At 34.6% G+C, this 288,358-nt stretch overlaps 1 protein-coding gene, 28 non-coding genes and 7 pseudogenes across 29 annotated transcripts; 19 read left to right on the forward strand and 17 right to left on the reverse strand.

Moving 5' to 3' along the window:
* Nucleotides 1-15,019: 15,019 nt before the first annotated feature.
* Nucleotides 15,020-15,135, forward strand: LOC124922975. The gene has a single exon (XR_007098019.1). It is a non-coding gene; the product is annotated as a U5 spliceosomal RNA (small nuclear RNA).
* A 472-nt stretch (nt 15,136-15,607) lies between these two features.
* LOC124923026 lies at nt 15,608-15,710 on the reverse strand. The gene has a single exon (XR_007098067.1). It is a non-coding gene; the product is annotated as a U6 spliceosomal RNA (small nuclear RNA).
* A 923-nt stretch (nt 15,711-16,633) lies between these two features.
* LOC124922962 lies at nt 16,634-16,748 on the forward strand. Its single transcript, XR_007098006.1, has one exon. It is a non-coding gene; the product is annotated as a U5 spliceosomal RNA (small nuclear RNA).
* Nucleotides 16,749-18,594: 1,846 nt separating this feature from the next.
* LOC124922947 lies at nt 18,595-18,709 on the reverse strand. The gene has a single exon (XR_007097992.1). It is a non-coding gene; the product is annotated as a U5 spliceosomal RNA (small nuclear RNA).
* A 934-nt stretch (nt 18,710-19,643) lies between these two features.
* On the forward strand, nt 19,644-19,748 carry LOC124923038. Its single transcript, XR_007098078.1, has one exon. It is a non-coding gene; the product is annotated as a U6 spliceosomal RNA (small nuclear RNA).
* Nucleotides 19,749-20,256: 508 nt separating this feature from the next.
* LOC124922892 lies at nt 20,257-20,371 on the reverse strand. The gene has a single exon (XR_007097942.1). It is a non-coding gene; the product is annotated as a U5 spliceosomal RNA (small nuclear RNA).
* A 9,548-nt stretch (nt 20,372-29,919) lies between these two features.
* On the reverse strand, nt 29,920-30,034 carry LOC124922907. The gene has a single exon (XR_007097955.1). It is a non-coding gene; the product is annotated as a U5 spliceosomal RNA (small nuclear RNA).
* Nucleotides 30,035-30,918: 884 nt separating this feature from the next.
* LOC124923050 lies at nt 30,919-31,014 on the forward strand (annotated as a pseudogene).
* A 9,350-nt stretch (nt 31,015-40,364) lies between these two features.
* Nucleotides 40,365-40,476, forward strand: LOC124922963. The gene has a single exon (XR_007098007.1). It is a non-coding gene; the product is annotated as a U5 spliceosomal RNA (small nuclear RNA).
* A 14,864-nt stretch (nt 40,477-55,340) lies between these two features.
* On the forward strand, nt 55,341-55,942 carry LOC124930872 (annotated as a pseudogene).
* Nucleotides 55,943-58,844: 2,902 nt separating this feature from the next.
* On the reverse strand, nt 58,845-58,959 carry LOC124922908. Its single transcript, XR_007097956.1, has one exon. It is a non-coding gene; the product is annotated as a U5 spliceosomal RNA (small nuclear RNA).
* An 881-nt stretch (nt 58,960-59,840) lies between these two features.
* On the forward strand, nt 59,841-59,936 carry LOC124923049 (annotated as a pseudogene).
* Nucleotides 59,937-91,837: 31,901 nt separating this feature from the next.
* On the reverse strand, nt 91,838-91,952 carry LOC124922928. Its single transcript, XR_007097974.1, has one exon. It is a non-coding gene; the product is annotated as a U5 spliceosomal RNA (small nuclear RNA).
* Nucleotides 91,953-92,875: 923 nt separating this feature from the next.
* On the forward strand, nt 92,876-92,978 carry LOC124923035. The gene has a single exon (XR_007098075.1). It is a non-coding gene; the product is annotated as a U6 spliceosomal RNA (small nuclear RNA).
* Nucleotides 92,979-93,474: 496 nt separating this feature from the next.
* On the reverse strand, nt 93,475-93,591 carry LOC124922951. The gene has a single exon (XR_007097995.1). It is a non-coding gene; the product is annotated as a U5 spliceosomal RNA (small nuclear RNA).
* Nucleotides 93,592-96,974: 3,383 nt separating this feature from the next.
* LOC124922899 lies at nt 96,975-97,090 on the reverse strand. The gene has a single exon (XR_007097949.1). It is a non-coding gene; the product is annotated as a U5 spliceosomal RNA (small nuclear RNA).
* Nucleotides 97,091-98,027: 937 nt separating this feature from the next.
* On the forward strand, nt 98,028-98,130 carry LOC124922996. The gene has a single exon (XR_007098038.1). It is a non-coding gene; the product is annotated as a U6 spliceosomal RNA (small nuclear RNA).
* Nucleotides 98,131-98,638: 508 nt separating this feature from the next.
* LOC124922870 lies at nt 98,639-98,753 on the reverse strand. The gene has a single exon (XR_007097921.1). It is a non-coding gene; the product is annotated as a U5 spliceosomal RNA (small nuclear RNA).
* Nucleotides 98,754-103,520: 4,767 nt separating this feature from the next.
* LOC124922939 lies at nt 103,521-103,636 on the forward strand. The gene has a single exon (XR_007097985.1). It is a non-coding gene; the product is annotated as a U5 spliceosomal RNA (small nuclear RNA).
* A 20,891-nt stretch (nt 103,637-124,527) lies between these two features.
* LOC124922976 lies at nt 124,528-124,643 on the forward strand. The gene has a single exon (XR_007098020.1). It is a non-coding gene; the product is annotated as a U5 spliceosomal RNA (small nuclear RNA).
* A 514-nt stretch (nt 124,644-125,157) lies between these two features.
* On the reverse strand, nt 125,158-125,260 carry LOC124923020. Its single transcript, XR_007098061.1, has one exon. It is a non-coding gene; the product is annotated as a U6 spliceosomal RNA (small nuclear RNA).
* Nucleotides 125,261-126,185: 925 nt separating this feature from the next.
* LOC124922969 lies at nt 126,186-126,300 on the forward strand. The gene has a single exon (XR_007098013.1). It is a non-coding gene; the product is annotated as a U5 spliceosomal RNA (small nuclear RNA).
* A 14,075-nt stretch (nt 126,301-140,375) lies between these two features.
* Nucleotides 140,376-140,478, forward strand: LOC124923022. The gene has a single exon (XR_007098063.1). It is a non-coding gene; the product is annotated as a U6 spliceosomal RNA (small nuclear RNA).
* Nucleotides 140,479-140,985: 507 nt separating this feature from the next.
* On the reverse strand, nt 140,986-141,100 carry LOC124922891. The gene has a single exon (XR_007097941.1). It is a non-coding gene; the product is annotated as a U5 spliceosomal RNA (small nuclear RNA).
* Nucleotides 141,101-155,798: 14,698 nt separating this feature from the next.
* On the forward strand, nt 155,799-156,400 carry LOC124930967 (annotated as a pseudogene).
* A 2,908-nt stretch (nt 156,401-159,308) lies between these two features.
* Nucleotides 159,309-159,423, reverse strand: LOC124922936. The gene has a single exon (XR_007097982.1). It is a non-coding gene; the product is annotated as a U5 spliceosomal RNA (small nuclear RNA).
* An 886-nt stretch (nt 159,424-160,309) lies between these two features.
* On the forward strand, nt 160,310-160,405 carry LOC124923047 (annotated as a pseudogene).
* A 2,889-nt stretch (nt 160,406-163,294) lies between these two features.
* Nucleotides 163,295-223,974, reverse strand: LOC124931064 (annotated as a pseudogene).
* Nucleotides 169,761-169,877, forward strand: LOC124922871. Its single transcript, XR_007097922.1, has one exon. It is a non-coding gene; the product is annotated as a U5 spliceosomal RNA (small nuclear RNA).
* Nucleotides 170,373-170,475, reverse strand: LOC124923028. The gene has a single exon (XR_007098068.1). It is a non-coding gene; the product is annotated as a U6 spliceosomal RNA (small nuclear RNA).
* LOC124922925 lies at nt 171,396-171,510 on the forward strand. The gene has a single exon (XR_007097971.1). It is a non-coding gene; the product is annotated as a U5 spliceosomal RNA (small nuclear RNA).
* LOC124922981 lies at nt 210,295-210,411 on the forward strand. The gene has a single exon (XR_007098024.1). It is a non-coding gene; the product is annotated as a U5 spliceosomal RNA (small nuclear RNA).
* On the forward strand, nt 210,630-210,732 carry LOC124923037. The gene has a single exon (XR_007098077.1). It is a non-coding gene; the product is annotated as a U6 spliceosomal RNA (small nuclear RNA).
* LOC124922911 lies at nt 211,177-211,296 on the reverse strand. The gene has a single exon (XR_007097959.1). It is a non-coding gene; the product is annotated as a U5 spliceosomal RNA (small nuclear RNA).
* Nucleotides 223,975-224,347: 373 nt separating the features above from the next.
* On the reverse strand, nt 224,348-224,950 carry LOC124931161 (treponemal membrane protein B-like). The gene has a single exon (XM_047471591.1). The coding sequence runs from the start codon at nt 224,948-224,950 to the stop codon at nt 224,348-224,350; it is 603 nt and encodes a 200-aa protein (XP_047327547.1).
* A 23,659-nt stretch (nt 224,951-248,609) lies between these two features.
* On the reverse strand, nt 248,610-249,262 carry LOC124931246 (annotated as a pseudogene).
* Nucleotides 249,263-288,358: the final 39,096 nt, after the last annotated feature.

The raw sequence follows: 288,358 nt of genomic DNA on the forward strand, positions 1-288,358 counted from the left end.
TGCCCTTTGTCAGTTTTCCACTAGTTATGTGGTTGTGGCATGTTCTCTCTATCGAATATTTTTCGATGGACAAAATATGCTTTGTGTAGATCATGTAGAATCTACCACCATCATAGAAGAAGTGCATGTTGGGAATTGCGGTTCTCATATGAATGACATGTCCATTGCTAAAAAATCATTTGGCTAGGATAATTTTATCAAAATTTATAACAAGATTGTATTGTGTTTATCAAGAAATGTCATCAATGAAAGATTTATGCCAATCTGAAACACACTCTTGCCTCTTTTCTCTATAACATGACCTCTCCATGGCCATTCTCCACATGGGGAATCAATATCATCGGAAAAATTCACCCCTACGCTTTCAATAGTCATGAGTTCATTCTAGTTGCTATCAATTATTTCACCAAGTGGGTTGATGCTTCTTCGTTCAAAGTCCTCAAATCCTCTCATATGGCACCGCAAACCAATGAAGCGGTCGAGGCTTCTAACAAGAATGTGCTCTCAATCTTGAAGAAAACCACACAAACATGTTGGGCCTTTGGGTCCAGCCCAATTAGGATTTTAATAAAACAAGCAAAATCTAAGAATTCTGCTCATTATATCACTTCTAGAGAGAGAAGCCATTCTGCAAAGAAGAGAAGAAACAGAGGAGAAGAAACAGAGGAAGAAGAAGATAAGGAGGTAGTAGATCTCTTACATTTTCACCTTCAGGTTCCAATTTTTGTTGTCTTATATCTAGACTAGCTTGAGTCTAAATGAAATTGGTTTTCTCTGTTTGTATGCCTCAACTTTGGGTTTAAAGTTGAGAAGAACATTTGTATCTGTTTCTTGCTTATAGTGAAATTTGCTGGTTGGCCCCGTGGTTTTTTACCCTCCAGGTTGAGAGGGTTTTCCACGTAAATCTGGTGTTGTTTTGTTCTGTGTTTGATCTTCTGTTTTAGACTTGGATAACCTGTGCATTTACCCATCTCACATTGCTAGATTACAGTATAAAAATAATCTTCATTTCAAAATTCCCAACAAGTGGTATCAGAGTTGTTAGGTTTATTTTGAAGAGTACTTTTGTAGGTTGAGATGGAAGGCAATAGAACAATGATCAGGTTGACAAATAATAACTGGCAGATTTGGAAATCCAAGATGGAGGATATCCTTTACTGTAAAGACTGTAAAGACTTGTATGAGCCGGTTGAAGGAGATAGTGCGAAGTCAAAAGATATGTCTGACAGTGATTGGACAAAATTGAACCGGAAAGCAGTCGGCACAATTAGACAGTGGCTTGATGATAGCATGTACCACCATGTAGCAAGTGAGAAGAGTGCACATGAGATGTGGAAGAAGCTGGAGTCATTGTATGAGCAGAAAACAGCAGGTAACAAAGCGTTTCTGATTCGAAAGTTAGTAAATCTGAAATTCAGAGAAGGTGCTGGTATTGCTGAGAATTTAAATGAGTTCCAGAGCTTGATTAATCAATTGTCAGTGATGGAGATGACCTTAGAAGATGAGTTGCAGGCTTTATTGCTCTTGGGATCATTGTCCGACAGTTGGGAGACATTGGTTGTGACAGTCAATAATGCAGCTCTGAATGGTGTTCTTATTATGAGTATAGTTACTAGCAGCTTGTTCAATGAGGAGACAAGAAGGAAGTCAACTAATACAAATAGTGCACAGGCCCTTGTCACAGAGAACAAGGGAAAAACTGAATACCGACAACAATCAAGAGGCCATAGCAAGTCCAGAGGCAGATCAAAATCTAAGGGAAGACAGTGTAATCACTGTGGTAAAGAAGGTCACATAAAGAAAAATTGTAGAGCCTGGAAAAGACTTCAGAATGAAGACAAAAATCAGAAGCAGACGCCTTTGATTTCTTCTGGGCTTCAGCGAGCTCTGCGAATGTAAGTTGTTGGTCGAGTAGTCGAGTCGCATCCTCATTTCGTTGAACCGCTATAGCCGGTGCAACATCTTCAACTCTTTGGATATGTTGGGCCAGGTCTGCATCCGCTTGTATCGTTTCCTTTTGAATCCGGACTTGCTCGTCCTCGGCATCTTAAATCTTTTGAGCCGCGATTTCATTCGTCTTTACAAGTGCTTTGTCGGCTTCCAGCTTTGCTGCTACCATCTCCGCCAGTTGTTCGGTGACCGCCTTTAGATCGGCTTCGGTCTTGGCATTCTTCTCCTCAAGCGATGTTATTTTTTCAAGTATGGATCCGGCCTGGACACCGGACTGAGACTGATTCCCTTCAATAGTATTCAGCCTTTGATTTGTTGTTATTAGGTGGAGATTTACCAAACCGACCTGTTGGTTGGTATGAACAATATCGGTCTCCAACTTCTTAGTTACGGCCTCTAATGTCTTAGTTTGTTCAGTTGTTTCGCCGAATAGAAGATCAGTAAGACCGTATTTTTCCTCAACGGACGTAATCCGTTCAACCGTGGCTTCCAGCTGTTTATCGGTAGATTCAATTAACTCGATAGATTTTGCTATGGCTTCCTTTATTTTCTTTTGCCACGGCAGGATGGATTCATTGACAAATTCCTCGATAATGTCCTTGACCCTATCCTCTATTACAGCCGGCACCGATGCATTGTCGGTTTGCGGAGATCCTAGCCGATCAGTGGGCGGTGTACCCATTTCGATTTCGGTGCTGTTGATTATGGGTTCCGGTGGAGGGGAGGTATGTTCGGCCTCGTTCGGATTCGGACCTCCATCATCCTCAAGATGAGATCTGGAGAAAAGTGACGCCTCTTTGTGAGCGGGTTCCGATTCTAACTGTGCCAGCTCATCGGTTAGTTCCTGTTCTTTAACCGTTAGCATGTCCAGCACTAAGCCTGGAACGGGGAATCCTCCGTCCCAGGGACATATTTTTTACGAAGATGAAGGATATGGTCAGAAAGCTCTGTCAACCGTGCATGCGGTTCGACCATCCTTCCTCTTCGAAGAGCGGTCACCACGTCCTTGGCTCTTGTAAGTTTGAGCACCGCCGCTTCCATGTCAATCATCTTCTCATACCTTCGGTCATCGGGATGCTCCGGTAACATGTTAGCAAAAAGGGTTTCCTGCCGAATAAGAGCCCATTGAAAATAGACGTCGCTTGCAGCGTGAGCCTGAACGTGGAGTTGATCCAATATTTTGGAGACGAGATCCTCTCCCAGTTGCCGAATGTGTTCATCCGAGGATTCATTTCTTTCTGGTTGCCTGCCCGAACCGGTATCAATATCATCATTTCTGGCCGATTGTTCTTCGACCACCTTCTCTTTCCCTTTGCTAGACCGATCCGCCTCAGTGCTGTGTGAGAGAGTCCGGCTAGAGCTTGAAGCCGAGTTTTCTGGATTAAGTGTGTCAGTCTGAATACTAGCCGACCTGGTCGGTTGCGAGGTTGCCTTGCTTCCGGACTGTTCACCTGCCGGAGCCTTCTTCTTCTTAGGCTTAGATTTCCCTTTGCGGGCGGAGACCTTTGTCTTGCCCGATTTATCCTCCGGTTTCAAAAAGTGATGGGATTTTATGATTTTGCTGGGGGAGATGAAAACGCCTAGGCCGGTTTCAGCGTTGAAATGGCGTATCAGTTTGCCGAGTGGAACGACGTAACCCCACGACCGTTTGGATGATGGATCCACCATCTCACGTAGGTTAGAGAAGATTAACTTGGCCCAGTTGATTTTAGTGTCGTTGACTAAACCGACAATCATATCGATCTTCAATCGTGTGAGGCTATCATAGTTGCCTCTCTGTCCTTGAACCAACTTTGATAGAATCTCGCAGGGCGGTGTAAATTCCGGTTTGAGGGAGTTTTTCTTACTGGATACTGCTATCGGTACATCGGTATCCGAAACATCCCGGTAAACCGCTTGTAATGTATCCTCGTCCGTAGGCACCGAGAAGTTGCTCCCCTCCGCTGGTAAGTGGAGAACCTCAGCAACCGACTCCATTGTGAGTTTGAACAGTTTTCCGCCGATTATTGCGGTTATGGTTCCTTCGCTGTGTACGGCAGTTTGAAAGAATTCATTGACCGCTTCTTGATACAGAATGAACGGTCCATTCAAGAAGTGTTCAAGACTGGACTCAGAGATTTGAGTTAACACTCGTTTAGCTTCCGCCGATCCATTTGCTCGAATTTCTTCGAAATCGACTTGGAAGATGTGGGTAAAAAGCACAGATTCGCGACCCATTGTGAGTTTGAGAGACAGAGAGATTGAGAGTTTGAAAGCTTGAGAGATTCGAGAGCTAGAGAGAGAAAGCAGTTTCGCGGAAGAATGAAATAAAATGGCTAAAGAACGTATTTATAGTCGCGGGATGGAATTCCAACCGCCGCGGACCGTCACATCAGGATTAGGCGGGAGATTTCCCTCCAAAATATCATTGGGCGGCAAGCGATGGGCGGGAAACTTTGAGCGATAAGATTGAGCGGGAATGCGGTTATTTTTGTAACCGTTGATTAAGAGAGCGGTGTTTTAGTGTAACCGTTTTATTTATGAGGCGGTTATTTAACCGGTGATGAAGCGGTTAGCGATTTTAACCGGTTGAACATTTAAACCGATATTTTAACTTTGTGAGCTTGAGCCGATTTTCGAACTTAATAATTTAACTGACCATATGATTGAAAGACATAATTGATACCGATACAGAGATCGGTTTGAGATACGCAAAAAGGAAATGAAAATTACATAACAGACATTTTAGTGAGTTTGTCAATCGCCACTTCCTCGTTGAGGACATTCGAGGGGTTCACCGGGGTACCCGGTCCAAGATTTGGATGGTGTGTACAAAGAAGTCGACTTATGTGGGGAGCATAGCCGAAACCTTTCTTTGTCTCGACCATGGTCTTCAAATTATTGAAGATGACCGATGACCAGTTGATGGGGGTGTCGCTGACGATGTAGGTCATCATGTCGAAGACCTTCTTAGAGTAGTTCTGGTTCGGAGATTGACAGATGATCAATCGATTGACAATCTCGTGAAGGAGTTGGATGTGACGGGCGAGGCGGGTTTTCAGACCGTAGTTCTCCACCGATACTTCGGTTCCGGAGAACATTTCGGCATAGTCAACTTCTGCACTCCCCACCCGGGATGGGAAATCGGAGAACCCTTCAGTGGACAAATTGAACATCCGGGAGAATCCACTTTCATGAAGAACAAAAATGTGGTTTTTCACGACGGAAGTAATGGCATCGCCGAACATGGCTACATTGTTGAAGAATTCCATCACTTCTGGAATGAACATGGGTTCGGATTCTTCGAGAAAATCACGAAGGCCGGTATCGTTGAGGGATTCAAAGAGGATTTCCCTCACTTCAACATCCTCCATGTTGAGGACGGAGTCGAAATCAATGCATAGATAATTCCTTAGGATACGGTTAGACATTCTTTCAAATCTTGCTAAGAGAGAGAGAGCTTAAGAAATTATAAGTTGTTTGGAGGTATGTGGAATGATAGAGGGAGGTTCCTTATATATATTTGAAATTGGAGGGAAAATATGACCATTTAATGCTAATATTCTGTTTTGTCTTATTAATGTTGGGAATATTTATGTTTCCAAAACTCCTTGGGAAGGAGTTATTTTTGACCGGTTGCGGAGCTCGAGATGGGGAATCTAGTTGGGAAGTAACTAGGTTTGTGTAGTTTCCCATGTGGTTGGAATTCAAAAGTTACTTTTCATTAATGAAAGTGGAGTTACAACAAACCGAAGGAAACACATAGATTAACCGAAAAGATCATAATGGAGTAGGATGACAATACAACCAGTACATACAACAAAATGACCGGTTGTAAGAAGGAGTGACTTAATTTCCGGAGGAGTTGAGATGTCGGTTCTTCTTCTTCCAGGCCTTCTCGAACCGCTCATAGAAGGAGTCGGTGATTTCCCTGGTCACAACTTGGGACTGGTTCAGCCCCTCGCCCGGACATAGCGGAACTCCGAGTTCCATGAGTAGGGAGCTGATCTGGGGAATGAAACCGGTATGACGAGTGGTGATCATCCAGATCAGGATGTCGAACAACACCCTGGACCAGTTGACCAGGGTATCGGTTGTGATAGCGGTCATCATGTTGAAGACGGTGGTGCAGTAGGTGTTCTTGACATCCTTTCCTAGGATGGCTCGACCGAAGTTCAGAGATATTTCGGCTTTTAGTTCAAACGGAACATCCAGATCGGTGAGACCTTGCTTTGGAAGGTCGAAACATCTAGCAAAGTCACACTCAGAAAAATTAAACACGGTTCCTCCAACCCTAGATTGAATGAGGGTATCAAAGTATGGAGTACCGCGGAAAACCCTTGTGTTGTGGAAGAATTCCTGAACGGTTTCAGGGAAGATGACATGTTTGTCATCTAAGAAGGGTTTTAGACCGATGTTTCCAAGAGACTTGATCATTTTAAAAATCTCATAATGCTCTGTCCATTGAGTGAAATCAAAATCAACTTGGAGAATGTTTTGGAACTGAGATATTTTTGTCTTAGTGAGATGATTTTTGATGTTTGTGGATATTTGGTTGATATTCATCTAAATTATATATTAGTTGAAGGATGATAGTATTATCCAGTAGGTAGCAGTTAATGTAGTCTATTGACCATATGATAAAAGGATTTGCATGAATTAAGTATGTCTAAAACCTAAGGTGTGAGTCATAGGCCTTGACGGTGAGAGATATCATATCTTAACGTCTTTTAAGGTATGACTATTTTGCTTAGAAAAAGTATCTTTTCAAAACAGATACATCTAAACCCAGACAGTTGTTCCGCTTTTGTTAGGAGACCAAATAATCCAAAATATATTATATTCAAACCGGTCGGTTTTCAGTCATTGGTCCCGATGCGGTTAATTAGTGAATTCTTTAGTAAATTCACAGGGAGAGTCAAATACGTGTTCCTCATCTTTAGTAAATTCTTCACAGGGAGAGTCAAATACCTATTCCTCATTTGCCATGAGACATGTGAGTTCATTATCACTGTCACTGTGAGCCCATAAAGTTCCTCCATCATCGGCTATCAGTTCTTTTTGAATTTCTTTTCCTTCACCGGTTTGTTGGTAGTTATTTCGGTGGTTTTGATCATCCGGTTTCCGGTCATCCCGTCTTGGTTTTCTGCATTCCCACCTGAAATATCCCAAACAATTGCAATTATAGCATCTAACATTAGATTTATCACCGTAGTTATTGTTTGTCGGTTGGCTTCTCTTCATGAATTTGCCAAACTTCTGTGCAAGCATTGCCATAACATCCTCGGTGAACTGTTCAGCGGTTCTGATCGGTGCAGGAGCAACCGGTTCCATGGATGTGAATAAGGCCTTTGTAGAGGTTGAAGCTGAGACTTCATCTTCAATCCTAGATCTCATTTCAAACACATATGCTTACAGAAGGTATTCCTGTTCAAACCGTTGATGATGTGGTTTCTAGCATGGTTGTCCAGATTATTTCTTCTCCTATCTTCTTTTGTACATTCCTCCCTATCTTTATCAATATTTATCGGTCCTTCAGTCAGGATGAACTGCATCTCGTCATCCATAGTGATTAAGTGCAGGTGCATGCGTGCCTTCCAGTTGACGAAATCATCACCTTTTAGCATTGAAGGCTTATCGAGAGTCATGCTTGCTTGGGTATTGAAACTAACTGCTCTAATACCAATTGTTAGGATTTAGGTCGCGGATGGAGGACCGGTGTCTGGCAGGTTTGCACTCAAAGGTTGGCGTTTAATCCGGTTAGAGATTAATACCGGGTTTCAATACTACATAGGCTGTCACAAACCCTTAAACCGAGTTCAAGTGCGGAAGTGGTTTGTTTCAGACTGAAGCAACACGCACACAGGATGAGTAGGACCAAATTTGAATAAAGTCGGTTTGAGATTAGAAGGTCGGTTTGAGACTTAGTAAATTGATAAAAGTGATGTAAATCGATTAGGGTGGTATGGGTCGGTTAGTATGGATCGGTTAGAATGTAAATCCAGCAGAAAGTAAAGAGCAAGACAAGTTTTTATGGATGTTCGGAGATAAAACTCCTACGTCACCCCTTCTTCTCGAAACCGCGAGAAGGATATTCACTAAGGAATACATACGCACAATCCGATCGAGACTTATTTGCTGCTCGATAACACTCGTACAATTCTCACCGAAATTGTAATCTCACTTCAAATGCACACTTAAGCTCTTTTAATTTAGAGAGATAAAGACCACTTATAACATGGGTTGGTGTAGCTCTTAAATATTTTCTCTTGTAACTTGTAACTGCATTTACTCCTCTTCAGCTCCTTCTTTTATAGGTGAAATGTGCCAACGGTCACATTTCTTTTCCTTGAATCTGATTGGTTGAGCAGAGGTTTAGTGATTCAGACCTGGCGGTTTAGGCTTCTAGTGCGTAGGTCAAACCGGCTAGGTTTGTCTTTTACTTAATGTAGCACTATCGGTTGGACAGTTGCCGGCACCTAGAATGTTGTGCCTCTGACTTATCCCAGAATGGAAAGATCTTCTTCAGGCAGTTGTCTGCATCCTGTAGAGTATCCTCAGACTTGTATGGATAGGGAAATGTTACAGTTTGTCTCTTTGGTATCATCTTCCGCAGATACTCAAAGTGTTTGTTTGCACCGATTTGTAGATTGTACTTAGTTTGATGTTCTTGGCTTCTTTCTCTAAGTAGCTTCTTCATTAGTTTTCTGGATTGATGTATTTCGGTTTAGAATGTCTACCGGTTGTTTGAGTTAACCGGATGACTTTAGGTTTTTCATAGCTTCAGGTTTGTTCGGTTTTGGTTACATCTTTTGCCTTGTCTTCTAACCTGTCTTGTTTTCCTGATTGGTTATGTTCTTGGCCAGTTGGGTTGCTTGATCGGTTGGATAACTTGACCGATCCTGATTCTTTAACCGTTCCTGCACAGGAAGTTTGTTTTTGTTAAGTTCTATTTAACCGGTCTTATTTTATCTAACAGAAGTGACTAGACAAAACAAAACGAAGTAGTGTCATTGACATAACAAATGTCGCAAGTCTATGTCAAAAGATGAATAAGTCCATTTATTTAGTTATACATTCCTTGAACTATTTTTTATCTATATTCGCTTAGATAGACACTTCGATCTTAAACTGAAATATTCTGGAACTACAAAGATAGTTATTAAATCATTATCACCGCATAAAAGTATTGCTCCAAAGTATGTTTAATTGGTTACAATTCTCTTTTGATTTTGCGCTATTAATTTCACTATTATTAGTGAGCAATGATAGAATAATTCCATCATATTTATAGACCATTCTTTATTTTCTCGAAAATGGTGATCATCCTACCGGAACTGATCATCCTACCGGACAAAATTCAATATATTAGTCGCTACATTAGTAAGTTCACCTCCAATTGTGATTCTCTCTTCAAGCTTTTGAAGAAGGGTCAAAAGTTGTCTGGAGTGATACTCATTAACATGTCCTAGAGAAGGTGAAGGCGTATTTGCAATCCCTTCCTATCCTCATGTCTCTGAGGCCAGGAGTTCTTTGATTCTTCACTTCACTATCACTGAGTCATCCATAGAGAGCATTCTAGCCCAGGAGAATAAAATCAAAGAAGATGTGCCAATCTACTACATCATAAAAAGGATGACCGATTATGAGTTAAATGACTCTTCTGAGACGCATGGCGAGGGAGTTCAACCAGAAGGTCAAGCCTAGGCATCTTGTTGTCAGAGATCTTGTTTTCAAGAAGACCTGAAAGTTGTAGGATCCTAGAGGGAAGTTCCAACAGCTATGGGAGGGACCTTTTGTCATCAAACATATCTTTTCAAGAGGAGTTGTGTGTTTCACTTCTCTCGATGGCGATGAATGCTCATCCCCTTTTAATCTTGATATGCTATAGAAATATTATGTTTGAAATGGAGAAAATGTCGTGTGTTTGATTTATTTTTATTTTCTTTCTAAAAAATTCTTCATTTCACGTTATGCCATGATTGTCAAAGATTTTCCCGAACAGAGTGAACACTTAAATCCCATGTTTTTAGAAACTTGACCTTTGCAATCACGTTGAAAAGTTTTTTTAAATGCATTTGCAAAAATGCCCATAATATGAAAACTAGGGATCCAAAAACAATGCCATAGAATACATGCTTAAATATAAATACAAAAAAACAATGTTGTACTCATGATATGTATTTTCTGAAATAATACATATATTTCCCACCATGAATAAATTCATTCAAATAATCAACCAAATACTTTATTTTTATAATATTTTAAACATTTAACCCAAATGACATAAGTTAAGAAGGTTTGAAAGACAACCTCATAATCACCTCCGGAAATAGGGTCTTCCCAATTCGGATCTTCATTCTCGAAACCCCATGTTGCAAAATCTTCAATTCCAGTATCATCCAACTCAACATTATCATTAATGTTGTAAGTTTCATAAAATTCTTCATTTACACTATCAACTGAAGTAAACATAATGAGTGACCTTTGACTACTTTCATCAAATAGATTCACTATGTGCTTGAGTGAGGGAGAAATCTCCTCCGACATGCCTATGGAATTCACCATCCTGTCAATGCAATCTATATGGATCATAACAAGAAAAATTTCACAAAGAGATGTAAGAGTAAAGGATAACAACACATTGTAATTGTTAGCATACCAATATCTAGTCAAGTTTGTCCTTTATACTAAACAACTTATATTTATTTTATATTTCATTTCAGGTCCTATAAAATGAGAATAGATTCCTAGGTTATAAACAAGAAATGAATAGTGTGGAAATCTATACTCTCCTCCCTACAAATTTCCCTTTTATATTTCCCATTGAAACAAAGTCATAATCACCATGAAATCAAAACCAACATACCTTTGGCGAAAGAAAGATCAATACTATCAAATTTCTTGACATTGAGGGACTCAAATGACTATTAAAGTGTTGATGAAGGCGATACCTGCAAATGCATTCACCCTTAGTTTTGAAATCATCATTTTGTGAAACAATTATTATTACTGAATACTAACCTTCTAGTCTGACTCTTTCTTAGAATTATTGGAGAATAAGATTAGGAGAAGTTATTTGAGAAAACCTACACCCACATGGATAAATGATTGTATCGTTAAATAATGTGGGCATTTTAAAACTATTCGTTCAAAATATAATCCTTCTGTTAAACAATCTACCTTGATACCCTAATAACATTATATGACAAAACATAATCTACTAATGGTGCTACAACAACTGTCCATCTGATCCAACAAACACAAGTTATATTTATCCATTGGTTAAAAACTAACTTTTTTAACAATACTATATAACCCCAGTTATGTTATAGGCCTTTCCATTGATATAATATAAGCATAATGGAAAAACATAATCTACTAATAGTGCGACAACAACTGTCCATCTGATCCAACAGACACAAGTTATATTTATCCATTGGTTAAAAACTAACTTTTTTAACAATACTATATAACCCCAGTTATGTTATAGGCCTTTCCATTGATATAATATAAGCACCAGTGGTAGAATAGTTTCCAAACATTCCATTCACTTTGGTGACTAGTACTCGTTTTCTGTACCCTGTATAAAACTGATTTTATAAATTTATACATATCAAACAAAAAAAATACTCAATAAAGACAAGAAAGTACATTAACAGGTGATAGAAAATTAAAGCAATCCAATTAGGAACAACCAAAGAATCATTGATCGGGCATAACGATTGGGGAATTCATAACACCCTTCCTAATAAAACCTATATTAAATGTCACCATAAACAAGTAAAATTACAAGGAATTCATCCACCTCTTCCTTTCTTGTGATTGTGATGATTCTCAATACCACTATACCAGAAAATACCAAATTCATATATATCCAAATTCGTCAAACATGTGCATACAACAAAGAATAAATCATTTCTTGTAGAGACAAACAATGTTAAGAGATCCTCGAAAAAGATATGTATTCTTAGACGCTAATCTAATACCAGGACTATTGTTTGCCGTCTGATTATAAACAACCTCTGTCTCAGTTTAATTGAAAGATTTGTATGATTTATAAGCAGATGCAGAATTCAAACACACGATAATGGATATTGCTTGAGCCCTAATTTATTGGGATTCAAATTAGTTCAAGTTGTATCCCTGTAGCTAAATCAGAATTATGTGACCACTTTCATCATCACACTATAATGCAGGCACGAATATTATTACACAAACAAACATATCAAGGGAAAACATATTATCACTTGGGAAATTAAAGGTTGCGAGCTAATCATCTGGATTTTATACAAACTATATACATGTGAGTGCGCTTGTAAGTTGTAATTTGTATGGAGAGTACAACAGCTCACTCATAAAGATGGTTCAACTAAATAAGTCAAATATATATTCTAATTCATCCTTAAAACAAAGAAGTATAACCATTTCTCACTCATAAAGATGGTTTAATCATCTAGTATAGTGATAACAACCTAGCATCAAAATCCAACTGAAAATAACTGAGAAATCCAAAACACTATAACAAGGGGCAAATCTATGAGCCAGACATGAAAAATAAAACCAGTGACCTAAATAAATCGCATATAAACCTCGTTGCATCCTTAAAACAGATAAGTAGAATCATTTATCACTCAAAAGACTTCCAAGACCCGCAGATGAAGGAAAACCCTAATGGTCGGAGAAGAATGTAACAAACCTCGTGGGTGCGACAATCTGGCTGCGGAGAGTCAAGGGATGATAGTGCAGATGAAGGCAAGCCCTAATGGTTGAAGAAGAATGTAACTAACCTCGTGCGCACGACAATCTGGCTGCAGAGAGTAAAAGGATGATACCACGGAAATCTGGTTGTAGAGAGTAGAAGGATGATAGTCTGATTAACACAGACAGAAGGATTTTTTAGGTTAGAAAGAATTGGTCAGCTTAGAAAGAAAATGAGTTAGGCTTGATAATTAAAAACTGATTCTAGTTTTAAAATACATATATATAAATTAAAATTTTATTATTAAATATAATATAATGTTTAATTTATTTAATTTTGGTTTATATTAGTTTTTAATTTTAATTTAATTAATTTTAAATACTTAAATAAAAGACAAATGTTAATAAAAAAATTAATAATGTTATAAAAATTTTAAAATTTATGAATTAAATTTTAGTGTAAATAAAATTTTAAGTCAAATTTTATTTTAAAATAGTGAAATAAAATATTTATAAAGTTTAAAAATAAAACATAAAAATTATTAAGTTTATAATAGTTAAATTTCAAGGTTTTTAATAAAGTTTGTATATAAAAAAAATAAATGTGGTTGTAAAGTATAAAGGTTGCCAAAAGTTTTTTACTCTTTTAATTTTTACCCACGCTTAATAAGCGTTGACATATAAAGGTGGCTAAAAGTGTGTTTTGTTGTAGTGCATTTTTGAGAAAATAAAGAATGGTCTATAAATATAATAGAATTATTCTATTATTACTCACGAATAATAGTGAAATCAACAGCGAAGAGTAAAAAGAGAATTATAACCAATTAAACATACTTTATGAGCAATGCTTTTAATAATTATCTTTGTAGTTATCTTTGTAGTTCCAGAATATTTCAGTTTATGTTCGAAGTGTCAATCTAAGCAAATAAATGGACTTATTCATCTTTTGAAAAAGACTTGTGACATCTGTTATGTCAATGACACTACTTCGTTTCGTTTTATCTAATCACTTTTTTTTTGTGAAAGTTTCTTTTCTATTCGAAATATATATTCCAAAAAACGGTTTCTTAATTACAATATTGATTTAGACCCTCAATTCTCTTTTCTATAATCACTTTTAATACCTGTTCCGGAACGATAGGACAAACAATTATGTTATTACTAAACTTGTTGAAGAGATGAAATAGAACCAAGTTATATCTTTTTTAATGAGAGGTTGAATCGAACTATGAATTAAATCAGTTTCTCGTAAACAAAGAGCACAATGCAAATAGTTTATGCAACTTCAACATCGATTGGTAAACGTGATTTAAAAAAAATCTATTAGATCGTGTTCTTTCTCTGCTTGTTTTTTGTTTTTGAACCGATGTGGTTCTTCTTTACATTCTTTCATAATTATTAATTATTAACCTGTCTTTTATGATAAAATAAATTAATGAAAATTATAATAATATTATATATTTAAATTTAACTTATTGTAAAACTAATAATTTTTAACTAATATTCAATTTTTTTTTTCAAGTATCTTATATAAGAGTTATAATATGATTAAATTGAGTTATACAAAGACCTTACTTTGCTGGTCTAGGATATGATTAAATTAAGTTATAAAATCTATATTTGTAAACACAACTATAATCTTATCAAATCAAGTTTTGGAATATTTATATATTTTTTTAATTTAGCAGAGTTTAAATTTTAAATTTTTCTTATTGACGAAAATTTAATTCATATTATTTATTAATGTATTGTTTGAATTATACTTTTTTTTTTTTAATAAATAAAAGTATTTCACTCTTTATTTGGCATACTTCCTTTGAATGGTAATCCTTCAAAATTATTTTCGTTTAGATGCGCAGATTAATTTTTTACATCATAGTTAATTGTGTTCAAAATCAAATTCTTACATCCTAATTGTTCTATGCATGACAAGGGACCTTATCTTCTCTTGCCCCCGCTCTTAAGAAGTCATTTAGTTAGAGGAGCGAATAAAAAAGGGACAAAGGCCCTACTAACTAGAAGCCACAACATGTCTTCTATTTTTTTCATTTCAATAAGTTAGTTAGTTTGAGAAAAAAAATCAAAATTAAAGTGTTTTTAGTGAAAATCAAATATTTAAAATAAAACTATTTTTATTGAAGCTAAACTAATAAATCATTGTAATAGTTTTGTTATTAACATTTATATATAAGTTTGATAAAATAATATACTTAAAAGTATCAAATTCTTGAAAATATTATTGAATTATCCTATTCTTTAAATAAAAGAAGAAAAAACCATTAGGCTCAATAATGAAAAAAAAAGTGTGATGTCCCACATTGTTAGATGAAGTGAAAATAAGGATCCGATATTATTATAAGAGGGGAGTTGGTGATTAGAAAAAATTAGGAAACAAAGCACTGAACACAAAGCGAACTATTATTTCACCTTTTACTAAAGAATCTCGTGTGTTCTTTACAATATGTGGCATACGCCTAATTATGTTTGGTCCTCTAATCAGAGGCACCCTACAATTGAGTTTACACTTTGAATTTTTCTTATCTACAAAAATTTAATTCATAATAATTATTAATGTATTATTTGAATTATACTTCAAAAAAATTGTAATAAATAAAAGTATTTCACTCTTTATCTGTCATACTCCCTTTTAATTGTAATCCTTCAAAATTATTTTCGTTTAGATGTGCAGCAGATTAATTTTTTACACCATAGTTAATTCTCTTCAAAAATAACTTCTTACATTCTAATTGTTCTATGCATGACAAGGGACCTTATCTTCTCTTGCCCCGCTCTCGAAAAGACTCTACTAACTAGGAGCCACAACATGTCTTTTATTTTTCCATCTTAATAAGTTAGTTAGTTTGAGGAAAAAAATCAACAAATATCATTGTGTGCAAACCGGTAAAGTACACAACATAAAACTACACTATTTTCCCTTCGGTCGTCGGCGTACGCTTCGGAGAGGAAAAAGGGTAAAAATAATTTGGACCATTTCTCGATTTGTGCATGTCATTCTTGCACAGGGGCCATGCTAATCTTCTCTGTATCGTTCAAATTTTATCGAATGTCCCCGAAGGGACATAACCATCTCTCATTTTTAAAAAGACTTCATTCTTAAGTTAGAGGAGCGATGTGGGATCAATTTTAGAAAATGAATGGACAACTGCTATTTTTTGTGATCGACTACTAGAGTGTTTTTCTAGGAATGCATGTGTTCTATATAGAGAATGAGGATATTTCAAAGTATGCCCTCAATTTATAGGGTTTTTTCTTTTGAGGGAATATTGATTTTATGAGAGAAAAAGAATGGGGAGCTACCCATTATGTCATGTTGATAAGGTGTCCAAGGGCAGAGCTAGGATTTAAAATCTAGTCGAGCTAAGTTATTTCCATAAAATTTACCCAGCTAGAATGATAATAATATGAAAAAAAATATACGTAGTTTACGGTCGTTAGGTCCCTTCATCGACCGAAGAAATCAATAGATACAATATTTCTCCCCGTCGTTATTTCCATTCGCGTGCAAACTGTTTTGAGTTACCCGGGCTGTACATAGACACTCCCTTGAAGGTGTCGATGCCTCTGTTAATCTAAGTAACATTATTCATAATGATTATAAGATAAGTTTATTAAATATCAAATACGAGTCATATACCTTGTTTGAAAGTACAAGTTATAACCACCATCATAATAATAACTTCAATCCAAATTAAAGCGTTTTTAGGGAAAATCAAATGTTAAAAATAAAACTCTTTTTATTGGAGCTATACTAATAAATCATTGTAATAGTTTGTTATTAATATTTGATAAAATAATATATAGTTAAAAGTATCAAATTCTTGAAAGTATTATTGAATTATCCTATTCTTTAAATAAAAGAAGAAAAAACACCATTAGCCTCAATAATGACAAAAAAGTGTGTTGTCCCACATTGTTAGATGGAGTGAAAATAGGGATTCTATATTATTATAAGAGGGGAGTCGGTGATTACAAAAAATTATGAAGCCAAACACTGAAGACAAAGCAAACTATTCTTTCTCCTTTTATTAAAGAATACCGTGTGTTCTTTGCAATACGTGGCATACGCCTATTTTTGTTAGGTCCTCTAATCGGAGGCACTCTACAATTGAGTTTAAACTTTGAATTTTTCTTATCTACGAAAATTTATTTCATATTATTTATTAATGTATTATTTGAATTATACTTAAAAAAAGTTGTAATAAATAAAAGTATTTCACTCTTTGTCTGACAACATACTCCCTAATTGTTTTGCGCATGACTAAGGACCTTATCTTCTCTTGCACCCGCTCTCACGAAGACTCAATCATTTAGTTAGAGAAGTGTTATCCACAATGGTATTCTAACTGATTATAAATATTTATGTAAGTGTTTTATCTTAGTTAGTCGATGTAGTATGTGTCTTAAGGAGGTGGAGACGGTGTAGTATGTGTCGCTGGTATTTAGTGTATTATTTGGAGTATTACTTCTATTTTTTGGGTTATGTCGGGAATCATTGGTGCGTATTGAGAATCGTGGATTGAGATAGCTAGATTTGTGGGTTTGAAACTATGAGGTTATATCTCTATTATTTTCTAGTGGATAATTTGGTTAGAGAGAAATGGTAGATCTTTTAACAATCTTAAATGACCGTTGCAGATCCAACACAATGTTATCATCCTAACATTATATGATGTTCGATGTGGGAAGCCGGTAGATTCTGTCGGAGAGCTCATTTCCTTTTTGGAAGATCTCCGCACATGTTAATTTTGTAATATTTGTGTGATTTTTTTTATAAATTTAAAGTTTTTGTCGTTATGTGTAAACGACTATCCATTCATAATATTATTGCATGAATCATTTATAAAAAGCATCATAGAGTTTTATTTCAGGGGTGGGAAAGTTTAAAAGCGAGAGAGCTTAGATATCAATCCTCCATTAAAGCTTCAACCAACATTTTGATATTTTTTTTTTCAGGTGGAGTAAAACGGGACAAGCACCCAGAAAGCTTTAAAAATCTTCTAGGAAGCATTCCCGATCAATTGTAAATGTCCACGATCAATTGATCGGGAATGCTTCCTAGAAGATTTTTAAATCTTTCTGGGTGCTTGTCCCACTTTACTCCACCTGAAAAAAAAAATCAAAATGTTGGTTGAAGCTTTAATGGAAGATTGATATCCAAGCTCTCTCGCTTTTAAACTTTCCCACTCCTGAAATAAAACTCTATGATGCTTTTTTTAAATGATTCATGCAATAATATTATGAATGGATAGTGGTTTACACATAATGACAAAAACATTAAATTTATAAAAAAAAATCACACAAATATTACAAAATTAACATGTGCGGAGATCTTCCAAAAAGGAAATGAGCTCTCCGACTGAATCTACCGGCTTCCCACATCGAACATCATATAATGTTAGGATGATAGCATTGTGTTGGATCCGCAACGGTCATTTAAGATTGTTGAAAGATCTACGATTTCTATCTAACCAAATTATCCACCAGAAAATAAAAGAGATATAACCTAATTGTTTCAAACTCACAAATCTAGTTACCTCAATCCACGATTCTCAATATGCACCAATAATTCCCGACATAACCCAAAAAATACCAGTAATACTCCAAATAATACACTAAATACCAGCGACACATACTACATCGTCTCAACCTCCCTAAGACACATATTACATCGACTAACTAAGATAAGACACTTACTAAATGATTAACATTGTGTATCACACTTCTCTAACTAAATGATTAAGTGTTTGTGAGAGCGGGTGCAAGAGAGGATAAGGTCGATAGTCACGCACAAAACAATTAAGGAGTATGTTGTCAGATAAAGAGTGAAATACTTTTATTTATTACAACTTTTTTTTATGTATAATTAAAATAATACATTAATAAATAATATGAATTAAATCTTCGTAGATAAGAAAAATTCAAAGTTTAAACTGAATGGTAGGGTGCCTCTGATTAGAGGACCTAACAAAAATAGGCATATGCCACGTATTGAAAAGAACACACGGTAATCTTTAGTAAAAGGCGAAAGAATAGTTCGCTTTTGTTCAGTGCTTGGCTTCATAATTTTTTGTAATCACCAACTCCCCTCTTATAATAATATCGAATCCCTATTTTCACTGCATCTAACAATGTCGGACAACAAACTTTTTTGTCATTATTGAGGCTAATGGTGTTTTTTCTTCTTTTATTTAATGAATAAGATAATTCAATAATACTTTCAAGAATTTGATACTTTTAACTATATATTATTTTATCAAATGTTAATAACAAACTATTACAATGATTTATTAGTATAGCTCCAATAAAAAGAGTTTTATTTTTAACATTTTATTTTCACTAAAAACGCTTTAACTTGGATTGAAGTTATTACTATGATGGTGGTTAAAACTCGTATTTTCAAACAAGGTATATGACTCGTATTTGATATTTAATAAACTTATGTTATAGTCATTATGACGAATGTTAATTAGATTAACAGAGGCATCGACACCTTCAAGGGAGTTTCTATGTACAGCCCGGGTAACTCAAAACAGTTTGTATGCGAATGGAAATAACGACGGGAAGAAATATCGTCGCTATTGATTTCTCTGGTCGATGAAGGGACCTAACGACCGTAAACTACGTATATTTTGTTTTATATTATTATCATTCTAGCCGGGTAAATTTTATGGAAATAACTTAGCCCGACTAGATTTTAAATCCTAGCTTTGCCCTTGGACACCTTATCAACATGACTTAATGGGTAGCTCCCCATTCTTTTTCTCCCATAAAATCAATATTTCCTCAAAAGAAAAAACCCTATAAATCGAGGGCATACTTTGAAAGACCCTCATTCTCTATATAGAACACATGCGTTCCTCGAAAAACACTCTAGCAGTCGATCACAAAAAATAGCAAAAAATAGCAGTTGTCCATTATTTTTCTAAAATTGATCCCACATCGCTCCTCTAACTTAAGAATGAAGTATTTTAAAGAATGAGAGAGATGGTTAAGTACCTTCGGGGACATTTGATAAAATTTGAACGATACAGAGAAGATTAGCATGGCCCCTGCGCAAGAATGTGACACGCACAAATCGAGAAATGGTCCAAATTTTTTTTATCCTTTTTCCTCACCGAAGCGTACGCCGGCGACCGGAGGGAAAATAGTGTAGTTTTTTGTTGTGTACTTTACAGGTTTGCACACAATGACATTTGTTGATTTTTTTCTCAAACTAACTAACTTATTAAGATGAAAAATAAAAGTAATGTTGTGGTTCCTAGTTAGTAGGGTCTTTGTCCCTTTTTCATTCGCTCCTCTAACTAAATGATTGAGTCTCTCAAGAACGGGGGCAAGAGAAGATAAGGTCCCTTGTCATGCATAGAACAATTAGAATGTAAGAATTTATTTTTGAAGAGAATTAACAATGGTGTAAAAAAATTAATCTGCACATCTAAACGAAAATAATTTTGAAGGATTACAAGGGAGTATGTTGTCGGATAAAGAGTGAAATAGTTTTATCTATTAAAATTTTTTTGAAGTATAATTCAAATAATATATTAATAAATATTATGAATTAAATTTTCGTAGATAAGAAAAATTCAAAGTTTAAACTCAATTGTATGGTGCTTCCGATTAGAGGACCCAACAAAAATAGGCGTATGCCACATATTGCAAAGAACACACGGTATTCTTTAGTAAAAGGCGAAAGAATAGTTGGCTTTGTGTTCAGTGCTTGGCTTCATAATTTTTTCTAATCACCAACTCCCCTCTTATAATAATACGGGATCCTTATTATCACTTCATCTAACAATGTGGGCATCACACTTTTTTTTGTCATTATTGAGCCTAATAGTTTTTTCTTCTTTTATTTAAAGAATAGGATAATTCAATAATATTTTCAAGAATTTGATAGTTTTAAGTATATTATTTTATCAAACTTATATATAAATGTTAATAACAAAACTATTACAATGATTTATTAGTTTAGCTCCAATAAAAAGAGTTTTATTTTAAATATTTGATTTTCACTAAAAACACTTTAATTTTGATTTTTTTTCTCAAACTAACTAACTTATTAAAATGAAAAAAATAGAAGACATGTTGTGGCTTCTAGTTAGTAGGGCCTTTGTCCCTTTTTTATTCGCTCCTCTAACTAAATGACTTCTCAAGAGAGGGGGCAAGAGAAGATAAGGTCCCTGTCATGTATAGAACAATTAGGATGTAAGAATTTGATTTTGAACACAATTAACTATGATGTAAAAAATTAATCTGCGCATCCTTCAAAATAATTTTGAAGGATTACAATTCAAAGGAAGTATGCCAAATAAAGTGTGAAATACTTTTATTTATTACAAAATAAATAAAATAAAGTATAATTCAAACAATACATTAATAAATAATATGAATTAAATTTTCGTCAAAAATTTAAAATTTAAACTCTGCTAAATTAAAAAAATATATAAATATTCCAAAACATGATTTGATAAGATTATAGTTGTGTTTACAAATATAGATTTTATAACTCAATTTAATAATATTATAACTCTTATATAAGATACTTGAAAAAAAAATTGAATATTGGTTAAAAATTATTAGTTTTACAATAAGTTAAATTTAAATATATAATATTATTATAAATTTCATTAATTTATTTTATGACAAAAGAAAGGTTAATAATTAATAATTGTTAAAGAATGTAAAGAAGTCCCACATCGGTTCAAAAACAAAAAACAAGCATAGAAAGAACACGATCTAATAGATTTTTTTTAAAGCACGTTTACCTACCGTTGTTGAAGTTGCATAAACTATTTGTATTGTGCTCTTTGTTGACGAGAAACTGATTCAATTCGTAGTTCGAATCAACCTCTCATTAAAAAATATATAACTTGGTTCTATTTCATCTCTTCAACAAGTTTAGTAATAACATAATTGTCCTATCGTTCCGGAACAGGCATTAAAAGTGATTATAAAAAAGAGAATTGAGGGTCCTAAATCAATATTGTAATTAAGAAACCATTTTTTGGAATATATATTTCGAATAGAAAAGTAACTTTGAAAAAAAAAGTGATTAGATAAAACGAAATGAAGTAGTGTCATTGACCTAACATATGTCACAAGTCTTTGTCAAAAGATGAATAAGTCCATTTATTAGCTTAGATAGACACTTCGAACATAAACTGAAATATTCTGGAACTACAAAGATAATTATTAAATCGTTAGCACCGCCTAAAAGCATTGCTCATAAAGTATGTTTAATTGGTTATAATTTTCTTTTGACTATGCGCTATTGATTTCACTATTATCCGTGAGTAATAATAGAATAATTCTATTATATTTATAGACCATTTTTTATTTTCTCGAAATGCACTACAACAAAACACACTTTCCACCACCTTTATATGCCAACGCTTATTAAGCGTGGGTAAGAATTAAAAAAATAAAACTTTTGTCAACCTTTATACTTTACAACCACCTTTATTTTTTTTATATACAAACTTTGTTAAAATCCTTAAAATTTAAGTATTATAAATTTAATATTTTTTATGTTTTATTTTTAAACTTTATAAATATTTTATTTCACTATATTAAAATTTTAAAATAAAATTTGACTTAAAATTTTATTTACACTAAAATATAATTCATAAATTTTAAAATTTTATAACATTATTAATTTTTTTTATTAACCTCTGTCTTTTATTTAAGTATTTAAAATTAATTAAATTAAAAGTAAAAAATAAAATAAACCAAAAATAAATAAATTAAATATTATATTATATTTAATAATAAAATTTTAAATTATATATATATATTTTAAAACTAGAATCAGTTTTTAATTATCAAGTCTAACACATTTTCTTTCTACGCTGACCAATTCTTTCTAACCTAAAAAATCTTTCTGCCTGTGTTAATCAGACTATCATCCTTCTACTCTCTACAGCCAGATTTCTGTGCTATCATCCTTCTACTCTCTGCAGCCAGATTGTCGTGCGCACGAGGTTAGTTACATTCTTCTTCAACCATTAGGGCTTGTCTTCATCTGCACTATCATCCATTGACTCTCCGCAGCCAGATTGTCGCACCCACGAGGTTAGTTACATTCTTCTTCAACCATTAGGGCTTGCCTTCATCTGCACTATCATCCCTTGACTCTCCGCAGCCAGATTGTCGCACCCACGAGGTTAGTTACATTCTTCTCCGACCATTAGGGTTTTCCTTCATCTGCGGGTCTTGAAAGTCTTTTGAGCGATAAATGGTTCTACTTATCTGTTTTAAGGATGCAACGAGGTTTATATGCAATTTATTTAGGTCACTGATTTTATTTTTCATGTCTGGCTCATACATTTTCCCCTTGTTGTAGTGTTTTGGATTTCTCAGTTATTTTTAGTTAAATTTTGATGCTAGGTTGTTATCGCTGCACTAGATGATTAAACCATCTTTATGAGTGAGAAATGGTTATACTTTTTTGTTTTAAGGATGAATTATAGTACATTCAACTTATGAGGAAGACCCTATTTCCGGAGGTGATTATGAGGATGTCTTTCAAACCTTCTTAACTTATGTCATTTGGGTTAAATGTTTAAAATATTATAAAAATAAAGTATTTGATTGATTATTTGAATGAATTAATTCATGGTGGGAAATATTTGTATTATTTCCAAATAACCTTTCATCAAACATGGCCTAGAATTATGTAATATTCTTTTGTCCTAGCATTGAAAAAGAGTAAAGGATGATTCTTTACAACAGTTCTGGTTGAATCTTGTAGGAGAATGAATCATCTATTTTTCAACCCTTATTGTGCAAGATAGAATAGAGAATTTGAGGAATATTTGTTTCTGAGTTTGAGACTTAATTTAAAACACAATGTCTGGACGGGTCCTGATCATAGGATAGGAAGTATCAGAAGGTAGGTAGGCCTTAGAAGCTTATGGAAGGAATATTACAATTACCGTTCTCAATTTCGCTCCTAAGATAAATTCTAAGGCATCCTCCCCGTGTTGTTTTTTCTCTGCTCAGTACATGATAAAAGATGTTCACTTCTTCAACCACATTTGATGTCCTAAAATTTTCACAAGATTTCGTAAAGCCAGATTCTATCCAATTCACCGACCCAAACTCTGAAACAGTTTTAGAGTTCATGTAACTGATTGCAATTTTAAAAGGTGAGACTGAAATCACTTGGAGGTAGAGGTGGCACCTATGGCACGGCTGTACGGTCTGATTTCAGTCTCACCGTTTAAAGTTGCAATCAGTTACATGAACTCCAAAACTGATGCGGAGTTCGGATCAATGAATTGGATAGAATCTTGCTTTACGAAATCTTGTGGAAATTTTAGGACAACAAACATTGATGTGGTTGAAGAAGTGGACATCTTTTCTCATGTATTGTGCAGAGAAAAAATAAAACGGGGAGGATGCCTTAGAATATATCCTAGGGGCGGAGATATATGGGCCATATATAAGAACTATGATCGGAATGGAACAGGGAGACCCCCTCTGAAGTTAGGCATCAATATGAGATGGTGGAAGTTATGATGGATTATGATGAAGAAGATGGAGTGCATGAGTCCACAGGTGAAAGTAGATGGTTACAGGACTGTGTATGGGAGGAACCCAGATAAGGGTTCCATTTGTTGGGTTTTGAAGAAGGAAATGTTGAGATTCTCACATCGTGTTCCTTGTTGGCGAATTAGAGGTGGAGAAAGGACTGATGATCTGCCAGAATGCTGTTGGGATCTGGATCCTTCAACAGTAGCAAGAACAAGAAGAAGCTGAAGCTGGGAAACATAAAGTGATATCTTAACTTACATTCCATCCCCCAATTGAAAAGATTATGAACTGTTTATTGTTTTTTATGATTGTTTGTTCCTGACTGTGTACTTGAGTGATTACAAATGGATGACCAAAACTATTATAGGTTGTTTCATTGTTGTTGATGATGTTTTTGATTTTGACATGTGAGAATTATTCTACATGTCAAATTAAAGTTGAACAATGGGTTAATTTCTTGTTTAATATTAATTAATTTATTTTTTCTAACAAAAATTGTTTTAACATTTATGTTGGTAAAAATATTTCTTAAAAATATTTAAAATTATTATTTCAACATGATTTCATTAATTTATAAATTAATTTTTCTTTTTATATTTTACTGATTTAATTAACCATATATTCTACAACATTTTTACAATAGTTTCATATATCTTAATAATAAATATAGTAATTTCAAATGTACATATTTTATAATACATAACAATTATATATTTTAAATATTCACAATTAATTTACAAACTTATCTTGCAAGACCATTTGCAATTAATAGGTATTTTTTAAAATAATTTATACATTTAATTTACTTGCTATATATTTTGTCATATATATAAAATTTATATCTTAAATTTTAACAATAATTTTAGCCATTTAATAACATGATTCGCAATAACTTTACAATGTATATTTAAGTTTTTTTTTCAATTAGTTTATTAATAGTATTTGTTAGTAATAGAAAATATGTATTTTTTAAATTTAGATTAATGGATGGTTTCTCGGGATATAATCAGGTCCTGATGGCGCCTGAAAACAAGGAGAAAACTACTTTCATCATAGAGGTCGGTGTCTTTTGCAATCAAGTGATGCCCTTTGGACTGAAGAACAATGGAGCTACGTATCAGAAAGCAACCATAATTCACAACTATTCTCCACGACATAATCCACAAGAAAGTCAAGGTCTACATTGATGATATCATTGTCAAATCCAAGAATCGAGCTGAACATATCACGAACTTGGAGAAATTCCTTTAGAGGATTTGGAAATAACATCTCTGTTTAAATCAAATGAAGTGCACTTTCGGTGTCACTACTGGTAAGATGATAATATTTCTGATTACTCAAAGAGGAATAGAAGTCGACTCTAGCAAAATTGCGGCCTTCATAGCCATGACATCACCCCAAAATGAGCGAGATGTTCGAAGATTTTTGGACAAAATTCAATATATTAGTCGCTACATTAGTAATCTCACTTACACTTGCGATCATCTCTTCAAGCATCTTAAGAAGGGTCAAAAGTTGTTTGGAGTGATACTCATTAACATGTCCTCGAGAAGGTGAAGGCGTATTTGTAATCCCTTCCTATCCTCATGTCTTTAAGGCCAGGAGTTTCTTTGATTCTTCACTTCACTATCACTAAGTCATCCATGGGGAGCATTCTAGTCTAGGAGAATGAAATCAAAGAAGAGGTGGCAATCTACTACATCAGCAAAATGATGACCGATTATGAGGTAAATGACTCTTCTGTGGAGAAGGTCTTTTGGGCACTAGCCTAGGTAACGAAGAGGTTGCGCCATTCATCAGCAAAATGATGACCACCGATTATGAGTTAAATTACTCTTTTGTGGAGAAGGTTTGTTGGGCACTAGCCTGGGTAGAGAAGAGCTTGCACCATTATATACAACAAGCTCACCCAATCAAGCTAGTGTCAAGACTTGATCTCATTCGTTTATTGTTTCAAAGAATCCCAACACTATATTAGAAAGCTGAAGATCAAATGAGATCTCATTTGAAAACTAAAGAAATATATACTTCAATTATAAAATATAAATTCATTCATATTTTCATTTTCTATCTATCCAGTCAAATTTAATTTGACATGTAAAATAATTCTCACATGTCAAAATTAAAAACACCAGCAACAATAAAGAAACAACAGTTTTCAGACAAAGAAACAACCAACCTATAAAAGTTTTGGCCATCCATCTATAAATCTCTCAAGTACACAATAAGGAACAATCATAAGAAAAAAAAAACAGTTTATAATCTACTATTGGGGGGTGGGGTGTAAGTTATGATATCACTTTAAGTTTCCAGCTTCAGCTTTCTTCTTCTTCTTCGTAGATCGCCCATATCTGCTTCTCCTTAAAACATTGCTCAGACCTATCATTGTCAAAATTGTGAAAATCAGAGTTAGGAATCGTCTTGTGCACTGATGCCCTCCTCCTCACCACTGATTGAAGCCCAACTGTGCTGAAATTGTGAAAATCAGAGTTAGGAATCGTCTTGTGTACTAGGTTTGTTAGACACCACCACCTCTCCTCCTGATGATTCTGCTGCTGCTGCTTTCTGAGGTAAATTTGCTAGGTTTTCTTCAGTGCAGGTACTTCAGCGTCAGCTTTCCTTATCTCTGGCAACTTCTTTCTTAATTCAGACAATGCCCTATTAATTAATAACTTTTCTGAGTCAAAAATTGACACTGATGGTCCCATATCTGATAGATTATTTGAAGGCGTTTCTACGCCTGTGTCATCCAGACTCTTTCTCCTTGAGGGCTTGCCCAGTTTGGAAGGCTCGTGAAGAGATCTCGTGCTTTTATTTCGTGAACAGCAGCAAGAACAAGAAGAAGCTGAAGCTGGGAAACATAAAGTGATATCTTAACTTACATTCCATCCCCCAATTGAAAAGATTATGAACTGTTTGTTGTTTCTTATGATTGTTTGTTCCTGACAGTGTACTTGAGTGATTACAGATGGATGGCCAAAACTATTATAGGTTGTTTCATTGTTGTTGATGATGTTTTTGATTTTGACATGTGAGAATTATTCTACATGTCAAATTAAAGTTGAACAGTGGGTTAATTTCCTTTTCCCTGTGGTTGACTTGATTTGGGATAAAAAATACAAATATGAATGAATTTATATTTTATAATTGATGTATGTTTGTCTGTATCTTTCAATGAGATTTGATCTTCACTTACAACTAATATATAGTCTTGTTTGTTGTTTCTCCGCTCCAGCTAAATGAAATTTCTTGGCAGTAAAACTAATAAATAAGAGAAATCCTCTTTCTGAGGTGTGAATGTCTTTATTCTTGAATTTCTTGATTCAAACCATATTAATTGTGTTCTCTTATATAGAGCACATTATATATAGCTTTGTTTTAATAATCATATTCAAGAGAATACTTTAAGTGTGTAAAGAGATATAATTGTGTATGTAACAACTAAACTATAAATTAACGGTTAATATTGAAAATCAAATCTTTTTTTTATTTTGGATAGATTAATGTTTTTTTATGAACTTTTATAATTAATCATAGATTCATAATGTTTAACATAATATTATAAAACAAATAATTAGGATAATAAAAATATATAAAAAGTAGCATATTCAAAAGAAGCTAATGCATTTTTCTAATCAAAATTTATATTTTGTAATAAAATAAAATAAAATAAACAAATGAATTAAAAAATAAATCGAAATAAAACATAAATCTCTCCTAAGGGGGGAATTTGAGGAGATGACCCTCAATAATGTCTTAAATGCGGAAAGTGCAGAGTTAAAAAAAAGCGCTAGTGACCCCTTTTACTGTTTTTCGACGAAAATGCCCCTGTTGCGTCACGCAACCTCAGTTATTTTATTTTTTTATTTTTCAAAAAAATTTAATTATGAATTTTTTTGAACGAAAATACCCCAGTTGCGTCACGCAATCGCGAGACGAAAAAAAATAGAAAAAAAATTAAAAAAAATAGAAAAAAATAAAAAGAGGGTCAACAACACTATTTAAATTATGCACTCACATTATCCGCTATTCACCCTATTAGTGAGGTCATTTCCTCAAATTTCATTTCCCCTCACGAAAGGATAATCTATTGTGATAGTTTAAAATGAGTACATATAATGATTGATTGAACATTCTAAATTAATTTGAAAGTTTTTTAAAAACTTCACTTTATTAATGAGAAAAAGTTAAAAAAAAATGTTATTAATACCCTACTCTTTTTAACAATAATTTTTTAAGATTATCACTGCTAGTGATTCATCTGGCCTTGTTTGGTTTCTCTCAAAAGTATTCGATTATTGGGAAAAAATTAGAGCACATTTTCCCGAACTATTTCCAGTTCTTATATTAGCACATTAGCCTTTGGTACTCTAATGTCTTTTTATCGACATTTTTCGAAACGTTCAGACTCGATAATTTACGCCCTAGAACTCACTTTTCTCTCGAATCTCGAATGAGATAAGAACCAAAATAGTGAGTGCGACTACAATTAAATTTTAATTTGTCAATGTTTTGCTAAGTCTTGTGGCCTACATTTATATTGAATCTCGTAAAACGAGACGAGGAAATGACTCTCTCGAATTTGCCTAAGTGTGTGATGATAAACCACAAATAGGACTTAAACAAAATTATACTAGCTTTGACTCTTTTAAAGTTGTTACTTAATTTACTCAGCGAGAAATTAGACAGGAAAAATATTTTTTTTTAGTCAAACACGACTTAGAAATTTCGATTTGGTCCGGTGTTTGGTTACACGTGAGAAAAGTCATCAATATTATGTCTCAAGTGCCCACCGAAATGAATGATCTCTACTACAAACGTTTTGTCATTTTTTGAAAATATGATTTTTATACTTTTATTTGATAATTTATTCAAATCATATCCACATGTCTAAGGCTCTATCTTATTTCCTAAACTAGATTTAATTATTGTACTCATATACTCTTAAGGCATGCGTCTGGGTTCGTCATTTTGCGATATAAAAAAATACTGAATTTTAGAGAAATTCAAACGCACTTGTGAGTTGTGAATAAGAAAGGGTAGGATCCTGTAAAGATTGCAAAAATATAAGTTAGCTTTTCAAAGAATTCATATTTTAATTTATAAAGATGAAGAATTTTATTTTTTTGAAATTTTAAATGTTGGTTGAAGCTTTAATGGAGGATTGATATCCAAGCTATCTCGCTTTTAAACTTTCCCACCCCTGAAATAAAACTCTATGATGCTTTTTTTAAATGATTCATGCAATAATATTATGAATGGATAGTCGTTTACACATAACGACAAAAACATTAAATTTATAAAAAAAAATCACACAAATATTACAAAATTAACATGTGCGGAGATCTTCCAAAAAGGAAATGAGCTCTCCAACTGAATCTATCGGCTTCCCACATCGAACATCATATAATGTTAAAATGATAGCATTGTGTTGGATCTGCAACGGTCATTTAAGATTGTTGAAAGATCTACGATTTCTCTCTAACCAAATTATCCACCATTGTGGATCACACTTCTCTAACTAAATGATTGAGTCTTCGTGAGAACAGGTGCATGAGAAGATAAGGTCCCTAGTCATGCACAAAACAATTAGGGAGTATGTTGTCAGATAAAGAGTGAAATACTTTTATTTATTACAACTTTCTTTTAAGTATAATTCAAATAATACATTAATAAATAATATGAATTAAATTTTCGTAGATAAGAAAAATTCAAAGTTTAAACTCAATTGTAGGGTGCCTCCGATTAGAGGACCTAACAAAAATAGGCGTATGCCACGTATTGCAAAGAACACACGGTATTCTTTAGTAAAAGGCGAAAGAATAGTTCGCTTTGTGTTTAGTGCTTGGCTTCATAATTTTTTTTAATCACCAACTCCCCTCTTATAATAATATCAAATCCCTATTTTCACTTCATCTAACAATGTGGGACAACACACTTTTTTGTCATTATTGAGGCTAATGGTGTTTTTTCTTCTTTTATTTAAAGAATAGGATAATTCAATAATACTTTCAAGAATTTGATACTTTTAACTATATATTATTTTATCAAATGTTAATAACAAACTATTACAATGATTTATTAGTATAGCTCCAATAAAAAGAGTTTTATTTTTAACATTTGATTTTCACTAAAAACACTTTAATTTGAATTGAAGTTATTACTATGATGGTGGTTATAACTCGTACTTTCAAACAAGGTATATGACTCATATTTAATATTTAATAAACTTATGTTATAGTCATTATGACGAATGTCTATGTACAGCTCGGGTAACTCAAAACAGTTTGCATGCGAATGGAAATAACGACGGGGAGAAATATCGTCGCTATTGAGTTCTCCGGTCGATGAAGGGACCTAACGACCGTAAACTACGTATACTTTTTTTTCATATTATTATCATTCTAGCCGGGTAAATTTTATGGAAATAACTTATCCCGACTAGATTTTAAATCCTAGCTCGGCCCTTGGACACCTTATCAACATGACATAATGGGTAGCTCCCCATTCTTTTTCTCTCATAAAATCAATATTTCCTCAAAAGAAAAAACCCTATAAATCAAGGGAATACTTTGAAAGACCCTCATTCTCTATAAAGAACACATGCGTTCCTCGAAAAACACTCTAACTGTCGATCACAAAAAAATAGCAGTTGTCCATTCATTTTCTAAAATTGATCCCACATCGCTCCTCTAACTTAAGAATGAAGTCTTTTTAAGAATGAGAGATGGTTATGTCTCTTCAGGGACATTCGATAAAATTTGAACGATACAGAGAAGATTAGCATGCCCCCTGCGCAAAAATGACACACAAGAATGGTCCAAATTTTTTTTACCCTTTTTCCTCTCCGAAGCGTACGCCGGCGACCGGAGGGAAAATAGTGTAGTTTTTTGATGTGTACTTTACCGGTTTGCACATAATGACATTTGTTGATTTTTTTTTTTTAAACTAACTAACTTATTAAGATGGAAAAATAAAAGACATGTTGTGGCTTCTAGTTAGTAGGGTCTTCGTCCCTTTTTCATTCGCTCCTCTATGCCCGGTCAAGGCTTCTTTGGTTTTTTCTAATTGAATTCCTTTAATTTTTCCTAATTGGATGCCTTTAATTTTCTATCACCTATCAATGTACGTTCTTATCTTTATTGAGTATTTTTTTGTTTGATATGTATAAACTTATAAAATCAGTTTTATACAGGGTAAAAAAAACGAGTACTAGTCACCAAAGTGAATAGAATGTTTGGAAACTATCCTACCATTACCATTGATGCTTATATTATATAATGGAAAGGCCTATAACACAATTGGGGTTACATAGTATTGTTAAAAAAGTTAGTTTTTAACCAATGGATAAATATAACTTGTGTCTGTTGGATCAGATGGACAGTTGTTGTCGCACTATTAATATATTATGTTTTGTCATTATGCTTATATTATATCAATGGAAAGGCCTATAACATAACTAGGGTTACATAGTATTGTTAAAAAAAGTTAGTTTTTAACCAATGGATAAATATAACTTGTGTCTGTTGGATCAGATGGACAGTTGTTGTCGCACCATTAGTAGATTATGTTTTTCCATATAATGTTACCAGGGTTTATATAAAGGTTGATTATTTAACAGAAGGATTATATTTTGAACGAATAGTTTTAAAATGCCCACATTAGTTAACGATACAATCATTTATCCATGTGGGTGTAGGTTTTCTCCAATAAATTCTCCTAATCTTATTCTCCAATAATTCTAATAAAGAGTCAGACTAGAAAGTTTGTATTCAGTAATAATTATTATTTTACAAAATGATGATTTCAAAACTAAGGGTGAATGCATTTGCACGTATCGCCTTCATCAACACTTGAATCGTCATTTGAGTCCCTCAATGTGAAGAAATTTGATATCAAGAAATGACAATCATCAAGACAAAGAGCAATAACTTTAGTTCAAATGTCTTCAAATGTTTCTTTGTAAACATTGTTTATAATATTTGGATGGAGAGGAATCGCAAACATTTTCAAGAGTTCGAAATGATGTGAGTTTTTTTGGAATGAAATTATCTTTGATGGAAACTCACTCATTCAAACGTGGAGGCAAATTCTGACTTGTGGAAAAAATTGGTTGATTTGTTAAAGATGGAGTATTGCATATGAAAAATCACCATTACTTCTGATTTCAAGCCGTTCTAAGCTTCATTGTTTGTGTCATTTACTTTTGTTCTCATACCGGTTGTTTTTTCTATTTTTTATCTTGTTGGTCATTCAATTTTGACAAATACTTGTTCTATCTGAATCCTAAACTTTTGTAATTTTTTACCCTTTATGGGTATTTTTATTTAATGATATTATGTTATTTATTAAAAAAAAGTCTTATTTAAGAAAACATTTTAGTGTTATAAACCAGTATATACAATAATTTACTAAAATAGTGTTGGAAGAAGAATGAGAACTTCTAAAAATAAATCATCTTCAATGTTAATAAAATCTATTATGTAGAGATTTGACTGTTTCTATTAAATCTATGATGTAGGAAGAGATTGACCCAAAAATTACAATGTTAACAAAATCTAATAGGATAATATTAAATGTATGACTTAAATATATTGGTTGTATCAACAAGCACCAGTGGTCTAATAGTAGAATAGTATCCTGCCACGGTACAGACCCGTGTTCAATTCTCGGGTGCATTTATATGGAAAAATGATGATGAAATTGACTTTTATTGGCTGATTTGGGTCTGCCATACATCATCTTCTTGGATGAAAGTGAAGCTTACTGAGTTCTTCCATTTCTTTTTGTTAAAAGAACATACTTTTCTAGGACCATCATCTCCTTATGTTATAAGTTGTATTGTTATCGCCTTCTTGTTTCTAATGGCTTACTGGGTCTTCCATACATAAAAAATGTTAAATGAGGCTAATGAGTTTTCCATTTTTTGTGTTAAATTGTTATACTTTCCTAGGACCACCATCTTCTTATGTTATAAGTTGTAGTTTTATTGCCTTCTTTTTTCCATTGGCTTACTAGGGTCTTCCATACATCATCTAATTAAGATGATAAATGAGGGTTTCCATTTTTTTTGTGTTAAAAAAACATAGTTTCCTAGGACCACCCTCTCCTTGTGTTATAATTTGTGTTGTTATTGCCTTCTGGTTATATATTGTTTTTTTTACCTATGTATATACATCTTTTATCCAATTTCAAAATAATCAACGTAACTCAATATCTAAGCATCTCTAAGCATTTGTATAAAATAAACTTGATAAGAAGACCATAGTAACTAGAAATCACAAATTTTTCGGATTGACTTTGTCATTTACTAATCCAAATTTCCCTTCATTTACATGTCTAACACAAAAAATTAATCATCAAAACTCCCAAAACAAAATGAGACTAAATAACCATCTTTTTGTTTTATATTGTTTTGTTTGCATATAAAATTACTACTTTAGTTCCAAATTCCAGTGTGAGTTTTGTAAGATTATTTTTCTAAAAGATGGGGCAAATTTTATTAATCCATTTTCTTTTCGAAATTAGCGGAAGAAACGATAAAATCCATAAAAACATACATGTTCAAGTTCTAATATGGTGTGTTATAAATATTCACAACAAAAGAAAAACTCAAAAGAAAAAAAATACTAATACACTCGCATACAAAAAATAAAAAATGCACATAAACAAAATACCAATACACTCAAGTCCTAATTCAATGTAGGAACTCAAATTTTCTAAGTACATATCGGCACCGTTCAGGGTATTTTTGTGTGAACAGTTCCGGTAGGATGACACCATATAGCATGAACATACAAGATAACCTAAAAGAAGCAAAACCATATAAAAACATTAAATATTATGAATGGTAAATAATTTACTTCACCAATCTTATTAGATGGTGTTTCAATTCTTTGGAAAAACATCTCCAATCATTATATGGTTAGTTCAAATGATTGAATGATACTGTAATTATTAATCGAATAATACTGTAATTCTACGACAGAGGAAGAAGAGGTAATTGTTGTTCATCCTATAATTATTGTTCATAAAATCATCCAAAAGAAAAAACAACTAGTCAGATTTAGATATGAAGACTATTTAGATCTGATTGATTCCTTGTATACTTGTAAGTGGTTCCAAACAATTTCTTTTAATGCCTGAACATCCACATGTTTAGATGTTTTGTCATAACTGACTTCAATCTTATTTACATGTTGAATTCACAATAGTTTACTTCAATCTTATTTACATGTTGAATTCACAATAGTTAATTAGTAAATACACTTAAACTATTACAACTTAATATATGATCATCAAAAGAAATATTTACAATGGTATACACTTCATTTAGATCATATTCCGAAAAAATTCATTTCTGAGAGAGTCTATGTAACAAAACACTCATTTTCAAATAGACTCGTCAATCAGATACAAAAGAAAAGAATGAAGATAAATATAGAGCCAATAAGATAAACCCTCACCCTTTACAAATACAAGATACAATCAATTAAATCCCACCTCACATCATTGTCCACGTAACATGTTTGTACCAAAAAAATTAAAAGATGTTTCCTAATAGAAAGTGAGTGATTCTATGAACAACCAAAGCTATAGAATTCTATTATACAAGTAATATAACTAACTCTATTTTTATGTTCAAAGGAAGTACTATATAAAGGGATAGTCATATAACAACAATAGGAGCTCCAAATCTATAGTTTTCTTTATTTCTGACCTTTTATTGGTAAGCAACTATATGACAATCTCTGGAATAGCATTTTACAGATCCTATGATTTGTATTATTTAAAATAATGAAACAATCAGATACTTTTTAACCAACCTAACGAGGCTGAGGAATAAGTGTGTTATTGTCCTCTACATCACTATGAACATCTTCATTGGATGCTTCAGTTAAACCTACAAACCTAGAAGAATAAAAATAATAATAAACATATGAATTATTTTAAATAGGAAAGAAATTGAGAACTGTAATTGTAATATTCCTTCCATAAGCTTATAAGGCCTACCTACTTTCTGATACTTCCAATGATCAGGACACACCCGTACCCGTACATTATGTTTTAAATTAAGCCCCAAACTCAGAAACAAATATTCCTCATATTCTCTATTCTATCTTCCACAATAGGGGTTGAAAAATAGATGATTAATTCTCCTGCAAGATTCAACCAGAATTATTGTAAAGAATCATCCTTTACTCTTTTTCAATGCTAGGACAAAAGGATATTACATAATTCTAGGCCTTGTTTGATGAAAGGTTATTTGAAAATAATACAAATATTTCCCACCATGAATTAATTCATTCAAATAATCAACAAAATACTTTATTTTTATAATATTTTAAACATTTAACCCAAATGACATAAGTTAAGAAGGTTTGAAAGAAAACCTCATAATCACCTCCGGAAATAGGGTCTTCCCCATTCGTATCTTCATTCTCGAAACACCATGTTGCAAAATCATCAATTCCAGTATCATCCAACTCAGCATTATCATTGATGTTGTAAGTTTCATGAAATTCTTCATTTATACTATCAAATGAAGTAAACATAATTGGTGACCTTTGACTACTTTCATCAAATATATTCACTATGTGCTTGAGTGAGGGAGAAATCTTCTACGACATGCCTATGGAATTCACCATCCTGTCAATGCAATCTATATGGATCATAACAAGAAAATTTTCACAAAGAGATGTAAGAGTAAAGGATAACAACACACTGTAATTATTAGCATACCAATATCCAGTCAATTTTGTCCTTTATACTAAACAACTTATATTTATTTTATATTTATTTCAGGTCCTATAAAATGAGAATAGATCCCTAGGTTATAGGCAATAAATGAATAGTGTGGAAATCTATACTCTCCTCCCTACAAAGTTCTCTTTTATATTTCCCATTGAAACAAAGTCATAATCACCATGAAATCAAAACCAACATACCTTTGGCGAAAGAAATATCAATACTATCAAATTTCTTCACATGGAGGGACTCAAATGACGATTCAAGTGTTGATGAAGGCGATACCTGCAAATGCATTCACCCTTAGTTTTGAAATCATCATTTTGTAAAACAATTATTATTACTGAATACTAACCTTCTATTCTGACTCTTTCTTAAAATTATTGCATAATAGGATTAGGAGAAGTTATCGGAGAAAACTTACACCCACATGGATAAATGATTGTATCGTTAACTAATGTGGGCATTTTAAAACTATTCGTTCAAAATATAATCCTTCTGTTAAACAATCTACCTTGATATAAACCCTGATAACATTATATGGAAAAACATAATCTACTAATGGTGCGACAACAATTGTCTATCTGATCCAATAGACACAAGTTATATTTATCCATTGGTTAAAAACTAACTTTTTTAACAATACTATGTAACCCCGGTTATGTTATAGGCCTTTCCATTGATATAATATAAGCATAATGGCAAAACATAATCTACTAATGGTGCGACAACAACTGTCCATCTAATCCAACAGACACAAGTTATATTTATCCATTGGTTAAAAACTAACTTTTTTTAACAATACTATGTAACCCCAGTTATGTTATAAGCCTTTTCATTATATAATATAAGCACCGGTGGTAGAATAGTTTCCAAACATTCCATTCACTTTGGTGACTAGTACTCGTTTTCTGTACCCTGTATGAAACTGATTTTATAAGTTTATACATATCAAACAAAAAAATACTCAATAAAGACAAGAAAAAGTACATTGACAGGTGATAGAAAATTAAAGGAATCCAATTAGGAACAACCAAAGAAGACTTGATAACGATTGGGGAATTCATAACACCCTTCCTAATAAAACCTATATTAAATGTCACCATAAACAGGTAAAATTACAAGGAATTCATCCACCTTTTCCTTTCTTGTGATGATTCTTAATACCACTATACCAGCAAATACCAAATTCATATATATCCAAATTCTTCAAACATGTGCATACAACAAAGAATAAATCATTTCTTGTAGAGACGAACAATGTTAAGAGATCCTCAAAAAAGATATGTATTCTTAGACGCTAATCTAATATCAGGACTTTTGTTTGCTGTTTGATTATAAACAACTTTTGTCTCAGTTGACAGATACACTATTTTGTACGATTTATAAGCAGATGTAGAATCCAAACACACAATAATGGACATTGTTTCAGCCCTAATTTGTTGGGATTCAAATTAGTTCAAGTTGTATCCCTGTAGCTAAATCAGAATTATGTGACCACTTTCATCATCACACTATAATGTAGGCACACATATTATTACACAAGCAAACAAATAAAGGGAAAACATATTATGACTTGGGAAATTAAAGGTTGCGAGCTAATCATCTGGATTTTATACAAACTATATACATGTATACATGTGAGTGCGCTTGTAAGTTGTAATTTGTATGGAGAGTACAACGGCTCACTCATAAAGATGGTTCAACTAAATAAGTCAAATATATACTCTAATTCATCCTTAAAACAAAGAAGTATAACCATTTCTCACTCATAAAGATGGTTTAATCATCTAGTGCAGCGATAACAACCTAACATCAAAATAAAACTGAAAATAACTGAGAAATCCAAAACACTACATCAAGGGGAAAATCTATGATCTAGACATGAAAAATAAAACCAGTGACCTAAATAAATCGCATATAAACCTCGTTGCATTCTTAAAACAGATAAGTAGAACCATTTATCACTCAAAAGACTTTCAAGACCCAAAGATGAAGGAAAACCCTAATGGTCGGAGAAGAATGTTACTAACCTCGTGGGTGCAACAATCTGGCTGCGGAGAGTCAAGGGATGATAGTGCAGATGAAGGCAAGCCCTAATGGTTGAAGAAGAATGTAACTAACCTCGTGCGCACGACAATCTGGCTGTAGAGAGTAAAAGGATGATAGCACGGAAATCTGGCTGTAGAGTAGAAGGATGATAGTCTGATTAATAGGAGAAGGATTTTTTAGGTTAGAAAGAATTGGTCAGCGTAGAAAAAAATGAGTTAGGCTTGATAATTAAAAACTGATTCTAGTTTTAAAATATATATATATATATAAGTTAAAATTCTATTATTAAATATAATATAATGTTTAATTTATTTATTTTTGGTTTATATTATTTTTTACTTTTAATTTAATTAATTTTAAATACTTAAATAAAAGACAGATGTTAATAAAAAAAATTAATAATGTTATAAAAATTTTAAATTTTATTAACTAAATTTTAGTGTAAATAAAATTTTAAGTCAAATTTTTTTTTAAAATTTTAAAATAGTGAAATAAAATATTTATAAAGTTTAAAAATAAAACATAAAAAATATTAAATTTATAATAGTTAAATTTTAAGGTTTTTAACAAAGTTTGTATATATAAAAAAATAAAGGTGGTTGTAAAATATAAATGTGGCAAAAGTTTTTACTTTTTTAATTTTTACCCACGACTTAATAAGCGTTGGCATATAAAGGTGGCTGAAAGTATGTTTTGTTGTAGTGCATTTTCGAGAAAATAAACAATGGTCTATAAATATAATAGAATTATTTTATTATTATTTACGGATAATAGTGTAATCAATAGCGCAGACTCAAAAGAGAATTATAACCAATTAAACATACTTTATGAGCAATGCTTTTATGCGGTGCTAACGATTTAATAATTATCTTTGTAGTTCTAGAATATTTCAGTTTATGTTCGAAGTGTCTATCTAAGCGAATAAATGGACTTTTTCATCTTTTGACAAAGACTTGTGACATCTGTTATGTCAATGACACTACTTCGTTTTGTTTTATCTAATCACTTTTTTTTTGTCAAAGTTGCTTTTTTATTCGAAATATATATTCCAAAAAATGGTTTCTTAATTACAATATTGATTTAGGACCCTCAATTCTCTTTTCTATAATCACTTTTAATACCTGTTCCGGAACGATAGGACAATTATGTTATTATTAAACTTGTTGTAGAGATGAAATATAACCAAGTTATATCTTTTTTAATGAGAGGTTGAATTGAACTACGAATTGAATCAGTTTCTCGTCAACAAAGAGCACAATGCAAATAGTTTATGCAACTTCAACATCGGTTGGTAAACCTGATTTAAAAAAAATCGATTAGATTGTGTTCTTTCTCTGCTTGTTTTTTGTTTTTGAACCGATGTGGGACTTCTTTACATTCTTTCACAATTATTAATTATTAACCTCTCTTTTGTCATAAAATAAATTAATGAAAATTATAATAATATTATATATTTAAATTTAACTTATTGTAAAACTAATAATGTTTTACCAATATTCAATTTTTTTTTTCAAGTATCTTATATAAGAGTTATAATATGATTAAATTGAGTTATACAAAGACCTTACTTTGCTGGTCTAGGATATGATTAAATTAAGTTATAAAATCTATATTTGTAAACACAACTATAATCTTATCAAATCAAGTTTTGGAATATTTATATATTTTTTTAATTTAGCAGAGTTTAAATTTTAAATTTTTCTTATTGACGAAAATTTAATTCATATTATTTATTAATGTATTGTTTGAATTATACTTTTTTTTTTTAATAAATAAAAGTATTTCACTCTTTATTTGGCATACTTCCTTTGAATTGTAATCCTTCAAAATTATTTTCGTTTAGATGCGCAGATTAATTTTTTACATCATAGTTAATTGTGTTCAAAATAAAATTCTTACATCCAAATTGTTCTATGCATGACAAGGGACCTTATCTTCTCTTGCCCCCGCTCTTGAGATGTCATTTAGTTAGAAGAGAGAATAAAAAAGGGACAAAGGCCCTACTAACTAGAAGCCAAAATATGTCTTCTATTTTTTTCATTTTAATAAGTTAGTTAGTTTGAGAAAAAAAAATCAAAATTAAAGTGTTTTTAGTGAAAATCAAATATTTAAAATAAAACTCTTTTTATTGGAGCTAAACTAATAAATCATTGTAATATTTTTGTTATTAACCTTTATATATAAGTTTGATAAATAATATACTTAAAAGTATCAAATTCTTGAAAATATTATTGAATTATCCTATTCTTTAAATAAAGGAAGAAAAAACCATTAGGCTCAATAATGACAAAAAAAGTGTGATGTCCCACATTGTTAGATGAAGTGAAAATAAGGATCGGATATTATTATAAGAGGGGAGTTGGTGATTAGAAAAAATTACGAAGCCAAGCACTGAACACAAAGCGAACTATTCTTTCGCCTTTTACTAAAGAATACATGTTCTTTGCAATATGTGGCATATGCCTTTTTTGTTGGGTCCTCTAATCGGATGCACCCTATAATTGAGTTTAAACTTTGAATTTTTCTTATCTACGAAAATTTAATCCATAATATTTATTAATGTATTATTTGAATTATAATTCAATAAAATTGTAATAAATAAAAGTATTTCACTCTTTATCTGACAACATACTCCCTTTTAATTGTAATCCTTCAAAATTATTTTCGTTTAGATGCGCAAATTAATTTTTTACACAATAGTTAATTCTCTTCAAAAATAAATTCTTACATTCTAATTGTTCTAGGCATGATAAGAGACCTTATCTTCTCTTGCCCCTGTTCTCGAGAAGACTCAATCATTTAGGTAATACCACTATACCAGAAAATACCAAATTCATATATATCTAAATTCGTCAAACATGTGCATACAACAAAGAATAAATCATTTCTTGTAGAGACGAACAATGTTAAGAGATCCTCGAAAAAGATATGTATTCTTAGACGCTAATCTAATACCAGGACTTTTGTTTGTTGTCTGATTATAAACCACCTCTGTCTCAGTTTAATTGAAAGACAAATATATTATTTTGTATGATTTATAAACAGATGTAGAATCCAAACACATGATAAAGGATACTGCTTCAGCCCTAATTTGTTGGGATTCAAATTAGTTCAAGTTGTATCCCTGTAGCTAAATTAGAATTATGTGACCACTTTCATCATCACACTATAACGCAGGCACAAATATTATTACACAAACAAATCAAGGGAAAACATATTATGACTTGGGAAATTAAAGGTTGCGAACTAATCATCTGGATTTTATACAAACTATATACATGTGAGTGCGCTTGTAAATTGTAATTTGTATGGAGAGTACAACAACTCACTTATAAAGATGGTTCAACTAAATAAGTCAAATATATACTCTAATTCATCCTTAAAACAAAGAAGTATAACCATTTCTCACTCATAAAGATGGTTTAATCATCTAGTGCAGCGATAACAACATAACATCAAAATCCAACTGAAAATAACTGAGAAATCCAAAATACAACAACAAGGGGTAAATTTATGAGCCAGACATGAAAAATAAAACCAGTGACCTAAATAAATCGCATATAAACCTTGTTGCATCCTTAAAACAGATAAGTAGAACCATTTATCACTCAAAAGACTTGCAAGACTCCAAGATGAAGGAAAACCCTAACGGTCGGAGAAGAATGTAACTAACCTCGTAGGTGCGACAATCTGGCTGCAGAGAGTTAAGGGATGATAGTGCAGATGAAGGCAAGCCCTAGTGGTTGAAGAAGAATGCAACTAACCTCGTGCGCACGACCATTTGGCTGCAGAGAGTAGAAGGATGATAGCACGGACATCTGGCTGTAGAGAGTAGAAGGATGATAGTCTGATTAACAGGAAGAAGGATTTTTTAGGTTAGAAAGAATTGGTCAGCGTAGAAAGAAAAGGGAAATTTGAGCAGATAACCCTAAAAACAGGGGGAAATGCGGAAAGTGCGGGTGAATAATTTAAATAGCGTTGGTGACCCTCTTTTTTTAATGACAATTGTACACTTGCGTAACGCAACTTCAGTTGCGTGACTCAACCATATTTTTTATTTTTATTTTTTAAATTTTTTTTTGTCTCGCGATTGCGTGACACAACTGGGGTTGTGTGACGCGATTGCGTAACGCAACTGGGGTTGCGTGACGCGATTGCGTAACGCAACTGGGGTTGCGTGACGCAACTTGAGCATTTTCGTTCAAAAAAAAACTCATAATTAAAATTTTTTGAAAAAATAAAAAAATAAAAAATTGCATCACGCAACCTAAGATTGCGTGACGCAATAGGGCATTTTTGTCCAAAAACATTAAAAGGTGTCACCAACGGTATTTAAATTATTCACCCGCACTTTCCGCATTTCACCCTGTTTCTAGGGTCATTTGCTCATATTTTCCAAGGAAAACGAGTTAGGCTTGATAATTAAAAACTGATTCTAGTTTTAAAATATATATATATATATATAAGTTAAAATTTTATTATTAAATATAATATAATGTTTAATTTATTTATTTTTTGTTTATATTACTTTTTATTTTTTATTTAATTAATTTTAAATACTTAAATAAAAGACAGATGTTTATAAAAAAATTTAATAATATTATATTTAATAATAAAATTTTAAATTATATATATATTTTTTAAAACTAGAATCGGTTTTTAATTATCAAGTCTAACACATTTTCTTTCTACGCTGACCAATTCTTTCTAACCTAAAAAATCTTTCTGCCTGTGTTAATCAGACTATCATCCTTCTACTCTCTACAGCCAGATTTCTGTGCTATCATCCTTCTACTCTCTGCAGCCAGATTGTCGTGCGCACGAGGGTAGTTACATTCTTCTTCAACCATTAGGGCTTGCCTTCATCTGCACTATCATCCATTGACTCTCCGCAGCCAGATTGTCGCACCCACGAGGTTAGTTACATTCTTCTTCAACCATTAGGGCTTGCCTTCATCTGCACTATCATCCCTTGACTCTCCGCAGCCAGATTGTCGCACCCACGAGGTTAGTTACATTCTTCTCCGACCATTAGGGTTTTCCTTCATCTGCGGGTCTTGAAAGTCTTAAGGATGCAACGAGGTTTATATGCAATTTATTTAGGTCACTGGTTTTATTTTTCATGTCTGGCTCATAGATTTTCCCCTTGTTGTAGTGTTTTGGATTTCTCAGTTATTTTTAGTTGAATTTTGATGCTAGGTTGTTATCGCTGCACTAGATGATTAAACCATCTTTATGAGTGAGAAATGGTTATACTTTTTTGTTTTAAGGATGAATTAGAGTACATTCAACTTATGAGGAAGACCCTATTTCCGGAGGTGATTATGAGGATGTCTTTCAAACCTTCTTAACTTATGTCATTTGGGTTAAATGTTTAAAATATTATAAAAATAAAGTATTTGGTTGATTATTTGAATGAATTAATTCATGGTGGGAAATATTTGTATTATTTCCAAATAACCTTTCATCAAACATGGCCCAGAATTATGTAATATTCTTTTGTCCTAGCATTGAAAAAGAGTAAAGGATGATTCTTTACAACAGTTCTGGTTGAATTTTGCAGGAGAATGAATCATCTATTTTTCAACCCTTATTGTGCAAGATAGAATAGAGAATTTGAGGAATATTTGTTTCTGAGTTTGAGACTTAATTTAAAACACAATGTCTGGACGGGTCCTGATCATAGGATAGGAAGTATCAGAAGGTAGGTAGGCCTTAGAAGCTTATGGAAGGAATATTACAATTACCGTTCTCAATTTCGCTCCTAAGATAAATTCTAAGGCATCCTCCCCGTGTTGTTTTTTCTCTGCTCAGTACATGATAAAAGATGTTCACTTTTTCAACCACATTTGATGTCCTAAAATTTCCACAAGATTTCGTAAAGCCAGATTCTATCCAATTCACCGACCCAAACTCTGAAACAGTTTTAGAGTTCATGTAACTGATTGCAATTTTAAAAGGTGAGACTGAAATCACTTGGAGGTAGAGGTGGCACCTATGGCACGACTGTACTGTCTGATTTCAGTCTCACCGTTTAAAGTTGCAATCAGTTACATGAACTCCAAAACTGATGCGGAGTTCGGATCAGTGAATTGGATAGAATCTGGCTTTACGAAATCTTGTGGAAATTATAGGACAACAAACATTGATGTGGTTGAAGAAGTGGACATCTTTTCTCATGTATTGTGCAGAGAAAAAATAAAATGGGGAGGATGCCTTAGAATATATCCTAGGAGCGGAGATATATGGGCCATATATAAGAACTATGATCGGAATGGAACAGGGAGACCCCCTCTGAAGTTAGGCATCAATATGAGATGGTGGAAGTTATGATGGATTATGATGAAGAAGATGGAGTGCATGAGTCCACAGGTGAAAGTAGATGGTTACAGGACTGTGTATGGGAGGAACCTAGATAAGGGTTCCATTTGTTGGGTTTTGAAGAAGGAAATGTTGAGATTCTCACATCGTGTTCCTTGTTGGCGAATTAGAGGTGGAGAAAGGACTGATGATCTGCCAGAATGCTGTTGGGATCTGGATCCTTCAACAGCAGCAAGAACAAGAAGAAGCTGAAGCTGGGAAACATAAAGTGATATCTTAACTTACATTCCATCCCCCAATTGAAAAGATTATGAACTGTTTATTGTTTTTTATGATTGTTTGTTCCTGACTGTGTACTTGAGTGATTACAAATGGATGGCCAAAACTATTATAGGTTGTTTCATTGTTGTTGATGATGTTTTTGATTTTGACATGTGAGAATTATTCTACATGTCAAATTAAAGTTGAACAGTGGGTTAATTTCTTGTTTAATATTAATTAATTTATTTTTTCTAACAAAAATTGTATTAACATTTATGCTGGTAAAAATATTTCTTAAAAATATTTAAAATTATTATTTCAACATGATTTCATTAATTTATAAATTAATTTTTCTTTTTATATTTTACTGATTTAATTAACCATATATTCTACAACATTTTTACAATAGTTTCATATATCTTAATAATAAATATAGTAATTTCAAATGTACATATTTTATAATACATAACAATTATATATTTTAAATATTCACAATTAATTTACAAACTTATCTTGCAAGACCATTTGCAATTAATAGGTATTTTTTTAAATAATTTATACATTTAATTTACTTGCTATATATTTTATCATATATATAAAATTTATATCTTAAATTTTAACAATAATTTTAGCCATTTAATAACATGATTTGCAATAACTTTACAATGTATATTTAAGTTTTTTTTTTCAATTAGTTTATTAATAGTATTTGTTAGTAATAGAAAATATGTATTTTTTAAATTTAGATTAATGGATGGTTTCTCGGGATATAATCAGGTCCTGATGGCGCCTGAAAACAAGGAGAAAACTACTTTCATCATAGAGGTCGGTGTCTTTTGCAATCAATTGATGCCCTTTGGACTGAAGAACAATGGAGCTACGTATCAGAAAGCAACCATAATTCACAACTATTCTCCACGATATAATCCACAAGAAAGTCAAGGTCTACATTGATGATATCATTCTCAAATCCAAGAATCGAGCTGAACATATCACGAACTTGGAGAAATTCCTTTAGAGGATTTGGAAATAACATCTCTGTTTAAATCAAATGAAGTGCACCTTCGGTGTCACTACTGGTAAGATGATAATATTTCTGATTACTCAAAGAGGAATAGAAGTCGACTCTAGCAAAATTGCGGCCTTCATAGCCATGACATCACCCCAAAATGAGCGAGATGTTCGAAGATTTTTGGACAAAATTCAATATATTAGTCGCTACATTAGTAATCTCACTTACACTTGCGATCATCTCTTCAAGCATCTTAAGAAGGGTCAAAAGTTGTTTGGAGTGATACTCATTAACATGTCCTCGAGAAGGTGAAGGCGTATTTGTAATCCCTTCCTATCCTCATGTCTTTAAGGCCAGGAGTTTCTTTGATTCTTCACTTCACTATCACTAAGTCATCCATGGGGAGCATTCTAGTCTAGGAGAATGAAATCAAAGAAGAGGTGGCAATCTACTACATCAGCAAAATGATGACCGATTATGAGTTAAATGACTCTTCTGTGGAGAAGGTCTATTGGGCACTAGCCTAGGTAACGAAGAGGTTGCGCCATTCATCAGCAAAATGATGACCACCGATTATGAGTTAAATTACTCTTTTGTGGAGAAGGTTTGTTGGGCACTAGCCTGGGTAGAGAAGAGCTTGCACCATTATATACAACAAGCTCACCCAATCAAGCTAGTGTCAAGACTTGATCTCATTCGTTTCTTGTTTCAAAGAATCCCAACACTATATTAGAAAGCTGAAGATCAAATGAGATCTCATTTGAAAACTAAAGAAATATATACTTCAATTATAAAATATAAATTCATTCATATTTTCATTTTCTATCTATCCAGTCAAATTTAATTTGACATGTAAAATAATTCTCACATGTCAAAGTTAAAAACACCAGCAACAATAAAGAAACAACAGTTTTCAGACAAAGAAACAACCAACCTATAAAAGTTTTGGCCATCCATCTATAAATCTCTCAAGTACACAATAAGGAACAATCATAAGAAAAAAAAACAGTTTATAATCTACTATTGGGGGGTGGGGTGTAAGTTATGATATCACTTTAAGTTTCCAGCTTCAGCTTTCTTCTTCTTCTTCGTAGATCGCCCATATCTGCTTCTCCTTAAAACATTGCTCAGACCTATCATTGTCAAAATTGTGAAAATCAGAGTTAGGAATCGTCTTGTGCACTGATGCCCTCCTCCTCACCACTGATTGAAGCCCAACTGTGCTGAAATTGTGAAAATCAGAGTTAGGAATCGTCTTGTGTACTAGGTTTGTTAGACACCACCACCTCTCCTCCTGATGATTCTGCTGCTGCTGCTTTCTGAGGTAAATTTGCTAGGTTTTCTTCAGTGCAGGTACTTCAGCGTCAGCTTTCCTTATCTCTGGCAACTTCTTTCTTAATTCAGACAATGCCCTATTAATTAATAACTTTTCTGAGTCAAAAATTGACACTGATGGTCCCATATCTGATAGATTATTTGAAGGCGTTTCTACGCCTGTGTCATCCAGACTCTTTCTCCTTGAGGGCTTGCCCAGTTTGGAAGGCTCGTGAAGAGATCTCGTGCTTTTATTTCCATTCCCTAAAGGGTGTGCCTCGGGAGGGATGGTTATATTTGTATCAACAACCTCCACTGAAGATTCAGAATACGATTTCTGCTTAGATTTAGATACAACGACTCCATTTGTGCATGGTTGGGATATTTGTAATAGTCCCAAGTTGATCTGCATAACCGTTTTCAGGAGCAGGAAAATGTTGACAATCACGAAAAGGATACGAGCCATCTGGAGGTCCTATCCCTTCGTTAATTGCCATGAAAACACCACGACAATTCTTGCAGGATAGTTTTTTGTTCACGTACTTCAGGAGATAGGAGATACTCATACTGAACGTTACAAGCGGTGCATTTTGTCCATAAGGAATCACCCCTTTCATAGATAAAAAGAATTGTCATCAACAAAGCAAATATTTAGAATAATTTCATTAAAATAAAGAAATTATTTAGAATAAGGCCTTGTATGTTTATGGGTTATTTGGTTAACCAATTGACATGGTCACTCGGGGTACCCTAGGCCGACCTTGTTTGGGAGTATCGGTAAGAAAATATATGATAAATGAAAGACAACAAAAAAAAGATAGACCAAAATAGGTTAAAATCCTTTGACCTTGTATCACAAAAGGTCTCATTGTGATTAACCAAACAAAGAATTATAATAAGACTTAGAATAATTGTCATTATCAAAACAAAGATTTGCTTGGCAAAACTGAGAATGCAAATGCACATACCTAGTATTTCTCCTGATATCGTATGAGGTTCGATCACTTAGGTTGGACAATGTATTCCATGCTTACGAGAGAATAAATGCCCCATCTGCCCCCAACAGTTTTGTTGCAATAAGGGTTGATCAGACGATACATCTCCATAAACTGTCTGATGAGCCTAGCCATACCGGAAGATGGTTTTAGACCAAAAATTGCATAGAAATCAGTTTCCCTTTTTTGGTATAAAACCGGAGATGTATCGTCTGCTTCTTTGTGTTCAATGCTTGGCTTATTAATTTCCTTTAATCACCAACTCCCCTCTTATAATAATATTGAATCCCTGTTTTCACTTCATCTAACAATGTGGGACAACACACTTTTTTGTCATTATTGAGGCTAATGGTTTTTCTTCTTCTTTTATTTAAAGAATAGAATAATTCAATAATATTTTCAAGAATTTGATACTTTTAAGTATATAATTTTATCAAATGTTAATAACAAACTATTAAAATGATTTATTAGTATAGCTCCAATAAAAAGAGTTTTATTTTAAACATTTGATTTTCACTAAGAACTATTTAAATTGGATTGAAGTTATTACTATGAGAGTGGTTATAACTCGTACTTTCAAACAAGGTATATAACTCGTATTTGATATTTAATAAACTTATGTTATAGTCATTATGACGAATGTTACTTATATTAACAGAGGCATCGACATCTTCAAGGGAGGGTCTATGTACAGCCCCGGGTAACTCAAAATAGTTTGCATGCGAATGGCAATAACGACGGGGAGAAATACCACCGATATTGAGTTATTCGGTTGATGAAGGGACCTAACGACCGTAAACTGTGTATATTTTTTTTCATATTATTATCATTCTAGTCGGGTAGGTTTTATAGAAATAACTTAGTGATAGTGAAGTGAAGAGTTAAAGAAACTCCTGGCCTCAAAGACATGAGGATAGGAAGGGATTGCAAATATGCCTCACCTTCTCGAGGACATGTTAATGAGTATCACTCCAGACAACTTTTGACCCTTCTTAAGATGCTTGAAGAGATGATCGCAAGTGTAAGTGAGTTTACTAATGTAGCGACTAATATTTTGAATTTTATCCAAAAATCTTCGAACCTCTCGCTCATTTCGGGGTGATGTCATGGCTGTGAAGGTCGCAATCTTGCTAAAGTTGACTTCTATTCCTTTTTGAGTAATCAGAAATATTATCATCTTACTAGTAGTGACACTGAAGGTGCACTTCATTCGATTTAAACAGAGATGGTATTTCCAAATCCTGTAAAGGAATTTCTCCATGTTCGTGATATGTTCAACTCGATTCTTTGATTTGACGATGATATCATCAACGTAGACCTTGACTTTCTTGTGGATTATGTCGTGGAGAATAGTTGTGACTTATGGTTGCTTTCTCATACGTAGCTCCATTATTCTTCAGTCCAAAGGGCATCACTCGATTTCAAAAGATACCGACCTCTGTGATGAAAGTAGTTTTCTCCTTGTTTTCAGGCGCCATCAGGACCTGATTATATCATGAGAAATCATCCATTAATTTAAATTTAAAAAATACATATTTTCTATTACTGAACAAATACTATTAATAAACTAATTGAAAAAAAAACTTAAATATACATTGTAAAGTTATTTCAAATCATGTTATTTTATATATAAATTTAAGATATAATTTTGTATATATGAAAAAATATATAGCAAGTAAATTAAATGTATAAATTATTTTAAAAAAATACCTATTAATTGCGAGTGGTCTTGCAAGATAAATTTGTAAATTAATTGTGAATATTTAAAATATATAATTGTTATCTATTATAAAATATATACATTTGAAATTACTATATTTATTATTAAGATATATGAAACTATTGTAAAAATGTTGTAGAATATATGCCTAATTAAATCAGTAAAATATAAAAAGAAAATTTAATTTATAAATTAATGAAATCATGTTGAAATAATAATTTTAAATATTTTTAAAAAATATTTTTATCAACATAAATATTAATACAATTTTTGTTAGAAAAAATAAATTAATTAATATTAAACAAGTCATTAATAAATAAGTCATTATTAAGAAAGCTAACATTTATTATGTGCATTTGCACGAATAATAATATAATAAACCCGTGAAAAAGTTATTACAGTAAAAATGTGATAGCATTTTTCATTTTATTTTTAACCGTTTTAAATTGAAGGGCGGGTTAACCCACAATTCGACTCAAGTATTCATTTACTCTCACATTGCAGAACGATCTCTAAAACAATTGATACAGTTTGATTCTTCAACTCATTTAGTTTCACCTCTAGAGTCCATTTCTTACCCATACTACGAGTGAAAGAAAAAATGTAAAGACTATCATTAAAATACCCCAAACGAGACTTACAATATCCATATGAATTATGTCCCTTATCTCTATAAATATGATGAAACTCTTCCATTATTGCTCACTAATAATATTTAAATATGTAGCGCAGAGTCAAAAGAGAATTATGACCAATTAAAAACTATTGATGAACTACCGCGTTCATCAAATTTGGTGTTAAATTTAAAATATAAAGTGTTATTAGCCTATTTGATTAAAAAATTGTACTTGTTTTGTTAGGTTGCAAGTTCGAACCATAACTATAGAATTTTTAATTTTATTTTTAACCGTTTCAAGTTTTTTGGACGGGTCAACCCACAATCCGACCCAAATATCAATTTACTCTTACATTAATATCCAAATTAACCACAGCTCTCGACCTGGCAATCCGGACACTTTAAAAATTAAGCATCATTATATATATATATATTTATATATTAGTTAGTTAAAAATTTGAACTTTTATTGTTAAAATCTCTCGCGTTCATCAAATTTGGTGTTAAATCTTAAATATAAAGTGTTGTTAGCTTAGTTGGTTAAAAGGTTGTATTTGTTTTGTTAGGTTACAAGTTCGAAACATACAAATAACATTTTTAATTCTATTTTTAACCATTTTAAGTTTATGGGCGGGTCAACCGACAATCCGACCCAAGTATCCATTTAATCTCAAATAATCATCCAAATTAACCATAGCTCTCGACCCAGCAATCTAGACACTTTAAAAATTAAGCATCATTATATATATAGATTAGTTAGTTAAAAATTTGAACTTTTATTGTTAAAATGTCTCGTGTTCATCAAATCTGGTGTTGAATCTAACATATAAAGTGTTGTTAGCCTAGTTGGTTAAAAGTTTGTACTTATTTGGTTAGGTTGCAAGTTCAAAACATACAAATAACATTTTTAATTTTATTTTAACCATTTTAAGTTTATGTGCGAGTCCACCCACAATCCGACTCAAGTATCCATTTACTCTCAAATAAATATTCAAATTAACCACAATTCTTGACTCGACAATCCGGACACTTTAAAAATTAAGCATATTTATAATAATTATTATAAAATAAATTATAAAATACAATATCATAAATAAAATCTGTAATGCAAATAATGTTGTAATATGTATTATAATATTAATAATATTTTTCAATAATATATATTGAAAGTTGAAACAAAATACTTCTATTTATAAATATATCTATAAAAGAGTGACAACATAAATTATAAAATTTGCAACTTAAGAATAAAATATTTGATTTGTGTAATACTACGTTAGTTCATAAACACTTATTTTAATACTTTTTAAAGTTGAAAAGAGCATTTTTTTTTTAATCTTATTTTTTTTAGTGTAATCTTGTACTAAGACAACCACAATTGAGAGATCTAATATTTGACTTAGAGTTGCCCATCATATTGTGATGTAATAATATTACGTTATTATCGGTCGACATTAAACACATTTTTTTTAGTATGTTTTAAACATTGAGTCTGTATCTATTTTCTAAAATCACCATCTACTCAAATTTCTTTATCCCAAAAAATTATTAATAAATTATAATTTAAATATTTTATTTATTTATTTTATAACAAAATAAGACAATCAATCCAGCAAGAAGAAAGTCAGATCCTGGACCGGGTATGGTTATTGATAATTCAAGAGTAGCTTGATTTCAAACTTTGATCTCAAAACAACAAATAATCAACAGTTTTCAAATAAAGAAACAACTAACCTATAATAGTTTTGGTTATCCATCTGTAAATCTCTCAAGTACACTCAGGAACAATCATAAGAAAAAACAAACAGTTTACTTCTTCTTCTTCTTGCTGCTTTTGAAGAATAAGGCCATCTTGGGTTGCAGCTGGGTCAAGATCCCAACATCATTCTGGCAGATCATCAGTCTTCTCTGCACCTCTAATTCGCCAACAAGGAACACAATGCTAGAATCACAAAATTTCCTTCTTCAAAACCCTACAAATGGAACCCTTATCTCCGCTCCTAGGATAAATTCTAAGGCATCCTCCCCGTGTTGTTTTTTCTCTGCTCAGTACATGAGAAAAGATGTTCACTTCTTCAACCACATCAATGTTTTATGTCCTAAAATTTCCACAAGATTTCGTAAAGCCAGACCCAAACTCCGAAACAGTTTTAGAGTTCATGTAATTGATTGCAATTTTAAAAGGTGAGACTGAAATCACTTGACGAATCAGACAGTACAGACGTGGCATACCATCTTCTTCGTCGTATATTGCCCATATCTGCTTTGCCTTGAAGCATTTCTCAGACCTTTCATTGTCAAAGTTGTGAAAATCAGAGTCAGGAACCGTCATGTCGCATTGATGTCCTCCTCCTCACCACTGATTGAAGCTTCATTGTGCCAGAAATTGTGGCAGTGCTAGGCTGGTTAGAAACCACCACCTCTCCTTCTCCTCCTTCTCGGTTCGTTCACTGAGATCAGACAATATATTCCATGCTTCCGATAGAGGCTTAAATGCCCCATCTGTCCCAACAGTTTTGTTGCAATAAGGGTTAAATAGACAACACATCTTCGTATACTGTCTGATGAGCCTAGCCTTAACAGCAAATAGTTTTAGACCAAAAATTGCATAGAATTCAGTTTCCCCTTTGAATGTTGTCTCAGATGCAACATAGACATCAAATGTAGCTTTCATTTCTTTTATACCCTCCAAACTTGGACAAAGAATTTGAGCTCTCAAATCATAGCTACTTGCGTCATTGTAGTCTTTCTCAACAAATCTTTTCTCAACCTCCTCCCTTTCTGTCCTGCGAACCTCCTTTACCGCCATAGGAGCCTCCTCCCTTTCTGCCCTGCAAACCTCCTCCTCTACTTCCATTGTAGCCTCTTCCTCTATCGCCCTGGTAGCCACCTCTTCCTTAATTTCCTTAATTTCTGTAGGAGACTCCTCTTCCGCCATAGGAGCCACCTCTACCTCTCTAGCAGCCTTCTCTTCCGCCATAGGAGCCACCTCTACAGCCATAGGAGCCTCCTCCTTTTCCTCCCTAGCAGCCTCTTCTTCCGCCATAGGTGCCACCTCTACCTCCCTAGCAGCCTCCTCTACAACCATAGGAGCCTCCTCCTTTTCCTCCCTAGCAGCCTCCTCTTCCTCCATAGGTGCCACCTCTACCTCCCTAGCAGCCTCCTCTTCCGCCATAAGAGCCTCCTCTACAGCCATATGAGCCTCCTCCTTTTCCGCCCTAGTCTAGCCGCCTCCCCTTCTGTCATGTGAACCTCCTCCTCTTTCGCCCTGGGAGCCACCTCTTCGTTAATTTCCATAGATCAAACAAGAACCAAATAAATTGTAAATCCAATACTCAGATTAGCATCCACAAAATTGTAAATCCAACACTCAGATTAAAACTTTTGAAATAAAATGAAACATCCGAATTGCACACTGAGGCCACAGCAGATACACAAAACTAAGCTAATAAACCTACAGTAGTTCGATGAAAACTAATTAGATATATAAGTATCACGTCTTCCTATATCAATGTTTCATGAATTTCAATCTAAATCAAATCAATCGCCTATCTGTAGCTGAAGCTCGCAATTGGTTCATGAATTGCATTTTGACATGAATTGAGAAACAAATGAAGGAAAAAAGAAGCTGACACTCACTCCGGTGTAGGAAAATTGTGTCGGTTCACAGGACAGAAAGGGAGGAGGCTGAGAAAAGATTTGTTGAGAAAGACTACAATGGTGCAAGTAGCTATGCTTTGAGAGCTCAAATTCTTTGTCCAAGCTTGGAGGGTATAAAAGAAATGAAAGCTACATTTGATGTCTATGCTGCATCTGAGACAAAATTCAAAGGGGAAACTGATTTCTATGCAATTTTTGGTCTAAAACCATATGTAGTTATGGCTAGGCTCATCAGACAGTTTACGGAGATGTATCGTCTGCTTAACCCTTATTGCAACAAAACTGTTGGGGTAGATGGGGGCATTTAACCTTCTCTCGGAAGCATGGAATATATTGTCCGACCTAAGTGAACGAACCTTGTACGATATCTGGAGAAATACAAGGTCAAAGGGTTTTGCCCCTATTTTGGTCTATCTTTTTTTTTGTTGTCTTTCATTTATCATATATTTTCTTACGATACTCCCAAACAAGGTCGGCCTAGGGTACCCCGAGTGGCCCTGTCTATTGGTTATCCAAATAACCCATAAACATACAAGGCCTTATTCTAAATCATTTCTTTCTTTTAATGAAATTATTCTAAATATTTGCTATATTTGCTTTGTTGATGACAATTAATAAAGTCTTTTTTTTCTATGAAAGGGGTGATTCCTTTTGGACAAAATGCACAACTTGTAACGTTCGGTATAAGTATCTCCTGAAGTACGTGAAAAAAAAAACTATCCTGCAAGAATTGTCGTGGTGTTTTCATGGCAATTAACGAAGGGATAGGACCTCCAGATGGCTCGTATCCTTTTCTTGATTGTCAACATTTTCCTGCTCCTGAAAACTTCTATGCAAATCAACTTGGGACTATTACAAATATCCCAACCACAAATGGAGTCGCTGTATCTAAATCTAAGCGGAAATCGTATTCTGGATCTTCAGTGGAGGTTGTTGATACAAATATAACCATCCCTCTCGAGGCACACCCTATAGGAAATGGCAATAAAAACACGAGATCTCTTCACGAGCCTTCCAAACTGGGCAAGCCCTCAAGGAGAAAGAGTCTTGATGACACATGCGTAGAAACGTCTTAAATAATCTATCAGATATGGGACCATCAATGTCAATTTTTGACTCAAAAAAGTTATTAATTAATAGGGCATTGTCTGAATTAAGAAAGAAGTTGCCAGAGATAAGGAAAGCTGATGCTGAAGTAGCTGCACTGAAGAAAAACCTAGCAAATTTACCTCAGAAAGAAGCAGCAGCAGCAGGAAAATCAGTAGGAGAGGTGGTGGTGTCTAACAAGCCTAGTACTGCCGCAATTTCTGGCACAGTTGGACTTCAATCAGTGGTGAGGAGGAGGGCATCAATGTGCATGAAGGTTCCTATCTCTGATTTTCACAATTTTGACAATGATAGGGCTGAGCAATGCTTCAAGGCGAATCAGATATGGGCGCTCTATGATGAAAAAGATGCTATGCCACGTCTGTACTGTCTGATTTCAGTCTCACCGTTTAAAACTGCAATTAGTTACATGAACTCCAAAACTGACGCGGAGTTCGGGTCAGTGAATTGGATAAAATCTGGCTTTACGAAATATTGTGGAAAATTTAGAACATCTTTTCTCATGTATTGAGCAGAGAAAAAATAAAACGAGGAGGATGCCTTAGAATTTATCCTAGGGGCGGGGATATATGGGCCATATACAAGAACTGGTCATCGGAATGGAACAGGGAAACCCCCTTTGAAGTTAGGCATCAATATGAGATGGTGGAAGTTATGATGGATTATGATGAAGAAGATGGGGTTTGCATGAGTCCACTGGTGAAAGTAGATGGTTACAGGACTGTGTATGGGAGGAACCCAGATAAGGGTTCCATTAGTTGGGTTTTGAAGAAGGGAATGTTGAGATTCTCACATCGTGTTCCTTGTTGGCGAATTAGAGGTGGAGAAAGGACTGATGATCTGCCAGAATGCTGTTGGGATCTGGACCCTGCCGCCACCCAAGATGGCCTTATCCTTCAACAGCAGCAAGAACAAGAAGAAGCTGAAGCTGGGAAACATAAAGTGATATCTTAACTTACATTCCATCCCCCAATTGAAAAGATTATGAACTGTTTGTTGTTTCTTATGATTGTTTGTTCCTGACAGTGTACTTGAGTGATTACAGATGGATGGCCAAAACTATTATAGGTTGTTTCATTGTTGTTGATGATGTTTTTGATTTTGACATGTGAGAATTATTCTACATGTCAAATTAAAGTTGAACAGTGGGTTAATTTCCTTTTCCCTGTGGTTGACTTGATTTGGGATAAAAAATACAAATATGAATGAATTTATATTTTATAATTGATGTATGTTTGTCTTTATCTTTCAATGAGATTTGATCTTCACTTACAACTAATATATAGTCTTGTTTGTTGTTTCTCCGCTCCAGCTAAATGAAATTTCTTGGCAGTAAAACTAATAAATAAGAGAAATCCTCTTTCTGAGGTGTGAATGTCTTTATTCTTGAATTTCTTGATTCAAACCATATTAATTGTGTTCTCTTATATAGAGCACATTATATATAGCTTTGTTTTAATAATCATATTCAAGAGAATACTTTAAGTGTGTAAAGAGATATAATTGTGTATGTAACAACTAAACTATAAATTAACGGTTAATATTAAAAATCAAATCTTTTTTTTTATTTTGGATAGATTAATGTTTTTTTATGAACTTTTATAATTAATCATAGATTCATAATGTTTAACATAATATTATAAAACAAATAATTAGGATAATAAAAATATATAAAAAGTAGCATATTCAAAAGAAGCTAATGCATTTTTCTAATCAAAATTTATATTTTGTAATAAAATAAAATAAAATAAACAAATGAATTAAAAAATAAATCGAAATAAAACATAAATCTCTCCTAAGGGGGGAATTTGAGGAGATGACCCTCAATAATGTCTTAAATGCGGAAAGTGCAGAGTTAAAAAAAAGCGCTAGTGACCCCTTTTACTGTTTTTCGACGAAAATGCCCTCGTTGCGTCACGCAACCTCAGTTATTTTATTTTTTTATTTTTCAAAAAAATTTAATTATAAATTTTTTTGAACGAAAATACCCCAGTTGCGTCACGCAATCGCGAGACGAAAAAAAATAGAAAAAAAATAAAAAAAAATTCGCTTGCATCACGCAACTGAAGTTGCGTTACGCAAGGGTATAATTGTCATTAAAAAAAGAGGGTCAACAACACTATTTAAATTATGCACTCACATTATCCGCTATTCACCCTATTAGTGAGGTCATTTCCTCAAATTTCATTTCCCCTCACGGAAGGATAATCTATTGTGATAGTTTAAAATGAGTACATATAATGATTGATTGAACATTCTAAATTAATTTGAAAGTTTTTAAAAACTTCACTTTGTTAATGAGAAAAAAGTTAAAAAAAATGTTATTAATACCCTACTCTTTTTAACAATAATTTTTTAAGATTATCACTACTAGTGATTCATCTGGCCTTGTTTGGTTTCTCTCAAAAGTATTCGATTATTGGGAAAAAATTAGAGCACATTTTCTCGAACTATTTCCAGTTCTTATATTAGCACATTAGCCTTTGGTACTCTAATGTCTTTTATCGACATTTTTCGAAACGTTCAGACTCGATAATTTACGCCCTAGAACTCACTTTTCTCTCGAATCTCGAATGAGATAAGAACCAAAATAGTGAGTGCGACTATAATTAAATTTTAATTTGTCAATGTTTTGCTAAGTCTTGTGGCCTACATTTATATTGAATCTCGTAAAACGAGACGAGGAAATGACTCTCTCGAATTTGCCTAAGTGTGTGATGATAAACCACAAATAGGACTTAAACAAAATTATACTAGCTTTGACTCTTTTAAAGTTGTTACTTAATTTACTCAGCGAGAAATGAGGCAGGAAAAATATTTTTTTTTAGTCAAACACGACTTAGAAATTTCGATTTGGTCCGGTGTTTGGTTACACGTGAGAAAAGTCATCAATATTATGTCTCAAGTGCCCACCGAAATGAATGATCTCTACTACAAACGTTTTGTCATTTTTTGAAAATATGATTTTTATACTTTTATTTGATAATTTATTCAAATCATATCCACATGTCTAAGGCTCTAGCTTATTTCCTAAACTAGATTTAATTATTGTACTCATATATTCTTAAGGCATGCGTCTGGGTTCGTCATTTTGCGATATAAAAAAATACTGAATTTTAGAGAAATTCAAACGCACTTGTGAGTTGTGAATAAGAAAGGGTAGGAACCTGTAAAGATTGCAAAAATATGAGTTAGCTTTTCAAAGAATTCATATTTTAATTTATAAAAATGAAGAATTTTATTTTTTTGAAATTTTAAATGTTGGTTGAAGCTTTAATGGAGCATTGATATCCAAGCTCTCTCGCTTTTAAACTTTCTCACCCCTGAAATAAAACTCTATGATGCTTTTTTTAAATGATTCATGCAATAATATTATGAATGGATAGTCGTTTACACATAACGACAAAAACATTAAATTTATAAAAAAAAATCACACAAATATTACAAAATTAACATGTGCGGAGATCTTCCAAAAAGGAAATGAGCTCTCCAACTGAATCTATCGGCTTCCCACATCGAACATCATATAATGTTAAAATGATAGCATTGTGTTGGATCTGCAACGGTCATTTAAGATTGTTGAAAGATCTACGATTTCTCTCTAACCAAATTATCCACCATTGTGGATCACACTTCTCTAACTAAATGATTGAGTCTTCGTGAGAACAGGTGCATGAGAAGATAAGGTCCCTAGTCATGCACAAAACAATTAGGGAGTATGTTGTCAGATAAAGAGTGAAATACTTTTATTTATTACAACTTTCTTTTAAGTATAATTCAAATAATACATTAATAAATAATATGAATTAAATTTTCGTAGATAAGAAAAATTAAAAGTTTAAACTCAATTGTAGGGTGCCTCCGATTAGAGGACCTAACAAAAATAGGCGTATGCCACGTATTGCAAAGAACACACGGTATTCTTTAGTAAAAGGCGAAAGAATAGTTCGCTTTGTGTTTAGTGCTTGGCTTCATAATTTTTTTTAATCACCAACTCCCCTCTTATAATAATATCAAATCCCTATTTTCACTTCATCTAACAATGTGGGACAACACACTTTTTTGTCATTATTGAGGCTAATGGTGTTTTTTTTTCTTTTATTTAAAGAATAGGATAATTCAATAATAATTTCAAGAATTTGATACTTTTAACTATATATTATTTTATCAAATGTTAATAACAAACTATTACAATGATTTATTAGTATAGCTCCAATAAAAAGAGTTTTATTTTTAACATTTGATTTTCACTAAAAACACTTTAATTTGAATTGAAGTTATTACTATGATGGTGGTTATAACTCGTACTTTCAAACAAGGTATATGACTCGTATTTGATATATAATAAACTTATGTTATAGTTATTATGACGAATGTCTATGTACAGCTCGGGTAACTCAAAACAGTTTGCATGCGAATGGAAATAACGACGGGGAGAAATATCGTCGCTATTGAGTTCTCCGGTCGATGAAGGGACCTAACGACCGTAAACTACGTATACTTTTTTTTCATATTATTATCATTCTAGCCGGGTAAATTTTATGGAAATAACTTATCCCGACTAGATTTTAAATCCTAGCTCGGCCCTTGGACACCTTATCAACATGACATAATGGGTAGCTCCCCATTCTTTTTCTCTCATAAAATCAATATTCCCTCAAAAGAAAAAACCCTATAAATCAAGGGAATACTTTGAAAGACCCTCATTCTCTATAAAGAACATGCGTTCCTCGAAAAACACTCTAACAGTCGATCACAAAAAATAGCAGTTGTCCATTCATTTTCTAAAATTGATCCCACATCGCTCCTCTAACTTAAGAATGAAGTCTTTTTAAGAATGAGAGATGGTTATGTCTCTTCAGGGACATTCGATAAAATTTGAACGATACAGAGAAGATTAGCATGGCCCCTGCGCAAAAATGACACACAAGAATGGTCCAAATTTTTTTTACCCTTTTTCCTCTCCGAAGCGTACGCCGGCGACCGGAGGGAAAATAGTGTAGTTTTTTTATGTGTACTTTACCGGTTTGCACATAATGACATTTGTTGATTTTTTTTCTCAAACTAACTAACTTAGATGGAAAAATAAAAGACATGTTGTGGCTTCTAGTTAGTAGGGTCTTCGTCCCTTTTTCATTCGCTCCTCTATGCCCGGTCAAGGCTTCTTTGGTTTTTTCTAATTGAATTCCTTTAATTTTTCCTAATTGGATTCCTTTAATTTTCTATCACCTATCAATGTACGTTCTTATCTTTATTGAGTATTTTTTTTGTTTGATATGTATAAACTTATAAAATCAGTTTTATACAGGGTACAAAAAACGAGTACTAGTCACCAAAGTGAATAGAATGTTTGGAAACTATCCTACCATTGATGCTTATATTATATCAATGGAAAGGCCTATAACATAATTGGGGTTACATAGTATTGTTAAAAAAGTTAGTTTTTAACCAATGGATAAATATAACTTGTGTCTGTTGGATCAGATGGACAGTTGTTGTCGCACTATTAATATATTATGTTTTGTCATTATGCTTATATTATATCAATGGAAAGGCCTATAACATAACTAGGGTTACATAGTATTGTAAAAAAAGTTAGTTTTTAACCAATGGATAAATATAACTTGTGTCTGTTGGATCAGATGGACAGTTGTTGTCGCACCATTAGTAGATTATGTTTTTCCATATAATGTTACCAGAGTTTATATAAAGGTTGATTATTTAACAGAAGGATTATATTTTGAACGAATAGTTTTAAAATGCCCACATTAGTTAACGATACAATCATTTATCCATGTGGGTGTAGGTTTTCTCCAATAAATTCTCCTAATCTTATTCTCCAATAATTCTAATAAAGAGTCAGACTAGAAAGTTTGTATTCAGTAATAATTATTATTTTACAAAATGATGATTTCAAAACTAAGGGTGAATGCATTTGCAGGTATCGCCTTCATCAACACTTGAATCGTCATTTGAGTCCCTCAATGTGAAGAAATTTGATATCAAGAAATGACAATCATCAAGACAAAGAGCAATAACTTTAGTTCAAATGTCTTCAAATGTTTCTTTGTAAACATTGTTTATAATATTTGGATGGAGAGGAATCGCAAACATTTTCAAGAGTTCGAAATGATGTGGAGTTTTTTTGGAATGAAATTATCTTTGATGGAAACTCACTCATTCAAACGTGGAGGCAAATTCTGACTTGTGGAAAAAATTGGTTGATTTGTTAAAGATGGAGCATTGCATATGAAAAATCACCATTACTTCTAATTTCAAGCCGTTCTAAGCTTCATTGTTTGTGTCATTTACTTTTGTTCTCATACCGGTTGTTTTTTCTATTTTTTATCTTGTTGGTCATTCATTTTTGGCAAATACTTGTTCTATCTGAATCCTAAACTTTTGTAATTTTTTACCCTTTATGGGTATTTTTATTTAATGATATTATGTTGTTTATTAAAAAAAAGTCTTATTTAAGAAAACATTTTAGTGTTATAAACCAGTATATACAATAATTTACTAAAATAGTGTTGGAAGAAGAATGAGAACTTCTAAAAATAAATCATCTTCAATGTTAATAAAATCTATTATGTAGAGATTTGACTGTTTCTATTAAATCTATGATGTAGGAAGAGATTGACCCAAAAATTACAATGTTAACAAAATCTAATAAGATAATATTAAATGTATGACTTAAATATATTGGTTGTATCAAGAAGCACCAGTGGTCTAATGGTAGAATAGTATCCTGCCACGGTACAGACCCGTGTTCAATTCTCGGGTGCATTTATATGGAAAAATGATGATGAAATTGACTTTTATTGGCTGATTTGGGTCTGCCATACATCATCTTCTTGGATGAAAGTGAAGCTTACTGAGTTCTTCCATTTCTTTTTGTTAAAAGCACATACTTTTCTAGGACCATCATCTCCTTATGTTATAAGTTGTATTGTTATCGCCTTCTTGTTTCTAATGGCTTACTGGGTCTTCCATACATAAAAAATTTTAAATGAGGCTAATGAGTTTTCCATTTTTTGTGTTAAATTGTTATACTTTCCTAGGACCACCATCTTCTTATGTTATAAGTTGTAGTGTTATTGCCTTCTTTTTTCCATTGGCTTACTAGGGTCTTCCATACATCATCTAATTAAGATGATAAATGAGGGTTTCCATTTTTTTTTGTGTTAAAAAAACATAGTTTCCTAGGACCACCCTCTCCTTGTGTTATAATTTGTGTTGTTATTGCCTTCTGGTTATATATTGTTTTTTGTACCTATGTATATACATCTTTTATCCAATTTCAAAATAATCAACGTAACTCAATATCTAAGCATCTCTAAGCATTTGTATAAAATAAACTTGATAAGAAGACCATAGTAACTAGAAATCACAAATTTTTCGGATTGACTTTGTCATTTACTAATCCAAATTTCCCTTCATTTACATGTCTAACACAAAAAATTAATCATCAAAACTCCCAAAACAAAATGAGACTAAATAACCATCTTTTTGTATTATATTGCTTTATGTTTGCATATAAAATTACTACTTTAGTTCCAAATTCCAGTGTGAGTTTTGTAAGATTATTTTTCTAAAAGATGGGGCAAATTTTATTAATCCATTTTCTTTTCGAAATTAGCCGAAGAAACGATAAAATCCATAAAAACATACATGTTCAAGTTCTAATATGGTGTGTTATAAATATTCACAACAAAAGAAAAACTCAAAAGAAAAAAAATACTAATACACTCGCATACAAAAAATAAAAAATGCACATAAACAAAATACCAATACACTCAAGTCCTAATTCAATGTAGGAACTCAAATTTTCTAAGTACATATCGGCACCGTTCAGGGTATTTCTATGTGAACAGTTCCGGTAGGATGACACCATGTAGCATGAACATACAAGATAACCTAAAAGAAGCAAAACCATATAAAAACATTAAATATTATGAATGGTAAATAATTTACTTGACCAATCTTATTAGATGGTGTTTCAATTCTTTGGAAAAACATCTCCAATCATTATATGGTTAGTTCAAATGATTGAATGATACTGTAATTATTAATCGAATAATACTGTAATTCTACGACAGAGGAAGAAGAGGTAATTGTTGTTCATCCTATAATTATTGTTCATAAAATCATCCAAAAGAAAAAACAACTAGTCAGATTTAGATATGAAGACTATTTAGATCTGATTGATTCCTTGTATACTTGTAAGTGGTTCCAAACAATTTCTTTTAATGCCTGAACATCCACATGTTTAGATGTTTTGTCATAACTGACTTCAATCTTATTTACATGTTGAATTCACAATAGTTTACTTCAATCTTATTTACATGTTGAATTCACAATAGTTAATTAGTAAATACACTTAAACTATTACAACTTAACATATGATCATCAAAAGAAATATTTACAAAGAAATATTTACAATGGTATACACTTCATTTAGATCATATTCCGAAAAAATTCATTTCTGAGAGAGTCTATGTAACAAAACACTCATTTTCAAATAGACTCGTCAATCAGATACAAAAGAAAAGAATGAAGATAAATATAGAGTCAATAAGATAAACCCTCACCCTTTACAAATACAAGATACAATCAATTAAATCCCACCTCACATCATTGTCCACGTAACATGTTTGTACCAAAAAAATTAAAAGATGTTTCCTAACAGAAAGTGAGTGATTCTATGAACAACCAAAGCTATAGAATTCTATTATACAAGTAATATAACTAACTCTATTTTTATGTTCAAAGGAAGTACTATATAAAGGGATAGTCATATAACAACAATAGGAGCTCCAAATCTATAGTTTTCTTTATTTCTGACCTTTTATTGGTAAGCAACTATATGACAATCTCTGGAATAGCATTTTACAGATCCTATGATTTGTATTATTTAAAATAATGAAACAATCAGATACTTTTTAACCAACCTAACGAGGCTGAGGAATAAGTGTGTTATTGTCCTCTACATCACTATGAACATCTTCATTGGATGCTTCAGTTAAACCTACAAACCTAGAAGAATAAAAATAATAATAAACATATGAATTATTTTAAATAGGAAAGAAATTGAGAACTGTAATTGTAATATTCCTTCCATAAGCTTATAAGGCCTACCTACTTTCTGATACTTCCAATGATCAGGACACACCCGTACCCGTACATTATGTTTTAAATTAAGCCCCAAACTCAGAAACAAATATTCCTCACATTCTCTATTCTATCTTCCACAATAGGGGTTGAAAAATAGATGATTAATTCTCCTGCAAGATTCAACCAGAATTATTGTAAAGAATCATCCTTTACTCTTTTTCAATGCTAGGACAAAAGGATATTACATAATTCTAGGCCTTGTTTGATGAAAGGTTATTTGAAAATAATACAAATATTTCCCACCATGAATTAATTCATTCAAATAATCAACCAAATACTTTATTTTTATAATATTTTAAACATTTAACCCAAATGACATAAGTTAAGAAGGTTTGAAAGAAAACCTCATAATCACCTCTGGAAATAGGGTCTTCCCCATTCGTATCTTCATTCTCGAAACCCCATGTTTCAAAATCTTCAATTCCAGTATCATCCAACTCAGCATTATCATTGATGTTGTAAGTTTCATGAAATTCTTCATTTATACTATCAAATGAAGTAAACATAATGGTGACCTTTGACTACTTTCATCAAATATATTCACTATGTGCTTGAGTGAGGGAGAAATCTTCTACGACATGCCTATGGAATTCACCATCCTGTCAATGCAATCTATATGGATCATAACAAGAAAATTTTCACAAAGAGATGTAAGAGTAAAGGATAACAACACACTGTAATTATTAGCATACCAATATCCAGTCAATTTTGTCCTTTATACTAAACAACTTATATTTATTTTATATTTATTTCAGGTCCAATAAAATGAGAATAGATCCCTAGGTTATAGGCAATAAATGAATAGTGTGGAAATCTATACTCTCCTCCTTACAAAGTTCCCTTTTATATTTCCCATTGAAACAAAGTCATAATCACCATGAAATCAAAACCAACATACCTTTGGCGAAAGAAATATCAATACTATCAAATTTCTTCACATGGAGGGACTCAAATGACGATTCAAGTGTTGATGAAGGCGATACCTGCAAATGCATTCACCCTTAGTTTTGAAATCATCATTTTGTAAAACAATTATTATTACTGAATACTAACCTTCTATTCTGACTCTTTCTTATAATTATTGCATAATAGGATTAGGAGAAGTTATCGGAGAAAACTTACACCCACATGGATAAATGATTGTATCGTTAACTAATGTGGGCATTTTAAAACTATTCGTTCAAAATATAATCCTTCTGTTAAACAATCTACCTTGATATAAACCCTGATAACATTATATGGAAAAACATAATCTACTAATGGTGCGACAACAATTGTCTATCTGATCCAATAGACACAAGTTATATTTATCCATTGGTTAAAAACTAACTTTTTTAACAATACTATGTAACCCCGGTTATGTTATAGGCCTTTCCATTGATATAATATAAGCATAATGGCAAAACATAATCTACTAATGGTGCGACAACAACTGTCCATCTAATCCAACAGACACAAGTTATATTTATCCATTGGTTAAAAACTAACTTTTTTAACAATACTATGTAACTCCAGTTATGTTATAAGCCTTTTCATTATATAATATAAGCACCGGTGGTAGAATAGTTTCCAAACATTCCATTCACTTTGGTGACTAGTACTCGTTTTCTGTACCCTATATAAAACTGATTTTATAAGTTTATACATATCAAACAAAAAAATACTCAATAAAGACAAGAAAGTACATTGACAGGTGATAGAAAATTAAAGGAATCCAATTAGGAACAACCAAAGAAGACTTAATAACGATTGGGGAATTCATAACACCCTTCCTAATAAAACCTATATTAAATGTCACCATAAACAGGTAAAATTACAAGGAATTCATCCACCTTTTCCTTTCTTGTGATGATTCTTAATACCACTATACCAGCAAATACCAAATTCATATATATCCAAATTCTTCAAACATGTGCATACAACAAAGAATAAATCATTTCTTGTAGAGACGAACAATGTTAAGAGATCCTCAAAAAAGATATGTATTCTTAGACGCTAATCTAATATCAGGACTTTTGTTTGCTGTTTGATTATAAACAACTTTTGTCTCAGTTGACAGATACACTAATTTGTACGATTTATAAGCAGATGTAGAATCCAAACACACAATAATGGACATTGTTTCAGCCCTAATTTGTTGGGATTCAAATTAGTTCAAGTTGTATCCCTGTAGCTAAATCAGAATTATGTGACCACTTTCATCATCACACTATAATGTAGGAACACATATTCTTACACAAACAAACAAATAAAGGGAAAACATATTACATGTGACTTGGGAAATTAAAGGTTGCGAGCTAATCATCTGGATTTTATACAAACTATATACATGTATACATGTGAGTGCGTTTGTAAGTTGTAATTTGTATGGAGAGTACAACGGCTCACTCATAAAGATGGTTCAACTAAATAAGTCAAATATATACTCTAATTCATCCTTAAAACAAAGAAGTATAACCATTTCTCACTCATAAAGATGGTTTAATCATCTAGTGCAGCGATAACAACCTAGCATCAAAATCCAACTGAAAATAACTGAGAAATCCAAAACACTACATCAAGGGGAAAACTATGATCTAGACATGAAAAATAAAACCAGTGACCTAAATAAATCGCATATAAACCTCGTTGCATTCTTAAAACAGATAAGTAGAACCATTTATCACTCAAAAGACTTCCAAGACCCGAAGATGAAGGAAAACCCTAATGGTCGGAGAAGAATGTTACTAACCTCGTGGGTGCAACAATCTGGCTGCGGAGAGTCAAGGGATGATAGTGCAGATGAAGGCAAGCCCTAATGGTTGAAGAAGAATGTAACTAACCTCGTACGCACGACAATCTGGCTGTAGAGAGTAAAAGGATGATAGCACGGAAATCTGGCTGTAGAGTAGAAGGATGATAGTCTGATTAACATGAAGAAGGATTTTTTAGGTTAGAAAGAATTGGTCAACGTAGAAAAAAATGAGTTAGGCTTGATAATTAAAAACTGATTCTAGTTTTAAAATATATATATATAAGTTAAAATTCTATTATTAAATATAATATAATGTTTAATTTATTTATTTTTGGTTTATATTATTTTTTACTTTTAATTTAATTAATTTTAAATACTTAAATAAAAGACAGATGTTAATAAAAAAATTAATAATGTTATAAAAGTTTTAAATTTTATTAAATAAATTTTAGTGTAAATAAAATTTTAAGTCAAATTTTATTTTAAAATTTTAAAATAGTGAAATAAAATATTTATAAAGTTTAAAAATAAAACATAAAAAATATTAAATTTATAATAGTTAAATTTTAAGGTTTTTAACAAAGTTTGTATATATAAAAAAATAAAGGTGGTTGTAAAGTATAAATGTGGCAAAAGTTTTTACTTTTTTAATTTTTACCCACGACTTAATAAGCGTTGGCATATAAAGGTGGCTGAAAGTATGTTTTGTTGTAGTGCATTTTCGAGAAAATAAACAATGGTCTATAAATATAATAGAATTATTTTATTATTGTTTACGGATAATAGTGTAATCAATAGCGCAGAGTCAAAAGAGAATTATAACCAATTAAACATACTTTATGAGCAATGCTTTTATGCGGTGCTAACGATTTAATAATTATCTTTGTAGTTCTAGAATATTTCATTTTATGTTCGAAGTGTCTATCTAAGCGAATAAATGGACTTTTTCATCTTTTGACAAAGACTTGTGACATCTGTTATGTCAATGACACTACTTCGTTTTGTTTTATCTAATCATTTTTTTTTTTGTCAAAGTTGCTTTTTTATTCGAAATATATATTCCAAAAAATGGTTTCTTAATTACAATATTGATTTAGGACCCTCAATTCTCTTTTCTATAATCACTTTTAATACCTGTTCCGGAACGATAGGACAATTATGTTATTATTAAACTTGTTGTAGAGATGAAATATAACCAAGTTATATCTTTTTTAATGAGAGGTTGAATTGAACTACGAATTGAATCAGTTTCTCGTCAACAAAGAGCACAATGCAAATAGTTTATGCAACTTCAACATCGGTTGGTAAACCTGATTTAAAAAAAATCGATTAGATTGTGTTCTTTCTCTGCTTGTTTTTTGTTTTTGAACCGATGTGGGACTTCTTTACATTCTTTCACAATTATTAATTATTAACCTCTCTTTTGTCATAAAATAAATTAATGAAAATTATAATAATATTATATATTTAAATTTAACTTATTGTAAAACTAATAATGTTTTACCAATATTCAATTTTTTTTTCAAGTATCTTATATAAGAGTTATAATATGATTAAATTGAGTTATACAAAGACCTTACTTTGCTGGTATAGGATATGATTAAATTAAGTTATAAAATCTATATTTGTAAACACAACTATAATCTTATCCAATCAAGTTTTGGAATATTTATATATTTTTTTAATTTAGCAGAGTTTAAATTTTAAATTTTTCTTATTGACGAAAATTTAATTCATATTATTTATTAATGTATTGTTTGAATTATATTTTATTTTATTTTTTTTGTAATAAATAAAAGTATTTCACTCTTTATTTGGCATACTTCCTTTGAATTGTAATCCTTCAAAATTATTTTCGTTTAGATGCGCAGATTAATTTTTTACATCATAGTTAATTGTGTTCAAAATAAAATTCTTACATCCAAATTGTTCTATGCATGACAAGGGACCTTATCTTCTCTTGCCCCCGCTCTTGAGAAGTCATTTAGTTAGAAGAGAGAATAAAAAAGGGACAAAGGCCCTACTAACTAGAAGCCAAAACATGTCTTCTATTTTTTTCATTTTAATAAGTTAGTTAGTTTGAGAAAAAAAATCAAAATTAAAGTGTTTTTAGTGAAAATCAAATATTTAAAATAAAACTCTTTTTATTGGAGCTAAACTAATAAATCATTGTAATATTTTTGTTATTAACCTTTATATATAAGTTTGATAAATAATATACTTAAAAGTATCAAATTCTTGAAAATATTATTGAATTATCCTATTCTTTAAATAAAGGAAGAAAAAACCATTAGGCTCAATAATGACAAAAAAAGTGTGATGTCCCACATTGTTAGATGAAGTGAAAATAAGGATCGGATATTATTATAAGAGGGGAGTTGGTGATTAGAAAAAATTACGAAGCCAAGCACTGAACACAAAGCGAACTATTCTTTGCAATATGTGGCATACGCCTTTTTTGTTGGGTCCTCTAATCGGATGCACCCTACAATTGAGTTTAAACTTTGAATTTTTCTTATCTACGAAAATTTAATCCATAATATTTATTAATGTATTATTTGAATTATAATTCAATAAAATTGTAATAAATAAAAGTATTTCACTCTTTATCTGACAACATACTCCCTTTTAATTGTAATACTTCAAAAATATTTTCGTTTAGATGCGCAAATTAATTTTTTACACAATAGTTAATTCTCTTCAAAAATAAATTCTTACATTCTAATTGTTCTAGGCATGATAAGAGACCTTATCTTCTCTTGCCCCTGCTCTCGAGAAGACTCAATCATTTAGGTAATACCACTATACCAGAAAATACCAAATTCATATATATCTAAATTCGTCAAACATGTGCATACAACAAAGAATAAATCATTTCTTGTAGAGACGAACAATGTTAAGAGATCCTAAAAAAGATATGTATTCTTAGAAGCTAATCTAATACCAGGACTTTTGTTTGTTGTCTGATTATAAACAACCTCTGTATCAGTTTAATTGAAAGACAAATATACTATTTTGTATGATTTATAAACAGATGTAGAATCCAAACACATGATAAAGGATACTGCTTCAGCCCTAATTTGTTGGGATTCAAATTAGTTCAAGTTGTATCCCTGTAGCTAAATTAGAATTATGTGACCACTTTCATCATCACACTATAATGCAGGCACAAATATTATTACACAAACAAACAAATCAAGGGAAAACATATTATGACCTGGGAAATTAAAGGTTGCGAACTAATCATCTGGATTTTATACAAACTATATACATGTGAGTGCGCTTGTAAGTTGTAATTTGTATGGAGAGTACAACAACTCACTTATAAAGATGGTTCAACTAAATAAGTCAAATATATACTCTAATTCATCCTTAAAACAAAGAAGTATAACCATTTCTCACTCATAAAGATGGTTTAATCATCTAGTGCAGCGATAACAACCTAACATCAAAATCCAACTGAAAATAACTGAGAAATCCAAAATACAACAACAAGGGGTAAATTTATGAGCCAGACATGAAAAATAAAACCAGTGACCTAAATAAATCGCATATAAACCTTGTTGCATCCTTAAAACAGATAAGTAGAACCATTTATCACTCAAAAGACTTGCAAGACTCCCAGATGAAGGAAAACCCTAACGGTCGGAGAAGAATGTAACTAACCTCGTAGGTGCGACAATCTGGCTGCAGAGAGTCAAGGGATGATAGTGCAGATGAAGGCAAGCCCTAATGGTTGAAGAAGAATGTAACTAACCTCGTGCGCACGATCATTTGGCTGCAGAGAGTAGAAGGATGATAGCACGGACATCTGGCTGTAGAGAGTAGAAGGATGATAGTCTGATTAACAGGAAGAATGATTTTTTAGGTTAGAAAGAATTGGTCAGCGTAGAAAGAAAAGGGAAATTTGAGCAGATAACCCTAAAAACAGGGGGAAATGCGGAAAGTGCGGGTGAATAATTTAAATAGCGTTGGTGACCCTCTTTTTTTAATGACAATTGTACACTTGCGTAACGCAACTTCAGTTGCGTGACTCAACCATATTTTTTATTTTTATTTTTTAAATTTTTTTCGTCTCGCGATTGCGTGACGCAACTGGGGTTGTGTGACGCGATTGCGTAACGCAACTGGAGTTGCGTGACGCGATAGCGTAACGCAACTGGGGTTGCGTGACGCGATTGCGTAACGCAACTGGGGTTGCGTGACGCGATTGCGTAACGCAACTGGGGTTGCGTGACGCGATTGCGTAACGCAACTGGGGTTGCGTGACGCAACTTGGGCATTTTCGTTAAAAAAAAACTCATAATTAAAATTTTTTGAAAAAATAAAAAAATAAAAAATTGCATCACGCAACCTAAGATTGCGTGACGCAACAGGGCATTTTTGTCCAAAAACATTAAAAGATGTCACCAACGGTATTTAAATTATTCACCCGCACTTTCCGCATTTCACCCTGTTTCTAGGGTCATTTGCTCATATTTTCCAAGGAAAATGAGTTAGGCTTGATAATTAAAAACTGATTCTAGTTTTAAAATATATATATATATATATAAGTTAAAATTTTATTATTAAATATAATATAATGTTTAATTTATTTATTTTTGGTTTATATTACTTTTTATTTTTTATTTATTTAATTTTAAATACTTAAATAAAAGACAGATGTTTATAAAAAAATTTAATAATGTTACAAAATTTTTAAATTAAATTTTATTTTAAAATTTTAAAATAGTGAAATAAAATATTTATAAAGTTTGAAAATAAAACATAAAAAATATTAAATTTATAATAGTTAAATTTTAAGGTTTTTAACAAAGTTTGTATATAAAAAAAATAAAGGTGGTTGTAAAGTATAAAGGTTGCCAAAAGTTTTTACTTTTTTTAATTTTTACCCACGCTTAATAAGCGTTGGTATATAAAGGTGGCTGAAAGTGTGATTTGTTGTAGTGCATTTTCGAGAAAATAAAGAATGGTCTATAAATATAATAGAATTATTCTATTATTACTCACGGATAATAGTGATATTAATAGCGCAGAGTCAAAAGAGAATTATAACCAATTAAACATACTTTATGAGCAATGCTTTTATGCGGTGCTAACGATTTAATAATTATCGTTGTAGTTCCAGAATATTTCAGTTTATGTTCGAAGTGTCTATCTAAGCGAATAAATGGACTTATTCATCTTTTGACAAAGACTTGTGACATCTGTTATGTCAATGACACTACTTCGTTTCGTTTTATCTAATCATTTTTTTTTTGTCAAAGTTGTTTTTCTATTCAAAATATATATTCTAAAAAATGGTTTTTTAATTACAATATTGATTTAGGATCCTTAATTCTCTTTTCTATAATCACTTTTAATACTTGTTCCGGAACGATAGGACAATTATGTTATTACCAAACTTGTTGAAGAGATGAAATAAAACCAAGTTATATCTTTTTTAATGAGAGGTTGAATCGAACTACGAATTGAATCAGTTTCTCGTCAACAAAGAGCACAATGCAAATAGTTTATGCAACTTCAACATCGGTTGGTAAACCTGATTTAAAAAAAATCGATTAGATTGTGTTCTTTCTCTGCTTGTTTTTTGTTTTTGAACCGATGTGGGACTTCTTTACATTCTTTCACAATTATTAATTATTAACCTCTCTTTTGTCATAAAATAAATTAATGAAAATTATAATAATATTATATATTTATTATATGGGCCATATACAAGAACTGGTCATCGGAATGGAACAGGGAGACCCCCTCTGAAGTTAGGCATCAATATGAGATGGTGGAAGTTATGATGGATTATGATGAATAAGATGGGGTTTGCATGAGTCCGCTGGTGAAAGTAAATGGTTACATGACTGTGTATGGGAGGAACCCAGATAAGGGTTCCATTTGTTGGGTTTTGAAGAAGGAAATGTTGAGATTCTCACATCGTGTTCCTTGTTGGCGAATTAGAGGTGGAGAAAGGACTGATGATCTGCCAGAATGCTGTTGGGATCTGGACCCTGGATCTGGACCCTGCCGCCACCCAAGATGGCCTTATCCTTCAACAGCAGCAAGAACAAGAAGAAGCTGAAGCTGGGAAACATAAAGTGATATCTTAACTTACATTCCATCCCCCAATTGAAAAGATTATGAACTGTTTGTTGTTTCTTATGATTGTTTGTTCCTGACTGTGTACTTGAGAGATTACAGATGGATGGCCAAAACTATTATAGGTTGTTTCATTGTTGTTGATGATGTTTTTGATTTTGACATGTGAGAATTATTCTACATGTCAAATTAAAGTTGAACAGTGGGTTAATTTCATTTTCCCTGTGGTTGACTTGATTTGGGATAGAAAATACAAATATGAATGAATTTATATTTTATAATTGATGTATGTTTGTCTTTTATCTTTCAATGAGATTTGATCTTCAGCTTACAAATAATATATTGTCTTGTTTGTTGTTGCTCCGCTCCAGCTAAATGAAATTTCTTGGCAGTAAAACTAATAAATAAGACAAATCCTCTTTCTGAGGTGTGAATGTCTTTATTCTTGAATTTCTTGATTCAAAACATATTAATTGTGTTCTCTTATATAGAGCACATTATATATAGCTTTGTTTTAATAATCATATTCAAGAGAATACTTTAAGTGTAAAGAGATATAATTGTGTATGTAACAACTAAATTATAAATTAACGGTTAATATTGAAAATCAATTTTTTTTTTTTATTTTCGATAGATTAATGTTTTTTTTTATGAACTTTTATAATTAATCATAGATTCATAATGTTTAACATAATATTATAAAACAAATAATTAGGATAATAAAAATATATAAAAAGTAGCATATTGTTAGATAAATTCATACCAGTTCAAATAAACCTAACTTAAACAAACTTCCTATGCAGGAACGAGGAACCGGACCGGATGAATAAGAAAACCAAGTGAAGTAACCGAACCGGTCAAGCTATCAAACCGATCAAGCACACTTGGAACGTGACTAAACAAAGGAAGGATCGGCCAAAGCCTAAAAGCCAAAGCTCAAAAAGCCGATCAATCCACAAGACCGGAAGAAGTCCGGTCACTTCACTATCAGAAGATATTCGGCCAAGTCAAATGGCCAACCTAGGCCAAGTCAAGAGGCCGACCTGCACAAGAAGACACTTTGGGTATCTGCTGAGAATGATACCAAAGGAACAGACTGAATACTTCCATATCCATGCAAGTCTGAGGAAAGACTGTAGACTGCAGAAAACAGTACTACCGGATCCTTCTACTTCGGGATAAGCCAGAAAGGAAATCTTCAAAGTACAGACAACTGTCCAAGCAGACAGTGCCTACATTGAGTAAAAGACAAACCCAGCAGGAGAGCTTTAACAGACCGGCAGGTCTGAAACAGGATGCCAGGTCTGAGATTGACCGTCAGGTCTGAGGAGAAGACCGGCAGGTCTGAGACACTGAATCACTGCACCGCTAACCAGCCAATCAAATTCAAGAAAGTGAAATATGACCGTTGGCATATTTCACCTATAAGAGGAGGCAGTTGAAGAAGAGTAAATGCAGTTACAGAGTTACCAAGTGGGACAAAAAGCAGATATTGAGCAGTTGCTAAGTGAGACAAATATTAAGTGCATTTACTACAAGTGATAATAGTGTCCTATTCTAGAAAGCCTAAGTGCTGAAAGTTAGAATTTGTTCTACAATTTCGGTGTAAATTGTACGAGTGTTATCGAGCAGAAAATAAGTCTCGATCGGATTGTATTTGTATTCCTTAGTGAATATCCTTCTCGCGGTTTCGAGAGGAAGGGGTGACGTAGGAGTTTTATCTCCGAACATCCATAAAAATCTGGTGTGTCATTTACTTTCTGTTGGCTTCTTTACATAACCGACTAATCTAACAACATCATTCAGAACCGAATCTACATTAACCACACCAAGTATCCAGACTGCCGAAACCGACCCACCATCCTTCAAATCTCCATCATCCGAAACCGACTCCGCCTATCATACACGTGTACCGCTTCAACTTGAAAGCAAACCTCTTCCGCGCTTGAACCTAGTTCAAGGGTTTGTGACAGGTTGTGTAGTATTGAAACCCCGGTGTTAATCTCTAACAGGATTAATCACCACCCTACGAGTGAGAACCGCTAACCGGTCCAACCCCCGGTCCACCAGCGGCGACCTAGATCCTAACAATTGGTATCAGAGCAGTTAGTTTCAATACTCAAGCAAACATGTATCAAGATAGGCCTCCAATGCTAGAAGGTGATGACTTTGCCAACTGGAAGGCACGCATGCACCTGCATCTAGTCACCTTGGATGATGAAATGGAATCCATTCTAACCGAAGGACCTATAGTCATTGATAAAGACAGAAAAGAATGGACGGCTGAAGACAGGAGAAGGAACAATCTGGACAACCATGCAAGAAACCGGATCTCCAACAGCGTGGACAGAAATACATACTGCAAGATCAGAGATTGCACAACCGCGAAGGAGACTTGGAACACGGTCATCCAGATCTTTGAAGGAAATGAAAGAACCAAAGAAAACAAGATAATGGTGGCCACACAGAGGTTTGAAAGCATCAAAATGAAACCAGGGGAAAGTATGAAGGAATACAGTGACCGGTTCACTGGTGTATTAGATGAGTTGGCAAATCTGGGCAAGAAATACGACAACAAAGAGGTCATCATGAAGGTTTTGAGGTCTCTTCCAAGTGCCTGGGATATAAAGACGATGGTCATGAGAGAATCAAAGAGCCTACGCAAGATGAAATTATACGATGTATTCGAAGATCTTAAGGCATATGAGTTCGAGATGAATTCCAGAACTGAAGAAGAAGTCTCGGCCTCAACGTCAACCAGAGCATTGTTCACATCTACGGAACCGGCCGCACCCGTCCCTGCGCCTATATCTACATCTGCACCGGTACCGATTCCTGCACCTGCACCGATCAGAACCGCCGAACAGTTTACTGAGGACGCCATGGCAATGCTTGCACAGAAGTTTGGGAGGTTCATGAAAAGGAGCCAACCGACAAACAACTACTATGGTGACAAATCCAATGTAAGATGCTATAACTGTAACTGTATGGGACATTTTAAGTGGGAATGCAGGAAACCAAGGAGAGACACACAGAAACCAGACTACCAAAATAATCGGAACAACTATCAACAAACCGGTGAAGGAAGTGAAGTACCGAAAGCACTGATAGCCGATGATGGAGGAAGTCTATGGGCTCACAGTGACAGTGACGATGACCTCACATGTCTCATGGCAAATGAGGAACAGGTATTTGACTCTCCCTGTGATGAATTTACTAAAGATGAGTTATATGAAGCATTGAATGACATGGTAGAAGAATATAAGAACCTATTGACCATGTTACCTAAGCACCTCAACATCAAAACCGATCCCATCGTACCTATCCCAGTAGAACCAGAGGTACCTATCATAGCCGAACCGGAAGCCATACAACCTGATGATACTCATACCCTAGAAACCGAATTAGACCTTAAGATCAAACAACCTAGTGAGCCGACTAGAGAACTAACCGAAAAAGAGAATGCCAGATTTCAGTATACGATGGCCGCCTATAGGAGATCTAGCGATATAGTAAAGAACCTGAATAAAGAATACAGGCATCCACGCTGTAAGAATGGCCTAGGATACACAGAGAATAGATCTAAAGACCGAAAATCCATATGGAAAGCAAAGCTTACAAAAGGAAACCTTCCCTTTATAAAATTTCTTAAGAGCACTTGTACAGCTGAAGAAGAGGAGACCGCGTATTATAGGGAAGAAAAGACAAAGTACGACTATGTTGGCCCAACCGATTCATGGCTTGACCTTGAGAAAAGGAAAGCAGAAATCCTCAAATATAAGAAAGACTTTCCTGAACCACGTAGATCAAACTATAGATCATCAAACCAAAGACCATCATCATTTAGGTCATCTGTAGGGAAACCGAAACACACCAGACCAAGTGTAAGGAGAACAGTTGAAACCTTAGCAAAGAAGACCGTTCGGTTTATCAAAGTTTGGGTACCTAAGGGACTAATCGCATGTGGACCCAAGTAAATGTGGGTACCAAATAGTTGTAAATATGTAATTTTTGCAGGATCCAAAGAAACGGCTAGGAAACTCTGAATGGTTCTTGGACAGCGGTTGCTCCAGACACATGACCGGAAATAGCAATCTGCTAACCGACATCAGATCAGTAACCGGTGCTCCAATTACCTTCGGTGACAACTCTAAAGGTAAAACCGTGGGCAAGGGTAAGATTGTCCATGGTAACCTAACTATTGATAATGTACTTCTAGTTGAAAACCTACGTTTTAATCTACTTAGCATTAGTCAGATGTGTGATGCCGGATACACAGTAGAATTCCTTAAACATACATGCTTAGTTAAGAACTCTCAAGGAATAGTACTACTAACCGGAAATAGGATAGGTAATATCTACAAGGTAGACTGGAAAACTAGAGTAGAACATCCTATATGCATGATAGCTAAAACTGATCAAACCTGGCTATGGCATAAGAGACTAAACCACCTAAACATGAAAACCTTAAACTACATTCGTGGTAAGAAACTAGTTGAGGGCATCCCGGATATAGTATTTAACCAGGATAAGGTTTGTTCAGCATGCCAGATGGGTAAACAAACTAGGTCATCATTTAAAAGCAAAGGAAATCTCCAATCTAGCCGATGCCTAGATCTTCTTCACATGGATTTATTTGGACCAATTCAGGTCATTAGTCTAGGCGGTATGCTTTACACCATGGTAGTTATTGATGATTATTCTAGATATACATGGGTCATATTTTTACCATCTAAACGTGAAACGGTATCAAACCTAATCAACCTTCTTAAGCGTTTGCAAAATGAAAAATCAACTCGTATAAATTGCATTCGAAGCGATAGAGGTACCGAATTTACTAATAGCACATTAACTGCATATCTTGATGAATCCGGCATTAGACACGAGTTGTCTAGTGCTAGGACTCCTCAACAAAATGGCCTGGCCGAGAGAAGAAACCGGACTCTCAAGGAAGCCGCACGGTCCATGATAGCCGACTCCGGCATTGCTCAGAAATATTGGGCTGAAGCTATCAACACTGCATGCCATACACAAAATCGGTCTTTGATAAACAGATTTCACAACAAAACACCATATGAGGTTTATTTTAACAGAGTTCCCAAACTTAAATACCTCAGGATTTTCGGTTGTAAATGTTATATTCATAATAATGGTAAAACCCAACTCACTGCCTTTGATGCAAAGACCGATACCGGCATTATGCTGGGATACTCTTCAGTAAGCAAAGCATATAGAGTATATAACAATAGAACTGCAACCATGGAGGAAACAATTCACGTTGTTTTCGATGAATCGGTTGAAAGCAACACTGCTTCATGCTTTGATCTTCATAACAGACTGGAAAACAACGATATTCATTCTGATAGCGAAGATGAGACCCCGGTCTTCAGGGGATTTGTCCATGACCTAATGGGTAATATTGATACCCAACCGGATCAAGCTGTTTCACAGCAGGAAGCTGACACTTCGGTCCAACCCGAGGAAGCCGGTCGGTCTGACAATCTTGGTCAGCCTACCGACATGTCTAGCCTTGATCAATTAAACGGTAACTTGGTAGACACCCTTGAACTGAATCTCAGAAGAAACAGTAAACATCCTCCTGAGCAAATTATAGGTGACCCTTCAGAACCTGTTCGAACTAGGAGTCAACTTCTGGAAGGATATTTTAACTCTGCTTTTATATCCCAGATTGAACCGAAAAGAATAGATGAAGCATTGTCAGATCCGGACTGGATCTTGGGAATGCAAGAAGAACTAAACCAGTTCGAGAGTAGTAAAGTCTGGTACTTAGTTCCCAGACTGAAAGATAAATCGGTCATAGGAACAAGATGGGTATTCAGAAACAAACTCAATGAGGACGGTCTGGTCACGAGGAACAAAGCCAGATTAGTGGCTCAAGGCTACAAACAGGAAGAAGGCATTGACTTTGAAGAGTCATTTGCTCCTGTAGCCAGGATTGAAGCCATTAGGATTTTTCTTGCATTTGCTGCTTTCAAAAATTTCAAAGTTTTTCAAATGGATGTTAAAAGTGCATTTCTGAACGGCGATATACGTGAAGAAGTGTACGTTGAACAGCCACCCGGCTTCAAGAACGCTGCACTTCCAAACCATGTATACCGGCTGAACAAAGCTTTATACGGTCTAAAGCAAGCACCAAGAGCCTGGTATGATACGCTAACCGCATTCCTATTAGAGCATGATTTCACCATCGGTTCAGTGGATAAGACCTTGTTCAAATTTGAAAAGAAGGAACATATCCTACTTGTTCAAATCTATGTAGATGATATCATTTTTGGTTCCACTGACCCCAAGCTTTGTGACAAATTTTCAAAAATGATGACTGACAAATTTGAAATGAGTATGATGGGAGAATTAAGTTTCTTCCTAGGTCTTCAGGTTAAGCAACTCAAGGAAGGAACATTCATCAGTCAACCGAAATATACCAAGGAGCTTCTAAAGAAATTCGGTATGGACACCTGCTCCTCGGCGGCCACTCCAATGAGTTCATCCATTAAATTGGACAGAGATGATGAAGGGCAATCAGTAGATCAGATTGCATACCGGGGCATGATCGGTTCCCTGCTATACCTGACAGCAAGCAGACCGGATATCCTGTTTGCAGTTGGTGTGTGTGGGAGATTTCAAGCAAATCCAAAGCAATCCCATTACACAGCCGCAAAGAGGATACTGAAGTATCTAAAGGGCACACCTGATGTCGGTCTGTGGTATCCAAAGGACTCATCATTCAATCTAACGAGCTACTCAGACGCAGACTATGCAGGCTGCAAGATTGACAGAAAGAGCACCAGCGGAACATGTCAGTTCCTTGGTGACCGACTGGTATCATGGCATAGCAAGAAGCAGACATCCGTGGCTACATCAACCGCAGAAGCTGAATACTTGGCGGCCGGAAGTTGCTGTTCTCAACTTCTCTGGATTCAACAGCAACTGAAGGATTTCGGCATCCTAGCCGAAGAATCCCCGATATTCTGTGACAACACAAGTGCCATTGCGATTACATACAACCCGGTTCTCCATTCCAGAACCAAGCACATCGACATAAGGCATCATTTCATTCGGGAGCATGTCACGCTGAAGCATATCCGGCTGGAATACGTACCCACCGATCAACAAGTAGCCGATATCTTCACAAAGCCTCTACAGGAAGCTAAGTTCTCCCAATTTAGACTTACTCTCGGTTTAACCGACATCAGTCAGATCCTTCCTAAGGACACTTAAAAGGACAACCGGTTTCGACAGATAAAACAGGTAGTTCTTCTTAAGCTGCTGATCTTTGAATTCTCAAGATGCCTATGGAAGAACCGCCCAGCTCATCAGACAGAGTAAACCGACCGGTTACTTGGTGGAAACACCAGCTAACCGCATCGGGATGAACAACTGATGACTGACCGGTTCGGAAGCAGGTCATCCCAGATTATTTGAATTTCGCAGATATGGAACAACTACCAATGTTTATAGATATCTGTTCTGAAATGTTGCCTTTTCAAAGAAAACTGGTCGCGCCTAGAAAGACGTGAAGATCTTTTGATATCTTTCACGGTTCAGGCCTATGACCGACACCTAGACTGCAAACATACCTATTTTGGTGAAAAACCTTTTATCCTGCAGCTAATACATGTCATTCCATTTAATGCCTGGACAATAGGGTAGCCCCTAAACCAGTATTTAAAGAGAGCACTCTCTCACTCAAACACTCACAAGACAAAAACACCCTCTAAGGCAAAACACCCCTTCTTCCTCTAAGGCAAAATGTCTATCTTTACAAACATCTTACAAGTGAACTTCGAATCATGCTCCAGTACAGATCACTATGATCTATACCGAATGATCAAGCAACTGGAGGATACCGGCCTCCAGCACTTCCTGGATGATAATCAACTCATCTATCCTCAGTCAGTCATTGAGTTTTTCAACAATGCCAGGGTGTACCGTGGGACACCCTACTTCAACACCCACATTCAATCAAAAGTGGGGGGTGCCCTCTTTGACTTCACCGAGCAAGACTTTGCTCGGTGCTTCAATCTGCCCAAACAAGGGCTCACGGACCTCCATCCTCCAGCCGACACCAAGGCTGAAGTCTCTCTCACTCTCTCTTGGTCAGATGAGCCCGTCGATGATCATGGCTCCAAATATCCCTTGAGGGCTGAATACCAGCTCCTCAATGACATAATTGGGAAGAGCATCCTCGGAAAAGATGTAACCTACACATATTGCACGGTAACGTTCAATATGATGGCGGCCATCATAACAAGGACGCCGGTCAACTGGTCCAGAGTGATGTTCGATACCCTGATCTGGATAATCGGTACCAGGTCGGTGGCGTTCATCCCCCAGATCAGCCGGCTGTTTGAAGAGCTCGGGGTCCCAACCTGTCCAGGCGAAGGATTGGACCGCAGCCAAGTGTTCACTAAGGAAACCATCGACTCGTTCTACGATCGGGTTGAAGAGAGGAGGAACCGTTAAGTCACTCATTCTTGCATCCGGTCATTTTGCTTCACGTACCGGATGCACCATTAGACTATTCAACTCTGACCATATCGGCATCATCCACGTCCACTTCGGTTTTATTTGTGCTTTCTTTAACCTCATCATTTATGTATGTCATTTTCGGTGTTGTCTCTACAAGTGTTCAGTCTCCATCTAATCCATATCATTATGTGTTAAATGCGTTTAACAAGATAATCCAATTTAATGAGATAACTCCCAACCACCCGCATATTTAACTCCCAACTAATCTGGTCACTTTTCAACTACCATTTACCTCGGGCCTTGCAAACCGCCGCTTCCCCATGTGATTTGACAAGGAAAAGATTCTTTTCCTTAATAAAACAAAACTGACCATCAATGCACAGATTTTCCCTCCAAAAACCGACCCTATATAAGGAGCCATTCCCTTCTCATTTCATCACACCTGAAAGTACAAAATCACTCTCTCCTCCCAAATCCCGCTTCTCTCTCTCCATACCAAAATCATGCCTAGCAGAACTCTGGGAAATTTTTTGTGCATCGACTTCGACTCATGCACGGAAATAAGAAATTGTGATACCAAGACAAGAATCATGTATGACTCTCTTGTTCAATCCGGCCTTCAACCATTTCTTGAGGAGGCCGGACCTATCCTTATCGATGATGTCAAGGCCTTCTTTCGAAGCGCCTGCATCAGGGGCAAGTACATCGTCTCGACTGTCCGAGACCACACCTTTTGGATCGACGAGGATGAATTTTCTTCACTCTTCGATCTACCCGCTGAGGGTTTTTCTGACTTCCCGGCCGTTCAGGACCCTGTGGGAACTGAAACCGCACTTTACCTGTCGGCCACTCATCTTCCGGTGGCACAGTTTGGGCCAAAAACCCAACTTGCTAGTCACGGTCAGCTCTTGCTCGAAATCGTGACCAGGTCAATCCTATGTCAATCTCCTAATCAACGGTATTCCAGGAATACCTACAATATCATGATCAACATCCTTCGCAAATCGCCCATTAACTGGTCATCGGTCATCTGGGAAAACCTAAAGAACATGGTGCTGACCAAGAAGGGTCTCGGGTATGCACCGCATATCAGCAAGCTGATCCTTGGGTACCGACCGGAGTTCGGACCGGGCACACCGGCCACCTCCTCGAACATTCTCAACTGTGTTTCGGCAAGAGAACGACTCTGGAGAATGCCTGTTGAATAGACTATATCTTTCGTTGTCTCTATATGCTTATTCATGTACCGAATCTTATGATCGGTTGTCTTCTTCTAATATTTCCTGAATCTCATTATCATTTCAGTTTAAATAACCGAGTCCTCTTAAATTCCTTGAACACTCATCTAAGTAACCGGTTCACATCTTCTATCTATAACCGCTTACTTGTCCGGTTTATAAAATCTGCTTAGACCTGTTAAAACACCGATAAATCAAAATATCTGAATAAGCTTAGAAACCGATCTGCCATTCGGTCTCAAAGAAATGATTGCGTGACCGATGACATAAGCAAAGAACTTCGGAGGGAAAATCTCCCGCCCAAAGACACCGCACACCGTTTCGTACAATACCACGTTCTTTCGTTTTGGAGGGAAATTTCCCGCCCATTCATGATGGGACGGTTTGGTTTCCAAACCGTGCCTATAAAAGGGGGCCTTCGTCATATTTCTCTTCATTCTCACAAATTCACTTTCTCTCTCTACACTTCTAAAATCCTTCGAAGCCGATCTCTTTCATTTTCAGAATCCTCAAAACATGGGTCGTCGTGATGCGGCATTGTTCAAATTATATTCTCAAGTAGATTTTGAGGAGATTCGGCAATATGGAACGACCGAGGCAAAAGAAGTAGCTAACCGGCTGATTGAGACCGGTTTGGAATATCTACTTAACGGTCCTCACATAATATACAAGGAAGCGGTAGAAGAGTTCTTCAAAACCGCAACCATCTCCTACGACAGGATCCTCGCAACGGTGTGCGGTTCTCAAGTAGAGATTACCGAGGCAGTAGTGGCCGAGAGTTTGCGTCTCCCAACTACCGGCATGGATGCTATGGCAGAGATGGACGAGGATACATATAGAACAGCCTGCCAACTTCTATCGGCAACCAACGAACCGCTTACCACATCCGGAAAGAAACAGACGCTGAGACCGGAGCTCATTCCGGCATGTGACGTCTTTGCCAGGGCGATCCTGGCAAGGGGAGGAAACTTCAGTAATCTAACCAGGGACAAAATAAAGATGATTTTTCGTCTGATGGATGGAACGGAGATTAACTGGGCGAGGGCGGTGTTCAGCAACCTTATGGAAATGGTAAGACCGGGCTCGGACAGATCTTGGGGATATGCAGTTCAACTCGGCAAGATCTTCTTACATCTGAAGATCAAACTCGGTCCTGGTGTTGGGATAATAAAACGCAGCATCATCCGGTCAAAGCAATTTCTTCCACGAAAGCCGTCGGCTTCAAGCTCCACAGGTGGCCAAAAGAAGAAAGCCGCAAAGAAAAAGACCCCGGCGAAAGAAAACACCGGAGGAAAGAGGAAGGAAAAGGTAATCTTCGAAGAACCACCTCAACAAACAGAGGATGAGGAGTGGGCTGATGAGGAAGCCGAAACAGAGGGAACCGAATATGAAACGGTCCATGAGGACGATCTCTCGGCTCGAAGTCCAACAGATGCCGAACAAAGCTTCAATCCTGAGACCACCGAGGGTGGGGAAGGGAATCATGAGGGAGCCGATAAAGAAGGCCTCAGCAGGGAAGAAGCCGATGAGGCCGAGGCCGAAAGACTAGCCCAGAATATCTTTCAGGGCATTATCAAAAGAAACGTGGACGTTATCAGTTTGTACTTGGAATGGCACGACTTCCGGTTCAACTCTAAATATAAAGATATCCTACAGGATTACGATTCGGTAAAGTGCATCAACAGATTGGAGGAAGTGGAGGACCATATCTTAAGCCTCACAAAATCCAATACTATTCATGAGGTACAATGCCGAACTGGCCTACTGATACCGAGAAGTCATCTTCGACAGATAAGAAAGCGTATCAGAAAGATTAAGGAAGAATATGCCGAAGAAGGATCGGTGTCTACCGTAGCACCGCTAGTATTAGAAAAGCTCGAAAAAGGCAAATTGGAGTTACACCAAGAGATAGCGCGGTTAGAAGCAATCTGCGTTCAGAAACAAGTTCCAGTGTATACCGCTCCGGTCGTCGAAGATTTTCAAATGGACTGGGCATCAACTTCAAGGGAAGACACCGCGACACCGAGGGACATTGAGACTCCGATGCCAGATGATGATGAGGTACCAAGAACTGATGAGGTACCGTCTCCGAGAACTGTTGAGGTACAATCTTTAGAGGATATCGAGGTACCGATCCGGGAAAATGCGGCACTGGCCTTGGAGGAGACGGTCACATCAGCTGCACCTACTGAGGTTGTTGAGATCCTAGACTCCGATGTTGAGAGAGCCGATCCTCATCAGACCGAGCAGTCCACTCACACTCCTCCACCGGCAGCCACCGTCTCAGTTCCTCCTAAGGAATGGATTGATGACCTATTTCAAAAATTTGAAGTAGTTGTTTCGAAGCGGATTGAGGACCGACTCCGGCAATTTGACACCTCAATATCAGAGAAGATTGATGACCGCATACTTGACCACAACGTCTCCAAGCTTCAACCGCTCAAGGAGAGATGCGAGACCGTATTCGACTCGGCCATGCAGTTCGCCGATGTAACAAAGAAAGTTGTGGATCATCATCAAGCGCGTCTGGCGGAACTCAGCACCGGACTATGGGCAGAGGCCGGTGAGCGAGAAAACTGTGCTCAACATATTTTAGCTCTGGAGAGTCTCACTTCGAAATTACAGAAGGATTTCGAACAGGTCGACCCAACAATTGAACGAGTCTCGGCACTGGAAAAGAAGAACGAAGATCTCGTGGCCGAAGTAAAGGCACTTACTGCACAGATGGCCGAGATCCTGAAAGCTAAGGAAGCCGCGGATGCCGCGGCTATAGAGGCCGATGCTCTAGTTGCTAAGAGAGTCCAGGAAAGGCTGGACGCCGAGGTTGGCAGAGACAAAGAAGCGTCGCAAGCGACTCAGCTGACCGCGCCTCAGCTGACCGAAGATGAAATAGAGGCCGAGAGAATAAGAAGGGCTGAGAGCATGTATCCTGGGTATGCTGAGCAAATAGCAAGACAAGTCGCAGCGGATGCCGAACGATTAGAAACGGAGCAGCGACGGCTGGCAGGATTTGCAAAGGAAAATGAGAAAAAGAAGAAGGCAGCCGCTTCCGTTTCAGCACCAGCAACTTCCGTTTCAGCACCGGCAGCCTCGGCTTCGGCATCAAAGAAAAGAAAGAGGCCGGCTAGTAAGAAAGTTCGAATTCTCGAGACGCTCAACACGATCTCTGAACCAGCTGAAACGGACCCCTCGCAGCAAGAAGACCTAATCGAGGAAGAGGTCGTAGAACAGTTGCGGTCTCGATCAAAAAGGCCACAATCCTCTCAACCGCAACCGCCAGCACCACCGAAGAGAAAGAAGAGCGCCTACGAATTCACGGACTCAGAATAGGGACTCTCCTTCCTTTCTTATTTGTCTTAAGTTCTTAGGCTTTGTCTTTTTCGGTTCGCTATAAATATATATAAAGTTATTTTTGAATACCGGCCTTATTTTGCATTCTTACATAATTTTGATAATTTTAAATAAAATAATCAAAAAGGGAGAAATTGTTAGATAAATTATAGAGATTCTTCCAAAACCAGAGATTCTTTTAAAACCCCTCCCTTAAAATTCTTCGAAAAATTCTCTAAGTCTTTTTCAAAAATCGGTCAAACAAAACAATCGGCCTACGGTTGCATTCTTACATAATTTTGATAATTTTAAATAAAATAATCAAAAAGGGAGAAATTGTTAGATAAATTCATACCGGTTCAAATAAACCTAACTTAAACAAACTTCCTATGCAGGAACGAGGAACCGGACCGGATGAATAAGAAAACCAAGTGAAGTAACCGAACCGGTCAAGCTATCAAACCGATCAAGCACACTTGGAACGTGACTAAACAAAGGAAGGATCGGCCAAAGCCTAAAAGCCAAAGCTCAAAAAGCCGATCAATCCACAAGACCGGAAGAAGTCCGGTCACTTCACTATCAGAAGATATTCGGCCAAGTCAAATGGCCAACCTAGGCCAAGTCAAGAGGCCGACCTGCACAAGAAGACACTTTGGGTATCTGCTGAGAATGATACCAAAGGAACAGACTGAATACTTCCATATCCATGCAAGTCTGAGGAAAGACTGTAGACTGCAGAAAACAGTACTACCGGATCCTTCTACTTCGGGATAAGCCAGAAAGGAAATCTTCAAAGTACAGACAACTGTCCAAGCAGACAGTGCCTACATTGAGTAAAAGACAAACCCAGCAGGAGAGCTTTAACAGACCGGCAGGTCTGAAACAGGATGCCAGGTCTGAGATTGACCGTCAGGTCTGAGGAGAAGACCGGCAGGTCTGAGACACTGAATCACTGCACCGCTAACCAGCCAATCAGATTCAAGAAAGTGAAATATGACCGTTGGCATATTTCACCTATAAAAGGAGGCAGTTGAAGAAGAGTAAATGCAGTTACCAGAGTTACCAAGTGGGACAAAAAGCAGATATTGAGCAGTTGCTAAGTGAGACAAATATTAAGTGCATTTACTACAAGTGATAATAGTGTCCTATTCTAGAAAGCCTAAGTGCTGAAAGTTAGAATTTGTTCTACAATTTCGGTGTAAATTGTACGAGTGTTATCGAGCAGAAAATAAGTCTCGATCGGATTGTATTTGTATTCCTTAGTGAATATCCTTCTCGCGGTTTCGAGAGGAAGGGGTGACGTAGGAGTTTTATCTCCGAACATCCATAAAAATCTGGTGTGTCATTTACTTTCTGTTGGCTTCTTTACATAACCGACTAATCTAACAACATCATTCAGAACCGAATCTACATTAACCACACCAAGTATCCAGACTGCCGAAACCGACCCACCATCCTTCAAATCTCCATCATCCGAAACCGACTCCGCCTATCATACACGTGTACCGCTTCAACTTGAAAGCAAACCTCTTCCGCGCTTGAACCTAGTTCAAGGGTTTGTGACAGGTTGTGTAGTATTGAAACCCCGGTGTTAATCTCTAACAGGATTAATCACCACCCTACGAGTGAGAACCGCTAACCGGTCCAACCCCCGGTCCACCAGCGGCGACCTAGATCCTAACACATATTCAAAAGAAGCTAATGCATTTTTCTAATCAAAAATTATATTTTGTAATAAAATAAAATAAACAAATGAATTAAATAATAAATCGAAATAAAACATAAATCTCTCCTCAAGGGGGAATTTGAGGAGACGACTCTCAATAATGTCTTAAATGCGGAAAGTGCAGAGTTAAATAAAAGCGCTAGTGACCCCTTTTACTGTTTTTAGACGAAAATGTCCCTGTTGCGTTACGCAACCTCAGTTATTTTATTTTTTTATTTTTCAAATATAATAGTATAATTAATTATATATTATATTATTAATATCATTTCTTGAATTTCTTGATTCAAAACATAATAATTGTGTTCTCTTCTATAGAGAACAATATATATATAGCTTTGTTTTAATAATCATATTCAAGAGAATACTTTAAGTGTAGTGAGATATAAATGTGTAGGTAACAACTAAACTATAAATTAACGGTTAAATATTGAAAATCAAATTAACCTGAGGTTGTGTGATGCAATTTTTTATTTTTTTATTTTTCAAAAAATTTTAATTATGAATTTTTTTGGACGAAAATGCCCAGTTAATTGAAAAAAAAAATCGGTTGCGTCACGCAACTGGAGTTGCGTTACGCAAGGGTATAATTGTCATTAAAAAAAGGGTTAACAACGCTATTTAAATTATGCACTCACACTATCCACTATTCACTATTCACTATTCACCCTATCATTAGTGAGGTCATTTCCTCAAATTTCATTTCCCACTCACGGTAAGATAATCTATAGTAGTACATATAATGATTGATTGAATATTCTAAATTAATTTGTAAGTTTTTTAAAAACTTCACTATCTACAATTTGTTAATGAGAAAAAAGTTTAAAAAAATGTTATTATTACCCTACTCTTTTTAACAATAATTTTTTAAGATTATCACTGCTAGTGATTCATCTGTCTTTGTTTGGTTTCTCTCAAAAGTATTCGATTATTGGGGAAAAATTAGAGCACATTGTTCCGAACTATTTCCAGTTCTTATATTAGCACATTAGCCTTTGGTATTCTAATGTCTTTTTATCGACATTTATCGAAACGTTCAAACTCGATAATTTACGTTCTAGAACTCACTTTTCTCTTGAATCTCGAATGAGATAAGAACCAAAATAGTGAGTGCGGCTATAATTAAATTTTAATTTGTCAATGTTTTCTAAGTCTTGTGGCCTACATTTATCTCGAATCTCGTAAAACGAGACGAGGAAATGACTCTCTCGAATTTGTCTAAGTGTGTGATGATAAACCACAAATAGGATTTAAACAAAATTATACTAGCTTTGACTCTTTTAGAGTTGTTACTTAATTTACTCATCGAGAAATAAGGAAGGAAAAATATTTTTTTTTAGTTCAAACACGACTTAGAAATTTCGATTTGGTCTGGTGTTTGGTTACACGTGAGAAAAGTCATCAACATTATGTCTCAAGTGCCCACCGAAATGAATGATCTCTACTACAAACGTTTTGTCATTTTTTGAAAATATGATTTTTATACTTTTATTTTATAATTTATTCAAATCATATCCACATGTCTAAGGCTCTAACTTATTTCCTAAACTAGATTTAATTATTGTACTCATATATTCTTAAGGCATGCGTCTACGTTCTTAATTTTTCGATATAGAAAAATACTGAATTTTACAGAAATTCAAACGCACTTGTGAGTTGTGAATAAGAAAGGGTAGGAACCTGAAAAGATTGCAAAAATATGAGTTAACTTTTCAAATAATTCATGTTTTAATTTATAAAAATGAAGAATTTTATTTTTTTTGAAAATTTTAAAGTGGAAATTAAGAAAATAAATCAAACAGGCCTTAAGCACAAATATTTTGTGCGGTTTATAGAAAAAAATATTTTTAATCATTTTTATTTGTTTTGGATTTTTTTAAAATCAAATAGACTTTAAAAATGAGAAAATGAAATACAACTAATTAAGTTGAAACAAATAGAGCCACCAAGGTCCACATACTAGACAACAACCCATGGAGCCAAGCGTATTCAGGGCGGAGGTCCTTAAAATTGAGGTCCAAATACAAATTAAAATTTTTAAAATTGTAAATAATTTTTATTTAATTTTTTAAGGAGATAAAAAAAGAAATAAAAAAGTTATATATAGATGATATAATATATATATATATATATTTAATATGAAAAAAAGATAAAAAAAAGAAAAATGATATTAATAATATAATATATAATTAATTATACTATTATATTTAAAAATTTTGGGGCCACATAAAAGTGAGCTCTAAGTAACTGCATAGGTTGTTTTACCCCATGGCCGTCTCTGGACGTATGGGTACGAGTCACTGATTTGATTGTTGGTTCGGGTGCATGGACGCGGGTCACTAGGCATATAGTAGGAAGGGTCGCGGGTCAAGGGTGAACCGCAATTGTGGACTGATTCTGTGGGTTCAATGATCTTCTCTTTTCTCTAGGGGAACCTAAAAAACAAAGGGCTTTTCGGTAAGAATTGTTTGAAATTTTGAGAGAGAAAATAACGATTGATGATAATTTTAAGGTGATTATGATTTTTTGGATAAAAACCTTAATGATACTGATATATATAAGTAAAAATAAATAATCATAATTTTAAATATATAATATTTTAATATTTTAGTTAATAAATTGATAAATGAGAGGGGAGTAAAATAATGTTTGATTTTTTTGATTATTTAAATAACTCAAAACCGAACCAGACCAAAGAAAATATCGAACTTACCGTTTTCCTCTTTTTTTATTTGTTTTCTTGCTAGCTGAACTTCAATCTAAATGACTAGAAGTCTTCTTCACAACATACTAAACATTCCTAGACTAAGCGAAGACGTCATTCATCTTGTATGGGTATGGTCAGAGCCTTGTCGGAGAAGACACGCCCGTCACCAGAAAAAGTGCATTGTTCAAATCAAACCAAAATCGATTTGGCTCTTTGCCAAATTGATCTCTAGTACATGTATGAACTTCATGCAAGCATAACATTTAGAACTCGAATCAAATAGCTAAATGAGAATTCTAAATCAATCATAACATTTCTATAACATGATACTGAAGAATGAAGCAATATAAACGAAGCTCAAAATTTAAATGCTAAAAAATCTAGTTTAGTTTATAAAGTCAATTACAAGAAGATGGACATTTACAATTGATCGGGAATGCTTCCTAGAAGATTTTTAAAGCTTTCAGGGTGCTTGTCCTGCTTTACTCCACCTGAAAAAAAATATCAAAATGTTGGTTGAAGCTTTAATGGAGAATTGATATCCAAGCTCTCTCGCTTTTAAACTTTCCCACCCCTGAAATAAAACTCTATGATGCTTTTTTTAAATGATTCATGCAATAATATTATGAATGGATAGTGGTTTACACATAACTACAAAAACTTTAAATTTATAAAAAAAAAAGTCACACAAATATTACAAAATTAACATGTGCGGAGATCTTCCAAAAAGGAAATGAGCTCTCCGACTGAATCTACCGGCTTCCCACATCGAACATCATATAATGTTAGGATCATAGCATTGTGTTGGATCCGCAACGGTCATTTAAGATTGTTGAAAGATCTACGATTTCTCTCTAACCAAATTATCCACCAAATTATCCACCAGAAAATAATAGAGATATAACCTCATTGTTTCAAACCCACAAATCTAGCTACCTCAATTCACGATTCTCAATACGCACCAATGATTCCCGACATAACTCAAAAAATACTAGTAATACTCCAAATAATACACTAAATACCAGCGACACATACTACATCGTCTCCACCTCCTTAAGACACATACTACATCGACTAACTAAGATAAGACACTTACGTATGTATTTATCATCAGTTAGAATACCATTGTGGATCACACTTCTCTAACTAAATGATTGAGTCTTCGTGAGAGAAGGTGAAAGAGAAGATAAGGTCCCTAGTCATGCACAAAACAATTAGGCAGTATGTTGTCAGATAAAGAGTGATATAATTTTATTTATTACAACTTTTTTTAAGTATAATTCAAATAATACATTAATAAATAATATGAATTAAATTTTCGTAGATAAGAAAAATTCAAAGTTTAAACTCAATTGTAGGGTGCCTCCGATTAAAGGACCTAACAAAAATAGGTGTATGCCACGTATTGCAAAGAACACACGGTATTCTTTAGTAAAATGCGAAAGAATAATTCGCTTTGTGTTCAGTGCTTGTCTTCGTAATTTTTTGAAATCACCAACTCCCCTCTTATAATAATATCGAATCTCTATTTTCACTTCATCTAACAATGTGGGACAACACACTTTTTTGTCATTATTGAGGCTAATGGTGTGTTTTCTTCTTTTATTTAAAGAATAGGATAATTCAATAATACTTTTAAGAATTTGGTACTTTTAACTATATATTATTTTATCAAAGGTTAATAACAAACTATTACAATGATTTATTAGTATAGCTCCAATAAAAAGAGTTTTATTTTTAACATTTGATTTTCACTAAAAACGCTTTAATTTGGATTGAAGTTATTACTATGATAGTGGTTATAACTCGTACTTTCAAACAAGGTATATGACTCGTATTTGATATTTAATAAACTTATGTTATAGTCATTATGACGAATGTTACTTAGATTAACAGAGGCATCGACACCTTCAAGGGAGTGTCTATGTACAACTCGGGTAACTCAAAACAGTTTGTATGCGAATGGAAATAACGACGGGGAGAAATATCGTCGCTATTCAGTTATCTGGTCGATGAAGGGACCTATTAACCGTAAACTATGTATATTTTTTTCATATTATTATCATTCTAGACGGGTAAATTTTATGGAAATAACTTAGCCCGACTAGTTTTAAATCCTAGCTCTGCCCTTGGACACCTTATCAACATTACATAATTGGTAGCTCCCCATTCTTTTTCTCTCATAAAATCAATATTCCCTCAAAAGAAAAAACCCTATAAATCGAGGGCATACTTTGAAAGACCCTCATTCTCTTTATAGAACACATGCGTTCCTCGAAAAATACTCTAGTAGTCGATCACAACAAATAGCAGTTGTCCATTCATTTTCTAAAATTGATCCCACATCGCTCCTCTAACTTAAGAATGAAGTTTTTTTAAGAATGAGAGAGATGGTTATGTCCCTTTGGGGACATTCGATAAAATTTGAACTATACGGAGAAAATTAGCATGGCCCCTGCGTAAGAATGACACACACAAATCGAGAAATGGTCCAAATTTTTTTTACCCTTTTTCCTCGCCGAAGCGTACGCCGGCGACCGGAGGGAAAATAGTGTAGTTTTTTATTGTGTACATTACCGGTTTGCACACAATGACATTTGTTGATTTTTATCTCAAACTAACTAACTTATTAAGATGGAAAAATAAAAGACATGGGCTCCTAGTTAGTAGGGTCTTCGTCCCTTTTTTATTCGCTCGTCTAACTAAATGATTGAGTCTTATCGATAGCGGGGGCAATAGAAGATAAGGTCCCTTTTCATTCATAGAATAATTAGAATGTAAGAAAGAATTAACTATGGTGTAAAAAATTAATCTGCGCATCTAAACGAAAATAATTTTGAAGGATTACAATTAAAAGGGAGTATGTTGTCAGATAAAGAGTGAAATACTTTTATTTATTACAATTTTTTTGATGTATAATTCAAATAATACATTAATAAATATTATGAAAAAAAATTCGTAGATAAGAAAAATTCAAAGTTTAAACTCAATTATATGGTGCCTCCGATTAGAGGACCCAACAAAAATAGGCGTATGCCACATATTGCAAAGAACACACGGTATTCTATAGTAAAAGGCGAATGAATAGTTCGCTTTGTGTTCAGTGCTTGGCTTCATAATTTTTTCTTATCACCAACTCCCCTCTAATAATAATATCGGATCCTTATTTTCACTTCATCTAACAATGTGGGACATTACACTTTTTTTTTTCATTATTGAGCATAATGGTTTTTTCTTCTTTTATTTAAAGAATAGGATAATTCAATAATATTTTTAAGAATTTGATACTTTTAAGTATATTATTTTATCAAACTTATATATAAATGTTAATAACAAAACTATTACAATGATTTATTAGTTTAGCTCCAATAAAAAGAGTTTTATTTTAAATATTTGATTTTCACTAAAAACACTTTAATTTTGATTTTTTTCTCAGAATAAATAACTTATTAAAATGAAAAAAATAGAAGACATGTTGTGGCTTCTAGTTAGTAGGGCCTTTGTACCTTTTTTATTCGCTCCTCTAACTAAATGACTTCTCAAGAGCGGGGCAAGAGAAGATAAGGTCCCTTGTCATGCATAAAACAATTAGGATGTAAGAATTTGATTTTGAACACAATTAACTATGATGTAAAAAATTAATCTGCGCATCTAAACGAAAATAATTTTGAAGGATTACAATTCAAAGGAAGTATGCCAAATAAAGAGTGAAATACTTTTATTTATTACAAAAAATAAAATAAAGTATTACATCACAATATGATGAACAACTCTAACTCAAATATTAGATCTCTCAATTGTGATTGTCTTAGTACAAGATTACCCTACAAAAATATGATGTTTTCAAAAATGCTCTTTTCAAATGAAAAAGTATTAAAATAAGTAATTATGAACTAATTTAGTATTACACAAATCAAATATGTTAATCTTAAGTTACAAAAATTATAATTTATGTTGTCACTCTTTTTTATAAATATATTTATAAGTAAAAATATTTTGTTTCAACATTCAACATATATTATTGAAAAATATTATTAATATTATAATATATATTACCACATTATTTGCATTGTAGATTTTATTTATGATTTTGTATTTTATAATTTATTTTATAATAATTATTATAATATAATTTATTAAGAATTTGCTTAATAATGACTTATTCATTTTTTTTTAACAAAAATTGTATTAACATTTATGTTGGTAAAAATATTTCTTAAAAATATTTAAAAGTATTATTACAACATGATTTCAATAATTTATCAATTAATGTTTTTTATATTTTATTAATTTAATTAGCCATATATTCTACAACATTTTTGCAATAATTTCATATATCTTAATAATAAATATAGTAATTTTAAATGAACATATTTTACAATACATAACAATTATATATTTTAAATATTCACACTTAATTTACAAACTTATCTTGCAAGACCATTTGCAATTAATAGGTATTTTTTAAATAATTTATATATTTAATTTACTTGATATATATTTTGTCATATATATAAAATTTATATCTTATATTTTAACAATAATTTTAGCCATTTAATAGCATGATTTGCAATAATTTTACAATGTATATTTAAGTTTTTTTTTTCAATTAGTTTATTAATAGTATTTGTTTAGTAATAACAAATATGTATTTTTTAAAATTTAGATTAATGGAGGGTTTCTCGGGATATAATCAGGTCCCGATGGTGCCTAAGGACAAGGAAAAAACTACTCTCATCATAGAGGTCGATACCTTTTGCAATCGAGTGATGCCTTTTGAACTGAAGAACAATGGAGCTACGTATCAGAAAGCAACCACAAGTCGCAACTATTCTCCACAACTTGATCCACAAGGAAGTCAAGGTCTACGTTGATGATATCGTCGTCAAATCTAAGAATCGAGTTGAACATATCGCGAACTTGGAGAAATTCCTTCAGAGGATTCGGAAATATCATCTCCGTTTAAGTCCAATGAAGTGCACCTTCGGTGTCACTACTATGATTACTCAAAGAGGAATAGAAGTCGACTCTAGCAAGATTGCGTCCATCACAGCCATGCCAACACCCCGAAATGAGCAAGGTTCGTGAATTTTTTGACAAAATCCAATAAATTAGTCGCTACATTAGTAAGCTCACATGCTCTTGCGATCCTCTCTTCAAGATTTGAAGAAGGATCAAAAGTTGTCTGGAGTGATACTTATTAACATATCTTTGAGAAGGTGAAGGCGTATTTGTAATCCCTTCCTATCCTTATGTCTCTGAGGTTAGGAGTTCCTTTGATTCTTCACCTCACTATCACCGACTCATCCATGGGGAGAATGCTAGTCCAGGAGAATGAAATCAAATAAGAGGTGGTAATCTACTGCATCAGTAAAAGGATGATTGATTATTAGTTAAATTACTATTCCGTGGAGAAGGTCTGTTGGGCACTAGCTTGGGTAACGAAGAGGTTATACCATTATATGCAAGCTCACTCAATCAAGCTAGTGTCAAGACTTGATCTCATTCATTTCTTGTTTCAAAGAATCATTCTTTTGCCGTGTCTGACCAAATGGATGATGAGGATTTCAGAATTGTAAATGTCCACCATCAATTGATCGGGAATGCTTCCGAGAAGATTTTTAAATCTTTCTGGGTGCTTGTCCCACTTTACTCCACCTGAAAAAAAATATCAAAATGTTGGTTGAGGCTTTAATGGAAGATTGATATCCAAGCACTCTCGCTTTTAAACTTTCCCATCCCTGAAATAAAACTCTATGATGCTTTTTTTAAATGATTCATGCAATAATATTATGAATGGATAGTCGTTTACACATAATGACAAAAACTTTAAATTTATAAAAAAAATCACACAAATATTACAAAATTAACATGTGCGGAGATCTTCCAAAAAGGAAATGAGCTCTCCGACTGAATCTATCGGCTTCCCACATCGAACATCATATAATGTTAGGATGATAGCATTGTGTTGGATCCGCAACGGTCATTTAAGATTGTTGAAAGATCTACAATTTCTCTCTAACCAAATTATCCACCAGAAAATAATAGAGATATAACCTAATTGTTTCAAACCCACAAATCTAGCTACCTCAATCCACGATTCTCAATATGCACCAATGATTCCCGACATAACCCAAAAAATACCAGTAATACTCCAAATAATATACTAAATACCAGCGACACATACTACATCGTCTCAACCTCCTTAAGACACATATTACATCGACTAACTAAGATAAGACACTTACTAAATGATTAACATTGTATATCACACTTCTCTAACTAAATGATTAAGTGTTTGTGAGAGCGGGTGCAAGAGAAGATAAGGTCGATAGTCACGCACAAAATAATTAGGGAGTATGTTGTCAGATAAAGAGTGAAATACTTTTATTTATTACAACTTTTTTTTATGTATAATTAAAATAATACATTAATAAATAATATGAATTAAATCTTCGTAGATAAGAAAAATTCAAAGTTTAAACTGAATGGTAGGGTGCCTCTGATTAGAGGACCTAACAAAAATAGGCATATGCCACGTATTGAAAAGAACACACGGTAATCTTTAGTAAAAGGCGAAAGAATAGTTCGCTTTGTGTTCAGTGCTTGGCTTCATAATTTTTTGTAATCACCAACTCCCCTCTTATAATAATATCGAATCCCTATTTTCACTTCATCTAACAATGTCGAACAACAAACTTTTTTGTCATTATTGAGGCTAATGGTGTTTTTTCTTCTTTTATTTAATGAATAAGATAATTCAATAATACTTTCAAGAATTTGATACTTTTAACTATATATTATTTTATCAAATGTTAATAACAAACTATTACAATGATTTATTAGTATAGCTCCAATAAAAAGAGTTTTATTTTTAACATTTGATTTTCACTAAAAACGCTTTAGCTTGGATTGAAGTTATTACTATGATGGTGGTTAAAACTCGTACTTTCAAACAAGGTATATGACTCGTATTTGATATTTAATAAACTTATGTTATAGTCATTATGACGAATGTTACTTAGATTAACAGAGGCATCGACACCTTCAAGGGAGTGTCTATGTACAGCCCGGGTAACTCAAAACAGTTTGTATGCGAATGGAAATAACGACGGGGAGAAATATCGTCGCTATTGATTTTTCTGGTCGATGAAGGGACCTAACGACCGTAATCTACGTATATTTTTTTTTCATATTATTATCATTCTAGCCGGGTAAATTTTATGGAAATAACTTAGCCCGACTAGATTTTAAATCCTAGTTTTGCCCTTGGACACCTTATCAACATGACATAATGGGTAGCTCCCAATTCTTTTTCGCCCATAAAATCAATATTTCCTCAAAAGAAAAAACCCTATAAATCGAGGGCATACTTTGAAAGACCCTCATTCTCTATATAGAACACATGCGTTCCTCGAAAAATACTCTAGCAGTCTATCACAAAAAATAGCAAAAAATAGCAGTTGTCCATTCATTTTCTAAAATTGATCCCACATCGTTCCTCTAACTTAAGAATGAAGTATTTTAAAGAATGAGAGAGAGATGGTTAAGTCCCTTCGGGGACATTTGATAAAATTTGAACGATACAGAGAAGATTAGCATGGCCCCTGCGCAAGAATGACACGTACAAATCGAGAAATGGTCCAAATTTTTTTTATCCTTTTTCCTCTCCGAAGCGTACGCCGGCGACCGGAGGGAAAATAGTGTAGCTTTTTGTTGTGTACTTTACAGGTTTGCACACAATGACATTTGTTGATTTTTTTCTCAAACTAACTAACTTATTAAGATGAAAAATAAAAGTAATGTTGTGGTTCCTAGTTAGTATGGTCTTTGTCCCTTTTTCATTCGCTCCTCTAACTAAATAATTGAGTCTTCTCAAGAACGGGGGCAAGAGAAGATAAGGTCCCTTGTCATGCATAGAACAATTAGAATGTAAGAATTTATTTTTGAAGAGAATTAACAATGGTGTAAAAAATTAATCTGCACATCTAAACGAAAATAATTTTGAAGGATTACAAGGGAGTATGTTGTCGGATAAAGAGTGAAATAGTTTTATTTATTAAAATTTTTTTGAAGTATAATTCAAATAATACATTAATAAATATTATGAATTAAATTTTCGTAGATAAGAAAAATTCAAAGTTTAAACTCAATTGTATGGTGCTTCCGATTAGAGGACCCAACAAAAATAGGCGTATGCCACATATTGCAAAGAACACACGGTATTCTTTAGTAAAAGGCGAAAGAATAGTTCGCTTTGTGTTCAGTGCTTGGCTTCATAATTTTTTCTAATCACCAACTCCCCTCTTATAATAATACCGGATCCTTATTATCACTTCATCTAAAAATGTGGGACATCACACTTTTTTTTTGTCATTATTGAGCCTAATGGTTTTTTCTTCTTTTATTTAAAGAATAGGATAATTCAATAATATTTTCAAGAATTTGATAGTTTTAAGTATATTATTTTATCAAACTTATATATAAATGTTAATAACAAAACTATTACAATGATTTATTAGTTTAGCTCCAATAAAAGAGTTTTATTTTAAATATTTGATTTTCACTAAAATCACTTTAATTTTGATTTTTTTCTCAAACTAACTAACTTATTAAAATGAAAAAAATAGAAGACATGTTGTGGCTTCTAGTTAGTAGGGCCTTTGTCCCTTTTTTATTCGCTCCTCTAACTAAATGACTTCTCAAGAGAGGTGGCAAGAGAAGATAAGGTCCCTTGTCATGTATAGAACAATTAGGATGTAAAAATTTGATTTTGAACACAAATAACTATGATGTAAAACATTAATTGCGCATCCTTCAAAATAATTTTGAAGGATTACAATTCAAAGGAAGTATGCCAAATAAAGAGTGAAATACTTTTATTTATTACAAAATAAAATAAAATAAAGTATAATTCAAACAATACATTAATAAATAATATGAATTAAATTTTCGTCAATAAGAAAAATTTAAAATTTAAACTCTGCTAAATTAAAAAAATATATAAATATTACAAAACATGATTTGATAAGATTATAGTTGTGTTTACAAATATAGATTTTATAACTCAATTTAATCATATTATAACTCTTATATAAGATACTTGAAAAAAAATTGAATATTGGTTAAAAATTATTAGTTTTACAATAAGTTAAATTTAAATATATAATATTATTATAATTTTCATTAATTTATTTTATGACAAAAGAAAGGTTAATAATTAATAATTGTTAAAGAATGTAAAGAAGTCCCACATTGGTTCAAAAACAAAAAACAAGCATAGAAAGAACACGATCTAATAGATTTTTTTTAAAGCACGTTTACCTACCGTTGTTGAAGTTGCATAAACTATTTGTATTGTGCTCTTTGTTGACGAGAAACTGATTCAATTCGTAGTTCGAATCAACCTCTCATTAAAAAAGATATAACTTGGTTCTATTTCATCTCTTCAACAAGTTTAGTAATAACATAATTGTCCTATCGTTCCGGAACAGGCATTAAAAGTAATTATAGAAAAAAGAATTGAGGGTCCTAAATCAATATTGTAATTAAGAAACCATTTTTTGGAATATATATTTCGAATAGAAAAGTAACTTTGAAAAAAAAGTGATTAGATAAAACGAAACGAAGTAGTGTCATTGACATAACATATGTCACAAGTCTTTGTCAAAAGATGAATAAGTCCATTTATTAGCTTAGATAGACACTTCGAACATAAACTGAAATATTCTGGAACTACAAAGATAATTATTAAATCGTTAGCACCGCCTAAAAGCATTGCTCATAAAGTATGTTTAATTGGTTATAATTTTCTTTTGACAATGCGCTATTGATTTCACTATTATCCGTGAGTAATAATAGAATGATTCTATCATATTTATAGACCATTTTTTATTTTCTCGAAATGCACTACAACAAAACACACTTTCAACCACCTTTATATGCCAACGCTTATTAAGCGTGGGTAAAAATTAAAAAAATAAAACTTTTGGCAACCTTTATACTTTACAACCACCTTTATTTTTTTTTTATATACAAACTTTGTTAAAATCCTTAAAATTTAAGTATTATAAATTTAATATTTTTTATGTTTTATTTTTGAACTTTATAAATATTTTATTTCACTATATTAAAATTTTAAAATAAAATTTGACTTCAAATTTTATTTACACTAAAATTTAATTCATAAATTTTAAAATTTTATAACATTATTAATTTTTTTTATTAACATCTGTCTTTTATTTAATTATTTAAAATTAATTAAATTAAAAGTAAAAAATAAAATAAACCAAAAATAAATAAATTAAATATTATATTATATTTAATAATAAAATTTTAAATTATATATATATATATTTTAAAACTAGAATCAGTTTTTAATTATCAAGTCTAACACATTTTCTTTCTACGCTGACCAATTCTTTCTAACCTAAAAAATCTTTCTACCTGTGTTAATCAGACTATTTTCCTTCTACTCTCTACAGCCAGATTTCTGTGCTATCATCCTTCTACTCTCTGCAGCCAGATTGTCGTGCGCACGAGGTTAGTTACATTCTTCTTCAACCATTAGGGCTTGCCTTCATCTGCACTATAATCCCTTGACTCTCCGCAGCCAGATTGTCGCACCCACGAGGTTAGTTACATTCCTCTTCAACCATTAGGGCTTGCCTTCATCTGCACTATCATCCCTTGACTCTCCGCAGCCAAATTGTCGCACCCACGAGGTTAGTTACATTCTTCTTCGACCATTAGGGTTTTCCTTCATCTTTGGGTCTTGAAAGTCTTTTGAGTGATAAATGGTTCTACTTATCTGTTTTAAGGATGCAACGAGGTTTATATGCAATTTATTTAGGTCACTGGTTTTATTTTTCATGTCTGGCTCATAGATTTTCCCCTTCTTGTAGTGTTTTGGATTTCTCAGTTATTTTTAGTTGAATTTTGATGCTAGGTTGTTATCGCTGCACTAGATGATTAAACCATCTTTATGAGTGAGAAATGGTTATATTTTTTTGTTTCAAGGATGAATTAGAGTATACATTCAACTTATTTAGTTGAACCATCTTTATGAGTGAGGTGTTGTACTCTCCATACAAATTACAACTTAAAAGCGCACTCACATGTATATAGTTTGTATAAAATCCAGATGATTAGCTCGCAACCTTTAATTTCCCAAGTCATAATATGTTTTCCCTTGATTTTTTTGTTTGTGTAATAATATTTGTGCCTGCATAAAAGTGTGATGATGAAAGTGGTCACATAATTCTGATTTAGCTACATGGATACAACTTGAACTAATTTGAATCCCAACAAATTAGGGCTGAAGCAATGTCCATTATCGTGTGTTTGGATTCTGCATTTGCCTTATAAATCAAACAAAATAGTATATTTGTCTTTCAATTAAACTGAGACAGAAGTTGTTTATAATCAGACATCAAACAAAAGAAGTCATGGTATTAGATTAGCGTCTAAGAATACATATCTTTTTCGAGGATCTCCTAACATTGTTCGTCTCTACAAGAAATGATTTATTTTTTGTTGTATGCACATGTTTGACGAATTTGGATATATATGAATTTGGTATTTGCTGGTATAGTGGTATTGAGAATCATCTCAAGAAAGGAAGAGGTGGATGAATTCCTTGTAATTTTACCTGTTTATGGTGACATTTAATATAGGTTTTATTAAGAAGGGTGTTATGAATTCCCCAATTGTTATGCCCGATCAAGGCTTCTTTGGTTGTTCCTAATTGGATTCCTTTAATTTTCTATCACCTGTCAATGTACTTTCTTGTCTTTATTGAGTATTTTTTTGTTTGATATGTATAAACTTATAAAATCAGTTTTATACAGGGTACAGAAAATGAGTATTAGTCACTAAAGTGAATGGAATGTTTGGAAACTATTCTACCACTGGTGCTTATATTATATCAATGGAAAGGCCTATAACATAACTGGGGTTACATAGTATTGTTAAAAAAGTTAGTTTTTAACCAATGGATAAATATAACTTGTGTCTATTGGATCAGATTGACAGTTGTTGTCGCACCATTAGTAGATTATGTTTTGTCATTATGCTTATATTATATTAATGGAAATGCCTATAACATAACTGGGGTTACATAGTATTGTTAAAAAGTTAGTTTTTAACCAATGGATAAATATAACCTGTGTCTGTTGGATCAGATGGACAGTTGTTGTCGCACCATTAGTAGATTATGTTTTTCCATATAATGTTATCAGGGTTTATATCAAGGTAGATTGTTTAACAGAAGGATTATATTTTGAACGAATAGTTTTAAAATGCCCACATTAGTTAACGATACAATCATTTATCCATGTGGCTGTAGGTTTTCTCCAATAACTTCTCCTAATCTTATTCTCCAATAATTCTAAGAAAGAGTAAGACTAGAAGGTTAGTATTTAGTAATAATAATTGTTTTACAAAATGATGATTTCAAAACTAAGGGTGAATGCATTTGCAGGTATCGCCTTCATCAACACTTGAATCGACTGGAGAACTCAATAGCGACGATATTTCTCCCCGTCGTTATTTCCATTCGCATACAAACTGTTTTGAGTTACCCGAGTTGTACATAGACACTCCCTTGAAGGTGTCGATGCCTCTGTTAATCTAAGTAACATTCGTCATAATGACTATAACATAAGTTTATTAAATATCAAATACGAGTCATATACCTTGTTTGAAAGTACGAGTTATAACCACTATCATAGTAATAACTTCAATCCAAATTAAAGCGTTTTTAGTGAAAATCAAATGTTAAAAATAAAACTCTTTTTATTGGAGCTATACTAATAAATCATTGTAATAGTTTGTTATTAACCTTTGATAAAATAATATATAGTTAAAAGTACCAAATTCTTAAAAGTATTATTGAATTATCCTATTCTTTAAATAAAAGAAGAAAACACACCATTAGCCTCAATAATGACAAAAAAGTGTGTTGTCCCACATTGTTAGATGAAGTGAAAATAGAGATTCGATATTATTATAAGAGGGGAGTTGGTGATTTCAAAAAATTACGAAGACAAGCACTGAACACAAAGCAAATTATTCTTTCGCCTTTTACTAAAGAATACCGTGTGTTCTTTGCAATACGTGGCATACACCTATTTTTGTTTGGTCCTCTAATCTAAGGCACCCTACAATTGAGTTTAAACTTTGAATTTTTCTTATCTACGAAAATTTAATTCATATTATTTATTAATGTATTATTTGAATTATACTTAAAAAATGTTGTAATAAATAAAAGTATTTCACTCTTTATCTGACAACATACTGCCTAATTGTTTTGTGCATGACTAGGGACCTTATCTTCTCTTGCACCTTCTCTCAGGAAGACTCAATCATTTAGTTAGAGAAGTGTGATCCACAATGGTATTCTAACTGATGATAAATACATACGTAAGTGTCTTATCTTAGTTAGTCGATGTAGTATGTGTCTTAAGGAGGTGGAGACGTTGTAGTATGTGTCGCTGGTATTTAGTGTATTATTTGGAGTATTACTGGTATATTTTGGGTTATGTCGGGAATCATTGGTGCGTATTGAGAATCGTGGATTGAGGTAGCTAGATTTGCGGGTTTGAAACAATGAGGTTATATCCCTATTATTTTCTGGTGGATAATTTGGTGGATAATTTGGTTAGAGAGAAATCGTAGATCTTTCAACAATCTTAAATGACCGTTGCGGATCCAACACAATGCTATCATCCTAACATTATATGATGTTCGATGTGGGAAGCCGGTAGATTCAGTCGGAGAGCTCATTTCCTTTTTGGAAGATCTCCGCACATGTTAATTTTGTAATATTTGTGTGATTTTTTTTTTATAAATTTAAAGTTTTTGTAGTTATGTGTAAACCACTATCCATTCATAATATTATTGCATGAATCATTTAAAAAAAGCATCATAGAGTTTTATTTCAGGGGTGGGAAAGTTTAAAAGCGAGAGAGCTTGGATATCAATTCTCCATTAAAGCTTCAACCAACATTTTGATATTTTTTTTTTCAGGTGGAGTAAAGCAGGACAAGCACCCTGAAAGCTTTAAAAATCTTCTAGGAAGCATTCCCTATCAATTGTAAATGTCCATCTTCTTGTAATTGACTTTATAAACTAAACTAGATTTTTTAGCATTTAAGTTTTGAGCTTCGTTTATATTGCTTCATTCTTCAGTATCATGTTATAGAAATGTTATGATTGATTTAGAATTCTCATTTAGCTATTTGATTCGAGTTCTAAATGTTATGCTTGCAGGAAGTTCATACATGTACTAGAGATCAATTTGGCAAAGAGCCAAATCGATTTTGGTTTGATTTGAACAATGCACTTTTTCTGGTGACGGGCGTGTCTTCTCCGACAAGGCTCTGACCATACCCATACAAGATGAATGACGTCTTCGCTTAGTCTAGGAATGTTTAGTATGTTGTGAAGAAGACTTCTAGTCATTTAGATTGAAGTTCAGCTAGCAAGAAAACAAATAAAAAAAGAGGAAAACGGTAAGTTCGATATTTTCTTTGGTCTGATTCGGTTTTGAGTTATTTAAATAATCAAAAAAATAAAACATTATTTTACTCCTTCTCATTTATCAATTCATTAACTAAAATATTAAAATATTATATATTTAAATTATGATTATTTATTTTTACTTATATATATCAGTATCATTAAGGTTTTTATCCAAAAAAATCATAATCACCTTAAAATTATCATCAATCGTTATTTTCTCTCTCAAAATTTCAAACAATCCTTACCGAAAAGCCCTTTGTTTTTTACGTTCCCCTAGAGGAAAGAGAAGATCATTGAACCCACAGAATCAGTCCACAATTGCGGTTCACCCTTGACCCGCGACCCTTCCTACTATATGCCTAGTGACCCGCGTCCATGCACCCGAACCAACAATCAAATCAGTGACTCGTACCCATACGTCCAGAGTCGGCGTGGGGTAAAACAACCTATGTAGTTACTTAGTGCTTACTTTTATCTCACTTTTATGTGGCCCCAAAATTTTCAAATATAATAGTATAATTAATTATATATTATATTATTAATATCATTTTTCTTTTTTTATCTTTTTTTCATATTAAATATATATATATATATTATATCATCTATATATATAACTTTTTTATTTCTTTTTTTTATCTCCTTAAAAAATTAAATAAAAATTATATATGTAACTGATTGCAACTTTAAACGGTGAGACTGAAATCACTTGATCAATCAGACAGTACAGACAATCAGACAGTACAGACGTGGCATAGCATCTTCTTCATCGTAGATCGCCCATATCAGCTTCGCCTTAAAGCATTGCTTAGACCTATCATTGTCAAAATTGTGAAAATCAGAGATAGGAACCTTCATGGGCATTGATTCCCTCCTCCTCACCACTGATTGAAGCTCCACTGTGCCAGAAATTGTGGCAGTGCTAGGCTGGTTAGAAACCACCACCTCTCCTCCTCGGTTCGTTCACTGAGGAAAGACAATATATTCCATGTTTCGATAGAAGCTTAAAAGCCCCCATCTGCCCCAACAGTTTTATTGTAATAAGGGTTAAGTAGACCACACATATACGTAAACTGTTTGATGAGCCTAACCTTAACGGCAGATGATTTTAGACAAAAATTGCATAGAAATCAGTTTCCCCTTTGAATTTTGTCTCAGATGTAGCATAAACATCAAATGTAGCTTTCATTTCTTTTATACCCTCCAAGCTGGGACAAAGCATCTGAGCTCTCAAAGCATAGGTACATGCTCCATTGTAGTCTTTCTCAACACGGGGAAGATGCCTTAGAATTTATCCTAGGAGCGGAGATATATGGGCCATATACAAGAACTGGTCATCGGAATGGAACAGGGAGACCCCCTCTGAGGTTAGGCATCAATATGAGATGATGGAAATTATGATGGATTATGACGAAGAAGATGGGGTTTGCATGAGTCCACCGGTGAAAGTAGATGGTTACAGGACTGTGAATGGGAGTAACCCAGATGAGGGTTCCATTTGTAGGGTTTTGAAGAAGTAAATGTTGAGATTCTCACATTGTGTTCCTTGCTGGCGAATTAGAGGTGCAGAGAAGACTGATGATCTGCCAGAATGCTGTTGGGATCTTGACCCAGCCGCAACCCAAGATGGCCTTATTCTTCAAAAGCAGCAAGAAGAAGAAGCTGAAGCTGAAGCTGAAACTAGAAAACTTAAAGTGATATCTTAACTTACACCCCACCCCCAAATAGTAGATTATAAACTGTTTGTTTTTTCTTATGATTGTTCTCCTGAGTGTACTTGAGAGATTTACAGATGGATAGCCAAAACTATTATAGGTTGGTTGTTTCTTTATTTGAAAACTGTTGTTTATTTGTTGTTTCTGACTGAGTTGTTTTGAGATCAAAGATTGAAATTAAGCTGCTCTTGAATTATCAACAGCCATACCCGGTCCAGGATCTGACTTTCTTCTTGCTGGATTGATCGTCTTCTTTTGTTATAAAATAAATAAATAAAATATTTAAATTATAATTTATTAATAAATTTTTTGATAAAGAAATTTGAGTATATCGTGTTTTAAAAAAATAGGTATAGACTTAGTGTTTAAAACATACTAAAAGAATATGTTTAATGCCGACCAATTTTTCGGTGATAATAACGTAATAGTATTACATCACAATATGATGAACAACTCTAAGTCAAATATTAGATCTCTCAATTGTGATTGTCTTAGTACAAGATTACACTACAAAAATAGGATGTTTTCAAAAATGCTCTTTTCAAATGAAAAAGTATTAAAATAAGTAATTATGAACTAATTTAGTATTACACAAATCAAATATGTTATTCTTAAGTTACAAAATTTATAATTTATATTGTCACTCTTTTTTATAAATATATTTATATGTAAAAATATTTTGTTTCAACTTTCAACATATATTATTGAAAAATATTATTAATATTATAATATATATTACCACATTATTTGCATTGTAGATTTTATTTATGATTTTGTATTTTATAATTTATTTTATAATAATTATTATAATATAATATATTAAGAATTTGCTTAATAATGACTTATTCATTTTTTTTTAACAAAAATTGTATTAACATTTATGTTGGTAAAAATATTTCTTAAAAATATTTAAAATTATTATTACAACATGATTTCAATAATTTATCAATTAATGTTTTTTATATTTTATTAATTTAATTAGCCATATATTCTACAACATTTTTACAATAATTTCATATATCTTAATAATAAATATAGTAATTTTAAATGAACATATTTTACAATACATAACAATTATATATTTTAAATATTCACACTTAATTTACAAACTTATCTTGAAGACCATTTGCAATTAATAGGTATTTTTTAAATAATTTATATATTTAATTTACTTGATATATATTTTGTCATATATATAAAATTTATATCTTATATTTTAACAATAATTTTAGTCATTTAATAGCATGATTTGCAATAACTTTACAATGTATATTTAAGTTTTTTTTAATTAGTTTATTAATAGTATTTGTTTAGTAATAACAAATATGTATTTTTTAAAATTTAGATTAATGGAGGGTTTCTCGGGATATAATCAGGTCCCGATGGTGCCTAAGGACAAGGAAAAAACTACTCTCATCACAGAGGTCTGTACCTTTTGCAATCGAGTGATGCCTTTTGAACTGAAGAACAATGGAGCTACGTATCAGAAAGCAACCACAAGTCGCAACTATTCTCCACAACTTGATCCACAAGGAAGTCAAGGTCTACGTTGATGATATCATCGTCAAATCTAAGAATCGAGTTGAACATATCGCGAACTTGCAGAAATTCCTTCAGAGGATTCGGAAATACCATCTTCGTTTAAATCCAATGAAGTGCACCTTCGGTGTTACTACTAGTAAGATGATGGGATTTATGATTACTCAAAGAGGAATAGAAGTCGACTCTAGCAAGATTGCGGCCATCAAAGCCATGCCAACACCCCGAAATGAGCGAAGGTTCGTGAATTTTTGGACAAAATCCAATAAATTAGTCGCTACATTAGTAAGCTCACATGCACTTGCGATCCTCTCTTCAAGATTTGAAGAAGGATCAAAAGTTGTCTGGAGTGATACTTATTAACATATCTTCGAGAAGGTGAAGGCGTATTTGTAATCCCTTCCTATCCTTATGTCTCTGAGGTTAGGAGTTCCTTTGATTCTTCACCTCACTATCACCGACTCATCCATGGGGAGAATGCTAGTCCAGGAGAATGAAATCAAATAAGAGGTGGTAATCTACTACATCAGTAAAAGGATGATTGATTATTAGTTAAATTACTATTCCGTGGAGAAGGTCTGTTGGGCACTAGCTTGGGTAACGAAGAGGTTATACCATTATATGCAAGCTCACTCAATCAAGCTAGTGTCAAGACTTGATCTCATTCGTTTCTTGTTTCAAAGAATCATTCTTTTGCCGTGTCTGACCAAATGGATGATGAGGATTTCAGAATATGATATCTCATATACCGTTCAAAAATTAGTCAAGGGTAGTGTGTTAGCTGATTTCCTAGATGATCAGCTAATTACTGTTGAAGATGACGACGAAGAGATGATTTTCCCAGATGACGAGATTATGACCATTCAATTTGAAGCATAGAGGCTGATGTTCGATGGTGCGTCCGGCAAGCATGGCTACGATATTAGTATTATTTTGATTGATCCTTCTAGCACGTATAACCATACTTCTGTTAAATTGGGTTATAGTGTCACCAACAACGAAGCTAGTGTGAAACCTGCATTATTTGAATTAAGTTAGATGAGGAGAAAGGAGTTTGTATTGGAAGTTATCAGGAACTCAAACCTCGTAATCTCACAAGCTAGTGGAGATTGGAAAGTTAAAGTCGATAATCAACCTTATCACTCGTTCCTCATGCGATTGATAGCCAAGTTTGAGAGTGTCACTTTCATTCATGCTCCAAGGTGTCAATATCGATTTGCTGATGCCCTTACTACACTTGCGGCAATGACTCAAAATCCAGATGGAATCAAGATCAAGCCACTCAAGATACTACAAAGACGCAATTGAATTTATGTGAAGCTAGTGGTCGATAATGCTGATGTTTCAAGTAAACCTTGTTTTGAGCCCATCCAAACTTATATTGAAAAGGGAGCGTTGTGCCCTTTGTTAGTTTTCCACTAGTTATGTGGTTGTGGCATGTTCTCTCTATCGAAGATTTTTCGATGGACAAAATATGCTTTGTGTAGATCATGTAGAATCTACCACCATTATAGAAGAAGTGCATGTTGGGAATTGCGGTTCTCATATGAATGACATGTCCATTGCTAAAAACTCATTTGGCTAGGATAATTTTATCAAAATTTAGAACAAGATTGTATTGCGTTTATCAAGAAATGTCATCAATGAAAGATTTATGCCAATCAGAAACACACTCTTGCCTCTTTTCTCTATAACATGACCTCTCCATGGCCATTCTCCACATGGGGAATCAATATCATCGGAAAAATTCACCCCTACGCTTTCAATAGTCATGAGTTCATTCTAGTTGCTATCAATTATTTCACCAAGTGGGTTGATGCTTATTCGTTCAAAGTCCTCAAATCCTCTCATATTGCACCGCAAACCAATGAAGCGGTCGAGGCTTCTAACAAGAATGTGCTCTCAATCTTGAAGAAAACCACACAAACATGTTGGGCCTTTGGGTCCAACCCAATTAGGAATTTAATAAAACAAGAAAAATCTAAGAATTCTGCTCATTCTATCACTTCTAGAGAGAGAAGCCATTCTGCAAAGAAGAGAAGAAACAGAGGAGAAGAAACAGAGGAAGAAGAAGATAAGGAGGTAGTAGATCTCTTACATTTTCACCTTCAGGTTCCAATTTTTGTTGTCTTATATCTAGACTAGCTTGAGTCTAAATGAAATTGGTTTTCTCTGTTTGTATGCCTCAACTTTGGGTTTAGAGTTGAGAAGAACATTTGTATCTGTTTCTTGCTTATAGTGAAATTTGCTGGTTGGCCCCGTGGTTTTTTACCCTCCAGGTTGAGAGGGTTTTCCACGTAAATCTGGTGTTGTTTTGTTCTGTGTTTGATCTTCTGTTTTAGACTTGGATAACCTGTGCATTTACCCATCTCACATTGCTAGATTACAGTATAAAAGTAATCTTCATTTCAAAATTCCCAACAAGTGGTATCAGAGTTGTTAGGTTTATTTTGAAGAGTACTTTTGTAGGTTGAGATGGAAGGCAATAGCACAATGATCAGGTTGACAAATAATAACTGGCAGATTTGGAAATCCAAGATGGAGGATATCCTTTACTGTAAAGACTTGTATGAGCCGGTTGAAGGAGATAGTGCGAAGTCAAAAGATATGTCTGACAGTGATTGGACAAAATTGAACCGGAAAGCAGGCGGCACAATTAGACAGTGGCTTGATGATAGCATGTACCACCATGTAGCAAGTGAGAAGAGTGCACATGAGTTGTGGAAGAAGCTGGAGTCATTGTATGAGCAGAAAACAGCAGGTAACAAAGCGTTTCTGATTCGAAAGTTAGTAAATCTGAAATTCAGAGAAGGTGCTGGTATTGCTGAGAATTTAAATGAGTTCCAGAGCTTGATTAATCAATTGTCAGTGATGGAGATGACCTTAGAAGATGAGTTGCAGGCTTTATTGCTCTTGGGATCATTGCCCGACAGTTGGGAGACATTGGTTGTGACAGTCAATAATGCAGCTCCGAATGGTGTTCTTACTATGAGTATAGTTACTAGCAGCTTGTTCAATGAGGAGACAAGAAGGAAGTCAACTAATACAAATAGTGCACAGGCCCTTGTCATAGAGAACAGGGGAAAAGCTGAATACCGACAAAAATCAAGAGGCCATAGCAAGTCCAGAGGCAGATCAAAATCTAAGGGAAGACAGTGTTATCACTGTGGTAAAGAAGGTCACATAAAGAATAATTGTAGAGCCTGGAAAAGACTTCAGAATGAAGACAAAAATCAGAAGCAGACGCCTTTGATTTCTTATGGGCTTCAGCGAGCTCTTCGAATGTAAGTTGTTGGTCGAGTAGTCGAGTCGCATCCTCATTTCGTTGAACCGCTATAGCCGGTGCAACATCTTCAACTCTTTGGATATGTTGGGCCAGGTCTGCATCCGCTTGTACCGTTTCCTTTTGAATCCGGACTTGCTCGTCCTCAGCATTTTGAATCTTTTGAGCCGCGATTTCATTCGTCTTTTCAAGTGCTTTGTCGGCTTCCAGCTTTGCTGCTACCATCTCCGCCAGTTGTTCGGTGACCGCCTTTAGATCGGCTTCGGTCTTGGCATTCTTCTCCTCAAGCGATGCTATTTTTTCAAGTATGGATCCGGCCTGGATACCGGACTGAGACTGATTCCCTTCAATAGTATTCAGCCTTTGATATGTTGTTATTAGGTGGAGATTTACCAAACCGACCTGTTGGTTGGTATGAACAATATCGGTCTCCAACTTCTTAGTTACGGCCTCTAATGTCTTAGTTTTTTCAGTTGTTTCGCCGAACAGAAGATCAGTAAGACCGTATTTTTCCTCAACGGACGTAATCCGTTCAACCGTGGCTTCCAGCTGTTTATCGGTAGATTCAATTAACTCGATAGATTTTGTTGTGGCTTCCTTTATTTTCTTTTGCCACGGCAGGATGGATTCATTGACAAATTCCTCGATAATGTCCTTGACCCTATCCTCTGTTACAGCCGGCACCGATGAATTGTCGGTTTGCGGAGATCCTAGCCGATCAGTGGGCGGTGTACCCATTTCGATTTCGGTGCTGTTGATTATGGGTTCCGGTGGAGGGGAGGTATGCTCGGCCTCGTTCGGATTCGGACCTCCATCATCCTCAAGATGAGATCTGGAGAAAAGTGACGCCTCTTTGTGAGCGGGTTCCGATTCTAACCGTGCCAGCTCATCGGTTAGTTCCTGTTCTTTAACCGTTAGCATGTCCAGCACTAAGCCTCGAACGGGGAATCCTCCGTCCCAGGGACATATTTTTTACGAAGATGAAGGATATGGTCAGAAAGCTCTATCAACCGTGCATGCGGTTCGACCATCCTTCCTCTTCGAAGAGCGGTCACCACGTTCTTGGCTCTTGTAAGTTTGAGCACCGCCGCTTCCATGTCAATCATCTTCTCATACCTTCGGTCATCGGGATGCTCCGGTAACATGTTAGCAAAGAGGGTTTCTTGCCGAATCAGAGCCCATTGAAAATAGACGTCGCTTGCAGCGTGAGCCTGAACGTGGAGTTGATCCAATATTTTGGAGACGAGATCCTCTCCCAGTTGCCGAATGTGTTCATCCGAGGATTCATTTCTTTCTGGTTGCCTGCCCGAACCGGTATCAATATCATCATTTCTGGCCGATTGTTCTTCGACCACCTTCTCTTTCCCTTTGCTAGACCGATCCGCCTCAGTGCTGTGTGAGAGAGTCCGGCTAGAGCTTGAAGCCGAGTTTTCTGGATTAAATGTGTCAGTCTGAATACTAGCCGACCTGGTCGGTTGCGAGGCTGCCTTGCTTCCGGACTGTTCACCTGCCGGAGCCTTCTTCTTCTTAGGCTTAGATTTCCCTTTGCGAGCGGAGACCTTTGTCTTGCCCGGTTTATCCTCCGGTTTCAAAAAGTGATGGGATTTTATGATTTTGCTGGGGGAGGTGAAAACGCCTGGGCCGGTTTCAGCGTTGAAATGGCGCATCAGTTTGCCGAGTGGAACGGCGTAACCCCACGACCGTTTGGATGATGGATCCACCATCTCACGTAGGTTAGAGAAGATTAACTTGGCCCAGTTGATTTTAGTGTCGTTGACTAAACCGACAATCATATCGATCTTCAATCGTGTGAGGCTATCATAGTTGCCTCTCCGTCCTTGAACCAACTTTGATAGAATCTCGCAGAGCGGTGTTAATTCCGGTTTGAGGAAGTTTTTCTTACTGGATACTGCTATCGGTACATCGATATCCGAAACATCCCGGTAAACCGCTTGTAATGTATCCTCGTCCGTAGGCACCGAGAAGTCGCTCCCCTCCGCTGGTAAGTGGAGAACCTCAGCAACCGACTCCATTGTGAGTTTGAACAGTTTTCCGCCGATTATTTCGGTTATGGTTCCTTCGCTGTGTACGGCGGTTTGAAAGAATTCATTGACCGCTTCTTGATACAGAATGAACGGTCCATTCAAGAAGTGTTCAAGACTGGACTCAGAGATTTGAGTTAACACTCGTTTAGCTTCCGCCGATCCATTTGCTCGAATTTCTTCTAAATCGACTTGGAAGATGTGGGTAAAAAGCACAGACTCGCGACCCATTGTGAGTTTGAGAGACAGAGAGATCGAGAGTTTGAAAGCTTGAGAGATTCGAGAGCTAGAGAGAGAAAGCAGTTTCGCGGAAGAATGAAATAAAATGGCTAAGGAACTTATTTATAGTCGCGGGATGGAATTCCAACCGCCGCGGACCGTCACATCAGGATTAGGCGGGAGATTTCCCTCCAAAATATCATTGGGCGGCAAGCGATGGGCGGGAAACTTTGAGCGATAAGATTGAGCGGGAATGCGGTTATTTTTGTAACCGTTGATTAAGAGAGCGGTGTTTTAGTGTAACCGTTTTATTTATGAGGCGGTTATTTAACCGGTGATGAAGCGGTTAGCGATTTTAACCGGTTGAACATTTAAACCGATATTTTAACTTTGTGAGCTTGAGCCGATTTTCGAACTTAATAATTTAACTGACTGTATGATTGAAAGACATAATTGATACCGATACAGAGATCGGTTTGAGATCCGCAAAAAGGAAATGAAAATTACATAACAGACATTTTAGTGAGTTTGTCAATCGCCACTTCCTCGTTGAGGACATTCAAGGGGTTCACCGGGGTACCTGGTCCAAGATTTGGATGGTGTGTACAAAGAAGTCGACTTATGTGGGGAGCATAGCCGAAACCTTTCTTTGTCTCGACCATGGTCTTCAAATTATTGAAGATGACCGATGACCAGTTGATGGGGGTGTCGCTGACGATGTAGGTCATCATGTCGAAGACCTTCTTAGAGTAGTTCTGGTTCGGAGATTGACAGATGATCAATCGATTGACAATCTCGTGAAGGAGTTGGATGTGACGGGCGAGGCGGGTTTTCAGACCGTAGTTCTCCACCGATACTTCGGTTCCGGAGAACATTTCGGCATAGTCAACTACTGCACTCCCCACCCGGGATGGGAAATCGGAGAACCCTTCAGTGGACAGATTGAACATCCGGGAGAATCCACTTTCATGAAGAACAAAAATGTGGTTTTTCACGACGGAAGTGATGGCATCGCCGAACATGGCTGCATTGTTGAAGAATTCCATCACTTCTGGAATGAACATGGGTTCGGATTCTTCGAGAAAATCACGAAGGCCGGTATCGTTGAGGGATTCAAAGAGGATTTCCCTCACTTCAACATCCTCCATGTTGAGGACGGAGTCGAAATCAATGCATAGATAATTCCTTAGGATACGGTTAGACATTCTTTCAAATCTTGCTAAGAGAGAGAGAGCTTAAGAAATTATAAGTTGTTTGGAGGTATGTGGAATGATAGAGGGAGGTTCCTTATATATATTTGAAATTGGAGGGAAAATATGATCATTTAATGCTAATATTCTGTTTTGTCTTATTAATGTTGGGAATATTTATGTTTCCAAAACTCCTTGGGAAGGAGTTATTTTTGACCGGTTGCGGAGCTCGAGGTGGGGAATCTAGTTGGGAAGTAACTAGGTTTGTGTAGTTTCCCATGTGGTTGGAATTCAAAAGTTATTTTTCATTAATGAAAGTGGAGTTACAACAAACCGAAGGAAACACATAGATTAACCGAAAAGATCATAATGGAGTAGGATGACAATACAACCAGTACATACAACAAAATGACCGGTTGTAAGAAGGAGTGACTTAATTTCCGGAGGAGTTGAGATGTCGGTTCTTCTTCTTCCAGGCCTTCTCGAACCGCTCATAGAAGGAGTCGGTGATTTCCCTGGTCACAACTTGGGACTGGTTCAGCCCCTCGCCCGGACATAGCGGAACTCCGAGTTCCATGAGTAGGGAGCTGATCTGGGGAATGAAACCGGTATGACGAGTGGTGATCATCCAGATCAGGATGTCGAACAAGACCCTGGACCAGTTGATCAGGGTATCGGTTGTGATAGCGGTCATCATGTTGAAGACGGTGGTGCAGTAGGTGTTCTTGACATCCTTTCCCAGGATGGCTCGACCGAAGTTCAGAGATATTTCGGCTTTTAGTTCAGACGGAACATCCAGATCGGTGAGACCTTGCTTTGGAAGGTCGAAACATCTAGCAAAGTCACACTCAGAAAAATCAAACACGGTTCCTCCAACCCTAGATTGAATGAGGGTATCAAAGTATGGAGTACCGCGGAAAACCCTTGTGTTGTGGAAGAATTCCTTAACGGTTTCAGGGAAGATGACATGTTTGTCATCTAAGAAGGGTTTTAGACCGATGTTTTCAAGAGACTTGATCATTTTAAAAATCTCATAATGCTCTGTCCATTGAGTGGAATCAAAATCAACTTGGAGAATGTTTTGGAACTGAGATATTTTTGTCTTAGTGAGATGATTTTTGATGTTTGTGGATATTTGGTTGATATTCATCTAACTTATATATTAGTTGAAGGATGATAGTATTATCCAGTAGGTAGCAGTTAATGTAGTCTATTGACCATAGGATAAAAGGATTTGCATGAATTAAGTATGTCTACAACCTAAGGTGTGAGTCATAGGCCTTGACGGTGAGAGATATCATATCTTAACGTCTTTTAAGGTATCACTATTTTGCTTAGAAAAAGTATCTTTTCAAAACAGATACATCTAAACCCAGACAGTTGTTCCGCTTTTCTTAGGAGACCAAATAATCCAAAATATATTATATTCAAACCGGTCGGTTTTCAGTCATTGGTCCCGATGCGGTTAATTAGTGAATTCTTTAGTAAATTCACAGGGAGAGTCAAATACGTGTTCCTCATCTTTAGTAAATTCTTCACAGGGAGAGTCAAATACCTATTCCTCATTTTCCATGAGACATGTGAGTTCATTATCACTGTCACTGTGAGCCCATAAAGTTCCTCCATCATCGGCTATCAGTTCTTTTTGAATTTCTTTTCCTTCACCGGTTTGTTGGTAGTTATTTCGGTGGTTTTGATCATCCGGTTTCCGGTCATCCCGTCTTGGTTTTCTGCATTCCCACCTGAAATATCCCAAACAATTGCAATTATAGCATCTAACATTAGATTTATCACCGTAGTTATTGTTTGTCGGTTGGCTTCTCTTCATGAATCTGCCAAACTTCTGTGCAAGCATTGCCATAACATCCTCGGTGAACTGTTCAGCGGTTCTGATCGGTGCAGGAGCAACCGGTTCCATGGATGTGAATAAGGCCTTTGTAGAGGTTGAAGCTGAGACTTCATCTTCAATCCTAGATCTCATTTCAAACTCATATGCTTATAGAAGGTATTCCTGTCCAAACCGTTGATGATGTGGTTTCTAGCATGGTTGTCCAGATTATTTCTTCTCCTATCTTCTTTTGTACATTCCTCCCTATCTTTATCAATATTTATCGGTCCTTCAGTCAGGATGAACTGCATCTCGTCATCCATGGTGATTAAGTGCAGGTGCATGCGTGCCTTCCAGTTGACGAAATCATCACCTTCTAGCATTGAAGGCTTATCGAGAGTCATGCTTGCTTGGGTATTGAAACTAACTGCTCTAATACCAATTGTTAGGATTTAGGTCGCGGATGGAGGACCGGTGTCTGGCAGGTTTGCACTCAAAGGTTGGCGTTTAATCCGGTTAGAGATTAACACCGGGTTTCAATACTACATAGGCTGTCACAAACCCTTGAACCGAGTTCAAGTGCGGAAGTGGTTTGTTTCAGACTGAAGCAACACGCATACGGGATGAGTAGGACCAGATTTGAATAAAGTCGGTTTGGAGATTAGAAGGTCGGTTTGAGGCTTAGTAAATTGATAAAAGTGATGTAAATCGGTTAGGGTGGTATGGGTCGGTTAGTATGGATCGGTTAGAATGTAAATCCGCAGAAAGTAAAGAGCAAGACAAGTTTTTATGGATGTTCGGAGATAAAACTCCTACGTCACCCCTTCTTCTCGAAACCGCGAGAAGGATATTCACTAAGGAATACATACGCACAATCCGATCGAGACTTATTTGCTGCTCGATAACACTCGTACAATTCTCACCGAAATTGTAATCTCACTTCAAATGCACACTTAAGCTCTTTTAATTTAGAGAGATAAAAACCACTTATAACATGGGTTGGTGTAGCTCTTAAATGTTTTCTCTTGTAACTTGTAACTGCATTTACTCCTCTTCAGCTCCTTCTTTTATAGGTGAAATGTGCCAACGGTCACATTTCTTTTCCTTGAATCTGATTGGTTGAGCAGAGGTATAGTGATTCAGACCTGGCGGTTTAGGCTTCTAGTGCGTAGGTACAACCGGCTAGGTTTGTCTTTTACTTAATGTAGCACTATCGGTTGGACAGTTGCCGGCACCTAGAATGTTGTGCCTCTGACTTATCCCAGAATGGAAAGATCTTCTTCAGGCAGTTGTCTGCATCCTGTAGAGTATCCTCAGACTTGTATGGATAGGGCAATGTTACAGTCTGTCTCTTTGGTATCATCTTCCGCAGATACTCAAAGTGTTTGTTTGCACCGATTTGTAGATTGTACTTAGTTTGATGTTCTTGGCTTCTTTCTCTAAGTAGCTTCTTCATTAGTTTTCTGGATTGATGTATTTCGGTTTAGAATGTCTACCGGTTGTTTGAGTTAACCGGATGACTTTAGGTTTTTCATAACTTAGGTTTGTTCGGTTTTGGTTACATCTTTTACCTTGTCTTCTAACCTGTCTTGTTTTCCTGATTGGTTAGGTTCTTGGCCAGTTGGGTTGCTTGATCGGTTGGATTACTTGACCGATCCTGATTCTTTAACCGTTCCTGCACAGGAAGTTTGTTTTTGTTAAGTTCTATTTAACCGGTCTAATTTTATCTAACAGAAGTGACTAGACAAAACAAAACGAAGTAGTGTCATTGACATAACAAATGTCGCAAGTCTATGTCAAAAGATGAATAAGTCCATTTATTTAGTTATATATTCCTTGAACTATTTTTTATCTATATTCGCTTAGATAGACACTTCGAGCATAAACTGAAATATTCTGGAACTACAAAGATAGTTATTAAATCATTATCACCGCATAAAAGTATTGCTCCAAAGTATGTTTAATTGGTTACAATTCTCTTTTGATTTTGCGCTATTAATTTCACTATTATTAGTGAGCAATGATAGAATAATTCCATCATATTTATAGATCATTCTTTATTTTCTCGAAAATGGTGATCATCCTACCAGAACTGTTCACCCAGAAATACCCTAAACGGTGCCACAATATGTACTTGAAAAATTTGAGTTCCTACTCGACTCTAGCAAGATTGCGGCCATCAAAGCCATGCCAGCACCCTGAAATGAGCGGGAGGTTCGGGAATTTTTGGACCATAAAATAGAGAGCATTCTAGCCCAGGAGAATAAAATCAAAGAAGATGTGCCAATCTACTACATCATAAAAAGGATGACCGATTATGAGTTAAATGACTCTTCTGAGACGCATGGCGAGGAAGTTCAACAAGAAGGTCAAGCCTAGGCATCTTGTGGTCAGAGATCTTGTTTTCAAGAAGACCTGAAAGTTGTAGGATCCTAGAGGGAAGTTCCAACAGCCATGGGAGGGACCTTTTGTCATCAAACATATCTTTTCAAGAGGAGTTGTGCGTTTCACTTCTCTCGATGGCGATGAATGCTCATCCCCTTTTAATCTTGATACGCTCAAGAAATATTATGTTTGAAATGGAGAAAATGTCGTGTGTTTGATTTATTTTTATTTTCTTTCTAAAAAAATTTTCATTTCACGTTATGCCATGATTGTCAAAGATTTTCCCGAACAGAGTGCACTTAAATCCCTTGTTTTTAGAAACTTGACCTTTGCAATCAAGTTGAAAATTTTTTTTAAATGCATTTGCAAAAATGCCCATAATATGAAAACTAGGGATCCAAAAACAATGCCATAGAATACGTGCTTAAATATAAATACAAAAAAACAATGTTGTACTCATGATATGTATTTTCTGAAATAATACATATATTTCTCACCATGAATAAATTCATTCAAATAATCAACCAAATACTTTATTTTTATAATATTTTAAACATTTAACCCAAATGACATAAGTTAAGAAGGTTTGAAAGACAACCTCATAATCACCTCCGGAAATAGGGTCTTCCCCATTCGGATCTTCATTCTCGAAACCCCATGTTGCAAAATCTTCAATTCCAGTATCATCCAACTCAGCATTATCATTAATGTTGTAAGTTTCATAAAATTCTTCATTTACACTATCAACTGAAGTAAACATAATGGGTGACCTTTGACTACTTTCATCAAATAGATTCACTATATGCTTGAGTGAGGGAGAAATCTCCTCCGACATGCCTATGGAATTCACCATCCTGTCAATGCAATCTATATGGATCATAACAAGAAAAATTTCACAAAGAGATGTAAGAGTAAAGGATAACAACACATTGTAATTGTTAGCATACCAATATCTAGTCAAGTTTGTCCTTTATACTAAACAACTTATATTTATTTTATATTTCATTTCAGGTCCTATAAAATGAGAATAGATTCCTAGGTTATAAACAAGAAATGAATAGTGTGGAAATCTATACTCTCCTCCCTACAAATTTCCCTTTTATATTTCCCATTGAAACAAAGTCATAATCACCATGAAATCAAAACCAACATACCTTTGGCGAAAGAAAGATCAATACTATCAAATTTCTTCACATTGAGGACTCAAATGACTATTAAAGTGTTGATGAAGGCGATACCTGCAAATGCATTCACCCTTAGTTTTGAAATCATCATTTTGTGAAACAATTATTATTACTGAATACTAACCTTCTAGTCTGACTCTTTCTTAGAATTATTGGAGAATAAGATTATGAGAAGTTATTTGAGAAAACCTACACCCACATGGATAAATGATTGTATCGTTAAATAATGTGGGCATTTTAAAACTATTTGTTCAAAATATAATCCTTCTGTTAAACAATCTACCTTGATACCCTAATAACATTATATGACAAAACATAATCTACTAATGGTGCTACAACAACTGTCCATCTGATCCAACAAACACAAGTTATATTTATCCATTGGTTAAAAACTAACTTTTTTAACAATACTATATAACCCCAGTTATGTTATAGGCCTTTCCATTGATATAATATAAGCATAATGGAAAAACATAATCTACTAATAGTGCGATAACAACTGTCCATCTGATCCAACAGACACAAGTTATATTTATCCATTGATTAAAAACTAACTTTTTTAACAATACTATGTAACCCCAGTTATGTTATAGGCCTTTCCATTGATATAATATAAGCACCAGTGGTAGAATAGTTTCCAAACATTCCATTCACTTTGGTGACTAGTACTCGTTTTCTGTACTCTGTATAAAACTGATTTTATAAATTTATACATATCAAACAAAAAAAATACTCAATAAAGACAAGAAAGTACATTAACAGGTGATAGAAAATTAAAGGAATCCAATTAGGAACAACCTATATTAAATGTCACCATAAACAAGTAAAATTACAAGGAATTCATCCACCTCTTCCTTTCTTGTGATTGTGATGATTCTCAATACCACTATACAAGCAAATACCAAATTCATATATATCCAAATTCGTCAAACATGTGCATACAACAAAGAATAAATCATTTCTTGTAGAGACGAACAATGTTAAGAGATCCTCGAAAAAGATATGTATTCTTAGACGCTAATCTAATACCAGGACTATTGTTTTCCGTTTAATTATAAACAACCTTTGTCTCAGTTTAATTGAAAGATTTGTATGATTTATAAGCAGATGCAGAATTCAAACACACGGTAATGGATATTGCTTCAGCCCTAATTTATTGGGATTCAAATTAGTTCAAGTTGTATCCCTGTAGCTAAATCAGAATTATGTGACCACTTTCATCATCACACTATAATGCAGGCACGAATATTATAACACAAACAAACATATCAAGGGAAAACATATTATGACTTGGGAAATTAAAGGTTGCGAGCTAATCATCTGGATTTTATACAAACTATATACATGTGAGTGCGCTTGTAAGTTGTAATTTGTATGGAGAGTACAACAGCTCACTCATAAAGATGGTTCAACTAAATAAGTCAAATATATATTCTAATTCATCCTTAAAACAAAGAAGTATAACCATTTCTCACTCATAAAGATGGTTTAATCATCTAGTGTAGTGATAACAACCTAGCATCAAAATCCAACTGAAAATAACTGAGAAATCCAAAACACTATAACAAGGGGCAAATCTATGAGCCAGACATGAAAAATAAAACCAGTGACCTAAATAAATTGCATATAAACCTCGTTGCATCCTTAAAACAGATAAGTATAATCATTTATCACTCAAAATACTTCCAAGACCCGCAGATGAAGGAAAACCTTAATGGTCGGAGAAGAATGTAACAAACCTCGTGGGTGCGACAATCTGGCTGTGGAGAGTCAAGGGATGATAGTGCAGATGAAGGCAAGCCCTAATGGTTGAAGAAGAATGTAACTAATCTCGTGCGCACGACAATCTGGCTGCAGAGAGTAAAAGGATGATACCACGGAAATCTGGTTGTAGAGAGTAGAAGAATGATAGTCTGATTAACACAGACAGAAGGATTTTTTAGGTTAGAAAGAATTGGTCAGCTTAGAAAGAAAATGAGTTAGGCTTGATAATTAAAAACTGATTCTAGTTTTAAAATACATATATATAAATTAAAATTTTATTATTAAATATAATATAATGTTTAATTTATTTAATTTTGGTTTATATTAGTTTTTACTTTTAATTTAATTAATTTTAAATACTTAAATAAAAGACAAATGTTAATAAAAAAATTAATAATGTTATAAAATTTTTAAAATTTATGAATTAAATTTTAGTGTAAATAAAATTTTAAGTCAAATTTTATTTTAAAATAGTGAAATAAAATATTTATAAAGTTTAAAAATAAAACATAAAAATTATTAAGTTTATAATAGTTAAATTTCAAGGTTTTTAATAAAGTTTGTATATAAAAAAAATAAATGTGGTTGTAAAGTATAAAGGTTGCCAAAAGTTTTTTACTTTTTTAATTTTTACCCACGCTTAATAAGCGTTGACATATAAAGGTGGCTAAAAGTCTGTTTTGTTGTAGTGCATTTTTGAGAAAATAAAGAATGGTCTATAAATATAATAGAATTATTCTATTATTACTCACGAATAATAGTGAAATCAACAGCGAAGAGTAAAAAGAGAATTATAACCAATTAAACATACTTTATGAGCAATGCTTTTAATAATTATCTTTGTAGTTATCTTTGTAGTTCCAGAATATTTCAGTTTATGTTCGAAGTGTCAATCTAAGCAAATAAATGGATTTATTCATCTTTTGAAAAAGACTTGTGACATCTGTTATGTCAATGACACTACTTCGTTTCGTTTTATCTAATCACTTTTTTTTTTGGTGAAAGTTGCTTTTCTATTCGAAATATATATTCCAAAAAATGGTTTCTTAATTACAATATTGATTTAGACCCTCAATTCTCTTTTCTATAATCACTTTTAATACCTGTTCCGGAACGATAGGACAAACAATTATGTTATTACTAAACTTACTAAACTTGTTGAAGAGATGAAATAGAACCAAGTTATATCTTTTTTAATGAGAGGTTGAATCGAACTACGAATTAAATCAGTTTCTCGTAAACAAAGAGCACAATGCAAATAGTTTATGCAACTTCAACATCGATTGGTAAACGTGATTTAAAAAAATCTATTAGATCGTGTTCTTTCTCTGCTTGTTTTTTGTTTTTGAACCGATGTGGGCCTTCTTTACATTCTTTCATAATTATTAATTATTAACCTGTCTTTTATGATAAAATAAATTAATGAAAATTATAATAATATTATATATTTAAATTTAACTTATTGTAAAACTAATAATTTTTAACTAATATTTAATTTTTTTTCAAGTATCTTATATAAGAGTTATAATATGATTTAATTGAGTTATACAAAGACCTTACTTTGCTGGTCTAGGATATGATTAAATTAAGTTATAAAATCTATATTTGTAAACACAACTATAATATTATCGAATCAAGTTTTGGAATATTTATATATTTTTTTAATTTAGCAGAGTTTAAATTTTAAATTTTTATTATTGACAAAAATTTAATTCATATTATTTATTAATGTATTGTTTGAATTATATTTTATTTTATTTTTTTTGTAATAAATAAAAGTATTTCACTCTTTATTTGGCATACTTCCTTTGATTTGTAATCCTTCAAAATTATTTTCGTTTAGATGCGCAGATTAATTTTTTACATCATAGTTAATTGTGTTCAAAATCAAATTCTTACATCCTAATTGTTCTATGCATGACAAGGGACCTTATCTTCTCTTGCCCCCTCTCTTAAGAAATCATTTAGTTAGAGGAGCGAATAAAAAAGGGACAAAGGCCCTACTAACTAGAAGCCACAACATGTCTTCTATTTTTTTCATTTTAATAAGTTAGTTAGTTTGAGAAAAAAAATCAAAATTAAAGTGTTTTTAGTGAAAATCAAATATTTAAAATAAAACTCTTTTTATTGAAGCTAAACTAATAAATCATTGTAATAGTTTTGTTATTAACATTTATATATAAGTTTGATAAAATAATATACTTAAAAGTATCAAATTCTTGAAAATATTATTGAATTATCCTATTCTTTAAATAAAAGAAGAAAAAACCATTAGGCTCAATAATGACAAAAAAAGTGTGATGTCCCACATTGTTAGATGAAGTGAAAATAAGGATCCGATATTATTATAAGAGGGGAGTTGGTGATTAGAAAAAATTAGGAAACAAAGCACTGAACACAAAGCGAACTATTATTTCACCTTTTACTAAAGAATCTCGTGTGTTCTTTACAATATGTGGCATACGCCTAATTATGTTTGGTCCTCTAATCAGAGGCACCCTACAATTGAGTTTACACTTTGAATTTTTCTTATCTACAAAAATTTAATTCATAATAATTATTAATGTATTATTTGAATTATACTTCAAAAAATTGTAATAAATAAAAGTATTTCACTCTTTATCTGTCATACTCCCTTTTAATTGTAATCCTTCAAAATTATTTTCGTTTAGATGCGCAGCAGATTAATTTTTTACACCATAGTTAATTCTCTTCAAAAATAACTTCTTACATTCTAATTGTTCTATGCATGACAAGGGACCTTATCTTCTCTTGCCCCGCTCTCGAAAAGACTCAATCATTTAGTTAGAGGAGCGAACGAAAAAGGGACGAAGACCCTACTAACTAGGAGCCACAACATGTCTTTTATTTTTCCATCTTAATAAGTTAGTTAGTTTGAGGAAAAAAATCAACAAATATCATTGTGTGCAAACCGGTAAAGTACACAACATAAAACTACACTATTTTCCCTTCGGTCGTCGGCGTACGCTTCGGAGAGGAAAAAGGGTAAAAATAATTTGGACCATTTCTCGATTTGTGCGTGTCATTCTTGCGCAGGGGCCATGCTAATCTTCTCTGTATCGTTCAAATTTTATCGAATGTCCCCGAAGGGACATAACCATCTCTCTCATTTTTAAAAAGACTTCATTCTTAAGTTAGACGAGCGATGTGGGATCAATTTTAGAAAATGAATGGACAACTGCTATTTTTTGTGATCGACTACTAGAGTTTTTTTCTAGGAATGCATGTGTTCTATATAGAGAATGAGGATATTTCAAAGTATGCCCTCAATTTATAGGGTTTTTTCTTTTGAGGGAATATTGATTTTATGAGAGAAAAAGAATGGGGAGCTACCCATTATGTCATGTTGATAAGGTGTCCAAGGGCAGAGCTAGGATTTAAAATCTAGTCGAGCTAAGTTATTTCCATAAAATTTACCCGGCTAGAATGATAATAATATGAAAAAAAATATACGTAGTTTACGGTCGTTAGGTCCCTTCATCGACCGAAGAAATCAATAGATACGATATTTCTCCCCGTCGTTATTTCCATTCGCGTGCAAACTGTTTTGAGTTACCCGGGCTGTACATAGACACTCCCTTGAAGGTGTCGATGCCTCTGTTAATCTAAGTAACATTCTTCATAATGATTATAAGATAAGTTTATTAAATATCAAATACGAGTCATATACCTTGTTTGAAAGTACAAGTTATAACCACCATCATAGTAATAACTTCAATCCAAATTAAAGCGTTTTTAGGGAAAATCAAATGTTAAAAATTAAACTCTTTTTATTGGAGCTATACTAATAAATCATTGTAATAGTTTGTTATTAATATTTGATAAAATAATATATAGTTAAAAGTATCAAATTCTTGAAAGTATTATTGAATTATCCTATTCTTTAAATAAAAGAAGAAAAAACACCATTAGCCTCAATAATGACAAAAAAGTGTGTTGTCCCAAATTGTTAGATGGAGTGAAAATAGGGATTCTATATTATTATAAGAGGGGAGTCGGTGATTACAAAAAATTATGAAGCCAAACACTGAAGACAAAGCAAACTATTCTTTCTCCTTTTTTTAAAGAATACCGTGTGTTCTTTGCAATACGTGGCATACGCCTATTTTTGTTAGGTCCTCTAATCGGAGGCACTCTACAATTGAGTTTAAACTTTGAATTTTTCTTATCTACGAAAATTTATTTCATATTATTTATTAATGTATTATTTGAATTATACTTAAAAAAAGTTGTAATAAATAAAAGTATTTCACTCTTTGTCTGACAACATACTCCCTAATTGTTTTGCGCATGACTAAGGACCTTATCTTCTCTTGCACCCGCTCTCACGAAGACTCAATTATCTAGTTAGAGAAGTGTTATCCACAATGGTATTCTAACTGATGATAAATATATATGTAAGTGTTTTATCTTAGTTAGTCGATGTAGTATGTGTCTTAAGGAGGTGGAGACGATGTAGTATGTGTCGCTGGTATTTAGTGTATTATTTGGAATATTACTTCTATTTTTTGGGTTATGTCGGGAATCATTGGTGCGTATTGAGAATCGTGGATTGAGGTAGCTAGATTTGTGGGTTTGAAACTATGAAGTTATATCTCTATTATTTTCTAGTGGATAATTTGGTTAGAGAGAAATGGTAGATCTTTTAACAATCTTAAATGACCGTTGCAGATCCAACACAATGTTATCACCATAACATTATATGATGTTCGATGTGGGAAGCCGGTAGATTCAGTCGGAGAGCTCATTTCCTTTTTGGAAGATCTCCGCACATGTTAATTTTGTAATATTTGTGTGATTTTTTTTTATAAATTTAAAATTTTTGTCGTTATGTGTAAACGACTATCCATTCATAATATTATTGCATGAATCATTTATAAAAAGCATCATAGAGTTTTATTTCAGGGGTGGGAAAGTTTAAAAGCGATAGAGCTTGGATATCAATCCTCCATTAAAGCTTCAACCAACATTTTGATATTTTTTTTTTCAGGTGGAGTAAAACGGGACAAGCACCCAGAAAGCTTTAAAAATCTTCTAGGAAGCATTCCCGATCAATTGTAAATGATTCCGGTTTTAAGCTTTAGCCGATCCTTTCTTTGTGTGGTCACGTTCCGAGTATTCTTGGTCAGTTTAGTAGCTTGACCAGCTAGTTTTCTTAGTCGGTCCTTTTGTTTATCCGGTCCGGTTCCTTGTTCCTGCATGGAAAGTTTATTTAAGTTAGGTTTATTTGAACCGGTCTAATTTTATCTAACAATTTCTCCCTTTTTGATTATTTTATTTAAAATTATCAAAATCATGTAAGTTTGCAACCGTAGGCCAGTTGTTTTGTTTGTCCGGGTTTTTGAAACTGACTTAGGAGAATTTTTCGAAAAGTTTTGAGAAAAATTTTGGAAGAGTCTTTATCTTTTATCTTATCAATTTCTCCCTTTTTGATTATTTTATTTAAAATTATCAAAACTAAGTAGAGATGCAAAAGATGGCCGGTTTCAAAAATAGCTTTATATATATTATAGATAACCGAAAATGACATAATATACATATAAAAACACTAAGGCAAAATAAAGGAAAGATAGTCCCTATTCCGAGTCCGAGAAGTCATATATGATCCGCTTTTTCTTCTCCGGTTGCGGTCGACTGGCCGGTTCAGAGACTCGTTGTCTTGTAGACCGGGACTGCAGTTGCTCTTCAACTTCCTCTTCGACTTGATCAGCCTGCTGCGGTATACTTGAGATGACTGTTTCAGTGACCTCATTGAGTAGGTCGGCTATTTGAACTTTCTTTGAGGCTTCCCTCTTTCGCTTTTTCGGCGCTGAAGCGGAGGCGGCCGCCTTTTTCTTCTTGTTTTCTTCTGCGAAGCCGTCCAGCCTTCGTTTTTCCCTTTCCAACCGCTCAGCATCCTTCGCAGCTTGAGCGACTGCTTTCTTTGTAAGTCCCGGGAACTTAGCCTCTGCTTTTCGAAGTCGCTCGGCCTCCTCTTCTTCTTCGGTGAGTTGAGATGATCGCGGTGCTTCCTTCTCTTTACTTGCTTCGGCATCCAGCGCATCCTGGACCCTCTTAGCTGCTTGAGCATCAGCCGCTACAGCCGCGACGTCCGCGTTCATCTTTACCCTTAGCAATTCGGCAACTTGTTCGGAAAGCGCCTTAAGTTCGGCCTCGAGACCCTCATTTTTCTTCTCGAGTTCGGAGACCCGTCCGAGTGTTGTGCCGACCAGGTCATCACCCATCGTTGTCAATCGTTGATCGGTCTCTCTTTCAAGCCGGTCGAAGTCTTTCTTTAACTCGGAGGTCAAATCCTCCAGAATTGCGGTTCGCTTAACATATTTACTGCGCTGAGCCGCCTCTTCCTACAGATCTCCGTCCATTTCTGAGAGTCGGTCCCGATTGTTATCCAAGAGATACCTTGTGGTGTCGGCGAACTTGAGTGCCGAGCCAATGATTCTTTGGAATCTCTCCTTGAATGGCTGAACCGCGGAGTCTTCAAACTCTTGAATACGGCTATCAATCCGTTCTGCGGTTGAGTCTTCAAACCTTTTAAGACGGCCCTCAACCCATTCCTTTGTGAAGTCTGATGCGGAGACTTCCGGTTGTGAAGGAGGGGATTGCCCGGTGAGTTTAGGATCCGCTCTTTCATCGGATTCTTTTGATGCCGCATTCTCCCTTGGAGGTGTTGGACAGTGATCCGGAATTGTTTCGATCCGGGGAGCAGTATAGACCGGTATTTTTCGTTGACTGCATATTGCTTCCAGCCGATCAATTTCTTGAATTAGGTTCCCTTTGGCTTTTTCAAGCCTTTCTAACACCCGCGGTGTTAAGGTGTCTTCCGGTCCCACCGCTTCGAACTCCTCCGTAATTTTCCGGATGCGTGTGGTTAGCTTCCGTAGTTGGACCTTTGGTATTAAGAGGCAGGTTCGGTATAATACCTCTTGAATTGTGTTGGAGTTTGTGAGATTCATCATCAAGTCCTCCACTTCCTCTAATCTTTGGATGCATTCCAAGTTTGTGTGGCCCGGTAGGATTTCCCTATACGGTGTGCCGAACCGGTGCTCGTGCCATTCCAGGTATAGCTCCTCAATCGACTCGGCTCGCTTTTTGGCGCCTCGAAGAAGTTTCAGAGATATCCTATCGGCCTCTGCTTCTTCGGCCTCTTCCTTCTCTTTGTCGCCGCCTTCATCATCGGCTTCTTTATCACCTTCACCATCCTCTTCACCACCCTCGGCGGTCTCAGGATTGGCGTCAGGACCGGTATTATCGGGGCTCTGGCCCGAATGCTCGTCCTCATTGACCGATCTTTCGTCCTCGGTCTTCTCTGTATCGGTTCTGTCAGGTTGGGAAGCCGACTCTTCATCCTCCGTCTGGTGCGGAGGTTCCGAGAAAGTTACTTTCTCTTTTCCTTTGCTTTCGGCCTTTGCTTTGGCTAGGGCCGCTTTCTTGTCGGCTTTCTTCTTTCGGCCACTTGTGGAACCGGGGGTCGGCTGCTTCCTTTCTAAGAATTGTTTCGATCTGATGAGGCATCTATTTGCGACGATGACGCCGGGACCGATGCTGAGATTGTGGTGAAGGAAAATCTTACCGAGAGGAAAGGCGTATCCCCATGACCGGTTTGAATCTGGTTTCACCATATCCATCAAGTTGTTGAACACCGTTTTTGCCCAGTTGACCTTTGTTCCCTCTATCAGGCCGATCAGCATCCTGATTTTGTCCCTTGTTAGGCTGCTATAGTTTCCCCTCTTGCCAGAATCGCCCTTGCGAAGATGTCACATATTGGGATATACTCCGGCTTCAACGTTGATTTGCTGCCGGATACTTTTATCGGCTCCTTAGTCGCCGAGAGAATCTGGCAAGCCGCCTCAAAGGTTTTGAGCTCTATGTCTGCCGTTGCATCCTGGCCGGTTGTTGGAAGGCGCAGGCTCTCTGCCACCGATGCCTCGGTGAGTTCTATTTCAGTACCGCATACAGTTGCGGTGATTTTGTCATTGGAGATAGTTGCGGTGTTGAAGAATTCCTCGACTGCATCTTTGTAGAGCACATGAGGACCGCCAAGAAAATATTCTAGACCGGTGTTGACTACCCGGTCAATAACCTCCTTTGCCTCGGACGTACCTTTCAGCCGGATTTCCTCGAAATCCACCTGAGATAGGTGCTTAAACAAAGCCGAATCGCGCCCCATCTTAGAGATTTTGAGAGAGTTTGAGAAATAACCGCTTCAGAGAGTTAGAGAGCTTAGAGAGAGAAAGCAGATTCGCGTGAGAATGAAATAAAGTGACCGAGAGTCCCTTTTATAGATTCGGTTTGGAAGCCCAACCGTCCCATCAATATTGGGCGGGAGTTTTCCCTCCAAGCTGAAAGGGCGGCAAACCATGGGCGGGAATGAAGTAGGCGCCAATCCATGGGCGGGAATTTTGAGCGTGAAAGTTCCCTCCAAAATTTTTCATTGATGACGCACTCTTCTTTTTGAGACCGATTGATGGTGCGGTTTCTAAGTTTAACCGGTTATTTTGAATGATCAGAGTGTTTGCAATCTTTTTATTTTAAGCGATTTTATGTGACCGGATAAGGACACGGTTATAGTTTGAAGATGTTAACCGGTTACTTAGATAAATATTCAAAGTATTAAGAAGACCCGGTCATTTAAACTGAAATGATATTTTATTCAAGAGACAATACAGAGAAAGAACTGAAGGATGATGCGAAAATAGGCACTTAAGAAGTAAACACCATTCTGGAGAACTTCTCTTCCACCGCATCTGCATCAAGAATGTTTGAGGGGGATGCCGGTGTACCCGGTCCAAACTCTGGCCGGTACTTGAGAATCAACTTGCTTATGTGAGGTGCATAACCGAGACCTTTCTTGGTCAGCACCATGTTCTTCAGGTTTTGAAAGATGACCGCTGACCAATTGATGGTCGTTTTGTTGAAGATGTGGGTCATCATGTTGTAGGTATTCTTTGAGTACCGCTGATTTGGGGACTGACAAAGAATGGACCGAGTGACAATTTCAAGAAGGAGCTGAGCATTGCGACCGAGGCGGGTTTTTAACCCAAAGTTTTCCACTGGATCAAGGTTTCCAGAGAAGAGTAGTCCATAGTAGAATGCATCAATTCCCTCCATAGTCGGGAAATCAGAGAACCCTTCTGTGGGCAGACTGAGAAGGGAGGCAAATTCGGCTTCATCAAGCCAGAAGGTGTGGTCCCTTACCGTAGAGACAATGTAGTCGCCCCTGATGCAGGCACTTCTGAAGAATGCCTTGACATCCTCAATCAGTATGGGACCGGATTCTTCGAGGAAGGTTCGAAGGCCGGTATCAATAAAAGATTCAAACATGTTTTTCTTTGTATGATTTCCGTCCCATTCTTCCATACATGAGTTGAAATCGATGCTTAGAAAGTTTCCCAAAGTTCGGCTCGGCATGATTACGGTATTGAGAGAGATGGAATTCAAAAGATTTCAGAAGTGTTTTTATGCTTTCGGATGTGGTAAGTTGATTAGAAGATGGCTCCTTATATAGGATCGGTTTTGGAGGGAAAACTTAACATTGATTGTCAGTTTTGTTTTATTAGATAGAAGAATCTTTATGTTTCCAAGGTGCATGGGGATGAGGTAGATTGCAGAGCCCGAGGTAGGTATTAGTTGAAAAGTAACCAAGTTAGTTGGATATTAAATGTTCAGGTGGTTGAGAGTTATCTCATTAATTAAGGATTAAATGCACTAATCATAACCGAGATTAATTAGTTGAGACCGAAAATAACATGGAACAGTGCCGAAATGGCATGAATAACAATGAAGAAAGCATGAAATCAAAAGAAACATAAATGAAACCAAAGGGGACATAGATGAAGCCGAAACGATCAAACATGGGTTGGATAAAGATACACCCGGTGCATGAAGCAAAACGACAGGGTGCAGGAAGGAGTGACTCAGGGTGCATAAGAGTTGACGACACCGTTGTGGCGGTTTCTTCTCCTCCAAGCTCTCTCGAACCGCCCATAAAATGAGTCGGTTACTTCTTTAGTCAGCACCTGGGCTTGGTTCAAACCTTCTCCGGGACAGGTTGGGACTCCAAGCTCCACAAGGAGATAGCTTAGTTGGGGGATGAAACCGACTGATCGGATGCCGACCATCCAGATAAGGATGTCAAAGAGCACCCTGGACCAGTTTACCGGTGTGCCGGTGATTATAGCCGCCATCATGTTGAAGTTCGAGGTACTGTAGGTATTTGTGACATCCTTTCCGAAGATGCTCTTACCGATCACATCATTGAGAAGCTGATATTCAGCTCTCAAGTGTGATTTTGTACCGTGATCCTCAACCGGTTCGTCAGACCGTGCGAAGGCGACGGAGATCTCGGCCTTTATGTCGACTGGAATTTCTAGATCCGTTATCTCGTGCCTTGGCAGGCTAAAACACCGCGCAAAGTCCCTTTCGGTGAAATCAAAGACAATGCCTCCCACTTTGGATTGAATGTGAGTTTCAAAGTGGGGGGTACCTCTAAACACCCTGGCGTGATAGAAGAACTCCAGAATGGATTCATGATAGATGGTGTGTTTGTCGTCTAGGAAACACTGAAGGCCGGTTTCCTCCAGAGATTTGATTACCTTATACACCTCATATTGCTCTGTGTTTGAACAGGATTGAAAATCAACCTGAAGGATGTTGGGAAACTGAGACATTTTTGCCTTAGTGAGAGGACGTTCTTTTGTCTTGTGAATGTTTTGGTGAATGTTTGATTTACTTAAATACTAGTTTAGGGATTATCCTAGTGTCAACGTATTAAATGAGATGATATCTATTAACTTCAGGATAAAGAGTATTGCATGAAATAGGTATGTTTGCAGTATAGGTTGTTGGTCATAGGCCTGGACTGTGAAAGATATCATCAGATCTTCAAGTCTTTTTAGGTGCGACCATTTACTTTGAAAGGGCAATGTTTCAGAACAGACATCTATAAACACTGATAATTATTCCACTTCTGTTTAAAATTCAAATAATTTAAGATAACCTGCTTCCGAACCGGTCAGTCATCAGTTGTTCATCTCGATGCGGTTATTTGGTGCATGCACCAAGTAGCCGGTCGGTTTACTCTATCTGATGAACTGGGCAGTTCTTCCATAGGTATCTTGAAAATTCAAAGTTCAACAGCTTAGGAGGAACTACCGGTTTTATCTGTCCGAACCGGTTTCCCTTTAAGCATCCTTAGGAAGGATCTGACTAATGTCGGTTAAACCGAGAGTAAGTCTGAATTGAGAGAACTTAGCTTCCTGTAGAGGCTTTGTGAAGATATCGGCTACTTGTTGATCGGTCGATACGTATTCCAGTCGGATATGCTTCAGCGTGACATGTTCCCGGATGAAGTGGTGCCGTATGTCGATATGCTTGGTTCTAGAATGGAGAACCGGATTGTAAGTTATTGCTATGGCACTCGTGTTGTCACAAAAGATCGGGGACTCTTCGGCTATGACACCGAAGTCCTTCAGCTGTTGTTGTATCCAGAGGAGTTGTGAGCAGCAACTTCCGGCCGCCAGATATTCAGCTTCTGCGGTTGATGTGACCACCGATGTCTGCTTCTTGCTATGCCATGAAACAAGCCGGTCACCTAGGAACTAACATGTACCGCTGGTACTCTTTCTGTCAATCTTACACCCTGCATAGTCTGCGTCTGAGTAACTTGTTAGATTAAAGGATGAGTCCTTTGGGTACCACAGACCGACATCAGGTGTGCCCTTTAGATACTTCAGTATCCTTTTTGCGGCTGTGTAGTGGGATTGTTTTGGATTTGCTTGGAATCTCCCACATACACCAACTGCAAACAAAATGTCCGGTCTACTCGCTGTCAAGTATAGGACAGATCCGATCATGCCCCGGTATGCAATCTGGTCTACCGATTGGCCCTCATCATCTCTGTCCAATTTAATTGATGAGCTCATTGGAGTAGCCGCTGAGGAGCATGTGTCAATTCCAAACTTCTTTAGAAGTTCCTTGGTATACTTAGGTTGGCTTATGAAGGTTCCTTCTTTGAGCTGTTTAACCTGAAGACCTAGGAAGAAACTTAATTCTCCCATCAAACTCATTTCAAACTTGTCAGTCATCATTTTTGAAAACTTATCACATAGCTTAGGATCAGTGGAACCGAAAATGATATCATCTACATAGATTTGAACAAGTAGGATATGTTCCTTCTTTTCAAATTTAAACAATGTTTTATCCACCGAACCGATGGTGAAATCATGTTGTAATAGAAATGCGGTTAGTGTATCATACCAGGCTCTAGGTGCTTGCTTTAGACCGTATAGAGCCTTATTTAATCGGTATACATGGTTTGGAAATGCAGCACTCTTGAAACCGGGTGGTTGTTCAACATATACCTCTTCACGTAGGTCACCGTTCAGAAATGCACTTTTAACATCCATTTGAAAAACCTTAAAGTTTTTGAAGGCAGCAAAGGCTAGAAAAATTCTAATGGCTTCAATCCTAGCTACAGGGGCAAATGACTCTTCAAAATCAATGCCTTCTTCCTGTTTGTAACCTTGTGCCACTAATCTGGCTTTGTTCCTCGTGACCAAACCGTCCTCATTGAGTTTGTTTCTAAATACCCATCTTGTTCCTATGACCGATTGATCCTTCGGTCTTGGAACTAGGTACCAGACTTTACTACTCTCGAACTGGTTTAGCTCTTCTTGCATTCCCAAGATCCAATCCGGATCTGACAATGCTTCATCTATTCTTTTTGGCTCAATCTGGGATATAAATGCGGAATTAAAGTATCCTTCCAGAAGTTGACTCCTAGTTCGAACAGGTTTTGAAGGGTCACCTATAATTTGCTCAGGAGGATGTTTACTATTTCTTCTGAGATTCAGTTCAGGGATGTCTACCAATTACCGTTTACTTGATCAAGGCTAGACATGTCGGTAGGCTGAACAAGTTTGTCAGACCGACCGACTTCCTCGGATTGGACCGAAGTGTCAGCTTCCTGTTGTGGAACAGCTTGATCCGGCTGGGTTTCAATGTTACCCATTTGGTCATGGAAAAACCGCCTGAAGACTGGAGTCTCATCTTCACTGTCAGAGTGAATGTTATTATTTTCCAATCTGTTGTGTAGATCAAAGCATGAAGCGGTATTACTTTCAACCGATTCATCGAAAACAACGTGAATTGTTTCCTCCATGGTTGCAGTTCTATTATTATACACTCTATATGCTTTACTTACTGCTGAGTATCCTAGCATGATCCCGGTATCGGTTTTTGCATCAAAAACAGTGAGTTGGGTTTTACCATTATGTGTATATAACACTTACAACCGAAAATCCTGAGGTACTTAAGTTTGGGAACCCTGTTAAAATAAACTTCGTACGGTGTTTTATTGTGAAATTTGTTTATTAAAGACCGGTTTTGTGTATAACATGCGGTGTTGATAGCCTCAGCCCAAAATTTCTGAGCAATGCCGGAATCGGCTATCATGGACCGTGCGGCTTCCTTGAGAGTCCGGTTTCTTCTCTCGGCCAGGCCATTTTGTTGAGGAGTCCTAGCACTAGACAACTCGTGTCTAATGCCAGATTCATCAAGATATGCGGTTAATGTACTATTGGTAAATTCGGTACCTCGATCACTTCGAATGTTATTAATGCGAGTTGATTTTTCATTTTGTAGGCGCTTAAGAAGTGTAATCAGGTTTGATACGGTTTCACGTTTAGATGGTAGAAATATTACCCATGTAAATCTAGAATAGTCATCAATAACTACCATGGTGTAGAGCATACCTCCTAGGCTAATGACCTGAATCGGTCCAAACAAATCCATGTGAAGAAGATCTAAGCATCGGCTAGATTGGATGTTTCCTTTACTCTTAAAGGTTGACCTAGTTTGCTTACCCATTTGACATGGTGAACAAACCTTATCTTGATTAAATACTATATCAGGAATGCCCTCAACTAGCTTTTTACCACGAATGTAGTTTAAAGTTTTCATGTTTAGATGGTTTAGTCTCTTATGCCACAACCAGGTTTGATCGGTCTTAGCTATCATGCATATAGGATATTCTACTCTAGTTTTCCAGTCTACCTTGTAAATGTTACCTATCCTATTTCCGGTTAGTAGTACAATACCTTGAGAGTTCTTAACTAAGCATGCATGTTTAAGAAATTCTACCGTGTATCCGGCATCACACATCTGACTAATGCTAAGTAGGTTAAAACGTAGGTTTTCAACTAGAAGTACATTATCAATAGTTAGGTTACCATGGAAAATCTTACCCTTGCCCACAGTTTTACCTTTTGAGTTGTCACCGAAGGTGATTAGAGCACCGGTTACTGTTTTGATATCGGCTAGCAAATTGCTGTTTCCGGTCATGTGCCTGGAGCAGCCGCTATCCAAGAACCATTTAGAGTTTCCTAGCCGTTTCTTTAGATCCTGCAAAATGTACATATTTACACCTATTTGGTACCCACATTTACTTGGGTCCACATGCGATTAGTCCCTTAGGTATCAAAACCTTGATAAACCGGACGGTCTTCTTTGCTAGGGTTTTAATTGTCCTTTTGGCACTCGGTCTCGTGTATCTCGGTTTTTCTACATAGGTCTTAAATGGTGATGGTCTTTGGTTCGGTAATCTTTGGTTTGACCTACGCGGTTCAGGAAAGGCTTTCATATGTTTGAGGATTTCGGCTTTTCTTTTCACAGGGTCAAGCCATTTCTCAGATTCGGTTGGACCAACATAGTCGTATTTTAGCTTTTCTTCCCTATAGTATGCGATCTCCTCTTCTTCAGCGGTCCAGGAGCTTTTAAGGAATTTTATAAGGGGAAGGTTACCTTTTGTAGACCTTACTTTCTCTACGGGTTTTCGGTCTTTGGAGCTAACCTCTGTATATCCTAGGCCAAACTTGTAACGAGGGTGTCTGTAATGACTACACATTTTCTTTACTATATCACTAGATCTCTTATATGCGGCCATCTTATATTGAAGTCGGGCATTTTCTTCCTCGGTCAGTTCTCTAGTCAGTTCACTAGATTGTTCGGTCTTAGGATCTAACTCGGTTTCTAAAGTATGAGTATCATCAGGTTTTGCTATCTCCGGTTCGGTTACAATGGGTTCTTCTAGTTCTGTTGGAATAGGTATTATAGGATCGGTTCTAATGTTGAGGTGCTTAGGCAGCATGGCTAGCTAGTAGGTTCCTATATTCTTCTACCATGTCATTCAATGCATTATATAATTCATCTTTAGTAAATTCTTCACAAGGAGAGTCAAATACCTGTTCTTCATTTGCCATGAGGCACGTGAGTTCATCATCACTGTCACTGTGAGCCCATAGACTTCCTCCATCGTCGGCTATCAGTGCTTTCAGTACTTCACTTCCTTCACCGATTTGTTGATAATTGTTTCGGTCATTTTGATAGTCCGGTTTCTGGGTATCTCTCCTCGGTTTCCTGCATTCCCACTTAAAATGTCCCAAACAGTTACAGTTATAGCATCTTACATTGGATTTATCACCATATTAGTTGTTTGTCGGTTGGCTTCTTTTCATGAACCTCCCAAACTTCTGTGCAAGCATTGCCATGGCATCCTCGGTGAACTGTTCGGCGGTTCTGATTAGTACAGGTGCAGGAGCCGGTGCCGGTGCAGGTGCAAGAGTAAGTGCAACCGGTTCTGTAGATGTGATTAGTGCTCTGGTTGATGTTGATGCCGAGACTTCCTCTTCGGTCCTAGATCTCATTTCGAACTCATATGCCTTAAGATCTTCGAATACATCGTGTAATTTCATCTTGCGTAGGCTCTTTGATTCCCTCATTACCATTGTTTTTATGTCCCAAGTACTTGGAAGAGATCTCAAAGCTTTCATAATGACCTCTTTGTTGCCATACTTCTTGCCCAGAGTTGCTAATTCATCCAACACACCAGTGAACCGGTCACTGTATTCCTTCATAGTTTCTCCTGGTTTCATTTCGATGCTTTCAAACTTCTGTGTGGCCATAATTATCTTGTTCTCCTTTGTTCTTTCATTTCCTTCAAAGATCTGGATAACCGTGTTCCATGTATCCTTTGCGGTTTGGCAGTCTCTGATCTTGCAGTATGTGTTTCTGTCCACACTGTTGGAGATCCGGTTTCTAGCATGATTATCCAGGTTGTTTCTTCTCCTATCTTCAGCCGTCCATTCCTTTCTGTCCTTATCAATGAATATCGGTCCTTCGGTCAGAATGGACTCCATTTCGTCATCCAAGGTGATTAGGTGCAGGTGCATGCGTGCCTTCCAGTTGGCAAAGTCATCACCTTCTAGCATTGGAGGCCTATCTTGAAACATGCTTGCTTGAGTATTGAAACTAACTGCTCTGATACCAATTGTTAGGATCTAGGTAGCCGCTGGAGGACCGGGGGTTGGACCGGTTAGCGGTTCTCACTCGAAGGGTGGTGGTTAATCCGGTTAGAGATTAACACTGGGGTTTCAATACTACACAACCTGTCACAAACCCTTGAACTAGGTTCAAGCGCGGAAGAGGTTTGCTTTCAGGTTGAAGCGGCACACTTGTATGATAGGCAGAATCGGTATTGTATAATGGAGGTTTGGGATTTGATGGGTCGGCTTTGGTAATCTGGAAATTCGGCTTGGATAGGGTTAAGTCGGTTATAGGGGTACGGATCAGTTAGATAATGAAACCGGCAGACAGTAAATAACAAGACAGATTTTATGGATGTTCGGAGATAAAACTCCTACGTCACCCCTTCCTCTCGAAACCGCGAGAAGGATATTCAATAAGGAATACAAGTACAATCCGATCGAGACTTATTTCCTACTCGATAACACTCTTACAATTTACACCGAATTGTAAAACACACTTTAACTTTAGCACTTAGGCTTTCTTAGAACAACACAGTCTTATCACTTGTAGAGTAAATGCTCTTAGAGTTTCTCACTTGTCCCACTGTGTCACACTATGTCGCGCATTTACTCTTCTTCAACTGCCCCTTTTATAGGTGAAATATGCCAACGGTCATATTTCACTGCCTTGAATCTGATTGGCTGAGCAGAGGTGCAGTGATTCAGTGTTTCAGGGATTCAGACCTGCGGTCGTTTCCTCAGACCTGATGGTCAACCTCAGACCTGACAGTCTGTTCTTCCGGTAGGTAAGACAAACCTGCCGGGTTTGTCTTTTACTCGATGTAGGCACTGTCTGTTGGACAGTTGTCTGTACTTGGAAGATCTTCTTTCTGACTTATCCTGAAGTGGAAAGATCCGGTAGTACTGTCTTTTGCAGCCTACAGTCTTTCCTCAGACTTGTATGGATATGGAAGTGTTCAGTCTGTTCCTTTGGTATCATTCTCAACAGATACCCGAATTGTCTTCTTGTACTGGTCGGTCATTTGACTTAACCGAATGGCTTTTGGTATGAGTGATGTAACCGGACTTCTTCCGGTTATTCCTTTGCCTTGTGGCTGATCGGCTGTTTGATGATTCCGGTTTTAAGCTTTGGCCGATCCTTTCTTTGTGCGGTCACGTTCCGAGTATTCTTGGTCGGTTTAGTAGCTTGACCAGCTAGTTTTCTTAGTCGGTCCTTTTGTTTATCCGGTCCGGTTCCTTGTTCCTGCATGGAAAGTTTATTTAAGTTAGGTTTATTTGAACCGGTCTAATTTTATCTAACACTATATGACTCGTATTTGATATTTAATAAACTTATGTTATAGTCATTATGACGAATGTTAATTAGATTAACAGAGGCATTGACACCTTCAAGGGAGTGTCTATGTACAGTCCGGGTAACTCAAAACAGTTTGTATGCGAATGGAAATAACGACGGGAAGAAATATCCTCGCTATTGATTTCTCTGGTCAATGAAGGGACCTAACGACCGTAAACTACGTATATTTTTTTTATATTATTATCATTCTAGCCGGGTAAATTTTATGGAAATAACTTAGCCCGACTAGATTTTAAATCCTAGCTTTGCCCTTGGACACCTTATCACATGACATAATGGGTAGCTCCCCATTCTTTTTCTCCCATAAAATCAATATTTCCTCAAAAGAAAAAACCCTATAAATCGAGGGCATACTTTGAAAGACCCTCATTCTCTATATAGAACACATGCGTTCCTCGAAAAACACTCTAGCAGTCGATCACAAAAAATAGCAAAAAATAGCAGTTGTCCATTATTTTTCTAAAATTGATCCCACATCGCTCCTCTAACTTAAGAATGAAGTATTTTAAAGAATGAGAGAGATGGTTAAGTACCTTCGGGGACATTTGATAAAATTTGAACGATACAGAGAAGATTAGCATGGCCCCTGCGCAAGAATGACACGCACAAATCGAGAAATGGTCCAAATTTTTTTATCCTTTTTCCTCTCCGAAGCGTACGCCGGCGACCGAAGGGAAAATAGTGTAGTTTTTTGTTGTGTACTTTACAGGTTTGCACACAATGACATTTGTTGATTTTTTTCTCAAACTAACTAACTTATTAAGATGAAAAATAAAAGTAATGTTGTGGTTCCTAGTTAGTAGGGTCTTTGTCTCTTTTTCATTCGCTCCTCTAACTAAATGATTGAGTCTTCTCAAGAACGGGGGCAAGAGAAGATAAGGTCCCTTGTCATGCATAGAACAATTAGAATGTAAGAATTTATTTTTGAAGAGAATTAACAATGGTGTAAAAAATTAATCTGCACATCTAAACGAAAATAATTTTGAAGGATTACAAGGGAGTATGTTGTCGGATAAAGAGTGAAAAAGTTTTATCTATTATAATTTTTTTGAAGTATAATTCAAATAATACATTAATAAATATTATGAATTAAATTTTCGTAGATAAGAAAAATTCAAAGTTTAAACTCAATTGTAGGATGCTTCCGATTAGAGGACCCAACAAAAATAGGCGTATGCCACATATTGCAAAGAACACACGGTATTCTTTAGTAAAAGGCGAAAGAATAGTTGGCTTTGTGTTCAGTGCTTGGTTTCATAATTTTTTCTCATCACCAACTCCCCTCTTATAATAATACGGGGTCCTTATTATCACTTCATCTAACAATGTGGGACATCACACTTTTTTTTGTCATTATTGAGCCTAATAGTTTTTTCTTCTTTTATTTAAAGAATAGGATAATTCAATAATATTTTCAAGAATTTGATAGTTTTAAGTATATTATTTTATCAAACTTATATATAAATGTTAATAACAAAACTATTACAATGATTTATTAGTTTAGCTCCAATAAAAAGAGTTTTATTTTAAATATTTGATTTTCACTAAAAACACTTTAATTTTGATTTTTTTCTCAAACTAACTAACTTATTAAAATGAAAAAAATAGAAGACATGTTGTGGCTTCTAGTTAGTAGGGCCTTTGTCCCTTTTTTATTCGCTCCTCTAACTAAATGACTTCTCAAGAGAGGGGGCAAGAGAAGATAAGGTCCCTTGTCATGTATAGAACAATTAGGATGTAAGAATTTGATTTTGAACACAATTAACTATGATGTAAAAAATTAATCTGCGCATCCTTCAAAATAATTTTGAAGGATTACAATTCAAAGGAAGTATGCCAAATAAAGAGTGAAATACTTTTATTTATTACAAAATAAATAAAATAAAGTATAATTCAAACAATACAATAAATAAATAATATGAATTAAATTTTCGTCAAAAATTTAAAATTTAAACTCTGCTAAATTAAAAAAATATATAAATATTCCAAAACATGATTTGATAAGATTATAGTTGTGTTTACAAATATAGATTTTATAACTCAATTTAATCATATTATAACTCTTATATAAGATACTTGAAAAAAAATTGAATATTGGTTAAAAATTATTAGTTTTACAATAAGTTAAATTTAAATATATAATATTATTATAAATTTCATTAATTTATTTTATGACAAAAGAAAGGTTAATAATTAATAATTGTTAAAGAATGTAAAGAAGTCCCACATCGGTTCAAAAACAAAAAACAAGCATAGAAAGAACACGATCTAATAGATTTTTTTTAAAGCACGTTTACCTACCGTTGTTGAAGTTGCATAAACTATTTGTATTGTGCTCTTTGTTGACGAGAAACTGATTCAATTCGTAGTTCGAATCAACCTCTCATTAAAAAATATATAACTTGGTTCTATTTCATCTCTTCAACAAGTTTAGTAATAACATAATTGTTCTATCGTTCCGGAACAGACATTAAAAGTGATTATAAAAAAGAGAATTGAGGGTCCTAAATCAATATTGTAATTAAGAAACCATTTTTTGGAATATATATTTCGAATAGAAAAGTAACTTTGAAAAAAAAAAGTGATTAGATAAAACGAAATGAAGTAGTGTCATTGACCTAACATATGTCACAAGTCTTTGTCAAAAGATGAATAAGTCCATTTATTAGCTTAGATAGACACTTCGAACATAAACTGAAATATTCTGGAACTACAAAGATAATTATTAAATCGTTAGCACCTTCTAAAAGCATTGCTCATAAAGTATGTTTAATTGGTTATAATTTTCTTTTGACTATGCGGTATTGATTTCACTATTATCCGTGAGTAATAATAGAATAATTCTATTATATTTATAGACCATTTTTTATTTTCTCGAAATGCACTACAACAAAACACACTTTCAACCACCTTTATATGCCAACGCTTATTAAGCGTGGGTAAAAATTAAAAAAATAAAACTTTTGTCAACCTTTATACTTTACAACCACCTTTATTTTTTTTTATATACAAACTTTGTTAAAATCCTTAAAATTTAAGTATTATAAATTTAATATTTTTTATGTTTTATTTTTAAACTTTATAAATATTTTATTTCACTATATTAAAATTTTAAAATAAAATTTGACTTAAAATTTTATTTACACTAAAATATAATTCATAAATTTTAAAATTTTATAACATTATTAATTTTTTTTATTAACATCTGTCTTTTATTTAAGTATTTAAAATTAAATAAAGTAAAAGTAAAAAATAAAATAAACCAAAAATAAATAAATTAAATATTATATTATATTTAATAATAAAATTTTAAATTATATATATATATTTTAAAACTAGAATCAGTTTTTAATTATCAAGTCTAACACATTTTCTTTCTACGCTGACCAATTCTTTCTAACCTAAAAAATCTTTCTGCCTGTGTTAATCAGACTATCATCCTTCTACTCTCTACAGCCAGATTTCTGTGTTATCATCCTTCTACTCTCTACAGCCAGATTGTCGTGCGCACGAGGTTAGTTACATTCTTCTTCAACCATTAGGGCTTGCCTTCATCTGCACTATCATCCATTGACTCTCCGCAGCCAGATTGTCGCACCCACGAGGTTAGTTACATTCTTCTTCAACCATTAGGGCTTGCCTTCATCTGCATTATCATCCCTTGACTCTCCGCAGCCAGATTGTCGCACCCACGAGGTTAGTTACATTCTTCTCCGACCATTAGGGTTTTCCTTCATCTACGGGTCTTGAAAGTCTTTTGAGCGATAAATGGTTCTACTTATCTGTTTTAAGGATGCAACGAGGTTTATATGCAATTTATTTAGGTCACTGGTTTTATTTTTCATGTCTGGCTCATAGATTTTCCCCTTGTTGTAGTGTTTTGGATTTCTCAGTTATTTTTAGTTGAATTTTGATGCTAGGTTGTTATCGCTGCACTAGATGATTAAACCATCTTTATGAGTGAGAAATGGTTATACTTTTTTGTTTTAAGGATGAATTAGAGTACATTCAACTTATGAGGAAGACCCTATTTCCGGAGGTGATTATGAGGATGTCTTTCAAACCTTCTTAACTTATGTCATTTGGGTTAAATGTTTAAAATATTATAAAAATAAAGTATTTGGTTGATTATTTGAATGAATTAATTCATGGTGGGAAATATTTGTATTATTTCCAAATAACCTTTCATCAAACATGGCCCAGAATTATGTAATATTCTTTTGTCCTAGCATTGAAAAAGAGTAAAGGATGATTCTTTACAACAGTTCTGGTTGAATCTTGCAGGAGAATGAATCATCTATTTTTCAACCCTTATTGTGCAAGATAGAATAGAGAATTTGAAGAATATTTGTTTCTGAGTTTGAGACTTAATTTAAAACACAATGTCCGGACGGGTCCTGATCATAGGATAGGAAGTATCAGAAGGTAGGTAGGCCTTAGAAGCTTATGGAAGGAATATTATAATTACCGTTCTCAATTTCGCTCCTAAGATAAATTCTAAGGCATCCTCCCCGTGTTGTTTTTTCTCTGCTCAGTACATGATAAAAGATGTTCACTTCTTCAACCACATTTGATGTCCTAAAATTTTCATAAGATTTCGTAAAGCCAGATTCTATCCAATTCACCGACCCAAACTCTGAAACAGTTTTAGAGTTCATGTAACTGATTGCAATTTTAAAAGGTGAGACTGAAATCACTTGGAGGTAGAGGTGCACCTATTGCACGGCTGTACTGTCTGATTTCAGTCTCACCGTTTAAAGTTGCAATCAGTTACATGAACTCCAAAACTGATGCGGAGTTCGGATCAGTGAATTGGATATAATCTGGCTTTACGAAATCTTGTGGAAATTTTAGGACAACAAACATTGATGTGGTTGAAGAAGTGGACATCTTTTCTCATGTATTGTGCAGAGAAAAAATAAAACGGGGAGGATGCCTTAGAATATATCCTAGGGGCGGAGATATATGGGCCATATATAAGAACTGGTCATCGGAATGGAACAGGGAGACCCCCTCTGAAGTTAGGCATCAATATGAGATGGTGGAAGTTATGATGGATTATGATGAAGAAGATGGAGTGCATGAGTCCACAGGTGAAAGTAGATGGTTACAGGACTGTGTATGGGAGGAACCTAGATAAGGGTTCCATTTGTTGGGTTTTGAAGAAGGAAATGTTGAGATTCTCACATCGTGTTCCTTGTTGGCGAATTAGAGGTGGAGAAAGGACTGATGATCTGCCAGAATGCTGTTGGGATCTGGATCCTTCAACAGCAGCAAGAACAAGAACAAGAAGAAGCTGAAGCTGGGAAACATAAAGTGATATCTTAACTTACATTCCATCCCCCAATTGAAAAGATTATGAACTGTTTATTGTTTCTTATGATTGTTTGTTCCTGACTGTGTACTTGAGTGATTACAAATGGATGGCCAAAACTATTATAGGTTGTTTCATTGTTGTTGATGATGTTTTTGATTTTGACATGTGAGAATTATTCTACATGTCAAATTAAAGTTGAACAGTGGGTTAATTTCTTGTTTAATATTAATTAATTTATTTTTTCTAACAAAAATTGTATTAACATTTATGTTGGTAAAAATATTTCTTAAAAATATTTAAAATTATTATTTCAACATGATTTCATTAATTTATAAATTAATTTTTCTTTTTATATTTTACTGATTTAATTAACCATATATTCTACAACATTTTTACAATAGTTTCATATATCTTAATAATAAATATAGTAATTTCAAATGTACATATTTTATAATACATAACAATTATATATTTTAAATATTCACAATTAATTTACAAACTTATCTTGCAAGACCATTTGCAATTAATAGGTATTTTTTAAAATAATTTATACATTTAATTTACTTGCTATATATTTTGTCATATATATAAAATTTATATCTTAAATTTTAACAATAATTTTAGCCATTTAATAACATGATTCGCAATAACTTTACAATGTATATTTAAGTTTTTTTTTTCAATTAGTTTATTAATAGTATTTGTTAGTAATAGAAAATATGTATTTTTTAAATTTAGATTAATGGATGGTTTCTCGGGATATAATCAGGTCCTGATGGCGCCTGAAAACAAGGAGAAAACTACTTTCATCATAGAGGTCGGTGTCTTTTGCAATCAAGTGATGCCCTTTGGACTAAAGAACAATGGAGCTACGTATCAGAAAGCAACCATAATTCACAACTATTCTCCACGACATAATTCACAAGAAAGTCAAGGTCTACATTGATGATATCATTGTCAAATCCAAGAATCGAGCTGAACATATCACGAACTTGGAGAAATTCCTTTAGAGGATTTGGAAATAACATCTCTGTTTAAATCAAATGAAGTGCACCTTCGGTGTCACTACTGGTAAGATGATAATATTTCTGATTACTCAAAGAGGAATAGAAGTCGACTCTAGCAAAATTGCGGCCTTCATAGCCATGACATCACCCCAAAATGAGCGAGATGTTCGAAGATTTTTGGACAAAATTCAATATATTAGTCGCTACATTAGTAATCTCACTTACACTTGCGATCATCTCTTCAAGCATCTTAAGAAGGGTCAAAAGTTGTTTGGAGTGATACTCATTAACATGTCCTCGAGAAGGTGAAGGCATATTTGTAATCCCTTCCTATCCTCATGTCTTTAAGGCCAGGAGTTTCTTTGATTCTTCACTTCACTATCACTAAGTCATCCATGGGGAGCATTCTAGTCTAGGAGAATGAAATCAAAGAAGAGGTGGCAATCTACTACATCAGCAAAATGATGACCGATTATGAGTTAAATGACTCTTCTGTGGAGAAGGTCTATTGGGCACTAGCCTAGGTAACGAAGAGGTTGCGCCATTCATCAGCAAAATGATGACCACCGATTATGAGTTAAATTACTCTTTTGTGGAGAAGGTTTGTTGGGCACTAGCCTGGGTAGAGAAGAGCTTGCACCATTATATACAAGCTCACCCAATCAAGCTAGTGTCAAGACTTGATCTCATTCGTTTCTTGTTTCAAAGAATCCCAACACTATATTAGAAAGCTGAAGATCAAATGAGATCTCATTTGAAAACTAAAGAAATATATACTTCAATTATAAAATATAAATTCATTCATATTTTCATTTTCTATCTATCCAGTCAAATTTAATTTGACATGTAAAATAATTCTCACATGTCAAAATTAAAAACACCAGCAACAATAAAGAAACAACAGTTTTCAGACAAAGAAACAACCAACCTATAAAAGTTTTGGCCATCCATCTATAAATCTCTCAAGTACACAATAAGGAACAATCATAAGAAAAAAAAACAGTTTATAATCTACTATTGGGGGGTGGGGTGTAAGTTATGATATCACTTTAAGTTTCCAGCTTCCGCTTTCTTCTTCTTCTTCGTAGATCGCCCATATCTGCTTCTCCTTAAAACATTGCTCAGACCTATCATTGTCAAAATTGTGAAAATCAGAGTTAGGAATCGTCTTGTGCACTGATGCCCTCCTCCTCACCACTGATTGAAGCCCAACTGTGCTGAAATTGTGAAAATCAGAGTTAGGAATCGTCTTGTGTACTAGGTTTGTTAGACACCACCACCTCTCCTCCTGATGATTCTGCTGCTGCTGCTTTCTGAGGTAAATTTGCTAGGTTTTCTTCAGTGCAGGTACTTCAGCGTCAGCTTTCCTTATCTCTGGCAACTTCTTTCTTAATTCAGACAATGCCCTATTAATTAATAACTTTTCTGAGTCAAAAATTGACACTGATGGTCCCATATCTGATAGATTATTTGAAGGCGTTTCTACGCCTGTGTCATCCAGACTCTTTCTCCTTGAGGGCTTGCCCAGTTTGGAAGGCTCGTGAAGAGATCTCGTGCTTTTATTTCCATTCCCTAAAGGGTGTGCCTCGGGAGGGATGGTTATATTTGTATCAACAACCTCCACCGAAGATTCAGAATACGATTTCTGCTTAGATTTAGATACAACGACTCCATTTGTGCATGGTTGGGATATTTGTAATAGTCCCAAGTTGATCTGCATAACCGTTTTCAGGAGCAGGAAAATGTTGACAATCACGAAAAGGATACGAGCCATCTGGAGGTCCTATCCCTTCGTTAATTGCCATGAAAACACCACGACAATTCTTGCAGGATAGTTTTTTGTTCACGTACTTCAGGAGATAGGAGATACTCATACTGAACGTTACAAGCGGTGCATTTTGTCCAAAAGGAATCACCCCTTTCATAGATAAAAAGAATTGTCATCAACAAAGCAAATATTTAGAATAATTTCATTAAAATAAAGAAATTATTTAGAATAAGGCCTTGTATGTTTATGGGTTATTTGGTTAACCAATTGACATGGTCACTCGGGGTACCCTGGCCGACCTTATTTGGGAGTATCGGTAAGAAAATATATGATAAATGAAAGACAACAAAAAAAAAGATAGACCAAAATATGGTAAAATCCTTTGACCTTGTATCACAAAAGGTCTCATTGTGATTAACCAAACAAAGAATTATAATAAGACTTAGAATAATTGTCATTATCAAAACAAAGATTTGCTTGGCAAAACTGAGAATGCAAATGCACATACCTAGTATTTCTCCTGATATCGTATGAGGTCCGATCACTTAGGTTGGACAATGTATTCCATGCTTACGAGAGAATAAATGCCCCATCTGCCCCCAACAGTTTTGTTGCAATAAGGGTTGATCAGACGATACATCTCCATAACCTTTCTGATGAGCCTAGCCATACCGGAAGATGGTTTTAGACCAAAAATTGCATAGAAATCAGTTTCCCTTTTTGGTATAAAACCAATCTGCGGCTAGGCTTGTCAGAAAGTTTACGGAGATGTATCGTCTGCTTCTTTGTGTTCAATGCTTGACTTAGTAATTTCCTTTAATCACCAACTCCCCTTTTATAATAATATTGAATCCCTGTTTTCACTTCATCTAACAATGTGGGACAACACACTTTTTTGTCATTATTGAGGCTAATGGTTTTTCTTCTTCTTTTATTTAAAGAATAGGATAATTCAATAATATTTTCAAGAATTTGATACTTTTAAGTATATTGTTTTATCAAATGTTAATAACAAACTATTAAAATGATTTATTAGTATAGCTCCAATAAAAAGAGTTTTATTTTAAACATTTGATTTTCACTAAGAACTATTTAAATTGGATTGAAGTTATTACTATGAGAGTGGTTATAACTCGTACTTTCAAACAAGGTATATGACTCGTATTTGATATTTAATAAACTTATGTTATAGTCATTATGACGAATATTACTTATATTAATAGAGGCATCGACACCTTCAAGGGAAGGTCTATGTACAGCCCCGAGTAACTCAAAATAGTTTGCATGCGAATGTCAATAACGACGGGGAGAAATACCACCGCTATTGAGTTATTCGGTTGATGGAGGGACCTAACGACCGTAAACTGTGTATATTTTTTTTCATATTATTATCATTCTAGCCAGGTAGGTTTTATGGAAATAACTTAGTGATAGTGAAGTGAAGAATTAAAGAAACTCCTGGCCTCAAAGACATGAGGATAGGAAGGGATTGCAAATATGCCTTCACCTTCTCGAGGACATGTTAATGAGTATCACTCCAGACAACTTTTGACCCTTCTTAAGATGCTTGAAGAGATGATCGCAAGTGTAAGTGAGTTTACTAATGTAGCGACTAATATTTTGAATTTTATCCAAAAATCTTCGAACCTCTCGCTCATTTCGGGGTGATGTCATGGCAGTGAAGGCCGCAATCTTGCTAAAGTTGACTTCTATTCCTTTTTGAGTAATCAGAAATATTATCATCTTACTAGTAGTGACACCGAAGGTGCACTTCATTTGATTTAAACAGAGATGGTATTTCCAAATCCTGTAAAGGAATTTCTCCATGTTCGTGATATGTTCAGCTCGATTATTTGATTTGACGATGATATCATGAACGTAGACCTTGACTTTCTTGTGGATTATGTCGTGGAGAATAGTTGTGACTTATGGTTGCTTTCTGATACGTAGCTCCATTATTCTTCAGTCCAAAGGGCATCACTCGATTTCAAAAGATACCGACCTCTGTGATGAAAGTAGTTTTCTCCTTGTTTTCAGGCGCCATCAGGACCTGATTATGTCCCGAGAAATCATCCATTAATCTAAATTTAAAAAATACATATTTTCTATTACTGACCAAATACTATTAATAAACTAATTGAAAAAAAAACTTAAATATACATTGTAAAGTTATTTCAAATCATGTTATTTTATATATAAATTTAAGATATAATTTTATATATATGAAAAAATATATAGCAAGTAAATTAAATGTATAAATTATTTTAAAAAATACCTATTAATTGCAAGTGGTCTTGCAAGATAAATTTGTAAATTAATTGTGAATATTTAAAATATATAATTGTTATGTATTATAAAATATGTACATTTGAAATTACTATATTTATTATTAAGATATATGAAACTATTGTAAAAATGTTATAGAATATATGGCTAATTAAATCAGTAAAATATAAAAAGAAAATTTAATTTATAAATTAATGAAATTATGTTGAAATAATAATTTTAAATATTTTTAAAAAATATTTTTATCAACATAAATGTTAATACAATTTTTGTTAGAAAAAATAAATTAATTAATATTAAACAAGTCATTAATAAATAAGTCATTATTAAGCAAACTAACATTTATTCTGTGCATTTGCACGAGTAATAATATAATAAACCCGTGAAAAAGTTATTACGGTAAAAATGTGATAGCATTTTTCATTTTATTTTTAACCGTTTTAAATTTAAGGGCGGGTTAACCCACAATTCGACTCAAGTATCCATTTACTCTCACATTGCAGAACGATCTCTAAAACAATTGATACAGTTTGATTCTTCAACTCATTTAGTTTCACCTCTAGAGTCCAATTCTTACCCATACTACGAGTGAAAGAAAAAATGTAAAGACTATCATTAAAATACCCCAAACGAGACTTACAATATCCATATGAATTATGTCCCTTATCTCTATAAATATGATGAAACTCTTCCATTATTGCTCACTAATAATATTTAAATCTGTAGCGCAGTGTCAAAAGAGAATTATGACCAATTAAAAACTATTGATGAACTACCGCGTTCATCAAATTTGGTGTTGAATTTAAAATATAAAGTTTTATTAGCCTATTTGATTAAAAAATTGTACTTGTTTTGTTAGGTTGCAAGTTCGAACCATAACTATAGAATTTTTAATTTTATTTTTAACCGTTTCAAGTTTTTTGGACGGGTCAACCCACAATCCGACCCAAATATCAATTTACTCTTACATTAATATCCAAATTAACCACAGCTCTCGACCTGGCAATCCGGACACTTTAAAAATTAAGCATCATTATATATATATATATTTATATATTAGTTAGTTAAAATTTGAACTTTTATTGTTAAAATCTCTCGCGTTCATCAAATTTGGTGTTAAATTTTAAATATAAAGTATTGTTAGCTTAGTTGGTTAAAATGTTGTATTTATTTTGTTAGGTTACAAGTTCGAAACATACAAATAACATTTTTAATTCTATTTTTAACCATTTTAAGTTTATGGGCGGGTCAACCGACAATCCGACCTAAGTATCCATTTAATCTCAAATAATCATCCAAATTAACCATAGCTCTCGACCCAGCAATCTAGACACTTTAAAAATTAAGCATCATTATATATATAGATTAGTTAGTTAAAAATTTGAACTTTTATTGTTAAAATGTCTCGTGTTCATCAAATCTGGTGTTGAATCTTACATATAAAGTGTTGTTAGCCTAGTTGGTTAAAAGTTTGTACTTATTTGGTTAGGTTGCAAGTTCAAAACATACAAATAACATTTTTAATTTTATTTTAACCATTTTAAGTTTATGTGCGAGTCCACCCACAATCCGACTCAAGTATCCATTTACTCTCAAATAAATATTCAAATTAACCACAGTTCTTGACTCGACAATCCGGACACTTTAAAAATTAAGCATATTTATAATGATTATTATAAAATAAATTATAAAATACAATATCATAAATAAAATCTGCAATACAAATAATGTTTAATATGTATTATAATATTAATAATATTATTCAATAATATATATTGAAAGTTGAAACAAAATACTTCTATTTATAAATATATCTATAAAAGAGTGACAACATAAATTATAAAATTTGCAACTTAAGAATAAAATATTTGATTTGTGTAATACTACGTTAGTTCATAAACACTTATTTTAATACTTTTTAAAGTTGAAAAGAGCATTTTTTTAAATCTTATTTTTTTTAGTGTAATCTTGTACTAAGACAACCACAATTGAGAGATCTAATATTTGACTTAGAGTTGCCCATCATATTGTGATGTAATAATATTCCGTTATTATCGGTCACCGAAAAATTGGTCGACATTAAACACATATTTTTTTAGTATGTTTTAAACACTGAGTGTGTATCTATTTTCTAAAATCACCATCTACTCAAATTTCTTTATCCCAAAAATTATTAATAAATTATAATTAAAATATTTTATTTATTTATTTTATAACAAAATAAGACAATCAATCCAGCAAGAAGAAAGTCAGATCCTGGACCGGGTATGGTTATTGATAATTCAAGAGCAGCTTAATTTCAAACTTTGATCTCAAAACAACAAATAATCAACAGTTTTCAAATAAAGAAACAACCAACCTATAATAGTTTTGGTTATCCATCTGTAAATCTCTCAAGTACACTCAGGAACAATCATAAGAAAAAACAAACAGTTTACTTCTTATTCTTCTTGCTGCTTTTGAAGAATAAGGCCATCTTGGGTTGCAGCTGGGTCAAGATCCCAACATCATTCTGGCAGATCATCAGTCTTCTCTGCACCTCTAATTCGCCATCAAGGAACACAATGTGAGAATCACAACATTTCCTTCTTCAAAACCCTACAAATGGAACCCTTATCTCCGCTCCTAGGATAAATTCTAAGGCATCCTCCCCGTGTTGTTTTTTCTCTGCTCAGTACATGAGAAAAGATGTTCACTTCTTCAACCACATCAATGTTTGATGTCCTAAAATTTCCACAAGATTTCGTGAAGCCAGATTCTATCCAATTCACCGACCCAAACTCCGAAACAGTTTTAGAGTTCATGTAATTGATTGCAATTTTAAAAGGTGAGACTGAAATCACTTGACGAATCAGACAGTACAGACGTGGCATACCATCTTCTTCGTCGTAGATTGCCCATATCTGCTTTGCCTTGAAGCATTTCTCAGACCTTTCATTGTCAAAGTTGTGAAAATCAGAGTCAGGAACCGTCATGTCGCATTGATGTCCTCCTCCTCACCACTGATTGAAGCTTCATTGTGCCAGAAATTGTGGCAGTGCTAGGCTGGTTAGAAACCACCACCTCTCCTTCTCCTCCTTCTCGGTTCGTTCACTGAGATCAGACAATATATTCCATGCTTCCGATAGAGGCTTAAATGCCCCCATCTGTCCCAACAGTTTTGTTGGGATAAGGGTTAAATAGACAACACATCTTCGTATACTGTTTGATGAGCCTAGCCTTAACAGTAAATAGTTTTAGACCAAAAATTGCGAATTCAGTTTCCCCTTTGAATGTTGTCTCAGATGCAACATAGACATCAAATGTAGCTTTCATTTCTTTTATACCCTCCAAATTTTGACAAAGTATTTGAGCTCTCAAATCATAGCTACTTGTGCCATTGTAGTCTTTCTCAACAAATCTTTTCTCAACCTCCTCAATTTCTGTCCTGCGAACCTCCTTTACCGCCATAGGAGCCTCCTCCCTTTCTGCCCTGCAAACCTCCTCCTCTACTTCCATTGTAGCCTTTTCCTCTATCACCCTGGTAGCCACCTCTTCCTTAATTTCCTTAATTTCTGTAGGAGACTCCTCTTCTGCCATAGGTGCTACCTCTACCTCCCTAGCAGCCTCCTCTTCCGCCATAGGAGCCACCTCTACCTCCCTAGCAGCCTCCTCTACAACCATAGGAGCCTCCTCCTTTTCCGCCCTAGTCTAGCCGCCTCCCCTTCTGTCATATGAACCTCCTTCTCTTTCGCCCTGGGAGCCACCTCTTCGTTAATTTCCATAGATCAAACAAGAACCACAAAATTGTAAATCCAATACTCAGATTAGCATCCACAAAATTGTAAATCCAATACTCAGATTAAAACTTTTGAAATAAAATGAAACATCCGAATTGCACACTGAGGCCACAGCAGATACGCAAAACTAAGCTAATAAACCTACAGTAGTTCGATGAAAACTAATTAGATATATAAGTATCACGTCTTCCTATATTAAAGTTATATGAATTTCAATCTAAATCAAATCAATGGCCTATCTGTAGCTGAAGCTCGAAATTGGTTCATGAATTGCATTTTGACATGAATTGAGAAACAAATGAAGGAAAAAAGAAGCTGACACTCACTCCGGTGTAGGAAAATTGTGTCGGTTCGCAGGACAGAAAGGGAGGAGGCTGAGAAAAGATTTGTTGAGAAAGACTACAATGGTGCAAGTAGCTATGCTTTGAGAGCTCAAATTCTTTGTCCAAGCTTGGAGGGTATAAAAGAAATGAAAGCTACATTTGATGTCTATGCTGCATCTGAGAGAAAATTCAAAGGGGAAACTGATTTCTATGCAATTTTTGGTCTAAAACCATATGTCGTTATGGCTAGGCTCATCAGACAGTTTACGGAGATTTATCGTCTGCTTAACCCTTATTGCAACAAAACTGTTGGGGGAGATGGGGGCATTTAACCTTCTCTCGGAAGCATGGAATATATTGTCCGACCTAAGTGAACGAACCTTGTACGATATCTGGAGAAATACAAGGTCAAAGGGTTTTGCCCCTATTTTGGTCTATCTTGTTTTTGTTGTCTTTCATTTATCATATATTTTCTTACGATACTCCCAAACAAGGTCGGCCTAGGGTACCCCGAGTGGCCCTGTCAATTGGTTATCCAAATAACCCATAAACATACAAGGCCTTATTCTAAATCATTTCTTTCTTTTAATGAAATTATTCTAAATATTTACTTTGTTGATGACAATTAATAAAGTCTTTTTTTTCTATGAAAGGGGTGAATCCTTTTGGAAAAAATGCACTACTTGTAACGTTCGGTATAAGTATCTCCTGAAGTACGTGAAAAAAAAACTATCCTGCAAGAATTGTCGTGGTGTTTTCATGGCAATTAACGAAGGGATAGGACCTCCAGATGGCTCGTATCCTTTTCTTGATTGTCAACATTTTTCTGCTCCTGAAAACTGCTATGCAAATCAACTTGGGACTATTATAAATATCCCAACCACAAATGGAGTCGCTGTATCTAAATCTAAGCGGAAATCGTATTCTGGATCTTCAGGGGAGGTTGTTGATACAAATATAACCATCCCTCTCGAGGCACACCCTATAGGAAATGGCAATAAAAACACGAGATCTCTTCACGAGCCTTCCAAACTGGGCAAGCCCTCAAGGAGAAAGAGTCTTGATGACACATGCGTAGAAACGTCTTAAATAATCTATCAGATATGGGACCATCAATGTCAATTTTTGACTCAAAAAAGTTATTAATTAATAGGGCATTGTCTGAATTAAGAAAGAAGTTGCCAGAGATAAGGAAAGCTGATGCTGAAGTAGCTGCACTGAAGAAAAACCTAGCAAATTTACCTCAGAAAGAAGCAGCAGCAGCAGGAAAATCAGTAGGAGAGGTGGTGGTGTCTAACAAGCCTAGTACTGCCGCAATTTCTGGCACAGTTGGACTTCAATCAGTGGTGAGGAGGAGGGCATCAATGCGCATGAAGGTTCCTATCTCTGATTTTCACAATTTTGACAATGATAGGGCTGAGCAATGCTTCAAGGCGAAGCAGATATGGGCGCTCTATGATGAAAAAGATGCTATGCCACGTCTGTACTGTCTGATTTCAGTCTCACCGTTTAAAACTGCAATTAGTTACATGAACTCCAAAACTGACGCGGAGTTCGGGTCAGTGAATTGGATAAAATCTGGCTTTACGAAATATTGTGGAAAATTTAGAACATCTTTTCTCATGTATTGAGCAGAGAAAAAATAAAACGAGGAGGATGCCTTAGAATTTATCCTAGGGGCGGGGATATATGGGCCATATACAAGAACTGGTCATCGGAATGGAACAGGGAGACCCCCTTTGAAGTTAGGCATCAATATGAGATGGTGGAAGTTATGATGGATTATGATGAAGAAGATGGGGTTTGCATGAGTCCACTGGTGAAAGTAGATGGTTACAGGACTGTGTATGGGAGGAACCCAGATAAGGGTTCCATTAGTTGGGTTTTGAAGAAGGAAAAGTTGAGATTCTCACATCGTGTTCCTTCTTGGCGAATTAGAGGTGGAGAAAGGACTGATGATCTGCCAGAATGCTGTTGGGATCTGGACCCTGCCGCCACCCAAGATGGCCTTATCCTTCAACAGCAGCAAGAACAAGAAGAAGCTGAAGCTGGGAAACATAAAGTGATATCTTAACTTACATTCCATCCCCCAATTGAAAAGATTATGAACTGTTTGTTGTTTCTTATGATTGTTTGTTCCTGACAGTGTACTTGAGTGATTACAGATGGATGGCCAAAACTATTATAGGTTGTTTCATTGTTGTTGATGATGTTTTTGATTTTGACATGTGAGAATTATTCTACATGTCAAATTAAGGTTGAACAGTGGGTTAATTTCCTTTTCCCTGTGGTTGACTTGATTTGGGATAGAAAATACAAATATGAATGAATTTATATTTTATAATTGATGTATGTTTGTCTTTATCTTTCAATGAGATTTGATCTTCACTTACAAATAATATATAGTCTTGTTTGTTGTTTCTCCGCTCCAGCTAAATGAAATTTCTTGGCAGTAAAACTAATAAATAAGAGAAATTCTCTTTCTGAGGTGTGAATGTCTTTATTCTTGAATTTCTTGATTCAAACCATATTAATTGTGTTCTCTTATATAGAGCACATTATATATAGCTTTGTTTTAATAATCATATTCAAGAGAATACTTTAAGTGTGTAAAGAGATATAATTGTGTATGTAACAACTAAACTATAAATTAACGGTTAATATTGAAAATCAAATTTTTTTTTTTATTTTGGATAGATTAATGTTTTTTTATGAACTTTTATAATTAATCATAGATTCATAATGTTTAACATAATATTATAAAACAAATAATTAGGATAATAAAAATATATAAAAAGTAGCATATTCAAAAGAAGCTAATGCATTTTTCTAATCAAAATTTATATTTTGTAATAAAATAAAATAAAATAAACAAATGAATTCAAAAATAAATCGAAATAAAACATAAATCTCTCCTCAAGGGGGGAATTTGAGGAGATGACCCTCAATAATGTCTTAAATGCGGAAAGTGCAGAATTAAAAAAAAAGCGTTGGTGACCCCTTTTATTGTTTTTAGACGAAAATGCCCCCGTTGCGTCACGCAACCTCAGTTATTTTATTTTTTTATTTTTCAAAAAATTTTAATTATGAATTTTTTTGAACGAAAATACCCCAGTTGCGTCACGCAATCGCGAGACGAAAAAAAAATAGAAAAAAAAATAAAAAAAAATCGGTTGCGTCACGCAACTGGAGTTGCGTTACGCAAGGGTATAATTGTCATTAAAAAAAGAGGGTCAACAACGCTATTTAAATTATGCACTCACACTATCCGCTATTCACCCTATTAGTGAGGTCATTTCCTCAAATTTCATTTCCCCTCACGGAAGGATAATCTATTGTGATAGTTTAAAATGAGTACATATAATGATTGATTGAACATTCTAAATTAATTTGTAAGTTTTTTAAAAACTTCACTTTGTTAATGAGAAAAAAGTTAAAAAAAATATTATTAATACCCTACTCTTTTTAACAATAATTTTTTAAGATTATCACTCCTAGTGATTCATCTGGCCTTGTTTGGTTTCTCTCAAAAGTATTCAATTATTGGGAAAAAATTAGAGCACATTGTCCCGAACTATTTCCAGTTCTTATATTAGCACATTAGCCTTTGGTACTCTAATGTCTTTTTATCGACATTTTTCGAAACGTCCAGACTCGATAATTTACGCCCTAGAACTCACTTTTCTCTCGAATCTCGAATGAGATAAGAACCAAAATAGTGAGTGCGACTATAATTAAATTTTAATTTGTCAATGTTTTGCTAAGTCTTGTGGCCTACATTTAATTGAATCTCGTAAAACGAGACGAGGAAATGACTCTCTCGAATTTGCCTAAGTGTGTGATGATAAACCACAAATAGGACTTAAACAAAATTATACTAGCTTTGACTCTTTTAAAGTTGTTACTTAATTTACTCATCGAGAAATTAGGCAGGAAAAATATTTTTTTTTAAGTCAAACACGACTTAGAAATTTCGATTTGGTCCGGTGTTTGGTTACACGTGAGAAAAGTCATCAATATTATGTCTCAAGTGCCCACCGAAATGAATGATCTCTACTACAAACGTTTTGTCATTTTTTGAAAATATGATTTTTATACTTTTATTTGATAATTTATTCAAATCATATCCACATGTCTAAGGCTCTAGCTTATTTCCTAAACTAGATTTAATTATTGTACTCATATATTCTTAAGGCATGCGTCTGGGTTCGTCATTTTGAGATATAAAAAAATAATGAATTTTAGAGAAATTCAAACGCACTTGTGAGTTGTGAATAAGAAAGGGTAGGAACCTGTAAAGATTGCAAAAATATGAGTAAGCTTTTCAAAGAATTCATATTTTAATTTATAAAAATGAAGAATTTTATTTTTTTGAAATTTTAAATGTTGGTTGAAGCTTTAATGGAGGATTGATATCCAAGCTCTCTCGCTTTTAAACTTTCCCACCCCTGAAATAAAACTCTATGATGCTTTTTTTAAATGATTCATGCAATAATATTATGAATGGATAGTCGTTTACACATAACGACAAAAACATTAAATTTATAAAAAAAAATCACACAAATATTACAAAATTAACATGTGCGGAGATCTTCCAAAAAGGAAATGAGCTCTCCAACTGAATCTATCGGCTTCCCACATCGAACATCATATAATGTTAAAATGATAGCATTGTGTTGGATCCGCAACGGTCATTTAAGATTGTTGAAATATCTACGATTTCTCTCTAACCAAATTATCCACCATTGTGGATCACACTTCTCTAAACTAAATGATTGAGTCTTCGTGAGAACAGGTGCATGAGAAGATAAGGTCCCTAGTCATGCACAAAACAATTAGGGAGTATGTTGTCAAATAAAGAGTGAAATACTTTTATTTATTACAACTTTCTTTTAAGTATAATTCAAATAATACATTAATAAATAATATGAATTAAATTTTCGTAGATAAGAAAAATTCAAAGTTTAAACTCAATTGTAGGGTGCCTCCGATTAGAGGACCTAACAAAAATAGGCGTATGCCACGTATTGCAAAGAACACACGGTATTCTTTAGTAAAATGCGAAAGAATAGTTCGCTTTGTGTTTAGTGCTTGGCTTCATAATTTTTTGTAATCACCAACTCCCCTCTTATAATAATATCAAATCCCTATTTTCACTTCATCTAACAATGTGGGACAACACACTTTTTTGTCATTATTAAGGCTAATGGTGTTTTTTCTTCTTTTATTTAAAGAATAGGATAATTCAATAATACTTTCAAGAATTTGATACTTTTAACTATATATTATTTTATCAAATGTTAATAACAAACTATTACAATGATTTATTAGTATAGCTCCAATAAAAAGAGTTTTATTTTTAACATTTGATTTTCACTAAAAACACTTTAATTTGAATTGAAGTTATTACTATGATGGTGGTTATAACTCGTACTTTCAAACAAGGTATATGACTCGCATTTGATATTTAATAAACTTATGTTATAGTCATTATGATGAATGTCTATGTACAGCTCGGGTAACTCAAAACAGTTTGCATGCGAATGGAAATAACGACGGGGAGAAATATCGTCGCTATTGAGTTCTCCGGTCGATGAAGGGACCTAACGACCGTAAACTACGTATACTTTTTTTTTCATATTATTATCATTCTAGCCGGGTAAATTTTATGGAAATAACTTATCCTGACTAGATTTTAAATCCTAGCTCGGCCCTTGGACACCTTATCAACATGACATAATGGGTAGCTCCCCATTCTTTTTCTCTCATAAAATCAATATTCCCTCAAAAGAAAAAACCCTATAAATCAAGGGAATACTTTGAAAGACCCTCATTCTCTATAAAGAACACATGCGTTCCTCGAAAAACACTCTAACAGTCGATCACAAAAAATAGCAGTTGTCCATTCATTTTCTAAAATTGATCCCACATCGCTCCTCTAACTTAAGAATGAAGTCTTTTTAAGAATGAGAGAGATGGTTATGTCTCTTCAGGGACATTCGATAAAATTTGAACGATACAGAGAAGATTAGCATGGCCCCTGCGCAAAAATGACACGCAAGAATGGTCCAAATTTTTTTTACCCTTTTTCCTCTCCGAAGCGTACGCCGGCGACCGGAGGGAAAATAATGTAGTTTTTTGATGTGTACTTTAACGGTTTGCACATAATGACATTTGTTGATTTTTTTTTCTCAAACTAATTAACTTATTAAGATGGAAAAATAAAAGACATGTTGTAGCTCCTAGTTAGTAGGGTCTTCGTCCCTTTTTCATTCGCTCCTCTATGCCCGGTCAAGGCTTCTTTGGTTTTTTCTAATTGAATTCCTTTAATTTTTCCTAATTGGATTCCTTTAATTTTCTATCACCTGTCAATGTACGTTCTTATCTTTATTGAGTATTTTTTTTGTTTGATATGTATAAACTTATAAAATCATTTTTATACAGGGTACAAAAAACGAGTACTAGTCACCAAAGTGAATAGAATGTTTGGAAACTATCCTACCATTGATGCTTATATTATATCAATGGAAAGGCCTATAACATAATTGGGGTTACATAGTATTGTTAAAAAAGTTAGTTTTTAACCAATGGATAAATATAACTTGTGTCTGTTGGATCAGATGGACAGTTGTTGTCGCACTATTAATATATTATGTTTTGTCATTATGCTTATATTATATCAATGGAAAGGCCTATAACATAACTAGGGTTACATAGTATTGTTAAAAAAGTTAGTTTTTAACCAATGGATAAATATAACTTGTGTCTGTTGGATCAGATGGACAGTTGTTGTCGCACCATTAGTAGATTATGTTTTTCCATATAATGTTACCAGGGTTTATATAAAGGTTGATTATTTAACAGAAGGATTATATTTTGAACGAATAGTTTTAAAATGCCCACATTAGTTAACGATACAATCATTTATCCATATGGGTGTAGGTTTTCTCCAATAAATTCTCCTAATCTTATTCTCCAATAATTCTAATAAAGAGTCAGACTAGAAAGTTTGTATTCAGTAATAATTATTATTTTACAAAATGATGATTTCAAAACTAAGGGTGAATGCATTTGCAGGTATCGCCTTCATCAACACTTGAATCGTCATTTGAGTCCCTCAATGTGAAGAAATTTGATATCAAGAAATGACAATCATCAAGACAAAGAGCAATAACTTTAGTTCAAATGTCTTCAAATGTTTCTTTGTAAACATTGTTTATAATATTTGGATGGAGAGGAACCGCAAACATTTTCAAGAGTTCGAAATGATGTGGAATTTTTTTGGAATGAAATTATCTTTGATGGAAACTCACTCATTCAAACGTGGAGGCAAATTCTGACTTGTGGAAAAAATTGGTTGATTTGTTAAAGATGGAGCATTGCATATGAAAAATCACCATTACTTCTGATTTCAAGCCGTTCTAAGCTTCATTATTTGTGTCATTTACTTTTGTTCTCATACCGGTTGTTTTTTCTATTTTTTATCTTGTTGGTCATTCATTTTTGGCAAATACTTGTTCTATCTGAATCCTAAACTTTTGTACTTTTTTACCCTATATGGGTATTTTTATTTAATGATATTATGTTGTTTATTAAAAAAAAGTCTTATTTAAGAAAACATTTTAGTGTTATAAACCAGTATATACAATAATTTACTAAAATAGTGTTGGAAGAAGAATGAGAACTTCTAATAATAAATCATCTTCAATGTTAATAAAATCTATTATGTAGAGATTTGACTGTTTCTATTAAATCTATGATGTAGGAAGAGATTGACCCAAAAATTACAATGTTAACAAAATCTAATAAGATAATATTAAATGTATGACTTAAATATATTGGTTGTATCAACAAGGACCAGTGGTCTAATGGTATAATAGTATCCTGTCACGGTACAGACCCGTGTTCAATTCTCGGGTGCATTTATATGGAAAAATGATGATGAAATTGACTTTTATTGGCTGATTTGGGTCTGCCATACATCATCTTCTTGGATGAAAGTGAAGCTTACTGAGTTCTTCCATTTCTTTTTGTTAAAAGCACATACTTTTCTAGGACCATCATCTCCTTATGTTATAAGTTTTATTGTTATCGCCTTCTTGTTTCTAATGGCTTACTGGGTCTGCCATACATAAAAAATGTTAAATGAGGCTAATGAGTTTTCCATTTTTTGTGTTAAATTGTTATACTTTCCTAGGACCACCATCTTCTTATGTTATAAGTTGTAGTGTTATTGCCTTCTTTTTTCCATTGGCTTACTAGGGTCTGCCATACATCATCTAATTAAGATGATAAATGAGGGTTTCCATTCATAGTTTCCTAGGACCACCCTCTCCTTGTGTTATAATTTGTGTTGTTATTGCCTTCTGGTTATATATTGATTTTTGTACCTATGTATATACATCTTTTATCCAATTTCAAAATAATCAACGTAACTCAATATCTAAGCATCTCTAAGAATTTGTATAAAATAAACTTGATAAGAAGACCATAGTAACTAGAAATCACAAATTTTTCGGATTGACTTTGTCATTTACTAATCCAAATTTCCCTTCATTTACATGTCTAACACAAAAAATTAATCATCAAAACTCCCAAAACAAAATGAGACTAAATAACCATCTTTTTGTTTTATATTGCTTTATGTTTGCATATAAAATTACTACTTTAGTTCCAAATTCCAGTGTGAGTTTTGTAAGATTATTTTTCTAAAAGATGGGGCAAATTTTATTAATCCATTTTCTTGTCGAAATTAGCCGAAGAAACGATAAAATCCATAAAAACATACATGTTCAAGTTCTAATATGGTGTGTTATAAATATTCACAACAAAAGAAAAACTCAAAAGAAAAAAAATACTAATACACTCGCATACAAAAAATAAAAAATGCACATAAACAAAATACCAATACACTCAAGTCCTAATTCAATGTAGGAACTCAAATTTTCTAAGTATATATCGGCACCGTTCAGGGTATTTCTATGTGAACAGTTCCGGTAGGATGACACCATATAGCATGAACATACAAGATAACCTAAAAGAAGCAAAACCATATAAAAACATTAAATATTATGAATGGTAAATAATTTACTTGACCAATCTTTTTAGATGGTGTTTCAATTCTTTGGAAAAACATCTCCAATCATTATATGGTTAGTTCAAATGATTGAATGATACTGTAATTATTAATCGAATAATACTGTAATTCTACGACAGAGGAAGAAGAGGTAATTGTTGTTCATCCTATAATTATTGTTCATAAAATCATCCAAAACAAAAAACAACTAGTCAGATTTAGATATGAAGACTATTTAGATCTGATTGATTCCTTGTATACTTGTAAGTGGTTCCAAACAATTTCTTTTAATGCCTGAACATCCACATGTTTAGATGTTTTGTCATAACTGACTTCAATCTTATTTACATGTTGAATTCACAATAGTTGACTTCAATCTTATTTACATGTTGAATTCACAATAGTTAATTAGTAAATACACTTAAACTATTACAACTTAACATATGATCATCAAAAGAAATATTTACAAAGAAATATTTACAATGGTATACACTTCATTTAGATCATATTCCGAAAAAAAATCATTTCTGAGAGAGTCTATGTAACAAAACACTCATTTTCAAATAGACTCGTCAATCAGATACAAAAGAAAAGAATGAAGATAAATATAGAGCCAATAAGATAAACCCTCACCCTTTACAAATACAAGATACAATCAATTAAATCCCACCTCACATCATTGTCCACGTAACATGTTTGTACCAAAAAAATTAAAAGATGTTTCCTAACAGAAAGTGAGTGATTCTATGAACAACCAAAGCTATAGAATTCTATTATACAAGTAATATAACTAACTCTATTTTTATGTTCAAAGGAAGTACTATATAAAGGGATAGTCATATAACAACAATAGGAGCTCCAAATCTATAGTTTTCTTTATTTCTGACCTTTTATTGGTAAGCAACTATATGACAATCTCTGGAATAGCATTTTACAGATCCTATGATTTGTATTATTTAAAATAATGAAACAATCAGATACTTTTTAACCAACCTAACGAGGCTGAGGAATAAGTGTGTTATTGTCCTCTACATCACTATGAACATCTTCATTGGATGCTTCAGTTAAACCTACAAACCTAGAAGAATAAAAATAATAATAAACATATGAATTATTTGAAATAGGAAAGAAATTGAGAACTGTAATTGTAATATTCCTTCCATAAGCTTATAAGGCCTACCTACTTTCTGATACTTCCAATGATCAGGACACACCCGTACATTGTGTTTTAAATTAAGCCCCAAACTCAGAAACAAATATTCCTCATATTCTCTATTCTATCTTCCACAATAGGGGTTGAAAAATAGATGATTAATTCTCCTGCAAGATTCAACCAGAATTATTGTAAAGAATCATCCTTTACTCTTTTTCAATGCTAGGACAAAAGGATATTACATAATTCTAGGCCTTGTTTGATGAAAGGTTATTTGAAAATAATACAAATATTTCCCACCATGAATTAATTCATTCAAATAATCAACCAAATACTTTATTTTTATAATCTTTTAAACATTTAACCCAAATGACATAAGTTAAGAAGGTTTGAAAGAAAACCTCATAATCACCTCCAGAAATAGGGTCTTCCCCATTCGTATCTTCATTCTCGAAACCCCATGTTGCAAAATCTTCAATTCCAGTATCATCCAACTCAGCATTATCATTGATGTTGTAAGTTTCATGAAATTCTTCATTTATACTATCAAATGAAGTAAACATAATTGGTGACCTTTGACTACTTTCATCAAATATATTCACTATGTGCTTGAGTGAGGGAGAAATCTTCTACGACATGCCTATGGAATTCACCATCCTGTCAATGCAATCTATATGGATCATAACAAGAAAATTTTCACAAAGAGATGTAAGAGTAAAGGATAACAACACATTGTAATTATTAGCATACCAATATCCAGTCAATTTTGTCCTTTATACTAAACAACTTATATTTATTTTATATTTCATTTCAGGTCCTATAAAATGAGAATAGATCCCTAGGTTATAGGCAATAAATGAATAGTGTGGAAATCTATACTCTCCTCCCTACAAAGTTCCCTTTTATATTTCCCATTGAAACAAAGTCATAATCACCATGAAATCAAAACCAACATACCTTTGGCGAAAGAAATATCAATACTATCAAATTTCTTCACATGGAGGGACTCAAATAACGATTCAAGTGTTGATGAAGGCGATACCTGCAAATGCATTCACCCTTAGTTTTGAAATCATCATTTTGTAAAACAATTATTATTACTGAATACTAACTTTCTATTCTGACTCTTTCTTAAAATTATTGCATAATAGGATTAGGAGAAGTTATCGGAAAAAACTTACACCCACATGGATAAATGATTGTATCGTTAACTAATGTGGGCATTTTAAAACTATTCGTTCAAAATATAATCCTTCTGTTAAACAATCTACCTTGATATAAACCCTGATAACATTATATGGAAAAACATAATCTACTAATGGTGCGACAACAACTGTCCATCTGATCCAACAGACACAAGTTATATTTATCCATTGGTTAAAAACTAACTTTTTTAACAATACTATGTAACCCCGGTTATGTTATAGGCCTTTCCATTGATATAATATAAGCATAATGGCAAAACATAATCTACTAATGGTGCGACAATAACTGTCCATCTAATCCAACAGACACAAGTTATATTTATCCATTGGTTAAAAACTAACTTCTTTAACAATACTATGTAACCCCAGTTATGTTATAAGCCTTTTCATTATATAATATAAGCACAAGTGGTAGAATAGTTTCCAAACATTCCATTCACTTTGGTGACTAGTACTCGTTTTCTGTACCCTGTATAAAACTGATTTTATAAGTTTATACATATCAAACAAAAAAATACTCAATAAAGACAAGAAAGTACATTGACAGGTGATAGAAAATTAAAGGAATCCAATTAGGAACAACCAAAGAAGACTTGATCGGGCATAACGATTGGGGAATTCATAACACCCTTCCTAATAAAACCTATATTAAATGTCACCATAAACAGGTAAAATTACAAGGAATTCATCCACCTTTTCCTTTCTTGTGATGATTCTCAATACCACTATACCAGCAAATACCAAACTCATATATATCCAAATTCTTCAAACATGTGCATACAACAAAGAATAAATCATTTCTTGTAGAGACGAACAATGTTAAGAGATCCTCAAAAAAGATATGTATTCTTAGACGCTAATCTAATATCAGGACTTTTGTTTGCTGTTTGATTATAAACAACTTTTGTCTCAGTTGACAGATACACTAATTTGTACGATTTATAAGCAGATGTAGAATCCAAACACACAATAATGGACATTGTTTCAGCCCTAATTTGTTGGGATTCAAATTAGTTCAAGTTGTATCCCTGTAGCTAAATCAGAATTATGTGACCACTTTCATCATCACACTATAATGTAGGAACACATATTCTTACACAAACAAACAAATAAAGGGAAAACATATTACATGTGACTTGGGAAATTAAAGGTTGCGAGCTAATCATCTGGATTTTATACAAACTATATACATGTATACATGTGAGTGCGTTTGTAAGTTGTAATTTGTATGGAGAGTACAACGGCTCACTCATAAAGATGGTTCAACTAAATAAGTCAAATATATACTCTAATTCATCCTTAAAACAAAGAAGTATAACCATTTCTCACTCATAAAGATGGTTTAATCATCTAGTGCAGCGATAACAACCTAGCATCAAAATCCAACTGAAAATAACTGAGAAATCCAAAACACTACATCAAGGGGAAAACTATGATCTAGACATGAAAAATAAAACCAGTGACCTAAATAAATCGCATATAAACCTCGTTGCATTCTTAAAACAGATAAGTAGAACCATTTATCACTCAAAAGACTTCCAAGACCCGAAGATGAAGGAAAACCCTAATGGTCGGAGAAGAATGTTACTAACCTCGTGGGTGCAACAATCTGGCTGCGGAGAGTCAATGAATGATAGTGCAGATGAAGGAAAGCCCTAATGGTTGAAGAATAATGTAACTAACCTCGTGCGCACGACAATCTGGCTGCAGAGAGTAAAAGGTTGATAGCACGGAAATCTGGCTGTAGAGTAAAAGGATGATAGTCTGATTAACAGGAAGAAGGATTTTTTAGGTTAGAAAGAATTGGTCAGCGTAGAAAAAAATGAGTTAGGCTTGATAATTAAAAACTGATTCTAGTTTTAAAATATATATATATATATATAAGTTAAAATTCTATTATTAAATATAATATAATGTTTAATTTATTTATTTTTGGTTTATATTATTTTTTACTTTTAATTTAATTCATTTTAAATATTTAAATAAAAGACAGATGTTAATAAAAAAAATTAATAATGTTATAAAAATTTTAAATTTTATTAACTAAATTTTAGTGTAAATAAAATTTTAAGTCAAATTTTATTTTAAAATTTTAAAATAGTGAAATAAAATATTTATAAAGTTTAAAAATAAAACATAAAAAATATTAAATTTATAATAGTTAAATTTTAAGATTTTTAACAAAGTTTGTATATATAAAAAAATAAAGGTGGTTGTAAAGTATAAATGTGGCAAAAGTTTTTACTTTTTTAATTTTTACCCACGACTTAATAAGCGTTGGCATATAAAGGTGGCTGAAAGTATATTTTGTTGTAGTGCATTTTCGAGAAAATAAACAATGGTCTATAAATATAATAGAATTATTTTATTATTATTTACGGATAATAGTGTAATCAATAGCGCAGAGTCAAAAGAGAATTATAACCAATTAAACATACTTTATGAGCAATGCTTTTATGCGGTGCTAACGATTTAATAATTATCTTTGTAGTTCCAGAATATTTCAGTTTATGTTCGAAGTGTCTATCTAAGCGAATAAATGGACTTTTTCATCTTTTGACAAAGACTTGTGACATCTGTTATGTCAATGACACTACTTCGTTTCGTTTTATCTAATCACTTTTTTTTTTGTCAAAGTTGTTTTTCTATTCAAAATATATATTCTAAAAAATGGTTTTTTAATTACAATATTGATTTAGGACCCTCAATTCTCTTTTCTATAATCACTTTTAATACTTGTTCCGGAACAATAGGACAATTATGTTATTACCAAACTTGTTGAAGAGATGAAATAAAACCAAGTTATATCTTTTTTAATGAGAGGTTGAATCGAACTACGAATTGAATCAGTTTCTAGTCAACAAAGAGCACAATGCAAATAGTTTATGCAAATTCAACATCGGTTGGTAAACGTGATTTTAAAAAAATCTATTAGATCGTGTTCTTTCTCTGCTTGTGTTTTTGTTTTTGAACCTATGTGGGACTTCTTTACATTATTTCACAATTATTAATTATTAACCACTCTTTTGTCATAAAATAAATTAATGAAAATTATAATAATATTATATATTTAAATTTAACTTATTGTAAAACTAATAATTTTTAATCAATATTCAATTTTTTTTTCAAGTATCTTATATAAGAGTTATAATATGATTAAATTGAGTTATACAAATACCTTACTTTGCTGTTCTAGGATATGATTAAATTAAGTTATAAAATCTATATTTGTAAACACAACTATAATCTTATCAAATCAAGTTTTGGAATATTTATATATTTTTTTAATTTAGCAGAGTTTAAATTTTACATTTTTTTTATTGACGAAAATTTAATTCATGTTATTTATTAATGTATTGTTTGAATTATACTTTATTTTATTTTTTGTAATAAATAAAAGTATTTCACTCTTTATTTGGCATACTTCCTTTGAATTGTAATCCTTCAAAATTATTTTTGTTTAGATGCGCAGATTAATTTTTTACATCATAGTTAATTGTGTTCAAAATCAAATTCTTACATCCTAATTGTTTTATGCATGACAAGGGACCTTATCTTCTCTTGCCCCGCTCTTGAGAAGTCATTTAGTTAGAGGAGCGAATAAAAAAGGTACAAAGGCCCTACTAACTAGAAGCCACAACATGTCTTCTATTTTTTTCATTTTAATAAGTTATTTATTCTGAGAAAAAAATCAAAATTAAAGTGTTTTTAGTGAAAATCAAATATTTAAAATAAAACTCTTTTTATTGGAGCTAAACTAATAAATCATTGTAATAGTTTTGTTATTAATATTTATATATAAGTTTGATAAAATAATATACTTAAAAGTATCAAATTTTTAAAAATATTATTGAATTATCCTATTCTTTAAATAAAAGAAGAAAAAACCATTATGCTCAATAATGGAAAAAAAAGTGTGATGTCCCACATTGTTAGATGAAGTGAAAATAAGGATCCGATATTATTATTAGAGGGGAGTTGGTGATAAGAAAAAATTATGAAGCCAAGCACTGAACACAAAGCGAACTATTCTTTCGCCTTTTACTAAAGAATACCGTGTGTTCTTTGCAATATGTGGCATACGCCTATTTTTGTTGGGTCCTCTAATCGGAGGCACCATATAATTGAGTTTAAACTTTGAATTTTTCTTATCTACGAATTTTTTTCATAATATTTATTAATGTATTATTTGAATTATACATCAAAAAAATTGTAATAAATAAAATTATTTCACTCTTTATCCGACAACATACTCCCTTTTAATTGTAATCCTTCAAAATTATTTTCGTTTAGATGCGCAGATTAATTTTTTACACCATAGTTAATTCTTTCTTACATTCTAATTATTCTATGCATGAAAAGGGACTTTATCTTCTCTTGCCCCCGCTCTCGAGAAGACTCAATCATTTAGTTAGACGAGCGAATAAAAAAGGGACGAAGACCCTACTAACTAGGAGCCCATGTCTTTTATTTTTCCATCTTAATAAGTTAGTTAGTTTGAGATAAAAATCAACAAATGTCATTGTGTGCAAACCGGTAATGTACACAATAAAAAACTACACTATTTTCCCTCCGGTCGCCGGCGTACGCTTCGGCGAGGAAAAAGGGTAAAAAAAATTTGGACCATTTCTCGATTTGTGTGTGTCATTCTTACGCAGGGGCCATGCTAATTTTCTCTGTATCGTTCAAATTTTATCGAATGTCCCCAAAGGGACATAACCATCTCATTCTTAAAAAGACTTCATTCTTAAGTTAGAGGAGCGATGCGGGATCAATTTTAGAAAATGAATGGACAACTGCTATTTGTTGTGATCGACTACTAGAGTATTTTTCGAGGAACGCATGTGTTCTATATAGAGAATGAGGGTCTTTCAAAGTATGCCCTCGATTTATAGGGTTTTTTCTTTTGAAGGAATATTGATTTTATGAGAGAAAAAGAATGGGGAGCTACCAATTATGTAATGTTGATAAGGTGTCCAAGGGCAGAGCTAGGATTTAAAACTAGTCGGGCTAAGTTATTTCCATAAAATTTACACGGCTAGAATGATAATAATATGAAAAAAAATATACATAGTTTACGGTTAATAGGTTCCTTCATCGACCAGATAACTCAATAGCGACGATATTTCTCCCCGTCGTTATTTCCATTCGCATACAAACTGTTTTGAGTTACCCGAGCTGTACATAGACACTCCCTTGAAGGTGTCGATGCCTCTGTTAATCTAAGTAACATTCGTCATAATGACTATAACATAAGTTTATTAAATATCAAATACGAGTCATATACCTTGTTTGAAAGTACGAGTTATAACCACTATCATAGTAATAACTTCAATCCAAATTAAAGCGTTTTTAGTGAAAATCAAATGTTAAAAATAAAACTCTTTTTATTGGAGCTATACTAATAAATCATTGTAATAGTTTGTTATTAACCTTTGATAAAATAATATATAGTTAAAAGTACCAAATTCTTAAAAGTATTATTGAATTATCCTATTCTTTAAATAAAAGAAGAAAACACACCATTAGCCTCAATAATGACAAAAAAGTGTGTTTTCCCACATTGTTAGATGAAGTGAAAATAGAGATTCGATATTATTATAAGAGGGGAGTTGGTGATTTCAAAAAATTACGAAGACAAGCACTAAACACAAAACGAATTATTCTTTCGCCTTTTACTAAAGAATACCGTGTGTTCTTTGCAATACGTGGCATACACCTATTTTTGTTAGGTCCTCTAATCGGAGGCACCCTACAATTGAGTTTAAACTTTGAATTTTTCTTATCTACGAAAATTTAATTCATATTATTTATTAATGTATTATTTGAATTATACTTAAAAAAAGTTGTAATAAATAAAAGTATTTCACTCTTTATCTGACAACATACTGCCTAATTGTTTTGTGCATGACTAGGGAACTTATCTTCTCTTGCACCTTCTCTCACGAAGACTCAATCATTTAGTTAGAGAAGTGTGATCCACAATGGTATTCTAACTGATGATAAATACATACGTAAGTGTCTTATCTTAGTTAGTCGATGTAGTATGTGTCTTAAGGAGGTGGAGACGATGTAGTATGTGTCGCTGGTATTTAGTGTATTATTTGGAGTATTACTGGTATTTTTTGAGTTATGTCGGGAATCATTGGTGCGTATTGAGAATCGTGGATTGAGGTAGCTAGAATTTGTGGGTTTGAAACAATGAAGTTATATCTCTATTATTTTCTGGTGGATAATTTGGTGGATAATTTGGTTAGAGAGAAATCGTAGATCTTTCAACAATCTTAAATGACCGTTGCGGATCCAACACAATGTTATCATCCTAACATTATATGATGTTCGATGTGGGAAGCCGGTAGATTCAGTCGGAGAGCTCATTTCCTTTTTGGAAGATCTCCGCACATGTTAATTTTGTAATATTTGTGTGACTTTTTTTTTATAAATTTAAAGTTTTTGTAGTTATGTGTAAACCACTATCCATTCATAATATTATTGCATGAATCATTTAAAAAAAGCATCATAGAGTTTTATTTCAGGGGTGGGAAAGTTTAAAAGCGAGAGAGCTTGGATATCAATTCTCCATTAAAGCTTCAACCAACATTTTGATATTTTTTTTTTCAGGTGGAGTAAAGCAGGACAAGCACCCAGAAAGATTTAAAAATCTTCTAGGAAGCATTCCCGATCAATTGTAAATGTCCATCTTCTTGTAATTGACTTTATAAACTAAACTAGATTTTTTAGCATTTAAATTTTGAGCTTTGTTTATATTGCTTCATTCTTCAGTATCATGTTATAGAAATGTTATGATTGATTTAGAATTCTCATTTAGCTATTTGATTCGAGTTCTAAATGTTATGCTTGCATGAAGTTCATACATGTACTAGAGATCAATTTGGCAAAGAGCCAAATCGATTTTGGTTTGATTTGAACAATGCACTTTTTCTGGTGACGGGCGTGTCTTCTCCGACAAGGCTCTGACCATACCCATACAAGATGAATGACGTCTTCGCTTAGTCTAGGAATGTTTAGTATGTTGTGAAGAAGACTTCTAGTCATTTAGATTGAAGTTCAGCTAGCAAGAAAACAAATAAAAAAAAGAGGAAAACAGTAAGTTCGATATTTTCTTTGGTCTGGTTCGGTTTTGAGTTATTTAAATAATCAAAAAAATCAAACATTATTTTACTCCCTTCTCATTTATCAATTCATTAACTAAAATATTAAAATATTATATATTTAAAATTATGATTATTTATTTTTACTTATATATATCAGTATCATTAAGGTTTTTATCCAAAAAATCATAATCACCTTAAAATTATCATCAATCGTTATTTTCTCTCTCAAAATTTCAAACAATCCTTACCGAAAAGCCCTTTGTTTTTTACGTTCCCCTTGAGGAAAGAGAAGATCATTGAACCCACAGAAGCAGTCCACAATTGCGGTTCACCCTTGACCCGCGACCCTTCCTACTATATGCCTAGTGACCCGTGTCCATGCACCCGAACCAACAATCAAATCAGTGACTCGTACCCATACGTCCAGAGTCGGCCGTGGGGTAAAACAACCTATGCAGTTACTTAGGGCTCACTTTTATGTGGCCCCAAAATTTTCAAATATAATAGTATAATTAATTATATATTATATTATTAATATCATTTTTTTTTATCTTTTTTTCATATAAAATATATATATATTATATCATCTATATATAACTTTTTTATTTTTTTTTATCTACTGAAAAAATTAAATAAAAATTATTTACAATTTTAAAAATTTTAATTTGTATTTGGACCTCAATTTTAAGGGTATGTGGACCTTGGTGGCTCTATTTGTTTCAACTTAATTAGTTGTATTTCATTTTCTCATTTTTAAAGTCTATTTGATTTTAAAATAATTCAAAACAAATAAAAATGATTTAAAATATTTTTTTTCTATAAACCACACAAAATATTTGTGCTTAAGGCCTGTTTGATTTATTTTCTTAATTTCCACTTTAAAATTTTCAAAAAAAATAAAATTCTTCATTTTTATAAATTAAAATATGAATTATTTGAAAAGCTAACTCATATTTTTGCAATCTTTTCAGGTTCCTACCCTTTCTTATTCACAATTCACAAGTGCGTTTGAATTTCTGTAAAATTCAGTATTTTTCTATATCGCAAAAGGAAGAACGTAGACGCATGCCTTAAGAATATATGAGTACAATAATTAAATCTAGTTTAGGAAATAAGCTAGAGCCTTAGACATGTGGATATGATTTGAATAAATTATAAAATAAAAGTATAAAAATCATATTTTCAAAAAATGACAAAACGTTTGTAGTAGAGATCATTCATTTCGGTGGGCACTTGAGACATAATGTTGATGACTTTTCTCACGTGTAACCAAACACCAGACCAAATCGAAATTTCTAAGTCGTGTTTGAACTAAAAAAAAATATTTTTCCTTCCTAATTTCTCGATGAGTAAATTAAGTAACAAGTCTAAAAGAGTCAAAGCTAGTATAATTTTGTTTAAATCCTATTTGTGGTTTATCATCACACACTTAGACAAATTCGAGAGAGTCATTTCCTCGTCTCGTTTTACGAGATTCGAGATAAATGTAGGCCACAAGACTTAGAAAACATTGACAAATTAAAATTTAATTATAGCCGCACTCACTATTTTGGTTCTTATCTCATTCGAGATTCAACAGAAAAGTGAGTTCCAGAACGTAAATTATCGAGTTTGAACGTTTCGAAAAATGTCGATAAAAAGACATTAGAATACCAAAGGCTAATGTGCTAATATAAGAACTGGAAATAGTTTGGAACAATGTGCTCTAATTTTTCCCCAATAATCGAATACTTTTGAGAGAAACCAAACAAGGACAGATGAATCACTAGCAGTGATAATCTTAAAAAATTATTGTTAAAAAGAGTAGGGTAATAATAACATTTTTTTAAACTTTTTTCTCATTAACAAATCGTAGATAGTGAAGTTTTTAAAAAACTTACAAATTAATTTAGAATATTTAATCAATCATTATATGTACTACTATAGATTATCTTACCGTGAGTGGGAAATGAAATTTGAGGAAATGACCTCACTAATGATAGGGTGAATAGTGAATAGTGGATAGTGTGAGTGCATAATTTAAATAGCGTTGTTAACCCTTTTTTTTTTAATGACAATTATACCCTTGCGTAACGCAACTTCAATTGCGTGACGCAACCGATTTTTTTTTCAATTAACTGGGCATTTTCGTCCAAAAAAATTCATAATTAAATTTTTTTGAAAAATAAAAAAATAAAATATTGCATCACACAACCTCAGGTTAATTTAATTTTCAATATTTAACCGTTAATTTATAGTTTATTTGTTACCTACACATTTATATCTCACTACACTTAAAGTATTCTCTTGAATATGATTATTAAAACAAAGCTATATATATATTGTTCTCTATAGAAGAGAACACAATTATTATGTTTTGAATCAAGAAATTCAAGAAATGATATTAATAATATAATATATAATTAATTATACTATTATATTTGAAAAATAAAAAAATAAAATAACTGAGGTTGCGTAACGCAACAGGGACATTTTCGTCTAAAAACAGTAAAAGGGGTCACTAGCGCTTTTTTTTAACTCTGCACTTTCCGCATTTAAGACATTATTGAGAGTCATCTCCTCAAATTCCCCCTTGAGGAGAGATTTATGTTTTATTTCGATTTATTTTTTAATTCATTTGTTTATTTTATTACAAAATATAATTTTTGATTAGAAAAATGCATTAGCTTCTTTTGAATATGCTACTTTTTATATATTTTTATTATCCTAATTATTTGTTTTATAATATTATGTTAAACATTATGAATCTATGATTAATTATAAAAGTTCATAAAAAAAACATTAATCTATCGAAAATAAAAAAAAAATTGATTTTCAATATTAACCGTTAATTTATAGTTTAGTTGTTACATACACAATTATATCTCTTTCCACTTAAAGTATTCTCTTGAATATGATTATTAAAACAAAGCTATATATAATGTGCTCTATATAAGAGAACACAATTAATATGTTTTGAATCAAGAAATTCAAGAATAAAGACATTCACACCTCAGAAAGAGGATTTGTCTTATTTATTAGTTTTACTGCCAAGAAATTTCATTTAGCTGGAGCGGAGCAACAACAAACAAGATAAGCTGAAGATCAAATCTCATTGAAAGATAAAGACAAACATACATCAATTATAAAATATAAATTCATTCATATTTGTATTTTCTATCCCAAATCAAGTCAACCACAGGGAAAAGGAAATTAACCCACTGTTCAACTTTAATTTGACATGTAGAATAATTCTCACATGTCAAAATCAAAAACATCATCAACAACAATGAAACAACCTATAATAGTTTTGGCCATCCATCTGTAATCTCTCAAGTACACAGTCAGGAACAAACAATCATAAGAAACAACAAACAGTTCATAATCTTTTCAATTGGGGGATGGAATGTAAGATAAGATATCACTTTATGTTTCCCAGCTTCAGCTTCTTCTTGTTCTTGCTGCTGTTGAAGGATAAGGCCATCTTGGGTGGCGGCAGGGTCCAGATCCCAACAGCATTCTGGCAGATCATCAGTCCTTTCTCCACCTCTAATTCGCCAACAAGGAACACGATGTGAGAATCTCAACATTTCCTTCTTCAAACTTCAAAGGGGGTCTTTCTAACCCCATCTTATTCATCAGCGGACTCATGCAAACCCCATCTTATTCATCATAATCCATCATAACTTCCACCATCTCATATTGATGCCTAACTTCAAAGGGGGTCTCCCTGTTCCATTCCGATGACCAGTTCTTGTATATGGCCCATACCTCCCCGTTTTATTTTTTCTCTGCTCAATACATGAGAAAAGATGTTCACTTCTTCAACCACGTCAATGTTTGATGTCCTAAATTTTCCACAAGATTTCGTAAAGTCAGATTCTATCCAATTCACTGACCCGAACTCCGCATCAGTTTTGGAGTTCATGTAACTGATTGCAACTTTAAACGGTGAGACTGAAATCACTTGATCAATCAGACAGTATAGACGTGGCATAGCATCTTCTTCATCGTAGATCGCCCATATCAGCTTCGCCTTAAAGCATTGCTTAGACCTATCATTGTCAAAATTGTGAAAATCAGAGATAGGAACCTTCATGGGCATTGATTCCCTCCTCCTCACCACTGATTGAGCAGTGCTAGGCTGGTTAGAAACCACCACCTCTCCTCCTCCTCCTCGGTTCGTTCACTGAGGAAAGACAATATATTCCATGTTTCGATAGAAGCTTAAATGCCCCCATCTGCCCCAACAGTTTTATTGTAATAAGGGTTAAGTAGACCACACATATACGTAAACTATTTGATGAGCCTAGCCTTAACGGCAGATGATTTTAGACAAAAATTGCATAGAAATCAGTTTCCCCTTTGAATTTTGTCTCAGATGTAGCATAAACATCAAATGTAGCTTTCATTTCTTTTATACCCTCCAAGCTGGGACAAAGCATCTGAGCTCTCAAAGCATAGGTACATGCTCCATTGTAGTCTTTCTCAACACGGGGAAGATGCCTTAGAATTTATCCTAGGAGCGGAGATATATGGGCCATATACAAGAACTGGTCATCGGAATGGAACAGGGAGACCCCCTCTGAGGTTAGGCATCAATATGAGATGATGGAAATTATGATGGATTATGACGAAGAAGATGGGGTTTGCATGAGTCCACCGGTGAAAGTAGATGGTTACAGGACTGTGAATAGGAGTAACCCAGATGAGGGTTCCATTTGTAGGGTTTTGAAGAAGTAAATGTTGAGATTTTCACATTGTGTTCCTTGCTGGCGAATTAGAGGTGCAGGGAAGACTGATGATCTGCCAGAATGCTGTTGGGATCTTGACCCAGCCGCAACCCAAGATGGCCTTATTCTTCAAAAGCAGCAAGAAGAAGAAGCTGAAGCTGAAACTAGAAAACTTAAAGTGATATCTTAACTTACACCCCACCCCCAAATAGTAGATTATAAACTGTTTGTTTTTTCTTATGATTGTTCCTGAGTGTACTTGAGAGATTTACAGATGGATAGCCAAAACTATTATAGGTTGGTTGTTTCTTTATTTGAAAACTGTTGTTTATTTGTTGTTTCTGACTGAGTTGTTTTGAGATCAAAGATTGAAATTAAGCTGCTCTTGAATTATCAACAGCCATACCCGGTCCAGGATCTGACTTTCTTCTTGCTGGATTGATCGTCTTCTTTTGTTATAAAATAAATAAATAAAATATTTAAATTATAATTTATTAATAATTTTTTTGATAAAGAAATTTTAGTATATCGTGTTTAAAAAAAATAGGTATAGACTTAGTGTTTAAATCATACTAAAAGAATATGTTTAATGCCGACCAATTTTTCAGTGATAATAACGTAATAGTATTACATCACAATATGATGAACAACTCTAAGTCAAATATTAGATCTCTCAATTGTGATTGTCTTAGTACAAGATTACACTACAAAAATAGGATGTTTTCAAAAATACTCTTTTCAAATGAAAAAGTATTAAAATAAGTAATTATGAACTAATTTAGTATTACACAAATCAAATATGTTATTCTTAAGTTACAAAATTTATAATTTATGTTGTCACTCTTTTTTATAAATATATTTATAACTAAAAATATTTTGTTTCAACTTTCAATATATATTATTGAAAAATATTATTAATATTATAATATATATTACCACATTATTTGCATTGTAGATTTTATTTATGATTTTGTATTTTATAATTTATTTTATAATAATTATTATAATATAATTTATTAAGAATTTGCTTAATAATGACTTATTCATTTTTTTAACAAAAATTGTATTAACATTTATGTTGGTAAAAATATTTCTTAAAAATATTTAAAATTATTATTACAACATGATTTCAATAATTTATCAATTAATGTTTTTATATTTTATTAATTTAATTAGCCATATATTCTACAACATTTTTGCAATAATTTCATATATCTTAATAATAAATATAGTAATTTTAAATGAACATATTTTACAATACATAACAATTATATATTTTAAATATTCACACTTGATTTACAAACTTATCTTGAAGACCATTTGCAATTAATAGGTATTTTTTAAATAATTTATAAATTTAATTTACTTGATATATATTTTGTCATATATATAAAATTTATATCTTATATTTTAACAATAATTTTAGCCATTTAATAGCATGATTTGCAATAACTTTACAATGTATATTTAAGTTTTTTTTAATTAGTTTATTAATAGTATTTGTTTAGTAATAACAAATATGTATTTTTTAAAATTTAAATTAATGGAGGGTTTCTCGGGATATAATCAGGTCCCGATGGTGCCTAAGGACAAGGAAAAAACTACTCTCATCACAGAGGTCGGTACCTTTTGCAATCGAGTGATGCCTTTTGAACTGAAGAACAATGGAGCTACGTATCAGAAAGTAACCACAAGTCGCAACTATTCTCCACAACTTGATCCACAAGGAAGTCAAGGTCTACGTTGATGATATGATCGTCAAATCTAAGAATCGAGTTGAACATATCGCAAACTTGGAGAAATTCCTTCAGAGGATTCGGAAATACCATCTCCGTTTAAATCCAATGAAGTGCACCTTCGGTGTCACTACTAGTAAGATGATGGGATTTATGATTACTCAAAGAGGAATAGAAGTCGACTCTAGCAAGATTGCGGCCATCACAGCCATGCCAACACCCCGAAATGAGCAAAGGTTCGTGAATTTTTGGACAAAATCCAATAAATTAGTCGCTACATTAGTAAGCTCACATGCACTTGCGATCCTCTCTTCAAGATTTGAAGAAGGATCAAAAGTTGTCTGGAGTGATACTTATTAACATATCTTCAAGAAGGTGAAGGCGTATTTGTAATCCCTTCCTATCCTTATGTCTCTGAGGTTAGGAGTTCCTTTGATTCTTCACCTCACTATCACCGACTCATCCATGGGGAGAATGCTAGTCCAGGAGAATGAAATCAAATAAGAGGTGGTAATGTACTTGTTAGGATCTAGATCGCCGCTGGTGAACCGGGGGTTGGACCGGTCAGCGGTTCACACTCGAAGGGTGGTTATTAATCCGGTTAGAGATTAACCGGGGTTTCAATACTACACAACCTGTCACAAACCCTTGAACTAGGTTCAAGCGCGGAAGTGGTTTGCTTTCAGGTTGAAGCAGCACACTTGTTTGATAAACAAGGCCGGTTTCGGATGATGGTGATTTGGAAATGGTGGGTCGGTTTCGGTAATCTGGATATTCGGTATGGTTAGAATAGAGTCGGTTTGGAGCGGTGTGGTTAAGTTAATCGATTAGATAATGAAGCCGGCAGAAAGTAAATGACAAGACAGATTTTATGGATGTTCGGAGATAAAACTCCTACGTCACCCCTTCCTCTCGAAACCGCGAGAAGGATATTCACTAAGGAATACAAATACAAACCGATCAAGACTTATTTCCTGCTCGATAATACTCTTACAACTTACACCGAAATTGTAGAACACTCTTTGACTTTTAACACTTAGGCTTTCTAAAACAGCACAATCTTATCACTTGTAGTAAATGCTCTTAGCGCTCGTTATCCCAATGTATGTCCCGCTTAAGTCACTTAAGTCTCTCGAATGTGCCACAATGTATCTGCTGCATTTACTCTTCTTCAGCTACCCCTTTTTATAGGTGAAATATGCCAACGGTCATATTTCACTGCCTTGAATTTGATTGGCTGATCAGAGGTGCAGTGATTTAGTGTTTCAGAGGTTCAGACCTGCGGTCGTTTCCTCAAACCTGACGGTCAACCTCAGACCTGGTATTGTCTCAGACCTGGCGGTCTGTTCTTCCGGTGTGTAAGACAAGCCTGCCGGGTTTGTCTTTTACTTGATGTAGGCACTGTCTGTTGGACAGTTGTCTGTACTTGGAAGATTTCCTTTCTGTCTTATCCCGAAGTGGAAGGATCCGGTAGTACTGTCTTCTGCAGCCTACAGTCTTTCCTCAGACTTGCATGGATATGGAAGTATTCAGTCTGTTCCTTTGGTATCGTTCTCAACAGATACCCAAATTGTCTTCTTGTACTGGTCGGTCATTTGACTTGGCCGAATGTCTTTTGGTAGTGATGTAACCGGACTTCTTCCGGTTATTCTTGTCTTGTGGATGATCGGCTGTTTGATGATTCCGGTTTTAAGCTTTGGCCGATCCTTTCTTTGTGCGGTCACGTTCCGAATACTCTTGATCGGTTTGGTAGCTTGACCGGTTAGGTTTCTTTAGTTGGTTCTCTTGTTCATCCGGTCCGGTTCCTTGTTTCTGCATGGAAAGTTTATTTAAGTTAGGTTTATTTGAACCGGTCTTATTTTATCTAACAATTTCTCCCTTTTTGATTATTTTATTTAAAATTATCAAAATCATGTAAGTTTGCAACCGTAGGCCGGTTGTTTTGTTTGTCCGGTTTTTGAAAATGACTTTAGAGAATTTATCGAAAAAATTTGAGAGAATTTTGAGAAAAGTTTTGGAAGAGTCTTTATCTTTTATCTAACAATTTCTCCCTTTTTGATTATTTTATTTAAAATTATCAAAACTAAGTAGAGATGCAAAATAAGGCCGGATTCAAAAATAACTTTATATATTTATATATAGATGACCGGAAAAGACAAAATATATAGAAATACTAAGGCCAATAAGAAAAAGAAGGATAGTCCCTATTCAGAGTCCGTGAAGTCATAGACGGTCTTCTTTTTCTTCTTCGGTTGCTGTTGCCCGGTCGGTTCGGAAGATCGTCGCCTTTTAGATCGGGACCGCAGTTGTTCTTCGACTTCATCCTCGACTTGGTCGGCTTGCTGCGATGTACCCGTAATGACCGGTTCAGAGACCTCTTTGAGCAGCTCGGCTATCTGAACATTCTTAGGGGCCTCCCTCTGTCTCTTTTTCGGTGCTGAAGCGAAGGCGGCCCACCTTCTTCTTCTTGTGTTCCCTAGCGAAGCCGTCCAGCCTCCGTGCTTCCCTTTCCAACCATGCGGCATCCTCCGCAGCTCGGGTGGCTACTTTCTCAGCAAACCCTGGGAATATGGCCTCAGCATTTTTAAGTCGCGCGGCTTCCACTTCCGCTTCGGTCAGTTGAGACGATCGCGGCGCCTCTTTATCTTTGCTAACTTCGGCGTCCAGCGCATCCTGGACCCTTTTAGCCACCTGAGCATCAGCTGCTACAGCCGCGTCGTCCGCGTTCACCTTAGCCTTTAAAATTTCGGCCATCTGTTCGGAAAGTGCCTTTACTTCAGCCACGAGACCCTCGTTTGTCTTCTCGAGTTCGGAGACCCGGTTAAGTGTCGTGTCGACCCGTTCGAAATCTTTCTTTAAGTCGGAGGTCACATCCTCCAGAGTTGCGGTTCGCTGAACACATTTTTCGCGTTCACCCGCCTCTTCCCACAGACCGATGCCGAGTTCTGAGAGTCGTTCTTGATGTTTTTCCAGAAGCAGCCTTGTCACGTCGGTGAACTTCACGGCCGAATCAACTATTCTGTTGGATCTATCCTTGAATGGTTGAAGCTCGGACACGTTGTGTTCTTGTATGCGGTCATCGATCCGTTCCGATATGGATGCTTCAAGCTTTTGAAGTCGGTCCTCAACCCATTCTTTAGCAGCCCATTCTTTAGTAAGGTCTGAAGCAGTGACTTCCGGTGGTGGGGGAGGTGATTGCTCCGTGAGATTTGGATCGGCTCTTTCACTGGATTCTATCGGTGCAGCATTCTCTTTTGGAAGTTCTAACGGTGTCGCATCCTCCCTTGGAGGTGTTGGACAGTTAACCGGAAACTTTTCGATTATCGGAGCAGTATAGACCGGTACTTGCATTCGGCTGCATATCGTTTCCAGCCGCTCGATTTCTTGAATTATTTCCCTTTTGGCTTTTTCAAGCCTTGTTAACACCCGCGACGCTACGGTGTCCACCGATCCCGTCTTGTTGAGCTCTTCCTTAATTTTCCGGATGCGCTTTCTTAGTTTCCGAAGTTGGATCCTCGGTAACAAGAGACAAGTTCGGCTCTGTACCTCTTGAATTGTGTTGGAGTTTGTGAGGCTCATCATCAGGTCCTCCACTTCCTTTTGTGTGGCCCGGTAGGATTTCTCTATATGGTATACCGAACCGGTGCTCATGCCACTCTAAGTATAGCTCTTCAACGTCTTCGGCTCGCTTGTTGACGCCCTGAATGATTTTCTAGGCTAATCTATCGGCCTCTCCTTCTTCGGCCTCCTCCCTTTCTGTGTTGCCGCCTTCAATATCGGCTTCTTTATCAACCTCTTCTTTACCACCCTCTTCTCTATTCTCGGTGGTCTCAGGGTTGGTGTTTGGTTCGGCATCATTTGGACTCCGAGCCGAATGATCGACGTCATTGACCGTTCTATCATCGGTCCTCTCCGTGTCGGTTTGCGCAGAGGCCCACTCCTCATCTTCTGTTTGTTGTGGTGGGTCTAAGAAGGTTGCCTTTTCTTTGCCTTTTCCTCCGGTCTTTGTTTTGGCCGGGGCATCTTTCTTTGCGGCTTTCTTCTTTCGGCCACCTGTGGAGCTGGGGGCCGGTTGTGTTCTTTCAACGAATTGCCTTGATCTAATGAGGCATCGTTCTGCGACAGCGACGCCGGGACCGATGTTGAGATTTAAGTGGAGGAATATCTTACCGAGAGGCACGGCGTATCCCCACGACCGGGTTGAGTCCGGTTTCACCATATCCATGAGGTTGCTGAACACCGATCTTGCCCAGTTGACCTTTCCTTCCATCAGACCGATCAACATCTTGATTTAGTCTTTGGTGAGGTTGCTGAAGTTTCCTCCACTCGCCTGAATCGCCCTTGCGAAGATGTCACATACCGGGATTAACTCCGGCTTCAACGTTTGTTTACTCCCGGATGTTTTGATCGGCTCATTGGTTGCCGATAGAATGTGGCAAGCCGCCTCAAAGGTGTCCTGCTCTATTTCTGCTGTTGCATCCTGGCCGGTTGTTGGAAGATGCAAGCTCTCGGCCACCAATGCTTCGGTGATCTCTATTTGTGAACCGCATACAGTCGCGGTGATCTTGTCGTAGGCGACTCTTGCGGTTTTGAAGAACTCTTCGACCGCATCTTTGTATATAATATGGGGACCGCCGAGGAAATATCCCAGACCAGTTTTAATTAGCCGGTCAATAGAAAATTTGAGCGGGAGATTTCCCTCCAAAATCCTTTGCTTATGTCATTGATGACGCACTCTTCTTCTAGAAACCGATTGATGATTCGGTTTCTAAGTTCAATTGGTTATATTGAGTGATTAGAGTGTTAACAAATTTGGCATATTTCATGTGACCGGAAAAGAACGCGGTTATAGTTTGAAGATGTGGACCGGTTACTTAGATAAATGTTCAAAGAATTAAGAAGACACGGTCATTTAAACTGAAATGATATTAAAATTCAAGAAATAGCAGATAAAGGAAACCGATATAAGATTCGGTACAGAGATAGGCATACAGAAATAATGTAAAGTACAGCCTATTGAAAAGACATTCTCCAGATTCGTTCTATTGCCGAATCCCTATCGAGGATGTTTGAAGAGGAAGCCGGTGTGCCCGGTCCGAACTCTGGTCGGTACCCAAGAATCAGCTTGCTGATATGCGGTGCATACCCGAGACCTTTCTTGGTCAGCACCATATTCTTTAGGTTTTCCCATATGACAGTTGACCAGTTGATGGCCGATTTGCAAAGAATGTGGGTCATAAGGTTGTAGATATTCCTAGAATACCGTTGATTCGGTGATTGACACAGAATCGACCGGGTCACTATTTCGATCAATAGCTGACCGTGACTAGCAAGTTGGGTTTTTGGCCCAAAGTGTTCCACCGGAGAAGGGGTGGCCGACAGGTATTGCGCGGTTTCAATTCCCGCAAGGTCCTGAATAGGCGGAAAGTCAGAGAAACTTTCAGTGGGTAGACCGAATAGTGAGGCAAATTCAACCTCATCGATCCAGAACGTATGGTCTCTGACAGTAGAGACGATATACTTCTCTCTGATGCAGGCGCTTCGAAAGAAGGCCTTGACATCGTCTAGAAGAATAGGACCGGCCTCTTCAAGAAACGGTTGAAGACCGGTTTCAACGAGAGAGTCATACATGAATTTCTGCTTAGTGGTACAGTCCCTTATGCCCGTGCAAGAGTTGAAATCGATGCATAGGAAATTTTCCAGAGTTCTGCTCGGCATGATTTCGGTATTGAGAGAGAGACGGGATTCAAGAATAAAAGTGATTTTGTGCTTTCGGATGTGATATAATGAGTAGAGGATGGATCCTTATATAGGATCGGTTTTGGAGGGAAAATCTGAGCATTGATGGTCAGTTTTGTTTTATTAAGGAAAAGAATCTTTACCTTTTCAAGGCGCATGGGGAAGCGGCAGATTACAAAGCCCGAGGTAATTATTAGTTGGAAAGTAACCAGGTTGGTTGGATTTTAATTGTGCAGGTGGTTGGGGGTTATTTCATTAATTTGAATTGCCTCATTAAATGCACTTAAAACATAACCGATATTAGATTAGATGAAAACCGGAAATATCACAAACAATGCCGAAAATGGCATGAGGGATGGTGAGAAAAACATAAAAGCAAGAGAATCATAGATAAAGCCAAAAGAGACATAGGTGAAGCCGACATGATCAAACTTGAGTTGGTGAAAAATACACCCGGTACATGAAGCAAAATGACCGGATGTAGGAAGGAGTGACTCAGGGTGCATAGGGGTTGACGTCATCGTTCTGGCGGTTTCTTCTCCTCCAGGATCTCTCGAACCGCCTATAGAATGGGTCGGTTACTTCTTTGGTGAGCACCTGAGCTTGGTTCAGACCTTCGCTGGGACAGGTCGGTACTCCAAGCTCTACGAGGAGACAGCTCAGCTGGGGAATGAAACCGACTGATCGGATGCCGATCATCCAGATAAGGATGTCGAAGAGCACCCTGGACCAGTTGACCGGTATGCCAGTGATGATAGCCGCCATCATGTTGAAAGTTGAGACATTGTAGGTGTTGGTGACATCCCTACCAAAGATGCTCTTGCCGATCACATCGTTGAGAAGCTGATATTCAGCTCTCAAACATGATTTTGCTCCGTGGTCCTCAACCGGTTCGTCAGACCGGGAAAAGGCCACGCAGACTTCGGCTTTGACATCCCCAGGGATGTTCAGATCTGTCATCCCGTGCCTTGGCAGGCTATGACACCTCGCAAAGTCCCGTTCAGTGAAGTCGAAGACAATGCCTCCCACCTTGGACTGGATGTGGGTGTCAAAGTGGGGGGTGCCCCGAAACACCCTTGCATTGTGGAAGAACTCCAGAACGGAGTCCGGATAGATGGAGTGCTTAGCACATAGGAAACTCTCAAGGCCGGTTTCCACCAAAGATTTTATCATTTTGTATATCTCATATTGGTCTGTGGTTGAGCAGGATCTAAAATCAACTTGAAGGATGTTGGGAAACTGAGACATTTTGTGCCTTAGTGAGAGGATGTTCTTGTGACTTGTTGTGGTGAATGTTTGCTTCACTTAAATACTAGTTTAGGGACTATCCTATTGTCCAGGTAATAAATGAAATGATGTGTATTAACTACAGGATAAGAGATATTGCATAAAATAGGCATGTTTGCAGTCTAGGTGTCGGTCATAGGCCTGGACTGTGAAAGATATCAAAAGATCTTCACGTCTTTTTAGGCGCGACCAGTTACTCTGAAAAGGCAATGTTTCAGAACAGATATCTACAAGCATTGATAGTTGTTCCACTTCTGTGTGAAATTCAAATAATCTAGAATGACCTGCTTCCAAACCGGTCAGTCATCAGTTGTTCATCCCGATGCGGTTATTTGGTGCATTCACCAAGTAGCCGGTCGGTTTACTCTGTCTGAAGAACTGGGCGGTTCTTCCACAGACACCCTGAGGATTCGAAATTCAACAGCTTAGGAAGAATTACCGGTTTTATCTGTCTGAACCGGTTTCCCTTTAAGCATCCTTAGGAAGGATCTGATTAATGTCGGTTAGACCGAGAGTAAGTCTGAATTGAGAGAACTTAGCTTCCTGTAGAGGCTTAGTGAAGATATCGGCTACTTGTTGATCAGTCGGTACGTATTCCAGCCGGATATGCTTCAGCGTGACATGTTCCCGGATAAAATGATGCCTTATGTCGATGTGCTTGGTTCTGGAATGTAGAACCGGATTGTAGGTTATTGCTATGGCACTCGTGTTGTCACAGAATATTGGAGACTCTTCGGCTATGACACCGAAGTCCTTCAGCTGCTGTTGGATCCATAGGAGTTGAGAGCAGCAACTTCCGGCCGCCAAGTATTCAGCTTCTGCAGTGGACGTGGCCACCGATGTCTGCTTCTTGCTATGCCATGAAACGAGCCGGTCACCAAGGAACTGACATGTTCCGCTGGTGCTTTTTCTGTCAATCTTACACCCTGCATAGTCTGCATCTGAGTAACTTGTTAGATTGAAGGACGAGTCCTTTGGGTACCACAGACCGACATCAGGTGTGCCCTTTAGATACTTCAGTATCCTTTTTGCGGCTGTGTAGTGGGATTGTTTAGGATTTGCTTGTAATCTTCCACATACACCGACTGCAAACAGGATGTCCGGTCTACTTGCTGTCAAGTATAGGAGAGAACCGATCATGCCCCGGTATGCAATCTGGTCTACCGATTGGCCCTCGTCATCCCTGTCCAATTTGACTGATGAGCTCATTGGAGTAGCCGCCGAGGAGCAAGTGTCCATTCCGAACTTCTTTAATAGCTCCTTGGTGTACTTAGGTTGGCTTATGAGGGTTCCTTCCTTGAGTTGTTTAACTTGAAGACCTAGGAAGAAACTCAATTCTCCCATCATACTCATTTCAAACTTGTCAGTCATCATTTTTGAGAACTTATCACATAATTTAGGATCGGTTGAGCCAAAAATGATATCATCTACATAGATTTGAACAAGTAGGATATGTTCCTTCTTTTCAAATTTGAACAATGTCTTATCCACCGAACCGATGGTGAAATCATGTTCTAATAGAAATGCGGTTAGTGTATCATACCAGGCTCTAGGTGCTTGCTTTAGACCGTATAAAGCTTTGTTCAGCCGGTATACGTGGTTTGGAAATGCAGCATTCTTAAAACCGGGTGGTTGTTCAACATACACTTCCTCACGTAGGTCACCGTTCAAAAATGCACTCTTAACATCCATTTGAAAAACCTTAAAGTTTTTGAAAGCAGCAAATGCAAGAAAAATCCTAATGGCTTCAATCCTGGCTACAGGAGCAAATGATTTTTCAAAATCAATGCCTTCTTCCTGTTTGTAACCTTGAGCCACTAATCTGGCTTTGTTCCTCGTGACCAAACCGTCCTCATTGAGTTTGTTTCTGAATACCCATCTTGTTCCTATGACCGATTGGTCTTTCGGTCTAGGGACTAGGTACCAGACCTTACTACTCTCGAACTGGTTTAGCTCTTCTTGCATTCCCAAGATCCAATCTGGATCTGACAATGCTTCATCTATTCTTTTCGGTTCAATCTGGGATATGAAAGCAGAGTTAAAATATCCTTCCAGAAGTTGACTCCTAGTTCGAACAGGTTCTGAAGGGTCACCTATAATTTGCTCAGGAGGATGTTTACTGTTTCTTCTGAGATTCAGTTCAGGGATGTCTACCAAATTGCCGTTTATTTGATCAAGGCTAGACATGTCGGTAGGCTGAACGAGATTGTCAGACCGACCGACTTCCTCGGATTGGACCGAAGTGTCAGCTTCCTGTTGTGGAACAGCTTGATCCGGCTGGGCATCAATATTACCCATTTGGTCATGGACAAACCGCCTGAAGACCGGAGTCTCATCTTCACTGTCAGAATGAATATCGTTATTTTCCAATCTGTTGTGTAGATCAAAGCATGAAGCAGTATTGCTTTCAACCGATTCATCGAAAACAACGTGAATTGTTTCCTCCATGGTTGCAGTTCTATTATTGTATACTCTATATGCTTTACTTACCGCTGAGTACCCTAGCATTATTCCGGTATCGGTTTTTGCATCAAAAACGGTGAGTTGGGTTTTACCATTTATATGAATATAACATTTACAACCGAAAATCCTGAGGTACTTGAGTTTGTGAACTCTGTTAAAATAGACCTCATACGGTGTTTTGTTGTGAAATCTGTTTATTAAAGAACGGTTTTGTGTATAGCATGCGGTGTTGATAGCCTCAGCCCAAAATTTCTGAGAAATGCCGGAGTCGGCTATCATAGACCATGCGGCATCCTTGAGAGTCCGGTTTCTTCTCTTGGCCAGGCCATTTTGTTGAGGAGTCCTAGCACTAGACAACTCGTGTCTAATGCCGGATTCATCAAGATATGCAGTTAATGTACTATTGGTAAATTCGGTACCCCTATCACTTCGAATGATGTTAATGCGAGTTGATTTTTCATTTTGCAAACGCTTAAGAAGTGTAATCAGGTTTGATACCGTTTCACGTTTAGATGGTAAGAATATTACCCATGTATATCTAGAATAATCATCAATAACTACCATGGTGTAAAGCATACCTCCTAGGCTAATGACCTGAATCGGTCCAAATAAGTCCATGTGAAGGAGATCTAAACATCGGCTAGATTGGATGTTTCCTTTGCTCTTAAAGGATGACCTAGTTTGTTTACCCATTTGGCATGCTGAACAAACCTTATCCTAGTTAAATACTATATCGGGAATACATTCAACTAACTTTTTACCACGAATGTAGTTTAAGGTTTTCATGTTTAGATGGTTTAGTCTCTTGTGCCATAGCCAGGTTTGATCTGTCTTAGCTATCATGCATATAGGACGAATGTTGCAGAAAACAAAGGTGATGCAGATTCAGAATACTCTTTATCGATGTCACACACAACATCACATCCTGATGCGTGGATATTGGACTCAGCCTGCACTTATCATATGACACTAGTTCGAAAGTGGTTCTTTGACTTTAAGCTAGATGGTGGAGTTGTTTACATGGGAGATGCTAATACATGTAAAATAAAGGGGATAGGTTCAATCAAGCTGAGGAATGATGACGGATCCACCAGAATTATTAGAGATGTTCGGTACATACCGAATATGAAAAAGAATCTCATTTCTTTGGGGGCCTTGGAGTCGAAAGGCCTACATGTAAAATTGGAAAATGGAGTTCTTAGAGTAATATCTGGAGCGCTAGTGATGTTGAAAGCTATCAGGAAGAGTAATAATGTGTATTACTATCAAGGTAGTACAGTTAATGGGACATCATGTGCATCAACTTCCGAGAGCAGTAAAGAGTTAGAGGCAACAAAGCTATGGCATATGCGATTGGGGCACGCTGGTGAGAAATCTATGCAAACTCTTGTCAAGCAAGGATTATTGAAAGGTACAAAAGTTTGTAAGTTAGATTTTTGTGAACATTGTATTCTGGGCAAACAAAGGCGAGTAAAATTTGGCACTGCTATTCATTACACCAAGGGTATTTTGGATTATGTGCACTCAGATGTCTGGGGACCTGCCAAGACTCCTTCTCTTGGAGGTAGACATTATTTTGTTACTTTTATTGATGATTTTTCTAGAAGAATTTGGGTGTTTACTATGAAGAACAAAGATGAAGTGTTTGCGATTTTTCTTAAATGGAAAACTCAAGCTGAAGACGAGATAGGAAGAAAGATCAAAGTTCTCCGAACTGATAACGGTGGAGAATACAAGAATGATCCATTCCAGAAGTTATGCCAAGAGTGTGGCATAGTTCGACACTTCACAGTCAGAAAAACACCACAGCAGAATGGAGTATCGGAACGTATGAACATGACATTGGTGGAGAAAGTTCGATGTATGTTGTCTAATGTTGGGTTAGACAGGAAATTTTGGGCAGAAGCTGTGTCATATGCTCAACATTTGGTAAATCGCCTACCATTATCTGCACTTGGTGGCAATACTCCATTAGAGGTATGGTCTGGAAAACCTGTAACTGATTATGATTCTTTACATATTTTTGGTTCTACTGCATATTATCATGTAGTTGAATCAAAGTTGGATCCACGAAGAAAGAAGGCTCTTTTATGGGATTTACTACGGGAGTTAAAGAGTATCGCCTCTGGTGTTTGGATGCAAAGAAAACCATTATCAGAAAAGATGTTACTTTTGATGATTATTCAATGTTGAATAAGGTAACACCAGACAAGATTGACTGTACTCCGCAACAGGTGGAGTTTGAGCAGATAAAGATAAGCCCAATTAGAAGTGACTCTCCGACGACAGACGAAGAGTTAAATGAGGAAGAGGTTCTGACCCAAGAACCTTCAGAACAAAGTGAATCAATTGTTGTGAATAGGCCAAGACGAGTTATTCAAAAACCAGGTTGGTTTGTTGACATGGCGGCCTATGCACTTCTAGTCGTAGATGATGTTCCATCCACTTTTCCAGATGTCAGTCGAAATACTGAAAATGGAAAAAGGAGAGGTGTTATGGAAGATGAGATGCAATCTATTCAGGAGAATGAGACATGCAAGTTGACGCATCTACGAAAAGGGAAGAAGGCTATTGGTGGTAAATGGATCTTTGCTAAGAAAAAAGGATTTCCTGAAAAATTTGATGATCGCTACAAGGAAAAATTGGTAGTTAAAGACTACGCTCAGAAGGAAGGAGGTGATTATAATGAAGTACTTTCTCCTGTTGTTAAACACTCTTCCATTAGAATTTTGTTGGCCTTGGTAGCACAGATGAATTTGGAGCTAGCTCAACCAGATGTGAAGACCGTAGACATACACGGTCATTTGAACGAGGAAATCTACATTTATCAACCAGATGGATTCAATGTTGCTGATAAAGAAAATTGGGTTTGTAAGTTGAATAGATCATTGTACAGGTTGAAGCAATCGTCGAGACAATGGTACAAGCAACTTAACAAGTTTATGATGGAGCACAAGTACACAAGAAGCAAATTCAGTTCATGTGTGTATTTGCGCAAATTGCAAGATGAGTCTTACATCTATCTACTCTTGTACGTTGATGATATGTTGATAGCATCAAAGAGCCAATATGAAATTGACAAGTTGAAGGTTCAATTGGGTAAAGAGTTCGAGATGAAAGACATGGGGAAAACCAAATCTAATTGTTTAGATTTGGTAAACATCTTCCGCGTTTGAGTCGGCGCTGAAGAGCGCCAATTGGAAGCACTGAAGGACTATTTTTAATATTGAAGAATTAGTATTTGGATATTGTGCCAAGGTGGAGATTTGTTGTTTTTGGCACAATTAAAATCCCACATCGGAAGATAATGGGAGTGAAAGAAGTTTCTTAGTATATAAAAGAAACTATATTCACAATTAGCATAAATCCCACATCGGAAGATGATGGGAGTTGGGGAAGTTTCTTAGTGTATAAAAGAAACTCTCCCCTCTTTGGTTTATTGCACCCAAATTTGTATCTCTTCTTCCTTATTAATTGATAGCCTTAGTGCTCGAAGACGTAGGCAACATTTTGGCCGAACTCCGTTATCAAATTCTGTTAGTGTTCTTTGAGTTTGTTTTTTCTTCTTTTGTGGTTCTGTCAGGGTTTTCTCCAACAGTCTCCCTGTTCCATTCCGATGACCAGTTCTTGTATATGGCCCATACCTCCCCGTTTTATTTTTTCTCTGCTCAATACATGATAAAAGATGTTCACTTCTTCAACCACATCAATGTTTGATGTCCTAAATTTTCCACAAGATTTCGTAAAGCCAGATTCTATCCAATTCACTGACCCGAACTCCGCATCAGTTTTGGAGTTCATGTAACTGATTGCAACTTTAAACGGTGAGACTGAAATCACTTGATCAATCAGACAGTACAGACGTGGCATATCATCTTCTTCATCGTAGATCGCCCATATCAGCTTCACCTTAAAGCATTGCTTAGACCTATCATTGTCAAAATTGTGAAAATCAGAGATATGAACCTTCATGGGCATTGATTCCCTCCTCCTCACCACTGATTGAAGCTCCATTGTGCCAGAAATTGTGACAGTGCTAGGCTGGTTAAAAACCACCACCTCTCCTCCTCCTCCTCGGTTCGTTCACTGAGGAAAGACAATATATGATAGAAGCTTAAATGCCCCCATCTGCCCCAACAGTTTTATTGTAATAAGGGTTAGGTAGACCACACATATACGTAAACTGTTTGATGAGCCTAGCCTTAACGGCAGATGATTTTAGACAAAAATTGCATAGAAATCAGTTTCCCCTTTGAATTTTGTCTCAGATGTAGCATAAACATCAAATGTAGCTTTCATTTCTTTTATACCCTCCAAGCTGGGACAAAGCATCTGAGCTCTCAAAGCATAGGTACATGCTCCATTAAGTCTTTCTCAACACGGGGAAGATGCCTTAGAATTTATCCTAGGAGCGGAGATATATGGGCCATATACAAGAACTGGTCATCGGAATGGAACGGGGAGACCCCCTCTGAGGTTAGGCATCAATATGAGATGATGGAAATTATGTTGGATTATGACGAAGAAGATGGGGTTTGCATGAGTCCACCGGTGAAAGTAGATGGTTACAGGACTGTGAATGGGAGTAACCCAGATGAGGGTTCCATTTGTAGGGTTTTGAAGAAGTAAATGTTGAGATTCTCACATTGTGTTCCTTGCTGGCGAATTAGAGGTGCAGAGAAGACTGATGATCTGCCAGAATGCTGTTGGGATCTTGACCCAGCCGCAACCCAAGATGGCCTTATTCTTCAAATGCAGCAAGAAGAAGAAGCTGAAGCTGAAGCTGAAACTAGAAAACTTAAAGTGATATCTTAACTTACACCCCACCCCCAAATAGTAGATTATAAACTGTTTGTTTTTTCTTATGATTGTTCCTGAGTGTACTTGAGAGATTTACAAATGGATAGCCAAAACTATTATAGGTTGGTTGTTTCTTTATTTGAAAACTGTTGTTTATTTGTTGTTTCTGACTGACTTGTTTTGAGATCAAAGATTGAAATTAAGCTGCTCTTGAATTATCAACAGCCATACCCGGTCCAGGATCTGACTTTCTTCTTGCTGGATTGATCGTCTTCTTTTGTTATAAAATAAATAAATAAAATATTTAAATTATAATTTATTAATAAATTTTTTGATAAAGAAATTTGAGTATATCGTGTTTAAAAAAAAATAGGTATAGACTTAGTGTTTAAAACATACTAAAAGAATATGTTTAATGCCGACCAATTTTTCGGTGATAATAACGTAATAGTATTACATCACAATATGATGAACAACTATAAGTCAAATATTAGATCTCTCAATTGTAATTGTCTTAGTACAAGATTACACTACAAAAATAGGATGTTTTAAAAAATGCTCTTTTCAAATGAAAAAGTATTAAAATAAGTAATTATGAACTAATTTAGTATTACACAAATCAAATATGTTATTCTTAAGTTACAAAATTTATAATTTATGTTGTCACTCTTTTTTATAAATATATTTATAAGTAAAAATATTTTGTTTCAACTTTCAACATATATTATTGAAAAATATTATTAATATTATAATATATATTACCACATTATTTGCATTGTAGATTTTATTTATGATTTTGTATTTTATAATTTATTTTATAATAATTATTATAATATAATATATTAAGAATTTGCTTAATAATGACTTATTTATTTTTTTTTAACAAAAATTGTATTAACATTTATGTTGGTAAAAATATTTCTTAAAAATATTTAAAATTATTATTACAACATGATTTCAATAATTTATCAATTAATGTTTTTTATATTTTATTAATTTAATTAGCCATGTATTCTACAACATTTTTGCAATAATTTCATATATCTTAATAATAAATATAGTAATTTTAAATGAACATATTTTACAATACATAACAATTATATATTTTAAATATTCACACTTAATTTACAAACTTATCTTGAAGACCATTTGCAATTAATAGGTATTTTTTAAATAATTTATATATTTAATTTACTTGATATATATTTTGTCATATATATAAAATTTATATCTTATATTTTAACAATAATTTTAGCCATTTAATAGCATGATTTGCAATAACTTTACAATGTATATTTAAGTTTTTTTTAATTAGTTTATTAATAGTATTTGTTTAGTAATAACAAATATGTATTTTTTAAAATTTAGATTAATGGAGGGTTTCTCGGGATATAATCAGGTCCCGATGGTGCCTAAGGACAAGGAAAAAACTACTCTCATCACAGAGGTCGGTACCTTTTGCAATCGAGTGATGCCTTTTGAACTGAAGAACAATGGAGCTACGTATCAGAAAGCAACCACAAGTCGCAACTATTCTCCACAACTTGATCCACAAGGAAGTCAAGGTCTACGTTGATGATATCATCGTCAAATCTAAGAATCGAGTTGAACATATCGCGAACTTGGAAAAATTCCTTCAGAGGATTCGGAAATACCATCTCCGTTTAAATCCAATGAAGTGCAACTTCGGTGTCACTACTAGTAAGATGATGGGATTTATGATTACTCAAAGAGGAATAGAAGTCGACTCTAGCAAGATTGCGGCCATCACAGCCATGCCAACACCCCGAAATGAGCGAAGGTTCGTGAATTTTTGGACAAAATCCAATAAATTAGTCGCTACATTAGTAAGCTCACATGCACTTGCGATCCTCTCTTCAAGATTTGAAGAAGGATCAAAAGTTGTCTGGAGTGATACTTATTAACATATCTTCGAGAAGGTGAAGGCGTATTTGTAATCCCTTCATATCCTTATGTCTCTGAGGTTAGGAGTTCCTTTGATTCTTCACCTCACTATCACCGACTCATCCATGGAGAGAATGCTAGTCCAGGAGAATGAAATCAAATAAGAGGTGGTAATCTACTACATCAGTAAAAGGATGATTGATTATTAGTTAAATTACTATTCCGTGGAGAAGGTCTGTTGGGCACTAGCTTGGGTAACGAAGAGGTTATACCATTATATGCAAGCTCACTCAATCAAGCTAGTGTCAAGACTTGATCTCATTCGTTTCTTGTTTCAAAGAATCATTCTTTTGTCGTGTCTGACCAAATGGATGATGAGGATTTCAGAATATGATATCTCATATACCATTCAGAAATTAGTCAAGGGTAGTGTGTTAGCTGATTTCCTAGATGATCAGCCAATTACTGTTGAAGATGACGACGAAGAGATGATTTTCCCAGATGACGAGATTATGACCATTCAATTTGAAGCATAGAGGCTGATGTTCGATGGTGCGTCCGGCAAGCATACGATATTAGTATTCTTTTTATTGATCCTTCTAGCACGTATAACCCTACTTCTGTTAAATTGGGTTATAGTGTCACCAACAACGAAGCTGAGTATGAAACCTGCATTATTTGAATTAAGTTAGATGAGGAGAAAGGAGTTTGTAGATTGGAAGTTATCAGGAACTCAAACCTCGTAATCTCACAAGCTAGTGGAGATTGGCAAGTTAAAGTCGATAATCAACCTTATCACTCGTTCCTCATGCGATTGATAGCCAAGTTTGAGAGTGTCACTTTCATTCATCCTCCAAGGAGTCAAAATCGATTTGTTGATGCCCTTACTGCACTTGCGGCAATGATTCAAAATCCAGATGGAATCAAGATCAAGCCACTCAAGATACTACAAAGACGCAATTGAATTTATGTGAAACTAGTGGTCGATAATGCTGATGTTTCAAGTAAACCTTGTTTTGAGCCCATCCAAACTTATATTGAAAAGGGAGCGTTGTGCCCTTTGTCAGTTTTCCACTAGTTATGTGGTTGTGGCAAGTTCTCTCTATCGAAGATTTTTCGATGGACAAAATATGCTTTGTGTAGATCATGTAGAATCTACCACCATCATAGAAGAAGTGCATGTTGGGAATTGCGGTTCTCATATGAATGACATGTCCATTGCTAAAAAATCATTTGGCTAGGATAATTTTATCAAATTTAGAACAAGATTGTATTGCGTTTATCAAGAAATGTCATCAATGAAAGATTTATGCCAATCTGAAACACACTCTTGCCTCTTTTCTCTATAACATGACCTCTCCATGGCCATTCTCCACATGGGGAATCAATATCATCGGAAACATTCACCCCTCCGCTTTCAATAGTCATGAGTTCATTCTAGTTGCTATCAATTATTTCACCAAGTGGGTTGATGCTTTTTCGTTCAAAGTCCTCAAATCCTCTCATATGGCAAAGTTTATTCGCATCAATATAATCGGTCGATATGGGGTTCTCCATTTGATGATTTATGATAACAGACTTTATTTTTAAGGCAAGGTGATCAGACTCTTGAAAGAGTTCAAGATTAAGCATCACAAGTCGTCAACATACCGACCGCAAACCAATGAAGCGGTCGGGGCTTCTAACAAGAATATGCTCTCAATCTTGAAGAAAACCACACAAACATGTTGGGCCTTTGGGTCCTGCCTAATTAGGAATTTAATAAAACAAGCAAAATCTAAGAATACTGCTCATTCTAGCACTTCTAGAGAGAGAAGCCATTCTGCAAAGAAGAGAAGAAACAGAGGAAGAAGAAGATAAGGAGGTAGTAGATCTTACATTTTCACCTTCAGGTTCCAATTTCTTGTTGTCTTATATCTAGACTAGCTTGAGTCTAAATGAAATTGGTTTTCTCTGTTTGTATGCCTCAACTTTGGGTTTAAAGTTGAGAAGAACATTTGTATTTGTTTCTTGCTTATAGTGAAATTTGCTGGTTGGCCCCGTGGTTTTTTACCCTCCAAGTTGAGAGGGTTTTCCACGTAAATCTGGTGTTGTTTTGTTCTGTGTTTGATCTTCTGTTTTAGACTTGGATAACCTGTGCATTTACCCATCTCACATTGCTAGATTACAGTATAAAAGTAATCTTCATTTCAAAATTCCCAATAAGTGGTATCAGAGTTGTTAGGTTTATTTTGAAGAGTACTTTTGTAGGTTGAGATGGAAGGCAATAGCAAAATGATCAGGTTGACAAATAATAACTGGCAGATTTGGAAATCCAAGATGAAGGATATCCTTTACTGTAAAGACTTGTATGAGCCGGTTGAAGGAGATAGTGCGAAGTCAAAAGATATGTCTGACAGTGATTGGACAAAATTGAACCGGAAAGCAGTCGACACAATTAGACAGTGGCTTGATGATAGCGTGTACCACCATGTAGCAAGTGAGAAGAGTGCACATGAGTTGTGGAAGAAGCTGGAGTCATTGTATGAGCAGAAAACAGCAGGTAACAAAGCGTTTCTGATTCGAAAGTTAGTAAATCTGAAATTCAAAGAAGGTACTGGTATTGCTGAGAATTTAAATGAGTTCCAGAGCTTGATTAATCAATTGTCAGTGATGGAGATGACCTTAGAAGATGAGTTGCAAGCTTTATTGCTCTTGGGATCATTGCCCGACAGTTGGGAGACATTGGTTGTGATAGTCAATAATGCAGCTCCGAATGGTGTTCTTACTATGAGTATAGTTAATAGCATTTTGTTCAATGAGGAGACAAGAAGGAAGTCAACTAATACAAATAGTGCACAGGCCCTTGTCATAGAGAACAGGGGAAAAGCTGAATACCGACAACAATCAAGAGGCCATAGCAAGTCCAGAGGCAGATCAAAATCTAAGGGAAGACAGTGTTATCACTTTGGTAAAGAAGGTCACATAAAGAAAAATTGTAGATCCTGGAAAAGACTTCAGAATGAAGATAAAAATCAGAAGCAGACGCCTTTGATTTCTTATGGGCTTCGGCGAGCTCTTCGAATGTAAGTTGTTGGTCGAGTAGTCGAGTCGCATCCTCATTTCGTTGAACCGCTATAGCCGGTGCAACATCTTCAACTCTTTGGATATGTTGGGCCAGGTCTGCATCCGCTTGTACCGTTTCCTTTTGATTCCGGACTTGCTCGTCCTCGGCATCTTGAATCTTTTGAGCCGCGATTTCATTCGTCTTTTCAAGTGCTTTGTCGGCTTCCAGCTTTGCTGCTACCATCTCCGCCAGTTGTTCGGTGACCGCCTTTAGATCGGCTTTGGTCTTGGCATTCTTCTCCTCATGCGATGCTATTTTTTCAAGTATGGATCCGGCCTGGACACCGGACTTAGACTGATTCCCTTCAATAGTATTCAGCCTTTGATCTGTTGTTATTAGGTGGAGATTTACCAAACCGACCTGTTGGTTGGTATGAGCAATATCGGTCTCCAACTTCTTAGTTACGGCCTCTAATGTCTTAGTTTTTTCAGTTGTTTCGCCGAACAGAAGATCAGTAAGACCGTATTTTTCCTCAACGGACGTAATCCGTTCAACCGTGGCTTCTAGCTGTTTATCGGTAGATTCAATTAACTCGATAGATTTTGCTGCGGTTTCCTTTATTTTCTTTTGCCACGGCAGGATGGATTCATTGACAAATTCCTCGATAATGTCCTTGACCCTATCCTCTGTTACAGCCGGCACCGATGCATTGTCGGTTTGCGGAGATCCTAGTCGATCAGTGGGCGGTGTACCCATTTCGATTTCGGTGCTGTTGATTATGGGTTCCGGTGGAGGGGAGGTATGCTCGACCTCGTTCGGATTCAGACCTCCATCATCCTCAAGATGAGATCTGGAGAAAAGTGACGCCTCTTTGTGAGCGGGTTCCGATTCTAACCGTGTCAGCTCATCGGTTAGTTCCTGTTCTTTAACCGTTAGCATGTCCAGCACTAAGCCTCGAACGGGGAATCCTCCATCCCATGGACATATTTTTCACGAAGATGAAGGATATGGTCAGAAAGCTCTATCAACCGTGCATGCGGTTCGACCATCCTTCCTCTTCGAAGAGCGGTCACCACGTCCTTGGCTCTTATAAGTTTGAGCACCGCCGCTTCCATGTCAATCATCTTCTCATACCTTCGGTCATCGGGATGCTCCAGTAACATGTTAGCAAAGAGGGTTTCCTGCCGAGTCAGAGCCCATTGAAAATAGACGTTGCTTGCAGCGTGAGCCTGAACGTGGAGTTGATCCAATATTTTGGAGACGAGATCCTCTCCCAGTTGCCGAATGTGTTCATCCGATGATTCATTTCTTTCCGGTTCCCTGCCCGAACCGGTATCAATATCATCATTTATGGCCGATTGTTCTTCGACCACCTTCTCTTTCCCTTTGCCAGACCGATCCGCCTCAGTGCTGTGTGAGAGAGTCTGGCTAGAGCTTGAAGCCGAGTTTTCTGGATTAAGTGTGTCGGTCTGAATACTAGCCGACCTGGTCGGTTGCGAGGCTGCCTTGCTTCCGGACTGTTCACCTGCCGGAGCCTTCTTCTTCTTAGGCTTAGATTTCCCTTTGCGGGCGGAGACCTTTGTCTTGCCCGGTTTATCCTCCGGTTTCAAAAAGTGATGGGATTTTATGATTTTGCTGGGGGAGATGAAAACTCTTGGGCCGGTTTCAGCGTTGAAATGGCGCATCAGTTTGCAGAGTGGAACGGCGTAACCCCACGACCGTTTGGTTGATGGATCCACCATCTCACGTAGGTTACAGAAGATTAACTTGGCCTAGTTGATTTTAGTGTCGTTGACTAAACCGACAATCATATCGATCTTCAATCGTGTGAGGCTATCATAGTTGCCTCTCCGTCCTTGAACCGACTTTGATAGAATCTCGCAGAGCGGTGTAAATTCCGGTTTGAGGGAGTTTTTCTTACCGGATACTGCTATCGGTACATCGGTATCCGAAACATCCCGGCAAACCTCTTGTAATGTATCCTCGTCCGTAGGCACCGAGAAGTCGCTCCCCTCCGCTGGTAAGTGGAGAACCTCATCAACCGACTCCATTGTGAGTTTGAACAGTTTTCCGCCGATTATTGCGGTTATGGTTCCTTCGCTGTGTACGGCGGTTTGAAAGAATTCATTGACCGCTTCTTGATACAGAATGAACGGTCCATTCAAGAAGTGTTCAAGACTGGACTCAGAGATTTGAGTTAACACTCGTTTAGCTTCCGCCGATCCATTTGCTCAAATTTCTTCGAAATCGACTTGGAAGATGTGGGTAAAAAGCACAGATTCGCAACCCATTGTGCGTTTGAGAGACAGAGAGATCGAGAGTTTGAAAGCTTGAGAGATTCGAGAGCTAGAGAGAGAAAGCAGTTTCGCGGAAGAATGAAATAAAATGGCTAAGGAACGTATTTATAGTCGCGGGATGGAATTCCAACCGCCGCGGACCGTCACATCAGGATTAGGCGGGAGATTTCCCTCCAAAATATCATTGGGCGGCAAGCGATGGGCGGGAAACTTTGAGCGACAAGATTGAGCGGGAATGCGGTTATTTTTGTAACCGTTGATTAAGAGAGCGGTGTTTTAGTGTAACCGTTTTATTTATGAGGCGGTTATTTAACCGGTGATGAAGCGGTTAGCGATTTTAACCGGTTGAACATTTAAACCGATATTTTAACTTTGTGAGCTTGAGCCGATTTTCGAACTTAATAATTTAACTGACCGTATGATTGAAAGACATAATTGATACCGATACAGAGATCGGTTTGAGATACGCAAAAAGGAAATGAAAATTACATAACAGACATTTTAGTGAGTTTGTCAATCGCCACTTCCTCATTGAGGACATTCGAGGGGTTCACCAGGGTACCTAGTCCAAGATTTGGATGGTGTGTACGAAGAAGTCGACTTATGTGGGGAGCATAGCCGAAACTTTTCTTTGTCTCGACCATGGTCTTCAAATTATTGAAGATGACCGATGACCAGTTGATGGGGGTGTCGCTGACGATGTAGGTCATCCTGTCGAAGACCTTCTTAGAGTAGTTCTGGTTCGGAGATTGACAGATGATCAATCGATTGACAATCTCGTGAAGGAGTTGGATGTGACGGGCGAGGCGGGTTTTCAGATCGTAGTTCTCCACGGATACTTCGGTTCCGGAGAACATTTCGGCATAGTCAACTGCTGCACTCCCCACCCGGGATGGGAAATCGGAGAACCCTTCAGTGGACAGATTGAACATCCGGGAGAATCCACTTTCATGAAGAACAAAAATGTAATTTTTCACGACGGAAGTAATGGCATCGCCGAACATGACTGCATTGTTGAAGAATTCCATCACTTCTGGAATGAACATGGGTTCGGATTCTTCGAGAAAATCATGAAGGCCGGTATCGTTGAGGGATTCAAAGAGGATTTCCCTCACTTCAACATCCTCCATGTTGAGGACGGAGTCGAAATCAATGCATAGATAATTCCTTAGGATACGGTTAGACATTCTTTCAAATCTTTCTAAGAGAGAGAGAGCTTAAGAAATTATAAGTTGTTTGGAGGTATGTGGAATGATAGAGGGAGGTTCCTTATATATATATTTGAAATTGGAGGGAAAATAGGATCATTTAATGCTAATATTCTGTTTTGTCTTATTAATGTTGGGAATATTTATGTTTCCAAAACTCCTTGGAAAGGAGTTATTTTTGACCGGTTGCGGAGCTCGAGGTGGGGAATCTAGTTGGGAAGTAACTAGGTTTGTGTAGTTTCCCATGTAGTTGGAATTCAAAAGTTACTTTTCATTAATGAAAGTGGAGTTACAACAAACCGAAGGAAATACATAGATTAACCAAAAAGATCATAATGGAGTAGGATGACAATACAACCAGTACATACAACAAAATGACCGGTTGTAAGAAGGAGTGACTTAATTTCCGGAGGAGTTGAGATGTCGGTTCTTCTTCTTCCAGGCCTTCTCGAACCGCTCATAGAAGGAGTCGGAGATTTCCCTGGTCACAACTTGGGACTGGTTCAGCCCCTCGCCCGGACATAGCGGAACTCCGAGTTCCATGAGTAGGGAGCTCATCTGGGGAATGAAACCGGTATGACGAGTGGTGATCATCCAGATCAGGATGTCGAACAACACCCTAGACCAGTTGACCGGGGTATCGGCTGTGATAGCGGTCATCATGTTGAAGACGGTGGTGCAGTAGGTGTTCTTGACATCCTTTCCCAGGATGGCTCGACCGATGATGTCATTGATAATCTGGTATTCATCCCTCAATGATGACCGAGCTCCGTGGTCATTGACCGGATGGTTCGATCGAGAGAAGTTCAGAGATATTTCGGCTTTTAGTTCGGACGGAACATTCAGATCGGTGAGACCTTGCTTTGGAAGGTCGAAACATCTAGAAAAGTCACACTCAGAAAAATCAAACACGGTTCCTCCAACCCTAGATTGAATGAGGGTATCAAAGTATGGAGTACCGCGGAAAACTCTTGTGTTGTGGAAGAATTCCTGAACGGTTTCAGGGAAGATGACATGTTTGTCATCTAAGAAGGGTTTTAGACCGATGTTTTCAAGAGACTTGATCATTTTAAAAATCTCATAATGCTCTGTCCATTGAGTGGAATCAAAATCAACTTGGAGAATGTTTTGGAACTGAGATACTTTTGTCTTAGTGAGATGATTTTTGATGTTTGTGGATATTTGGTTGATATTCATCTAACTTATATATTAGTTGAAGGATGATAGTATTATTCAGTAGGTAGCAGTTAATGTAGTCTATTGACCATAGGATAAAAGGATTTGCATGAATTAAGTATGTCTACAACCTAAGGTGTGAGTCATAGGCCTTGACGGTGAGAGATATCATATCTTAACGTCTTTTAAGGTATGACTATTTTGCTTAGAAAAAGTATCTTTTCAAAACAGATACATCTAAACCCAGACAGTTGTTCCGCTTTTGTTAAGAGACCAAATAATCCAAAATATATTATATTCAAACCGGTCGGTTTTCAGTCATTGGTCCCGATGCGGTTAATTAGTGAATTCTTTAGTAAATTCACAGGGAGAGTCAAATACGTGTTCCTCATCTTTAGTAAATTCTTCACAGGGAGAGTCAAATACCTATTCCTCATTTGCCATGAGACATGTGAGTTCATTATCACTGTCACTGTGAGCCCATAAAGTTCCTCCATCATCGGCTATCAGTTCTTTTTGAATTTCTTTTCCTTCACCGGTTTGTTGGTAGTTATTTCGGTGGTTTTGATCATCCGGTTTCCGGTCATCCCATCTTGGTTTTCTGCATTCCCACCTGAAATATCCCAAACAATTGCAATTATAGCATCTAACATTAGATTTATCACCGTAGTTATTGTTTGTCGGTTGGCTTCTCTTCATGAATCTGCCAAACTTCTGTGCAAGCATTGCCATAACATCCTCGGTGAACTGTTCAGCGGTTCTGATCGGTGCAGGAGCAACCGGTTCCATGGATGTGAATAAGGCCTTTGTAGAGGTTGAAGATGAGACTTCATCTTCAATCCTAGATCTCATTTCAAACTCATATGCTTACAGAAGGTATTCCTGTCCAAACCGTTGATGATGTGGTTTCTAGCATGGTTGTCCAGATTATTTCTTCTCCTATCTTCTTTTATCCATTCCTCCCTATCTTTATCAATATTTATCGGTCCTTCAGTCAGGATGAACTGCATCTCGTCATCCATGATGATTAAGTGCAGGTGCATGCGTGCCTTCCAGTTGATGAAATCATCACCTTCTATCATTGAAGGCTTATCGAGAGTCATGCTTGCTTGAGTATTGAAACTAACTGCTCTGATACCAATTGTTAGGATTTAGGTCGCGGATGGCGGACCGGGGTCTGGCAGGTTTGCACTCAAAGGTTGGCGTTTAATCCGGTTAGAGATTAACACCGAGTTTCAATACTACACAGGCTGTCACAAACCCTTGAACCGAGTTCAAGTGCGGAAGTGGTTTGTTTTAGACTGAAGCAACACGCACACGGGATGAGTAGGACCAGATTTGAATAAAGTCGGTTTGGAGATTAGGAGGTCGGTTTGAGGCTTAGTAAATTGATAAAAGTGATGTAAATCGGTTAGGGTGGTATGGGTCGGTTAGTATGGATCGGTTAGAATGTAAATCCGGCAGAAAGTAAAGAGCAAGACAAGTTTTTATGGATGTTCCGAGATAAAACTCCTACGTTACCCCTTCTTCTCGAAACCGCGAGAAGGATATTCACTAAGGAATACATACGCACAATCTGATCGAGACTTATTTGTTGCTCGATAACACTCGTACAATTCTCACCGAAATTGTAATCTCACTTCAAATGCACACTTAAGCTCTTTTAATTTAGAGAGATAAAGACCACTTATAACATAGGTTGGTGTAGCTCTTAAATGTTTTCTCTTGTAACTTGTAACTGCATTTACTCCTCTTCAGCTCCTTCTTTTATATGTGAAATGTACCAACGGTCACATTTCTTTTCCTTGAATCTGATTGGTTGAGTAGAGGTTCAGTGATTCAGACCTGGCGGTTTAGGCTTCTAGTGCGTAGGTCAAACCGGCTAGGTTTGTCTTTTACTTAATGTAGCACTATCGGTTGGACAGTTGCCGGCACCTGGAATGTTGTGCCTCTAACTTATCCCAGAATGGAAAGATCTTCTTCAGGCGGTTTTCTGCATCCTGTAGAGTATCCTCAGACTTGTATGGATAGGGCAATGTTACAGTCTGTCTCTTTGGTATCATCTTCCGCAGATACTCAAAGTGTTTGTTTGCACCGATTTGTAGATTGTACTTAGTTTGATGTTCTTGGCTTCTTTCTCTAAGTAGCTTCTTCATTAGTTTTCTGGATTGATGTATTTCGGTTTAGAATGTCTACCGATTGTTTGAGTTAACCGGATGACTTTAGGTTTTTCATAGCTTCAGGTTTGTTCGGTTTTGGTTACATCTTTTGCCTTGTCTTCTAACCTGTCTTATTTTCCTGATTGGTTAGGTTCTTGGCCAGTTGGGTTGCTTGATCGGTTGGATTACTTGACCGATCCTGATTCTTTAACCGTTCCTGCACAGGAAGTTTGTTTTTATTAAGTTCTATTTAACCGGTCTAATTTTATCTAACAGAAGTGACTAGACAAAACAAAACGAAGTAGTGTCATTGACATAACAAATGTCGCAAGTCTATGTCAAAAGATGAATAAGTCCATTTATTTAGTTATCTATTCCTTATACTATTTATTATATATATTCGCTTAGATAGACACTTCGAGCATAAACTGAAATATTCTGGAACTACAAAGATAGTTATTAAATCATTATCACCGCATAAAAAGTATTGCTCCAAAGTATGTTTAATTGGTTACAATTCTCTTTTGATTTTGCGCTATTAATTTCACTATTATTAGTGAGCAATGATAGAATAATTCCATCATATTTATAGACCATTCTTTATTTTCTCGAAAATGGTGATCATCCTATCGGAACTGTTCACCCAGAAATACCCTAAACGGTTCCACAATATGTACTTGAAAAATTTGAGTTCCTACTCGACTCTAGCAAGATTGCGGCCATCAAAGCCATGCCAGCACCCTGAAATGAGCGGGAGGTTCGGGAATTTTTGGACAAAATTCAATATATTAGTCGCTACATTAGTAAGCTCACTTTCAATTGTGATTCTCTCTTCAAGCTTTTGAAGAAGGGTCAAAAGTTGTCTGGAGTGATACTCATTAACATGTCCTCGAGAAGGTGAAGGCGTATTTGCAATCCCTTCCTATCCTCATGTCTCTGAGGCCAGGAGTTCTTTGATTCTTCACTTCACTATCACTGAGTCATCCATAGAGAGCATTCTAGCCCAGGAGAATAAAATCAAAGAAGATGTGCCAATCTACTACATCATAAAAAGGATGATCGATTATGAGTTAAATGACTCTTCTGAGACGCATGGCGAGGGAGTTCAACAAGAAGGTCAAGCCTAGGCATCTTGTTGTCGGAGATCTTGTTTTCAAGAAGACCTGAAAGTTGTAGGATCCTAGAGGGAAGTTCCAACAGCCATGGGAGGGACCTTTTGTCATCAAACATATCTTTTCAAGAGGAGTTGTGCGTTTCACTTCTCTCGATGGCGATGAATGCTCATCCCCTTTTAATCTTGATACGCTCAAGAAATATTATGTTTGAAATGGAGAAAATGTTGTGTGTTTGATTTATTTTTATTTTCTTTCTAAAAAAAATTCTTCATTTCACGTTATGCCATGATTGTCAAAGATTTTCTCGAACAGAGTGAACACTTAAATCCCTTGTTTTTAGAAACTTGACCTTTGCAATCACGTTGAAAGGTTTTTTTTAAATGCATTTGCAAAAATGCCCATAATATGAAAACTAGGGATCCAAAAAGAATGCCATAGAATACGTGCTTAAATATAAATAAAAAAAAACAATGTTGTACTCATGATATGTATTTTCTGAAATAATACATATATTTCCCACCATGAATAAATTCATTCAAATAATCAACCAAATACTTTATTTTTATAATATTTTAAACATTTAACCCAAATGACATAAGTTAAGAAGGTTTGAAAGACAACCTCATAATCACCTCCGGAAATAGGGTCTTCCCCATTCGGATCTTCATTCTCGAAACCCCATGTTGCAAAATCTTCAATTCCAGTATCATCCAACTCAGCATTATCATTAATGTTGTAAGTTTCATGAAATTCTTCATTTACACTATCAACTGAAGTAAACATAATGGGTGACCTTTGACTACTTTCATTAAATAGATTCACTATGTGCTTGAGTGAGGTATGTGCTTGAGTGAGGGAGAAATCTCCTCCGACATGCCTATGGAATTCACCATCCTGTCAATGCAATCTATATGGATCATAACAAGAAAAATTTCACAAAGAGATGTAAGAGTAAAGGATAAAAACACATTGTAATTGTTAGCATACCAATATCCAGTCAAGTTTGTCCTTTATACTAAACAACTTATATTTATTTTATATTTCATTTCAGGTCCTATAAAATGAGAATAGATCCCTAGGTTATAAACAAGAAATGAATAGTGTGGAAATCTATATTTTCCTCCCTACAAATTTCCCTTTTATATTTCCCATTGAAACAAAGTCATAATCACCATGAAATCAAAACCAACATACCTTTGGCGAAAGAAAGATCAATACTATAAAATTTCTTCACATTGAGGGACTCAAATGACAATTAAAGTGTTGATGAAGGCGATACCTGCAAATGCATTCACCCTTAGTTTTGAAATCATCATTTTGTGAAACAATTATTATTACTGAATACTAACCTTCTAGTCTGACTCTTTCTTAGAATTATTGGAGAATAAGATTAGGAGAAGTTATTTGAGAAAACCTACACCCACATGGATAAATGATTGTATCGTTAAATAATGTGGGCATTTTAAAACTATTCGTTCAAAATATAATCCTTCTGTTAAACAATCTACCTTCATACCCCGATAACATTATATGACAAAACATAATCTACTAATGGTGCTACACGGCTGTCCATCTGATCCAACAGACACAAGTTATATTTATCCATTGGTTAAAAACTAACTTTTTTAACAATACTATGTAACCCCAGTTATGTTATAGGCCTTTCCATTGATATAATATAAGCATAATGGAAAAACATAATCTACTAATAGTGCGACAACAACTGTCCATCTGATCCAACAGACACAAGTTATATTTATCCATTGGTTAAAAACTAACTTTTTTAACAATACTATGTAACTCCAGTTATGTTATAGGCCTTTCCATTGATATAATATAAGCACCAGTGGTAGAATAGTTTCCAAACATTCCATTCACTTTATTGACTAGTACTCGTTTTCTGTACCCTGTATAAAACTGATTTTATAAATTTATACATATCAAACAAAAAAAATACTCAATAAAGACAAGAAAGTACATTGACAGGTGATAGAAAATTAAAGGAATCCAATTAGGAACAACCAAAGAATCCTTGATCGGGCATAACGATTGGGGAATTCATAACACCCTTCCTAATAAAACCTATATTAAATATCACCATAAACAAATTAAATTACAAGGAATTCATCCACCTCTTCCTTTCTTGTGATTGTGATGATTCTCAATACCACTGTACCAGCAAATACCAAATTCATATATATCCAAATTCGTCAAACATGTGCATACAACAAAGAATAAATCATTTCTTGTAGAGACGAACAATGTTAAGAGATCCTCGAAAAAGATATGTATTCTTAGACGCTAATCTAATACCAGGACTATTGTTTGCTGTCTGATTATAAACAACCTCTGTCTCAGTTTAATTGAAAGATTTGTATGATTTATAAGCAGATGCAAAATTCAAACACATGATAATGGATATTGCTTCAGCCCTAATTTATTGGGATTCAAATTAGTTCAAGTTGTATCCCTATAGCTAAATCAGAATTATGTGACCACTTTCATCATCACACTATAATGCAGGCACGAATATTATTACACAAACAAACATATCAAGGGAAAACATATTATGACTTGGGAAATTAAAGGTTGTGAGCTAATCATCTGGATTTTATACAAACTATATACATGTGAGTGCGCTTGTAAGTTGTAATTTGTATGGAGAGTACAACAGCTCACTCATAAAGATGGTTTAACTAAATAAGTCAAATATATATTCTAATTCATCCTTAAAACAAAGAAGTATAACCATTTCTCACTCATAAAGATGGTTTAATCATCTAGTGTAGTGATAACAATCTAGCATCAAAATCCAACTGAAAATTATAATAATATTATATATTTAAATTTAACTTATTGTAAAACTAATAATTTTTAACTAATATTTTTTTTTTCAAGTATCTTATATAAGAGTTATAATATGATTTAATTGAGTTATACAAAGACCTTACTTTGCTGGTCTAGGATATGATTAAATTAAGTTATAAAATCTATATTTGTAAACACAACTATAATTTTATCGAATCAAGTTTTGGAATATTTATATATTATTTTAATTTAGCAGAGTTTAAATTTTAAATTTTTCTTATTGACAAAAAATTAATTCATATTATTTATTAATGTATTGTTTGAATTATATTTTATTTTTATTTTTTTTTGTAATAAATAAAAGTATTTCACTCTTTATTTGGCATACTTCCTTTGAATTGTAATCCTTCAAAATTATTTTCGTTTAGATGCGCAGATTAATTTTTTACATCAAAGTTAATTGTGTTCAAAATCAAATTCTTACATCCTAATTGTTCTATGCATGACAAAGGACCTTATCTTCTCTTGCCCCCGCTCTTGAGAAGTCATTTAGTTAGAGGAGCGAATAAAAAAGGGACAAAGGCCTTACTAACTAGAATCCACAACATGTCTTCTATTTTTTTTCATTTTAATAAGTTAGTTAGTTTGAGAAAAAATATCAAAATTAAAGTGTTTTTAGTGAAAATCAAATATTTAAAATAAAACTCTTTTTATTGAAGCTAAACTAATAAATCATTGTAATAGTTTTGTTATTAACATTTATATATAAGTTTGATAAAATAATATACTTAAAAGTATCAAATTCTTGAAAATATTATTGAATTATCCTATTCTTTAAATAAAAGAAGAAAAAACCATTAGGTTCAATAATGACAAAAAAAAGTGTGATGTCCCACATTGTTAGATGAAGTGAAAATAATGATCCGATATTATTATAAGAGGAGAGTTGGTGATTAGAAAAAATTACGAAACAAAGCACTGAACACAAAGCGAACTATTATTTCACCTTTTACTAAAGAATACCGTGTTTTCTTTACAATATGTGGCATACATGACATAATGGGTAGCTCCCCATTCTTTTTCTCTCATAAAATCAATATTCCCTCAAAAGAAAAAACCCTATAAATTGAGGGCATACTTTGAAAGACCCTCATTCTCTATATAAAACACATGCGTTCCTGGAAAAATACTCTAGTAGTCGACTACAAAAAATAGCAGTTGTCCATTCATTTTCTAAAATTGATCCCACATCGCTCCTCTAACTTAAGAATGAAGTCTTTTTAAAAATGATAGAGATGGTTATGTCCCTTCGGGCACATTCGATAAAATTTAAACGATACAGAGAAGATTAGCATGGCCCCTACGCAAGAATGACACGCACAAATCGAGAAATGGTCCAAATTATTTTTACCCTTTTTCCTCTCCGAAGCGTACGCCGACGACCGAAGGGAAAATAGTGTAGTTTTATGTTGTGTACTTTACTGGTTTGAACACAATGACATTTGTTGATTTTTTTCCTCAAACTAACTAACTTATTAAGATGGAAAAATAAAAGACAAGTTGTGGCTCCTAGTTAGTAGGGTCTTCGTCCCTTTTTCATTCACTTCTCTAACTAAATGATTGAGTCTTTTCGAGAGCGGGGCAAGAGAAGATAAGGTCCCTTGTCATGCATAGAACAATTAGAATGTAAGAAGTTATTTTTGAAGAGAATTAACTATGGTGTAAAAAATTAATCTGCTGCGCATCTAAACGAAAATAATTTTGAAGGATTACAATTAAAAAGGAGTATGACAGATACAGAGTGAAATACTTTTATTTATTACAATTTTTTTGAAGTATAATTCAAATAATACATTAATAATTATTATGAATTAAATTTTTGTAGGCGTATGCCACATATTGCAAAGAACACACGGTATTCTTTAGTAAAAGGCGAAAGAATAGTTCGCTTTGTGTTCAGTGCTTGGCTTCATAATTTTTTCTAATCACCAACTCCCCTCTTATAATAATATCGGATCCTTATTATCACTTCATCTAACAATGTGGGACATCACACTTTTTTTTGTCATTATTGAGCCTAATGGTTTTTTCTTCTTTTATTTAAAGAATAGGATAATTCAATAATATTTTCAAGAATTTGATAGTTTTAAGTATATTATTTTATCAAACTTATATATAAATGTTAATAACAAAACTATTACAATGATTTATTAGTTTAGCTCTAATAAAAAGAGTTTTATTTTAAATATTTGATTTTCACTAAAAACACTTTAATTTTGATTTTTTTCTCAAACTAACTAACTTATTAAAATGAAAAAAATAGAAGACATGTTGTGACTTCTAGTTAGTAGGGCTTTTGTCCCTTTTTTATTCGCTCCTCTAACTAAATGACTTCTCAAGAGAGGGGGCAAGAGAAGATAAGGTCCCTTGTCATGTATAGAACAATTAGGATGTAAAAATTTGATTTTGAACACAATTAACTATGATGTAAAAAATTAATCTGCGCATCCTTCAAAATAATTTTGAAGGATTACAATTCAAAGGAAGTATGCCAAATAAAGAGTGAAATACTTTTATTTATTACAAAAAAAAATAAAAATAAAATATAATTCAAACAATACATTAATAAATAATATGAATTAAATTTTCCTCAAAAATTTAAAATTTAAACTCTGCTAAATTAAAAAAATATATAAATATTCCAAAATATGATTTGATAAGATTATAGTTGTGTTTACAAATATAGATTTTATAACTCAATTTAATCATATTATAACTCTTATATAAGATACTTGAAAAAAAAAAATATTGGTTAAAAGTTATTAGTTTTACAATAAGTTAAATTTAAATATATAATATTATTATAATTTTCATTAATTTATTTTATGACAAAAGAAAGGTTAATAATTAATAATTGTTAAAGAATGTAAAGAAGTCCCACATCGGTTCAAAAACAAAAAACAAGCATAGAAAGAACACGATCTAATAGATTTTTTTTAAAGCACGTTTACCTACCGTTGTTGAAGTTGCATAAACTATTTGTATTGTGCTCTTTGTTGACGAGAAACTGATTCAATTCGTAGTTCGAATCAACCTCTCATTAAAAATGATATAACTTGGTTCTATTTCATCTCTTCAACAAGTTTAGTAATAACATAATTGTCCTATCGTTCCGGAACAGGCATTAAAAGTGATTATAGAAAAGAGAATTGAGGGTCCTAAATCAATATTGTAATTAAGAAACCATTTTTTGGAATATATATTTCGAATAGAAAAGTAACTTTTAAAAAAAAGTGATTAGATAAAACGAAACGAAATAGTGTCATTGACATAACATATGTCACAAGTCTTTGTCAAAAGATGAATAAGTCCATTTATTAGCTTAGATAGACACTTCGAACATAAACTGAAATATTCTGGAACTACAAAGATAATTATTAAATCGTTAGCACCGCCTAAAAGCATTGCTCATATAATAGAATAATTCTATTATATTTATAGACCATTTTTTATTTTCTCGAAAATGCACTACAACAAAACACACTTTCAGCCACCTTTATATGCCAACGCTTATTAAGCGTGGGTAAAAATTAAAAAAATAAAACTTTTGGCAACCTTTATACTTTACAACCACCTTTATTTTTTTTTTATATACAAATTTTGTTAAAATACTTAAAATTTAAGTATTATAAATTTAATATTTTTTATGTTTTATTTTTAAACTTTATAAATATTTTATTTCACTATATTAAAATTTTAAAATAAAATTTGACTTAAAATTTTATTTACACTAAAATTTAATTCATAAATTTTAAAATTTTATAACATTATTAATTTTTTTTTATTAACATCTGTCTTTTATTTAAGTATTTAAAATTAATTAAATTAAAAGTAAAAAATAAAATAAACCAAAAATAAATAAATTAAATATTATATTATATTTAATAATAAAATATTAAATTATATATATATATATATATTTTTTAAAACTAGAATCAGTTTTTAATTATCAAGTCTAACACATTTTCATTTTCTTTCTACGCTGACCAATTCTTTCTAACCTAAAAAATCTTTCTGCCTGTGTTAATCACCTGTGTTAATCAGACTATCATCCTTCTACTCTCTACAGCCATATTTCTGTGCTATCATCCTTTTACTCTCTGCAGCCAGATTGTCGTGCGTACGAGGTTAGTTACATTCTTCTTCAACCATTAGGGCTTGCCTTCATCTGCACTATCATCCCTTGACTCTCCGCAGCCAGATTGTCGCACCCACGAGGTTAGTTACATTCTTCTTCAACTATTAGGGCTTTCCTTCATCTGCACTATCATCCCTTGACTCTCCGCAGCCAGATTGTCGCACCCACGAGGTTAGTTACATTCTTCTCCGACAATTAGGGTTTTCCTTCATCTGCGGGTCTTGAAAGTCTTTTAAGTGATAAATGGTTCTACTTATCTGTTTGAAGGATGCAACGAGGTTTATATGCAATTTATTTAGGTCACTGATTTTATTTTTCATGTCTGGCTCATAGATTTTCCCCTTGTTGTAGTGTTTTGGATTTCTCAGTTATTTTTAGTTGAATTTTGATGCTAGGTTGTTATCGCTGCACTAGATGATTAAACCATCTTTATGAATGAGAAATGGTTATACTTTTTTGTTTTAAGGATGAATTAGAGTATACATTCAACTTATTTAGTTGAACCATCTTTATGAGTGAGGTGTTGTACTCTCTATACAAATTACAACTTACAAGCGCACTCACATGTATATAGTTTGTATGAAATCCAGATGATTAGCTCGCAACCTTTAATTTCTCAAGTCATAATATGTTTTCCCTTGATTTTTTTGTTTGTGTAATAATATTTGTGCCTGCATAAAAGTGTGATGATGAAAGTGGTCACATAATTCTGATTTAGCTACATGGATACAACTTGAACTAATTTGAATCCCAACAAATTAGGGCTGAAGCAATGTCCATTATCGTGTGTTTGGATTCTGCATTTGCATTATAAATCATACAAAATAGTATATCTGTATTTCAATTAAACTGAGATAGAGGTTGTTTATAATCAGACAGCAAACAAAAGAAGTCATGGTATTAAATTAGCGTCTAAGAATACATATCTTTTTCGAGGATCTCCTAACATTGTTCGTCTCTACAAGAAATGATTTATTTTTTTGTTGTATGCACATGTTTGACGAATTTGGATATATATGAATTTGGTATTTGCTGGTATAGTGGTATTGAGAATAATCTCAAGAAAGGAAGAGGTGGATGAATTCCTTGTAATTTTACCTGTTTATGGTGACATTTAATATAGGTTTTATTAGGAAGGGTGTTACGCCAATCGTTATGCCCGATCAAGGCTTCTTTGGTTGTTCCTAATTGGATTCCTTTAATTTTCTATCACCTGTCAATGTACTTTCTTGTCTTTATTGAGTATTTTTTTGTTTGATATGTATAAACTTATAAAATCAGTTTTATACAGGGTATAGAAAATGAGTATTAGTCACTAAAGTGAATGGAATGTTTGGAAACTATTCTTCCACTGGTGCTTATATTATATCAATGGAAAGGCCTATAACATAACTGGGGTTACATAGTATTGTTAAAAAAGTTAGTTTTTAACCAATGAATAAATATAACTTGTGTCCATTGGATCAGATGGACAGTTGTTGTCGCACCATTAGTAGAATATGTTTTGTCATTATGCTTATATTATATTAATGGATATGCCTATAACATAACTGGGGTTACATAGTATTGTTAAAAAAGTTAGTTTTTAACCAATGGATAAATATAACTTGTGTCTGTTGGATCAGATGGACAGTTGTTGTCGCACCATTAGTAGATCATGTTTTTCCATATAATGTTATCAAGGTTTATATCAAGGTAGATTGTTTAACAGAAGGATTATATTTTGAACGAATAGTTTTAAAATGCCCACATTAGTTAACGATACAATCATTTATCCATGTGGCTGTAAGTTTTCTCCAATAACTTCTCCTAATCTTATTCTCCAATAATTCTAAGAAAGAGTCAGACTAGAAGGTTAGTATTCAGTAATAATAATTGTTTTACAAAATGATGATTTCAAAACTAAGGGTGAATGCATTTGCAGGTATCGCCTTCATCAACACTTGAATTGTCATTTGAGTCCCTCAATGTGAAGAAATTTGATAGTATTGATCATTCTTTCGCCAAAGGTATGTTGGTTTTGATTTCATGGTGATTATGACTTTGTTTCAATAAGAAATATAAAAGGGAACTTTGTAGGGTGGAGAGTATCCACACTATTCATTTCTTTCCTATAACCTAGAGATCTATTCTCATTTTATAGGACCTGAAATGAAATATAAAATAAATATAAGTTGTTTAGTATAAAGGACAAACTTGACTGGATATTGATATGCTAACAATTACAGTGTGTTGTTATCCTTTACTCTTACATCTCTTTGTGAAAATTTTCTTGTTATGATCCATATAGATTGCATTGACAGGATGGTGAATTCCATAGGCATGTCGGAGGAGATTTCTCCCTCACTCAAGCACATAGTGAATCTATTTGATGAAAGTAGTCAAAGGTCACCCATTATGTTTACTTCATTTGATAGTGTAAATGAAGAATTTCATGAAACTTACAACATTAATGATAATGCTGAGTTGGATGATACTGGAATTGAAGATTTTGCAACATGGGATTTTGAGAATGAAGATTCGAATGGGGAAGACCCTATTTCCGGAGGTGATTATAAGGATGTCTTTCAAACCTTCTTAACTTATGTCATTTGGGTTAAATGTTTAAAATATTATAAAAATAAAGTATTTGGTTGATTATTTGAATGAATTAATTCATGGTGGGAAATATTTGTATTATTTCCAAATAACCTTTCATCAAACATGGCCCAGAATTATGTAATATCCTTTTGTCCTAGCATTGAAAAAAAGTAAAGGATGATTCTTTACAACAGTTCTGGTTGAATCTTGCAGGAGAATGAATCATCTATTTTTCAACCCTTATTGTGGAAGATAGAATAGAGAATGTGAGGAATATTTGTTTCTGAGTTTGAGACTTAATTTAAAACACAATGTCCGGGCGGGTCCTGATCATAGGAAGTATCAGAAGGTAGGTAGGCCTTAGAAGCTTATGGAAGGAATATTACAATTACCGTTCTCAATTTCGCTCCTATGATAAATTCTAAGGCATCCTCCCCGTGTTGTTTTTTCTCTGCTCAGTACATGATAAAAGATGTTCACTTCTTCAACCACATCAATGTTTGATGTCCTATGTTCACAAGATTTCGTAAAGACAGATTCTATCCAATTCACCGACCCAAACTCTGAAACAGTTTTAGAGTTTATGTAACTGATTGCAATTTTAAAAGGTGAGACTGAATTCACTTGACGAATATGACAGTACAGCCGTGGCATACCATCTTCTTCGTTGTAAATTGCCCATATCTGCTTTGCCTTGAAGCATTCCCCAGACCTTTCATTGTCAAAGTTGTGAAAATCAGAGTCAGGAACCTGTCATGTCGCATTAATATCCTCCTCCTCACCATTGATTGAAGCTCCACTGTTCCAGAAATTGTGGCAGTACTAGGCTAGTTAGAAACCACCACCTCTCCTTCTCCTCCTTCTCGGTTCGTTCAATGAGGTCAGACAATATATTCCATGCTTCCGATAGAAGCTTAAATTCCCTATCTGCCCCCAACAGTTTTGTTGCAATAAGAGTTAAGTACACAACACATCTCCTTATACTGTTTGATGAGCCTAGCCTTAACGGCAGATGGTTTTAGACCAAAAATTGCATAGAAATCAATTTCCCCTTTGAATTTTGTCTTAGATGCAACATACACATCAAATGTAGTTTTCATTTCTTTTATACCCTCCAAGCTTGGACAAAGAATTTGAGCTCTCAAAGCATAGCTACTTGCGCCATTGTAGTCTTTCTCAACAAATCTTTTCTCAGCCTCCTCCCTTTCTGTCCTGCGAACCTCCTTTACCGCCATAGGAGCCTCCTCCCTTTCTGCCCTGCAAACCTCCTCCTCTACCGCCATTGTAGCCTCTTCCTCTATCGCCCTGGTAGCCACCTGTTCCTTAATTTTCTTAATTTCTGTAGGAGTCTCCTCTTCCGCCATAGGTGCCACCTCTACCTCCTATCAGCCTCCTCTTCCGCCATAGGTGCCACCTCTACCTCCAAGTGATTTCAGTCTCACCGTTTAAAGTTGCAATCAGTTACATGAACTCCAAAACTGATGCGGAGTTCGGATCAGTGAATTGGATAGAATCTGGCTTTACGAAATCTTGTGGAAATTTTAGGACAACAAACATTGATGTGGTTGAAGAAGTGGACATCTTTTGTCATGTATTATGCAGAGAAAAAATAAAACGGGGAGGATGCCTTAGAATATATCCTAGGGGCGGAGATATATGGGCCATATATAAGAACTGGTCATCGGAATGGAACAGGGAGACCCCCTCTGAAGTTAGGCATCAATATGAGATGGTGGAAGTTATGATGGATTATGATGAAGAAGATGGAGTGCATGAGTCCACAGGTGAAAGTAGATGGTTACAGGACTGTGTATGGGAGGAACCTAGATAAGGGTTCCATTTGTTGGGTTTTGAAGAAGGAAATGTTGAGATTCTCACATCGTGTTCCTTGTTGGCGAATTAGAGGTGGAGAAAGGACTGATGATCTGCCAGAATGCTGTTGGGATCTGGATCCTTCAACAGCAGCAAGAACAAGAAGAAGCTGAAGCTGGGAAACATAAAGTGATATCTTAACTTACATTCCATCCCCCAATTGAAAAGATTATGAACTGTTTATTGTTTCTTATGATTGTTTGTTCCTGACTGTGTACTTGAGTGATTACAAATGGATGGCCAAAATTATTATAGGTTGTTTCATTGTTGTTGATGATGTTTTTGATTTTGACATGTGAGAATTATTCTACGTGTCAAATTAAAGTTGAACAGTGGGTTAATTTCTTGTTTAATATTAATTAATTTATTTTTTCTAACAAAAATTGTATTAACATTTATGTTGGTAAAAATATTTCTTAAAAATATTTAAAATTATTATTTCAACATGATTTCATTAATTTATAAATTAATTTTTCTTTTTATATTTTACTGATTTAATTAACCATATATTCTACAATATTTTTACAATAGTTTCATATAAATTAATAATAAATATAGTAATTTCAAATGTACATATTTTATAATACATAACAATTATATATTTTAAATATTCACAATTAATTTACAAACTTATCTTGCAAGACCATTTGCAATTAATAGATATTTTTTTAAATAATTTATACATTTAATTTACTTGCTATATATTTTTTCATATATATAAAATTTATATCTTAAATTTTAACAATAATTTTAGCCATTTAATAACATGATTTGCAATAACTTTACAATGTATATTTAAGTTTTTTTTTTCAATTAGTTTATTAATAGTATTTGTTAGTAATAGAAAATATGTATTTTTTAAATTTAGATTAATGGATGGTTTCTCGGGATATAATCAGGTCCTGATGGCGCCTGAAAACAAGGAGAAAACTACTTTCATCATAGAGGTTGGTGTCTTTTGCAATCAAGTGATGCCCTTTTGACTGAAGAACAATGGAGCTACGTATCAGAAAGCAACCATAATTCACAACTATTCTCCACGACATAATCCACAAGAAAGTCAAGGTCTACATTGATGATATCATTGTCAAATCCAAGAATCGAGCTGAACATATCACGAACTTGGAGAAATTCCTTTAGAGGATTTGGAAATACCATCTTTGTTTAAATCAAATGAAGTGCACCTTCGGTGTCACTACTGGTAAGATGATAATATTTCTGATTACTCAAAGAGGAATAGAAGTCGACTCTAGCAAAATTACGGCCTTCACAGCCATGACATCACCCCAAAATGAGCGAGAGGTTCGAAGATTTTTGGACAAAATTCAATATATTAGTCGCTACATTAGTAATCTCACTTACACTTGCGATCATCTCTTCAAGCATCTTAAGAAGGGTCAAAAGTTGTTTGGAGTGATACTCATTAACATGTCCTCGAGAAGGTGAAGGCGTATTTGTAATCCCTTCCTATCCTCATGTCTTTAAGGCCAGGAGTTTCTTTGATTCTTCACTTCACTATCACTAAGTCATCCATGGGGAGCATTCTAGTCTAGGAGAATGAAATCAAAGAAGAGGTGGCAATCTACTACATCAGCAAAATGATGACCGATTATGAGTTAAAAGACTCTTCTGTGGAGAAGGTCTATTGGGCACTAGCCTAGGTAATGAAGAGGTTGCGCCATTCATCAGCAAAATGATGACCACCGATTATGAGTTAAATTACTCTTTTGTGGAGAAGGTTTGTTGGGCACTAGCCTGGGTAGAGAAGAGGTTGCACCATTATATACAAGCTCACCCAATCAAGCTAGTGTCAAGACTTGATCTCATTCGTTTCTTGTTTCAAAAAATCCCAACACTATATTAGAAAGATGAAGATCAAATGAGATCTCATTTGAAAACTAAAGAAATATATACTTCAATTATAAAATATAAATTCATTCATATTTTCATTTTCTATCTATCCAGTCAAATTTAACCCAACACTATTCTTCTCTAGGCCAAATCCTGGACCAGGTTTAGTTGTTGATGATTTAAGAGCAACTTAATTTCCAACTTTGATCTCAAAATATCTCAGTAAGTAAAAAAAAAATGGAAATATTTAAAAGACTAATCTACATATGACAAACAAAACAAAACAGCATTTTCAAAAAATGCATCATGATATTAATATTTTGTTGGTAACGTCATTTAGCTAGAGTGGAGGAGCAACAACACTATATTAGAAAGCTGAAGATCAAATGAGATCTCATTTGAAAACTAAAGAAATATATACTTCAATTATAAAATATAAATTCATTCATATTTTCATTTTCTATCTATCCAGTCAAATTTAATTTGACATGTAAAATAATTCTCACATGTCAAAATTAAAAACACCAGCAACAATAAAGAAACAACAGTTTTCAGACAAAGAAACAACCAACCTATAAAAGTTTTGGCCATCCATCTATAAATCTCTCAAGTACACAATAAGGAACAATCATAAGAAAAAAAAACAGTTTATAATAGTCCCAAGTTGATCTGCATAACCGTTTTCAGGAGCAAGAAAATGTTGACAATCACGAAAAGGATACGAGCCATCTGGAGGTCCTATCCCTTCGTTAATTGCCATGAAAACACCACGACAATTCTTGCAGGATAGTTTTTTGTTCACGTAATTCAGGAGATAGGAGATACTCATACTGAACGTTACAAGCGGTGCATTTTGTCCAAAAGGAATCACCCCTTTCATAGATAAAAAGAATTGTCATCAACAAAGCAAATATTTAGAATAATTTCATTAAAATAAAAAATTATTTAGAATAAGGCCTTGTATGTTTATGGGTTATTTGGTTAACCAATTGACATGGTCACTCGGGGTACCCTAGGCCGACCTTGTTTGGGAGTATCGGTAAGAAAATATATGATAAATGAAAGACAACAAAATAAAGATAGACCAAAATAGGGTAAAATCCTTTGACCTTGTATCACAAAACATAACCAAACAAAGAATTATAATAAGACTTAGAATAATTGTCATTATCAAAACAAAGATTTTCTTGGCAAAACTAAGGATGCAAATGCACATACCTAGTATTTCTCCTGATATCGTATGAGGTTCGATCACTTAGGTTGGACAAGTGGTCTTGCAAGATAAATTTGTAAATTAATTGTGAATATTTAAAATATATAATTGTTATGTATTATAAAATATGTACATTTGAAATTACTATATTTATTATTAAGATATATGAAACTATGGTAAAAATGTTGTAGAATATATGGCTAATTAAATCAGTAAAATATAAAAAAAAATTAATTTATAAATTAATGAAATCATGTTGAAATAATAATTTTAAATATTTTTAAAAAATATTTTTATCAACATAAATGTTAATACAATTTTTGTTAGAAAAAATAAATTAATTAATATTAAACAAGTCATTAATAAATAAGTCATTATTAAGCAAACTAACATTTATCCTTAGCATTTGCACGAGTAATAATATAAAAAACCCGTGAAAAAGTTATTACGGTAAAAATGTGATAGCATTTTTCATTTTATTTTTAACCGTTTTAAATTTAAGGGCGGGTTAACCCACAATTCGACTCAAGTATCCATTTACTCTCACATTGCAGAACGATCTCTAAAACAATTGATACAATTTGATTCTTTAACTCATTTAGTTTCACCTCTAGAGTCCACTTCTTACCCATACTACGAGTGAAAGAAAAAATGTAAAGACTATCATTAAAATACCCCAAACGAGACTTACAATATCCATATGAATTATGTCCCTTATCTCTATAAATATGATGAAACTCTTCCATTATTGCTCACTAATAATATTTAAATCTGTAGCGCAGAGTCAAAAGAGAATTATGACCGATTAAAAACTTTTGATGAACTACCGCGTTCATCAAATTTGGTGTTGAATTTAAAATATAAAGTGTTATTAGCCTATTTGATTAAAAAATTGTACTTGTTTTGTTAGGTTGCAAGTTCGAACCATAACTATAGAATTTTTAATTTTATTTTTAACCGTTTCAAGTTTTTTGGACGGGTCAACCCACAATCCGACCCAAATATCAATTTACTCTTACATTAATATCCAAATTAACCACAGCTCTCGACCTGGCAATCCGAACACTTTAAAACTTAAGCATCATTATATATATATATATATTTATATATTAGTTAGTTAAAAATTTGAACTTTTATTGTTAAAATCTCTCGCGTTCATCAAATTTGGTGTTAAATCTTAAATATAAAGTGATGTTAACTTAGTTGGTTAAAAGGTTGTACTTGTTTTGTTAGGTTACAAGTTCGAAACATACAAATAACATTTTTAATTCTATTTTTAACCGTTTTAAGTTTATGGGCGGGTCAACCGACAATCCGACCCAAGTATCCATTTAATCTTAAATAATCATCCAAATTAACCATAGCTCTCGACCCAGCAATCCAGACACTTTAAATATTAAGCATCATTATATATATATAAATTAGTTAGTTAAAAATTTGAACTTTTATTGTTAAAATGTCTCGTGTTCATCAAATCTGGTGTTGAATCTTACATATAAAGTGTTGTTAGCCTAGTTGGTTAAAAGTTTGTACTTATTTGGTTAGGTTGCAAGTTCAAAACATACAAATAACATTTTTAATTTTATTTTAACCGTTTTAAGTTTATGTGCGAGTCCACCCACAATCCGACCCAAGTATCCATTTACTCTCAAATAAATATTCAAATTAACCACAGCTCTTGACTCGGCAATCCGGACACTTTAAAAATTAAGCATATTTATAATGATTATTATAAAATAAATTATAAAATACAATATCATAAATAAAATCTGCAATGCAAATAATGTTGTAATATGTATTATAATATTAATAATATTTTTCAATAATATATTGAAAGTTGAAACAAAATACTTCTATTTATAAATATATCTATAAAAGAGTGACAACATAAATTATAAAATTTGCAACTTAAGAATAACATATTTGATTTGTGTAATTCTACGTTAGTTCATAAACACTTATTTTAATACTTTTTGAAGTTGAAAAGAGAATTTTTTTTTTAAATCTTATTTTTTTTTAGTGTAATCTTGTACTAAGACAACCACAATTGAGAGATCTAATATTTGACTTAGAGTTGCCCATCATATTGTGATGTAATAATATTACGTTATTATCGGTCACCGAAAAATTGGTCGACATTAAACACATATTTTTTTTTTTAGTATATTTTAAACACTGAGTCTGTATCTATTTTCTAAAATCACCATCTACTCAAATTTCTTTATCCCAAAAAATTATTAATTAATTATAATTTAAATATTTAATTTATTTATTTTATAACAAAATAAGACAATCAATCCAGCAAGAAGAAAGTCAGATCCTGGACCGGGTATGGTTATTGATAATTCAAGAGCAGCTTAATTTCAAACTTTGATCTCAAAACAACAAATAATCAACAGTTTTCAAATAAAGAAACAACCAACCTATAATAGTTTTGGTTATCCATCTGTAAATCTCTCAAGTACACTCAGGAACAATCATAAGAAAAAACAAACAGTTTACTTCTTCTTCTTGCTGCTTTTGAAGAATAAGGCCATCTTGGGTTGCAGCTGGGTCAAGATCCCAACATCATTCTGGCAGATCATCAGTCTTCTCTGCACCTCTAATTCGCCAACAAGGAACACAATGCTAGAATCACAACATTTCCTTCTTCAAAACCCTACAAATGGAACCCTTATCTCCGCTCCTAGGATAAATTCTAAGGCATCCTCCCCGTGTTGTTTTTTCTCTGCTCAGTACATGAGAAAAGATTTTCACTTCTTCAACCACATCAATGTTTGATGTCCTAAAATTTCCACAAGATTTCGTAAAGCCAGATTCTATCCAATTCACCGACCCAAACTCCGAAACAGTTTTAGAGTTCATGTAATTGATTGCAATTTTAAAAGGTGAGACTGAAATCACTTGACGAATCAGACAGTACAGACGTGGCATACCATCTTCTTCGTCGTAGATTGCCCATATCTGCTTTGCCTTGAAGTATTTCTCAGACCTTTCATTGTCAAAGTTGTGAAAATCAGAGTCAGGAACCGTCATGTCGCATTGATGTCCTCCTCCTCACCACTGATTGAAGCTCCATTGTGCCAGTGCTAGGCTGGTTAGAAACCACCACCTCTCCTTCTCCTCCTTCTCGGTTCGTTCACTGAGATCAGACAATATATTTCATGCTTCCGATAGAGGCTTAAATGCCCCATCTGTCCCAACAGTTTTGTTCCAATAAGGGTTAAGTAGACAACACATCTCCGTATACTGTTTGATGAGCCTAGCCTTAACAGCAAATAGTTTTAGACCAAAAATTGCATAGAATTCAGTTTCCCCTTTGAATGTTGTCAGATGCAACATACACATCAAATGTAGCTTTCATTTCTTTTATACCCTCCAAACTTGGACAAAGAATTTGAGCTCTCAAATTATAGATACTTGCGCCATTGTAGTCTTTCTCAACAAATCTTTTCTCAACCTCCTCCCTTTCTGTCCTGCGAACCTCCTTTACCGCCATAGGAGCCTCCTCCCTTTCTGCCCTGCAAACCTCCTCCTCTACCTCCATTGTAGCCTCTTCCTCTATCGCCCTGGTAGCCACCTCTTCCTTAATTTCCTTAATTTTTGTAGGAGCCTCCTCTTCCGCCAAAGGAGCCACCTCTACAGCCATAGGAGCGTCTACAGCCATAGGATCCTCCTCCTTTTCCTCCTTAGCAGCCTCTTCTTCCGCCATAGGTGCCACCTCTACCTCCCTAGCAGCCTCCTCTACAACCATAGGAGCCTCCTCCTTTTCCTCCCTAGCAGCCTCCTCTTCTGCCATAGGTGCCACCTCTACCTCCCTAGCAGCCTCCTCTTCCGCCATAAGAGCCTCCTCTACAGCCATAGGAGCCTCCTCCTTTTCCGCCATAAGAGCCTCCTCCTTTTCCGCCATAAGAGCCTCCTCTTCCGCCATAAGAGCCTCCTCTTCCGCCATAAGAGCCTCCTCTACAGCCATAGCCATAGGAGCCTCCTCCTTTTCCGCCCTAGTCTAGCCGCCTCCCCTTCTGTCATGTGAACCTCCTCCTCTTTTGCCCTGGGAGCCACCTCTTCGTTAATTTCCATAGATCAAACAAGAACCACAAATTGTAAATCCAATACTCAGATTAGCATCTACAAAATTGTAAATCCAATACTCGGATTAAAACTTTTGAAATAAAATGAAACATCCGAATTGCACACTGAGGCCACAGCAGATACGCAAAACTAATTAGATATATAAGTATCACGTCTTCCTATATCAAAGTTTCATGAATTTTAATCTAAATCAAATCAATCGCCTATCTGTAGCTGAAGCTCGCAATTGGTTCATGAATTGCATTTTGACATGAATTGAGAAACAAATGAAGGAAAAAAGAAGCTTAAACTCACTCCGGTGTAGGAAAATTGTGTCGGTTCGCAGGACAGAAAGGGAGGAGGCTGAGAAAAGATTTGTTGAGAAAGACTACAATGGTGCAAGTAGCTATGCTTTGAGAGCTCAAATTCTTTGTCCAAGCTTGGAGGGTATAAAAGAAATGAAAGCTACATTTGATGTCTATGTTGCATCTGAGACAAAATTCAAAGGGGAAACTGATTTCTATGCAATTTTTGGTCTAAAACCATATGTCGTTATGGCTAGACTCATCAGACAGTTTACGGAGATGTATCGTCTGCTTAACCCTTATTGCAACAAAACTGTTGGGGGCAGATGGGGGCATTTAACCTTCTCTCGGAAGCATGAAATATATTGTCCGACCTAAATGAACGAACCTTGTACGATAACTAGAGAAATACAAGGCCAAAGGGTTTTGCCCCTATTTTGGTCTATCTTTTTTTTTTGTTGTCTTTCATTTATCATATATTTTCTTACGATACTCCCAAACAAGGTCGGCCTAGGGTACCCGGAGTGGCCCTGTCAATTGGTTATCCAAATAACCCATAAACATACAAGGCCTTATTCTAAATCATTTCTTTCTTTTAATGAAATTATTCTAAATATTTGTTTTGTTGATGACAATTAATTAAGTCTTTTTTTTCTATGAAAGGGGTGATTCCTTTTGGACAAAATGCACAACTTGTAACGTTCGGTATAAGTATCTCCTGAATTGTCGTGGTGTTTTCATGGCAATTAACGAAAGGATAGGACAAACTGGGCAAGCCCTCAAGGAGAAAGAGTCTTGATGACACATGCGTAGAAACGTCTTAAATAATCTATCAGATATGGGACCATCAATGTCAATTTTTGACTCAAAAAAGTTATTAATTAATAGGGCATTGTCTGAATTAAGAAAGAAGTTGCCAGAGATAAGGAAAGCTGATGCTGAAGTAGCTGATACTGAAGTAGCAGCAGGAAAATCAGTAGGAGAGGTGGTGGTGTCTAACAAGCCTAGTACTGCCGCAATTTCTGGCACAGTTGGACTTCAATCAGTGGTGAGGAGGAGGGCATCAATGCGCATGAAGGTTCCTATCTCTGATTTTCACAATTTTGACAATGATAGGGCTGAGCAATTTTTCAAGGCGAAGCAGATATGGGCGCTCTATGATGAAAAAGATGCTATGCCACGTCTGTACTGTCTGATTTCAGTCTCACCGTTTAAAACTGCAATTAGTTACATGAACTCCAAAACTGACGCGGAGTTCGGGTCAGTGAATTGAATAAAATCTGACTTTACGAAATATTGTGGAAAATTTAGAACATCTTTTCTCATGTATTGAGCAGAGAAAAAATAAAACGGGGAGGATGCCTTAGAATTTATCCTAGGGGCGGGGATATATATTTATTATATGGGCCATATACAAGAACTGGTCATCGGAATGGAACAGGGAGACCCCCTTTGAAGTTAGGCATCAATATGAGATGGTGGAAGTTATGATGGATTATGATGAAGAAGATGGGGTTTGCATGAGTCCACTGGTGAAAGTAGATGGTTACAGGACTGTGTATGGGAGGAACCCAGATAAGGGTTCCATTAGTTGGGTTTTGAAGAAGAAAATGTTGAGATTCTCACATCGTGTTCCTTGTTGGCGAATTAGAGGTGGAGAAAGGACTGATGATCTGCCAGAATGCTGTTGGGATCTGGACCCTGCCGCCACCCAAGATGGCCTTATCCTTCAACAGCAGCAAGAACAAGAAGAAGCTGAAGCTGGGAAACATAAAGTGATATCTTAACTTACATTCCATCCCCCAATTGAAAAGATTATGAACTGTTTGTTGTTTCTTATGATTGTTTGTTCCTGACAGTGTACTTGAGTGATTACAGATGGATGGCCAAAACTATTATAGGTTGTTTCATTGTTGTTGATGATGTTTTTGATTTTGACATGTGAGAATTATTCTACATGTCAAATTAAAGTTGAACAGTGGGTTAATTTCCTTTTCCCTGTAGTTGACTTGATTTGGGATAGAAAATACAAATATGAATGAATTTATATTTTATAATTGATGTATGTTTGTCTTTATCTTTCAATGAGATTTGATCTTCACTTACAAATAATATATAGTCTTGTTTGTTGTTGATCCGCTCCAGCTAAATGAAATTTCTTGGCAGTAAAACTAATAAATAAGACAAATACTCTTTCTGAGGTGTGAATGTCTTTATTCTTGAATTTCTTGATTCAAACCATATTAATTGTGTTATCTTATATAGAGCACATTATATATAGCTTTGTTTTAATAATCATATTCAAGAGAATACTTTAAGTGTAAAGAGATATAATTGTGTATGTAACAACTAAACTATAAATTAACGGTTAATATTGAAAATCAAATTTTTTATTTTTATTTTGGAACAATAATGTTTTTTTATGAACTTTTATAATTAATCATAGATTAATAATGTTTAACATAATATTATAAAACAGATAATTAGGATAATAAAAATATATAAAAAGTAGCATATTCAAAAGAAGCTAATGCATTTTTTTAATCAAAAATTATATTTTGTAATTAAATAAATTAAACAAATGAATTAAAAAAATAAATCGAAATAAAACATAAATCTCTCCTCACGGGGGGAATTTGAGGAAATGACCCTCAATAATGTCTTAAATGCGGAAAGTGCAGAGTTAAAAAAAAAAAAGCTTTGGTGACCCTTTTACTGTTTTTAGACGAAAATGCCCCCGTTGCGTGACGCAATTTTTATTTTTATATTTTTAAAAAATTTTAATTTTGAATTTTTTTGGACGAAAATGCCACAGTTGCGTCACGCAATCGCGAGACGAAAAAAAATTGAAAAAAAAATAAAAAATAATTCGGTTGCGTCACACAACTGGAGTTGCGTTACACAAGGGTATAATTGTCATTAAAAAAAGAGGATCAACAACGCTATTTAAATTATGCACTCATACTATCCGCTATTCACTCTCTCAGGAGGCCATTTCCTCAAATTTCATTTCACCTTCACGGTAGGATAATCTATTGTGATAGTTTAAAATGAGTACATTTAATGATTGATTGAATATTCTAAATTAATTTGTAAGTTTTTTAAAAACTTCAACGAGAAAAAAGTTAAAAAAATGTTATCACAATAATTTTTTAAGATTATCACTGTTAGTGATTCATCTGTCCTTGTTTGGTTTCTCTCAAAAGTATTCGATTATTGGGGAAAAATTAGAGCACATAGTCCCGAACTATTTCCAGTTCTTATATTAGCGCATTAGCCTTTGGTACTCTAATGTTTTTTATCGACATTTTTTGAAACGTTCAAACTCGATAATTTACGTCCTAGAACTCACTTTTCTCTTGAATCTCGAATGAGATAAAGAACCAAAATAGTGAGTGCGACTATAATTAAATTTTAATTTGTCAATGTTTTGCTAAGTCTTGTGGCCTACATTTATCTCGAATCTCGTAAAACGAGACGAGGGAATGACTCTCTCGAATTTGCCTAAGTGTGTGATGATAAACCACAAATAGGACTTAAACAAAATTATACTAGCTTTGACTCTTTTAGAGTTGTTACTTAATTTACTCATTGAGAAATTAGGAAGGAAAATACTTTTTTTAGTTCAAACACGACTTAGAAATTTCGATTTGGTCCGGTGTTTGGTTACACGTGAGAAAAGTCATCAACATTATGTCTCAAGTGCCCACCGAAATGAATGATCTCTACTACAAACGTTTTGTCATTTTTTGAAAACATGATTTTTATACATTTATTTGATTATTTATTCAAATCATATCCACATGTCTAAGGCTCTAGCTTATTTTCTAAACTAGATTTAATTATTGTACTCATATATTCTTAAGGCATGCGTTTAGGTTCGTTATTTTGCGATATAGAAAAATACTGAATTTTAGAGAAATTCAAACTCACTTGTGAGTTGTGAATAAGAATGGGTAGGTACTTGAAAAGATTGCAAAAATATGAGTTAGCTTTTCAAATAATTCATATTTTAATTTATAAAAATGACGAATTTTATTTTTTTTTGAAATTTTTAAATGCAAGTTATTAATTTAAAGGCAAAGTGGAAATTAAGAAAATAAATCAAACAGGCCTTAAGCATAAATATTTTGTGTGGTTTATAGAAAAAAATATTTTAAATCATTTTTATTTGTTTTGAATTTTTGAAAAATCAAATAGACTTTAAAAATGAGAAAATGAAATACAACGTTGATTATTTTGAAATTGGATAAAAGACCTATATACATAGGTAAAAAAACAATATATAACCAGAAGGCAATAACAACACAAGGAGAGGGTGGTCCTAGGAAACTATGTTTTTTTAACACACAAAAATGGAAACCCTCATTTATCATCTTAATTAGATGATGTATTGCAGACCCTAGTAAGCCAGTGGAAAAAAGAAGACAATAACACTACTTATAACATAAGAAGATGGTGGTCTTAGGAAAGTATAACAATTTAACACAAAAAATGGAAAACTCATTAGCCTCATTTAACATCTTTTATGTATGGCAGACCCCATTAAGCCAATAGAAGTCAATTTCATCATCATTTTTCCATATAAATGCATCCAAGAATTGAACCCGGGTCTGTACTGTGGCAGGATACTAATCAACCACTAGACACTGGTGATTGTTCATACATTTAATATTCTCTTATTAGATTTTGTTAACATTGTAATTTTTTGGGTCAATCTCTTCCTACATCATCATAGATTTAATAGAAACAGTTAAATCTCTACCTAATAGATTTTATTAACATTGAAGATGATTTATTTCTAGAAGTTCTCATTCTTCTTCCAACACTATTTTAGTAAATTATTGTATATATTGGTTTATAACACTAAAATGTTTTCTTAAATAAGACTTTTTTTAATAAACAACATAATATCATTAAATAAAAATACCCAGAAAGGGTAAGAGATTACAAAAGTTCAGGATTCAAATAGAACAAGTATTGGTCAAAAATGAATGACCAACATGATAAAAAAATAGAAAAAACAACCGGTATGAGAACAAAAGTAAATGACACAAACAATTGAAGCTTAGAACGGCTTGAAATTAGAATTAATGGTGATTTTTCATATGCAATGCTCCATCTTTAACAAATCAACCAATTTTTCCACAAGTCAGAATTTGCCTCCACGTTTGAATGAGTGACTTTCCATCAAAGATAATTTCATTCCAAAAAAAATCTTGCTATCTGTCTTGACGATTGCCATTTCTTGATATCAATCCATTTTTATAGGAAGCTAAGAAGATTCATTGATGTGGAAAATTTGCCATAAAACAAGGAAACAAATGGGAAGTTCCCAAAGAGATGGTCAATGATCTCCTTATTTCCCATACAAAAAAGGCTACTGGTATTCAGGATATTCATATACTTCTTAATTCCAAGGAAGCTAATATCATCCCTCAAAATATATATTTATGCAAATTGCTTTTTCCACCCCTTCCCATATTCCCATCCCCGTCCCACTCCTTAATTAACTCCAAAATTACTTATTTATCCCTATCATTTTTATATATTTACCTTTCTTATCTTATTTATTTTACTTATTTTATTTTATTTAATTATTAATATTAAGAAATTAAAAGATAAAAATTCTAAAAGATATATAATTAATTTTAAATATTATATATTAATAATAAAATTATAATAAATTAATTAAAATAAAATAATAATTTTATCTAAAATAAATATTTTAAAAAGTTAAATATGAAATATTTAATAAAAAATATTATTAAAAATATTATGCAATGTTATCGTATATATTATTAAGTAAAACATTATATTTAATTTGAGTAATTATTAATATATAATATATTAAAGACTTTATCTTATTTATTGGTTAGATAATTTTATTTATAAAAAAAAAATTTATAAGTATTTTATAAAATATATATATAATTAATATAATAAAATATTAAATATTTATATTTTATTAAATTAGTACACATTTCAATATTTAATATATTTTAAATAATTATAATATAAAAATAATAATATTTTGTATTTTTAATTAAATAAATAAAGTTAAAAAACATATTAAAAATTAATAAATTAATTATATTTAATAAAAAAAACTTAATAATTAAATTAAATAAAATAAATAAAATAATTAGTACACATTGTATTTTATGATTTATAGGCTTCATTTCTCAAGGTGTGCATGAAAACGCGGTTAGCCGTCCCAAGTTAACCGGAAAAGTTCAATTTACCGAAACCATGGTGCATCTTTACTAGTTGGTTTTTCGTGACCGGTTTTATTTAGATATCTTATTCCGGTGTGAAGAAATATTGAGTTGTATCAACATTTGTTCAGCTTTGGACTAAACTTATCCGTTTTACCAAGTCATTTGAACCGCTTAGTATGTATACATGTGGTTTGATATTATGAAGTTATCAGACACAATCGGAGACTTCCTCCCGATTAGCATCCTTGAATATTTAATGTCCTATTGGGATACAGTTTGAGAAGCGAGAGCTTCTCCCTGAACATATACCCCAGTTTTTCATGATAATGTATTTTGAAAGCATGCATGGATGATTATGGCATAAGTTGCTTGCTATCAGTAAGTCCTAAAATATTTCTAAAATAAGAGAACTTAGCTTCCTGTAGCGGTTTGGTGAAGATGTCAGCCACTTGCTGCTCAGTTGAAACGTATTCAAGCCGGATATGTTTCTGTTGAACATGCTCCCGGATGAAATGGTGTCTTATGTCAATGTGTTTTGTTCTTGAGTGCAACACCAGATTATATGTGATCGCTACTGCACTGGTGTTGTCAATGAATATTGGCGACTCTTCAGCTATTACTCCAAAATTCCTTAGTTGTTGTTGGATCCAGAGGATTTGTGCACAACAAGTTCCGGCTGCTAGGTACTCTGCCTCCGCGGTTGATCTTGCAACTGAAGTTTGCTTCTTGCTGTTCCATGAGACAAGTCGGTCTCCTAGAAATTGGCAAGTCCCACTTATACTCTTTCGATCGATTTTGCACCCTGCATAGTCTGCATCCGAGTAACTGATGAGGTTGAAGCTTGAATCTTTTGGGTACCAAAGTCCCACATCTTGAGTCCCATTCAGATACTTTAAGATCCTTTTCACTGCGGTATAGTGTGATTGCTTTGGATTCGCTTGAAATCTACCGCATACTCCGACCGCAAACAGGATGTCCGGTCGGCTGGCTGTTAGGTAGATCAGTGACCCAATGATTCCTCAATATGCCGTGATGTCGACGTCTTGACCATCCTCATCTTTGTCTAGCTTTACGGAAGAGCTCATCGGTGTAGCCGCCTCAGCACATGTGTCCATTCAAATTTCTTCAATAATTCGGCTGTGTACTTTGGTTGGCTTATGAACGTTCCAGTTTCGATCTGCTTAACCTGAAGCCCTATGAAGAAACTCAGTTCTCCCATCATACTCATTTGAAATTTGTCAGTCATCATTTTTGAGAATTTATCACATAACTTTGAATCGGTTGATCCGAAAATAATATCATCAACATAGATTTGAACAAGTAATATGTGTTTCTTTTTCTCAAATTTGAAAAGAGTTTTATCGACTGAACCTATTGTAAACTTTTGATCAAATAAGAATTGTGTTAATGTATCATACCAGGCTCTCGGATCCTGTTTCAAACCGTAAAGGGCTTTGTTTAGCCGGTAAACATGATTTTCGTGTTCTGGATTTTTGAAACCTGGAGGTTGATTAACATACACCTCTTCATTTATTTTACCGTTTAGAAAAGCACTTTTAACATCCATTTTAAAGACTTTGAAATTTTTGAAAGCTGCAAATGCTAAAAATTTCTAATGGCTTCAATTCTAACTACAGGAGAAAATGATTCTTCAAATTCTTCTTGTTTATAGTCTTGAGCCACTAATCGGGCCTTGTTCCTCGTAACTAAACCGTCTTCATTGAGTTTATTTCTGAATACCCATCGTGTTCCTATAACCGGTCTGTTTTTTGGTCTAGGAACTAGGTAACAGACTTTATTTCTCTCAAACTCGTTTAGTTCCTCTTGCATTTCTAGGATCAAATCGGGACCTGACAACGCTTCCACCTTTTTTGGCTCAATTTGTGATATGAAAGCTGAGTTTTCATAGTGTTCCAAATTTTGTTGCCTAGTTTGGACGGGTGATGAAATGTTACCTATTACTAGTTCAAGAGGATGATTCTTATTCCTTTTGAGGTTTATCCGAGACGTGTCTTCCAAGCGTTCAGTTGGCTGATCAATGTTAGAATGATCGGTAGGCTGAACAGAGCCAGACCGACCGATTTCTTCAGTTGAAACTGAAGAGTCAACTTTCTGCGGTAAAACAGCTTGATCAGGCTGAGGTTCAGCATCAACCTCTTGATCATTGAAAAATTGTCTATAAACCGGAACCTCATCTTCATCATCATAATAGATATTGAAAATTTCCATTCTGTTGTGAAGGTCGAAGGGTAATGCAGTGTTTCGTTCAACCGATTCATCAAAAACAACATGAGATGTTTCTTCAACTTTTAAAGTTCTAGTATTATAGATTCTATATGCTTTACTTACATCTGAATATCCCAATATTATTCCTTCATCGGATTTAGCATCAAAAGCGGTCAAATAATTTTTGTTGTTGATGTGAACATATCATTTACTACCAAAAATTCTAAAGTACCGTATGTTTGGAATTTTGTCATAGTATATCTCAAAAGGGGTTTTAGAAAAACGTTTGGTTACTAGAGACCGATTTTGAGTATAACATGCGGTATTGATAGCCTCAGCCCAAAACTTTTGAGCAACGCCCGAATCGGCTGTCATTGACCTTGCGACTTCCTTGAGAGTTCAGTTCTTCTCTCAGCCAGGTCGTTTTGTTGAGGAGTTCTAGCACTAGAGAACTCGTGCCTAATCCCGAAATCATCAAGAAAAATAGTTAAATTGTTGTTTGTAAATTCGGTTCTCTATCACTTCTGATTTTGTTTACCCGACTAGATTTTTCATTTTGTATTCTCAAAATTAGTTTAATCAGGTTTGGCGTTGCTTGATTTTTAGAAGCTAAAAATATTACCCAAGTAAATTTAGAATAATCATCAACAACTACCATAATATATTGCATTCCTCATATGCTTGTTACCATAACCGGACCAAACAGATCCATATACAGGAGTTCTAAACATCGTTCGGATTGGTGGTTTCCTTTACTTTTAAAAGAAGACTTTATTTGTTGACCCATTTGACATGCAACACATACTTTATTTTTTTAAAACTTGACATTTGGAAAACCGTAAACTAATTCCCTAGAACATATGAAGTTTATTCTTTTGAAGTTCAAATGGTTTAGCCGTTTATGCCAGAGCCAATTTGGATCATTTCCAACTATCATGCATACAGGGTTTTCAATCTTAGTTTTCCAATCGACTTTGTAAATGTTTCCTATCCGGTTTCCGGTTAGTAAAATGTCATTTTGATGATCTTTAACTAAACATGCATTTTTATGAAACTCAACCTTGTATCCTACATCGCACATTTGAGTAATGCTTAACAGGTTGAAATGCAAGTTTTCTACCAGCAATACATTATTTATAGACAAGTTACCATGGACAATCTTACCCTTGCCCACGGTTCTACCTTTTGAGTTGTCACCAAATGTGATTAATGCTCCGATTTCATAAATGATGTCTACTATTAGTCCACTGTTGTCGGTCATGTGTCTTGAACATCCACTGTCCAGATACCATTCCTAGTTCTTTAGCCGGTTGCTTCTCTTAACCTGCAAAAAAGAAATATTTACACCTTTTTGGTACCCACATTCAGTTGGGTCCGTGGTTGATTAGTACCTTTGGGATCCAGACTTTGTTGAGTCAGATCACTTTCCCGATAATGGTTCTAATTGTAGTTGGCTTAACCTCTTGCTCTTTGCTCAAAAATGCCTTATGTCGTGGTGATGAATAGTTTTGATTTTGAGGTGCACCTGTTTTATTTCGTTTAACTTCTGACCGGTTGGCTTTCCTTCTCTCAGGATGAAGTAATTTTTCTGAGTCTGTTGGACTTACATATTTTAATTTCGGTTCTATGACAGTTTCTGCCTCATTGTTGGTTGAAGAGCTCTTGAAAAATCTTAAGAAAGGGAGATTGTCTTTTGTGGGTTTCATCTCGTTAGAATGATTTGGTTTGTTTAATTTGTTTTGTTTGTATCCGTAATATACTATGATCGTTCATCTTCTTCAGTTATCGGTTGAACTATCTCCTAATTTTCTAAGGATAGTTTAACCGGTTCATATACTGCGGTTTCGCATGGCTCACCAGCGGTCCCACTTGACTCTTCGGTTTTATGTTCCAACCGAGTCAGTATATATGCAGATATGTTTCTGAACTCAGCGACCATTTCGTTGAGTGTAGAAATTAGATCTTCCTTAATAAATTCATCAGAGGAGAAATCAAATACCTCTTCGTCGTTTTCCATGAAGCATGTTACTCTCTCTTCATCATTTTCATTGTCGGAGTATGCCCAGTCGCTTCCACCGTCTGATGCGATAAGTGCCTTTTGTATTTCTTTTCCTTCATCGGCTTACTGGTTATCGTTCCTCCGGTAATTGTTCCTTTGGTTGTCATTCCTCTGGTAATCGTTCCCTTGATAGTTGTTACCCTGATACCGGTTACCTTGATAATTGTTGCCTTGGTAATTGTTTTCCTATTTTCGATCGTCTCTTCTCGGTTTCCTGCACTCTGACCTGAAATGTCCAAAACAATCACAGTTATAACAACTTTTATTTGATTTTTCAACATATTTATAATTCAAACTGTTGTTAGATGGTGGTTGGTTCTTCATCATGAATCTCCCGAATTTCTGAGCTAGCATCGTCATCACGTCTTCACTGATCTCATCAGTGTTTTTGACTGGAGCCGGAGCGGTTGATATATGGACCGCCGGTTCCACCGATGTAACCAGAGCTGTGGTTGCGGCTGACGTAGATGCCTCGTCTTCGATCCGAGACTTGATCTCGAACTCATATGCTTTTAGATCTTTAAACACATCATGTAGCTTCATCTGCCAGAGATTGCTTGACTCCCTCATCACCATGGTCTTGATATCCCATGTGCTCGGCAGTGATCTCAATGCTTTGATGATTATCTCCCGGTTATCGTATCTTTTTCCGAGTGTTTGCAGCTCGTTGACCATGCTAGTGAACCGGTTGCTGAACTCCTTCATGTTTTCTCCCGGTCTCATCCTGATGTTCTCATATTTTTGAGTAGCCACCAAGATTTTGTTTCTTTTGTTCTTTCGTTTCCTTCATGGATCTGAATGATCGTTTCCCAGGATTCCTTTGCATTTTCACAATCTGATATTTTGTTCATTGTGTTATCATCTATAGCCTTGTAGATCTTGTTAGGATTGGGATCGCCCTTGGAGGACTGGAGTTCCGGTTTTAAGGGTTGACCTCTTACACAATACAACACACGCTCTAATTAGTGATAGTCCGGTTAGAGTCTACAACCGTTCTCAACAATGCGCAAGCTGTTACAGACTCTTGAACCAGATTCAAGGGCGGAAATGTCTATTTCAGCTTGAAGCAACACGCAAGACTTAGTTTTGATAAGGTTAACAAGGAAAAGGTTAAGTGAAGTATGTAGACCGGTTTAGTTAAGGGTTATGTTTAGGTTGGTGATAGTTCGGTTTTTTAGAGTGCATGAGCCGGAAACAAAAGAAAAGACACGAGACAAGATTTTTTATGGATGTTCGGAGCAAACCCTCCTACGTCACCCCTTCTTCTCAGATTATGAGAAGGATCTCCACTAACTTTGAATGTTACAACACTCACTCAATGCCGGTCGAGCCTAACTTGCTACTCGTCGGTTACACCACTTCACTCTTGATTTAATACAAATAACACAATATAACAACAATGCTTTCGGTAAATGAAACAATAATTTAGGATCGCGCGTGAGATTTCTTTCTCTCTCTTAAAATATTTCAGAACCGTTAATGATCTCACTTGTATTTACGTGTTCGCGCGAGGGTCTTGTTTCTTGAAAATGATTCAGCTTCCTTTTATAGTGAAAAGATGACAACGGTCATCTTTTCTCTCTCCATGAGATTGGTCACTGGAAGGCGTGCCGGTTGAAACATGGCAGACATGCATAAGCCGGTTTGGACACATGGCAGACATGGATAAGCCGATCGTTTTTCTCTCTTACATATTCACAAAGAATATTTTAATAATTATCCTGCCCCATGCCTGGGTTCTTCTCTTACATATTCTCAAAGAATATTGTAATCATTATCTTGCCTCATGCCTAGTTTCTTCTTTTACATATTACCAAAGAATATTTTGTTTGTCTTAACACGTTATCTTCAAGATATTCATATCTTTTGAATAAGTTGCAACTCATTCCGTCCTGAACTTGAACCGTTCCGGATTTCTGCACAAAGGTTGAACCTGTCCGGATTTCATCTCAAACCTGAGAATGCTGAAGTATTTATTAGCTGGATCTGAGGGCAATTAATGACCGGAGAGGCTCATTTAATAACCAGAGTATTTATGTCTGGAGCGGCTGCATTTAATCAACCGGAGCATTTAATAGACCAGAACTCATTTATTACCGGCCATGCTTCATGAAGTGTCGGTTGACCGATCCGGTTTGACCGGAGCCTTATTTCATTAAATGTCTGTTTGACCGATCTCCTAACTTAGCCGGTTGACTGAACTTCACTTTGAACCGAAGTCGAAATACCAAAACGGTATACATTTGCCAAGCCGATCTCGCCTACATGGAGATTTTGATATTTTGCTCAGCTTCCCTGAGATAACAAAAATTTAAATATTATTTGCAGGCGTAAGTGTTTACCTCTACGCTACAACAACTTCTTGTTTTATTTAAACCAATTAATATACTTGATATAACTTAGCGGTTTAACATATTTATTTGAACTTAATTTATTTATTCATTAAACTTTTCATAAGTTCTAACATTTATTTTCTAATAATTTCTCATTTTCGATTATTTAGAATAAATATTCAAAAATTGTAATGTATGGCCGGTTTAAAATTAATCTACTTAATTTTTCTAACAATTTCTCCTTTTTTGATTATTTAGAATAAATATTCAAAACTTGTAATTGTTGGCCGGTTTTTAAAAAGCTTATATTTGTTTGGCCGGTTTTGGAAAAACGGTTTGGTTTAAGGAGAACTTTATTTTTCTAACAATTTTTTCTTCAAATTTTGTAATCTAACAATCCTAAAATATTTCTAAGGGAAGAAAACTTAGACTCGAGAAGTGGCTTTGTGAGGATGTTAGCCACTTCATGCTTGTTCCCTTCATGTGATGTGTTCGTCAACAGCCAGCCCAGATGCAATGTTGTCTCTTCCAAGCTTTTGTCTTGATTTACCTACATTCATAGACAATAGAAAATCTGGTCCCCATTTTTCTTTGGGTCCGTGGCTTATTAATCCCTTGGGAATCCATACTTTGATTATTTTGATGGATTTTCCGTTGTGTGTATGTATAGTGTATCTACCTGCTGATGATTTAACTTCAAAGGATGATTTTCGGTAAACATCTCTAAACTTTCGATCAAGTTTTTCTTTGCCATACAAACTGGTTGCCCTTCTCTCAGGTTTCAGCCAACTTGAAGTTGGCTTTACATAAATCATCTCATCCTTTGAAGTTAAAACATTAGAGCTTGTAATTTCTTCCTTGAGCTTCTCATTCACATATGAGATCTCATTTATTGAAACATCAACCTCTTTGATTTGAGATGAACAATTTGAGCTATTAGACTTAATTTTTGAAATAGTTTGATAAAGGGATTTTGACAATTTTCTATACTTAATGACCATGTCATTTAGTGCAGCAATTAGTTCATCTCGGGTAAAATCATCAAAGGAGAGATCAAATACCTCAGATTCTTTCTTAGCCGTGAAGCAAGTTTCAACTTTATCATCACTATCGCTGGATGATGAGTCGTCCAAATCACTATCGGCCCATTTTCCCTTGCTTTTAGCAGCCTTTAGAGCCTTCTGCTCTTTCTGGTTCTCCTTTGTTTGATCACTACCTTCAAACAGTTGGATCAACTTTTCCCACACTTCTTTTCCCGTTTTGCATTCCATGACTTTTCGAAAGTGTTGTTGTCCAAAGATTTGAAAATATTTCTCATGCAATGGTTGTCTAGGTTGTTTCTTCTCCTATCTTCAGCCGCCCATTCTTCTTTCTCCTTTTAGATCTTTATCGGACCTTCCTTTAGGATGGTGTTCATTTCATCATCCAACGTGATCAGATGTAAATACATCCGAACCTTCTAGCCGCTAAATGCCTCAATCTTTAGCATAAGTGGCCTATTGTTGTGGGTCATGCTTCCCATCTTCTTCGATTGCTTGAGTGTTAAGAACCTCGTTATGATACCACTTGTTAGGATCGGGATCGCCCTTGGAGGACCGGGGTTCCGGTTTTAAGGGTTGACCGCTTACACAACACAACACACGCTCTAATTGGCGATAGTCCGGTTAGAGACTACAACCGTTCTCAACACTACGGAAACTGTTACAGACTCTTGAACCGGATTCAAGGGTAGAAATGTCTATTTCAGCTTGAATCAACACGCAAGACTTAGTTTTGATGAAGTTAACAAGGAATAGGTTAAGTGAAGTATGTAGACCAGTTTAGTTAAGGGTTATGTTTAAGTTGGTGATAGATCGATTTTTTAGAGTGAATGAGACGGAAACAAAAGAAAAGACACGAGACAAGATTTTTTATGGATGTTCGGAGCAAACCCTGCTACGTCACCCCTTCTTCTCAGATTATGAGAAGGATCTCCACTAACTTTGAATGTTACAACACTCACTCAATTCCGGTCGAATCTAACTCGCTACTCGCCTGTTACACCACTTCACTCTTGATGTAATACAAATAACACAATATAACAACAATGCTTTCGGTAAATGAAACAATAATTTAGGATCGCGCGTGAGATTTCTTTCTCTCTCTTAAAATATTTCAGAACCGTAATAAATGAAGTCGCTTCGTCTTCCTTTTATAGTGAATCAAATCCCAACGGTCATCTTCTTATCTCTCCGTAGGATTGGTTAGTTTGAAAGCCACACCGGTTCAGAGATGTTGCGTGCACGTTTCATCTTTCTGACATTTGGCAAGAATGCATATACCGGTCAGGTATTGATGACGTAACCGGCTTGTAGTTTTGGACACGTGTCAAACATACACCTTACGGCTGTCTGATTCGGATCTTCAGATAAACAGATCATCATGCATTTCCCAAGAAGCATCTATTTTGTCATATTACGTCATCTTGTAATTCAGAGTTTCCGGTTGATCTTCTCGCAATATGATCCGGATGGAATGGTAACTTTTCTTTGCTAGTCGGTCTGTTTGAAATGTTTGAAGCCGGTTCTTCTTGATCATGACTTGATCATTTGGAGCCGGATTCTTTGGTGTATTCTCCTGCGGTTTATGCGGTCTTCAGCCGGTTTATACGACTTGTTCTGTTCTTAATTTTTCTTTGGTGTATTCTCCAGCCGGATTATGCGGTGTTCAACCGGTTTATACGACTTGGTCTATTCCTGCACATGAGAGTTAAGAGTAGTTTAGTTCTCTACCCATTGAAAAATTAACTTACTTAATTTTTCTAACAATTTCTCCCTTTTTGATTATTTAGAATAAATATTCAAAAGTTGTAATGTGTGGACGGTTTAAAAATTAACTTACTTAATTTTTCTAACAACCATGATCATGTCCCTCGCTTCCAATCAAAGTGTTTCTGGTGAAAATCGAATTCATGATCATTTGGTCTTTTAAGTCGACCTTTTCCAATAGACCCGTATAAATGTTAACTATTAACTAATTTCTTTAAATCTTTTTTTCCTATATAAAATCTATTTTTTTCTAAGATTTTCTAGATACCAGACATTATTCAGATCAACTATGGGCAACTCGTGTAAGAGCCTGTTCATTGGATTTTTACTAAACATTTTTTTAGAGACAATGTGTTAAGTAGCTTGTAAATTTCATTTATTCAAGCAGGATTCTTGTCGTGCATATGTAATGAAATCAGTCATGGGGCTCGGTCCTTCCTCAAGAACACCGGTCCTGCTCCTCGGTCGGAGCTGAAGAAAATCAGTCTTGGTCCTTGGTTAGAGACTAGGTTTTCTTGGTCGCGACTGAAGAACAGGACCAAGGATTACCGGTCCTAGACTAAAGCCCTAGGCCCGAGATGTTTATATGTTGGTCAAAATTTCAGAAAGCTATGACTTTTGATTCATATCATTGAATTATGATCTATAAGATACAGTTAGTTTATATGACCATGAAGAACTTAATGTGCTATTTGTAAATTCGGTTCCTCTATCACTTCTAATGGTATTTATACGTGTTGATTTCTCATTTTGTAAATGTTTAAGTAGTGTAATTAAATTAGATACAATGTCACCTTTAGAGGCCAGAAATATAACCCATGTATATCTAGAGTAATCATCAATAACAACCAAAGTGTGGTGCATACCGCCTAAGCTGGTAACCTTAATAGGTCCAAATAGATCCATGTGAAGAAGTTTCAAACATCGGTTAGATTGAATATTTTCTTTGCTCTTAAAGGATGACTTAGTCTGTTTACCCATTTGACATGCTGAACATACTTTCTCTTTATTGAATCTTATGTCAGGAATTCCTTCAACTAACTTTTTAGTGCGAATATAGTTTATAATTTTGAAATTTAGATGATTTAATCTCTTATACCTCAGCCAGGTTTGATCACTTCGAGCTACCATACACATAGGATATTCAATTTCATTCTTCCAGTCTACCTTGTAGATATTTCTTAGCCTATTTCCGGTTAGTAGAGTGCTACCTTGAGAATCCTTAACTAAGCATGCATGTTTATGAAATTATACAGTATATCTAGGGTCACACATTTGACTGATACTTAGTAGATTGAAATGTAGGTTTTCAACAAGAAGTACATTGTTAATTGTTAAATTACCATAAACAATCTTACCCTTGCCCACAGTTCTACCTCTTGAGTTGTCACCGAAAACTATCATTGAACCGGCTTCTATTTTGATGTCGGTCAACAGATTGATGTTTCTAGTCATATGTCTGGAGCAATCGCTGTCCAGATACCACTTAGAGTTTTCTAGCCGCTTCTTCATAACCTGTAAAATATACATATTTACAACTATTTGGTACCCACATTTACTTGGGTCCGTGGTTGATTAGTCCCTTGGGTATCCATACTCTGATTATTCGCATAATTTTTTTTTTTGAGAACGCTGGGTTCCGCTGCTTCTATGGAGTGCGACTAATCCCCGCGGGTTAAGTACATAGCCCGCAAACATACTTAACCAATTAACCAGGCGCAGAACTTGCCGTCTGACGGGCTCGAACCCAAGACCTCATGGAGGCCTGGGGGATATCCACCTCTTGTTGCGCTGGGTTTGGTGTGTTAACGTCTACTTATTTTTACCTTGTGGTGTTGAGGTGAGGTTTGATCGGTGTAGTGTGGGTTCCTATCATGTAGTTGAGAAGTTTTCCTTTTAGAAAGAGACCATTTGGTTGTATCGGTTGGACCTACATAGGTTATCTCCATAGCCAATTTTGAATCATGAGATGACTCGGTATAGGTTGAAGAGCTCTTGACAAAGCTTATGAATGGAAGCTTGTCTTTAGTAAGATTCAATCCTTTGGAGGGTTGGGTGGGTGTTTTACCATCATAACCGAGACCGAATTTACACTTATAAGGTCTTCTATAGCTTGCCATTTTACTAACTGCTTCACCAGATCTTTTAGTAAGCTCACTTCTAATTGCGATCCTCTCTTCAAGCTTTTGAAGAAGGGTCAAAAGCTGTCTGGAGTGATACTCATTAACATGTCCTCGAGAAGGTGAAGGCGTTTTTGCAATCCCTTCCTATCCCGAGTTCCTTTGATTCTTCACTTCATTATCACTGAGTCATCCATATGGAGCATTCTAGGAGAATAAAATCAAAGAAGATGTGGCAATCTACTACATCAGCAAAAGAATGACCGATTATGAGTTAAATGACTCTTCTGAGACACATTGCGAGGGAGTTCAACAAGAAGGTCAAGCCTAGGAATCTTGTTGTCGGAGATCTTGTTTTCAAGAAGACCTGAAAGTTGTAGGATCCTAGAGGGATGTTCCAGCAGCCATGGGAGGGACCTTTTGTCATCAAACATATCTTTTCAAGAGGAGTTGTGCGTCTCACTTCTCTCGATGGCGATGAATGCTCATCCCCTTTTAATCTTGATACGCTCAAGAAATATTATGTTTGAAATGGAGAAAATGTCGTGTGTTTGATTTATTTTTATTTTCTTTCTAAAAAAATTTCTTCATTTCACGTTATGCCATGATTGTCAAAGATTTTCCCAAACGGAGTGAACACTTAAATCCCTTGTTTTCTACAAGAACATATTTCAGAAAATACATATCATGAGTACAACATTGTTTTTTTGTATTTATATTCAAGCATGTATTCTATGACATTGTTTTTGGATCCCTAGTTTTAATATTATGGGCATTTTTGCAAATGCATTTAAAAAAAACTTTTCAACGTGATTGCAACGTGATTGTAAAGGTCAAGTTTCTAAAAACAAAGTCATGTTGAAGACTTATTAAAAAGCACACTAAGGGAATTTCTTCCATTTTCTTTTCAATTCATTACTCTCGGCATTGAAAGAAGAACATTGAACTTCCTTTAGACCCAATTCCCCATTTTAGGGGATAGGTAGACAGCCTATCAAATAGGTTCGGTCGAAATCATTCAAAACATTTTTATCCTTGGTGTTCAGAAAATTATTATCTTTGTTGTCATGAAACGACAAGGACATTATAAAATGAGTAAGCGTTATGACCAATTCTTAACTAGGGACTGGTTCCGAAAGTGGGTTCGAAGTCTTTCTAAAAAGACTCACGAAGAAGTTTTGTTTGTTGATTTCCTTCAAGATATCTTGCGATTGTTTCAAAATATTTCCAAACACGTCGAGACACAACAGAACCCGAACCTAACCTAAAAGTTGAGTGGATTAGGAGAATTGTCTGGCTTCACAAAAATAAATGTATTTAAAAGAGATATTGATTTGAAACTTTAAACAAAAAAAATCAATGAGCAAAGTATTCATCAAAAGGTTGAGACATTGAAATCACCATTGAGAAATTTCGCTAGGCGTATCGATTTGGTCATATATACTAATGATACTAAAAAAATCAACGGACAAAGTATTCATCAAAAAATTGAGGCTTTGAAATCACCGCTGGGCAATCTCACTAGGCGTAAAAATTTTGTCAGATATACCGATGATAATAAGAAAAAAAAATCAATGAGCAAAATATTCATCAAGATATTGAAAATTTTAAATTGCCGCTAGACAATCTTACTAGGAGTGCTGGTTCTATCATATATACCCAAGCATGAATTCATCAAAGCATAGATTTTTCAAGGACTTCTCTCTAAAAAAAAAGTGAAGAGAGAAGATGAAACTCCGAAACACTTGGCTCAAGGAGGTTCTAAAAAAATGAATACCAAGTCCTTATCATAAGTCCAAAATTTGGTCACTTGATAAGTATAAAATGGGAGACTTTGTTGGACAACATTCTCTGTGTTGAGGAAAAAAGAAAGAAGTTGAAATTCATCTTGGTTGAGACAGTCTAGAACTTTTTGCAAGTTTTATGCGTTGAAAATATTTCGGTCTAGAGCTAACCACGTGACATAATGATCAAAGTCTTCTTTCATCACTCTTGCATTACGAAAACAAAATACCATAGTCTTTACTAGGGGAATTTTGAGCATACATTCACGTATTGAAGCCCTGTGCTGATTATTTCATCTCTTTGTCAACATCTTCAACAATAATTGGTTGATCATCTGGAAAATTATCTACCACACTACCTTTGATTATATTCTAAACGGTATATGAGATATCATATTCTGAAATCCTCATCATCCATTTGGCCAAACACAAAAATAGAGGGATTCTTTGAAACAAGAAACGAATAGGATCAAGTCTTGACATTAACTTGATTGGGTGAACTTGCATATAATGGTGCAACCTCTTCGCTACCCAAGCTAGTGCCCAACAGACCTTCTCCACATAAGAGTAATTTAACTCATGATCGGTCATCCTTTTTCTGATGTATGGCACAACCTCTTCGTTACCCAGGCTAGTGCCCAATAAACCTTCTCCACAGAAGAGTCATGTAACTCATAATTGGTCATCATTTTGCTGATGTAGTAGATTTCCACCTCTTCTTTGATTTCATTCTCCTGTACTAGAATGCTCCCCATGGATGACTTAGTGATAGTGAAGTGAAGAATCAAAGAAACTCCTGGCCTCAAAGACATGAGAATAGGAAGGGATTGCAAATACGCCTTCACCTTCTCGAGGACATATTAATGAGTATCACTCCAGACAACTTTTGACCCTTCTTAAGATGCTTGAAGAGATGATCGCAAGTGTAAGTGAGCTTACTAATGCAGCGACTAATATATTGAATTTTGTCCAAAAATCTTCGAATCTCTCGATCATTTCGGGGTGATGTCATGGCTGTGAAGGCCGCAATCTTGCTAGAGTCGACTTCTATTCCTCTTTGAGTAGTGACACCGAAGGTGCACTTCATTTGATTTAAATAGAGATGGTATTTCTAAATCCTCTAAAGGAATTTCTCCAAGTTCGTGATATGTTCAGCTTGATTCTTGGATTTGACGATGATATCATCAACATAGACATTGACTTTCTTGTGGATTATGTCGTGGAGAATAGTTGTGACTTATGGTTGTTTTCTGATATGTAGCTCCATTATTCTTCAGTCCAAAGGGCATCACTCGATTGCAAAAGATACCGACCTCTGTGATGAAAGTAGTTTTCCCCTTGTTTTCAGGCTCCGTTAGGATCTAATTATATCTCGAGAAACCATCCATTATTCTAAATTTAAAAAATACATATTTTCTATTACTGAACAAATACTATTAATAATTGAAAAAAAAAACTTAAATATACATTGTAAAGTTATTTCAAATCATGTTATTAAATGTCTAAAATTATTGTTAAAATTTAAGATATAAATTTTATATATAAGACAAAATATATATCAAGTAAATTAAATGTATAAATTATTTAAAAAAATACCTATTAATTGCAAATGGTCTTGCAAGATAAGTTTGTAAATTAATTGTGAATATTTAAAATATATAATTGTTATGTATTATAAAATATGTACATTTGAAATTACTCTATTTATTATTAAGATATATGAAACTATTGTAAAAATGTTGTAGAATATATGGCTAATTAGAATAGTAAAATATAAAAAGAAAAATTAATTTATAAATTAATGAAATCAAGTTGAAATAATAATTTTATATATTTTTAAGAAATATTCTTACCAACATAAATGTTAATACAATTTTTGTTAGAAAAAATAAATTAATTAATATTAAACAAGTCATTAATAAATAAGTCATTATTAAGCAAACTAGTATTTATCCTGTGCATTTGCACGAATAATAATATAAAAAAAACTATGAAAAAATTATTACGGTAAAAATGTGATAGCATTTTTCATTTTATTTTTAATCGTTTTAAATTTATGGGCGGGTTAACCCACAATTCGACTCAAGTATCCATTTATTCTCACAATGCAGAACGATCTTTAAAACAATTGATACATTTTGATTCATCAACTCATTTAGTTTCACCTCTAGAGTCCACTTCTTACCCATACTACGAGTGAAAGAAAAAAAATGTAAAGACTATCAATAAAATACCCCAGACGAGACTTACTATATCCATATGAATTATGTCCCTTATCTCTATAAATATGATGGAACTCTTCCATTGCTCACTAATAATATTTAAATCTATAGCGCAGAGTCAAAAGAGAATTATGACCGATTAAAAACTACCGCGTTCATCAAATTTGGTGTTTGAATTTAAAATATAAAGTGTTATTAACCTATTTGATTAAAAAGTTGTACAATTGTTTTGTTAGGTTGCAAGTTCGAACCATACCTATAGAATTTTTAATTTTATTTTTAACCGTTTTAAATTTATGAACGGGTCAACCCATAATCCGACCCAAATATCAATTTACTCTTACATTAATATCCAAATTAACCACAGCTCTCGACCTGGCAATCCGGACACTTTAAAAATTAAGCATCATTATATATATATATAGATTAGTTAGTTAAAATGTTGAAGTTTTATTGTTAAAATGTCTCGTGTTCAATAAATCTGGTGTTGAATCTTACATATAAAGTGTTGTTAGCCTAGTTGGTTAAAAGTTTGTACTTAGTTGGTTATGTTGCAAGTTCAAAACATATAAATAGCATTTTTAATTTTATTTTAACCGTTTTAAGTTTATGTGCGAGTCCACCCACAATCCGACCCAAGTATCCATTTACTCTCAAATAAATATTCAAATTAACCACACCTCTTGACTCGACAATCGGACAATTTAAAAATTAAGCATATTTATAATGATTATTATAAAATAAATTATAAAATATAATATCATAAATAAAATCTGCAATGCAAATAATGTAATATGTATTATAATATTAATAATATTTTTCAATAATATATATTGAAAGTTGAAACAAAATACTTCTATTTATAAATATATCTATAAAAAAAGTGAACATAAATTATAAAATTTGCAACTTAAAGAATAACATATTTGATTTGTGTAATACTAAGTTAGTTCATAAGCCCTTATTTTAATACTTTTTAAAGTTGAACAAAGCATTTTTTTTAAAATCTTATTTTTTTAAGTATAATCTTGTACTAAGACAACCACAATTGAGAGATCTAATATTTGACTTAGAGTTGCCCATCATAATGTGATGTAATAATATTACGTTATTATCGGTCACCGAAAAATTGGTCGGCATTAAACACATATTTTTTTAGTATGTATTAAACACTGAGTCTGTATCTATTTTCTAAAATCACCATCTACTCAAATTTCTTTATCCCAAAAAATTATTAATAAATTATAATTTAAATATTTTATTTATTTATTTTATAACAAAATAAGACAATCAATCCAGCAAGAAGAAAGTCTGATCCTGGACCGGGTATGGCTGTTGATAATTCAAGAGCATCTTAATTTCAAACTTTGATCTCAAAACAACAAATAATCAACAGTTTTCAAATAAAGAAACAACCAACATCAAGTGCACTCAGGAACAATCATAAGAAAAAACAAACAGTTTACTTCTTCTTCTTCTTGCTTTTGAAGAATAAGGCCATCTTGGGTTGCAGCTGGGTCAAGATCCCAACAGATTTCTGGCAGATCATCAGTCTTCTCTGCACCTCTAATTCGCCAACAAGGAACACAATGTGAGAATCACAACATTTCCTTCTTCAAAACACTACAAATGGAACCTTATCTGAGTTCCTCCCATTCACAGTCCTGTAACCATCTACTTTCACCAGTGGACTCATGCAAACCCCATCTTCTTCATCATAATCCATCATAATTTCCACCATCTCATATTGATGCCTAACTTCAGAGGGGGTCTCCCTGTTCCATTCCGATGACCAGTTCTTGTATATGGCCCATATATTTCCGCTCCTAGGATAAATTCTAAGGCATCCTCCCCGTGTTGTTTTTTCTCTGCTCAATACATGAGAAAAGATGTTCACTTCTTCGACCACATCAATGTTTGATGTCCTAAAATTTCAACAAGATTTCGTAAAGCCAGATTCTATCCAATACACCGACCCAAACTCCGAAACAGTTTTAGAGTTCATGTAACTGATTGCAATTTTAAAAGGTGAGACTGAAATCACTTGACGAATCAGACAGTACAGACATGGCATACCATCTATTCGTCGTAGATTGCCCATATCTGCTTGCCTTGAAGCATTCCTCAGACCTTTCATTGTCAAAGTTGTGAAAATCAGAGTCAGGAACCGTCATTTCGCATTGATGTCCTCCTCCTCACCACTGATTGAAGCTCCACAGTGCCAGTGCTAGGCTGGTTAGAAACCACCACCTCTCCTCGATTTGTTCACTGAGGTCAGACAATATATTTCATGCTTCTGATAGAAGCTTAACAGTTTTGTTGCAATAAGGGTTAAGTAGACAACACATCTCCGTATACTGTTTGATGAGCCTAGCCAGTTTCCCCTTTGAATGTTGTCTCAGATGCATCATACACATCAAATATAGCTTTCATTTCTTTTATACCCTCCAAGTTTGGACAAAGAATTTGAGCTTTCAAAACATAGCTACTTGCGCTATTGTAGTCTTTCTCAACAAATCTTTTCTCAGTCTCCTCCCTTTCTGTCCTGCGAACCTTCTTTACCGCCATAGGAGCCTCTTCCTCTATCGCCCTAGTAGCCACCTCTTCCTTAATTTCCTTAATTTCTGTAGGAGCCTCCTCCTCTACCGCCATTGTAGCCTCTTCCTCTTCCTTAATTTCGGTAGGAGCCTCCTCTTCCGCCATAGGTGCCACCTCTACCTCCCTAGCAGCCTCCTCTTCCGCCATAGGAGCCTCCTCCTTTTCCGCCCTAGTCTAGCGGCCTCCCCTTCTGTCATGTGAACCTCCTCCTCTTCCGCCCTGGGAGCCACCTCTTCGTTAATTTCCATAGATCAAACAAAAACCACAAAATTGTAAATCCAATACTCAGATTAGCATCCACAAAATTGTAAATCCAATACTCAGATTAACACTTTTGAAATAAAATGAAACATCCGAATTGCACAATGAGGCCACAGCAGATACGCAAAACTAAGCTAATAAACCTACAGTAGTTCGATGAAAACTAATTAGATATATAAGTATCACGTCTTCCCATATCAAAGTTTCTTGAATTTCAATCTAAATCAAATCAATCGCCTATCTGTATATGAAGCTCGCAATTGGTTCATTAATTGCATTTTGAAATGAATTAAGAAACAAATGAAGGAAAAAAGAAGCTGAAACTCACTCCGGTGTAGCAAAATTGAGGCGGTTCGCAGGACAGAAAGGGAGGAGGCTGAGAAAAGATTTGTTGAGAAAGACTACAATGGCGCATGTACCTATGCTTTGAGAGCTGAGATGCTTTGTCCCAGCTTGGAGGGTATAAAAGAAATGAAAGCTACATTTGATGTCTATGCTGCATCTGAGACAAAATTCAAAGGGGAAACTGATTTCTATGCAATTTTTGGTCTAAAACCATCTTTCGGCTCATTAGACAGTTTATGGAGATGTATTGTCTGCTTAACCCTTATTGCAACAAAACTGTTGGGGCAGATGGGGCATTTAACCTTCTCTCGGAAGCATGGAATATATTGTTCGATCTAAGTGAACGAACCTCGTACGATATTAGGAGAAATACTAGGTATGTGCATTTGCATTCTCCGTTTTGCCAAGCAAATTTTTGTTTTGATAATGACAATTATTCTAAGTCTTATTGATAGATAAAATTAGACCGGTTCAAATAAACCTAACTTAAATAAACCTTCCATGCAGGAACAAGGAACCGGACCGGACAAACAAAAGAACCGGCTAAAGAAAACTAGCCGGTCAAGTCACTAAACCGACCAAGAACGCTTGAAACATGACCGCACAAAGAAAGGATCGGCCAAAGCTTAAAACCGGAAACATCAGACAGTCGATCAGCCACAAGGCAGAGGAATAACCGGAAGAAGTCCGGCTACACTACTCACACCGGAAGCCATCCGGTTTAGTCGAAAGACCGACCAGTACAAGAAGACAATTCGGGTATCTGTTGTGCATGATACCAAAGGAACAGACTGAACACTTCCATATCTATACAAGTCTGAGGAAAGTCTGCAGGCTGCAGAAAACAGTCCTACAGGATCTTTCCACTTCGGGATAAGTCAGAAAGGAAATCTTCCAAGTACAGACAACTGTCTAACAGACAGTGTCCACATTGAGCAAAAAACAAACTTAGCAGGTTTGTCTTACATACCGGAAGAACAGACTGCCAGGTCTGAGATTGACCGCCAGGTCTGAGGAAACGACCGCAGGTCTGAATCACTGAACCTCTGCACCTCTGCTCAGCTAATTAGATTCAAGGAAGTGAAATATGACCGTTGGCATATTTCACCTATAAAAGAAGCAGTTGAAGAAGAGTAAATGCGATATACTGTGGGACAAGTGAGAAATTCTAAGAGCATTTAATCTACAAGTGAAAACAGTGCGTTCTATCTCTAGAGAAAGCATGAGTGCTAGTTTGTGTATTTTACAATTCCGGTATAAATTGTAAGAGTGTTATCGAGCAGGAAATAAGTCTCGATCGGATTGTATTTGTATTCCTTAGTGAATATCCTTCTCGCGGTTTCGAGAGGAAGGGGTGACGTAGGAGTTTCATCTCCGAACATCCATAAAACTCGTCTTGTCATTTACTTTCTGTCGGTTCCATTATCTAACCTATCTGTACCGCTCCAATTGACTTAACTTCATCTAAGCCGAATCACAAGGTTACCGAAACCGACCCACCATTTTCTTCAACCTTCATCATCCGAAACCGATTCTGCCTATCATACAAGTGTGCTGCTTCAACCTGAAACAAACCTCTTACGCGCTTGAACCTAGTTCAAGGGTTTGTGACAGGTTGTGTAATATTGAAACCCCGGTGTTAATCTATAACCGGATTAACCACCACCCTTCGAGTGAGAACCGCTAACCGCTCCAACCCCGGTCCTCCAACGGCTACCTAGATCCTAACACTTATTATAATTCTTTGTTTGGTTAATCACAATGAAACCTTTTGTGATACAAGATCAAAGGGTCTTACCCCTATTTTGGTCTATCTTTTTTTTGTTGTCTTTCATTTATCATATATTTTCTTACCGATACTCCCAAACAAGGTCGGACTAGGGTACCCCGAGTAGCCCTGTTGATTGGTTATCCAAATAACCCATAAACATACAAGGCCTTATTCTAAATCATTTCTTTTTTTAATGAAATTATTCTAAATATTTGTTTTGTTGATGACAATTAATTAAGTCTTTTTTTCTATGAAAGGGGTGATTCCTTTTGGACAAAATGCACAACTTGTAACGTTCGGTATAAGTATCTCCTGAAGTATGTGAACAAAAAAACTATCCTGCAAGAATTGTCGTGGTGTTTTCATGGCAATTAACGAAGGGATAGAACCTCCATATGGCTCTTATCCTTTTCTTGATTGTCAACATTTTCCTGCTCCTTGAAAACTGTTATGCAAATCAACTTGGGACTATTACAAATATCCTAACCACAAATAGAGTCGCTGTATCTAAATCTAAGCGGAAATCGTTTTCTGGATCTTCAGTGGAGGTTGTTGATACAAATATAACCATCCCTCTCGAGGCACACCCTATAGGGAATGGCAATAAAAGCACGAGATCTCTTCACGAGCCTTCCAAACTGGGCAAGCCCTCAAGGAGAAAGAGTCTTGATGACACAGGCGTAGAAACATCTTCAAATAATCTATCAGATATGGGACCATCAATGTCAATTTTTGACTTAGAAAAGTTATTAATTAATAGGGCATTGTCTGAATTAAGAAAGAAGTTGCCAGAGACAAGGAAAGCTGATGCTGAAGTAGCTGCACTGAAGAAAAATCTAGAAAATGTACCTCAGAAAGCAGCAGCAGGAAAATCAGTAGGAGAGGTGGTGGTGTATAACAAGCCTAGTACTGCCGCAATTTCTGGCACAGTTGGACTTCAATCAGTGGTGAGGAGGAGGACATCAATGCGCATGAAAGTTCCTATCTATGATTTTCACAATTTTGACAATGATAGGTCTGAGCAATGCTTTTAGACTCTCCGCAACCAGATTGTCGCACCCACGAGGTTAGTTACATTCTTCTCCGACCATTAGGGTTTTCCTTCGTCTGCGGGTCTTGAAAGTCTTTTGAGTGATAAATGGTTCTACTTATCTGTTTTAAGGACGAAACGAGGTTTATATGCGATTTATTTAGGTCACTGGTTATATTTTTCATGTATGGCTCATAGATTTGCCCCTTGTTGTAGTGTTTTGGATTTCTCAGTTATTTTAAATTGGATTTTGTTGCTAGGTTGTTATCGCTGCACTAAATGATTAAACCATCTTTATGAGTGAGAAATGGTTATACTTCTTTGTTTTAAAGATGAATTAGAGTATATATTTGACTTATTTAGTTGAACCATCTTTATAAGTGAGCTGTTGTACTCTCCATACAAATTACAACTTACAAGCGCACTCACATGTATATAGTTTGTATAAAATCCAGATGATTAGCTTGCAACCTTTAATTTCCCAAGTCATAATATGTTTTCCATGGATTTGTTTGTTTGTGTAATAATATTCGTGCCTGCATTGTAGTGTGATGATGAAAGTGGTCACATAATTCTGATTTAGCTACAGGGATACAACTTGAACTAATTTGAATCCCAACAAATTAGGGCTGAAGCAATGTCCATTATCGTGTGTTTAGATTCTGCATCTGCTTATAAATCGTACAAAATAGTAAATTTGTCTTTCAATTAAACTGAGACAAAGGTTGTTTATAATCAGACCGCAAACAAAAGTCCTGGTATTAGATTAGCGTCTAAGAATACATATCTTTTTCGAGGATCTCTTAAGATTGTCCGTCTCTACAAGAAATGATTTCTTCTTTGTTGGATGAATTCCTTGTAATTTTACCTGTTTATGTTGACATTTAATATAGGTTTTATTAGGAATGGTGTTATGAATTTCCCAATCGTTATGCCCGATCAAGACTTCTTTGGTTGTTCCTAATTGGATTCCTTTAATTTTCTATCACCTGTCAATTTACTTTCTTGTTTTTATTGAGTATTTTTTTTGTTTGATATGTATAAACTTATAAAATCAGTTTTATACCGGGTACAGAAAACGAGTACTAGTCACCAAAGTGAATGGAATGTTTGGAAACTATTCTACCACTGGGGCTTATATTATATCAATGGAAAGGCCTATACCATAACTGGGGTTACATAGTATTGTTAAAAAAGTTAGTTTTTAACCAATGGATAAATATAACTTGTGTCTGTTGGATCAGATAGACAGTTGTTGTCGCACCATTAGTAGATTATGTTTTGCCATTATGCTTATATTATATCAATGGAAAGACCTATAACATAACCAGGGTTACATAGTATTGTTAAAAAAGTTAGTTGTTAGTTTTTAACCAATGTATGGACAGTTGTTGTCGCACCATTAGTAGATTATGTTTTGCCCTATAATGTTATCAGGGTTTATATCAAGGTAGATTGTTTAACAGAAGGATTATATTTTGAACGAATAGTTTTAAAATGTCCACATTAGTTAACAATAAAATCATGTATCCATGTGGGTGTAGGTTTTCTCCAATAACTTTTCCTAATCTTATTCTCCAATAATTCTAAGAAAGAGTCAGACTAGAAGGTTGGTATTTAGTAATGTTTTACAAAATGACGATTTCAAAACTAAGGGTGAATGCATTTGCAGGTATCGCCTTCATCAACACTTGAATCGTCACTTGAGTCCCTCAATGTGAAAAAATTTGATAGTATTGATCTTTTTTTCGCCAAAGGTATGTTGGTTTTGATTTCATGGTGATTATGACTTTGTTTCAATGGGAAATATAAAAGGAATCTTTGTAGGGAGGAGAGTATAGATTTCCACACTATTCATTTCTTGCCTATAACCTAGGGATCTATTCTCATTTTATAGGACCTGAAATGAAATATAAAATAAATATAAGTTGTTTAGTATAAAGGACAAAATTGACTTGATATTGGTATGCTAACAATTACAGTGTGTTGTTATCCTTTACTCTTACATTTCTTTGTGAAAATTTTCTTGTTATGATCCATATAGATTGCATTGACAGGATGGTGAATTCCATAGGCATGTCGGAGGAGATTTCTCCCTCACTCAAGCACATAGTGAATATATTTGATGAAAGTAGTCAAAGGTCACCCATTATATTTACTTCATTTGAGAGTGTAAATGAATAATTTCATGAAACTTACAACATTAATGATAATGCTGAGTTGGATGATACTGGAATTGAGGATTTTGCAACATGGGGTTTCGAGAATGAAGATCTGAATGGGGAAGACCCTATTTCCGGAGGTGATTATGAGGTTGTCTTTCAAACCTTCTTAACTTATGTCATTCTGGTTAAATGTTTAAAATATTATAAAAATAAAGTATTTGGTTGATTATTTTAATGATGTAATTCATGGTGGGAAATATTTGTATTATTTTCAAATAACCTTTCATCAAACAAGGCCTAAAATTATGTAATATCCTTTTGTCCTAACATTGAAAAAGAGTAAATGATGATTTTTACAACAGTTCTGGTTGAATCTTGCAGGAGAATGAATCATCTATTTTTCAACCCCTATTGTCGAAGATAGAATAGAGAATGTGAGGAATATTTATTTCTGAGTTTGGGGCTTAATTTAAAACAAAATGTCCGGGCGGGTCCTGATCATTGGAAGTATCAGAAGGTAGGTATGCCTTAGAAGCTTATGGAAGAAAAATTACAATTACAGTTCTCAATTTCTTTCCTATTTCAAATAATTCATATGTTTATGTTAGGGTCTAAAATCAAGGCCTCGGTCCTAGAATATATTCCAGCAACCTTTCTCGACACCCGGTCTCGGTCCTATGGTGCACATGGGCCAGATTTCTGTTTTGTTGTTTTATTATTTTGTTTTGCTTTCTTTTTCTACTTTACAAACAGAATTCTGTTATTCTTTTAAAGTTGTTGTAACCGAATATTATGGGGCAAGACATCACCTATATAAGGCTGATCTTTCTTCCCCAAGGACCCATGAATAGAACAATGAAGATATGAACTTCTGCCATATTCATCTATTATTATTTACTATGGACTGTTTGGTATAGACCAACAATATTTCTCTTCGCACCCTTGATTCTTCTATTCCCTCCCCCCAAATTCTGTATTGAAAACCTTCCGCTGCCCTTTGATTGTAGAATTTCACCGGTCTTATAGATCAATAGCGTGATTCTTGAACCCAAAACACACCTTACGAAACAAGTCGTAACATTCTTGGTATCAGAGCAAGGCGATTCTCAAATGAAAGAAACCAGATAGCAGCAAAGATGGATGATCTTAAGACCCTACTCGAAGGGCTGACCCAACAATATGCATCCATGAATACTGCCCTGCAGCAACAACATATGACCGAACAGGCTGCCTTGCACAATGCCTTTCAGCAAAATATGAACAGAAGGTATGCTGCTGGAAAAAGCTTGACAGCCATTGAAAAAGGTGCGTTTAATAATGGCTAAAATCCCCGCACTCGACCCTATAATATTGTTTCTTGCTACCATCCTCCAATCCGACTCACAAATATTGATATTCCTGAATTTGATGGGACTGATTTGGAGGGCTAGCTCTTATTTGCCGAGCAAATATTTAGGGAGAGCAAGACGAATGATGCCACAAAGCTGGACATTGTCCGCACTCAATTCTCAAAAGAGGCAAGAACGTGGCATGAATCATATTTGCGGAATCGCAACCATATGGAAGCATTAACTTGGCATAAATTCAAGAAAGATTTATTGTTGCGATTCGGTCGCAGGCCCTTGTACAACGCCAAGCCGCCGCTGCTGCCCAAACCATGCATTTCTAACACGGTCTGGCCGAGCACAAACCAGACGACCGATCCCAAGGAAGACCGACGCTACACTTGCAATGATAATTGGGAGCCCAATCATAGGTGCAAATCCAGATTGTTCATGGCCCCGGCTGATCATCAAGAAGTACAAGAAAGCTTTCAAGAACCCGTCCAAGAATCAGATTTTTATGTCCCACCTTTGGTGCTTGAGACAAGGGACGAACGTGTCATTATCTTGCACACTTTCTCGGTCCAGCAAGGTGTCCCTCGGTCGCGGGTCAACATAATACAAGGCAGCCAGCTAGAAAAGGCCTTTGAAAATCATAATGTTGCTGCCACGGTACAAATAATCAGCAAGAACGAATGCCAAAGTGTTTCACTTGTTTTGGAAGACGTTGCTGAAAATTTCCAAAAAATAATCAAAGGGCTAACCCAACAACCCAACAACCGAACACCAGCCAAGAAGGTAGTCGGAAGACATGGCTATGTTGTTGCGCATGTGTTGCTGGTCTGGATAAAGGACTGGGCTTGGTTGACCCTTTTGTTGCACTTGGCGTGCTGGGCCGAAGGAAGGACTGGTCGTGGAGCAGGAAGACCGAAGGCTTCTAAGAAATGCGGTCCTAGACTCCGACACTTGCTGGTCTTGCTAAAGTCCGACCGAATTCTTTGAAATATTCAGCATGCGCATTAGAGGCTCGGTAGACTCGGCGGACCACGGTCTTTTTCGTCGAGGGAGACGAATTTCGAAGGGGGAGATAATGTTAGGGTCTAAAATCAAGGCCTCGGTCCTAGAATAAATTCCAGCAACCTTTCTCGACACCCGGTCTCGGTCCTATGGTGCACATGGGCCGGATTTCTGTTTTGTTGTTTTATTATTTTGTTTTGCTTTCTTTTTCTACTTTACAAACAGAATTCTGTTATTCTTTTAAAGTTGTTGTAACCGAATATTATGGGGGCAAGACATCACCTATATAAGGCTGATCTTTCTTCCCCAAGGACCCATGAATAGAACAATGAAGATATTAACTTCTGCCATATTCATCTATTATTATTTACTATGGACTGTTTGGTATAGACCAACAGTATTTCTCTTCGCACCCTTGATTCTTCTATTCCCTCCCCCCAAATTCCCTATTGAAAACCTTACGCTGCCCTTTGATTATAGAATTTTACCGGTCTTATAGATCAAGAGCGTGATTCTTGAACCCAAAACACACCTTACGAAACAAGTCGTAACAGTTTATTATTAATTTTATTCTTCTGGGTTTGTAGGTTTAACTGAAGCATCCAATGAAGATGTTCATAGTGATGCAGAGGACACTGACACACTTGTTCCTCAGCCTCGTCAGGCTGGTTAAAAAGTATCGGATTGTTTTATTGTTTTAAATAATACAAATCATAGGATCTGTAAAATGCTATTCCAGAGATTGTCATATAGTTGCTTACCAATAAATGGTCGGAAATAAAGAAAACTGTAGATTTGGAGCTCCTATTGTTGTTATGTGACTATCCCTTTATATAGTACTTCCTTTGAACATAAAAATAGAGTTAGTTATATTACTTGTATAATAGAATTCTATAGCTTTGGTTGTTCATAGAATCACTCACTTTCTGTTAGGAAACATCTTTTAATTTTTTTGATACAAACATGTTATGTGGACAATGATGTGAGGTAGAATTTAATTGATTGTATCTTGTATTTGTAAAGGGTGAGGATTTATCTTATTGGCTCTATATTTATATTCATTCTTTTCTTTTGGATCTGATTGATGAGTCTATTTGAAAATGGGTATTTTGTTACATAGACTCTCTCAGAAATGATTTATTTCGGAATATGATCTAAATGAAGTGTATACCATTGAATTAGGACTTGAGTGTATTGGTATTTTGTTTATGTGCATTTTTTTTTATGCGAGTGTATTAGTATATTTTTTCTTTTAAGTTTTACTTTTGTTGTGAATATTTATAACACACCATATTAGAACTTGAACATGTATGTTTTTATGGATTTTACCGTTTCTTCGGCTAATTTCGAAAAGAAAATGGATTAATAAAATTTGTCCCATCTTGTAGAAAAATAATCTTACAAAACTCACACTAGAATTTGGAACTAAAGTAGTAATTTTAGATTCAAACATAAAGCAATATAAAACAGAAAGATGGTTATTTAGTCTCATTTTGTTTTGGGTGTTTTGATGATTAATTTTTTGTGTTAGACATGTAAATGAAGGGAATTTGGATTAGTAAATGACAAAGCTAATCCGAAAAAGTGTTTGTTTACATTAATTTACTAAAATAGTGATGGAAGAAGAATGATTACTTTTTGAAATAATCATCTTCAATTAGAGGAAGAGATCATAAACATAATGATGCATAGATTTGATTGTTTTCTGTTAAATCTAATATGTAAAAGAGCTTGACAACAAAATTACAATCCTAACAAAATATAATAAGATTTAAATATATTACTCTGAACAACAAATATTGGTGGCCTTGTGGTAGAATAATACCAAGTCACCTGAGTTTGTCTATTTTATTTTTTAAAAACACACTTTCCTCCTAAACCAAACTGTAATGCGTGAATAGATTATGAATAAATGTAAGTGGACACAAATATTTGTGATTTCTAGTTACTATGTTCTTCTTATCAAGTTTATTTTATACATTTTCAAGTTCAAATGCTTAGAGATGCTTAGATATTGAGTTATGTTGATTATTTTGAAATTGGATAAAAGATGTATATACATAGGTAAAAAAACAATATAACCAGAAGGAAATAACAACACAAATTATAACACAAGGAGAGGGTGGTCCTAGGAAACTATGTTTTTTTAACATAAAAAAATGGAAACCCTCATTTATAAGCCAATGGAAAAAAGAAGGCAATAACACTACAACTTATAACATAAGAAGATGGTGGTCCTAGAAAAGTATAACAATTTAACACACACAAAAAAAATGGAAAACTCATTAGCCTCATTTAACATCTTTTATGTATGGAAGACCCCGGTAAGCCATTAGAAACAAGAAGGCGATAACAATACAACTTATAACATAAGGAGATGATGGTCCTAGAAAAGTATGTGCTTTTAACAAAAAGAAATGGAAGAACTCAGTTTCATCCAATAAGATGATGTATGGAAGACCCAAATCAGCCAATAGAAGTCAATTTCATCATCATTTTTCCATATAAATGCACCCGAGAATTGAACCTGGGTCTGTACCGTGGCAGGATACTATTCTACCACTAATGCTTGTTGATACAACCAATATATTTAAGTCATACATTTCATATTCTCTTATTAGATTTTGTTAACATTGTAATTTTTTGGGTCAATCTCTTCCTACATCATAGATTTAATAGAAACAGTCAAATCTCTACCTAATAGATTTTATTAACATTGAAGATGATTTATTTCTAGAAGTTCTCATTCTTCTTCCAACAATATTTTAGTAAATTATTGTATATATTAGTTTATAACACTAAAATGTTTTCTTAAATAAGACTTTTTTTAATAAACAACATAATATCATTAAATAAAAATACCCAGAAAGGGTAAGAGATTACAAAAGTTCAGGATTCAAATAGAACAAGTATTTTCCAAAAATGAATGACCAACAAGATAAAAAAATAGAAAAAACAACTGGTATGAGAACAAAAGTAAATGACACAAACAATGAAGCTTAGAACTGCTTGAAATCAGAAGTAATGGTGATTTTTCATATGCAATGCTCCATCTTTAACAAATCAACCAATTTTTTCCACAAGTCAGAATTTTCCTCCATGTTTGAATGAGTGACTTTCCATCAAATATAATTTCATTCCAAAAAACTCCACATCATTTCGAACTCTTGAAAATGTTTGCGGTTCCTCTCCATCCAAATATGATAAACAATGTTTACAAAGAAACATTTGAAGACATTTTAACTAAAGTTATTGCTCTTTGTCTTGATGATTGTCATTTCTTGATATCAATCCATTTTTATAGGAAGCTAAGAAGATTCATTGATGTGGAAAATTTGCCATAAAACAAGGAAACAAATGGGAAGTCCCCAAAGAGAAGGTCAATGATCTCCTTATTTCCCATACAAAGAAGGCTACTGGTATTCAGGATATTCATATACTTCTTAATTCCAAGGAAGCTAATATCATCCCTCAAAATATATATTTATGCAAATTGCTTTTCCCACCCTCTCCCATATTTCCACCCCTCGCCCCACTCTTTAATTAACTCCAAAATTACTTATTTATCCCTTATCATTTTTATATATTTACCTTTCTTATCTTATTTATTTTACTTATTTTATTTTATTATTAATATTAATAAATTCAAAGATAAAAATTCTAAAAGATATATAATATATTAAAGACTTTATCTTATTTATTGGTTAGATAATTTTATTTATAAAAAAATTATTTTTTATAAGTATTTAAAAAATATATATATAATTATAATAATAAAATATTAAATATTTATTTTTTATTAAATTAGTACACATTCAATATTTAATATATTTTAAATAATTATAATATAAAAATAATAATACTTTGTATTTTTAATTAAATAAATAAAGTTAAAAAACATATTAAAAATTAATAAATTAATTTTATTTAATAAAAAAACTTAATAATTAAATAAAATAAAATAAATAAAATAAGAAAGGTAAATATATAAAAGTGATAGGGATAAATAGGTAATTTTGGAGTTAATTGAGGAGTGAGGGCGAGGGGTGAGAATATGGGAGGGGGTGGGTAAAGCACCCCCTATGTTTATATATAAAAGATCTATTTTTTTAATTATAGAGAACTATCATGACACACCATGATCATGTCCCTCGCTTCCAATCAAAGTGTTTCCGGTGAAAATCGAATTTATGATCATTTGGTCTTTTAAGTCGACCTTTTCTAATAGACCCGTATAAATGTTAACTATTAACTAATTTCTTTAAATCTTTTTTTCCTATATGAATCTATTTTTTCTAAGATTTTCTAGATACCAGACATTATTCAGATCAACTATGGGCAACTCGTGTAAGAGACTGTTCATTGAATTTTTACTAAACATTTTTTTAGAGACAATGTGTTAAGTAGCTTGTAAATTTCATTTATTCAAGCAGGATTCTTGTCGTGCATACATAATGAAATCAGTCATGGGGCTCGGTCCTTCCTCAAGAATACTGGTCCATGTCCTCGGTCGGAGCTGAAGAAAACCGGTCTTGATCCTTGGTTAGAGACTAGGTTTTCTTGGTCGCGATTGAAGAACATGACCAAGGATTACGGGTTCTAGACTAAAGCCCTAGGCCCGAGATGTTTATATGTTGATCAAAATTTCAGAAAGCTATAACTTTTAATTCATATCATTGAATTATGATCTATAAGATACAGTTAGTTTATATGACCATGAAGAACAAAAATCCTAATATAAATCATGCTTTTAAGATCTTAACAAAAATCAATTTCAAAACACCATTTCTATGTCAAATTTTGTGATTTTTCAAATTAGGACATTTCAAGACCTCATTTTTATTCCATTATCTTCGAAATTATGAATATAGTTGAACTCAACCAACACAAAAACATCATTCAAATATTAAAACAGTTTTTTAAGGTTGAATTAAAATTCAAAATTTTCAAAAACACAGTTTGATCAAACATGATCAAAACGTTGTTATAGTTACTTGGAAATCATCATAACATATCAACAAACATGTATAGAAACTAATTGGATCAAAAAGTCCAGAATAAAACTAAGAACACAAAAATTTTGAAAATCCAATTTTCAAACTCAAATTTTCAAAATTCTTGATTTAAGTTGATTTGATCGATTCTCTTTCAACATAAAGTTCATACATGATATATATATAATGATTCTAAACAAATAAATCACATAATCAAACTTAAGAACAGACCAAACCGGATCAAAAAAGAAAATTTAAAAAAAAATCAAAATTTTCAATTACAGATTGATATATAGGAGTTCTGGATTCATAACAACACATAGAGAACAATTCTGGGAGGTACTGAAAACTATCTAGGAGCCTGGATCGAAGCAAGAGTCGCCGAAGAAGGTTTTGACAAAAACCATCTCTTGGCCAGATTTTCAGACTTTGATTCCGATGGTTATAGACTGTAATTCTTAGTGTTTGTTGTTGGGCCTTTGGGTCCAACCCAATCAGGCATTTAATTAAACAAGCAAAATCTAAGAATGCTATTCATTCTATCACTTCTAGAGAGAGAGAACATTCTGTAAAGAAGAGAATAAACAAAGGAAAAAGAAGAGAATGAGACATTAGATCTCTTATATTTTCACCTTCAGGTTCATATTTCTTGTTGTCTTATATCTAGAATAGCTTAAGTATAACTGAAATTTGTTTTCTCTGTTTGTATACCTCAACTTTGGGTTTAAAGTTGAGAAGAACATTTGTATTTGTTTCTTGTTTATAGTGAAATTTTCCGGTTGGCCCCGTGGTTTTTTACCCTCCAGGTTGAGAGAGTTTTCCACGTAAATCTGGTATTGTCTTGTTGTGTGTTTGATCTCCTGTTTTAGATTTGGATAACCTGTGCATTTACCAATCTCACATCGCTTGATTACAGTAAAAACGTATTCTTCGTTTCAAAATTTTCAACAAGTGGTATCAGATCTGTTAGGTTTATTTTTAAGAGTTTTTTTTGTAGGTTGAGATGTAAGACAATAGAATAATGATCAGGTTGACAAATAATAACTAGCAGATTTGGAAATCCAAAATGGACGAGGTCTGGATCTATGCGACTACTGCCCATTTGGTAAGCAACACGTAGTCTCTTTTAGTCAAACATCAGAAAGGAAACATAATGTGCTGGACTTGGTTTATTCTGATGTGTGTGGTCCTTTTGAGGAGGAGTCATTGGGTGACATTTACCTATGCTTTGAGAGCTCAAATACTTTGTCCCAGCTTGGAGGGTATAAAAGAAATGAAAGCTACATTTGATGTCTATGCTGCATCTAAGACAAAATTCAAAGGGGAAACTAATTTCTATGCAATTTTTGGTCTAAAACCATTTGCCGTTATAGCTAGGTTCATCAGACAGTTTACAGAGATGTATCATCTGCTTAACCCTTATTGCAACAAAACTGTTGGGGCAGATGGGGAATTTAACCTTTTCTCAGAAGCATGGAATATATTGTCCGACCTAAGTGAACGAACCTCGTACGATATCTAGAGAAATACTAGGTATGTGCATATGCATTCTCAGTTTTTCCAAGCAAATCTTTGTTTTGATAATGACAATTATTCTAAGTCTTATTATAATTATTTGTTTGGTTAATCACAATGAGACCTTTTATGATACAAGGTCAAAGGGTTTTGCCCCTTTTTTGGTCTATCTTTTTTTTGTTGTCTTTCATTTATCATATATTTTCTTACGATACTCCCAAACAAGGTTGGCCTAGGGTACCCCGAATGGCCCTGTCAATTTGTTATCCAAATAACCCATAAACATACAAGGCCTTATTCTAAATCATTTCTTTATTTTAATTAAATTATTCTAAATATTTGCTTTGTTGATGACAATTATATTGGGCCTTTGGGTCCAGCCCAATTAGGCATTTAATAAAATAAACAAAACTTAAGAATGTTGCTTATTCTATCACTTATAGTGAGAGAAGTTATTCTGCAAAAAAAAAGAGAAGAAACAGAGGAGAAGAAACAGAGGAAGAAGAAGAGAAGGAGGCAGTAGATCTCTTACATTTTCACCTTCAGATTCCATTTTCTTGTTGTCTTATATCTAGACTAGCTTGAGTCTAAATGAAATTGGTTTTCTCTGTTTGTATGCCTCAACTTTGGGTTTAAAGTTGACAAGAACTTTTGTATCTGTTTCTTGCTTATAGTGATATTTGTTGGTTGGCCCAGTGGTTTTTTACCCTTCAGGTTGAGAGGGTTTTCCACGTAAATATAGTGTTGTTTTGTTCTGTGTTCAATCTTATATTTTAGACTTGGATAACCTGTCAATTTACCCATCTCACGTTGCTAGATTACAGTATAAAAGTTGTTAGGATCTAGGTGGCCGATAGTGGACCGGGGTCCGATTAAAGGAGAATCTCTGACTACACTCAACGGTTGGCGCTAATCCGGTTAAGAATTAACACTGGTTTCAATACTGCACAATCTGTCACAAACCCTTGAACCGAGTTCAAGTGCGGAAGTGGTTTGTTTCAGGTTGAAGCAACACACAAACAGGATGATTAGAGATGCGGTTTGGAGAATATCGGTTGAAAATTAATGAGGTGGTTAGAATATGGAACCGGTAGGAAATAAAGCACGAGACAGGTTTTTATGGATGTTCGGAGATAAAACTCCTACGTCACCATTTCTTCTCAAGCCACGAGAAGGATATTCACTAATGAATACTCAAATACAATACACGATCGAGTCTTATTTACTGCTCGATAATCACTCTTACAATTCTCACAGAAATTGTAATATACTTCACAAACACACATTTAAGCTTTGAATCTTAGAGAGATAATGGATTTGATCACTTTTCGCTCAACAACACTTAACTTGCTTATATGTTGTTTTCTTACAGCACTTATGTCTTCAGCTTCTTCAGCTCCTCCTTTTATAGGTGAAATGTGTCAACGGTCACATTTCTTCAACTTGAATCTGATTGGTTGAGTAGAGGATCAGCATAGCATTATGTTAGGATCTAGATCGTCGATGGCGGACCGGGGTTCGGCTAACACTACAACACTCAACGGTTGGCGTTTAATCCGGTTAGAGATTAACACTGGTTTCAATACTACACAGGCTATCACAAACCCTTGAACAGAGTTAAGGTGCGGAAGTAGTTTGTTTCAGACTAAAGCAACACACACAAGATGAATAGAGATAGAGTTTGGAGAAAGTCGGTTTGAGGTTTGGTGAGTCGGTTAGAATGATGTAAGTCGGTTATGACAGTGTGAGTCGGTTAGAAAGCGGAACCGACAGAAAGTAAAGAACAAGACACAGGTTTTTATGGATGTTTGGAGATAAAACTCATACGTCACCCCTTCTTCTCAAACCGCGAGAAGGATATTCACTAAGGAATACTCAACCACACTACACAATCGAGACTTATTTACTGCTCGATGAACACTCGTACAATTCTCACAGAAATTGTAATCACACTTCAAATGCACACTTAAACTTTGAATCTTGTAGAGAGATAAACACAACTTGTGATGGTTAGAACTACATTTACTCCTCTTCAGCTCCTTCTTTTATAGGTGAGATGTGCCAACGGTCACATTTCTTCAACGGATATCTTCAGGGTAATCCTTGAATCTGATTGGTTGAATAGAGGTTCATCATTGAATTAATTGCGGTTTAAGCTTCCAAGGCATGGAGCAGACCGGCTTCATTTATCTTTTACTTAATATGGCAATTGTCGGTTGGGTAGTTACCTGCATCTGGAGAACTGCACCCTTTGACTTGTACCAAAATGGTAATTGTTTCTTCGGCAATGAGCAAAGTATTCATCAAAAGGTTGAGACATTGAAATCAACATTGAGAAATTTCGATAGGCGTATCGATTTGGTCATATATACCAATGATACTAAAAAAATCAACGGACAAAGTATTCATCAAAAAATTGAGGCTTTGAAATCACCGCTGGGCAATCTCACTAAGCCTATAAATTTTGTTAGATATACCGATGACAATAAGAAAAAAAATCAATGAGCAAAATATTCATCAAAATATTGAAAATTTTAAATTGCCGCTAGACAATCTCGCTAGGCGTGCTGGTTCTATCATATATACCCCGAGCATGAATTCATCAAAGCTTAGATTTTTCAAGGATTTCTCACTAAAAAAAGTGAAGAGAGCAGATGAAACTCCGAAACACTTGGCTCAAGGTGGTTCTAAAAAAAATGAATACCAAGTCCTTATCATAAGTCCAAAATTAGGTCACTTGATAAGTATAAAATGGGAGCCTTTGTTGGACAACATTCTCTGTGTTGAGGAAAAAAGAAAGAAGTTGAAATTCATCTTGGTTGAGACAGTCTAGAACTTTTTGCAAGTCTTATGCGTTGAAAATGTTTCGGTCTAGAGCTAACCACGTGACATAATGATCAAAGTCTTCTTTCATCACTCTTGCATTACGAAAACAAAATACCATAGTCTTTACTAGGGGAATTTTGAACATACATTCACGTATTGAAGCCCTGTGCTGATTATTTCATCTCTTCGTCATCATCTTCAACAATAATTGGTTGATCATCTGGGAAATTATCTACCACACTACCTTTGATTAATTTCTAAACGGTATATGAGATATCATATTCTGAAATCCACATCATCCATTTGGCCAAACACAGCAAAAGAGGGATTCTTTGAAATAAGAAACGAATGGGATCAAGTCTTGAAATTAGCTTGATTTGGTGAGCTTGCATATAATGGTGCAACCTCTTCGCTACCCAAGCTACTGCCCAACACACCTTCTCCACAGAAGAGTAATTTAACTCATGATCGGTCATCCTTTTTATGATGTATGGCGCAACCTCTTCGTTACCCAGGCTAGTGCCCAATAAACCTTCTCCACAGAAGAGTCATTTAACTCATAATCGGTCATCATTTTGCTGATGTAGTAGATTGCCACCTCTTCTTTGATTTCATTCTCCTGTACTAGAATGCTCCCCATGGATGACTTAGTGATAGTGAAGTGAAGAATCAAAGAAATTCCTGGCCTCAAAGACATGCGAATATGAAGGGATTGCAAATACGCCTTCACCTTCTCGAGGACATGTTAATGAGTATCACTTCAGACAACTTTTGACCCATCTTAAGATGCTTGAAGAGATGATCGCAAGTGTAAGTGAACTTACTAATGTAGCGACTAATATATTGAATTTTGTCCAAAAATCTTCGAATCTCTCGCTCATTTCGGGGTGATGTCATGGCTGTGAAGGCCGCAATCTTGCTAGAGTCGACTTCTATTCCTCTTTGAGTAATCATAAATATTATCATCTTACCAGTAGTGACACCGAAGGTGCACTTCATTTGATTTAAACAGAGATGGTATTTCCAAATCCTCTAAAGGAATTTCTCCAAGTTCGTGATATGTTCAGCTCGATTCTTGGATTTGACGATGATATCATCAACGTAGACCTTGACTTTCTTATGGATTATGTCGTGGAGAATAGTTGTGACTTATGGTTACTTTCTTATATGTAGCTCCATTATTCTTCAGTCCAAAGGGCATCACTCGATTGCAAAAGATACCGACCTCTGTGATGAAAGTAGTTTTCTCCTTGTTTTCAGGCGCCATCAGAATCTAATTATATCTTGAAAAACCATCCATTATTCTAAATTTAAAAAATACATATTTTCTATTACTGAACAAATATTATTAATAAACTAATTGAAAAAAATATATACACTGTAAAGTTATTTCAAATCATGTTATTAAATGGCTAAAATTATTGTTAAAATTTAAGATATAAATTTTATATATATGACAAAATATATAGCAAGTAAATTAAGTGTATAAATTATTTTTAAAAAATACCTATTAATTGCAAATGGTCTTGCAAGATAAGTTTGTAAATTAATTGTGAATATTTAAAATATATAATTGTTATGTATTATAAAATATGTACATTTGAAATTACTATATTTATTATTAAGATATATGAAACTATTGTAAAAATGTTGTAGAATATATGGCTAATTAAATCAGTAAAATATAAAAAGAAAAATTATTATATAAATTAATGAAATCAGGTTGAAATAATAATTTTAAATATTTTTAAGAAATATTCTTACCAACATAAATGTTAATACAATTTTTGTTAGTAAAAAATAAATTAATTAATATTAAACAAGTCATTAATAAATAAGTCATTATTAAGCAAACTAGTATTTATCCTGTGTATTTGCACGAGTAATAATATAAAAAAACCGTGAAAAAATTATTACGGTAAAAATGTAATAGCATTTTTCATTTTATTTTTAACCGTTTTAAATTTATGGGCGGGTTAACCCACAATTCGACTCAAGTGTCCATTTATTCTCACAATGCAGAACGATCTCTAAAACAATTGATACAGTTTAATTCTTCAACTCATTTAGTTTCACTTCAAGAGTCCACTTATTACCCATACTACAAGTGAAAGAAAAAAATGTAAAGACTATCATTAAAATACCCCAGACGAGACTTACTATATCCATATGAATTATGTCCCTTATCTCTATAAATATGATGGAACTCTTCCATTATTGCTCACTAATAATATTTAAATATATAGCGCAGAGTCAAAAGAGAATTATGATCGATTAAAAACTATTGATGAACTACCGCGTTTATCAAATTTGGTGTTTGAATTTAAAATATAAAGTGATATTAGCTTATTTGATTAAAAAGTTGTACAATTGTTTTGTTGGGTTGCAAGTTCGAACCATACCTATAGAATTTTTAATTTTATTTTTAACCGTTTTAAATTTATGAACGGGTCAACCCACAATCCGACCAAAATATCAATTTACTCTTACATTAATATCCAAATTAACCACAACTCTCGACCCGGCAATCCGGACACTTTAAAAATTAAGCATCACTATATATATATATTAGTTAATTAAAAATTTGAACTTTTATTGTTAAAATATCTCGCGTTCATCAAATTTGGTGTTAAATCTTAAATATAAAGTGTTGTTAGCCTAGTTGGTTAAAAGGTTGTACTTGTTTTGTTAGGTTACAAGTTCGAAACATACAAATAACATTTTTAATTTTATTTTTAACTGTTTTAAGTTTATGGGCTGGTCAACCCACAATCCGACCCAAGTATCCATTTACTCTCAAATAATTATCCAAATTAACCATAGCTCTCGACCTAGCAATCCGGACACTTTAAAAATTAAGCATCATTATATATATATATAGATTACATTAATATCCAAATTAACCACAACTCTCGACCCGGCAATCCGGACACTTTAAAAATTAAGCATCACTATATATATATATTAGTTAATTAAAAATTTGAACTTTTATTGTTAAAATATCTCGCGTTCATCAAATTTGGTGTTAAATCTTAAATATAAAGTGTTGTTAGCCTAGTTGGTTAAAAGGTTGTACTTGTTTTGTTAGGTTACAAGTTCGAAACATACAAATAACATTTTTAATTTTATTTTTAACTGTTTTAAGTTTATGGGCTGGTCAACCCACAATCCGACCCAAGTATCCATTTACTCTCAAATAATTATCCAAATTAACCATAGCTCTCGACCTAGCAATCCGGACACTTTAAAAATTAAGCATCATTATATATATATATAGATTAGTTAGTTAGTTAAAAATTTGAACTTTTATTGTTAAAATGTCTCGTGTTCAATAAATTTGGTGTTGAATCTTACATATAAAGTGTTGTTAGCCTAGTTGGTTAAAAGTTTGTACTTATGTGGTTAGGTTGCAAGTTCAAAACATACAAATAGCATTTTTAATTTTATTTTAACCGTTTTAAGTTTATGTGCGAGTCCACCCACAATCCGACCCAAGTATCCATTTACTCTCAAATAAATATTCAAATTAACCACAACTCTTAATTCGGCAATCCGGACACTTTAAAAATTGAGCATATTTATAATGATTATTATAAAATAAATTATAAAATACAATATCATAAATAAAATCTGCAATGCAAATAATGTTGTAATATGTATTATAATATTAATAATATTTTTCAATAATATATATTGAAAGTTGAAACAAAATACTTCTATTTATAAATATATCTATAAAAAGAGTGACAACATAAATTATAAAATTTGCAACTTAAGAATAACATATTTGATTTGTGTAATACTAAGTTAGTTCATAAGAACTTATTTTAATACTTTTTAAAGTTGAAAAAAGCATTTTTAAAAAAATCTTATTTTTTTTTTAGTGTAATCTTGTACTAAGACAACCACAATTGAGAGATCTAATATTTGACTTAGAGTTGCTCATCATATTGTGATGTAATAATATTACGTTATTATCGGTCACCAAAAAATTGGTCTGCATTAAACACATATTTTTTTAGTATGTTTTAAACACTGAGTCTGTATCTATTTTCTAAAACCACCATCTACTCAAATTTCTTTATCCCAAAAAATTATTAATAAATTATAATTTAAATATTTTATTTATTTATTTTATAAATAAATAAGACAATCAATCCGGCAAGAAGAAAGTCAGATCCTGGACCGGGTATGGCTGTTGATAATTCAAGAGCATCTTAATTTCAAACTTTGATCTCAAAACAACAAATAATCAACAGTTTTCAAATAAAGAAACAACCAACCTATAATAGTTTTGGCTATCCATCTGTAAATCTCTCAAGTGCACTCAGGAACAATCATAAGAAAAAACAAACAGTTTACTTCTTCTTCTTCTTGCTGCTTTTGAAGAATAAGGTCATCTTGGCTTGCAGCTGGGTCAAGTTCCCAACAGCATTCTGGCAGATCATCAGTCTTCTCTGCACCTCTAATTCGCCAACAAGGAACACAATGTGAGAATCACAACATTTCCTTCTTCAAAACCCTACAAATGGAACCCTTATCTGAGTTCCTCCCATTCACAGTCCTGTAACAATCTACTTTCACCAGTGGACTCATAATCCCATCTTCTTCGTCATAATCCATCATAATTTCCATCATCTCATATTGATGCCTAACTTCAGAGGGGGTCTCCCTGTTCCATTCCGATGATCAGTTCTTGTATATGGCCCATATATCTCCGCTCCTAGTATAAATTCTAAGGCATCCTCCCCGTGTTGTTTTTTCTCTGCTCAATACATGAGAAAAGATGTTCAACCACATCAATGTTTGATGTCCTAAAATTTCCACAAGATTTCGTAAAGCCAGATTCTATCCAATTCACCGACTCAAACTCCGAAACAGTTTTAGAGTTCATGTAACTGATTGCAATTTTAAAAGGTGAGACTGAAATCACTTGACGAATCAGACAGTACAGACATGGCATACCATCTTCTTCGTCGTAGATTGCCCATATCTGCTTTGCCTTGAAGCATTCTTCAGACCTTTCATTGTCAAAATTGTGAAAATCAGAGTCAGGAACCGTCATTTCGCATTGATGTCCTCCTCCTCACCACTGATTGAAGCTCCACTGTGCCAGAAATTTGGCAGTGCTAGGCTGGTTAGAAACCACCACCTCTCCTTCTCAGTTCGTTCACTGAGGTCAGACAATATATTCCATGCTTCCGATAGAAGCTTAAATGCCCCAATCATCACCAACAGTTTTGTTGCAATAAGGGTTAAGTAGACAACACATCTACGTATACTGTTTGATGAGCCTAGCCTTAACGGCATATAGTTTTAGATCAAAAATTGCATAGAATTCAGTTTCCCCTTTGAATGTTGTCTCAGATGCAACATACACATCAAATATAGCTTTCATTTCTTTTATACCCTCCAAGCTTGGACAAAGATTTTGAGATCTCAAAGCATAGCTTCTTGCGCCATTGTAGTCTTTCTCAACTTTCTCAGCTTCCTCCCTTTCTGTCCTACGAACCTCCTTTACCGCCATAGGAGCCTCCTCCCTTTCTGCCCTACAAACCTCCTCCTCTACCGCCATTGTAGCCTCTTCCTCTATCGCCCTGGTAGCCACCTCTTCCTTAATTTCTGTAGGAGCCTCCTCTTCCGCCATAGGTGCCACCTCTACCTCCCTAGCAGCCTCCTCTTCTGCCATAGGTGCCACCTCTACCTCCCTAGCAGCCTCCTCTTCCTCCATAGGAGCCTCCTCTACAGCCATAGGAGCCTCCTCCTTTTCCGCCCTAGTCTAACCGCCTCCCATTCTGTCATGTGAACCTCCTCCTCTACAGCCATAGGAGCCTCCTCCTTTTCCGCCCTAGTCTAACCGCCTCCCATTCTGTCATGTGAACCTCCTCCTTCGTTAATTTCCATAGATCAAACAAGAACCACAAAATTGTAAATCCAATACTCAGATTAGAATCCACAAAATTGTAAATCCAATACTCAGATTAACACTTTTTAAATAAAATGAAACATCTGAATTGCACACTGAGGCCACAGCAGATACGCAAAACTAAGCTAATAAACCTACAGTAGTTCGATGAAAACTAATTAGATATATAAGTATCACGTCTTCCCATATCAAAGTTTCTTGAATTTCAATCTAAATCAAATCAATCGCCTATCTGTAGATGAAGCTCGTAATTGGTTCATGAATTGCATTTTGACATGAATTGAGAAACAAATGAAGGAAAAAAGAAGCTGAAACTCACTCCGGTGTAGCAAAATTGTGGCGGTTCGTAGGACAGAAAGGGAGGAGGCTGAGAAAAGATTTGTTGAGAAAGATTACAATGGTGCAACTTGGAACTCAGATGCTTTGTCCAAACTTGGAGGGTATAAAAGAATTGAAAGCTACATTTGATGCCTATGCTGCATCTGAGACAAAATTCAAAGGGGAAACTGATTTCTATGCAATTTTTGGTCTAAAACCATCTTTCGGCTCATCAAACAGTTTACGGAGATGTATCGTCTAACCCATAAACACACAGGGCCTTATTCTAAATCATTTCTTTCTTTTAATGAAATTATTCTAAATATTTGTTTTGTTGATGACAATTAATTAAGTCTTTTTTTTCTATGAAAGGGGTGATTCCTTTTGGACAAAATGCACAACTTGTAACGTTCGGTATAAGTATCTCCTCAAGTATGTGAACAAAAAACTATCCTGCAAGAATTGACGTGGTGTTTTCATGGCAATTAACGAAGGGATAGAACCTCCAGATGGCTCGTATCCTTTTCTTGATTGTCAACATTTTCCTGCTCCTGAAAACGGTTATGCAAATCAACTTGGGACTATTACAAATATCCCAACCACAAATGGAGTCGCTGTATCTAAATCTAAGCGGAAATCGTATTCTGGATCTTCAGTGGAGGTTATTGATACAAATATAACCATCCCTCTCGAGGCACACCCTATAGGGAATGGAAATAAAAGCACGAGATCTCTTCACGAGCCTTCCAAACTTGGTAAGCCCTCAAGGAGAAAGAGTCTTGATGACACAGGCGTAGAAACATCTTCAAATAATCTATCAGATATGGGACCATCAATGTCAATTTTTGACTCGAAATAGTTATTAATTAATAGGGCATTCTCTGAATTAAGAAAAAAGTTGCCAGAGATTAGGAAAGCTGATGCTGAAGTAGCTGCACCGAAGAAAAACCTAGCAAATTTACCTCAGAAAGCAGCAGCAGGAAAATCAGTAGTAGCTGATGTTTTAAGGATGAATTAGAGTATATATTTGAACCATCTTTATGAGTGAGCTGTTGTACTCTGCATACAAATTACAACTTACAAGCGCACTCACATGTATATAGTTTGTATAAAATCCAGATGATTAGCTCGCAACCTTTAATTTCCCCCAAGTCATAATATGTTTTCCCTGGATTTGTTTGTTTGTGTAATAAAACTCGTGCCTGCATTGTAGTGTGATGATGAAAGTGGTCACATAATTCTAATTTAGCTACAGGGATACAACTTGAACTAATTTGAATCCCAACAAATTAGGGCTGAAGCAATGTCCATTATCATGTGTTTGGATTCTGCATCTGCTTATAAATCGTACAAAATAGTAAATCTGTCTTTCAATTAAACTGAGACAAAGGTTGTTTATAATCAGACCGCAAACAAAAGTCCTGGTATTAGATTAGCGTCTAAGAATACATATCTTTTTCGAGGATCTCTTAACATTGTCCGTCTCTACAAGAAATGATTTATTCTTTGTTGTATGCACATGTTTGACGAATTCTAATATATATGAATTTGGTATTTGCTGGTATAATGGTATTGAGAATCATCACAAGAAAGGAAGAGGTGGATAAATTCTTTGTAATTTTACCTGTTTATGTTGACATTTAATATAGATTTTATTAGGAATGGTGTTATGAATTCCCCAATCGTTATGCCCGATCAAGACTTCTTTGGTTGTTTCTAATTGGATTCCTTTAATTTTCTATCACCTGTCAATGTACTTTCTTGTCTTTATTGAGTATTTTTTTTGTTTGATATGTATAAACTTATAAAATCAGTTTTATACAGGGTACAGAAAACGAGTACTAGTCACCAAAGTGAATGGAATGTTTGGAAACTATTCTACCACTGGTGCTCATATTATATCAATGGAAAGGCCTATACCATAACTGGGGTTACATAGTATTGTTAAAAAAGTTAGTTTTTAACCAATGGATAAATATAACTTGTGTCTGTTGGATCAGATGGACACCATTAGTAGATTATGTTTTGCCATTATGCTTATATTATATCAATGGAAAGGCCTATAACATAACCGGGGTTACATAGTATTGTTAAAAAAGTTAGTTGTTAGTTTTTAACCAATGGATAAATATAACTTGTGTCTGTTGGATCAGATGGACAGTTGTTGTCGCACCATTAGTAGATTATGTTTTGCCATATAATGTTATCAGGGTTTATATCAAGGTAGATTGTTTAACAGAAGGATTATATTTTGAACGATAGTTTTAAAATGCCCACATTAGTTAACGATAAAATCATGTATCCATGTGGGTGTAGGTTTTCTCCAATAAATTCTCCTAATCTTATTCTCCAATAATTCTAAGAAAGAGTCAGACTAGAAGGTTAGTATTCAGTAATAATAATTGTTTTACAAAATGATGATTTCAAAACTAAGGGTGAATGCATTTGCAGGTATCGCCTTCGTCAACACTTGAATCGTCATTTGAGTCCCTCAATGTGAAGAAATTTGATAGTATTGATCTTTCTTTCACCAAAGGTATGTTGGTTTTGATTTCATGGTGATTATGACTTTGTTTCAATGGGAAATATAAAAGGGAACTTTGTAGGGAGGAGAGTATAGATTTCCACAATATTCATTTCTTGCCTATAACCTAGGGATCTATTCTCATTTTATAGGACCTGAAATGAAATATAAAATAAATATAAGTTGTTTAGTATAAAGGACAAAATTGACTGGATATTGGTATGCTAACAATTACAGTGTGTTGTTATCCTTTACTCTTACATTTATTTGTGAAAATTTTCTTGTTATGATCCATATAGATTGCATTGACAGGATGGTGAATTCCATAGGCATGTCGGAGGAGATTTCTCCCTCACTCAAGCACATAGTGAATATATTTGATGAAAGTAGTCAAAGGTCACCCATTATGTTTACTTCATTTGATAGTGTAAATGAATAATTTTATGAAACTTACAACATTAATGATAATGTTGAGTTGGATGATATTGGAATTGAGGATTTTGCAACATGGGGTTTTGAGAATGAAGATCTGAATGGGGAAGACCCTATTTCCAGAGGTGATTATGAGGTTGTGTTTCAAACCTTCTTAACTTATGTCATTTGGGTTAAATGTTTAAAATATTATAAAAATAAAGTATTTGGTTGATTATTTGAATGATCTAATTCATGGTGGGAAATATTTGTATTATTTCCAAATAACTTTTCATCAAACAAGGCTCAAAATTATGTAATATCCTTTTGTCCTAGCATTGAAAAAGAGTAAAGGATGATTCTTTACAACAGTTCTGGTTGAATCTTGCAGGAGAATGAATCATCTATTTTTCAACCCCTATTGTCGAAAATAGAATAGAGAATGTGAGGAATATTTGTTTCTGAGTTTGGGGCTTAATTTAAAACACAATGTCGGGGCGGGTCCTGATCATTGGAAGTATCAGAAGGTAGGTATGCCTTAGAAGCTTATGGAAGAAATATTACAATTATAGTTCTCAATTTCTTTCCTATTTCAAATAATTCATATGTTTATTATTAATTTTATTCTTCTGGGTTTGTAGGTTTAACTGAAGCATCCAATGAAGATGTTTATAGTGATGCAGAGGACACTGACACATTTGTTCCTCAGCCTCGTCAGGTTGGTTAAAAAGTATCTGATTGTTTCATTGTTTTAAATAATACAAATCATAGTGTTAGGATCTAGGTCGCGACTGGAGGACCGGGGTTGGCCGGTTAGCGCGTCTCACTCAAAGGGTGGTGATTAATCTGGTTAGAGATTAATACCGGGGTTTCAATACTACACAAACTGTCACAAACCCTTGAACCAGGTTCAAGCGCAAAAGAGGTTTGTTTCAGGTTGAAGCAGCACACACACACAAGATAGGTAGAACCGGTTTTGGATAAGACAGGTTTGGAAGTTGCTGGGTCGGTTTTGTAACTCAGTAAGTCGGTTTCAATGTTGTTGAATCGATTATAGCGGTATAAGTAGGTTAGTACAGATCGGTTAAAATGTAGAACAAGTAGAAAGTAAACAATACGATAGGTTTTTATGGATGTTCGGAGATAAAGCTCCTACGTCACCCCTTCCTCTCGAAACCGCGAGAAGGATATTCACTTAAGGAATACAAACACAATCCGATCGAGACTTATTTCCTGCTCGATAACACCCGTACAATTGTTAACCGAAATTGTAAATACACACTTCAACTTAGCACTTAAGCTTTCTAGAGATAGAACACACTCTTATCACTTGTAAATTTATTGTCCACTGTGTCCCGCATTTACTCTTCTTCAGCTGCTCCTTTTATAGGTGAAATATGTCAACGGTCATATTTCATTTCCTTGAATTTGATTGATTGAGCAGAGGTTCAGTGATTCAGACCTGGCGGTCTAATCTTCCAGTATGTAGGACAAACCGGCTAGGTTTGTCTTTTACTCAATATGGTGACTGTCGGTTAGACAGTTGTCTGTACTTGGAAGATTGTCTTTCTAATTTATCCTGAAGTGGAAAGATCTTGTAGGACGGTCTTCTGCATTCTGCAGATTGTCCTCAGACTTGTATGAATATGGCAATGTTCAGTCTGTTCCTTTGGTATCATTCTCAACAGATACCCGAAGTATCTTCTTATGCTAGTCGGTTATGTGTGTTAACCGGATGGCTTCCGGTTATTCCTTGGCTTCTAAATGACCGAATGTCTGGTGTTTCCGGCCTTCTTGTCTTGACCGATTTTGCCTTCTTGTTCGGTCAGGTTTTTGGTTGGTTTAGGTGTTTGACCGGTTGAGTTTCTTAACCGGCTCAGTGATCTGACCGGACCGGTTCTTTGTTTGTTCCTGCATAGGAAGTTTATTTGTGTTAAGTTCTATTAACCGGTCTAATTTTATCTAACACATAGGATCTATAAAATGCTATTCCAGAGATTGTCATATAGTTGCTTACCAATAAATGGTCGGAAATAAAGAAAACTGTAGATTTGGAGCTTCTATTGTTGTTATGTGACTATCCCTTTATATAGTACTTCCTTTAAACATAAAAATAGAGTTAGTTATATTACTTGTATAATAGAATTCTATAGCTTTGGTTGTTCATAGAATCACTCACTTTCTGTTAGGAAACATCTTTTAATTTTTTTTATACAAACATGTTATGTGGACAATGATGTGAGGTGGAATTTAATTGATTGTATCTTGTATTTGTAAAGGGTGAGGGTTTATCTTATTGGCTCTATATTTATCTTCATTCTTTTCTTTTGGATCTGATTGATGAGTCTATTTGAAAATGGGTATTTTGTTACATAGACTCTCTCAGAAATGATTTATTTCGGAATATGATCTAAATGAAGTGTATACCATTGTAAATATTTCTTTGTAAATATTTCTTTTGACGATCAAATGTTAAGTTGTAATAGTTTAAGGGTATTTACTAATTAACTATTGTGAATTCAACAGGTAAATAAGATTGAAGTCAACTATGACAAAACATCTAAACATGTGGATGTTCAGGCATTAAAAGAAATTGTTTGGAACCACTTACAAGCATACAAAGAAATGGCCATAAAAGTAAGTGAAAATCATATGAAGAAAAAAATGTATGTTTTCTTCATATCTAAATCTGACTAGTTGTTTTTTGTTTTGGATGATTTTATGAACAATAATTATAGGATGGACAACAATTACCTCTTCTTCCTCTGTCGTAGAATTACAGTATTATTCGATTAATAATTACAGTATCATTCAATCATTTGAACTAACCATATAATGATTGGAGATGTTTTTCCAAAGAATTGAAACACCATCTAATAAGATTGGTCAAGGTAATTATTTATCATTCATAATATTTAATGTTTTTGCTTTTTTAGGTTATCTTGTATGTTCAGCCACTGGTTATACCTCGAGCATGTCATATGGTGTCATCCTACCGGAACTATTCACACAGAAATACTCGAAACGGTGCCAATATGTACTTAGAAAATTTGAGTTCCTACATTGAATTAGGAATTGAGTGTATTGGTATTTTGTTTATGTGCATTTTTTTTCTTTTAAGTTTTTCTTTTGTTGTGAATATTTATAACACACCATATTAAAACTTGAACATGTATGTTTTTATGGATTTTACCGTTTCTTCGGCTAATTTTGAAAAGAAAATGGATTAATAAAATTTGTCCCATCTTTTAGAAAAATAATCTTACAAAACTCACACTGGAAATTGGAACTAAAGTAGTAATTTTAGATTCAAACATAAAGCAATATAAAACAGAAAGATGGTTATTTAGTCTCATTTTGTTTTGGGTGTTTTGATGTTTAATTTTTTGTGTTAGACATGTAAATGAAGGGAAATTTGGATTAGTAAATGACAAATCCAATCCGAAAAAGTGTTTGTTTACATTAATTTACTAAAATAGTGATGGAAGAAGAATGCTTACTTTTTGAAATAATCATCTTCAATTAGAGGAATAGAACATATGAGAAAAATAAACTTTTGGAGGAAGAGGAGATAGAAAGACTCTTGAGGATTTTTCTATAAGACTTAAACAAACTTTTTTATTATTCTTTTCTCTCTTACCTCATATTCAGCACACAGACCTTTATTTATAGTCTCTTAACAGAAAACAAAACGTACAAAAAATAAAAACAAATATTAAAGACAAAAACTGTAACAACAACATTTAAGGCTGACCCCTGATTACTAAAACTGCTAAAACGTTTGAGATCTCCACCATTAAAGATTAAACTTAAAAGACATTCAATTTATTATTTAAAATATGGCTGACCGTTATTTGAGTTTATTGTGTAACAAATTCCTCCCTTAAACTCAAATCTTTTCCATCTTTCATTCCGATCATCCTCTTGAAATTTTCGAACAACACAGTTGGTAGCGCCTTTGTAAAAATATCCGCCACTTGATCACGACTCGCAACATGACTTAATCTCACATTACCTTCCTTCACATGTTCCCGTATAAAATGGAAACGAACATCAATATGCTTGCTCCTCTCATGGTGCACCGGATTCCTTGCCAACTCAATTGCTAATTTGTGGTCGACTCATATTTCAGTTGCTTCATGTTGCTAGATTTGTAGTTCGTTCAGTAGACTTCTTAGCCATATTGCGTGACACACACACCAGGATGCTGCCACATACTCTGCCTCACATGTTGACAATGTCACTATTAGTTGCTTCTTTGAGAGCCATGTAAAAGTTGTGTCTCCCATATAAAACACATATCCCGATGTACTTTTTCGATCATCTATATCTCCACACCAATCACTATCAGAATAACCGATCAACTTGTATTCCTTTGTCTCGGAGTATAGTAATCCGAGTGACGACGTTCCTCGGATGTATCGAAGAATTATTTTAATAGCCTTCAAATGCGAGTAGTTCGGTTCCTCCATGAATCGGCTTACTATGCCGACACTATACGCAATGTCAGGCCTTGTGCATGTGAGATATCATAAACTTCCGACTAAACTTCGATATTTGCTGGCATCCGTACGATCTCCTCCCTCAAATTTAGAGAGTTTTGTTCTGAGTTCCATTGGTGTTGCTACTGGGTTGCATTCTTCCATCTTATTCTTTTTCAGTATGTCTTTTGCATATGCCTCTTGGGACACAAATATTCCTGATTTTCCCTGTCTAACCTCAAGACCAAGGAAATATTTCATTAGCCCCAAATCTGTCATTTCGAACTCCCGAGTCATAGCGATTTTAAAGTCTTGTATCATTTTATCATTGTTCCCCATGAATATAAGATCATCAACATAGAGAGCTACTAACAACAGGTTACCTTCGTCTTTCTTTGCGTACAATGCATGTTCGTAGGGACATTGTATGAATCCGTTCTTCTTGAAGTAGGTGTCGATTCGGGTGTTCCATGCTCGAGGCGCTTGCTTTAGCCCATATAGCGCCTTTTTTAGCTTCAGCACTTTACTCTCCTTCCCGACTTCCGTGTACCCGGGTGGTTGCTCCACAAATACTTCCTCTTCAAGCACACCATTTAAAAATGCTGATTTCACATCCATCTGATAGATCGACCATTTGAAATGTGTCGCTTGGGATAAAAGAAGCCGGATTGTCTCCATTCTTGCCACTGGGGCAAAGACTTCATCATAGTCGATCCCAGCTTTTTGTCTATACCCTTTTGCAACAAGGCGTTCCTTGTACCTTTCTATCTCACCTAGGGCATTCATCTTTTTTTGTACACCCATTTCACTCCGATAGCTCGACATCCATCCGGTAACTCCGCCAACTCCCAAGTTTCATTTCTTTCGATTGCCCGTATCTCTTCATCCATCGCGTCTTTCCATTTCTTATCTCTCACTGCCTCTTCAAAAATGATGCTCTCTGCATCTGCCAAAAGACACACCAAGTGTGCTTCACTTGTTGACTCGTATAAGTCTTGTAAACTTCGCATCTTCGGTTGTCTGGGCTCGTCTTCATCATCAGATGTTTGAGAGGTTGTTGGTGCTAATATCGGTTTAGTGGTTGATGGCTCTCCTTTTTCTTCCTGTTGAGATTCCTCCTTTTGGTTATTCCAATCCCATGCACTTTCTTCATTCACCTGCACATCTCGGCTTACGACCACCTTCTTTTCAATTGGGTCGAATAACTTGAAGGCCTTCGTTTTCTCGTCATATCCGATGAAGATGTATTTTTTACTCTTATCATCTAGTTTGGTTCTTCTTTGATCTGGTATATGCGCGTAGGCCACACTACCAAATACCTTTAAATGCGATACGGTCGGTTTTTGTCCGCTCCAAGCTTCTTGTGGTGTTAGATCCGCCAATTTTGCGTGCGGGCATCGATTTTGGACATACACGGCACATTGCACCGCTTCTGCCCAAAACTCTTTCCGCATGTTTTTGCTCTTCATCATAGACCGAACCATATCGATGATAGTCCGATTTTTCCTCTCGGCCACGCCATTTTGCTGAGGTGAGTAGGGCGCCGTTAAGAATCTTTTGATCCCTTGTTCCTCGCAATAGACTGTGAAAGCGGTTGACATGTACTCTCCTCCTCTATCTGACCGTATGGCCTTGATGAAAAAACCAGTCGTCTTCTCCACTAATACCTTGAATTTCTTGAATGACTCGAATGCTTCCGATTTTTCTTTCAAAAATTAAACCCATGTTTTTCTTGTATAGTCATCAATGAATGTAATAAAGTACCTCTTCTCACTATATGACTTAGGTGTGATTGGGCCGCATATATCGGTGTGAATCAGTTCGAGAGACTTCCTTGCACTATATTTCGCCTTCTTTGGGAATGAGTTCCTTGCTTGTTTTCCGAGTACACATCCCTCGCAAAATTTCTTGGTGTAATCCATGTCTGGTAGCCCGTGAACCATATCCTTCTTTGCTAACTCATGTAAGCCTCCGTAGTGCAGGTGTCCGAATCGTAAGTGCCACAGCGAGGCTTTATCCACCATTTTCACTTGTAGACATTGTTCTCGAACGTTTCTCAAGTTGAGTTTGAACGTTCGATTATTGGCCATCTCAACTTGTGTAAGCAACCTTCCTTTTTCGTTCTTTAAATGCAACATTCGGTCTTTCATGAGTACTGAGTATCCCTTCTCCAATAATTGCCCCAAGCTAATAATGTTACTCTTCAAGTCAGGGACAAAGTATACATTTTCAATTGACCCTTATTTTCCATTGTCTTGTGAGAAACATATTCTACCTCGGCCCTTTACTTGAACCTTCGATTCATCCCCAAATGACACGTACCCATTCTTTATCTCTTGTATCTCCACAAAAAATTCTTGTTCCCGCACATATGATTGTTGGCTACAGTATCGAGATACCACAACGTCTCCTTGTCGGAAGTGGTGTCTTTATAGGCCATCATGAGAACACCGACTTCTCTTATCTCCTCTTCCGCGACCAGATTCGCGTTCTCTTCTATCCTTTTTTTAGAATAACACTCTTTTGCATAGTGCCCATATTTTCCGCAGTTGTAACATTCGACGTTTGATTTGCACTCTTTTGTATAATGCCCATGCTTTCCGCAGTTGTAGCATTCAACAGTTGGATGATTTGACCGGCCGCCTCTCCCACGACCACGTCCTCGCCCACGCCAATTTTGTTGGCTTAACTGATCCTTTTCTTCATAATTGTTTCCACGTCCTCGGCCTCCGCTGCGGCCATGACCACGACCTCCACGACCGCGTCCCCTTCCTCGATTGTGTTGCGCATACATTACTCTGTCCTCCTTGATGGTTGCCTTGGCTTGTAAGGCTTCTTCGAGCAACTCTTGTTTTTTCTTATTCTTCCATTGCTCATGTGCTTCAAGAGAACCAGCAAGATCATCAACGGTCATCTCTTCCAGGCTCTTTGATTCCTCGATTGCACAAACGACGTTTTCGAAATTCTCGGTCAATGACCGTAGAATCTTCTCCACAACTCTTGCATCGGAGAGGGTTTCTCCATTGCGTTTGAGTTGATTCACCACTGTTTGCACATGTGTGATGTAGGTAGAAATTCCTTCTGACTCCTTCATCTTCATGGCCTCCAGTTCGCCTCGAAGAGTTTGAAGTCGCACTTGTTTAACTCGATCGGCACCCTTGAAAACCTTTTCTAAAATGTCCCACGCTGCCTCGAGTTTTCTGCACCTGCAATTTTCTCGAAACCCGACTCGTCCACCGCTTGAAACAAAACGTAGAGAGTGGTCTTATCTTTCATTCGTGTTTCTTTCAACGCTCTCAACTGAGTCGCCGAAAGATTTCCCGTTTCAGCTGGTTCTTCATAACCATCTTCAACTACTTCCCATACGTCTTGTGCACCGAGTAAAGCTCGCATCTGAATACTCCAATTATCAAAGTTGGTTTTGGTGAGTCGCGGCAGTGGTATCTGCCCCAGCGCTTTGTTTGCCATGGCGCTCTGATACCAATTTGAGAAAAATAAACTTTTGGAGGAAGAGGAGATAGAAAGACTCTTGAGGATTTCTTCTATAAGATTGAAACAAACTTTTTTATTATTCTTTTCTCTCTTACCTCATATTCAGCACACAGACCTTTATTTATAGTCTCTTAACAGAAAACAAAACGTACAAGAAATAAAAACAAATATTAAAGATAAAAACTGTAACAGCAACATTTAAGGCTGACCCCTGATTACTAAAACTGCTAAAACGTTTGAAACGTTTGAGATCTCCACCATTAAAGACTAAACTTAAAAGACATTCAATTTATTATTTAAAATATGGCTGACCGTTATTTGAGTTTATTGTGTAACAACATAAACATAATGATGCATAGATTTGATTGTTTTCTCTTAAATCTAACATGTTAAAGAGCTTGACAACAAAATTACAATCCTAACAAAATCTAATAAGATTTAAATATATTACTCTGAACAACAAATATTGGTGGCCTTGTGGTAGAATAATACCAAGTCACCTGAGTTTGTCTATTTTATTTTTTAAAAACACACTTTCCTCCTAAACCAAACTGTAATGCGTGAATAGATTATGAATAAATGTAAGTGGACACAAATATTTGTGATTTCTAGTTACTATGGTCTTCTTATCAAGTATATTTTATACATTTTCAAGTTCAAATGCTTAGAGATGCTTAGATATTGAGTTATGTTGATTATTTTGAAATTGGATAAAAATATGTATATACATAGGTACAAAAACAATATATAACCAGAAGGCAATAACAAAACAAATTATAACACAAGGAGAGGGTGGTCCTAGGAAACTATGTTTTTTTAACACAAAAAATGGAAACTCTCATTTATCATCTTAATTAGATGATGTATGGCAGACCCTACCTATTAAGCCAATAGAAACAAGAAGGCAATAACAATGCAACTTATAACATAAGGAGATGGTGGTCTTAGGAAAGTATAACAATTTAACACAAAAAATGGAAAACTCATTAGCCTCATGGAAAACCCTAGTAAGCCAATAGAAACAAGACGGAAATAACAATACAACTTATAACATAAGGAGATGGTGGTCCTAGAAAAGTATGTGCTTTTAACAAAAGAAATGGAAGAACTCAGTAAGCTTCACTTTCATCCAAGAAGATGATGTATGGTAGACCCAAATCAGCCGATAGAAGTCAATTTCATCATAATTTTTCCATATAAATGCACCAGACGTGAATTGAACCCGGGTCTATACCGTGGCAGGGTACTATTCTACCACTAGACCACTGGTGCTTGTTGATACAACCAATATATTTAAATCATACATTTAATATTCTCTAATTAGATTTTGTAAATAATTTTTTTGGTCAATCTCTTCCTACATTATAGATTTAATAGAAACAATCAAATCTCTACCTAATAGATTTTGTTAACATTGAAGATGATTTATTTCTAGAAGTTCTCATTCTTCTTCCAACACTATTTTAGTAAATTATTGTATATATTGATTTATATAAAAAAATTTCTTAAATAAATTTTTTTTTAATAAACAACATAATATCATTAAATAAAAAATACCTAGAAAGGGTAAAAGATTACAAAAGTTTAGGATTCAGATAGAACAAGTCTTTGCCAAAAATGAATGACCAACAAGATCAAAAAATAATAAAAAAACAACCGGTATAAGAACAAAAGTGATTGACACAAACAACGAAGCATAGAACGACTTGAAATTAGAAGTAATGGTGATTTTTTCATATGCAATGCTCCATCTTTGACAAATCAATCATTTTTTTTCACAAGTTGAAATTTGCCTCCATGTTTGAATGTGTGAGTTTCTATCAAAGATAATTTTATTCCAAAAAAACTCCACATCATTTTGATCTTTTGAAAATGTTTGTGGTTCCTCTCCATCCAAATATGATAAACAATATTTACAAAGAAGCATTTGAAGATATTTGAACTAAAGTCATTGCTCTTTGTCTTGATGATTGTCATTTCTTGATATCAATCTATTTTTATAGGAAGCTAAGAAGATTCATTGATGTGGATACCTTGCTCCAAAACAAGGAAACAATGGGAAGTCCCAAAAGAGATGGTCGATGATCTCCTCATTTTCCATACAAAGAAGGAAACTGATATTCGTTATATTCATATACTTCTTAATTCCAAGGAAGCTAATACCGTCCCTCAAAATATATGTTTATATATAAAAGATCTATTTTTTTTATGAATTATAGAGAAATATCATGACACACCACTAACATGTCCCTCGCTTCCAATCAAAGTATTTCCGGTGAAAATCGAATCTATGATTTTTTTGGTCTTTTAAGTCGACCTTTTCCAATAGACACATAGAAATGTTAATAACTAACTAATTTCTTTAAATCTTTTTTCCTATAAGAGATCTATTTTTTCTAAGATTTTCTAGATACTAGGCATTATTCAGATCAACTATGGGCAACTCGTGTAAGAGCCGGTCCATTGGATTTTTACTAAACATTTTTTAGAGACAATGTGATGTGTTAAGTAGCTTGTAAATTTCATTTATCCAAGAAGGATTCTTTTTGTGCATATGTAATGAAATCAGTCATGGGGCTCGGTCCTTCCTCAAGAACACCGGTCCTAGTCCTCGGTCAGAGTTGAAGAAAATCGTTCTTGGTCCTCGGTTAGAGACTAGGTTTTCTCGGTCGCGGATGAAGAACATGACCGAGGATTACCGGTCTTAGGCTAAATCCCTATGACCGTGGTGTTTATATTTTGGTCAAAATTTCAGAAAATTATAACTCTTGATTCATATCATTGAATCGTGATCTGTAAGATACCGTTATTTTATATGACCAAGAAGAACAAAAGCCTTAATATAAATCAAGATTTTGAGATCTTAACAAAAATCAATTTCAAAACACTATTTTTATGTCAAATTTTGGGAATTTTCAAATTAGACCATTTCAAGGCCTCATTTTTATTCCATTAGCTTTGAAATGATGAATATAGTTGAACTCAACTAACACAAAATCATCATTCAAATATTAAAACAGTTTTTTAAGATTAAATCAATATTCAAAAACACAATTTGATCAAACATGATCAAAATATTGTTATAGTTACTTGGAAATCATCCAAACATATAAAAAAACATGTATATAAACTAATTGGATAAAAAAAAAGTCCAGACTAAAACCAAGAACAATTTTTTTTTGAAAATCCAATTTTCAAACTCCAATTTTCAAAATTCTATATTTAAGTTGATTTGATCGATTCTCTTTCAACAAAAAGTTCATACATGATATATATAATGATTCTAAATAAATAAATCATATAATCAAGCTTAAGAACAGATTAAACCCGATCAAACAAGAAAATTCAAAAAATCAAAACTTTCAATTACAAATTGATATATAGGCATTCTTGATTTAAAAAAGAATGAGAAGAATATCGGTTAGTTTTATAGTGTAGAATAATATTCGGTTTGAAATTATAAAATTTATGTGTTTGAGAAAATTCATTTATATATATATATATATATTCTCCTTTCATATTATAGAATATATTGTTTGCTCGTATGAATAAATTAAACTAAAAGATTTTCAACTAATTTAATAAAAAATAAATATTAAAGTTAGTTTAAACTGAATTAATTAAATGTACGTAATTTAGATTAAACCAATTTATAAGTTGGTAATATTATGTTTTTTTGTCAAATTATTTAGCTATTCCCACGATGAGAGTATGAAGTATTAATTATTAATTAGTTGTTGGGTTTTAATTAAATATTTGACAATATGAGTTTTATAATTTGTTTTAAAATAACTTTACATACACCACCCGTAAACCACTAGAATTTGTAAATTAATTGAATATGTATTAATAAGAAATTAATATGTATTTTATAAATTTCATTATAATAGAACAAATTATAAATGCATAAAATATATTTTAAAAATAAATCGGACTTTAATTAAATAAACTTAATGAATTAATAATCGGATAATTATAGGCGGTTCAAACAAATAAAAAAAAAGTATAAATACAGAGTCCTCTGCCCATCTCTCTTTTCTTCTGCGCAAGGTTCACGCCAAGCCAATTAGAGGAAAAGCAAGAAAGCGAGGGATGATCGATTGATCGATCGATCGGATCCACCACCGAATCCTCCGCGTGTCTCTGCAAGAATTATTGAGCCGAAGCATCCATT

Source organism: Impatiens glandulifera, chromosome 1, assembly GCF_907164915.1.
Source record: "Impatiens glandulifera chromosome 1, dImpGla2.1, whole genome shotgun sequence".
NCBI classification, from domain to species: domain Eukaryota; kingdom Viridiplantae; phylum Streptophyta; class Magnoliopsida; order Ericales; family Balsaminaceae; genus Impatiens; species Impatiens glandulifera.

Coding starts and splice junctions, on each gene's coding strand:
- LOC124931161 (XM_047471591.1), bottom strand. CDS start 224,950: ATGGCGGAAAAGGAGGAGGCTCTTATGGCGGAAAAGGAGGAGGCTCCT.